Source organism: Diadema antillarum, unplaced genomic scaffold (genome assembly GCF_040938485.1).
Source record: "Diadema antillarum isolate AM-2024a unplaced genomic scaffold, OU_Dant_1.0 seq00001825_RagTag, whole genome shotgun sequence".
NCBI classification, from domain to species: Eukaryota; Metazoa; Echinodermata; class Echinoidea; order Diadematoida; family Diadematidae; genus Diadema; species Diadema antillarum.
Window position 1 is genome coordinate 1 of NW_027272499.1, and position 242,723 is coordinate 242,723.

The 242,723-nt window shown below is 39.2% G+C and overlaps 3 protein-coding genes and 1 pseudogene across 3 annotated transcripts; 3 read left to right on the plus strand and 1 right to left on the minus strand.

Annotated features, from left to right (window-relative positions):
* Positions 1–3,147: 3,147 nt before the first annotated feature.
* Positions 3,148–11,126, plus strand: LOC139712596 (dorsal-ventral patterning protein tolloid-like). Its single transcript, XM_071624405.1, has 6 exons — positions 3,148–3,181; positions 5,865–5,993; positions 6,406–6,444; positions 8,571–8,612; positions 9,366–9,674; positions 10,274–11,126. The coding sequence occupies exons 1-6, from the start codon at positions 3,148–3,150 to the stop codon at positions 10,324–10,326; spliced, it is 606 nt and encodes a 201-aa protein (XP_071480506.1). The 3' UTR covers positions 10,327–11,126.
* A 69,115-nt stretch (positions 11,127–80,241) lies between these two features.
* LOC139712597 (uncharacterized) lies at positions 80,242–84,679 on the plus strand (annotated as a pseudogene).
* A 10,541-nt stretch (positions 84,680–95,220) lies between these two features.
* Positions 95,221–196,040, plus strand: LOC139712598 (uncharacterized). The gene is made up of 16 exons (XM_071624407.1): positions 95,221–95,464; positions 127,505–127,632; positions 128,243–128,542; positions 136,181–136,318; positions 136,947–137,109; positions 141,511–141,750; positions 160,626–160,910; positions 162,445–162,486; positions 165,374–165,415; positions 165,830–166,180; positions 166,714–166,755; positions 167,609–167,959; positions 170,282–170,323; positions 177,965–178,081; positions 194,206–194,319; positions 195,994–196,040. Exons 1-16 carry the CDS (start codon positions 95,221–95,223, stop codon positions 196,038–196,040), a joined length of 2,646 nt encoding a protein of 881 aa, XP_071480508.1.
* Positions 196,041–199,089: 3,049 nt separating this feature from the next.
* LOC139712599 (coiled-coil alpha-helical rod protein 1-like) lies at positions 199,090–226,971 on the minus strand. The gene is made up of 20 exons (XM_071624408.1): positions 226,914–226,971; positions 224,482–224,620; positions 223,442–223,475; positions 222,382–222,813; positions 219,980–220,167; positions 218,570–218,705; positions 217,164–217,302; positions 216,842–216,869; positions 211,640–211,727; positions 210,470–210,580; positions 209,309–209,415; positions 208,411–208,523; positions 207,737–207,842; positions 206,809–206,933; positions 206,287–206,357; positions 204,953–205,070; positions 203,550–203,651; positions 202,597–202,748; positions 200,944–201,133; positions 199,090–199,184 (listed from the first exon to the last, which is right to left on the minus strand). Exons 1-20 carry the CDS (start codon positions 226,969–226,971, stop codon positions 199,090–199,092), a joined length of 2,532 nt encoding a protein of 843 aa, XP_071480509.1.
* Between the last annotated feature and the right edge of the window lie 15,752 nt (positions 226,972–242,723).

A 242,723-nucleotide genomic window follows, 5' to 3' on the forward strand; every position in this document is an offset into this window, starting at 1 on the left:
AAAACATAATCATACATATTCATGGTTTAAGCTCTTTCATATTCATATGTTAGGCCAATTTGAAGCTCCACAGCTCCACAATTCATTATTGATAATGTTCATTTCTTCGCACCTTACTGTTATATTTGCATAATTATATTCGCATCAACTTACGTGCAAAAATGATAGACTCCACAACATACACTCCACACTAGCCATGTTGCGAGAGAGTCACATGTATTTATGTAAATGTACATGCATTATGTATGAGTGTGAGATATAATAGTCTGTGAATGGGTGTGGCAATAGCAATAATGAATTGTGGAGCAGTGGAGCTCTATGACCTAGCATATCATATTAGTGAGCTTAATTTATGAATATGTATGATTATGCAATTATGTTAACATTGTATAAACTATGCGTACGCGGTGGAGCTATGGAGTTGTGGAGTTGTGGAGCGGGAGTGACTCTCTTGCAACATGGCTAGTGTGGAGTGTATGTTGTGGAGTCTATGATTTTTTGCACGTATACAGTTGATGCGAATATAATTATGTAAATGCGTATAACAGTAAGGTGCGAAGAAATGAACATTATCAATAATAAATTGTGGAGCTGTGGAGCTTCAAGATGACCTAACGTATGAATATTAATGAGCTTAACAATGAATATGTATGAATATGCATTTATGTTAATATATGAATTATGTTTGGGCTAAGGAGCTGTGGAGCAATTTGCATGCGTTACATGCATGAGATTGGTCAACGCAGTCTCTGGAATGTTCAAACGAGCCAGCGCACGAATAAAATGTTCACTACCAGTAGGAATATAACCACTTCGCTCTCTGAAAATGTCGTACATTAAGTCGCAAATGTTACTGCCAGGCACACTTTCCCCGCTCACAATCAGCTCCCCTTTGTCCGTCCATCCCACATCGTCGCACCTTTTCATCTTTTCCAGCAACTGCGAAGCTCTTTTCACAAAATTCTTAGGCACGTGCTGCAAGATGTCACGCTCCACTGCGTCCTCAGATTTTGGCGCGACCCTCTGTCCATGAGTTACTAGATGCGTGCTGTCATTGTCTCTTGAGCTGTCGCTAACGACTTCAATAGACAATGGCTTCTTAACGTTGTCCGTCGCTTTCAAAAACCGCTGTAAGTATTGCGAATACAACAACGCCTTGTCATACTCTGGTAGATCGGGCCTGTCCAACACCGAACGAATCTGATCGTCCAATTCGTTGATTCGCTGCTCTGTAGGTGATGAAGATTGACTTTTGAGAGAATGAAGCATAGTTTGTGGCACAAGCACCATCTTGCGCGCATTCTCCATTATCAACGCGGTACCTCTATACAGTGTCTACTTTGGCGATGCAAAGAGGTTAGAAGCGAGAGTTCCGAGTACAGGCGTGATCAACCTGGCAATGAGACCAATGAATCCTCCGCGTTGGTTTAAGATTCGTTTTCTCTCTGCCAGAGATGTACGACGATCCGCTAATTTACGGAGTTTTCGCTTGTGCTTAGTCAAAGTTTTCTTGTGGGATTGCGACAGCTTGACATTACCGCAGATCACGTTCAAAACACATTCACAGATGGCGTCAATGAAGTTCTTGTTAGCTGTCTTGATGAGAAGTTTCCGTTGATCAGGAGAGCAGTGTGCGAGGGTCTTGAGCAGGACTGCGTGGGTCTTCACTCGGCGCGACATTTTTAACTAATAAATGACTTAATACACGAACGCGACAATTTATATCTTAGGAACATATACATATTGAACTTCACCGGGAAATATTTTCGTTCTGAGACGAAATTCTTCCGGCGTGTCTGGTTTAAGGTCTACGAATAAATAACCCCATTTATCGGCTGTGGCGTCCATAAATGCCTCTTGAAAAAACTTTGTTTTCGAGGGATACATCTGTTTAGCTAAACAAGCAATTTGTTGTTTGTCTCTACAATTTTTGAATAAAGCGTAGTACTGCGTGTTTAATGAAATAGTCCTAGACTCCTTTCCACGATGAAAGAGATTTTGAGTGATATAAATAACGCTCGCGTTTCTATGATGACAACCTTTAGTAAACAAGGCGGCTACTCTCTTGTCATCACCAGCCACATCCATTAAATCATCGATGACAAATAACACTGGTCGGGAGGGGTCGGTCAAATCATTGAAATCTGCTGGTAAATTTTCATGAAATTCAATATTCGGAAAGGATCGTGTCATTGCCGCGTAACACGGTTGATACTCCCCGTAAAACCATATAATTTTGCGAGGAGGTTGATCGATCATTTCCGAGGCATTTTTCAGTAATCTTTTCACGAATTCGGTTTTCCCTGAAAAACTCGGTCCGACCACCATACATGAAAAACTATGTTTGAGTCGGGCATCCATTGTAATTAACGGCATCAAATAGTACAAATATAGCTATATGAATAACACAATAAGATATTAAGTTCTGTAAATGAAATTAGAGCAAATGTCAAACGAAGTAAGTGAACGGAATACTCTATCATACGTGAGATGTGGGTTCAGTTAAGTTTCTTAAAAGAATAAGACGACGATATGAAGCAAACTGTTAAAACTACGCGGTATATTCAAGAGCAACATAACGGTATAATGCGCTGCAATCATGCGCCCGCGAAAGAACTGACATCGGGGATAACGTCAGTTTTATTTAAGGAAAAATCAAACCCAACCGTTCCATTTGACAAATGGGCATCTCTAGTGAGCAAAGACTCGAGATAAAACAATAGAAAGAAGAGAAATACAAAAAGCGCCAAACAAAATACATTTGTACCAGCATTGGTACTTTTCAGTACATTTCTGAGCACTGTGGACATATATGATGCGCGCGACTTATCCATGATTTCCTAGCAACGACAATGCCAGCGGTAGGTACAGAGCTGATGAGAAAGTACCACCTTCTGCGACAATGTATAAACAGCGAATGATTGGCAATTAGACACATTGAGGTCTTTATAAGCGAGGAATGTCCGCGTGTCCATAAGGCAGTGTCGTGCCACCTGGTAATCTAACTCGTTTCGTGAAGACTACCCTGTAGTCTTTTTTTCTCTCGGAAGTGTACACGGACTTGCTTTTTACGTCTCTGAGAATTCTATTTTCCACAATAGTCTTCAGACATCCCGGTTCACCTTGTATCAATTCGCGCATAGAGTCATGGTTTATAACGAGGGAGTTTGCCTCGTTCAAGGTAAATCCACGCACCTTACACACGGTGTTGCCTTTGTTGGTGCGATAACTATAGTTCTTAGGACCACCGCAAAGCCAGGTTTGAATGAACTCGCCTTCACCAAGTTCATCCGTCAAGTCACCAACGAAATCGCCGGTTTTGGGGTCATGATGTTGTACTGTTGGGTCTGTTCTAAAGACTACACTATCAGTGTCGTAATACAAGACCCTATCGTTCAGCCTCTGCAAGACAGAATACAATTTCAGTCGCGCCAATGCCGTCGTGAAACTGGCTATTATGATATTTGTGTTGACGTTGTGGTCCACGAAGCCTTCGGCTTGATTGAAATGAATTTCTACCATGTCGTCGTTTAGAACGAGAATGTCTTGTAATTCGATAGTGCGATCCTTTAAGAAATCTAACAACTCAGCGCTGGTTTTGACAAAGCGCGTTTGTTTCAGATTTGGTCTCTCAGCAAATTTCCCCCACAGCACATTAACAATGCCCTTGGCAATGGCGCGTAAACCGGGGTTTTTCGCGATGTTTTTAGAGTCTAATTGAATTCCCTCATGGGCCAAATAATCTCGAATGTATTTTTCACGTTCTTCTTCAGTACTGGCATGGGCGGGGTAGCCTGAGGCTTCCTGCTTTATTTTCATAAAGCTGTCTATATACTGCGCAAACAGTCCTCCCGTTCTTGTTTTGGGATCGTACACTGTATACCTGTCAAAGTGCCATACTTCGATCATTCGGAGTTGCGTATACCCCATCTCTACAGCTTTTTTCAGTTCCTCCGATACCCACACGCCTTCTAACTCACGCTCCCTATCTGCGTGCTTGCAGGGCCCCTGATTCAAGGTGTCTGCACAGGTCCTGCATAGAGGGAAAGTAAGTTTACCCCCTGAGCGATGGGGGAGCACTGGATGAAACAGACGTCTAGGAGGTAATATTTTACATTTGACGAGTCCAAAAATTCGAGACAGTGAAGGGAAGTTAGAATAGATAATTCTGGGATGGCCGACAGGATATTTGCCGAACTTATTGATAAAGGGATAAAGACTGGTGAAATCATAGTAAAGGATTTTTTCTTCGGGCTTCGCCTCGTAGAAGAGCGAACACCCTCCAGTTCTCCCGCCATAGAACGAGTCACGTGGATTTAATTGTTGATTAAAAGCCATTTGAAGGTGTGCAATGTGTGGATGTACATCAGCCATTTGGCGCAATTGTTTCCATTCGCATTCCCAAATATAGTGTACAATATATCCATTCTCTTTGAGCGCATCAAGACGTTTCATGGATTCATTAAACAGTACACCCATTGCTTTGCCTAGCTTTGGGTTTTCGACACTGGGACCGTAACATTCGCGACACCCGTGATAAAAGCACCCGAGCTTTTGCGCAAGCGTCGGTCAGAGGACACGCCCCCATTTTTATGTATTTCTTTGTTTTTTAAAGTTCTTTTGTTTTCGATCGGGCGAGCGTCGGTCAGAGGACAGGTCCGAACTTGTCGGAGTGACGTCATCAAACAAACAAATGTCATGAATACGATTGCAATCGTCATTATGACCATTTCGACCATTGCCTTCGAAAATATCTCTCGATGTGAGAACAAAAGAATATGATGAAACAATGATGCGGATTCTTAAAACAATAGCATATTTTTCATAATTCATTCTTCATATTTCATATCGATCCATAAATATTCATATTTCATAATCATCATTCATCGTTCATATCTATAATTCATATCTCATGAATATTCATCTTTCATTTTTCATATTTCATACATTCTTTTGTTCTTTCCAATTTCTATTGTTATGTAAATATCCATAATTCATATCTATTATCATAATTCATCGATTTATCATAATTCATATCATAATCCATCTTTTTATCATAAATCATATCATAATCCATATTTTTATCATAAATCATATCATAATCCATCTTTTTATCATAAATCATATCATAATCCATATTTCATAATTCATAATTCTTTTGTCTTTTCATATTTCTTTTGTTCTAGAACAATAGAAATATGAATCATATTTTTATGACGCTATACGTACACCTATACTACTTATGTATAGGCCTACATATAGAATATACTGAAGAAGAAATGTGATTGTTGATATCGGCATACTAAATGATGTTCAATCGCACGTCCGCATAGTGAGAGCTACAGAGAAGTAAACAGTATTCTATCACTACAGAATTTACTCAAGCGCTCGCTCGCTGGCTAATATAGTATTATTCACAATAAAAAAAAGCAACCTGGCTACGCCTATGGCTAATCTGGCCCACTGTGTTTGTTTTTGTGTTTGGTCATAAAATGATGTGGAAAAAAATCTGTCCCCATTCCGACATCATAATGTCCTTAACTTCTCATGACATTCAGCACTTTATGGACTATTTCATTCCCTAGCGTCTTAATCATAGGCATCTTGTTTTTAACAAGGAAGTAGGCCTACCGTTAAACCATTGCTTACAGGGAAATGAATATTTAATCTATGACCACGTTTAGCAGATGAAAGAAAGAAAAATCTTAATGTTATACTGCCTGAAAAAAGTGGCGTGAATGTGATATCAATTTTTACCACGTTCCTTGTTCTTGTATGGATCATGATCATACATTCGCAAAAATGTTTTAGTGATGAACATTCAGACATCAATTGTGATGTTTTACTCTCTTTTTTAATTCGAGATTGGGATGCGGGTAAACCAGATGATGAATATTATGCTGACTGTGCCTGCATCTACGTGCTGAATAGAAAATTCCACAACGAAAGGTGCAGCGACAAAAGGACAGCCGTTTGCCAGATTATGGTTGAAGGTTAGTAGTCAATGTTTTTATTTAGTTTAAGTGATGGGTTGGAGGGCATGACAGGGCCAGATATGGAATTAGCCGACGCCATAACTCTGAAAGACAGTGAAATCACAAAAAAGGGACATAAAAGCAAAAACGAAAGCATAAAACCCAACACCCTCCCCCCCCCCCAAAAAAATGTAAATTTTGCAGCTGCTGATAAAGTGAGGTTGATTTGCGTTGTGAATTGGCACTATGGTGCAGATTGAAAGATTGTGCATTCGCTCAATAAACAATGTATAATTGCTATTGTATGAGACAACTGGTTCAAAAGAAAAGTTTATAGGAATCTGGTGGCAAGTTTCATGCAGAGGTTCATTTTCTATGATTACGTTGTTGTTTTTCTAATATCTTTTGAATTTCTATATTTCACTTTCAGAAACACATGTGCCCGACGTGATGTCACGCAACGATATCGGTATGAACTACTTTTATGTTGACACTCTGTAGATAAAGTGTCTTCGTTTTAAGGATGGGTGCTATGGATAAACCACTTTCCTTTGATGTGTCGAAAGCAGAATTGATTTTTTGTAAGATTATAATTTCTTTAGGTGTATTTTCTTTACCGTCATAGTGGTTTTTAATGACTTGGTGATTGGGTATTACTGATTACCTGACTGTAACTTTTATGAACACTTATTCTGTCTTCAGAATTACAGTTACAGTTCGTTAAAAATCCAATATATATCTACCAGAGACATGGAAACAGTAGTAATAATGCATCGCAAGGATCGTTGTTGATGTTGTTGTTGTTCTTATTTTTGTGTTTTGTCTATTTCTACACATCCCCTGTAAGATAAACAAAATACTGGTTTAATACATTTTGATTTCAAAAAATGTGTATGCCTGAACCCTGAAGCTTAAAGGTAGGGGATACCTTTTGCAGACCTCCCAAAATGCAGCAAAACATTAAATATGAACCTCAGGGGACTTGCTTAGGACACTGCTTAGAAATTTGGAAGTCAACAGTTATCTAAAATTTGAATAATGCACAAAACTCAACTACTCAGTAGTTCTGTGTGTCAGCCACACTTAAGCCTTTTTGTTGCATTCTTCTGTATTTGTGATCTATAAACACAAATCTAAAAGTACAAGAGCTGATGTAATAACATAATGAGTGTGTGGTAAGAATGTATATATAGAAATGTGTGTAAGTGTTGATGAACTTTCTTCACAAAATATACATAATGGACACACATGCAGTACATGGGTCTGCAAAGGTAGCCTAGTAATGTACTGGAATTTACGGTGAGCCCCGAAAACAATTCAATTCAAAATCTAACCGTCAAAAAAATGTACTAAATGTTACCTTCCACTTTCAATACTTTATGGGAGTTTCTAAAATGATATTCTCTTCAACATACCACTGTATTTATACAACTCTTCATTTAAGGCGTGCAAATGGGATTCCCTACCTTTAACATACGAACTTTAGCATGCCTGGAATTGCTCTCTTATTCCAAAGCTATACCACTCATACATACCAGTATTTTCATGTTTAATACAGTTTTACTACACTCACTAATTCTCTTATTCCGTCAATTTTGTCTCCGTATCAATAGTACGTGAGCTTTTTGAGCTATTACCTCCTCTTGACGTCCACCATCTCCGACGAATGCAATTCCCAGGTTTTTGTCGCTGGCTCATTCTCTGCGCAGTCTCAGATCCGGACCCATTTTCCGTCGGCGCCTTCCTACGATTGACTTTGCTGAATTTTGTTGGACTTTGCTGAATGTCCCCAAGAAATATTTTCCATTGCTCTTTCCTTTCTATTAGCCACACGCAATCTAATCTAGATGTTCATTGGTTCACTTCGTGAGAACTATTCCAATTTCCCAGCGTTTCTCGCCGTATCTGACTTAGTCGCTTGTCTCTAATTCGTTGTGGCAGACCGTCCTTTGATAATCAACATCCCCCTTGCCTTTTAGAATCCAGGCATAATTCTGTATCAACACCTTTTCAACAAACTGCACATGCATATCTGGCTTACATAGCATATCTGGATTTTGGTTATTTCATTGAGGGACCCGTTGAGGTTTTTGGTGTAGGTGTAACAGTTCTATTACCCCTGCTGCGTCAGGAAGCGTTTTCAGTTTCTGGGCGTATCAGTCTAATGCTTCCTCAACGTTCTTCTCCCCAATTCTCCGTGAAATGCCAAAGAAAGCTACAATTCCCCATGCTGTATGCGTCGCTAGTCCGTCGGCCTCATCAGCATACTACTCTGTCCTTCTAATCTACACGTAACTCCTTCAGCCCAGCTCTTTTCTCCCTGTTGATGAAGATTTCGATTCCGTCTCATGACACTGGTTGAGAGAATTTCTGCTTTCGTGAAGAATTGCCGAAATCTTTTCGTGATCTGCCGATTTTCTTTTTCCAAAGTCTGGTAACTTTCCGTCTATCATCCAAATATGGTTTCCAAAAAGGTTACGGATTGAAGGCATAATCTCAACATCTTATTCAGGATATGAAATATGTCGTTGCTTCGGTGATGCAAGGTTCATAGTCGGTGTGCTTTATATTGAATGTTTGGTGTTTAATGTGTAGGTGCTGCCACGACACAGCCGACAGTGGTCTCAAACGGTGAAGGTAAGTCTCGATGAACTATTTTGCCTTAAAGAGCTCCGACAACCAGTGTTTACCCATAAACGCATTCTGAAAGTCGTCACTATTCTTGTTATTCATTTTGGATATATTATATCCCAAATAAAAAAAAAACCTTTCTGTTGTGTCACAAAGTTTAGCTATTAAACTCATCAGCAAGCTAGCTGCACGCTCAAATACATTGTACGTGCAGCTTGAATTTCCTCGCATGTTGGCCCTATTTGCCAAAGGTAATTCTTCAAAAAAGTATCCTCAATCCAGACGGTTATTTGGGTCGCTAACAAAATTCAGTCTTCTACTCCTTGCGTCATTATCAACTTTTCCTGTAAGTTTCATTCGAATCTGCGCCTATAACTTTTTGAGTTACACTGTATCTTACTAACAGACGGACAGGCAAAGAAACAAACGCGAGTAAAAACATAACCTCTGGGCGAAGGTTATAAGTGGAATCTTATGATGTTTTGAAAATAATCATAAGCTAAATGATTTAGACTGTTTTGTTTCTGTTCATATTTCATAGCTATGCATTTGTCTTTTATAATTAGGAATGTGTTCATCTGGTATTGATTCCCATCAATTTATACCCTTCTCTTCCCCTGTGATCTATCAATTCTTGTTGCATGACCTTCCCTTCTCTTGCCTACTCAGAAATGTTCTACGAAGCACCTCTCTCCCTTATTGTATATCTTGAATGAACAAAAACTATCATCTTGTGCTTCAATCCTTTCCTTGGAACAGTAAACTTGGAATCAGATGGTGCTGTTGCCGTCATCACCTCTCCGAACTTCCCACAGGACTATCCCGACAATACTGATGTGTCGTGGAATGTCACGGTGCCATCAGGGTGTCAGCTACACGTCCACTTTAAAACTTTCTACACTGGTATTGGGGACTGGCTTCACATCGGCGACGGCCATTCTTATTTCGGTCCGCGCAGGCCCGATGACATCGACGTCAGCTCCGAGCACACGTTGATTCGATTCGTTTCTGATGCCAGTGTCGCTCGCATGGGATTCAATTTAACGCTGAGAGCAGATTGCACGCAGGGTAATCTCCACACACATTGTATCATCTGCTGAACATAATACATCATAACATAGTATTGTGTCAAGTTGTCTGTGTTCTTAACTCGTGTTTTCACCTTGTCGTTCTTTATTTTTTTTAACTAACACTAATAATGATGGGACTTGAAGTTCATGTCCACAAATTGAAATAACATTTCAGATATTTCATAATTTCCAATGAAAAGAGAATTCCAACGGAGAAGTGATAAACAAATAGGAATGAGTGACAAGTGTATAATAATCACTGCAAATTATTCATGCCAAATCACTACAAGATATGCCAAATTTTCTGATATGAGGCTTTTTTTATATGGTGGCTAATTTGGGAATGAAACAAGTTTTGTGCTTGCTGCATTATATCACCTGTTCATTGAATAGTGTGTGGCCCACTATTTTCCTAATTAATTACCATTTTGTAGAGCTTTACATATCTATTTCGACCCTCCCCCACCCGCATTTATATCATTTTACATACACTAGGTATGTGACTGCTTACATGTTTTTTGTTTCTTGTTTTGTGTTACTGGGGTCACAAAGAGTGTGTGTAATTAATTTATGCATATTTTGGTGTTTTACCTATAGGCGATGGCACGACAGTCGTACCTACAGTAACTGAAGAAGGCACGTCTCAGTGAGGAAATATTTCCCTTTTCAGGGCTGCCAATTCCTCCCGAATATCCTCCCTCAACTCCACCCTCGTTTGGGAGATGATACCCCAAGCTACTCCGCTGGCTGTGTTTTACTTGAATCTGATATCTGATCTTCCACTGATGAGAGTGTATAGTTTAAGTTTTTTAAAGTAGGTGAAGGTTATAAAACCGTTCAGTGATATTTCTTGGTGTCCTGGAGAGAAAATTTTGCATGACGATAAAACATCGATAACAAAATGATTATTCTATCAGTCAGAGGGTTAGATACAAATTGTACATGTATTTCAAAAAGGGTAGTAGGCATACTAAACACGTCTGGAAAACTGTGTGTGTGTGTGTGTGTGTGTGTGTGTGTGTGTGTGTGTGTGTGTGTTTGGTAATCAAGCAATGGGCATTAGCTTTTAGAACACATATATAATGAAGCCCATACAGCATTCTATTAGATTATTAGGGCAAAACAAATGCATCATGTGTCATGGACAGCAACATAAGAGGTAATGTGCGTAATATTTATGACCATTCACACTGCCCACACTCTTTTGACATTGTTTGATATCTTATTTCTAAGCTGAAGCTCCTCTTTGTCACCCTAGCTTTAGCATTCATCAGTTGCCTATCAAAGTGTTCATTTTGAGGGATTTTGAATGCATTTTTTAATGGAAAACAAAGAACATATTAAAACATAATCTAATAGTCCAGCATTAAACTCAGCATGATGGTTGACAGTTTGAGCTGAAGGGAAAAGTTAATTTCACTTGCCACGGGAGGATCCAGTAATTCCGTAAAAGGGGGGGGGGCGCAGACAATATTTCTGGTGCTTCTTCTGGGTTTCATCTCATCTTTTTCTTTTTATTTCTTTTGTTTTAACAACAAATGTGTCCCTGCACCACAAAACAAACAAAAAGTCGCCAGACATGAATTTTTAGTTTAGACCATATTCTGAAAGAGCAGACTTAAGCTTTAAAATTATGTATAGCAGTTGCTCAAATGAAATGGACTGTCCTAACCTATCTAAATATTGGAAAAAACACAAACCCAGGAAAAGATTGAACTGAGAAACGAGGCTTTGAAGTACAGTGTCTATTCAAGCGCTTAATCTTTAGCAAACCGTGCTGGCTGTGCGATGAATGGGACAAAAAACAGGAAGTAAACCACCTGAGTACCAAGAACGAAGGGATTATCAGATTAAACTGAAAATAAGCATGCCTCGTAAACACATTTTGTCCATAATTAATGCTAACTTTAAAGGCAACAGCACTATCCTTTTAAAAGTTATTAGAGTTGAAAGTGAAGAGTGTGTACAAGGTTTTTCAGAAATGAAAAAGGGACTCTAAAGACACACCTAATCACACTATTCTGCCAAAAATGTTCGAGATAAACTGCTAAAAAAAAAAAAAAAAAAAAAAAAACTTCCCCGCCCGTTTTATGACCCCAAATTTTAGCATAATTTAATAGAAGACTTGCTCTTTCAGAAAATATGAAAAAGTCAAGATCGGCTAAGTTGACCCATTTCACTTATTTTCATTCCTCACGTAAAATCAGTGTATGCGACTTTTGTTCGTTTTGTGATGCACGGTCACAAATAAAGAGGGGGTGAGGGTCGGCGCACCAGGGGCGTCACCAGCTTTTTTTCAAGGGGGGTGCGTTTTGACACTAAATGTTTACGAGATTTTTTGGACAGACATTTGGAATATAAGAAGCTCTCAATCCCTAGACTTTTACTGTTTTTGGAGGGAAACCAAGCGGGGAAAGGGCACCGGCGCGCCGGTAGCTAGGATTTCATCTTTTTTTCTTTTTTTCTTTTTTTTTTTTTGGGGGGGGGGGGGGGGGGGAGGGGGTAGTATGCGAGGGAGCGAGCAAGGGTGGGGGGACGGTGTGGAAGTGCCGGAGAGGGCTGTACCCCTTATAAATGGATTATGGAATGACCGTGTGAAACGACAAATTGCTCGCAGCGATATCAGGGGAATGGCATCACGACTACATGCGAGCGAGCGGAGCGAGCGAGCTTGAAAATTTTGACATTTTACAGTCAAAAAACTGCCGTTTGCAGCCATATTTTTTTGCTTTGTAAATTAAGGGGGGCGCACCGGGCGCAACTGCTGGCAATTACTGGCAGCAACATCAAGTGAATGGCATAATAATCAAATGCGAGGGGGCAAAGAGAGCGAGCTTGGAAATTTTGACATTTTACAGTCCAAAAACTGCCGTTTGTAGCCATATTTTTTCGCTTTGGAAATAAAGGAGGGGTGGGGCGCAACGGGCGCAACTGCCGGTAATAACTGGCAGCAACATCAGGAGAATTGCATAACAATTAAATGCGAGCGAGCGAGCGAGCGAGCTTGAAAATTTTGACATTTTACAGTCCAAAAACTGCCGTTTGTAGCCATATTTTTTTGCTTTGTAAATCAAGGTGGGCGCACCGGCCGCAACTGCTGGCAATTACTGGCAGCAACATCAGGTGAATGGCATAATAATCAAATGCGAGCGAGCAAAGAGAGCGAGCTTGGAAATTTTGACATTTTACCGTCCAAAAACTGCCGTTTGTAGCCATATTTTTTCGCTTTGGAAATAAAGGAGGGGTGGGGCGCAACGGGCGCAACTGCCGGTAACCGCAGCAACATCAGGAGAATTGCATAACAATTAAATGTGAGCGAGCGAGCGAGCGAGCTTGAAAATTTTGACATTTTACAGTCCAAAAACTGCCTTTTGTAGTCGTATTTTTTTTTTGCTTTGGAAATTAAGGGGGGGGGGGCGCACTGGGCGCATCTTACTGCTGGCAATTACTGGCAGCAACATCAGGTGAATGGCATAACAATTAAATGCGAGCGAGCGAAGAGAGCGAGCTTGAAAATTTTGACATTTTACAGTCCCAAATCTGCAATTTGGAGCCATATTTTTTCGCTTTGGAAATAAAGGAGGTGGGGGGGGGGGGGCGCACCGGGCGCAACTGCCGGCAATTACTGGCAGCAACATCAGGAGAATTGCGTATAACAATTAAATGCGAGCGAGCGAGCGAGCGAGCTTGAAAATATTGACATTTTACAGTAAAAAACAAACAAACTGCCGCTTGTAGCTATATTTCTTCGCTTTAGAATTTAAGGGGGCGCATTGGGCGCAACTGCTGGCAAATACTGGCAGCAATATCAGGAGAGCATAATGATTACATTCGAGCGAGCGGAACGAGCGAACTTGAAAATATCACATTAAACAGTCCAAAAACTGCCGTTCTTTTCTTAGCCATATGTTTTTCGCTTTGGAAATTAAGGGGGAGGGGCACCGGGCGGAACTGCTGGCAATTACTGGCAGCAACATCAGGTGAATTGCATAACGATTAAATGCGAGCGAGCGAAGAGAGCGAGCTTGAAAATTTTACATTTTACAGTCCAAAAACTGCCGTTCTTAGCCATATTCTTTCGCTCTGGAAATTAAGGGGCGCGCACCGGGCGCAACTGCAGGCAATTATTGGCAGCAACATCAGGTGAATTGCATAACGATTAAATGCGAGCGAGCGAAGAGAGCGAGCTTGAAAATTTTACATTTCACAGTCCAAAAACTGCCGTTCTTAGCCATATTTTTTCGCTTTGGAAATTAAGGGGGCGCACCGGGCGCAACTGCAGGCAATTACTGGCAGCAACATCAGAAGAATGACATAAAGATTAAATTCGAGCGAACGGAGCGAGCGAGCTTGAAAATCTTGACATTTTACAGTCCTCAAATTGCCGTTTGTAGCTATTTTTTTTTTTTTTTTTTTTTTTTTTTTTTTTTTTTTTTTGCTTTGGAAATTAAGGGGGGCGCACCAGGCGCAACTGCCGGCAATTACTGGCAGCAACTTCAGGAGAATGACATTACGACTAAATGCGAGCGAGAGGAGCGAGCGAGCTTGAAAATTTTGACATTTTACTGTACAAAAACTGCCGTTTGAAGCTATATATATATATTTTTCGCTTTGGAAACTAAAGGGGGAGGGGGGAGGGGGGAGGGGGAGGGGGGGGGGGGACGCCCGGTGCGCCAAGTGCGCCCATCTCCCTGGATCCTCCACTGGTAGTCAAGGGTGTGGGTTTATGTTCATGACTGGGGGAGGTATGACCAGCGAGGTGGCGTCGAAGTGACCAAGCGGGGAAAGGATGTCCAAAATCTGCACTTTAGAGCATCCCCTAAACTAATTGTGCGTGTTTGTTTGTGTGTGTGTCTTATAATGTACATGGAAAAGTTAGGAATTAGCCCAGGTCAAGTCTTTTTATTGGCAATGCAAGACATTTTACATAGACTAGTATGTACAGCAACACTGCAAAATCAATGATCTAGCTTTGATATAACGAAGCGTAAGGTACAAAGGTGTACATTCTACATCACATTGCGCAACATTGTAGCGACTCTTCGTTCGGATGTACTGAGTACACTGCGCACATCCTGCTTATAATTCTATGCAGAATGCCAACCAGGAATCACGCTGAATCACAATCTTTTGTCGGGTCCGGGCTTTTTGAACAATGTTTCACACTATATACCTATCTAATTATGGTTAAAAGAAATCATAGAAAAATATCTTATTTCTTGATCACCCTTTCATTCAAAAGCAGTTTACTAACACTTGAGGAATACTATTTTGGTAAGTCTTTTTTTTTTTTTACCAGCGGACTGGGAGGGGAGCGCACCCCCCCTCCTCCCCCCCCCCCCCCCCCCCGCTCCGTAGTTACGCCACTGCTTTTGGGTGAAATAATTGGACAGATTTCTTGAATTCTAAAAAAAAGGCAAGAAAATATTTTCATCGCGGATACATTGTATTATGATTATGTGGGATGGGGCAAACGTGTATAAGTGTTCCGTATCGTACGGATTTACAGTACGGTCGATAAATAGTAAACACTGTAGAATACTAATAGATATGTACAAAATCAGTGCTGCCAGAAACAGGGGTGCGAATTGATTTTGTGTGTGTGTGTGTGTGTGTGTGTGTGTGTGTGTGTGTGTGTGTCCCTGGTGCAAAATATAAACAAAATTAGAAAAGAGTAATTATTTAGCGTCCGCCGTTGAGGTCGCTCGCAGACTGATTTTTTTTTTTTTTTTTTTGATCTGAAGGGGGGTGCGTTCGCACCCAACGCACCCCCCCTGGTGACGCCCATGCGCACCCCCTCTCCATGGATCCTCCACTGCTTGCCCTGCAAATAAGACTATGTTGAATCTTTGACAGATGCGCATAATTCAAGGGGACTATTACTTATCTCACACACAAATATTTGTGTATGCATGAGTGTTTATACATTGTGTAGATGAAATCTCTATATCCTTTTCATGAATTTGCTGTAGTAGATCTATTGCTGATCAAATTAAAAGCCTGCATTCTCTGATATCACTTTCAAGACCACCGTGTTACCTTGTGTGTAGATATGCATGTATAAAAGAATGTTTGTATGCATTGATGTATGTTTGCATATATATATATATATATATATATATATATATATAGAACACTCCCGTTATGACGAATACGGTTATAACGAGATTCTGCTGGTTACAACGAAGTAATGATTCAGGCCGCAATATTATCCACCATGTATTTCGATTACAACGGAAATTTGATATAAAGAAAGAGATCTGCCAGTCCCGAGGATTTCTTTTTAATGAGAGTCCACTGTATATTCAAAACACACCCAGGCACAGACACACACACACACACACGCGCGCGCACACATACAATTCGTAAATACATTTATTTATATATGTGACCCTGCACCTCAAAACGAACAAAAAGTCGCCAGACATGAATTTTTAGCTGAGACCATGTTCTGAAAAAGCAGACTTTAAGCTTTAAAATGATGTATAACTTAAATCAAATGGACTCTCCTAACCTATCTAAATATTGGAAAGAAAGCACAAAGTCAGGAAAAGTGTGAACTGAGAAACGAGGCTCTGAAGTACAGTGTCTATTCAAGCGCTTAATCTTTAGCAAACCGTGCCGGCTGTGCGATGAATGGGACAAAAATAGGAAGTAAACAACCAGAGAAACAACAATGAAGGGATTATTGGATTAAACTGAAATTAAGCATGCCTCGTAAACATATTCTGTTTATAATTAATGCCAACTTTCAAAGCAATAGCGCTATCTTTTCAAAAGTTATTAGAGTTGAAAGTGAAGAGTATGGACAAGGTTCCTCAGAAATGAAAAAAAGGGATTCTAAAGACACATCTAATCACACTATTCTACCAAAAATGTTCGAGATAATCTGCTAAAAAGACACTCTCCTGCCCGTTTTATGATACCAAATCTTAGCATAATGTAAAAGAATACCTGCTCTTTCAGAAAATATGAAAAGGTCAAGTTCGGCTAGGTTGACCCATTTCACTTATTTTCAGTCCTCACGCAAAATCAGTGTGTGCGACTTTATGTTCGTTTTGAGGTGCACGGTCACGCATATATATATATATATATATATATATATATATATATATATAATATATACGTGTAACAAAATTTATGCTGTATTCACCAACAGTTTATTGCTGTACACTAATTTTCGAGGGATTCAACACTTAAGAAAGAGCGAATCGCTCAAAAATTTGTGTGCAGAAATAAACTGCAGGTGAATACAGCGTGAACTTTGTTCCATTTTTGTTTTTGGTAATCACGCCGACACGTGGACAACCTACTCATTTATATTATATGGGTTAGAATTTTGAACGACGTACAATTGCAAATTTTCGCACCTTATGACACTCTTTTTCCTTAGAACGCACCAGGATGATGTAGGAAACCAGTTTCTTTCATGTCATCTCAAAGCGTGGTAAATTTAGAACTTAAAGCGCAAAAATACGGTAAAAATGCTACACTGTATTTTCAAAATAATTTCTGTTTTTCAAACCAATAATATGCCATTTTAAGGTACGTGACATATATTATATGACCGTGTTTGGGATCTGACATATTCCTGGGTATGTACCACAAAATTATAAGAACTCTATGAGCACGTATGAAATTACAGAGAACAATTGAAATATCAAGGTCCTAAACAGACGAACGTCCGTGATGCTTCTATATCTATCGCTGCTGAAAATTCTAATTTGTTGTCCAAACTGTAATGAACAAGAAAATTTGGTGTTCCACCTAATGTACATATCCTGCAAAAATTGTACGTCTACTGGCTGTACATGGGACGTAACAACCTTTTACGCAAGATTATACTGAGTTTTCGTCATGGACGTGCGTCCGCTATTTACTAATAAAGATCGTAGCCCATTGAACGTTATTGGCGATATTGTTCTGTGTCGCAATCAACTAAGATCTAGCCACATGGTAATTATGTATGTTTAAAGTTTTCGTCCATCCTTTGTCAAATGAGAACCGAAATTACATTTTTAGACGAACCTCCGAGAAATTAAAAAAAGAACGTCCGTGATGATTAAACTTAATCGGGCGGGGCATCATCTTCCTTTGATGGCACAGGTACATTTTTCCTCTGGCTCTCTAGCCGAGGGGCTGCATGCCATGTTTGGAGCGAACTGGGGCTCGTCTACAGTTTTTGGACCATACGATTCACCGGAAACCGAACAATTTTTTTTTTTTCTGAAATCCACCTCCTACGTCCTCTGTGAAAAATACATATGTTGAAAGGGTGCCAAATTTCTTATAATTTGCATTGAAAATACCTTTTCAAATTGTTGAAAGAGTTAGGAAGGCTACGTGCTCTCTGTCGTTTAGTTATTCGTCCTGGAACATGACCCTAGTGGTAGAACGAACGTCCGTGACAAGAGCAATCCAACCGATAGGGACAACTTGTCTTGAAAGTGTCCCTTACTTTGTTAAACTTTCAGCTCAAATAAAGAAAAGGACAGTTTTGCAAAGTAAACAACGAGCTTAGAGCAGTAGCTTCAGAATTTTTAAGGCGGTATGTGATCATGATGAGCAAACATCTAAAAAATTGCTTACATTTTCCCCTTGTATTCCCTCTTGTTGTGTAAATACAGCTTAACACTGAAAACCAAGTTAAAGGAACCTGCAATTGTGCGTAATCTGTAATTTCTGTGCATTTAAATTCCTTTCTGATGAGGTTTTGGAAACAATTTGCACTGTTATAGGTTCTGAAAATTTCGCTCACGGACGATCGGTCCGAGGAAAGGAAATCTGTGATAATTACAGATATATCACTGCACAATGAGTTAATGTTACTAGATATATTTATAAATCACTGAGTCTCTCCATACCCAAAAGTGAATCACGGTCAGCATTCAATTTCCCTGTAATAACAAAAGGAAAACGTTTGGCTTACGGATGTTCGTTGGTAGAATAAGTCCATGAATTGCATAGTGGGAGATAGAGGAACAATGCCACTTTTTAGTGACAGATGCTCCCCGTGTACTCTTTTAAGTAAGGTATAGCTGACATCTCAAACAGAAGACATCTATTTTTGGTCTTCATCACGGACGTTCGTTGTAATTGTTGTATATTCTATGCCTTTATACAATCTAATTTTTCTTTTCACAACGGTTTTCTCTCATTCCCTAAGTAGCCTGAACATGCTGCGACCAAAAAGAAAAAGAAAAGTCCGAAAAGTGCTACGAAGTCACATTTAGAATATATCAAAACGAAAAGGGTGAAATGACGGAAGAAGTCTGTAATGGGCATGTGGCAAGAAGAAACGTAAAAGTTTCAAAAGAACGTGGAAGCAGTAGAATGAAAACGAGAAGAAACTGAGGAAGGGTTGAGCTCCAACACATAGAGAAAAGAATTGCCAGAGCACTCCCGTTAAACCGAGTTCCTCGGGAGGAGCTGTTTTTGTTCATTTTTTATTCATCAAAATTTCGTCAAAAGCGACCAAAAATTATGTATATAGTATCACTGGCTGATAAAAACACGTAAATCCTCCGTTTATCATGACATGGTGTCTTTACACTTATCAATGGAAGGCAATGTTAATTTGCAATTCTGCCTCATAAACCTTTTTTATTAAGTTTACTTTTAAGAGACAGAAAGATCGTTTGTGCTTTTGTGCTTACTTTCAAAACACATGTTAAATAAGTGTTGATTTAGTAATGTGCTTGAGGTCGCACTTTGATACGTCCGCTCTTGCAAAGATTAGTTACTCCGAATGTCCGTTATTCACTGGATTCAATATTCCAAAAGTTTGCTATTCCGAAAACGAAAACAAAAACAAAAAAACTTAACATTGGGCCCTAAAGTTCATTGACCCCTGCCTTTGAGCTTTGACCTCGAGGTGAACTGTATGTATGATAAAATGTGAAACTTTGTATGACCCCTCTTCCCTCGAAGTTTGATTGCAATTGAAGCCAAGAATAAAGAGTTATTGAAGTTTTTGTAGCGTTACGGCCAGACGACTGACGGACGGACGGACGACGGACGGACGACGGACGGACAGACAACGGACGGACAGACGACGGACGGACAGACGCCGCAGGCGATCCCTTAGTCTCCCCTCACCTCCGGTGGGCTCCGGTGGAGACATTTACAACTGAAGTTAGATTTCCAAACTTTTTTTGAAGGGTATATATAATATATATATATATATATATATATATATATATATATATGATGAAGTCTTGTATAGCGCCGGTATCCGCCAAGTCAGGCGCTCATATATATATCTGTGTGTGTGTGTGTGTGTGTGTGTGCGTGTGTGTTAACATGTTGATTTTACGTATGATTGCGCCTCATGGAGGTTGCATGAAGCTCAGAGTTGCAATAGATATGGATGAACCTGCAGTCAACCGCATGAACTTGTTCCAATACTTCTGTCTGAAGCTCTCCCTTTGAGGATATCGAGCACTCTTCATAGTAGGATAAAATCTTCAAGTGTATATACTTTTTATACATACATATATTTATACACACACACACACAAAAACATAATGCAGGGGCGGATCCAGGAATTCCATAAAGAGGGGGCGCGTTTACAAAATTAAAGGGGGGGGGGGCTTGCACCGGTTGCGGTCCTCCCTGGATCCGCCACTGATAATGTACAATACGCATTCATACATTTGTAAACCCTGCATACGGTAAGTCTTATAAAACAATTATGGCAAGAGAAAATGCTTTGACTGAAGAGTAAACATGAAGTGGTATCTTTAATTATTCTTATGAACACCTGTATAGGTTCATATCGTGGAATTGTATTTTGATTGATTCACTGCTTTTAAGGTTATTGTTGCAGATAGTCACACTGTATTTCTTTTATCTTTTTTTTTTGGGGGGGGGGGACATACGTGTGTGGTGTACTCCATTAATGCCATTAAATCTTTCAATTTTCACTTTTCAAGAAATCTTACTAGTATGTTAAAGGCAGTTTGCGAGAAAACAAAACAAAACTGGGCAGGAAAGGGAGATTGTGAGTTCTGACGCTTTAATAACTTCTTTTCTTTTCTTTTCTTTCAGCAGAAATAACATGGTTGTGTCTGTGACTGCATCTTCAGAAAATCAAGGTGCTGCTTGCATGACTGAACAAAGCTTTTTCAAAGTATCAAAGAACATGCAAGGTGGTTACGTCCTGCAGATTGTAAGCAAGATCTTTACAATGAAGGAAAGCCAAGGAGAGGCTGTCAAATTCTTGTTCTGAATGATCAATGAAGTTGACTGGCAACAATCACTTTTTTTTTTTATAGTCGTGTGCCCCAAAAATCTACAAAATTCATGATCCTCATGAATTTTTAAGAACTAGCAATTACAACTGTGATGATCTCTTGATCAGTGCCAGCTCAGGATAGTTAACTCTATATGTGCCATGATGAAAACCCCCTGTGTGTCACAGTATTCTGAGACAGCAGCATAGTTATATTTTGGAACACCATTCTGTTTTTCAAATCCATGCGACTATTATAGATTTTGTTATCCCGGACATGAAATGAATGAAGTTGTACAGAAAATGTCAAGCTTTGCTTTGATGTAAATTGTTGATGCAATTGATACATTGCAAATCTCTTACTGTTTTTACATCAAATGAGCAGTAGCTAGAGTATTTGTAGAGGCATGACTTTTGCACACAACTGTGACAGAAACATAGAATTTACTCGCAAATCCAATAGCGAACACCGCTTGATAGTTACCCACCGCATAAGATGCACGCTACATGTGACTGGAATGGTATCCCGAGAAACGATTTTATCGTACTGTGGCATTTGGTGATCTATCGATTGGTTTGGGCAGGTTTGTCCGTTTGAGCATAATATGTGAAGGTTTGAGCATAATATGTGAAGGTTTGAGCATAATATGTGAACTTGGCACGCTATCGACTGAATCAGGCGTGCGAATGTGGCACATAAAGAGTTGAACTATAAGTCTTAGCACAGTTGGTTGTCTTTCCCTAAAGATATTTTAAAATGTTTCTTTTGATATCATCTTCCTTGTGATTGAATATCAAAAGCAAACCAGAAACTTTGTTGTTGCTATTATTCTGGTGATCTTCCTAAACTTAAGGAAGGTTTGCATCTTCAAACACACCTAACATAAGATGTGATAACAAAGTCATAGTCATTTAGTCTGCCAGGCTGTGGACAGCACCTCATCCTTCCTCATCCTCATCTTCATCCTCATCCTCCAGTACTTCAGCAGCGATGTTCTGGAGGTCCTCCAGCACAGCGTGAAGAGGTTCTGGGGAGACAGAAAAGTGGAACATGATTATGCTTATTATCTGGCGGCCGACAGGTGGCTGGTGTATACGTCTGTCTCTGGACAATAACGTAAAAGACTTTGTCCACCTGGTGATCGAGGTCAAACAAGATTTGGATACCTGTATTAACACAGCTACGGTTATACCCCTTCGACAATTACCCCGACCCTTCCCTTGACAATAGCCCTAATACTATTAACCAACTGTAATCCTAACTCTGACCCAAACCCTAACCCTAATCTTTACTCTAACGTCATCAATAACCAGTATTTGGCCGGGGGGGGGGGGGGGGGGGTAATTGTCCTGATACGGTTTACAGTCAAGTGAAATGATGCTGGGAATAAGGCAAAAAATATTTGGTAGCCATGCTGGCAACATCTATATCAAGAAATATAGCCTTGGAAAGGTCCCCCCCCCCCCCCCCCCCCCAAAAAAAAAAAAGAAACCTTCTGAATGGGAATATCGAATCACCATGAAAAACATGGGATAAAGTGATCACAGAGGCGATGGCTGAATATAACTGAAAAAGTGACACAAGATTTTTACACATCATCTAAACTAAGAACACACATGAATTCAATCTTCTCATCTTGTAATACACAACAATTCACTATCTTCTGATTCAAAAGGGTTCCGCAGATGATCAATTTCACTGGAAGTTCTCTCTATGTGCATGTAATTTGTTTAACTTCCTGTAAAATTTAAATCACAGCCTAGTAGAAAACAAAAACAAAACAAAACAAAAACACAAAAGACAAACAACAACAAACAATGCAGAGATCTAAAAATATCACACTAGATCCAGAAAATCTAGAAAGAGTTTAAAGTTAAGTGCACAATTGAGATTTGGAACTCTATAACTGGATCTCTTGTACAGTAGTAAAAATAATAATAAAGAAAAATAAAGACAAGTTAGGAAAGTATTGGGCAGAAAGAAAAGTTGTCACTGCACATGACGGGAATAGTGCACGACACAAATCATTGTTCTTTGTGAAGATAAAGTGACCTCGTCCCCTCACTCTCATGCCCCCACCCCCCCCCCCCAAAAAAAAAAAAAAAAACCAACAACAACAACAACATGTCCAAAACACAGGTAGTCTAATGAAGAATAATTATAATTTTTGTTTTATTCTACTTAGGGCTGCTTTGCATGTAAATGAGAAGACAATGACACACTACACAATAACCCTTTTGCTTTGCTTTGTTTTTGTTTTTTACTAGACTTATCTCTCACCCCTTCCTCCTTTCTGTGTAGATGTAGAATAGCATTGCTTTCTGCCACCTGTTGCTGCCCCCCTTGGCTGAGCTGCATTCTCTCCCCCGTTCTCTGCATTATCAGACTCAGCAGAAGCGCTCTCTGAATCTCCAAGATGTGGTGATTTACCAGTCTCCCTTGACCTGTAGTTCCCCAGCAAACCCTCCTGTCTCAGTGTTGCCTGGAGAAAACAAAAACAAACAAACAGATAAAATGAACACAATGGGGGGGGGGGGGGGCACAGTGCTGATATAATTCAATCAATCTTGAGAGATGAAGCAGTAGTAAAAAAAAGTGATAAAAAAGGTTAAAATGACTTCGAAGAGCATGACTGCATCAATTAATTTCTTTCTTTCTTTTTAATCACGAACTATCTCCATTGCAGGGCTCTAAAACCTGCAAATGGGCATTCCGTTCCCCACGAGCTTTCTTCTCAATGGCTTGCTACCAACATTTGACTGAAGAGTGAATGGCAGAGTATCGCACATTATGGAAAATTCCATGTCAGTCAGTCCTATGAGTTTCCCAAAATAATGAGCAGAATAGAAAGTGCCTTGTAACATGAAGTGATGCTACGACAGAGATTAATTTGAATACAAAATGGGAATAGTTCTAATGAAAGTGGACAGATTACAAGAGTCAAATAAATAAAAGATAATGACGAGTCTGTGACAAACATTTCCATTATTTGCCGAACGTCAAGTATGCAAATTAGATGAAGTGATGTCATCATCTTACAAAACGTCTGCTAGTTTATACACAATTGGAAAAAAAAGCATCATGTTTTGCTTCATAACTCAGCAAGTTTAGCCCTTGCCCCTTTTAAAATTTGTAATCATGTAGCTCAATTACTACAACCCTATCATTTGCTGTAATCAATAGAAGTTATTGCAAAAGATTAAGGCATGATTTGTTCATCAAATGACTCTGCTTACAGTACCCATACTATATATATTGTACTTACCATCAGAAGGTTCCTGTCTGCCTCAGCCTCACTGAGTTTGGTACGCAGTTTGAAAGTCTCTCGGGTTAGATACTCCACCTGCGAGGCAAGGGCCTCCTTGGAGCGTTCCCTCTCCCGAGCTGACTGTCTTTCCAGTTGCCGTAGTGACACAACTACCACAGAGAGCATTGGAGAGCAGTGGGGAAAAAAAGGTACAAATCGGCTGTCAAAATAATCACGGTTCCATATCTTCGAGGCAGATGCCAATGAATCATAAAAGATGAGAGTAACTATAACTCCGGATGTCTTGAGCAACAATTCAAGATCCTTACACCTGATTAACAAATTGCCCTAAATCGACGTAAATAAGTTCTGAATTGATAATTTTTTTAGTAGTGAGCCAACACTTGCTGTCGGACGGAAGCTAAGTGGTCTAGTGACACCTGTCCAGAGATCTGGAAATCGTAGGTTCGAATCCTGCTCGAGTATGTACGCCCATGATTTCTTATCATGGCTACTATCAAAACACTGATCAATTTAGTGCTTATTTACGTCGATGTAGGGCAATTTGTCGAGCAGTTGCAATGAAAACATCTTGACGGAAGTATTTAATGAATTTGAATAACTCAAGATCCTACTAACAAATATGTGGTGCCATGCTACAAAATACTTCAAAGTCAGTAAAAGATCTTGACCTACTTTGAAGATGTATCCTTTTCCTGCTTAAAATGTAGCATCCCCCACCCCCAACTGAAGTTTTATCACAAAATCTTCAAAAACAAAGCAAAGAAAACATCATAGAACATCTACAATTACAGCACTAGAGCTTATAGTGCTCCCCTGGGGACCCTAGATGCAGCGGCACAAGACAGTTGAGCTTTGCTATCATGATAATTATGTGCTAAGTGCACATAACACTGTAGGTACGTATGTTCACACGATCAAAGTCTCTCATTTTCCTGGGGGTCTATGTGGGAATCTCCAGCTGTAGAGATGATTCATTGTAGAGTCTCTGTGCTCAACTTCTATTCAACTCATTCAAAATGTACACATCCGTCCAACTACTTGGTTATGCTGTGTTTACACCATGTTCCCGGCAACCACGGCAGCCACGTTTTCAGGTCACTGTGGACAAAAATTGGATGGACGTGAAATAACGCAATGAGACGGGATAGGCAAACGTGACAGGCCGTGATTGCCATCAATGCTGTGTCAGATTTTTTTTTTTTAACTCAAAAAATCTGACACTGTAGTCCCAGTGTTAATGAGGAATCTTGTATGTCATGATAAAGTAGGGTGAATGCAACGAAACAGGACAGCACGTAATAGGCCATAACAAAACTTCGAGACGGTCTGTTGCGGGACGCGGCGGAAAATATCGATAGTATAGCCTGACCAGATGCCGTGAGAACAGCATCATTCTGATGGCTCTACGACTGTATATTCACTGGGGCGAGGACTGGAATGAACAAGACTAGAATGCAAAGAGAGTAAAACAAGAGAATGTCTCATCTGCCCACGGTGCACTACTTTTAAGGCAAGTGGGGCTGCGTGGCCACCGGGACCAAGGTGTAAATACAGCATAACATTGCTCTTGGGATGAGCGCATAAGCCCATGTCTTCAAAGTTGGCACTGGCTACCCATTGCCCAGCACATAAAAATTTAAAATAAGAATAAACAACCGGGACCCTAAATATCTGTATATCTGTGTTCTCCTTTCGGGTTACAAAGATAATTATATGTGACATTGCTCTGACAAGTCTGGGATAATCCATAAAAATGATGACCGCGCTTGATGGTATTTCATCACAATTCATTTTTGAGATGTCTTTACAATTCTTCTATCTTTTGACTTGAGACAGATTCAATCTTTAAGGGTTTCTGGAGGATAAATTCAAACAGAGAGTAATGGTATTTGTACATTGTAGTAATGGGGCACAGAAAAAAAAAATCAGATTAGCTTGTCATGCATTATAGGACTAAAAAAAAATGAAAACATTTTCAATTAATCTAACTGGGTAATAAATAACTTGCACTTACTGAAGATTTCTTCTCCAGCTCCAGTCATAGTTTTCCCACTTTTTCCTCACTTTTTTCTGATGGCTTGTGACACTGGTATCAATGAAAACCAAAATACACAAACTATACGGTATACAAAGCCTACAGTTATGATAGATATAGATAGATAAATGGTATTTTATTGAAGTATTAATGTCTCGCAGTCATACGACTGAATTGCACATAAAATTACATCGTAAAAGAGACAACAAATATTACAAAACAAGTATTCATACAAATGAAACATGTAAAATACTGACATTAAGAAACGACGTCATACGACATGACATGTATAGACCTACAAACTGAGCAAGCCGTAAACATAACATTATAACAAAAACACAGAAGATCAGGGTTCGGTATTGAGACACTCTCTTTCAACACCTGCCTCACACACTGTCACACGGCCCTTTTAGTCCATGGGCCAGGCCAGATATTGGTACCACCTGAGGTGTCAAAACCTTTTTGGTGTCATTTTGTTTGTCAGGCATAGATATGCTTATCAAGCTATGATAGCATTTCCAAATGAGTAGCTTAGTCATAATAAATGAATTTTTAACCAATTTGGTCTCGTTGTTTTATCCCTACACTTCTGAATCGAGACCAACCGCTATACAAAGAAAGGCATGTCTTCTGAATGTTCACAGGTGTTCTGTTGTTGTTGTTGTTGTTGTTGTTTTTGTATTTGAGGCGCGTCATTCAAATATGAATATTTACGCCTTTATCCTTATAATATGATTATTTTACATATAATAGATTAAAAAAAAATAACTTTTTACAATCATTTTTATACGCGCTATGTGTCTGCTGTTATACGGTTGGGGCAAATAAGTTCTGGTGCATGCTGATGGCAAACTCTGATCAGCCCGGCTCGTTACATTGAGCAGGCTTGTCAACGTGGTGCGCTTAGTCTTTAATTAAAGGCATCGAAGGGAATATCCAAAGGTTATGATGTGCACAGCGCTTTGTCTTTATTCAAGACGGCGAAGGGAATATCCAAAGCTTATAATACAGTGTATATCCCTTTATCTAAAAACAGCAGCAACAACAAAAGCTATTCCTCGTGAATTTTACAGTATTTTTGAATTATTCATCATTTTCCGGTGAAAACGCTACGGTGAAAACACTAATACCACGCCAATGTTGCTTTATCTCCATTCATCAATGAAAGATAATGCAAAAACAATGTACCGGTACATTACAATACACTATAATAAATACTAATATTATTGTAAATTAACAGAGTGATTTTTGTTTAAAACTGATGTATTTGTTGAGAGGGTAGTATAAAAACAGTATAGATAATCCCTTTTATTAGGAACTTTAGATATGATAACAGTACATTGTTCTAGATAAAGACTAAGCGCACCGCGTGACAGCTGTGGATATCATAACCCTTTGGATATTCCCTTCGCTGCCTTGAATAAAGACTAAGCGCACCGCGTTTACAACAGAACAGCTGTGGACATACAGAAGGTAGTGCTCTTCTTTGTATAGCGGTTATTTTCGATTCAGAAGTATAGGGATATAAAAACGAGACCAAATTGGTCAAAAATTCATTTATTATGACTAAGCTACTAAGCTACATCATGAGTAAAGGTACAATATTGGTAACAATTTCCGAGTTGGCAAAACAATGCTCACAATACCAGGAAACATTACAAGAAAATAATAATTGCCGATGAACAGGATGCAAAACAAACGAAGGACATGTATAACATCATATGGAATTTAATAGTTTAGTCATGAATGGTACCGGGCTTTTTTTGTCATAATCATGGACAGAATGTGTTAATAGTTCATGCTCAATTTCAGCTTATTCTGATAACCCCTTCATTGTTGATGCTCCGATGGTTGACATCCTTTTGTACCTTTCATCTCACAGCTAGCGCGGCTTGGTTAAAGATCAAGCGTCTTTTTCAGTTCACACTTTTCCAGAGTGTGTGCTTTCTTTCCAGTATTTAGATAGGTTAGGAGAGTCCATTTTGATTTGAGTTATACATTATTTTAAAGCTTAGAGTCTGCTCTTCCAGAATCTGCCCTTAACTAAAAATCCATGTCTGACGACTTTTTGTTGGTGTTTGTGATGCAGGGTCACATGTTTTATCCTAACTCAGAAATACAGAGTACTAGACATTATATTATGATGAAGATTTCTTTACTTCATTATTATAATTATATACTCGATCGGATTATTGCCATAAATTCTGTTCAAACGCAGAAACTAGCCCAAACCGACCTATAAATCGCCAAATGCCACGGTACAATGAAAGCGTTTCTTGAGATTCTATCCCTGTCACATGTAGCTTGCATTTTATGTGGTGATTGACTATCAAAGGATGTTCCCTACTGGATTTGCGAGTAAATTCTGTTTTTGTCACTGTTTTGTATGCAAAAGTCATGCCTTACAATCATGTAGTTACTGGTTATTTGAAAGAAAAAAGCAATATAGATTTTGTCATACAATTTACACCAAAGAAAAACTGGACATTTCTCCACAGCAAAGAAAAACTGGACATTTCTCCACAGCTTTGCTCATTCCATGTCAAGGGTAACAAAAATCTATAGAAGTTTGATAGAGCTGAAAACAGAACGCTTTCCCCAAAGCAGGACTACGTTGCTGTCTAAGAATAATGCGGGTGCACGTCACGAGACCGACACCTACGAGTCATTAAGCCCCGTGTTGTATCTGTCGAACTCGTTGGCTGGACACGTTTTACCTACTTCATAGTGTCGAACTCATGGGCTGTATGACTCATGGACCTGTTTTCAATGTGGAACTAGTGGGCTGTATGACTGTCATGGATGTCGGTCTCCCGGGATGACCCCAATACTAATGCGGCACACAGGCCCATTTGGGTACACAAGGAGGTTTATACCACGCATGGCACATAAATAGCTATAGGAAACTTTACTTGGTGCCTACCTTCAAAAGTGACCTCAGAGGAGTCATCCTTGATAAAATATGAACATTATTATCATCTTGCATTCTTATTTTGTGCACCGCTATTCGGGAGAGCTACATTTGGAGGCAAAAACTGTCGAGACTTACACCACTGGGAATGAGACAAAAACTCAGCGTAGGTTTGGGGTTATCTCACATAACTTCGTTTTATAGTTCCTAATGTCATATTCATAGTAGATGAGTACAATTTCGCATCTCTTTGTTTGTTTGTTTTGGCTACCACTGAAACAGTTCAAAATATATAAAGTTGATATATTTGATAAATCAAAGTCTTTTACAATACTTTGTAGACAGTAAGTTGATGATGATACCCCCTTATGCAAGGATAATTGCCTGTATCTATGTTACTCTAATCCTAGTAGAACTTATCAACACTGCAAGATTTATTTGTGAAAAAAAAAATCAATGTGCATCATTTTCAAAAGTGTCCCTTTGAGAAGCTTTACAACCCATCAATGTGCAATTTCTCATGATGTAGGGGCAAATACCATCAAAAACACATTTATGATTTCAAAAAATCAATTAAGAAATATGACCTTAACTATAGGGTCACACCTGTAAATAAAATGGAATGTCCCCGACCGATTCACGAAATCACATCAAAGATACTGAAATAAATGAAGAAGAAAATAATTAGAAATCAGAATTTCAGTCTTCAAAAAAAAAGAAGAGACAAACAAACCAACAAATGCATAGCTCCAGATATTGACTATCAAAGATGAAAGCTTTTCTCATGGAATTTGATTTGACTATATTTCATTGGGTGCTTGTACAGAAAATAGGTAATTTTTTAATGAAAAGAACTCGTAGTCTGGCTTCGGAAACCCTTGGACAGAATTTGAATATCTCACTTATCCAGGTTAGTAAAGATGAAACACCTCATTTCTTTCATTTATTTTACAGAAGTTTTTGAATTTTGAATCTTAATACATGTCTCTAAGGGAAAATGTTTACCCGTGTGAGCCCTGAAAAGTACTTCGAGGCATTCGTCGCCGCAGAGGGCGCATTTTGTAAAAGGGAGTACAGTTGGCAAAGGGTCTGGAAACAGACTATAAACAGCAAAAAAAGTGTAATGGGCTTACATGGGGAAATACCTAAAAAAGCTTTCATCTTCCAACCCAAATGCAGTTTGAAGAGAAATTCATACCTAATATCTGCAGCTATTCATTCTTTTTTTTTTTTTTTTTTGGGGGGGGGGGGGCAAAGTGCATTCCTGATCTTTGATTATTTTTTTCTTCATTAGTATTTTTGGTACGATTTTTTTTTTATGCAGTCGGGGACATTCCATTTTATTTACAGGTGTGAGCCCTAATGGGTGAAGAGGGAGCCGATCGAGGGACTTGGATATGGATTTGGTTAACATTTTCCACGCATTCTTGCAGACGAGGCACTTAATACTTTGCCAGGGAACTTTCATTTATTTTTCATTTTTTTTCCACTACCACTTCCTCAGGCCACTTTCATTTCAAGCACACACCTACGATATGTGGTCTGATGCATCTTTTCACCTTACAAACATTCCCTATGATGGCGTCGTGTATCATCATTGCTGATAATTAACTTGTACGTTAGGTATATATACTATATTTTCCTTTGTTCGCAATGCTGAAAATGTTATTGATGTTATTTTGTATAAGAAATGTAAAAAAAAATCAAAGTCATGATGTTACTTTGAATCGAAATGATGAAAAATGCAGAAATAAAACCGAACAAACAAACTGTGATCGGTGTCTACAATGCACTGGGGTTTTCCGTGTCAATCGGAAGGCAATGCACACCAATTAAGGAGTAAAACAGTTACCGTATATGCAACTCCAATTTCTTTTTCTGTAACTTCTATTATAATACCAGATGGTCCAACTAAAAAGAGCAACACCAGATTTGAAGGGAAATGATATATATGTGACCCTGCATTTCAAAACCAGCAAAATGTTGCTAGACATGTGTTTTTAGTTAAGGGCAGATTCTGAAAGAGCCGACTTCCAGCTTTAAAATTTTGTATAACTCAATTCAGATGGACTTTCTGAACCCATCTAAATACCGGAAAGAAAGCACACACTCTGGAACAGTGGGAACCGAGAAAAGAGACTTTGAAGTTTAGATCGATTGAAGCGCTTAATCTTTACCAAGCAGTGCTAGCTGTGCAATGAAAGGGACAAACGTAGGATGTAAACCATCCGAGCAAGAACAATAAAGGGGTTATCAGATGCAGCTGGAATTTCAGCATGTTCTTTCAACACATTCTGTCCATGATTAACCCTAAAAAGACTGGGGGGGGGGGGCTTTTTGGGTCCCCCTCGACATTTTTCGCGATAAATCTGGAACGTAAGATTAGTTACGTTCAGACGGCAGGCCCTAACCTCGAGGTTAGGAAACCTCGAGGTTTAGCTCTTGCCCCCTAACTACGACGTGTGTCCACACGGCGAATCTTAACCTCGAGGTTACGAAACCTCGAGGTTAAGCGTCTGCCCCCCCCCCCCCCCCCCCCCCCGTAACTACGAGTGGGTCCAAAACCACAAAACCGGAAGTTTCAGAATCAGGGTATTAAAGTACCATTCAGTGACCGGTCGACAACTGGTGACGAAAAATCGAATATTGCGTGGAAATCCCGTCGCCTGACGGCTATTTCAACGGGAAAATGAATAAAATCTCAATATCCTATTTTCAACTGAAAATGGAACACGGGATAATGGATTTGCTCTGAAATTCTATTTTCCGTGTTTCATTATGATGAAATGTCGAAAAATGACTCAAAATCCTATTTTCTTAACATTTCAAAAAATAGGAAACGGAAAACAGGATATCGGTTCGATATTCGTTTTTCCATTTTCCATTTGCAACGAGCGACGGGATATTGAAGACCGCCCCCAACGGCCATTTTTTTTCGACACATAAATCAGTGGTAGCGGTTCGGTATTATTCAGCGTCTAGAAGAAGAAGACTATACCTTGGCTACGCTCATGCTACACACCTCATCAAACTATCCAGCAGGCACTGGGGTGTAGCTCTCTAGCGACGTGCTCTGCTGCGAAACGACAATTTTGTAGAGACTTCCGACCGTAATTGTGTGATATTTCCATGTACTGAAGACCTTTTTCTTCTCCGACTGAAACTGAGATGAACTAAGAAAATAATTTCAGATGCAATCCTCGAGTTCCAACAACTTCACCAATCATAATGTCGGTGAAAACCGTGAGAAAGGAGTGGCGTTTCCCTTTAGGGTCTCTATACCGTCAAGCCTCAGGTTATTTTGAAAACAGTTCTGTTTAAAGTTCCCTATGCTGTTTGTACTTGTTTTGTTTTGTACTAAAAACTATGTGTCGATATACTGTTTGTCATAAATGACTTGTACACAATCATATCTGATGTAACGGAATTAAGCAGAAATAAATCAAATCAAATCAAATTCTCTTTATACATATTGATTTATGATTGATTGATTGATTGATATTCAGTTTTGTTTCCGATCCAACCTTTTTGTCTCTTAGGTTTCAGATTTTATGTGTAGGACATACATATAACTGATCCAGTATATCACTGTTTCTGTTTTTGTTTTAGGTTTTTTATCATTCTCACAAAAACACAATAGTATTGATGAATTTCGGTGCATACATATTGTAAATTGCAGAGTGGTGTCTGTATTACCACATAAGGATTTTCATAGAGAAAGCGTTGGGTCGTGGAGTCTCAGGTTAACGATGAAGCTTAAGTTTTGAAATCATTTTTTTTTTGTGTGTGTATATAAGATGGTTTCGGGTATATTGATGATACATGGTATCGTGCATTTGCTGTCTGACAGTGATTTTTTTTTTTTGGGGGGGGGAGCAGAGGTTTCGGGTCATCGGATAGGATTTGGGTGCTAAGAATATATTATTAATTAGCAATGCAGTTATATTTATTTCTGTTTTTGTGGGTTTTTTTCGAGAGATGTACTCAGATAACACTTTTTTTGTGTGTACTGGACTGACTTTTTTTGCATGGAGGGAGGGACGAATACCATTCCCCACAATGATATTTCTATCAGAATAATTCACCTGGTGTACATGCTCAATTTGAAATCATTTGTATTACTATTTACTATTATCATTTTATGTGTGTGTCTTCAAGTACTTCCTGTCGTGCTTCCTTCAGTTGGTTGGAGAGGCCTTGAGGGTCATAGTGATTTTGATTGCTTTTTTCCCAACTTATAGGGAAGCTCATCATCAGGGAAAACCTGACATCGTATCCTTAAAGTATTTTGTTTGCTTTGTTTGTTTATTTGTTATCACTTGTATTGTCTTGCAATTGTCGAATAAATGATAATAATAATAACTTCATTACAGTCATGTTCACCTGTTTAGATGCAAACATATAAGATTAGATTCACAAATGAATACACTAAATATACACCAAATGAAATCATCTTTGGTTATGATTCACCTCTTTTCTCACCATTAATTTTCTTTAGGTGCCCCTTCTTTTGTTGCTTTTTCATGTGATCATTTCATTTCAATTTCATGTGATGGTGAATGTCCAGAAGTGACCACCAAGTGGACCATGAGACTACATTCTATTTTGTTTTATGGACTGTCCACTATAATGGGCCTACCACCTGACTGGTCATGACAGAAAACTCAATGTAACATACCGTGAATATATAGGTACCTTTTATAGAACAATTGATTGATTCAATCAAAGATACATGCCCAACAGTGACTTCGAGATAACTCACAAGCGCTCATATATAATCAAACAAAGACAGTTTTTCCTCTTTATTATTTTTTATTTCATTTATTCGTTTTCCACTCATGGGAAGAAATTGCCCTTTCAGCCAAAGTTATGGCTGATTTTCAAAGGGATTTTTGTCTTAATAAAAACAACATGTACATTCAACTTTGTTTCACTGAAAACAAAATAACTTGCTTATACATACATACGAAAAATAATACAATGATAATATTAGCAAATGCAAAAAAAAAAACAAAAAAAACACTATACCATATTGGGAGAACGGGGCCTAGTAGGCCTATACTGTATATACGAAAAAAAGAAAATCTCAATCGTACACTAAACAAAGAGAAGCATAAAAAGAAGGGGCAGCTAAAGAAACATGCGGTGAGAAAAAAAGGTGAATCATAACCCACAGAGGATTTCACTTGGTGCATACTTTGTGTAGAGTATGATTATAAATGTGTTAATCTAATCTTAGATGTTTGCATCTAAGAAAAAAAAACTTAGAACGATCGAAGTATGTACAGCGCAATTGTCTGGTCATAAATAATGATACACAAACTCAAAACAGAGTCTGCATAATTAAGTAGAATTGCTGAATAAGTTTTCAAATGAGAAGGGCCTATATTGAATAATTTACCAGATCTAATCCCCCCCACTCCCACGAAAAGCTATGATTGGTACTACTAGTATTCTCCCTGTTGTCCTGGTACAGTGGCAAGGGAAACGCAACTCCTTTCTCACGGTTTTCACCGACATTATGATTGGTGAAGTTGTTGGAACTCGAGGATTGCATTGCCCTGAAATTATTTTCTTAGTTCATCTCAGTTTCAGTCGGAGAAGAAAAAGGTCTTCAGTACATGGAAATATCACACAATTACGGTCAGAAGTCTCTACAAACTTGTCGTTTCGCAGCAGAGCACGTCGCTAGAGAGCTACACCCCAGTGCCTGCTGGATAGTTTGATGAGGTGTGTAGCATGAGCGTAGCCAAGGTATAGTCTTCTTCTTCTAGACGCTGAATAATACCGAACCGCTACCACTGATTTATGTGTCGAAAAAAAAGTGGCCGTTGGGGGCGGTCTTCAATATCCCGTCGCTCGTTGCAAATGGAAAATGGAAAAACGAATATCGAACCGATATCCTGTTTTCCATTTCCTATTTTTTGAAATGTTCAGAAAATAGGATTTTGAGTCATTTTTTGACATTTCATTATAATTGAACGCGAAAAACAGAATTTAAGAGCAAATCCATTATCCTGTGTTCCATTTTCAGTTGAAAATAGGATATTGAGATTTTATTCATTTTCCCGTTAGAATAGCGGACGGGCGACGGGATTTCCACGCAATATTCGATTTTCCGTCACCAGTTGTCGACTGGTCACTGAATGATACTTTAATACCCTGATTTTTCAGCCCACACTACTAACAAGGCGTCCATTTCTTCTTTAATTGAACCTAGCTGTCGGACTCGCTTACTGGTACTCTTTTTCCCACCGGCGGCACCAGCTTCCTCTGTCATGGTATGCAGAGATAACACTGCACTGATGACTTTGTGCCTTTATGAAGATATTCGTCGAAAACAATGTTTTTTAGCGTCGGAGAAGAATATAGAATACAGTAGCGAGTTCGACGTGTTCAGTTTCAGAAATCAAGCGCATGGGAAGAAAAGATGATATTGTTGTGATGTGCGTCATAGGTTTTTCACCTCGGGCGCACGTGTAGTGTATTTGTGGTGTACGTTTGGGAGGTTGACCCGGAAGCAGAGGGAAATTGTGGGTCCTGGGGTTCACGGCGAGGTCATTCTTAACTTCGAGTTCGTTGTTTTTTGTGTCCACACGGTGCTTAACTACGAGTGGGGACCCCCCGCGGCTCGTGGTTAGAGCACTAACCATAAGATTTCTCGTGGCTCGAAACATCGAGCAAACCTCGAGGTTTGCTAACTACGAGTGCGTCTTCACGGTCCCTAACTACAAGCTCTAACCTCGAAGTTTCCTAACCTCGAGGTTAAGGGCTCCCGTCTGAACGTAACTAATCTCGCGCCGCGACGTTTTGTCACTTTTTTTTTAAGTCTTGCGCAACTTTTGAGACCAAATTCGTGGCACCCGGGTACGCGGTTCTGAAGTTACGCAATATTTTGTAAGTGCATGCCAGATCCGAAATTGCTCAAAAAACGTGATTTCATGTACAAATCCAATGCAAATTCTATTTCTGACCAAAATTCATAGATGTATCATTATTTTTACATTTACTGATCAAAATCAATTAATTTCATGTTCTTTCTGATCGAAATAGTGTCGCCGATGATTTCCATAACAAACAAACAAAAAAGTCAAAAACAATGAAATACATAAGAAATTTTAAAAACAATAAAATACACACAAAAATTTTTTGATACCGCCGTTTTTCTTCATGTATATTCAATACGAATCCTACACAGAGTACCTAAACCAAAAATTAGCAGTTTTGGACCTTTAATTACAGATTTAAAGCCATTTATTAAAATTCATGCATAAATTAGCATAAATAATTGATTAAAAATAAATTTGAATATCTGTGAAACAATTACCTATTCAGTTTTGTAGATTACCTTTTGGGTGACGCGCGTGCCAATTTTCCTTGCGATCGCGCGGTCAACGGCCAAAATCCAAGGGGGGCCCAATGAGCCCCCCCCCCCCCCCGTCCTTTAAGGCATCGAAATAGCCCAGTCTTTAAAGGGTTAATGCCAACTTTTAAAGCAGTAACGTTTTCCTTTCAAAAGTTATTAGACTTGAAATTGAAGAGTGTGCTAGGGATTTTTTTAAAAAAAAAATGTAAAGGGGCCTCTAAAACATACCTGATCATTCTACTCTCCCCCAAATAGGGTTGTAGAAAAACTGCTGAAAACACATTTTCTCATTCATGTTATGATCCCAAACTAAAAAATAATGTAGAAGAAGGATAGCTTTTACAGAAAATATATAAAAAACTCAAGATTGATTTGGTTGTCCCGTTTCACCTTGTTTGAGCCCTCATGTAAAATCAAGGGGTGCGACTTTTCGTTTGTTTTGTGATGCACGGTCACACATACACTTTAAATCATTGATGCCACTTCAGCTTTAATCGGTCTTGAGCATCAACAATATTGTCTACGGATGTTGAAATGTAAGGGAAATACTCTGATATGACAAATAAAAAACTGAAGTTGTGCCAGAGACAGGTACTGTAACATCCGTGGCAAGGGTGGAGGCTTTTTTTTTTCTGAAATGAGAGAACGAGTTCCGGCCAATGCAATGGTTGCGACACTGGATGAAAGTATAGATCAGTAGGATATCAAAACAGCTTGTTTGTTCGGAACGAAATAGAAAGTGCGGACACACAACATGGGCGTCACCAGGGGGGGTGCGTTGGGTGCGAACGCACCCCCTTCAGACCAAAAAAAAAAAAAAATCAGTCTGCGAGCGACCTCAACGCCGGACGCTAAATAATTTTCTTCTTTTTTTGTAATTTCTTTTTATTATTTTCTTTTTGTTTTGCACCAGGGACAAGAAATTCGTGGGGAAAAAACGCACCCCGGGCTCTGGCAGCACTGATTTAATCTTGCAGTGTTCACTATTTATCGACCGTACAGTAAAATACATATCGTACGGTACGGAGCACGTTCACGTTTGCGTGTACGTGTACGTGCACGCCCCCCCCCCTCTTTATTTTTGTTGAAACAAAAGAAATAAAAAGAAAAAAATGGGGGAGGGGTGCGTGCGCCCCCTCTTTAGGGAATTCCTGGATCCGCCCCTGGTGTGCTGCAAGGATGTAACGTCTACTACTGCACTTTATTTCTGCATGACCAATCCAAATTGAAAATGCGAAACCCAGTGTGAGCCTTAGCCTTATAAAATTGTTGGAGAGGCAAGCATATTATGATTTTGCCTTCCCCCTCCCCCAGTGATTCCCGAGATGAGATTTTCTTGCTTTTTTACAGAAAAAAAAAGTTTTCTGAATATCAGCAGGATGTGCGCAGTGTACTCAGAACATCCGAACGGCAAAAAGAGTCTCTGCAATGTTGCGCAATGTAATGTAGAATGTACACCTTTGTACCTAACGCTTCGCTATATCAAAGCTATAGATCATTGATTTTGCAGTTGTACTTTACATATAAGTCTTATATCAAAATGCCTTGCATTTCCAATAATAAGACTTGACCTGGCCTATTTCCTTAATTTTCCATGTATATAACACACACACACACACACAAACACAAACAATTACAATTAGGGGATGCTCTAAAGTGCAGATTTGGACATCTTTCCCCCGCTTGGTCACTTCGACGCCCCCTCGCTGGTCATACCTCCCCCAGTCATGAACATAAACAGACACCCTTGACCACCAGTGGCGGTTCCAGGGGGACGCACCGGGCGCCACCCCCCCCCCCCACCCCCTCTTAATTTCCAAAGCGAAAAAAATATAGCTACAAACGGCAGTTTTTGGACTGTAAATGTCAAAATTTTCAAGCTCACTCGCTCCGCTAGCTCTCTCGCATTTAATCGCCATGCCATTCTACTGATGTTACTGCCAGTAATTGCCAGCAGTTGCGCACCCCCACCCCCCCCCCCCCGCCTTAATTTCCAAAGCGAAAAAATACAGCTATACATGCAAACGGCAGTTTTTTTTACTATAAAATGTCAGATTTTTTAAGCTCGCTCGCTTCGCTAGCTCTCGCATTTATTCGTTATGCCATTCTCCTGAAGTTGATGCCAGTAATTGCCAGCAGTTGCGCCCGGTGCGCCCCCCCCCCCTTAATTTCCAAAGCGAAAAAATATAGCAACAAACAGCAGTTTTGGGACTATAAAATGTCAAAATTTTCAAGCTCGCTCGCTACGCTCGCTCGCATTTCATCGCTATGCCATTCTCCTGATGTTACTGCCAGTAATTGCCAGCCTGCTAGTAAATGCCAGCAATTGCGCCTGGTGCCTCCCCCCTTTGATTTCCCAGCGAAAAATAAAACGAGCTGCAAACGGCAGTTTCTGGACTGTAAAATGTCAAAATTTTCAAGCTCGCTCGCTTCGCTCTCTCGCATTTAATTGTTATGCCATTCTTCTGATGTTGCTACCAGTAATTGCCAGCAGTTGCGCCCGGCGCGTCCCCCTTAATTTCCACAGCGAAAAAATATAGCTACAAACAGCAGTTTTGGGACTGTAAGATGTCAAAATTTTCAAGCTCGCTCGCTCGCATTTAATCGCTATGTCATTCTCCTGATATTACTGCCAGTAATTGCCAGCAGTTGCGCCTGGTGCGCTCCCTTTAATTTCCACAGCGAAAAAATATAGCTACAAACAGCAGTTTTGGGACTGTAAGATGTCAAAATTTTCAAGCTCGCTCGCTCGCATTTAATCGCTATGTCATTCTCCTGATATTACTGCCAGTAATTGCCAGCAGTTGCGCCTGGTGCGCTCCCTTTAATTTCCAAAGCGAAAAAAAGAGCTACAAACGGCAGTTTTGGAACTGTAAAATGTCAAAATTTTCAAGCTCGCTCGCTTCGCTCTCTCGCATTTAATCGTTATGACATTCTCCTGATGTTGATGCCAGTAATTGCCAACAGTTGCGCCTGGTGCGCTCCCTTTAATTTCCAAAGCGAAAAAAAGAGCTACAAACGGCAGTTTTGGGACTGTAAATTGTCAAAATTTTCAAGCTCGCTCGCTTCGCTCTCTCGCATTTAATCGTTATGACATTCTCCTGATGTTGATGCCAGTAATTGCCAACAGTTGCGCCTGGTGCGCTCCCTTTAATTTCCACAGCGAAAAAAATATAGCATAAACAGCAGTTTTGGGACTGTAAAAAGTCTAAATTTTCAAGCTCGCTCTCTCCGTTGGCTCGCAAATCGTTATGCCATTCTTCTCATGTTGCTGCCAGTAATTGCCAGCAGTTGCGCCCCGTTCACCCCCCCCCCCCCCTCCCCCTTCATTTCCATGCAAAAAAAAATATAGCTACAAACGGCAGTTTTTGGACTGCAGAATGTCAAAATTTTCAAGCTCGCTCGATTCGCTCGCTCCCATTTAATTGCTATGCCATTTTCTTGATGTTGCTGCCAGGAATGCCAGCAGTTGTGCCTGGTGCGCCCCCACTTAATTTCCAAAGCGAAAAAATAAAGCTCCAAACGGCTGTTTTTGGACTGTAAAATGTCAAAATTTGCAAGCTCGCATTTAATCAATATGCAATTCTCCTGATGTTGCTGCCAGTAATTGCCAGCAGTTGCACCCGGTACGCCCCCCCCCCCCCCCCGCCTTAATTTCCATAACGAAAAGATATACATGTAGCTAAACGGCAGTTTGGGGACTGTAAAATGTCAAAATTTTCAAGCTCGCTCGCTTCGCTCGCTTGCATATAATCGTTACGCAATTCTCTTGATGTTGCTGCCAATAACTGCCTCGCTTCACTCCCTCGCCGAGGATCTCACACCGTCACATAATGTACCTCCGCATTTTATAATCATAGTACCTCAGAGTGGATATCTAATTCCCTAGAATTTTGATTTAAAATGCCCAATAAACGCGACAATTATACTCTGTTTTTACAAAAAGTCCCTACCGTGGTAGGGGGTATCCCCCTCCCACACTCTCCCCCGTTCGGTCGCTTCGCTCCCTCGCCGAGGATTATTCTCACACCGTCACTACCCCCCGTATGTTATAATCATAGTCCTTTACAGTTATTTTTCCACTATGTTTAACTTATGCTTATGAATACATGCCACTAACAATGTACGTAATCATACAGTGTATTATGTAAATGTACATGATGATACAGGCACCAATAAATCAAATTAAAAAAAAAAAACATTTAGTGTCAAATCGCACCCCCCTTGAAAAATAGCTGGTGACGCCCCTGCACAAGGAAATGACAGGGATATGAATGTACCCGGCTGTTGGTGCGCCTTAAGTGAACGGTGCAAATGTTGTATGGCTAAGATGTTACAGAATGGTGAGGGTTGAATTGCCATATTACACTTACCTTCCAAAGGCATATTCTGTAGTCCTGAATGATCGATATTTCTCAAGCATTCACTGTTCATTTAAAAAAAATAATGATACTGGTCATAGTGAAGGTAATAGGAACTCTGAGGAGATGATGGCGTTGCCTCCTATATCTTTCTGTGAAATCAAATGAATCTTTTCAAGGATCACCGAAGTTACATCATAACACTATAGAAGTGATTGGATACAAAGGATATAGTTTTTGCTTTGTGATTTCATTAAAAAATATGTTGTGCAATAGATAAGAGGGTTGCCCTCTGTTGTTGAAGTAATGATATCACCGCCTCATTTGATTTGCATGTAACGTCATTGTGGCCAATAAACGCTTATTAGTTGTTTTGATAATGAAGACATCAAGCTTACACAAGTTATACAAATTTCAAATTTCTTTTCAACTTAACGTAACTCAGAAGAAGACGAAGAAGTTTCGTTTCTTTTATTTATATTTACTACTTTGTTCAGTACACTTAACCCTAAAAGGGGGCGGAATCCGCCCCTCCCCCCCCCCCCCCCCCCCAACGTTTCGCGCTATAATTCTGTAACGCGAGAAGGCCTCGTCTCAAGGCTTCTTGACTTTGTTTGTTCAAGTCTCGCGCAACTTTTGAGACCAAATTTGCAACGTCCGCGCATACTTTTGCGAAACCATGCCCATTTTTGTAACGAAATGTCGCTCCAAAACGGGCACAATTTTGTGATTTTGTGGACATTTCCTATGGAAAACAGTGCTCTGTCATGAAAGTCATAAAAACCTGATTATTTTTTACAATTAATCACTTTCATTGATTAATTTTGTGCTAATTATGGTAAAAAAGTGGTCAGTGACAATTTCCAATGAAAAAACAAAGAAAAAATTAAAAGTTGAAAAACAAAAAATACATAAGAAATTCTGAAAACAATAAAATACATAAGAAATGAAATTAGTTTTGGAAGTTTTTGTGATGTACAATTGTTAAATATGCTAAAACAGATTTACAGATCAAAAGTTAGAAACTCAATGCTTTTAATTAGGCTAAAATATTATGACCCTGAGCTTAATTTGCATAATTAATCAATTAAAATTAGAAATTGATTGTTTCAAAAAATCTTATGACACAAGCTGGTAGATTATGACGTGGGTCTCACTCATGCAAAATGTAATCGCGATCGCACCACCGATGGCCGAGATCTTGGGGGGGGGGGCGGAATCTATCCCCCCCCCCCACCCCCTCCCCTAGGTCTGAGCATAGCCAAAAAAAAGCCCGCCCCTTTTAGGGTTAATCCCTATCCAGGGGAAGGAGGTCGCATTCGTAGCAATAGTGTGCGGGAAAACGTTGGCTGCACCCCGTTTCTCCCAGGTAACCCAAAACTCATTACCGACACCTCTCTGCAGATCTATTGACGCAATTGACTCTGCTGGGCGTCCTTTTATCCGCCAAAATGATGTGCAAAACAACGTAATTTCACACCTGTTTATCTATTTGTAAGACATTACAACAGTGCAGAATGAAATCAACGCAACACAGCGGATGAAGAGTTCAGATTTTATAGCACTATATAATTTTGGAAGTGGGTCACTGGTAAAGTTTTCATGCCATCCCTATTGGAAAGAAGATAGTGTCCAACAGTAAATTCACAGAGCGTTCACATAAATTCTTTATCATACACTGTGAATTGAGGACTCACAATGTGTCACACTGTTAAAATGCTCGAATTTAACAGTGTAAAGAGATTTGTGTTTCATTAATAACAGCAATGGTCACACTGTGTTCACACTATGGTTCTTACACTGTGGGACACATTGTTCTTTCCAGCAGAGACGTACTGTTAGCATGCTCTGACAGTTACCCTTCCCCCTCCTTTTTTCGAAATTTGCTAAACACACCTGTCGGGGAAAATCTCAGCTCTTTTTAAAACGTTCACTCATTTTAATTGACTTTTTTATTTTTGTGTAAATTGTAATTGATTTTAAGTTAAACTACTTTGCTTTTAAAATGTCAGTTAATGGATTAAGAGCTATGGACTGTTGCGTGTCATCATAAACAACCAAGAGTTAAATATTACCATGTTTCCTATGCTTGTAGTCAGCTTTTTAAAATCATATTCCAGACCATCTTCTCTGCCTTAATAATGCTAATTTTGTCTTGCTTTGTTTTGCTTTGCTTAGTTTTGTTTTTGATTTATTCCTTGTGCCGTTGTGCCGTTTTGAATTGTTCAAAACGTGATCAAGACCATTCCAAACACTGGTGTATCAATAACATCTATTATCTCTTCACAAGGTCCTCATGTAATGCATACCAGTGCTGATACTCTGCAAAAACACCGGTGTTAGATTTAACACCACGTGTCAATAGAGGACCACATGCACAGGTGTAGAAAGTATGTTGTGATGGTGTTTGAAAAGTGTTCACCTGGCACTTCATGGTGTTAATTTGACACTGCAGCAGGTGATATTTTTGACATTGCGCTGATGTTAATTCAACAATGACACCGCATGGTGTTGATTTGATATTGCTGGTGTGAATGTCAATAATACAACACCCACCCAGTTTCAATAGGGGTCCACACCAACTGGTGTTACTGAGGTGTAAATGTGTCCACACCTTTAAAAAAAATCAAGTACTTTATCGGAAAATTCTTGATCATTTGTTGAAGTTCAAAACCAACAAGAAAAACAGTGACTAAGAAACTATTCAAAAAAAATATATATTTTGAAGTGACACCCGGAAGTGTTGATCTAACACCACAAATGAGCCTCGAAAATTTAACACCAGCTCGGTGTTTAATACTTAACACCGGACTTTTTGCAGTTGATGATCAGTGTGTAAGGGCTCCCATCGCGTCAGTTAGCAAGAGCGCTATTTTGTCAGTGATAAGTACCAAGAAGTCACGGAAAAAAGTCCAATTGAGACTGCTCAAGAGCACTATTTTTTTTCAGTGCCAAGTACTACGGAGTCACGGAAAGAAAGTACGTCCTGAGACTGCTAGTGTAAATATGGTAACGCAGTACTTATGTGAAGAGACATTGGTCGGATTCAGTTCTGACTAGTCAATATTGTTTTGCTAAAGTTTAATATTCATGACCTCATGTTCATTACTGCGTGATCCATATGGTGAAGAGAGAAACAAGTTATATACACAGTATACCTTCATACACGCTGAAACAGGCACGCTATTACACTGATTCATCTTTATAGAATGGTATGCTCTGCTTTATTTCATATGTGGTTTCTTGGTACCTCGCAGAAAGTTAAAAGCCCAGTCCTCATCTCTACCAATACTATTCCATTCCTTTAATCTCTGAGAGTTCTTTGAATACAGTCATACGTTTTCATGATTTCCTAAACCATGCTCTGGCTTTGAAAAATGTCATATTGCCAGAAGAGTGTGATTCTTATGAGGGAGGCAAGTTTTTCGGTGTATGCAGTTTTTGGCACGGGTAGAAATGGGTCATGAGTACAAACAATTTCTGAAGTTTCTTCCATCCCAAATGAAAATTCACTCCATGTTCATGTTTACATAATGACATAGAATGATTCTGCTCTAAATAATTGAAAGTTGTGAGACAATAATGTCATAACCCCACGTGATCACGGCAGCCTTTCAGGGGACTTAAAAATCCACATTATTGTAGTATAGACTTTTTGTCTAATCTTATTTAAAACTTTTCCCTGTTCAATTTGATTCACTTTTGTCGTCATACTATGGAAGTCAACTTGGGTAAGAACAAAAGTTCTTTACGTGGCTACATGGTGTTCGCTAATTTTTATCACAATTATGATTATGCGCATCAATAGAAAATAGATAATCTCTCTGTAGTTCTCAATCCATCAGAACACCATTTAAGTTTCGAATCTATGTCAGCTGTGGTCTCTAACAGCACTACTAGTCTTGAGATTGTAGTTATATACAGATCACCGGGTTATCGGTCTTTTTCATCTTTTATTGGTGAGTTCTCGGATTTGTTAGATGAAAAATTGTATAAGTTATCTTGTCTCGTAATCACAGGAGATCTTAAATTACACTTAGATAAGCCCTCATCCCAGTACACGCAGAAGTTTAACGACCTCCAGTTGGTGACTACACCTACACATGATCATGTGTGTAGCCATATTCTCGACGTCATCTTGGTACGGCAATCTGAAAGACTGCTATTTTCTCACACACGAGTTATCCCCGGCATCTCCGACCATTCCACCGTAACCTGCTTGTTTCGTTTTAACAAGCCAGAAAGGAATGATGCTACATTCTCATCTCGCAACATGAAAGGCATCAACATGACTGATGTCGCCAACGATATGTCTGACAGTAGCATTTGTCCTTGGCAACAGCTGACGTTGATGATGCTGTGATCCGCTACAATTCAGAATTCAGCAGGTTACTGGACATTCATGCACCAGCCAAGACTCGGAAAGTCAAGTCTCATCAGTACAGTCCCTGGTCTGACTCTGGTATCTCTGAAGCAAAGAAAAAGCGGCGGCAACTTGAGAGGAGACAGCGCAACAATGGGAAGGTGCAGACAGACAGAAAATTATTCTGTGATCAGAGAGACCGAGTGAACTACCTTGTGTACAGAGCCAACGCGTCTATCACACCAGACTCATTGAAGACTGTGGAGATGATCATAAGAAGCTTTTCATTGTCCCCAATCGACTTCTGAACCGCAAACAGTCATCTCCATTGCCTACACATGTCTATAGCTGTGCCATGGCTGAAACTTTTAGTCAGTTTTTTTTTTCACCCGAAAATTGAAAAAAATCCGAGATAATTTCAATTGCAATGTTGTGTTACCTCAATCTGAACCTGTCGCCTCTTCCACACTGGAAATCTTCCAACAGACAACTACTGATGAAATCCTTCTCCTTCTTCGTAAATTGCCTCCTAAATCTTGTCCATTGGATCCGGTTCCAACCGCGCACCCACATTTGCCCCGATTATTTCTCAAATTGTTAACCTGAGTGTTGAGCAAGCTACTGTACCCTTATCTCTAAAGAAAGGTCTGATTCGTCCTTTACTGAAAAAAAAAACTTTATTGGATAAGGAATCACTGACAAGTTATCATCCTGTATGCAATCTTCCATTTTTGTTCAAGACCTTAGAGAGAGTTGTGTTTTCGAGACTCTCAGACTATAAATGCTAGAACATGGTCTATTCGATCCTTTACAGTCGGCTTATCCCCCTCACCATAGTGTGGAGACCCTTTTTAAGAATGTCTCTAGTTATATCTTAAGGGTAGTGGATTCCGGATCTGTCACAGCAATGGTGTTGCTGGATCTGTCTTTGCCCTTCGACACTGTAGATCACAGAATGCTTGTCAATACTCTTACAAGTTTGGGTATCCGGGGACAGGCTCTCGAATGGTTTAAATCATACCCATCACACCATTCACAGTCTGTTCTTCTGAATGGTGTCACTTCGTCCTCAGAGCCATTAGGCTGTGCTGTACCTCAAGGCTCTGTTTGCGGGCCCACCCTTTTTTCCATCTATTTGATCGGTCTGCAGAAAATATTTTAAAGTCATTCTGTTTGGTATCATCTATATGCAGACGACATACAAGTTTTTGTATCTTTTCCACCGCATCAAATCCAAGTATTTGACTCGCTCTGCAACGGAAAAACTTGTTCATTCACTTATTTCTTCACGCCTTGATTTCGGTAATGGTCTGTTTATCAATCTGCCAAACTCACAAATTGCCCAATTACAAAAGCTACAAAATGCCGCTGCACGTATCGTTTCTTTGTCGAGTAAACGCAGTCACGTCACCCTTATCCTAAAGCCCCCGTTCCACTATCACGATCTGGACCCCGATCTGTCCCGATATAGCAGATCGGGAGAGAGCGGCAAAAGCGCACGGGGATTGGAAGCATCGTAGCAGCATCGTTTGGAGGTCGGGATTGGAGAGGGCATTTTTTCAGATCGGGAAGAAATTTTTAACCTGTTCAAAATTTCTTCCCGATCTCCCCGATCAAAATTGACCTATTTTGAATCGTACGGCAAGCGGGGAGAGCGAAACACCGCGGGATGCGCGTAACAAGGTCTTTCTGAGCGTAGTAACATCGGCACAAGAACGGGAAGTAAACTTAGACACCTGCTTTGCCGCTCTTCCCTGATCAAAGCACGTCTTCCCGCTTTAACGCCGCTCTCACTACCTTCTCTTCTCTCGTATAGAATCAAGGCCCGTTCCTACGACGCTCTCAGTACGCTTCATTCCCGCTTTAGTTACGCTGTTTCCGCTTTAGCTACGCTGTTCATACGCCTTCCCAGACTCAATTAATCACGTCTCCCGCTCTCGCCGCTCTAAAAAGGACGCAGCCGATACGCTGGAAAAATCGCAGCCAAAATGTCTGCCAGAAGAAGATCAAAGAGATCGAGACGCAAGACTGTTGAGGAGAAGGAGGAGATCGTCGCTGCACCTTTCGAGGCAGAATATGAAAAAGGAGCTTAAATTTCCGAAGAAGAAGAAAACATGAAGAAAAAGAAAGAAAGCAGCGAAGCAGCTACACAAAGGGCGAAGAAAGAGAGACTGCACTTGATGCTCTAAGAGGAGGAAGAAGAGGGCATAGTAGAATTTTGAAGAACGTGAAATCATCTACAACTGGAGGAAGACAGATTATAAAAGCAAGGACATCAAGAAAAAGCCTTGGAAAGATCAGCAAGCCTTTGATTATAACAATGCATTGCTGCAAAAGAGCCGTGATTTGAGGAGCCTCTTCGAGATCCACAGTGTATTTCTTTGATTCTGCATACTAATAAGTTGACTGACTGCGGATTGACAGTCGAATCGGGGTATATCGGGGCACATCGGGCAATTTTCAGCTCTCTGAACTGGGTAACAGCGTGATAAGATCGTATAGATCATTCAGAGCGTAAATACAGCGTGCATCGATCGGATAACATCGGCAACATCGCACTGACAGCGTAGCTACATCGTTCTAGAGCGTAACTGCAGCGACAGAGCTTGTAATGTCTCATTCTCGACCATCGTAGTAAGAGCGTAGCAAGTACGTGGTAGTCGTAACTGCCGCGTTCTTAGAGCGTTCTAACATCGTACTGTGTCCAGATCGGCTCAGGTTTTACCCGATCCTTCCCGATCTGAGAAAATTGTCAAATCGTAGCGAGAACGGCATAGTGGAACAGGGGCTTAAAGAATCTTCATTGGTTGCCTGTACAGGAGCGTATTAGGTTTAAGATACTTCTTCTTGTTTATCATGTTATCGAGGAAACAGCTCCTGATTGCAATGTTTGTTTGTTTCGTCAATACCAACCTACACGAACTCTTCGATCCTCAACTTCTGGTCTCTTACATATTCCTAGTCTGAGAGCTGGCTGCTGGTCAATTTACCCCACCAAGCCCAAAAGTATGGACCCCTCAGAGTTGCTGGGGCCACCCTCCTCATTAACAAAATGCGCGTCAGCCTGGTCCCTGAGGGCGGGTTTGGCCCCAGGGACCTCCAGAAAAGGCCCTCCGGCGGGTGTAATTTACCCCATGGAGCCCATGGACCAAACTTGGCCTAAATGAATGTCCTTTGGGTGTACATAATCAAAACATCAAAAAACTGACAAAATATCTGGTCGGGAAAGGGGTTGCCAGACCGCTTATTTGCAGGTACAAAACCTTGGTTTTGGTCAAGGAGTCTGCCCCAAGACTACACTGTCCCATAGGCCCTGTACTGTAGCGTCTCCCACCAGTCTGACGGACAGTAGTTTGCAGGCACAAACCCTTGTTGCTCGTAAAGGAGTCTATAATATGCACCACTTCGGCTCTGTCCATACGAGAGGCTGCAGTGCAGTGGTGCGCGTATTAGTCTTGGCACATGCAGACTCCTAATACGACCAACAAGGGTTTGCGCCTGCAAACTAGAGGGACAAGGCCAGTTAGTGCATGTAGTAGTCTTGGCGCAGACTCCTTTACGCCCAACAAGGGTTTGTGTCTGCAAACTACCCGTTATACCCTGGGACCCAGGGTACACACACACACACACACGCACATACACACGCATACACACACACATACACATATGTTCGCACATGAATCTGTACCATTACACTACACATGTTATTTAGTTTTCTCAATAATACAACCATGATACCTTGCAAATAATTACTAGCAATGTCAGATTTTTAAGATGTTCATACTTTTTGAATGTTTTGCATTTATACTATCAGTGAACCTTGAAGCAGGCACACTGAAGAGATTTTAAATTTATGTGAAATTGTATTGTGTTTTACTGGCCATACAACCTGCTTACCCTTTATTATGTATCCACCTTATAAGACAATATGTATGTATGTATGTATGTATATTATATATACATATACATATATTCGTGGAAAATGCTGAAATAAACCCTTTGTTGTGAGTAGACTTCAGGTATATGTGCCTCAAATCATGCATCATCTGAATGACAGATTAAAAACAATTAGGAAATTTTATAAAATGGGTTCAAGAATGTAGCCAATAGGAAGCGCTGAAATGAGTGGCGTATGCCTTGGTTACTCAGTCCCATTGCACTGCGTGTTAAATCCTATTGCCGATTGTCTGTGCGCGCGGCGGCTCCTTTGAATTGCATGCATACGCGCTGTCAATCCTGTAAACAACTTCTAATTCGGGCTGCCGGCCGGCCGGCCGGCCTTTCTTCCCTTGTGCATAACATGTGTGGCACAGGTTTGGCGTACGTATACTCTACTTACGTACACTTTGTACAGTACAGTAGACCAAGCGTTGTGGGACCGGACGCGTACATGGAGTCACTTTGAAGGGCAAATCCAACGATTTAGCAGGTTAATTCTCACGCCGTTTTCAGAGTATGTTGTCTAGTAGACCTATATGCATGAGGAGTCTATATCAAGTCTTTAAGGTAAAGGGTACATATTCTATGTAAAATAAGTAAGTTTTCATGCGGGAACTTAAGTGTCCGGAAACCCAACCCCCCATCATACTGTATGTGCGGGATTTCCGAGTGCGACGTGCGTAAATGTTTGGGACGAACATCTTCGGACGTCTTGACCCACAAAGGTACGTGAAAAACGCTGAAAAATGCTGTTAGTTTTCGAATTTTCGACCCATTTTATAAAACAAATGATGCACAGGATTATTTCGTGGCGTTAGTGGAGGCGTAGCTCACTCTCGGGTATTTACAATGTAGTGCAACATGCACTCGGCTTCGCCTCGTGCATGTTTCACAATTGTAAATACCTTCGAGTGCACTATACGCCTACACTAACGCACTCTATCCTGTGCATCATTTGTATAATGTTGAATGTTTGTATGAACACTTGAAATTCATGGCATATACTGTACAGTTCAGGAATCATAGCTTGCGACTGAGACAGTCATGTGCAATGCTTATCAGGCCTACATTATGTAACTTATGTAAGCTTTAGTCTCCCGTAGAGTGTGATGCATAGCTTGATGTGTAATTGCCACGGTTTTAAATGGCAACCGAATCATAAACATGAACTACATGAGATTGTAACTGTATTATGGTATGTGACACCATGAAAGTATTATCTTTTTCTTGGGGGGGGGGGAGGTAGACAAAGTATCTCATGAATGAGGAGTTGACAAAAAATTCTGATATGAAAGAAAGCACAAGAACACACCATGTAAATGCTCTCAACATGCATGCTATTGTTAAAGAAAATAGATTAAGATAACATTTCATTCAGCTGGTAATTTTATGTTTCAACGTTTTATGTATATGTCCAGGGTTAATGGCAATCATATAACTGATACCATGATGCGCTGTTTGCAGTATGTGACACTGAGTTTTGTTTGTGTGGGGCTGGGGAACTGAAGATGAAGTATCTCCAGAAATAAGGAGTTGACAAACGTGCTGATATAAAGCGACCACAAGACCAGGTTAATACTCTCAGCTTATATGCTATATCAATAGAGAGCTATTTGATGAGTTGATGTTTCAACTTGCATGGTGTCTACTGGTCACGGCCAATGGCAGTGTTTGCAATATGTGACACCATTTGTGTGGGGCTGGGAACTATTATACACCTGTAAATAAAAAGTATTTCCAGAAATAAGAAGTTGACCAAAAAAGTGCTGAAGAAATAAAGAGAACACAAGATCAAAGTAAATGCTTTCAGCCTATTTATTTCATTACGGAAAGTTAGCATTGTACTGTGAAGCTTGTTATGTGATGTTTCAATAAAGTTCAACAATATACAATTTTGCATATCATAAAAGAACACCATAATTATGTTCATAACTCTTATAGATATGCAGATATTTGTCAAATCCTAAACTATGAGGTGACATACTTATGTACTACTGAGAATGAAAATGGATCGATATCATTTTCAAAGCCATTAAGCTCCTTCCTTAATGTTATGTTTTACAGTTTATTCTGATTTAGAATTGATTAGAGTCAAATAAAGGAAATGTTGGCATGGATGCTCTAAACCTTGCCTATTTTATACATCAAAGGGTGGTTTTTATCAGTCAAAAACACAAAAAGTTATTAGTTTGAGGTTTTGAAAAGAATTTATATGAAGATTGAGACTTGTTATTTGTATTTAAAAGCAGATATCAAGCAGGAGAAAGAGAAGTAATCCAAGCTAAACCCGGCTTGTTGACATAAACTTTATCAAAGGTATGTTTAACGCACTGCTGATGAAAATGTTTACCTAAATGTGTTATACAACTGGCCTTTAGTGCTGTTGTGGTTGGTCTGAAACTGAAGTCTACTCACAACAAAGGTTTTATTTCCGCATTTTCTGAAAAGCTCTATTTGTGTCTTTAAAGTGAATACATCATACAGAAAAAGCAGGCTGTGTGGCCAGTAAAACATAATACAATTTCGCACAGATTTCAAATTTCTTCAGTGTTCCTTAAAAGGTGTTCCTAGAAGGTATGAACATCTTATAGGTCTGACATTATGTGCAAGGTATTATGGCTGTATTATTGAGAAACCTAAATAACATGTTTAGTGTTATGGTATGTACATAAAGTCATGTGTGAACATGTGTGTGTATGTGTGTGTGTGTGTGTGTGTGTGTGTGTGTTTGAGTGGCCAACTTGTGCATGCAAACTACCCAGGGTCCCAGGGTATAACGGGTAGTTTGCAGACACAAACCCTTGTTGGGAGTAAAGGAGTCTGCGCCAAGACTACTACATGCACTAATTGGCACTGTCCCTCAGACCAGTGCCGTATGAGTCTGGCCAACTCAAATTGGACGCCATTACCCAGCGTACAGTACGCTTAAGGTTTTAGCGCGTGCGCTTAGGGGCTACCGTGTACGCGAAGGCGTCCCAAAGGCGCAAGGGACATACTGACTTTTTTGTTCTTACAGAGGGAGAGAGAGAAAGGGGGTATGTTGGGGGAGGGACATTTTTTTCATTTCATCATGGCAATCATTCTTACACATTCAAATAGACACAGACACAGAGGTACATAAACATGATAAATAGTAGGGAAGCTTTTTAAGGACATACAGTAATTCCTTTATAGGAATATTATGATAAATTGCTGTAAAAAAAAAAGAAGTCACAGTGAGCCGTGTCATTAACTGTCACTACGCTGTATGCTATATTTAACAGGTTGTCTGGGTAACAAGATTGTTGTATAACAAATGATATATAAATAATGATATAATGATATATAAATTTACAATTCTAGTTGTGCACAGACTACAGACAAATTCCACAATTGTTAATGTTTCGCACGTACATGACCATCAATTACCATCCTATTTACTCCCATATGTATGAAGCTGACATGAAGGCCTACTAGAAATTGAAAAGCAATACACCTGTGTACAATGTACAACATGACAACGTCGTCGATAAATGCGTATAAAGGTATGTAAAATGATCTCAAATTATTTAAAAACAATTTAAAGAGAAAGACCTGAAATTGATCTGTCAAGCACAAGACAGTATATTTACCTGGATTACATTATGAGGGATATCCTCGGTGACATCCGCACCAAATTACAACTATATGGCTAGATCATTGAATAGATATGAAGTAAGTAATTAAAAAAAATGAAAACATTCTAATGGCGACTGGTATACCTCCGCCATATTACATTGTTCTCTTAACAGGTCTGGAGTACGTCTTTACAATGTTACACGACAGTTTCACATACTTGGCAGAAAAAAAAAGGCATGTTTTTCACAAAATTTAATGCGTCGAGTAGTGCTTACTTTCCTTAAACTACATTCTAGGTGTGATGAATGGATGGACTTTTATTGTTAAAGACTCATAGACTGAGCAAATATTAAAGAATTTGAGCATTTTCACTTTGACCAATATATTTTTATGACAATGCTTTGAGCGGTCATTTTAAAAATATGGGGAAAATCCTGTCAAGTTAGTATTTCACTTGACCTTTGACCATCATAGCCAAAATCTTTCCGTACGTGTCATGGTGGCATGCAAATACTGTGTTTTTTATGCATTGGGTAATTCCCAAGGTATGAAGGAACTGTGTAATAATATTTCAACAATAGATCACACATGTAGATACAATGTAGAATTTCAACATTTTACCTGACATTGAGCCTTTGACCTGTATAATGAATCTTACCTGGAACAGAAACGAGTTGCTACTCGCTTACCAGCTTTCTGGCCGCACTCTGATTTCCCACTTTTTCCTTCCTTTTGGATCTGCTTTCTCGTCGCACTCTGATTTCCCACTTTTTCCTTCCTTTTGGATCTGTCGGAAAGCGGTGCGTCATTACACTTGTGACAGGTCGTTTTGCGCAACGCCATGCTGCGCAGGAAGGGATGACGAATCTTCAGTTTATCGCGGTAAGATATCAAAATATCTTTCGTGTAGGCCTATACTTTCTACTTCAGTAAAGTAGTAGACAACGGCAATGACAATTATTATCCCCACTCCACGGTGACCAATATTGGGGACGTCCTTTAAAGGTAAGCAATATCAGCGCGTAGCTGCGCGAAACGAACAACAGGCACTACGTGTGAGCTATGCTCTCGCCCGCGTAATTGACTTTGGTAACGACATGGCGCCTGTAGATTATGGGACCAGCTTTTGACCAATCACAGGCTTCAAATCTCATAAGCCGAAAACCGAGTTGGCCAGACTCTCTTTATATACGGCACTGCCTCAGACTGGTAGGAGACGCTACAGTACAGGGCCTATGGGACAGTGTAGTCTTGGCGCAGACTCCTTGACCAAAACCGAGGTTTTGTGCATGCAAACAAGTGGTCTGGCAACCCCTTTCCTGACCAGATATTTTGTCAGTTTTTATGTTTTGATTATGTACAACCATAGGACATTCATTTAGGCCTAGTTTTGGTCCATGGGCTCCATGGGGTAGATTACACCCGCAGGAGGGCCTTTTCTGGGGGTCCCTGGGGACCGAACCCACCCTCAGGGACCAGGCTGACACGCATTTTGTTAATGAGGAGGGTGGCCCCAGCAACTCCGAGGGGTCAAACCTTTTGGACTTGGTGGGGTAAATTGACCACAGCCAGCTCTCAGCTTGGGGGGGGGGGGGGGGGGGGCGATCGAGCTTTCGCTCACGCTGGACCAACACTGTGGGATTCACTTCCTCGTGAGCTGAAAGACTCAAGCTCCATATAAAACATCTTTTAGGAGTAGTTTAAAATCACATTTTGTTTAGTAGTGCATTTTTGAAGACAGGCTTTCATGTCTTCTTTTTTTCATCTTCTTTTATTACGGTGTATGTCCTTGTATTTTTAGTCTTTTTGCTTTGATGTAAAGCGCCTTGAGCATTTAATCAGAGTGGAGGGTGGCGCTATAGAAATTGTATGTATTCTACTTATTATTATCATTATAATAAAAAAAAAGTTTTTTAACTGATATAAACAAACATTCTGAGCTAATGATTAAATTTGATAGTAGGGGTCCACGCATAAGTCATGACTAAACTTTCATATATTGTGTGCTTATAATCACGAATAATCTAAGTGTAGGTGATTATTATCACACTGCATGATGCACGAAGAAATGTTTTGTTTACCAGGAAATTGCTGGAATGGTTGCAGAAGGAAACATAATGGTCTCTCCCTTTTTCATCAATTCTGAGTGTGCGTATTCTACTTTCTCTTTTCTGTTGTTTACTTCAAAGTTGTTACTGATAGGCCTATCTTCTGTTTGTGTCAGATGGTGATAAACCGATATCTCTTCCTGTTTTTTTTTTTCAATTTGTTTGCGGTTATTGGTTTAATTCATCTGCGCTACTTGATCTGGTTCACATACAAAAAACAAGAACAGTTAATACGTCATCCGTTTTCACCTGTGCCGAGAGATGTATTAATAGGAAAACAACAACAACAAGTAACTATCCATATGGCACCAAGAGGACACGCATGTTAGAATCAATATGTCAGGGTGCTTTTCCTGACTCTTTCCTTTTAATACCTCAAGAGTAACTTCGAAAGAGCTCACAGCTGATCGATTGGGGTGGGGTTGTAAGCTACGTAGGCTTTCTGCTAGACTCTGTTTGCTAGATTTTGCAAGGTTTGAGTGAGATATAAATATGTAGGCCGAAATGTATTTTTCTTGTATTTAGATTGAAATTAATGCATATTCAAAGGATAACTGATTGGAATGAGGACTCAGTGGATTTAAAGGGGGACTGGCTGCAAGTTATAGTTTAAATAGAAAGAGTAAAATGTTACAACCACCACTCCGAAAGGTTTTATCAAAATCAGCTAAAAATTAAGAAAGTTTTGAAATTATAGGTTTTGCTAATTTTCACAAACAATTTGAACAGCCAATATAAATATGCAAATAAGAAGTCGACAATATCGATGATAATAGCCTCAAAATTTGCCCTGCTCTCAAATCATAAAGTATTGGCTGGTTACTAATTTGAAGTTATTCCGCCAGGAAGAGAATTATTACACCCTTTTAGGAAGAAAAAAGGAATGGTTTGTCACTTACTTGTTCTATGAAAGTTAGTGAGGTGATGACATCCTAACTTCAGTCATTCGCAAATTCATAACAACACTTAAAAAATTCATAACCCCCTAATTTTGATATGATTTTTGATCACATTTCCATTGTTGAGCTCATATCTCTTTCTTTGTTTACCAACTTTCATCATGTCCTTAATTCCCCTTTAAGACCAATTCCTTCTTCAATGTGCATACTCTTCATTTGCTATTACGGTACTTTCACTCTACATGTTGTTCCATATCGAATTACTGAACGAAGAAAACTCTTCTCTTTAACCTCTTCATCTCAAATAAAAAGTAAGATCTCTCTGCATTCGCTTAATCCATAGATCTATGATGTAAAAAACTTTCCTATTCACTTTTTTAATGACCACCTCTTCTAATTCCACTGCTGATGAATACGTTGGCTAAAATAAGGCTTATTGCTGAAGGCATGTGGCAAAAGAAACCTGAAATATGCTGATTGTAGCATACAATAACGAGCTGTGCATAAGTACGGACCTAATTTCCACACTTGATCTTCGCAAGTCGCCCCTTCCGTACTTACACACTGCAAAAAGTCCGGTGTTAAATATGGAACACCGACCTGGTGTTAAATATCCGGTGCTCATTCATGGTGTTAGATTAACACCTCCGGGTGTCATTTGAAACTTTAAAATTGTTTTTTTGAATAGTTTCTTAGTTACTGCACTTCTTGTTAATTTTGAACTGCAACAAGACGATAAAGAATTTTCCGATAAAGTACTTGATTTTTGAAAAAAAAATTGTAAACACATTTACACCACAGTAACACCAGTCAGGTGTGGTCCCCTATTGAAGCTGGACGGATGTTATACCATTGAAATTAACACCACCAATATCAAATCAACACCATGCGGTGTCATTATTGAATTAACTCTAGCGCAGTGTCAAAAATATCACCAGCCACAGTGTCCAATTAACACCACGAAGTGCCAGGCGAACACTTTTTAACACCGTCACAATACATTTTCAACACCTATGGGTGTGGTCCTCTATTGAAGTTTGATCGGTGTTAGATTTAATATCCATGGTGTTGAATCTAACACCGATGTTTTTACAGGGCACTATGTAATATGATCGTGTTTTAGATACCGGTTTTACGATTAAAAAAAAGACAAACAAAACGAATGAGATATGAAACTCGTCACTGAAGACGAGTTCGGTGATACGCTGGTGGTTATCAGTTCAATTCAATTCAATTCAATTCAATAATGGTTTTATTTCAATCGCATTGCAGTCAGAGACTGAATTGCACGATGTTACAGAAAATATAACACATACACAATACAGATAAAATAATCATAAAATTACAAAAAAAAAACACCACAAAAACATTTCCATTATGAAGACATCATATTTAGCCAGGATATGGACTCGAGAGGAAATGAGGAAGGGGAGGAGGACAGAGGTACTGATATGGATTATAGAGGCAGAAATGAGGGTGGGAGTGAAAGGGAAAGCGGGAGTCCATGTAAGAAAAAAATAATCATAAACATCATCAATTAAGATTCATAAGTTCAATCATTTGTATGCAATCATTCATTACTTCAAAATGCTGGAGCATTCAAAAAATAATATAATCAGATATCGGTCGGGGTGATCGACAAGGAAAATGATGTGAAATAGCGACTTGAAGTTACATTGAGATACATTCGTCCAGATCTTTATACAGTCCTACATAATTCAGATCAAATTGTTTCTGTCATGCAACCAAGTGGAAATTTCATGCGTGTGTCGGCGTGTGCAAGTATTAGTCGATTTGACAGGCTATGTAAATGAATATTTACCAATAGGTCTTTAAAAAAACAAGCAGAAATCAAACATGGCAATAAGTGTTTTAAGAGTCACCTTGAATTCACTTTAACATTTGTAACATTTGTGTTTTCAAATATCATCTTTGACCATGTATTTGCATAACCAAGAGGGCTATGTCTCATCTCGTCGTCATTATATAATATTATCAGTTTGACAAACTCTATAAGCCTGCAAAATTTTGCTGCAGTCGAAGCAATGTAGTCTCCAACACAAAACAAAGGGATAATGTGTGTGTGGGGGGGGGGGGTGTGTGCGTATGGGTGCGTTTACATAAGAACGTGATTTCTACGTGGACGAAAGTGGAATTATATACAGTAAACCTCGGATAAGTCGACGTCGAGTGAGTCGAAAATCACTTAACTCGAAGCAAAATAAAAAGTCCCGATTTTTCCCTATGCATTTTCTCTAAGAAATATTTGGATAAGCCGAAGTACGAGAGTCGAATTTCGGCTGTGTCGAAGTAAAACATTCAGTCCCTTTTGTACAAAATACACGTAGTTTACATCACTTGAGCCGAAGAAGATTTGTCTGGCATTCTCATGACATTTAGAGGAGAACAAAAAAATCGGCATGTCTCAGAACCCCGTCCCTGGCCTGCATGCTGCAGGTAAGCATGCACACTCACCGTACCGGTATGCACGCATGTCGAATACGTACACATGTATACATGTAGGGTATACACACAGCACATCGATCCATATACTTTATCCATACACACAGCACATCCATACTTTATCCATGTCAAGCCAGAACTCCTTGGTCAACCAATCGCTGCTTTAATATTTTAGTGACAGGCCAAGTGGGCGGAGCTTGTTTGTGCGTGCCAGGCTGGCTGTATAGTTTTGTTCAGTGGAGGTGGGATGGGCCTGGGAGAGTGTTTGTCTCAGGGTAGGTTGACAGAGATGGCTACCTACATTGTATGTTGCACCATAGACATAGCACATGCACATTGCCACATTAGCGCAGACATTCTCAGAACTACGTTTAACTACTAGTATTGATACAAATTCCATGTTCAATTTAGAACAAAATAAGAACATTATCTTCAAGAACAGACAAATTTGAATGCAAACACACACACGCACGCACACACACACACACACACACACACGTGCATGCAAATGTACTATAATACATGTACATAACTGTGAGTCGAAAAAAAAAATCGACTCTCGCGAGAGTCGAATTTCACTTAAGTCGACGCATTTTTGCCAGTCCCGAGAGCTTCGACTCATGCGAGGTTTACTGTACTCCCTTGAAAAAAAAGTAAAAAAGAAGAGGTATTTTGTTTGGTCATCTTGTGGGGTTCGAGCGCGCACGTGTGCAACCTTACGTCTTGGCGCCAGAGTAGACGCCTTTAACATTTGGTCTATATTCGATTCTCAGTTTTCAATTTTAAGCTGCGAAATTGTCAACCTGATGAGGAGATTTGAAAAAATAAAATGCATGATTACTGCAGCTTGTTGTCTCACCTACAACATACTTAGGTTTCAGAGGAAATGGGGCAAAATCAACATAGGAAGAGGTGCTAGAACGTTATCAACCCATTGGGATGTCGATTTGAGCATTTTAAAATTTTGACGCGCGCTTACGCGCACGTCATGGTGATCTGGGTAAATAGCATAGTACAGGACGATCAGATGTGACTTGAACTTTATTTGTAGCGAAAATGATAAAGAAATGGCATTTAGTTATGAAGTTATGATCGATCATTGAAAATCACAAAATGGCGCCTAGATGACGTCACAGATAATTTATCGTCATGAAAATCTTACTGTACTGAGATATTGTCATGGTTATGTCATTATTGAGATATTTTGTTCACAAAATTCGCCAGAAAGAAATGAGAATTTCGAGCAAACACAATAGGTGACCGGTCTTGAAGTCTTGAAACAAAGACTACACCACATGAGCGTGGGTGTTGAGGCTAAGAGATCTGTCCTGGTACGATTGTATGACCAGTGAACTTCACAACTTGGACCTTTCCAACCCACTCAATGAGGGGTCCGAAATCCCGTCGATTCATGTGGGCCATCATGTCCAAATGCAGAATAAACCTGTTTACAAGGACGTATTCGACGTTACTATCAATGTGATAAAGATTGATATGACTTTTAAAACATTACCCGGCACAGAATAATCACCAACAACGATATATTCAGCTTGTCTCGAATGAAGAAACTAAAGCTATGATTACCCAAAGAATAATGGACTATTCCACAAAACTTTCTGTTGAATACGGCGTGATCTACTCCTATAAATGAGACAGCGAATGCTGTGATATGTCCGCAACTGGAATCGGCCCCTCGGATGGTCGACACTCCGATTGGTATCAGTGGGCCAGAGATTGCGTGTTCTTAGACTACTCTCGATTGCGGAGGACTTCCGAGCTTCCTCAGGCGTTGTCTGTCGTCCCCGCCAAGCATGCTGTCTGCAAACAGCATCCTGGTCGTGTGCCTTTTGGCACAACTTGCAGCTGGTATGTTTGCAACCTTTATTTTTTTTTTTCGAAAAGGGGTTTGATTGCAGGAATCCCTATTGGGAGTATAAGCCTTGATTGGATTATAAGTGTTTGGGTAGAATATAGTTTTACCGCCCGCAAGTTGGGCCAAAGCAAAACTCGGAAATTCTGCAAAACGGCACATTCAGCGATCGGAGAAGAGATATTGACTAGTTTCACTTCAGTAAAGACATTTTAATCTGTCCAGACTCTTTCAGGCTCTAGCAGTAGATAAAAAGATTACTTGGACTAATGGTCACATTCTTTTACAGAAAAGGTTCAAATAACACACTACTTTACCAGTGTCCAGCTTAGAAACCACCACTGGAAAGGTATGTTTCAGATTTTAGAATGCAGAGGCCATTGCATTTCCAAGTTTGCAACGCTCGTCTGATAGTGGCGAATGCAAATGAATAGCAAACCACAGCGCAGTGCTGCTGAATGCATAACTCAAACAGTAGCAGGGCCAAGCGAATGCTGACAATGATTTTTGTCGAAGTGTTAAAAGGGTGGGCAAGTTCATGAGAGACATGGAATTTTGCTTTCTATTTGAAAACAGTTAAACCTTTAAACCTGTGCATTGTCTAGAAGACACAGTCTGCTTTCGCATTCAATGACGTCACAAATATCAGGCGTGTTCGGCGAGTTTCGTATAGGTTTTTGAAATAGAGAAGAGAATGGTATTTCCTCACTTTATTTGGCACAAACCTTTTTCATGAGGTCGGAATCTATGATAATTGGGGCTGGCTTAAATTGCATTTGCAATTTCACTGAATACTATCCATGTCAAATATCTTTGAATGAGCAGTAAACTAAGTCTTTGAGGCTATAGTTAGACATTAATTGCATGAAATAACGTCCTAATTTGGTACTTTGTATTGCTTTTTTCTATAGTTTAGGATCATTTAGGCCTATGTCATTTCGTATGTTTTCAATTATTTTCAAAGTTTTAAACGAATCGGTCCTGGATTATTCGAAGGTGATGTTTAAGAGCATTAACATGTATGTTTGATGTCCAGACACGCAGTCATAATAGGCAAAGAAAAAGTATCGAAAGATCTTTTATTACGTTAATGGAACAAAGTCTGTTGGTTGAATTCATAAATACCGACAAAATGAAAATTTCATTGAAAAAGTGTAAATTCAATTTTAGCCCATCAAATTGTGTTAGAATTGAGGTACATGTGTGTATTTGCACTGTTTTAGTTACATATCAATTATTTTTCATAAAAACAGCATACAACACTCATCCGAGCAAATCATATAGCTCAAAATATCTCAGGAGTGGGAGAGATATGTAGAGGTAGAGAGATTATGCACAGACGTTATGGGAGATACACACCAAGATAGATAGAGATTTTAAAAAAGGTCTATGTTCTGTGATTTATAATTGAGGTTTTTGTCGTGAGATGTACGCTTTACAGTGTAACTGAGCATCTTCTATTCCACAAAACTTTTGCAATAGAAGATGTTAATTTACACTGTAATATAGAGATATATCTTGACTTAATCACTTTTTTCTATGTAGTAGAAAGGACATTTGGATTATCAAAATATCAAGGCACGATAAACAAACATAATAGTGAGAGTCCTTTCATTTCACGTCGCCCTTCACGCGTAAACATTGACCAAAAGTTACATTCTAAAGGTGACCATGGTGTATCATTTGCTCTGCATGCTACATAGGAGTCAAAGAAATGAAGCTTAATTTTATCATCAACTGACAAAAGTGCTTGTTTGATGTTCCAAGCAACAGTTTAACACAGGTCAATTTACAAAGCACTTTTGAGTCTGCATAGAAAAGGCGCTATATGAATATTGATTATTGTCATTATTCTCCGACAGTTATTATTCCGAAATGCACAAAATCCATGTATACCCTATATTCCCTAATCCGAAAATGAAACATAAGATTCGGTCATCCGACCAATTGTGGCTCGTCTCGAAAGTTTCTTATTCCATGGGTTCATTTGTAAGAAAATGAAAGAATAAAGTCCCTTATTCTGAAGGCTAAAAAGGAAATTCTTAGTAAAATTCATTCCACCCAAGGTTCCTCAATCCAAGATTGAAACAAGGATCGTTTGTCAAAGGTTCAACGTCCCAAAAGAAGTGCGTATATTACCTATCACTAACGAACTTTCTGAATTACGAACCGCTGCATTCCATTCCGGGATAACGAACCTTTGGAGTAACAAACTTTAACGGAATGCTCTTGTTTGTGACCAATATTTCAGAATGGCGGTCTTTTGAAAAAGTGAAAGAATATTATACATCCGAATCGTGCTTTTTTTTTTTCATTTAACATGAGTAATATAACTAATTTTCAATGTGGATATTGAAAAAAAAAATCACAACACCACGTACGCTTTGCTTGCCTTGATTGAGATTACACATGCACTCGATTCATTTTCGCACACAATAGGCATCTTCCTTGACTTTTCCAAGGTTTTTGACACGAGTAATCAAGAAATATTTCTCTTTAAATCATCCCATCTCGGTATACGTGAAAAAACATTGAAAATTGTTCACGAGTTATTTATCTAATAGGTTTTAAACAGTATGTACATGCTAACGGTTTTGATTCTTGAATGAAAAAAAAAAAGTGGCGTTCCATAAAGAAGTTTGTTAGGCCCATTGTTGTTCGTAGTTAACATTATTCTTTTTAAGGTCTTCAAATTAACTGTTTTATATCATTTGCGGATGAATCCAATCTTTTTCATTTTCACCCTGACCCTAATATAATTGTAATCTGTGAATTATGAATTAAAGAATGTCGCACAATGGATTTATGCAAATAAATTGTCACTGAATATTGAAAAGACAAAATATATAGCCTACATGTTTTTTTTTCAGTAATTCCATAGAAAGACTTCCAGGCAATGTTTTATTTGACACTTCTCCCTTCCAAGTCACTATGGTCTCGTCTATTAAATATATAGGTGTTTGTGTTGACAACAAGTTCTCATGGAAGTGTCATTATTATTTATAATATTTGTTGTGTAAGCTCACGTAATAAAGGTATTATGAAGAGATTAAAATATTCAATATTATCTCCCTTCATCTGCTCTGATGACACTATATTCAAGTTTTTTATTGCCGAATTTAAGAATTATGGAATTATAAACATAAAATCCCGAAAAATAAAGGAATTGTACTTATGTCAAATTGGTCAATTTATGCTTAATTGCAACTGCAACCACCTACCATTTTTTTCAAATCTTTATTTCATCGTAACAGCCTCGTACATAATCATCCCACGAGACAATCTAATGGATTTCATCTTCCCTTCTTTAGTGAGAAGTGTACACACTAAAAAAAAACAAAAATTACACTGGACCCATTTTTGAATAACTTAGATGTTAATTCAAAAGAATTAGTTGAGTTAATCACATTTTAATGCAAACTGAAAAAAACTGTCCACATACTACCAGTTAATTTCGTCAATTCTCCATATTTTTACTTGTTAAATTGTCCTTGTTCTTCGTTGCCACTAATTGTGTGTGTGCATATTTCTTCATTTCTGTTATTTTTCTGTTTTGTCGATGCTATTATTGTTGTTGTTTTTGTCATGATTTTGTGTGTGACCGCTTGTATATATTCTCTCTTGGTCACATTTACATGGTATGCACGGCCACATAGAGTCTGCGTTAATATTGTTATGTAATGATATATTTGATATGATTGTATTCATTCTAAAATCATACTAGGTATAGTTTATAGTATGCTTGTATTACAAACATCATGAAAGGTCCTGTTTACCTTTGGGAACAGTGATTTAAAAAAAATTCAAGATGTGACATTTGACGCAGATGTGTAGGTCTGTTGTATCACAAAACATCCTACTAAATAACATTTTCGCAAAAAAGCCTAAAATATAAGGATATATCAGTATTTTTTCTCAATAAACCTTTAACTGTAGACGGTTTAGTCTGGAAACATTGTTATTATAAGTTTTGTTCACATTTTATGTATTTAACAATACTTATCATCAATTATATGGATTCAAATGTTTACAGTGGTTGTTTTCATCCCTAACACACACTTTAGAACTATTTCAAAGCATTAATGCTGGGTTTTTGTTTCGTCTGCAAATGGCAAATTATGCCTTTAATATCAATGAGTAACAATGTACAATGGTCTATAGATGAATACATTTTATTGGTATACAGCTGATGCTGTTATTGTTTTCGTTCCTGTTTTCTGCGTCGTACAAGTTTCACTTTTTAGTGGAACAGTCTTTCCAAAGTTATGATTATTTTTTTTTTGTTACCAGCGCGCATTGTTTCTTCTTCTTTTTTTACAATAGTTATATCGTGCATAATCATACTTTGGTTTTTCGACGAACTGTTCTTATCAGATGAATTACCTATTCAGTTAAAACAACTGTCATCTACAGAGACATTCAAATCCAAATTTAAAACGTATCGGTTCCTCTCACACTCAGTCTGAGGACTGTAATTGCAGCAGTCATTAATGTTCGAAACAATATTTTTTTTTCGGTACATGCTGTATTCTTTTATTATGTTTGTTTGTTGTAATGGGTATGTCATTGTCTTCTTTGTTGTCATGTTTGAACATGCATAGATCTATGCATTATAGAAATATTACAGATCTATAGGTCCTACGTGATATCTATCTTTTAATTCTTGAAGCGCCACAAGCACTGAAACCTGGACCTGTGCGCTATACAAGTAGCAACTATCATTATCATTAAGTTTAATGCTATTACTATTATCATTATTATTATTATTATTATTATTACTACTACTATATTTATTACTACTATTTAGATAACATGCTTGTAAAAGGTTAATTATGCTGGCAGCCAGTCATGAATAGCGCGATGCGCGTATCGCTCTCAAAGAGCGTGCGTTTGCGAGACAGCAACCTCGTATAGATAGGCTCTACTGTTAAGTGGACTAAACTGGGGAAATTAATTTACACCAGTCCTTACTGACGAAGCAAATTTGATAGAGCAAACTAGCCATGAGGAGTTTCTACTAACATTAGATCTAATCCTCTTTTTCCTTCACTGTGTTCTTTTTTCTCTCTCTTGGTATCTCTCTCTTTACAAGAGAGGTTGCTTGTGCTTGTTTGTCCGTCTGTTTGTTTGTTTGTTTGTTTGTTTGTTTGTTTGTATAGGTCTGTATGTGTTGTGCAACTTTTATACTATTATATCGAGCAAACTGCTTCCTTGATATTATTTAGTCTTTTTGTCCACGAGAAGACTGTAAAATAGAAGCTTAGCTTTTTAAATAGCATGTCTCCTCCGCTTCCTGCAACTTTAGTTTCAATTCAATTTTCATTTGCTTTTGTGGTGCGTAGTATTGTTGACTTCACATATTTTTCTTTGTTTCTACATTGTAGTGATATTGTGTTATTTTGTGTATGAAAAATGTTTTACATTGTTGGAAATGAAATGATTCCGTAATCGGATCCTGCATCCTCATCCTTAGCTATACCTCTAGATTTACGACTTTATGACTTAAAAAGACTTAGGCCTAATCAAAACTGTAATAAGTTTTTAATCATAGTCTGAAACTAACCAGATAAATCTAATTTTAAAGTTAGAGCTTGAGAGACTAGGTCTATAGCTATAGATTCTATGTTAGAACTCTACTGTCTAACATTTACTTTAATAACTGAGATCCTAGGCAAAGTCCAAGCCAAGGCGAATGAACAAAAATAGATCTAGCCTTAGCATCTAGGCCCCAGGCCTAGGTCCTCTTGGCGTACTATTGAGAGTAGGCCCTAGGCTAAGCAAATACAACTTTTGAATAGGCCTAGGCCTAGGACGCTAGGTTTTTCCTAGTTTTAGAATCTACTTAGGCCTACTTAATTTCCAAGCTGAAGATCTCCTGCCTTACATAAGAGTAGTTTCTAAGCGCTCGTGAAATTCAATTCACACATGTAGCTGCATCACAGTGCGTAGGCAACCTACACTGATGTTTACACAGTGGATTGGGCAACAACAGCCAGGCGCAGGGTACAGGTCCTGTCTTTCTTAAGAGATTATAGGCCTAATCGAAGGCGAGCTATTTGGTATATTTGGGGGCATATTTCTGTTATATTCATCTATTTCTGAGCGTGAGAATTTTGTGAAATACGTAAGGGGGCGGCCAAATCCCAAAATGATGATAAATGATAGGCCCATACGACCCATGACTTACATTGCGTTCGTCCCGATTTGATCCAGAGCACTGGTGAGTCAGTACCCCGGGTACAGACTGCATTACTCTATACTGTTTGTCCCAATCGCATTGATCTTCGCATGATAGGTAACATGTTAAAGTTTACCGCAGAAAAGCAAAGGTCAAGCTAGTTCCGTGATTTGATTAGTCAAATTAGAACACGAATAGACTATCAAATTGTCAGATTATAGCAACATACCTTCGAAATTTGAGCAAAATCTCTCCAAACCCCAGGTTTCAAGCTGCAACCTCCTGACACACACGGCACTATCGTCCAGCGTCGCCATGATGAATGTCGATGGGTTTTGTTTTAGGCCACTGTGCGCAAAACGAAAGGACCAATCAGGCATGTGCTTCACAAAGGTTCCTCCAATTAAAGTGCATCCCCTAAACGTCTGCAAAACGTTGACTATGAACGGGGTCACAAGCATTTATTCAAGTGCTGGAGCTCCAGAGATTGTGTCCAGTCGCCTTCTTTCTGGGTCATATTGACCCGGAAAGCGTGGGATAATTTTGACTCGGAAAAATGGTTAGAATTCTGACCCGGGATTTTTAAGAGTGTACATTGGAAAATATATTCCAGATAGACACAATACAAAATGTTGCAAGTTTAAGGATTGATTATAAAGCTAGCAAAGCAAACAAGAACAATCATAAAATTCTGTAACCAAATAAGCAACGACGTGATTTGAAAAAAATGCGGCTCAAACAAACAGTTAACTTTGAAATGTACCTAATGAAACATTAAAAATCACTAAATATAATTGTGATAAAATATATCCTACTGTATACACCAGAGCAGAGAAGTGTAGTCTTTGGGGCTTGATGAGTCAAAGAAGGTCTTGTCAACTTGTTTCACACCTGATAATAGGTTTGAGACGAATTATGAATCGAAGAACTGGAATTTAACTTACGTTTTTGGCAACGTTTCGCTGATTAATCACAATCAGCTTCATCTGGCATCCTTCCAGAAGAAGGCTGGTCGTTATATACGTGAAACTGTGTAGGAACGTCACGCAAGGGTGCACTACCCGTGCGTGACAGACGACTTGGAATCTCACGGACTGCCCGGTCCCACGTATGTGACAAGTTCTGCAACATGGATGTTCTGCAACATAAACAGGACGGATTACAGAAGGAAATTCACGATAAATTCCCTCCAGAAGTGGCTAAGAAAATCGCCGATTGCACTGCACATGCGCAGTTAGCACAACACGCTCGCACGAAACAGCGCCATATTGAAAAGTTTTCTAGGCTACGTGAAACATATACATCGCGGGCAGATAAGGACAACAATTGGAGGAGCCGTGATTCAACTGGATCCGGAGATCAGGAATCTAACAATTGGGTAAGAAATTTATCTTCGAGAGATTTATCCGAGTATGAAACATCCGTTTTGAGTAAAGGATTGAACTATGCTGTGACTCCTAAACAATTACCAGTGTCTGAGTTGATTACAGCCACGGAATCAGCGATCAGACAGGGACATTTCAAACCGACAGAGGCCGATGAGATACGGCATGATGTCAGTAGCCTGATTAGCCGCGCCGAGCTACCCAAACAAAACATCACTAAACACGAACAAAAAGCACTTGAAGACTTAGCAAAAGATGAGAAAGTTGTTATAGTTCCTGCAGATAAAGGAAGATGCGTGGTTGTGCTGGACAAAAAGGATTATGTGGACAAATGCCATAAGCTCCTCGAGGATGACAAGACCTACAAGAAAATTGGATACAATCCCACCAATGGATACAGGAAAACAGTTCATGCTCTTGTCAATAAGTTATACAAGGAAGGCGGTATAAGTGACGAACAAAAGAGATTGCTCACTCCACCGACGGAGCCGGCGGTACCAGCGTTTTATGGACTCCCTAAAGTGCATAAACCGGAACCGATCCCGGTGCGACCGATAGTAAGCAGCATTGACTCGGTCACTTATGGTCTGGCCAAACACGTGGCTAAGATTTTGGGACCTTTAGTAGGGACTTCACTCCATCACGTAAAGAACACACAGGATTTTGTAGACAAGATCTCTCAGATCGCATTGGAAGATGACGAGACCATAGTTTCTTACGATGTGAGTGCGTTATTTACCTCCATTCCCCCTGCAGAAGCTATACAAGTTGTTAGAAAAACTTGGAGAACGACAGCCAGTTAAAAGACCGCACCAAGTTATCTGTTGACCAGATAGTGGAGTCAGTGAGTGTGTGTTTAAATACCACATACTTCTCTTTCCAAGACCAGCACTACATTCAAAAACATGGCTGTGCTATGGGATCCCCCATCTCACCTATAGTCGCTAATCTGTATATGCAGGACTTTGAAACAGTAGCCTTGAAATCATACACAGGATCTAAACCTCGGGTTTGGCTGAGGTATGTGGACGACACTTTCGTCATTGTGAAGAAACAGGAGACGCAGAAATTCTGGCTGAGGTATGTGGACGACACTTTCGTCATTGTGAAGAAACAGGAGACGCAGAAATTCTTTCAACACATAAACACTTGTGATCAGAACATTTCATTCACAACCGAAGAGTGTAAGGACCAGAAACTGGCCTTCCTGGATGTCGAAGTACACATTTCATCGGATGGTTAATTGGATACAACGGTATACCGCAAGCCCACCCATACCAACCAGTACCTTCACTTCAACTCCCATCACCCGCTTGTACATAAACTGTCAGTCATCAGAACACTCTTTCATAGAGCAGACTTGGTGGTACAAGATCCAACCGAAAGAACCAAAGAAAAGGGTGACACCAAACAGGCACTAGCTAGATGTGGATATCCGGATTGGTCGTTCTCCAAAGCCGAGAGTCCCAAGCAAACTAGCAATAAATCCGCCCAAAGAAGTGGTACTAGCTCCAGTCGCACAAGGAAAATCACCATCACCCTCCCATACATATATGATCTTTCTGAAAAGATTAAAAGGGTCTTTGGAAAGCATGGAATCTCCACCGCCTTTAAACCCCACAACTCGCTACGGAAAAAGCTGGTACATGTGAAGGAAAAGATTTCAAAAGAAAAACAGAGGAATCTGGTATACGGGGTGAGGTGCGAACAGGAATACTGTCAGGACTTTTACATCGGGGAAACCCAACAATCCCTCAAAGCCCGTATGAGCCAACACAGACGGCCTAGCAGTGTGGATTTCAACCCTGACTCAGCGGTATACACACACCTAAAAGAGAAAGGCCACTCATTTAACACAAAAGACGTGGTCATTCTAGACAGGGAAGCTAATTGGTTCAAGCGAGGTGTTAAAGAAGCCATTTGGGAACGAGTGGAGGAACATAAACTGAACAAGAAGGGGGGCTTATGGTTCAACTTGTCACATATGTGGGACCGGGCAGTCCGTGAGATTCAAGTCGTCTGTCACGCACGGGTAGTGCACCCTTGCGTGACGTTCCTACACAGTTTCACGTATATAACGACCAGCCTTCTTCTGGAAGGATGCCAGATGAAGCTGATTGTGATTAATCAGCGAAACGTTGCCAAAAACGTAAGTTAAATTCCAGTTCTTCGATTCATAATTCGTCTCAAATCTACATCGACTGGATGAATAATAACTTTCATCAACATACCTGATAATAGGGTTAACAGACCATTTTTATATAAATATCATTTCCACTATAATTACGATTCTTCTGCTTTTATATGTGGAGAGACAAAAAAAAAAACCTCAAAGTTTCTTTCTTAACAATCATGAAGAAAATTGAAGGAGTCATCTCTCGCAATTTTGTCCTAAACGAATTGCCATTTTCAAGTAAAATGTGTCTATACTTCTATTCTTGTGTGAATGAGGATTTACGTGTTTGCTGTTGACAGTCATAACATGGTCACTCTTCTACGACTTGCATAAAGTTGTATGTAAAACATAAGAGTTTACGTAGTACAGCAAAGCTGTCATTATCTTAAATGGAGGAAACATTTTAGCAGTGTTGTGCATGCATCCGTTGATGCTTGCTGGGTGTATTGTAATCATTCGTCATTGGTTAATTGTGCCTTTTTGTTTTGATTTTAGTTAACATGTTTACGACCTAGTAGCCATGGGCAAGTTTGATGTTTACATGTATTTGCAGTCAATTTACGAAAACGTGTGTAGTATCAGTGACGTGGTGGGACGTATCTTAGTATGCAACATTCTTTCTTGTGTGTTTGCTTTTCCCATTCATTTCCATGTATTTACTCCAAACTGCACCAGCACAGGAGTTGAATTGCCCATATCAATATATCTACCGTCCAATAGAAATATTACAAGTTTATGCACGCATTGAGCCTGTACGTATGCGTGTTTGTGTGATTAAAATATCATATTGTGTGTAATTATAATATTATATGAAATAATATTATAATTATGTCAGAATGAAATGTTTGCGTGTGTGTCTGCCTTACACCAGCGCAACAAAGGAGATAATACTGGATGATCTTTGATCATGTAAACAATAGCTTTATTCGTGTTGATCAACAGTAGTGCCAGTCACATATAATGCAATAGACACTAGGTGGCGCTTTTGCGCTTTTACCAACAGTAGTATACGTCTACATAACAAAACACACTGGCGTAATCAGTTCTTTCTTTCTTTCTTTAACTCAAAGTATTAAATGAAATGATTCAACTTCGTTTAAAACTTCAACACGCATCCAGTAAGGTATGACCACACATGGGTACTCAAATATCCTGACAAAATTAGACTAAGGCTGCTAGACAAATAAAACCAAATTCTTTCACAACGTAACACTTTCTCCTATATAAAAACAATGATATGTTTGAGCTAACTCCAGACAAAAATGAACATCTACAACTGTACGGTCTTGTATCACATCCTCTTCCAAAAATAAAAGTAACGTATGTCGTCAATACACATATCAACAGAAACGTAACTTATGAACTTGCCTTTCGTATCATGCAGCTAAAAATTATACAATCTGCATGTTAACAAAACAATATCCAAAACCATGCAGTAACCCATCTGCTTACTGCATCTTTTCTGTCTTAAATGGTAAGGTAACGAAAAACTTACATATATACTAGGTATGTTGGCAAGACAACTTAAATCTTGCAGTATTAAACCCATCTGCTAGCTCTATCTTACACAATTGAGCAGTAGGTTGAAACTGTAACAAAACAGTTAAGGTATCACCGACACAGGGCATGTGATGCTGGTAAATGGAAACTGGAAAACCTGACTAAAGCAGCGTTTACACTTTGGCGAGTTGACATGGCGAGCTATGGCGAGTTAAGGCGAGTTGCCAAAATGAGGCACTCGCGATAACTCGCGTGAAGCTCACCATGTAACTCGGGATAACTCGCGACAACTCGGCATGGCTCGGCGGAGCTCGTTCAAGCTCGGGACAACTCTCCTTGAAGTCGTGAGCAGTCCCAAAATTTTTGAACATGTTCAAAATTTTTGCTAACTCGCTGTAACTCGTGCTGAACTCAGCTAGACTCGTTATATACTCGCGGTACTCGCAATAACTCGAAAGAAGCTCGAGATAAACTCGTAATAACTCGTAATAACTCGCCATATTTGAGTATACGCGAGTGCATTCCGAGTTTACTAGAGCGAGATACGAGCACTGCGAATGTATTACGAGTGAAGGAGAGGTGCCCGCGAGATTAGCGCGAGTTCAGATCGAGCACCCCGAGTTACAGCGAGTTTCGTATGAGTTTAGTCAGATTGCGTTGCAAGTACACATTGACATGCCAGCTGAATAATAAATATCCAGTGTTCTATATTTTTCCATATATATTTTAGAATGAGAGCACATTTTAATCGACCCACGCATGTACACGTACTTTTAAAACGACCATTGTCACTGTATTATTACAACTAGCAAAAATTGGAGAGGAATATGCCCCGACCCAAGAGATCCAAGAGTTGTGGCCATTCAGGTAGTTAAGCACCAAAAGAATAATGTCATTCAAACAAGGGTAGAAGTAGAAGAAGTGCAGGAAGAGAGAATGGAGACGGAAGAGGAGATCAATGACGAGCACAGACATGTAAAAGAACAAGACACCAAACTAGACCAGGTCCAAGCTCAAACTACTGAGCATCAGTCCTCGCCTGTCGAACTGGTTGGGGAGGAAAATGAACCCATTTTTCTCCACTCGCAAGGTTCTCCGTCTGGCACCCCAGGGAAGACGAAAAAAAAAAGAACAAAGAAGTCCACCCCAAACAAGAAGTCCACCCCTAAGAAGTCCACCCCGAAGAGACGAAAAACACCTCACTGCATACACATTCACTGAAGAGCAAGAAGTAGAATTAGCAGAGTGGTACAGAGATCACGATTGTCTGTATAACAGGCGACTAAAGTCATACAAGGATACTGCAAAGAAGACAAGGCTAATCGAAGAGAAGGCCAAGGAGTACGATCCGGTGTGCTCCGGTAAGTGAAGATGAATATTAATATCTATTATTTGGGGGGGGGGGGCTCTGGCGGCAAAACGGAGTTTCGCTAAATATATTTTGCTGAATTCATTACCATGATTACTTCTATGATTATGATTGCCATAATTATCGAAAATCCTGTAAACAACTGACAACATGACATGCATAATATTTAGTCCTGAAAATTTTGACCCCCACATTTCGTTTATCCCGTTAGCTAGCTATATACTTCACTGTATGAGAAACAAGAATTTAATAAAGTTGTTTGTTTCTTTCCATTAATTTATGTGATCTAAATTCCAAGTGTTCGATTTTTTTTCAGTTGAACAGCTGAACAATTTCCTCAAGTCTATGAGGACACAGTACAGCCGTCTGACGAACCCAAAGTCTGGAAAGGGGACCAGAGACACACCTTACAGTGAGAGAGATCAGTGGATTCTCAATACATTCCGCGTCCTGGAGGGGCATATTGTGAGGATGAAAGGGAGAACATTGGGAAGGGTAAATATGCATTTGATTTTATTAAGATCTGTAATAAGCTACATTTAAACAAAATATAGAAATCGCCATCGTGCGTCTCTCTTGTAAAAGATGTTGATCGAGTGATTTATTCATTTTTTGCAGACCTCTAAAGGACAAGTATAGCATCCCAACCAAGAGAAGACGAATTAAATACTCTTCCCCCGACCAGGATACTGAGACTGACGGGCATGATGACAGCAGTGAGAATGACCAGACCACCCAAGAAGCTGATGACCCCCAGCAGAGCATGAAGCTGGTTCCTCTTACACCAACTTATCAATTGTTGGCAAGGGCAAGGACAAAATGAAAGGGAGGTGTACAACCCCCAAGGTGGCCTCTGAAGAAGCCAAGGACAGAGAACTGCTGGAAAAGGTGAATGTGAATTGTTGTAAAGAAAAGACAGTACGGATCGAGTAATACATGTATTTTATGAACATTTATTTTTAATACAAGTACATACACGAATAACAAAAATGACTAATCCACCATATTGTTAGAGGGTAAAACTCCGTTCGTGTGTTTATCATGATAACGCCATGATATAAAACCGGTGAAAAGGATACTCAGCACGTACATTAAGGCCACTGCAACATTGTGGTTGATCGATTTTTAAAAATATTCTTAAAATGAGCTGCATGGCCTGTCTAATTATGTTCAAATTGATTTAAACAACCAAGAATATGAAAATAACGAACGACACACATTCACTACCAAGATGTTTATAAATGTTTTTATTATTATCTGCTACAATAATAATTCCAGAACAGTGGGGTGAAGTTTTAAGTTTTCACCTTTTGAAGCACTAAATGATTCCTGTGAAGCATAATTTTTTCAAAGGTTAACTTTTACATCCAAACATATATTCTGAAAACATGTAAGGACATGCAGCCCAGATTTTTTTTTTAATGAAAATTGTAAGTATCATCTGCTAGAATAATAATTCCAGTACAGTTGTCCGTGAGGTGAAGTTTTAGGTTTTCACTCTGGAAGGACAGAATGTTTACTGTGAAGCATAATTATGTTTAAGCTTAAAGGGGCATAGTCCCGGTAGTGTAGATGGCGCTGTTGATGATACTGCCGAAGATTACCGAAGCAGAGCTGTCATCAAGAGTAAAGTGCGTAGGTGTTGCTAAGTAACGTTGCCTTTGTTGTCTTCTCTGCGCATCGCGCAGTCTGTAGTAATGCCAGGGTGCGTGCATATGTGCTTGTTATTATGACATCACAAAAGAAGTTTGCTGAAGCTGTCATCCCCCTCAGCCGAATCATGAGCCGAAGTGTGATCGGACCACTGACTACAGTGAATCGGTCTTCTTCGGACTCGGGAAAGTGGGCCAAAGCGTAAGCGCCAAAAGAAGTCGATAGCGTAGGTCTTTATAGGAAACTTGCGCCGTGCGCCCGCGCACGCATTTGACTAAAACACGGGGACCATGCACCTTTAACTTTTACATCCAAACATATATTCTGAAAGCACTTTGACATGCAGCTCATTTTTTTAACTGAACATAATGTTAACCCTATAAAGCCCAAGGGGGGGCACATTGTGCCCCCCCTACCAGATTTTCACTTGCCACTCCTTAGCCCTTTATCCGATTTCAACCAAATTTGGTGACTTTTCCTAAAATCTTATTGCGACCATTTTGGTATATAATTTAGCTATATCTGATGTTGCTGGTTGCCATGGCAACCATAAACTGACAACCATGTCAGTCAGATTTTGCATCTTTTTTCTGTTCCCATTTCATTTAACAGCATTACTGTGTATGAAATGAAGGTTTCTTGGCTGAAATTTGTGGAAGGAGCGAAATTTGAAGTAATTATGGTCCTGGAAAGTTTTTCTTATTATTTCCTTTGTTTTTATGTGACAAAGGCATAAAACAATAGACATAATAGAGATAATTGAAAACAATAATATTTCCTAAAGATTGCCCTTCTATTTTGTGTTATTTTGATCCCTTCACCCAAGTTATGCCTCTAATGTCATTAGTTTATCATATTATTAATTGGCAATCTCAAAATTCTACTATTTTGCAAATATGAAATGTCATAACTACATGTACCCATTGCAAACATTTCATCTCAGGTCTCATAATGTACTACTTTATGTGGATATGAATAGCGCCCCCATGTGGTGACCTTGAGAAATTTCAACCGTAACAAATCATAAGATTCCACTTGCTTATCATTTGTGCCAAATATGAAAATGATTGGTTTATAATAAGACATATATAATGGGGATAAAGAAATTATACAGAAAAAACATGTTTTTAGCATATTTCCTATGTATTTCTTTATATTTTGGTGAATAGCGCCCTCCATGGGTGACCTTGAGAAAATTCAAATCTATGGTCATGTAGAGTACGAGTTACTCTACCCATGTGCCAAATATGACGATGATACATTAAATAATAAGAAAGTTATATAGGGGGGGGCACAATGTGCCCCCCCCCCCTTGGGCCTGCGAGGGGTCAAAATAGCTTGGGCTTAATAGGGTTAAATACATGTATTACCTCGACATCAAAACAAGAGATTAAACACGTAAATTGCGATTTGGACATTTCATCTCGACCATACAGAAACCTTATTTGTTTGAGTTAACTCCGTCAAAGTAAAATTATATGCATGCTTTCACGATAGGCATTTCTTTAAATTTACATTTTCGTCAACCAGTTGTATCCGAGTAATTGAAAATATTTAATCTCAATGTTATAAAGGAGTTACTTACTTTTAACATGTGAATTTCAAACTGTTCTCAATTTTGCTGATATTGTAGTTTTGTATATATTCACCTACATAATTATGTTTGAATTAATATGGCAGATTAAGGTATAAAGGTTCGCAAGTACAATTTAACACTCGATATTAAAACAAGCTTTGAACACTAAGTGTTGCAGTGAACAAAAATTTTGATCAGGCATTGTCCCATACACTAACATGAATTAAAATAACGCACAAAATTATTACTAAAATTATTCAGTTCTTGGGGTTTTTCTGGGATACATTAATAGGTGATTAAACATTATGATAATGAACATTGTTCTGTGTTAAAGAAAAGGAACAGTGAAGTGTTACATTACTGACATTCATCTCAAGATCTCAAAATATGTTTTATTACGTGTGCAGAACATTTTGGTTAACTGTGATTTTTTTTGATTTTTTTTACTCTCGAGATAATTTCGTGATACTGTATAATTCCTGGTTAACTGCTCAATAACTTACTAGTTTTGTGTAACATGGTGAAATATAAACGATGTACCCTTATGAGTATTGAAGTGACTGGTATCCTTTTATTATGTTGTAGCTCCTCCAGCGAGCAGATGAGGTCAGAGATCTACGAAGGTCTTCTTACGCCTTGTCATCTCCCCCACAAGACCGTCCAGGTCTTCACCAGCTAACTCCGCCATCAGCGTCTCATAGTGTCCGTACTTCGGCCTCCTCAACAATCAGGGTCTTGTCCAAAACCTTCTTTGAAGCATTTTGGTCCTCTCATGAGCATCTCTTTTTCTACGGCGCCTCCTTGACAACAGAGTCGCACCAATCGTGCAGAAGATCAGGGTCTCTTCTTCTTCAAGCAGAGCGAAAATGCTTCTGGCATCCATCTTTGAGCGCCAAAAATGTGCATTTCCCGCCCCTCGATCGTATAAAACTCTTATTACTCGTAATAAAATCTTGACAACTCGTTTAAAGCTCGCTTTAAGTCGTATAAAGGTCACTGCAACTCATACTAAGCTCGGTATGTCTCGTTTCGAGCTCGGTTCACTCGTACAGCGAGCGTAGTGAACTCGGCGTTGAGTCTTATACCACTCATGCAAATTCCAGAAAAAAAAAACATTTCGCGCGAGTTTGTGCGAGTTAACGCGAGTTGGAGCTCGCACAGCTCGCGCACGACTCGCGACTCCAACTCGCCAAAGTGTAAACGTTGCTTAATATGAAATATCGAGACATGCTGAAGTATGTGTTCATATGGGCCAGGTCAGATATTGGTAACACCAAAAGGGACAAAACCTTTTTGGTGCCGTTTTGTTTGTTAGGCATATATAAGTGTGTCAAACTATGATAGCAATTCCAAATGAGTAGCTTAAAGTCATGAAAATGTAGTCTTTAACCCGTTGAGGACGAGTCCCGAGTATACTCGGGCAAGGGTCTATGGGAAATGCGTGTTGTAGCAAAATCAAACCGTCCTCAACGGGTTAATCAATGCATTCTGGGCTATAATAATCAGCCTGCGGGTCTGAATCGAGACTATACGCAAAACGATATTGAACGGTCTCTACGGAGCTCACTGTTTTGAACGCGGTGTATCTCTGTGGAGTGATAGTCTACGTTCAAGGCAGACCAAGGCCATATCCAAAGGCTGTTCTGCATGGTACCTCTCTTTATGTAGGAAAACATGTATGGAATGGGAGACATTACCTCTTATCATTCATTGTCACTGATTTTCTCGGTAAAATACCCATGTAAATTGATTTCTACGATAAATTGCTGCATTCCAATGTGCATATTTTCATATCTTATTCCGAGCAAGAAATAACAATTAAACGCTGTTTTCATACAACAGTTTTACAGCCAATTCAAGGACTACATCTGGATAAGTGACTATCAATGTATATTTAAGACATAGTCTAATTAAGGCTTACATATGATTATGATAAGATGAGTGATGATAGATTTTTCTGTTTGAAAGAACAATGAAAATTGGAATTCTATGGAGTAATCACAACAAACAACGGCAGTTCAAAATGACAAGATTATACAGAGTGGAGGATAGTATATTGATGTAAATTCCATTACATATAGATTACAGCGTCATACAAGGTCTTTGCAGATCTTGATACTAGCACATGACCGCGGTCGTACCCCAGGGGTTGTATGCAGCGAGGGAATGGGAGGGTTTTCCCCATTCCCATTTCAAGACTTTAACCACGAACCCAGACTTTGGTTTTTGTACTTGGACATCACATTTTCAAATGATTTATCAGATATTGAGAATGTCATTCAACAATGAAGGAAATTATCTTTTTTCGGGGGGGGGGGGAGGGGGTTGTGTCAGGAGAGAAATTTATCTTTGATTTTGCCAGTGAAGTGAAATTGAACTTGTCCTAGAAAGCCACTAGGTCAAACCACAAGAAAGTGACTGTCTGGAAATTCATATTAAATGAGACAAAGTAAAAGTAAAAGAATAAACTGGCATAGCAACAGCGTGTCTAGATCAGTTAAATTTAGACAAGGCAGTCGCATGAAATGAGACAAAGCAAAAGTTAAAGAAATAGCATGGCAACAGCATCCCCGGTTTGCAATATTATGTATCAACTCAGACTATAGAAATTGAGTGAATAGAGGTGTTATGTAATAGCTCCCATCCAGGTGGTGGCTAGGAATGTTCTCTAGCTCAGTTGAGACTCGGCTATGTCAGTGTCACTAGGGTGGTGGTTGTAGTTTATTGTTCACAAGTTCATGAGTAAAGATGTTATGTAACGGCAGTCTAGACGATGGCTAGACATATTGTGTAGAGTTTCAATATGGCTCTATTTAAGCATGATGATTGGATGATCCTTTTTGTGTAGAAAAGGCATGAAAAAGCAAGTGTATGGGAGTGTAAGGGACTTTAGTGTAAACATCTATGGTTAGGGAAGCTAATAAAAAGCTGAGTAATGTAGAGGATCGGGGAGAAACACTTTAATCAGACATCCAGCATAGATCTCCGCTTAGGCAGCAGTCGCTCTTCTGGGGGGTTTCCACGTCGGTGAGATGCGAGCTCCAGCTGCCGATAAAACTGAACTCGGACAGTTATGATCCGAACTTTGGAACGGAGCTCAATCTCCATTTGCCTGCTCGCCGTCGTTTGAGCTCGGGCATCGCAGGTCAAGGCATGAGTCTGCGTGGTTGCAGGGACTAGTGAAGGCCGAGGAGCTGAGAGGACCGCCGATAGGGTAGCGTCTAGCTGAGTGGCCAAGTCAAGGGATGCTTCCAAGAGACAAGCCAAGCGACTGTGCCGAGGTCGACGACGAGGGTATCGGACATCGATGACGACTGAGCCAAGCTGAGGGGATCACCAGTTCAGGTCATCCAAGACAACCTAAGTTATGTATTTGTGATTTGTTTCATATTATATTTTATGCTCAATGTATTGTTATGAACGAGAAAGCTGCAAAGATTTGAAAGATTAAACTCGAACAAAACTGTATACGAACAGTTTGAATTTCTATTATTTCGGTGTCAGAGTAGCAGAGGAAAAAAAAAAAAGTCACTCACGTGACAATTTGGAGGTCCCACCGAGACACTGCTACCTGATTGGAAAAAGTTATTCAGATACTCTTTTAACATGCTTTAGGCTTAAATGCGATGTTTGTGTTTGATTCATGATTGAAGTTTCATTGCTCGATCGTACGCATTACCGTCATATATTGCATGTTATTATTGTCGATATGATAACAGTTTCGTACGTTTGATCGGAAACATTACCCCAGTGTGAATTGTGCGAGTATGTCGCCTTACGTGACAGTTTGATTGAAGTTTTTCTCCCCAAGGTTATGCCCTTGGTGTTGCCTACTAGAGGCACATGTGTGATGTGGATTCGGGTATTGAATCTGTGTGGAGTGTTGCTCCGTTTTCAAGGTTACGCCCTTGGTGTTGCATGTTATATGCATGTTTGATTGATTCGGGTTTGTGTGCATGAGTCTATGTGGAGTGTTACTCCTTTTTCAAGGTTACGCCCTTGGTATTGCCGGTTAGAGGCAGTGTGATAGATTCGGGGTTTGCATGCATGAGTGAATCTATGCGGAGTGTCATTTTATTGCAAGGTTACGTCCTTGCTTTGGTGTTGCCTGTAAAAGGCATGTTTGGTAGATTGCATTGGGTTTGTGCAGTCCCAAATCAATTGTATACTCATTGGGAGATACAGCTCTAGTATGCTTATTGACAAGGCATGCTTGGTATGTGGAATGTTTGTTGAGTGAACTCGTGTCATTTCACATTGCCTGCATTCCAATACGCTTTTGACAAGGTACTAGCGGTTTGGTATGTGGAATACTTGTTGAGTGAATTTCAGCTGTTTGTCATTTGCAATTGTATGCTCGTTCGGAGATACTAATTGTCGTTAAGTACGCCGGCTACAAGGTAGTACTTTTGTAAGAATTTGATAGCCAGGGGGTTAGTCAGCTGTTGGGTTTGTACGATTACACGTTTGCTTAGTGTGCTTAGTCTGGAATTCACGTAGCCAGTATGGCTAGTGTTGAGCAAATCAGAGAGTTCTCTTCATTAGGCAGAGAAATGGGCCTTAGTGGTGGTGAATTGAGTAGCTTTGTTTCAGAGCGATGCCAGGCAATTGAAGCAGAGCTTAAAGCTGCCCGTGAAGCTGCCCGTGAAGCTGATCGTGAAGCACGTGAAGCTGAGCGTGAACGCGATGCTCTAGAAAAGGCGCGCGAACACGAAATAAAATTAGCACAGTTGCGTGTAAGGGAAGAAACAGCGAATGTTGGTAGGCCCCAGTTAGCTGGCTTAAAGCTGAAAGTAGGTCGATTTGATGACGCACATGATAAGTTTGATGCTTATGTCACAAAGTTCGAAATGTTGATGAAAAGTCAGAATATCCCGGTAGACATGTGGGTGTTGTATTTGATTTCCAATCTAACAGGGAAAGCGTTAGATGTTGTGAATCGGATGAGTGCTGATGACCGCCAGAAGTATGCTACAGTGAAGCATGAGTTGATGTCATATTATCATCTCACTGAAGAGGGGTATAGGCGGAGTTTCAGATCAGCTAAACCAATGAAGTTTGAGCGCCCAAAACAATTTGCTACTCGAATGAAGGGGTATTTTGATCATTGGGTGGAAGAGGCTGAGATTGGGGATACTAGGAAGGATCTAGAAGATTTGATTTTGCAAGAGCAATTTCTGATAGATTGTCCCAGAGAAGTAGTTAGGTTTGTCAAGGAACGAAATGTAAAGATTTCAACGAGGTAGTTGATTGTGCAGAAATCTATGTAGAAGCTCACGGTCCTCATGCATTTTCGGGTGTACAGAAATCGGAAAGAAACCGATCAGATTCAAAGCCGGAAAGCAAACCGCCCCAACAAAATCAGGTCAAAAGGACTAGTACGTATCAGAAACCGGCTGATGCTCAGTCAAAGGCGGGAAAGACTATGGGAAATAGGACTTTTCAGGGCAGAGGTTGCTATATGTGTGGAAACCCAAATCACATGAGAAGAGATTGTCCCATGTTGTCTAGGCCTGCATCAGCTCAAGGTTTGATGAGTGCTGGGGAAGGTACGGCCCCAAAAGTAGACATGAATGTGGCGAATGAGGTGTCTCGGGGTGATTCTAAGCCGGGAGTTGTTGGTTCGACGGCAGGTTGTTTCCCCATTGAGAGAGTGGCCGATGACTTTGAGGATGTGAAAATGAAAGTGGTTGACAGAGTTGGAATGGCATACAATGATGTCGCCGCGATGGTGAATCGTATGCCGGTTGTGTCTGGAAGACTGATGCCAGATAATACACCCGTGTCTGTTTTGCGTGATACAGGTTGTAGTACGTGCGTGGTGAAAGAGAAATTGGTTAGAAATGACCAATTAACAGGTCAACATCAGGCAGTGAGGCTAATTGACGGTACGGTTAGGCGTTTTCCCGTGGCTAAGGTAGCTGTTGACTCGCCATATTTTGAAGGGGAAGTTGAAGCCGTGTGCATGCCTGATTGTTTGAGTGAGGTAGTTATCGGGAATGTACAAGGGGCTCGTGAACCGAGTGACCCCAATCTACATTGGGTCCCAAAGAGTGTTGTGTCTGACCCGGATGTAGAGGTCATAACCCCGGATGTGGGTCTAGAAAGTTCAAATGATGGTGTAGAACAGGACGTCGAGGTCGCATTCCCGGGTGAACTGGATGATACTGGGATGGCTGTTCAAACTCGTGCACAAAAGGTGAAGGATTCGAGGCCTAGTAAAGGTTTGACTGTCGCAGATCCTGTTGATAATGTGCGGTCGAGTGAATTTCTAAGGGAACAGAAAGATGATGAGTCATTGCGCCCTCTATGGCAGAAAATAGGACAGGTTGATAATTCCAAGTACAAGTTTGTGTGTGAACAGGGGTTTCTACTTAGGCAGAAAAAGGATGAAAGTAATCAGGGCATAGGTCCTAAATTGCTCGTAGTGCCTAAGCCTCGTAGGAACGAGATAATGCGAGTCGCACATGACTCACTCTTAGGTGGACACTTGGGTATCAACAATACTTTGTCTAAGATTCAGACTCAGTTCTGTTGGCCTGGGATGTCGGAAGACGTGGCTAATTTCTGTAGGTCATGTGACGTATGCCAAAGGACTATTGACAAAGGTAGGGTGCCCAAGACTACCCTTGGTAGGGTCCCCCTCATTGGTGTCCCGTTTCAACGCATTGCAATAGATCTTCTTGGTCCATTCATGCCGTCTGCTCGCAAACACACTCATATCCTGACCATTGTAGATTATGCGACTAGGTATGTGGAGGCGATACCGTTGAAATCGATATCAACTGTTGACGTAGCTGAGGCGTTAGTTTCGGTATACAGCCGGGTTGGGATTCCGACTGAAGTGATGTCGGATCTAGGGACACAGTTTGTGTCTGATTTGATGCGTGAGGTGTGTAGGTTGCTGTCGATAGGACAGTTAACAAGTTCTCGCTACCATCCTATGTGCAACGGCCTCGTAGAACGATACAACGCTGTGGTGAAATCAGCTCTGAAGCGGTTGTGTTCCGAGGAGCCACGTCAGTGGGATAGGTATCTTCCGGCGTTGTTGTTTGCTTTGCGAGAAGCACCGAGTTCGAGCCTGGGGTTTTCTCCGTTCGAGTTGTTGTATGGGAGACATGTTCGGGGGCCTTTGGATGTGCTAAGAGAACTATGGACAGCGGAGAAACTAGATCCAGAGCTCAAGAGCGAGTACGAGTATGTGATAGAGTTGAGAGACCGGCTGGTCAAGTCATGGCAACTTGCACAAGATACACTGAAGTACTCTGCAAAAAGGTACAAAGGGTATTATGACAGAAAGGCTAGGCCTAGGAAGCTGAATGTAGGGGATGACGTGCTCATTCTGTTGCCAACCGAGCACAACAAGCTGCTGGTAAAGTGGCGAGGTCCTTACAAGGTAGCAGGGGTCAAGTTTGACTATGACTATGTGGTCGATGTTGATGGTGTTGCCAAAACATATCACATCAATTTGTTGAAGAGGTACTATAGTCGACGTGAAGAGGTACCAGTGGCCAGTTGCTTTGAGGTTGAGAGAGTCGAAGGCAATGAGGAAGTTGTTGAGGTCATGGCTGACGAGGAAGATGTGGCAGAGGCTAGCCCTGATTGGAATAGGGAGATGCCCAGTATGCCTAGCGTAATACAGATGGAGTTCGTTGACATGGTAACAGTAGGTCCAGTCTTAAAGGATAGTGAGAGGACTCAGGTGCAAAAGATTCTCTGTGAATATCAGGATGTATTCACCGATATCCCGAAGAAGACAACCATATCTGAATGTGAAATCTCGTTGACGACTGATCAACCAGTGCGATCTCCGCCTCATAGGGTACCTCAGGCTATGGAAGAGGAGATTAGCAAGGAAGTTGATTCCATGTTCAAGTTAGGAGTAATCGAGCCTTCTAACTCTCCATACGGTCATCCCATTGTGATAGTCAAGAAGCCGGACGGCTCTAATCGGTTTTGTGTAGATTTCAGGCGATTGAATAAGGTCACAGTCTTTGATCCAGAGCCCATGCCCAATCCTCAGGAGCTATTTGCGTCGTTAGCCGACAGTAGGTACTTCACAAAACTAGACTTGACAAAAGGGTATTTTCAGATCCCAATGAGGAATGAAGATAAAGCAAAGACAGCTTTCATAACGCCTAAGGGACAATACCAATTCAAGTACATGCCGTTTGGGCTTGTGACAGCCAGTGCTCAATTCACTAGAATGATGAGGAAGGTACTAGATGGAATGTCGAATGTTGTGAATTACATCGATGATATTCTGATTCACACGGACACTTGGCAAGAGCATGTGGAGGTTCTAGATGAAGTCTTGCATAGACTGCGCGATGCCAATCTTGCAGCTAGGCCATCCAAATGCACCGTAGGTTCGAGTACCATAGAATTCCTAGGACACACATTAGGAGAAGGCGTGATTCACACTAGCGATAGGCTCACAGACAAAGTGCGCAAAGCTCCAAGGCCCAAGACGAAGAGGCAGGTTAGGTCTTTCCTAGGACTCTGTGGCTACTACAGAGACTACATACCCAATTATGCAGATATAGCCCTACCCCTTACTAACCTGACTCGCAAAGGTAGGCCTGGAGATGTTGTGTGGGGGCCTGAGGAGGAAAGTGCATTTGTCAAGCTGAAAGAGTGTCTTGCAAATCCTCCAGTGTTGCGGTTGCCCGATTTCGAGAAAACCTTTATGTTAAAGGTTGATGCTTCTGACAGTGGTCTGGGGGGCGGTACTCATGCAGGAGCATGATGGGGATGAATTCCCGTTGGCCTATGCTAGCAAGAAACTCCTTCCTAGGGAGCAGAGATACTCCACGGTAGAAAAAGAATGTCTTGCTATTGTCTGGGCGGTCAGAAAGTTTGATTACTATCTGTTTGGGAGAGTGTTTGAGATCCACACTGACCACAAACCCCTCACGTACCTCCAAACAAAGAAGTCGACAAACAAGCGAATCATGAGGTGGAGTATGTGCCTACAGGAGTATAGGTTTCGCCTGGTGTCCATAAAGGGGTCTGAAAATAGGGCTGCTGACCTCATGAGTAGACTACTATAACTGTTTATATTGTTGTTGTTGGTAATGGTCCTTGCTTTTCCATTACATGTTGACGAGGTAAAGCTCAAAGAAAGAGAGGAACATAAATGATGAAACACATATTAATTTTGTTGAATTGTCATGAACAAAATAATGCTCATGTAAGTGCAAATGGTACAAAAGCCTTTCTCTCTCTCTCTTATTTCTCTTACAGGATCAGCGAATCGCGATTACAATATAGATTTAAAGGGATTAAGAGTAGGGAGTAATGCTTAAGGCTTGGTTAAATCTTACAGTGTACGTATTCAAGTATATATGAGGTATTAGAACACTAGGCGTACTAAGAGGTAGCAGGTGTTAACCAGGTAGCAAGATTACATTTCAGTAGATTTTCATCCAGATAAACATGTAAATAGCAACAATATTATTTTGTTGTAAGGTTTGTGCAACATGGAAGTATAGGGAAATGAAAGCCAAAGCACGCACAAACATATTAGGATATCTGAGCAAGAATGTGTGATAGTAGAGATATTATTGCTAAAAGGTATCATTATAGGCAATGAAGATTTTATGTATACATGTTCGATGGTTCTATTTTAGTTTTAGAAGACTTAAAGCTTATGCATTTGAAGATGATGTATTAAGTAAGCTATAAGGCCTTTATTAGGAATACCAACAAAGCAAAAGTTGGTTGTTAAAAGGCTTGGGAGATGATTATGAAGTTGTTTCTTTTCAGAACAAGGATGGCAGAAGAGAAAAGGATAGTGTAATGTATGATGTATATATGCTGTTGATATTGATGTCTATCAGTCTCTCTTTTGAACATATGCATATTGACATACACTGTGAATAGTATGTTGGTTGATTGAATAGCGTGTACCATAAATTTCTTGTAGGATATAATTTTGATATCCCAATTATATCTTAAGGTGGGGGATATTGTCAGGAGAGAAATTTATCTTTGATTTTGCCAGTGAAGTGAAATTGAACTTGTCCTAGAAAGCCACTAGGTCAAACCACAAGAAAGTGACTGTCTGGAAATTCATATTAAATGAGACAAAGTAAAAGTAAAAGAATAAACTGGCATAGCAACAGCGTGTCTAGATCAGTTAAATTTAGACAAGGCAGTCACATGAAATGAGACAAAGCAAAAGTTAAAGAAATAGCATGGCAACAGCATCCCCGGTTTGCAATATTATGTATCAACTCAGACTATAGAAATTGAGTGAATAGAGGTGTTATGTAATAGCTCCCATCCAGGTGGTGGCTAGGAATGTTCTCTAGCTCAGTTGAGACTCGGCTATGTCAGTGTCACTAGGGTGGTGGTTGTAGTTTATTGTTCACAAGTTCATGAGTAAAGATGTTATGTAACGGCAGTCTAGACGATGGCTAGACATATTGTGTAGAGTTTCAATATGGCTCTATTTAAGCATGATGATTGGATGATCCTTTTTGTGTAGAAAAGGCATGAAAAAGCAAGTGTATGGGAGTGTAAGGGACTTTAGTGTAAACATCTATGGTTAGGGAAGCTAATAAAAAGCTGAGTAATGTAGAGGATCGGGGAGAAACACTTTAATCAGACATCCAGCATAGATCTCCGCTTAGGCAGCAGTCGCTCTTCTGGGGGGTTTCCACGTCGGTGAGATGCGAGCTCCAGCTGCCGATAAAACTGAACTCGGACAGTTATGATCCGAACTTTGGAACGGAGCTCAATCTCCATTTGCCTGCTCGCCGTCGTTTGAGCTCGGGCATCGCAGGTCAAGGCATGAGTCTGCGTGGTTGCAGGGACTAGTGAAGGCCGAGGAGCTGAGAGGACCGCCGATAGGGTAGCGTCTAGCTGAGTGGCCAAGTCAAGGGATGCTTCCAAGAGACAAGCCAAGCGACTGTGCCGAGGTCGACGACGAGGGTATCGGACATCGATGACGACTGAGCCAAGCTGAGGGGATCACCAGTTCAGGTCATCCAAGACAACCTAAGTTATGTATTTGTGATTTGTTTCATATTATATTTTATGCTCAATGTATTGTTATGAACGAGAAAGCTGCAAAGATTTGAAAGATTAAACTCGAACAAAACTGTATACGAACAGTTTGAATTTCTATTATTTCGGTGTCAGAGTAGCAGAGGAAAAAAAAAGTCACTCACGTGACAGGTTGTTGATTGTGCTTCTCGCAAATTGGTCATCACAGCATGACGCATATGGCAAAGAGCAAAGTAATTTCGATTTAGCAATTCAATTTGTTCCTCGGTATCTATTTGATTTTTTTTTTTTTTTTTAATTGCAAACTTTCTGGAAGTGTCACCAAAAGTTTGCATTAGATCGTTAATTATCATTTCTAAAGCAATAAAGTTCCTAGCTACCTCATGTCAGAGGGGATCGTTATAATTCTTCCCTGTTCCAGATTTGTGAACCTCTACCAAAATGCAGTTGCTCTAAAAATTCTGACAAATACTCCGCAACAAAGCCTAATTTGCTCCGTCGACATAGCTCTATCTGCATTTGCGGACAATATTTTGCTACTCCCCATCGCAGTTTTATCGAGGCTTGGTGACTTTCTGAAGTTGATTGGCGGTGACCAACAAAAACAAAACAGAAGAATAAAGCCGCCCCGAAACTCTAGTTTGGATTAAGGCCCATAATATACATCTGCGTGTCCGTTTTGTGTTTGCTCATTAGTTTGTTTGAATTAAAATTAATGCTCGTTTTTCCTATATCTTTTGCTATGATTATCATGGCATTATTTATCCTATTTCATGTCACGTTATCCTTTTCCATTAAGTGTCGAAGTAAATTTGATTTATAAAGTGTTTCGTTTATTTAGTAACATCAACTCACCCGTTTTGCAGAATTATTATTATTAAGAAGGATGTTTTGCTATCTCTCTTGGTGCTCTTTTCTGGATATGTCGATATATCGCTATTGGCGTGTTGGTACTTGGGAGTTGTTTGTTGAGGTGTCTAGGTCACATGGTATCGAAAATTAATGTTGGTGATGATAGTGGCTCTGATTATTTGGAGAAGGACAAAGTTATTTGATTACGAATATAGTAGTCATAACTTTTTTTTAATAAGGTGACAGATACAATTTGGTCGTTGATATTGTCCTTGAATGCCATTTTTAAACTCTTTTTACCTAAATATTCACCAAAGTGTTGATTGCATCGTTGAATAACAACCCTAAGAATGCAACAGCTCCCGTGTCTGGAATGGGGATGCCCACTCATTTGATTATGCGACAATGCATGGATTGTTGTCATCCCAAAGTAGAAAAAAATTAGAGGGAGGTGCTCCGCTGATACCGAAAATTAATTTTTGTTCACCATAAGTTTCTTGATATCTTGTCTGATTACCTCCAAACTTGATGTCGTTTCCAAAAAATTATGACGCATATATACACGGTTGTATAAGATGATTTATTTGTGTTCAAGTATTTTGGTTAACATGGCAACAGATATACATAAACAAGTTCTGTTTCACATTTTGACCCAGTTTTAGTTTCTTTTTATTTATAATATCATGTATCCCTGAAGAACTCTGCAGAATTTGTTAAGGTATTCTTTACATGGCAGTTGCAATAATTTTTTTTTCAAGTTGATATACTATCGGAGTAAAAAAAATAAATAAATCTTTGGTGAATAGGCTGCTGGTAACGGCTCACAGGTGTTAGGAATGTGGAAACCCTTGGACTGAGCGGAAAATTCTCCACGACAAAGCTTTTCATATGATTGAACACAAGGTTTGCTGTCAGAGAGGATGCACACAGGGTGAAGTGATTGAATGATATACGGGCTGAAATGTTTGGTGGCAGTGGCAATAGACAACGCCTCAACCTCACAGGGGAGCCAGGTAACATGGCGACCATGCAGCTTAGCACTAAAGAAGCCAGCGACAAGAGGCTTCTTATCTCGTTTCACGTACATTGTTGCACCGAGGTCATATTTTTTTGACAGACCCATCTGTGACTATCCACAACTGGTCAGAGGGGCGTGGGAGTGTGATGGTACGTGAGGACTGAATGGCAGACTGAACCTTGGTGAAGGCATCAAGCAGCTCATCCGTCCAGTGGATACGGTCTTGTGATTTGAATCTAGCAATGGAGTCATAAAGGGGGCTCAAGTATGCGGCACAACTGGGGAGCACACGAGGAAGTATCTTGTACGCACCAATGAAAGATCCCATGCCTTTCACTGTAGTGGGAGGAGAGCAGGTTGAGAATGTTGTCATCCTGTGTGGACTTGCGCGAAGGGTTCCTTCCGACCAGATCCACCCTAGGATAGTGGTAGTCTTGGGACATACTGAGATCTTGGTCGGGGATAGGTGGAGGCCATTGGCAGCAAGGGCCTGTAGCACCCGAGACCAATTCTACAACAAGGCTTGCGGTGTATCAGCACCACAGTACAAGTCATCTGTCAACTTGACAACGATACCTTCAATCAACAAGTCCCCAAGTACTCGACACATCAATTCCTCCATGGCAGTCTCAGAACCTGGTATTCCCTTTGCACAACGGGTATAGACACGAATACCTCGGACTTCCACTGACCAATCTTACGTAATGTGGAATCAACATCTGGTCAGACTGAAGGCTGGGGCTTGGAATAGCGACCCACATCAGCAAAGGCTGTGACCAACCAGTGACCGTCATTGGGTTTCTTGACCACGTAAGACGGGTTGATGTATTCGACAGTGACGCCAATATCCTATGGCCGTGCAAAAATGCCAAGTTCTTCGAGGTCATCAAACGTTTCCTGCAACTCAACAAGCTTGTCACGGGAATACAAAAGGAGTCGGCCCTTGCGCTGAGGCGGTTCCACTGGGCCCATGTTCACAACAGCCTGGAATGGTCCGGAAGCATCATTATAGCCCTTGAATGATGAAGTGAACACTCCATCATATTCGGCGTGGAGTGCCTGGAAGGCACGCCTTGTCTGAGAGGGAAGAACCCCGTCTGGATCAACAGCCACTGACTCAAAAGATCGGCTCGTGGATTGATTCCCAGGAGGCTGGGCAGATGGTGCCTGCCGATCAGACATAGGTGCTTGCAATTGCCCTGCATCTGCCATGCCCATGGGGTTGACCTGGCACAAATGTGAATTGCGGCGAATAACGCAGGGAGCATCAGATAGATTGGGAATGCGGATCCTACCAGCTATGCTTGGGACCACTTTGGGAACTGGGAAGCATTCCTGCAATTAAAGGGGGAGGTAGGAGGGAAGTCTGTTCGAGGCTATACAGCAAGGATGTCATCGGACTCAAACTGGGAAGGCAACTCAAGTGCAAGGAACTCCCCTGGCCAGAGATTTGTGGTTGTCGCAGGAGCACGGAGAACGTGTGCTCATCGCACAGCATAACCAACTTTGGACTTAACAGTGGAACCATACAAGTACACCGTGCCATCATCCAACATAATCTGGCGCTTAGCGGGTCGAAAGGCTACATCATTGCGCTCCATAAATGGAGTCCCAGCAAAGACCTCAACATCTAGATTCTCCATAACTAAGCCCTCATAATGGAAGACATGTTTATCACGAGAAAAGGTGAGACGAGTTTCACCAACAACTTCCAAGGGGGACGAGGCATCAGATTGGCGAGCCGACTGGGAGGTAGTAGTCACAGTACAACCGAGGGCATGTGCTGTAAAGGCACGCAACATGTTCCCTGTAGCACCACTATCAACAGTTATACGGACAGCATGACGATTGCAAAAGGCATCAAAGTAAGGGGACTGACGCACTTGCACACGGAGTGTAGTGGAGGGTTCCTCACCATCTAAACCAGACTGGGTACCTTGGTCAACCTGAACATCCTGGGGGTCTATGCTATCAGCAAGTATCCCATCACAGCCTGAAGGCAGAGGGTGCATGACTTGGCAGACTTGGCACGGGATTGACTTTGAAATTGTGGTTGGGAATGCCTAGGAGTAGAATGACTACGACTGCGCGGGGGGAAAGGCAGCAGCACGCATGGTTCTAGAACATTCAACTGACTCGAGGAGACTGGTAAGGCTTGAGAAATCTCAGGCTTCAGAGAAGCAAGGGTACATGACCGGAGATCTGTACCATATCTTTGTTTGACTATATGTGGGAGATCCGAATGTAACAACTGAAGCCAATGCAGCACTATGACGTTTTCGATATTTGTCGTAAGCTCTTCATCTTCCTTGATGAGCTCACCGTGGTGAGTGATTCCCCCACCTGAGGTCAAAAGATTATCTTCTACAAAGGCAAGTATCCTTTGATACATGTCTTCAGGTCGTTCATAGGTTTCTAACTCGATGTCAGAAAACTCAATGAAATGAGCTCCTGTCGACTGAAAGCCATAGTGAAGGCGAATTGTTGACTAAATGTCATTTCAAGAGTTAGGTATATAGAATTGCGCACTGTGCAGTTACTAGCAATCACAGAGCAGAAATTTGCAATCTGGCCAAGCATGAGATCAAGCATGACAGCCTTTTGTTGAGTCGTCTTCCGAGATTCTGAGGGGACAGAGCTAGTGTCATCAAGAAAACCTCTATTAGAATTTGCCTTTGTCTTTTTTTACCATGTTACTGACTCACCGAGAAACGGTGCAAAGTTGGGATCTAGGTTTAGAGTGTACAGGAGAGTCTGTCTCCAACTTTTGAGTGAGGTGAAAGTCTCTATCTTGCCTAGACACCATTGTTGGGGTACCTTGGGCATAGCACACGCCATTTTAGAGGTGTGGGACTGGACACTACTGGCCAATTAAGTGATAACTATGAGTCAAGGTTGTAAAAACGTACGTTTACAGTGGACCTGGCTGTCTATTTCCAGCAAAACTCCTCCCAGAGTTGGGAAAGATTCCACTTAGACTGTGGGCCAGCGCTGCCACCACGCAATAAAGGAGAGAATACTGGATGATCTTCGATCATGTAAACAATAGCTTTATTCTTGTTGATCAACAGTAGTGACAGTCAGCGCCGTATATCAAGAGAGTCAGGCCAACTCGGTTTTCGGCTCATGAGTTTTGAAGCCTGTGATTGGTCAAAACGGGTCTCGATCTTTGTGGAGCCATGCCGTTACTAAAGTGCGCTCATACGCAGTGCCCATTGTTAACTACCCCTTATTTGGCTTGGTTATTTTGTTGCGTTTGAGCGTACACGCTGATCCTGTAACGCATAATACGCGCAGTAACGACATGGCGTCCAATTTAGCAGTTGGCCAGCGCCATTACCGTAAAACAGACAAACATAAAACATCGGATTTAGGATGCGAAAAGAACACTCCACTTTATTGGAGATCCAGGCTGAAACATGGTTACAATACTGTCGCCTCTAGAGGGCGTCTAAACAACACACAATTTATACTGGCGCAGACTCTCTTTATAGGGCTCACACCCGTAAATACAATGGACCGTCCCAGACCCCTTCACAAATTCGTACCAAAGATACCAAAATAAATGAAGAAAAAAATTAATTAAAAATCAATGATGTAGTTTGGCAAAAAACTGAATAGCTGTAGATATTGAGTATGAATTCCTCTACAAATTGCATTTTGGTTGGAAGATGAAAGCTTTTCTGGTGGAATTTGAGGGGACTATATTTCATTGGGTACGTGTACGGAAAATGGGTGATATTTTGAGTGACAAGAACTCGTAGTCTGGCTTTGCGGACCCCTGGACAGAATTTGAACTGAATTATCCACCCTGAGAATTTGATGGATGAAAGGGTATATCTAACTTAGTGAAGGTGAAACACCCCATTTCTCCCAGCTATTTTACAGAATTTTTTGAAATTTGATTTTTAACACACATCCCTATGGGGAAATATTTATGGGTGTGAGCCCTATAGGGCTCACACCCATAAATATTTCCCCATAGGGACCTGTGTTAAAAATCAAATTTCAAAAAATTCTGTAAAATAGCTGGGAGAAATGAGGTGTTTCAGCTTCACTAACCTGGATAAGTTAGATATACCCTTTCATCCATCAAATTCTCAGGGTGGATAATTCAGTTCAAATTCTGTTCAGGGGTCCGAAAAGCCAGACTACGAGTTCTTGTCACTCAAAAAATCACACATTTTCCGTACACGTACCCAATGAAATATAGTCCCCTCAAATTCCACCAGAAAAGCTTTCATCTTCTAACCAAAATGCAATTTGTAGAGGAATTCATACTCAATATCTACAGCTATTCAGTTTTTTGCCAAACTACATCATTGATTTTTAATTAATTTTTTTCTTCATTTATTTTGGTATCTTTGGTACGAATTTGTGAAGGGGTTTCGGACATTCCATTGTATTTACGGGTGTGAGCCCTTATAGTGAAGGTCATATTTCTCATTTGACTTTTAAACATCATAAATGTGTTTTTGATGATATTTCCACCTACATCATATGGGAAATTACACATTCAAGGGTTGTAAAGCTTCTCAAAGGGACACTTTTGAAACTCACACCCTTTGAGGGTTTTTAAAAAAATAAAAATGTAGTGTTGATCAGTTCTTCATAAGATGAATACCTAGATGCAGGCAGTAATCTTTGATTATGGGAGTGTCATCATCACATTATTGCCTACAAAATACTTGAAAAGACTTTGTTTTGTCAAACAGACTAACTTTATGAATTTTGACCTGTTTCAGTGGTAGCCAAACAAAGAAATACATTAAAATAACACAGTCATTCAAAGTTGTGTGATACTGATGACTGCTATGTACAAAGATCTATCTATACCACAACAACACAACAACATAATAAGAAAACAAATTATAGCCAAACAGAGTTGGGGGGGGGGGGGGGTAGAGGAAAGAGGTGGGGGGGGGGTTAGGAAGGGGAAGGGGGAGGGAGGAGGAGATCTGACACAATACGTCAACATAAACCAGCAGAGTTTGTATGGGATGAATACTTCCCATAGACTTGTGTGCATTGCATGCATCCTCTAATAGTGAAGGTCATATTTCTCATTTGACTTTTAAACATCATAAATGTGTTTTTGATGATATTTGCACCTACATCATATGGGAAATTACACATTCAAGGGTTGTGAAGCTTCTCAAAGGGACACTTTTGAAACTCACACCCTTTGAGGGTTTTTAAAAAAATAAAAATGTAGTGTTGATCAGTTCTTCATAAGATGAATACCTAGATGCAGGCAGTAATCTTTGATTATGGGAGTGTCATCATCACATTATTGCCTACAAAATACTTGAAAAGACTTCGTTTTGTCAAACAGACTAACTTTATGAATTTTGACCTGTTTCAGTGGTAGCCAAACAAAGAAATACATTAAAATAACACAGTCATTCAAAGTTGTGTGATACTGATGACTGCTATGTACAAAGATCTATCTATACCACAACAACACAACAACATAATAAGAAAACAAATTATAGCCAAACAGAGTTGGGGGGGGGGGGGGGGTAGAGGAGAGAGAGGTGGGGGGGGGGTAGGAAGGGGAAGGGGGGAGGGAGGAAGAGATCTGACACAATACATCAACATAAACCAGCAGAGTTTGTATGGGATGAATACTTCCCATAGACTTGTGTGCATTGCATGCATCCTCTATAGGGCTCACACCCATAAATATTTCCCCATAGGGACCTGTGTTAAAAATCAAATTTCAAAAAATTCTGTAAAATAGCTGGGAGAAATGAGGTGTTTCAGCTTCACTAACCTGGATAAGTTAGATATACCCTTTCATCCATCAAATTCTCAGGGTGGATAATTCAGTTCAAATTCTGTTCAGGGGTCCGAAAAGCCAGACTACGAGTTCTTGTCACTCAAAAAATCACACATTTTCCGTACACGTACCCAATGAAATATAGTCCCCTCAAATTCCACCAGAAAAGCTTTCATCTTCTAACCAAAATGCAATTTGTAGAGGAATTCATACTCAATATCTACAGCTATTCAGTTTTTTGCCAGACTACATCATTGATTTTTAATTAATTTTTTTCTTCATTTATTTTGGTATCTTTGGTACGAATTTGTGAAGGGGTTTCGGACATTCCATTGTATTTACGGGTGTGAGCCCTATATACGATACTGGTGCCAGTCACATATAATGCAATAGACACTAGGTGGCGCTATTGCGCTATAACCACCAGTAGTATAGGCCAATGTCTACATAACAATACACTGGCGCAGGCGCAGGCACATGATGATCATGTTTTCACTCTCTCTCATTTCTAGTCACGACGGTATCCTCTGACGGACTAACATTTAACCTGGAATCTGGAGAGAGCGCAACCATCTCATCCCCTAATTATCCCCAACCATACGACAGCAACACAAACATTACCTGGATGGTGTCTGTTCCAGAGGGATGTGGCATGACTTTGCGCTTTGACAGTTTTAGTACAGAGCGTAATTATGACAAGTTCACAATCAGCGACAACCCGGACTTCTCATGCGTGACCGAGTTCTCAGGGCCATCTGTCCCCACCAGCACTGACTATGATTTCAGTTTTGCCTGGATCAGGTTTCGCTCTGACTCATCTGTAAACTTAAATGGATTTGAGGCAGTCATTTCAGCAAGATGCCCAGAAGGTGAAAATGTTTCTCTCTAAAAAATTTCCTCCAAGTATTTTTTTTTCTGATAACTGCATATTATTGATCTGTTTTATTCAATGTTTTTATTTGACTGTTGGTGATAAAGTATCTGTCTTTTTTAGTAATTTGTGTGCAACATCACCCCAACAAACGGACTTCTTGAAGGTAATATAAATGACGCCTTCTAAAAGGAACTACTTCACACAAAGGGTGTTTAGTCAGGCTTTGGAAAATTTGAATCACAGTTTTGAATTTTCATAGAATTCAGCAGATACTAAATCAATATGTGTGTTATGGTTGGTGTGATTTTAACGGGGGTGGAGGGACGGGCCAAATTGACCCCTCAGTAAAAACTTGGTCTCAAATAGCCCAGATATAATCATAAAATACTTGATTATGCCACGTACATGGATTGCTTTCACAAACAACAGAAAGCGAAATGTCAAAAACCTCAAATGCTGCTGAAACTTTTTGCGTAATCAGTGTTCCTGTCCTTTTCTGAATAAACCAGTTTTTGTGCAGCTTTTCGTAATATCGATATTCACCATTCATGTTTTTTTTCATTATAATTTACTTTCCTCAGAGGCCCTCGTTTTCGAATTTTCATAACTAATTTGTATTCTATTGTAGAGCTTCAGAATTTCAAACGGCTATTTCTAATTTGAACTCGTTTTCATGTGTGTGGTATCTTTTGAAACATTTGAATATCATTTGTTGGTTTTTTTCTTTTTTTTTCCGTTTGCCTGTTCCAATTTACTTCATCCAAATTCAACGAGGACAGATAATGTATTGCCTTGATGACTACGCTACATTTCATCATTATGTATCATTATTATTATCATTACGTTTTGTACAAATGTGCATAAGAATTATAAAAGAATTATTACATAAGATTATAGATATCGTATTTGTGCAGGCATGCAGACTTATTGGAATGAAATGCATGTCTCTGCCTTGCATCAGACTGTCACCATTGATAAGTTTTTCCCATTTCTCATTTTTAGTCACTACGGCTGCGTCTGACGGACTAACATTTAACCTGGAATCTGGAGAGAGCGCAACCATCTCATCCCCTAACTATCCCCTGCATTACGACAGTAACACAGACATTACCTGGACAGTGTCTGTTCCAGAGGGATGTGGCATGACTTTGCGCTTTGACAGCTTCAGTACAGAGAGTAATCATGACAAGGTCACAATCAGCAATAGCTCGGACTTCTCCGAAGTGACCGATAAGTTCTCAGGGCCATCTGTCCCCACCAGCTCTGACTATGACTTCAGTTCTGCCTGGATCAGGTTTCGATCTGACTCGTCTATAAACTTAGATGGATTTGAGGCAATCATTTCAGCTAGATGCCGAGAAGGTGAGAATATTTCTCTTTAAAAGGTGGCTGCACGTATGTCTTCTGATAACTGCATTTAATTGATTTGTGTTTTTTAGGTGATACACTCTTAAAACATCCGAGTCAGAACTGACCCGGAACTGGGTCCGTTGGGGTCACACACCGTTCCGGGTCAGAAATGACAAGGAATGGCTAGGGGTCAGATATGACCCATTCAGAGTCATGAATTGGGTCAGGGTGACCCTATTCGGGATCTTCATGACCAAATTCCAAGTGATTTTTGACCCGGAACGGTGTGTGACCCCAAAGGTCCCAGTTCCGGGTCACTTCTGACTCGGATGTTTTAAGGGTGTACGCTATCTCCGTATCACCTCTTGAGTTTGTACTGAATCTTCCTTTATTAGGTCATTGTGTTTGTCAAACTCTTCCTATATTTTTTTATTAGGTGATACGCTATCAGCGATAACATATTTGTGACGTCATCTAGGCGCCATTTTGTGATTTTTCAGATACAGTCACAATCATGATCGATCATAACTTCGTAACAGAATGTCATGTCTTTATCATTTTCGGTAGACATAGAGTTCAAGTCACGACTGATGGTCCTGTAGGCCAACTATGTTTATTACCTGGGTCATCATGATGCTAATGATCATGTTAAGATGCTAAAAAAACGACTTTCCAAAGGGAGATCTCGAAGTTTCAGACAATTTTAAGCGTTTCAAAAATGTCCGCGCCTACGCATCCGTCCGCACGTTTTCGCGCGCACAGGGCGTTAGCAACATGAAAAGGCACCTTTTCTGACTGATTTGGATTCCTAATACATTTAGTGACAATATCCATTAATTTCCGATCGGTTTTGACCAATAACAAGGGAATGTCTGGCGTCAAAGTCAAAGTCAAAAATTCGCGCGAGCGTCTATGCGCAAATATAATGAAAAAATATGTATTTGTTTTTTTCGTCATAACTCTTGAAAATGTCCAGCAACCCTATGTTTACATTGCATATTACAAAAAGCATATGACCCTCATAGCAGAGACACGTCAAAACGACGTCTATTTCACGTCAGTGCTGTCGTCAGAACGACGTCATTAACTGTCGACAAAAATACGTCATTTTGCTCAAACGAAAGAAGTAAAAAGACGTCATATTTAGACGTCAGAATAATATGTCGTCTTAACGACGTAAAGAACAAAGATAATGGACGCCATTTCAACGTCTTAGACTGACGTCAAAATGTATCTTTGCTCAAATGGAAGAAGTCAAAAAGACGTCATATTTGTGACCACTGTCTAACGTCTAGATGGTCGTACAAAGACGCCTTGGTAATAATGACGTCTAGATTACTACTTGAATGACAAAATATCACGTTAGAAGAACGTCATAAACATGTCGTTTACAATTTCGTTTTCAATTTACGACTTCTTTATATGTATTGGTACTGACAAAACATGTCCTAAAGACGTCACTTTGACGAAAATAAACAAAAAAAAGAGACATCAATTTGACGTTGTTTTTTTTAGCCAAGATACATTAATTACTATGTTACTTACAAGATATAACAAAGGTATGGGCATCTTAAGGTACAATCCTACGAATCTAACAGTCTATTCCTTAAGTCCTAAATCCTATTCCTATGCCTATACACTGTACCTACCACCTATTTCCAGCCACTGCACTGTTGCATCACGTTTATTTATAAACGGGCAAAAAGTAGTAATGTTTCATGACCTGAATACTAAACTAGACCACAATTTTGTGAGAAGTTCAATAAAATATGAAAATATGTCTCCATAACACACGGTTGGATTAGTTCCAATTAGATAATAATAAAATGTACAATTTCTGACCCAAGTTAAAGTTTAAACCAGGAATAGATATTTTAATTATTAATGGTTTTTTTTCATAAACTTCACCAGTTTTTGCATATCAAATTCAATCGCATGGATATGCATGATCGACACAGTAGCGAATCGTATGACGTGATTATGACGTTGTTACGACCAGTCACAAGCAAAGTCATTGTCATAACAACTGCAACGTATTCAATTTTAATTCGTAAAGTATTTTGATGTTTATTTCTATTTCCAACATTTTCCAAATTATTGATTCTATTTTATTTTGTTTAAAAAATCATTTCGATTTCATCATTCATACTTGATGATAAATTGAGTATGTCGTTATTGGTTTCTAGCTATGCGATATTTCAAACATCTCTCAAAAAAATATCGGGACTCTAATTATTGTGTTTAATTCCTATAAATTAAGATAAACTTCAAGAATATCATATTGCCTTCATGATATCATTATACTCGTCCCTTTTTATGAAAATTCATGATCGATATAGAAACCACCAGAAGCCAAATTCCAACTTGCATTTATTGGTATCAGATTTCCAGTTTGGTTCATGAGTTTACATAAATGTGTACTAATCATTTGTCGTTGACCTACACTCAAAAAAGTCATTCATGATTTCTTGTTTCGAAGTCGTGCAATATCGTATAAACACACACAAAAGAATAATGTATACATTTAGAAAGTGGTGAGAAAATGGAGCTATGATAGCATTTCATCCGTATGTACTTTATTATATCAGCAGAACCATAATGTCTACCATCAGAGAGAGAGAAAAAAATCAACCCATAACTCCGATTGTCAAGTAATACTGTATATACATTCGTTGAAAAGATCGTTTTATTGTGTGTTTTCATTTGGCGAAAGACAACTTCATTTTTAGGCCCTAATGGTAAATAATCAAAGGAAAGCCACGTTACCCGATATTAAACAAATTCATTATCTTTTCATTGAATAGATGGAACATCGAGCATCACATAAGAGTTATAAACGCTACTGACGAGTTTTGTACGACGCATGTTCATAGGCAAAATCCAATATGGCCGCCATATAGGTTTAAAGGTCACTTGCATTTGAAAACATAAAAGGGTTACAATCATTTAAAAAGTCAAGTTAAGAGGATTTCTGGGTCAAAGAATTCGAATATGAAGTTGTTTTTATGGTCTGAAGTCAATTTTTCCTTATAGGGTCACCTTAAGGTCATTTAGGAGTCAATCCATTGTATTCATAACATTTTATTGAAAAAATGGCTTGCCCATGGTCAATATTCCAGGAATTCCAACCTTATTAGAATTGCAGTTGTCGACGGCTGAAAAAAGGCGTATTTCTTGTGAAGGGCGCCCTCCGGGGCGGCATTTTTGCAAAATCCAATATGGCTGCCACCTACGTTTAAAGGCCAGTCCGTAACACAAAAAAAAACCCTTTAAAGTGTTACAATAATTTGAAAAGTCAGCTTTAGAGGTTTTATGGGTCAAGGAATTCGATTCTGAAGTTGTTTTTATGGTCTGATGTCAACTTTTCCTTATAAGGTCTAAAGGTCATTTGGGGTCAAACCATTATATTCACAATAGGTAATTTAGAAAATGGCTTGCTTATAGTAAATATAGGAGGAATGCCAGCCCTGCTAATAGAATTGCAGTTGTTGAGGGCTGTGGGAGAGGGAGAGGTGGGCTTTCTCACGAGTAACATCAATATATCTGTTTTCGTGTTAAGACTTCAAACACTTGGTATGCACTCATGAATTATAACAAAAACCCCTTTCTGAGAGAAATTAGGTTTAAGGGATCTTACTCAGATCCTTATTTCACAGTCAAATTTGAAGACTTGGTAACCCTTCAATTTCATTTTTAATGATTACTTACGGTAACTTTTTTTCAGCATCATTTCAATCATAGCTTAATATAATATGGCTACACAAGCTTTTAAGTGAGGTTCGCCGATCTGTCCAAAGCTATGGAATATCATAGTTCATGTCACAATCATTCTATTAACTCTTTATGTGCCATGGTGGAAACTCCCTGTGTGCCACGTTATTCTGAGATACGAAGGTAGTCGTGCTTTGAGAAAGAATTTTGTTTTTCCGATCTGCATAACTTCTACAAATTTCTGCTAAGATGGGCATAGTAGTAGGCAAAGTCAAAGAGGAATGCCAAGCTTTGTTACGATATAAATTGTATGACAAATCTATTGTCAATTCTTCTTTTGAATGACCAGTTTCTACATTACTGTAAAGGCATGACTTTTGCACATAAAACCGTGACAGAAACTTAGAATGTACAAGCAAATCTAGTTGGGAACATCGCTTGATAGTTGACCACCACATATAATGCAAGTCGTATATAAGAGGAATAAAAGCACGAGAAACGTTTTCATTGTGCCGCTGGATCAGCAGTAATTAGCGGTTTATCGATCGGTCTTGGCGGCTTTGTTTGTTGAGCAGAATATGCGAAGTTGGCACGCCGTCAACTGAGCAGGACGTGCGAACGTGGCACGTAAAGAGTTAATTACATTACAGGCGCTAAAAGGAAATGTCCTCACCGACTGGTCATATTTGCGGAATTCAATATACATGTATTTGCATTTGTTTTAATGACAGCCAAAAGAGCTAGTTAGAATTATGGGTAATGCCCTTTAAAAGAGTTTTCAAGATTTCATTATTGGATTATTACTTTCATCTTCATCTGCAAGAAATGCAATAAAACATATATACATATATGAGAAATAGAATCCTATTGCTACCTAATATATTAATTGTTTAGCAATAAGCGGGGGGGGGGGGGAGGGAGCTACTCCCTATATTACCAGCGTCCTTGACGTTGCCACTAAAAAGAGGAGTATTTTTATTTCTCTGTTGCAGTTCAGGGATCCTCAGTCACAATAGATATTCATAATTCAGATTTAAATTCAATGGAATAATAATTATGAAGATCACTCCTACTCTGGATGAAAAAAAAAGGAAATATGTCGTGTTTTAGAGAGTTTTAGTACATCAGGTTGGCATCAATTTGCTATTTTCGAACTTGTGTAAGAAAGTTCGATTCTAAAGTCCTTATAGGAAATGTATGTGCCTCCACATCTAAATATGCCGTTCAGAGAACATGAAGGTCCTGGTTACGCCATGTAGGGAACAAGCATATTTCACAGGTGCCACAGTGACACCATTTCAGGGTACAGATTAGTTATGCTATAATACAACTTTCATGACACCTTCTTGGGTCTATTAAGATTCTTTCCAAAGTGCTTGGACGCAAATTGGTATGATATCACAAGACTTTATAAGTTGGTATCTCGTTGGTCTGAAGACTGTAGGTTGCAATTCTACTCTCCGCAGCATCTCTACGACGTACGTCTCCTGGAGACGAGCGCAATCTCCAGGATTCCCAGGAGAATTGAACATTTCCGATTTTTGCAGAGACAATTCCGTCTTCCAGCTTGTCTCCGAGACGTCCCTGTGAAGTTTCCATCACTGTGGGCATGTCGTGGGGACTAAAATTGTCTGCATCATCTTCGAGATGTCCCCTCATCTTGTGGAGACCGTAATAACATAATGGGGATGAAAGGGAGAAGTCGCTGAGAAAAAACGTCTTTGATAAGTCCCTGCGACTGCAAAAGCCGTGCCATCATCCCCGTGACTTCCAAGAAAATAAGTTGTTCCTTTGTTTGAAGACGTCTTGGACGTCACCCTGTAAATTGCGTTAGTTTTGACAGCGAAAATATTTTCTTCGAGACGCTGGCATTCCGACAATAACTCCTCCCGTCAGATAGGCCCTCAATCCCCCACCCCTTCCCACTTTAAGTTTGCAGCAATATCAAACTACTGACCATGGCCCATCTCACACCAGCTCTACATTGTGCATTTTCACTTTCATTCATTCATTCATTCATTCGTTTAATTTCATTATTTTTTTCCCATTTCCATGTTTTCTACCTCCCAATGCATGCCTTGAAACAGCTGTGGTGCAGTAGAATGAAATTTGGTACCGAAGCATTGCTTAGAGTGGCTGATAGTACTAGTAATTGCCATGTACCTGTGCCATCTTTCCTCCAACTCCACTCCCTGAAGTCAGGGATCACATCAGATAGGATGGTTTCTGATGATCTGCTCCCACGTTATGACGAGATGATTGCCTACCCTCGTTGATGCAGGCTTCCCCATAAACCTTGTTGCTCATCAGTCCTTGCTGGACATGACAACGATTATCAAAGTAGTTAATGTGTCAGTGAGCTCTGGTTTGCTGACCCATATTACTTAGGCATTTTGCATGCCACATCAAATCAAGTCTGAAGTAATGTCGCACCCTGCAGTGCCTGATGTTGGGCTCTGGAAGAGAGGTATGCTGTACAGGAAAGAGCTGAAAAGGCCTTTATCTTTTCAATACTACGACCCACCCGTAACTCCTTCAGATCAAAGGGATTTAAAAGCACACTGCCGAAAATGTGATGCTATGCTCATCCGTGCAATTGTATACTGTTTTCAGAAAATGCTTTCAGAAAACATTATGTCTTCCTTTGTAAGGATATCTTTGCATAGATCGCATCTAAGTTGTTGGAAAGCTGAAGGGTTGTGAGATCACAATTCCTGTTGGATATCTCCGTCTCGAACCAGTTGCTCAGGATGAGTTGTCCGTCCCATTTATTCTTGGATATCTGTGCGCTGATAAATGAGGGCAGTTCTTTATTTTTCAATCTTAATTTTCAGGAAGCCGCTACGCTCTTCCAAACATAATTTGAGATTTGATTGGAGCCATCACCATCTCTTGTCAGAGGACTGCACAGTGTCGCTGTGTAAAAATGTTAAGATTATTTTCTTCAGGATCAGTATCCCATACAACATCAATAGGTGTTCAGTTTCCCTAGTCATTTGCGTTTTCAGTAAAGAAACGGTTTCATTTGATAAAAAGAGAATAGAAAAGAAAAGAAAAAGCCTTCAGCTAAATTGTCTTCACCTACTCTGATACGATTCTGCCATTAAAGGACTTTAAAGGACAAGTTCATCTTCAAAGACATGCGGATTGAGTGAATGCAGCAATATTAGTAAACACATCTGTGAGAGTTTGAGCAAAATCGGACAATCCGTTAAAAAGTTATGAATTTTTGAAATTTCTGCTCAGTCACGGCTGGATGGAAAGACTACTATAGCTTGTGATGTCACATGAGTACAACGATATAAAGAAAGCGTAAAGAAAATTCAACATAAAAATTATTTCCATTTTTCTCGCATAACAAAAGAACACTCGACTTCTCTCTTTCAGAAGGCAGGGGGAATAATATCACCCTTAACATACGTCAGTAGCAAGTCGAAAAAATGTGCACTTTATTCAAAAAGTAAAGTCTTGTGAAATTCTCTTTTTATTTTCCTTATACGCATGTGACATCATACACTGTAGTAGTCTTCTCTTCCAGCAGTGACTGCGCAGATACTTAAAATATTCGTAACTTTTGAACGGATTGTCCAATTTTCCTCAAACTTCCATTGATGTGTTCTACTAATATTGCTGCATTCTCGCAGTCCTAATGTGTATGAAGGTGGACTTGTCCTTTAATGATCGAATTTAGTTAACTGCCCCCAGAGTACTGGTCTGACCTGGATTGAGGAGCTCGATTCCCCGGAAGCAAGGGAGAGCAGGCATACACCAATTTCAGCAGGAGGAGAATCATATCGCTTGCCAGCTGGAAAGTTATATAATTGACCATGAAAGGTGACGAGGTGGCTCAGTCGGTAGCGTATGGCTTGCAGTCTAAAGACTAAGAGTGTTCCGGCGCGGGTTCGAATCCCACTTATCTCAAGTCTAGCTGAGCAATGGTGTGTGTTGTCATACCGTCCCCTCTAGTAGAGGCACAACACTTTGCACCTCATCACTTGGATATAAAAAGTGGAAGTCCCTTTTGTGAAAGAATCACAAACCCAGACACATTAAAAGATCCCGAATAGGCATTCCGTTATCGGAAAACTCAAGGTGCATAAACCGGTAAGGTGGTCCACCCCAAGTACATACAACTGACCATGTTGCATACGGGCTATCCAGCTATCTCGTCAGAAGGAAAAACGAAGACAAAATAAGAGAACGCGTGTTTATCACCCGCTTTGCCATTGCCCCCTGATTCGGAACCTTGGAATAGGATGGCGGCTGTATTTAAGCATGTATATATATGTATATATATATATATGTATATATATATGTATATATATATATATATATATGTATATATATATATATATATATATATATATATATATTGAAACAAAGAAAGGAAAAACTGACCAGAAACAATTGATAAATAGTGAAAACTTTGAGCAAAGAAAATGAGAAAAGAAAACGAAACCGATAGAAGCCCATTTTCTCTGCTCAAAATTTCAATATAACCATATATAATGAATCTTACATATGTTTTTTATTTATTTGTCATAATCATTATTGATATGTAGGAGGATAGAACCGTTCTTGGCCCTAATTGACCATTGAAGGAGTATGGGAGAGATGACAAATGGGACAAAATAGGTACCAGTGAATTGCAGTTGAATGCTCACAAAAGCCATTTCGAAAAATGCACAAAATGCCTTATTTGACCCAGAAAGTGACCTTGAGAGGTAATAGTGACCTTGAATTGCAGAAATGATATTCAGAATCACATTCTCTAACCCCGTAAAATCTTCCACATGGGATTCATGACATTAATCAACCTTTTCAATTTGTGACTGCAGTTGACCTTTAACCCGGATGGCGGCCATATTGGATTCCACCAATATGGCAGCCCCAAGGGTTTTTAGTCTTGGCGCCCATCAAAAATCGAAAAAGTATGGTACAAGGGACGTATGAGCCAAATTTGGTGCTTTTGGAAGAATCTGAACCAAACAACCCATTTTGAGCCCTTAGGCCCCCAACTAGTCTGGAAAAGTAAACTTTCTGGTCATAATCATAAAGTTGTAAGAAATTGTACACTTTTGTTACGTTATTCAAATTTTCAACTTGTGTTATGAGCACATATTTTCTATTCCAATTGCGCATACATTATAAATTATTGGAAAACTAGTTTAGTTAACAATGTCATAAAGCATTACAACTTTTTGCCCGTATATACACGTATATCAATTTCAATTCAATTCAATTCATTTATTTTCATACTTCTCATTTATGAACATTACAACAGAAACCAGACAAGTTCTTTTACCTTGTGAACAATGTGCAGAAAACAAACAATATACATGGTGATAACACAGTAATTACATGTAATGATAACTGGTCAAAATCGAAATCGAAATGGGGTTGATCAAAGAGAAGTATGACGGGACCTACATGAAAGCTAGCTTGTTTGGCTGTAAGCCCCGAGTAATCAGTGTTTGTGAAAAAGAAACGGAGAACGGATAGAAGATAAGACCAGAATGATGATGTAAGGTTGCCAAATTTTATGTAATAAAAAAGAAGAAGAAAACGAAGAAGAAGAAAAACAAACAAACTATACATTAATATGAACTTACTGTGACCGAGCCATCATTATTATACAGCCTACTTTGGTATATATACTATGAACTATTGTTGCATTAAAACTTTCACCAGGATATGATCAGTAAGACACAAAAAGTAACATGTACAACTATTAAGCCATTTGGTGCCTGCCGTCAAGCTCTGCATAGAAGGTTAAGGAGGGGTAGAGGGAAAGAGGAAGAGAGGGAAACGACGTAGAATGTGGAATTGCTAATGATGAATTCAGAGAGCCCGATGGCAAGACCCTAAATGGAATCTGCAACGTGTTGACAAAATGTTTGATTGGACAATAACATACCACAGTATTACATAAGACATTACGACTGTTCAGTGTCTGCAAAATATGCACTCAATAAAAACTCTTTTAATTTACGTTTAAAGGAATATAAGGACGAGCAGCTTGTTATTTCGGGGGAGAGGTCATTCCAGTATCTAGGGCCCGTATACATTATCGTTTTTTTAGCGAAAATTGTTCGAGTACGTGGAAGGTGAAATGCGTCACTTTGGCGGGTAGGATAATTATGAATCAAATAGTTTTTTCTGAACATGCTAGTAAAAACACCCGGTAACTCGTTGGCAGAAAATTTGTACATAAATATGCCGACGTTGTAACTGAACAGATCTGATATTTTCAGTATTTTATTTTTCAAAAATAAATCATTCGTGTGGGACAAATATCCGACATGGTTGATATTTCTGATGGCACGTTTTTGAATACGGAACAGTATATCAAGAAGATTTCTAGTTGCATTCCCCCACACAAGAATACCATAATTAAGGTACGGAGTAATCAAAGTAGAATAAAGATTAAGCAGAATTTGACTTGGAAAAACACTCTTAAGTTTATTAAGAACACCCGTATTTTTAGAAAGAATATTACTTAAATAATTAACGTGGGATTTCCAAGATAAATCACTATCAATAAAAAGCCCTAAAAATTTTATACTACTGACTTGATTTAATTCAGTTTCATTAAACTTAATATGAAAAGGAAGGGTTTTAAGACTATTACTAAAAAGCATACAATGAGTTTTATCAATATTAAGTGACAATTTGTTGGCGTATATCCAAGATTGCACAGATTTAAGTTCTTTATTCACTGTGTTAACAAGAGTATAAGGATCTCTGTGTGTAAAAAACAGATTGGAGTCGTCAGCAAAACATATAAAGGAAAGAATTGGCGAGGAACTAGGAAGATCGTTAATATACAAAATGAACAATAGTGGGCCTAGTAAGGAGCCCTGTGGAACACCACATGAAATTAACTTTAACTGAGAATCACGGCCATTTATACTCACAAATTGTTTTCTGTTTGATAAATAATCTCGAAACCAGTCCAAAGCCTTCCCACGTATACCATAATGTCGTAGCTTGTAAATCAAAATATCGTGGTCAATTGTGTCGAAGGCCTTCGAAAAATCAAGAAAAACTCCAATAGTGTGGGAGACATCATCTATAGCATGAGCAACTTTATGGATAAAAGTGAGTAAGGCATGGGTCGTACTGTGGTTTTTCCTAAAACCAAACTGGGAGTTACAGAAAACTTCACACTTTTCGAGAAATTTGTGTGTGCGCGTATATACCAACCTTTCAAGAAGTTTTGAAAATGAAGTTAACAAAGATATAGGGCGATAATTTGTCACAGATTCTTTTTGTCCTTTTTTAAAAATTGGTACTACTTTAGCTATTTTCATTTTTTGTGGAACTATGCCAGTAGATAACGATAGATTAAAAATGTGTGTTAATGGTATAACTATTTCATTAATGATGTTTTTAAGGAGAAAATTGGTGATTCCATCACATCCAGAGCTTTTCTTAGTGTTCAAGTTTTGCACGATATCTTTGATTTCTTCTTCAATGACAGGTTCAAAAAAAAGAGACTGCTGATTCTGGTCTTTTAGAAAGTAATAAAAATCAGTATTTGAATGCGGAATACTGCTGGCAAGATTAGGTCCTATGCTTACAAAGTATTCATTGAATACTTCTGCCACATCAGCTTCATCATATATATAGTATGTCCCAAAAAAAATTACAACGGGACCCCCGCTACTTCAATGCTACTTCAGGGTCTTGAAATATAATATCTTAGCTCTATTTTGCAGAAATCCCCATTCGATTTGGTTAAGCGGTCACAGAGAAATGGGGATTGTAGTAAAGCATGTCATGAGTCTGATTCTTCAAAGTTTAGCACTTCGATGACTTTGTGTGTGAACAATAGACAGAATTTGGACAAAAGATATTCCCGACATCCTCTACAAAATTCCTAACTTCTCTTTGACCAATGAAGCAAACCGAATGGGGTTTTCTGTAAGATGTGGGCAATGAGTTATAGTTTCACGCCCTGAATTTGTATTGAGATTGATGCAATATTTTTAAAGATATCATTGCGTAGGACCCCGTTGTATTTTTTTTTTTTGGGGGGGGGGGACATACGTGGTATATATTTATATATATCATATACATAAACGTGACACAACAATGTTCTAACCATAGGAATAGGTGGTAGACGTATAGATACAGTATTTAGGACATTAGGAGCAGGGTAGGTTAGATTCTTATCATGATTGTACCTTGAGTTACTCACAGCTTTATTACATCGTGTATGACATCTTGCCTTTAAAATCGTAATTTAAACGTCATTAAGAATTCTCTATATGACCAACAAATATGACGTCTTTTGGACGACTTCTAGACTTGGACTACACGTAAGAACGACGTCTATTTCACGTCAGCGCTGTCGTCAGAAAGACGTCGTAAACTGTCAACAAAAATACGCCATTTTGCTCAAATGGAAGACGTAAAAAAGACGTCATATTTAGACGTCAGAAAGACGTCTAATATGTTGTCTTAACGGCGTGAATAAACAAAGATAATAGACGCCATTTAAACGTGTTAGACTGACGTAAAAATGTATCTTTGCTCAAATGGAAGACGTCAAAAAGACGTCATATTTGTGACGTCTGTCTGAGTCTGACGTCTAGGTGGTCGTAAAAAGACGCCTTAATGACGTTTGGATCACTACTTGCAAGACAAAATATCACGTCAGAATAACGTTATAAACATGTCGTTTACACATAAGTTACACGTCATTAAGAATTCTATAAAATGACCACCAAATATGACTTCTTTTCGACTACTTCTACTTGAGCAAAAACACGACATATTTCACGTCAGTTTTAAACATCTATACGACGTCCATTTTGTTTATTTTCGTCAAAAAGACGATTTTTGAAATTTTTTTAGAAATTTACACGTCTTTATGGAGTCATTGCATGGGGACCAAGACGTCAGAAAAACGTCACAAATAAGACGTCTTTTAGGGGTCTTGCATATGAGCAGAAACACGATTTTTGTTTTTATGTCAGCTTATGAGACATCTAATTGGCTTCGATCTTCTGTGATTATTTATGCCAAAAAGACGGCTATAATGACGTCAAATTGACGTCATGCTGACATGTCTCTAGTATCAGGGAATACGTCGCTAGGATGACGTGATAAACACCTCAAAAAGCAACGTAAATTTCACATCATTTATTCGGTGTTAATATGACGTCATAAATATGTCCTAAATTGACGTAACTTTTACGTGTAGTAATAATGTTAATTACAATTACGTTGTAAATAAGTCAAAACTAAAGTAAAGCTTGTATTATCAATTAATTAATCTCATAAATACGTTGCAAAGCGACGTAGATGTTACGGCAAATATACGGCGTTTACGTGAAGAATACTTGCAAAACTGACCTAAATTCTACGTCTTCTGTACGTCGCTTATATCAAGTCACAAATACGTCTCAAAACTAACGTAGATTTCACGTTATCAATACGTCGCTCATTATAACGTCAGGGAATCGTCACAAAAAAGAGTAAATTTGACGTCATTAATACCTCCTTCATGTGACGTGATAAATAGTCGTAAAGCAACATAGATTGTACTTCATTCATACGTCGTTAATATGAAGTGTAATATACATTGCCAAATTGGGTTAAACTTTACGCCATTAATAACGTCACTAACATTACGTACACGATATGTCTTAAAACTGACGTAAACTTTACGTCATTAGAAGGTTCTTAACATGACGTGATAGCATGCGCGTAAATCCCGGGGGCGATGGGGGTGGGATATATCCCCCCCCCCCCCCTGAAATGGAGGAGGGGGGATGGCCTGTACAATCATCCCCCCTGAAATTTGAGAAAAAAATGGAGGAAGCAGAAATGTGATTGTGTCAATTTTGGCATACTGCATGACGTTCGTACGCCCGCCTTCAGACAGGTAACAGAGCTGAACAGTATTCTATCTTGTAGGATAATTCTCAAGCGCTCGCTCGCTTCGCTCGCTCGCGAAGAAAGTAATATCGACATAAGGTATGGTCCAGATGTTGACAACGTCAAATAGCATAGGCTTATACAGTGGCGGATCCAGAGGGGGGCGCAGCCGGCGCACGCCCCCCTTTATTTTTCGTAAAAAAACAAAAGAAATAAAAAGAAAAACAATGAAATGAAACCCGGAAGTGGCACCAGAAATATTAGTCACGCCCCCCCCCCCCTTTACAGAATTCCTGGATCCGCCCCTGCTTATATGTAAACATGCTATGAAGCGAGCAACTCGGGACCATCTGCAAATTATGCACGAAAACAAACATACAATAACAACAACTCTACCGCTATAATTCAACCACCCCCCCTCCAGTTCCTGAATCATTCGTGAAACGATGATGACTCTGATACATCTATGGGCATACCCAGGGATTATCAGGGGCGTCGAATCTATCGGGGGGGGGGGGGGGGGGGGGCAAAGGGGCATTTGCCCCGCCCCTACGGAAATGTTGGGGGCAGACAAATCATTTGTCCCCCAAGCAATTCCCGAGATGAGGACAAATCTCGAACTTTCTTGTTTGTTCACAAACGAACTCTTAGATTCCTTATCAACTGCAATATTCTTTCGAATTTTCAGTTTGGTTTCAGAAAACAGCATAGCACAACCCACGCTTTGTTAGCTTTCATTGATAAAGTAGCACATGCTTTAGACGACGCTTCCCATACTATAGGTGTTTTTCTCGACTTCTCGAAAGCGTTTGATACGATAGACCATGATATTTTGCTTTATAAGTTAAGCCATTACGGCATTCGTGGGACAGCTCAAGATTGGTTTAAAGACTACCTTACTAATAGAAAGCAATATGTTTATGTAAATGGATATGAGTCTCTTTTGAAAACAACTTCTTGTGGTGTCCCTCAGGGTTCCCTACTTGGCCCGTTATTATTTATCCTGTACATAAACGACCTCCAAAATTCGTCCCAGATTCTTTCTTTCATATGCTTCTCTGACGACACAAATTTATTTCTTTCACATCGTAACTCAAACACGCTTATACATCTTGTATGTTAAACAATGAACTGAAACTTGTTCAGTCCTGGATCCACGCAAATAAGTTGTCACTAAATATTGATAAGACGCACTATATGCTTTTCAGCAATTCTCTGAACTCTGTTTCTGATTATGTTAAGATCAATGGTATCAATTTAAACCAGGTAGATAGTATCAAGTTTCTGGGACTTTACATTGATAGTGATCTATCCTGGAAAATCCATATTAACTATTTAAGTAAAATTTTGTCCAGAAATATTGGAATTTTAATCAAGCTGAAATATAATTTCCCCATACATATATTACAAATTATATATTCAACAATGATTTCCCCTTTTACTATGCAATTCTAGCATGGGGTGATTCGTCCAAATTTTTGCTTGATTCGCTATTCCTTCTTCAAAAACGCGCCATCAGAATTATCAATACCGCCGGATATTTATCTCATACAAATGAATTTTTTCACAAGAATAAAATTCTGAAATTGATTGATTTGTTTGATTACAATCTAGGTATTTTCATGTATAAGTACTCAACGAATGATCTTCCTGATGTTTTTCTTCACATGTTCAAAAGAAACTACTCAGTTCACAATTATCCCACCCGCCAACGGGACGCTTACCACCTTCCACGTACTCGCACAATTTTCGCGATGAAAACAATTATGTATGCGGGACCGAAATACTGGAATGACCTCCCCCCTGAACTCAAAGGTTGTTTATCACTATCATCCTTCAAATGCAAATTAAGACAGTATCTATTGAATAATTACGCTACATCAGCTCATTGAAATTCTGTTTTGTGCTGTCCAGGACTATCCCGTTATACTGTACTCCAGGGTTGTTGTCATGTTAAACCAGACTTTAAGAGCCCAGCTGTTTGCGCCCTTAAATTCTATCACTGTGTTTATGTACATTTTTCCTTCTTTAAAGATAGCTGGGACGAGGAAACAGTTGGTATTTCACATTCTCACTGCACTGCAACTGGTTGTTCGATGTCTTTTTTAATGGATTTGCAGGTGCATGTGTTCCCTTCTTAATACACGCAATGTACACATTTCTAATACTGTCTGAACGGTATCATTGTTATTATAACTATATTAAGTCATATTGTATTGCCAGAACGACGATGGTTCATCCGCCTATATACAGCATGTGGCTTGTCCGATCCCTAACCTGCACTAGAGAAGAATTTGCTATATAACTGTATATTTGTACTTTTTTATTTTGTTTTTCTCTTATGTTCCGGTCATTGTTGTACCCGTGCTCCCCTTCTCAATCTTAAACTCGTTTTTAACCGGGACCTACGCTCAACAAGCTCGCTTTTTAAGTAGGTTCCTTCATATTTCTTTAGCATTTATTCACAGATTCCAAACTGAACAGATCGACCACTATTATGTTTTACATATTTGCAATATTCTATGTATGTCATGTATTTCATTTAATTTTGTTATATTTGACGTAATTTTTCATCGAGAAATATGAAAATAAATTGAAATTGAATTGAAATTGAAATTTATGGAAAATATATTGTACAACTACCGCCAGAATTATGCTCCGGATCGCTGAATAACAATCATAAATATGCAAAAGCTCCGCTACTGGGTCCCTTTCGATAGACTTTGTACACTTTTGAGATTGACGTTTTATTTCCTTATATTCATCAAAGAGTGTGCAGCAGATCTTTCACTTACAAAAGCTCCCTCATATGCAATGGCGTCGATGGAGGGGGAGGGGGATGGTTCCCACATAAAAGTATTGGGGACAAACAGATCATTTTGCTCCTCCTCGTAACTCCCGAGATGTGGAAATGTTCTTACTTTTTTGATAGACATGATAGAAAACTGTCTAAGCATTTCACCCAAAGATGGCTGAATTTCAATTCTGAAAATACAAAATCTCCCTCGCGTAAGAGGGGGATAGGCCTACCCTCTCCCATACCCTCCCCGTTAAGTCATTTCTACTTTATACACTTTAGATTGACAGATTTCAAAATGTTTCATCTAAAGTGTGCACCAGGTCTGTTACTTCAGTTTAAAGAAATGCAAATGTTCCTTGAGTGGGAGAAGATATCTAGATACTTTCAATTAACGGAGGGTCCCCCCCCCCCCCCAAAAAAAAAAATAGTATACACTTCTGGAATTGAAATTTCCCCAGATTACATCATAAATGTGTTTACGAGATATTTTCATCTGAATTCTAAAAATGCAAAAGCACCCTCGTATGCAGGGGCATGCAGTGGCGTAATTACGGGGGTGGGGGGGGGGGGGCATGTACCCCCCCCCCCCCATCCGCTGGTAAAAAAAAAGACTTACCAAAATGGTAATTCAAGGGTTTAGTAAACTGCTTTTCAAATCGACATGAAAGGGTGATCAAGATATAAGATATTTTCTGAGATTTCTTTTAACCATAATTAAAGAGGTATATACTGTGAAACATTGTTCAAAAAGCCCGGAGCCGACAAAAGATTGTGATTCAGCGTGATTCCTGGTTGGCATTCGGAATATAAGCAGGATGTGCGCACTGTACTCAGAACATCCGAACGGCAAAAAAGAGTCGCTGCAATGTTGTGCAATGTGATGTAGAATGTAAACCTTTGTACCTTTCGCTTCGTTATATCAAAGCTATCGATCATTGATTTTGCAGTGTTGCTTTTACATACTTGTCTATATTAAAATGCCTTGCATTGTCAATAATAAGACTTGACCTGGGCTATTTCCTAACTTTTTCATGCATATAAGATTTCATGCTATAAAATTTTCAAGCTAGCTCGCTCTCCTGATGTTGCTGCCAGTAATTGCCAGCAATTGCTCCCGGTGCGCCCCCATCCCTGAAAAAAATATAGCTACAAACGGCCGTTTTGGGACTGTACAATGTCCAAATTTTCAAGCTCGCTCGCTTCACTCGCTCGCATTTAATCGTCATGCCATTTTCCTGATGTTGCTGCCGGGTAATTGCCAGCAGTTGCGCCCGGTGCGCCTTCCCCTCCCCCTTAATTTTCAAAGTGAAAAAAATATAGCTACAAACGGCAGTTTTGGGACTGTAAAATGTCAAAATTTTCAAGCTCGCTCGATTCGCTCGCTCGCATTTAATCGTCATGCCATTCTCCTGATGTTGCTGCCAGTAATTGCCAGCAGTTGCGCCCGGTGCGCCCCACCCCCCTTAATTTCCTAAGCGAAAAAATATAGCTACAAACGGCCGTTTTTGGACTGTACAGTCAAAATTTTCAAGCTCGCTTGCTTCGCTCGCTCGCATTTAATCGCTATGTCATTCTCCCGATGTTGCTGCCAGTAATTGCCAGCAGTTGCGCCCGGTGTGCCCCACCCCTCTTAAGTTCCTAAGCGAAAAATAGCTACAAACGGCCTTTTTTGGACTGTACAATGTCAAAATTCATGATCGCGTTCATGATTTTCAGTGTAAGAATTAATACAAGAAGTTCATCTGAATGATACCATTTTATAGGCAAACTTGTTCAATAATAATCTACATGAAATGTACTGCTACCTTAAACATGTTGGACTGTTTCAAGTCGATAAAACACGCAAAAAAATGCATCAAATTGCACCATCTACAACATCAATATGCAAAAAGTTCTCCCTGTGGAGGGGAAACCACCCTCCCCCCTCGCTCGCTCGCTCTCCCCCGCATCTAACCGCTCCCCCTAAGATCAAATCCTGGTTACGCCGGTGATAGGCCCCACTATTTTGTAGGCCTTCACAGTGATGTCGCACAGGCGGCGCAAGAGCTGAAATACCACGATGTAGTCATTCAATTATCTATGAATATGTCTTTTTCTTACTTGTTTTTTGATAGAAAAAAAAATCCCAAATTTCACCAAAAGTGTTGCACCAGATCGCTGAATTTCAGGTCTGAAAATGCCAAATTTTCCTCGTGTGGGAGGGGGATCCCCCCCTCCCACACCCCTCCCCCCGCTAGGCCGCTCCGTTCCCTCGCACAATATTCAAACTCCAAGTCCCTCCCCCACCCCCACCCCCATCATTAAAAACGGAACAATGCCCCTGGGATGATTGCTTTATTGACTTGAAAACAAGAGAATTGAACAATACAATTAATAGCTACAGGAAAATATCTACCTACGTTATTACATACAAAGAAATAGATATCCATATTAGCATTTTATTGCATTTATTTGGTCATTATTCAGGACTGCGCTACGTTTTTTGAAAAGGGGGGGGGGTGTCAAAATCGCCTGTCAGTCAAGAAGAAAGAACATCAAAAGGACAAGAGAAATAACAACAAAAAAGTCTTCATACTTTTAAAGTTTGATTTTCCGCCGAAAGTCAGCTGACAACCCAAAAAACAAACAAACAAACAAAAACAAGAACAAAAAGTCTTCCTATTTTTGCTGCCACTTCCTCCCCACTTTGCATGGAAAAGAGTGGGACATTTGATCCCTGTAAAGTGTGTGTGTGTGTGTGGGGGGGGGGGGGGGGCAAGCTTCTCCCCCCCCCCCCCCCCCCCACCGGGCTGCGCCGGTCCGGTTATGGTCTTGTAATCGTGGTGATGATGACTATCGCCGATCATCCCCCCCCCCCCCCCCCCACTCCTCAGTACGGATTTACGCCGTTGCGTGATAGATACGTTTCAAAAAGACGTAAACACCTAAAAATCACATCATTTTCTGGTCGTTATATGACGTGCGATCAGTTTGACCAGTTGCGACCAAATCAAGACGTCTTTTCGACGTCTGTCTGCTATGTGGGGAATTGTAAATAACATTTCAAGAATCAATATTACGAAGAAAACTCGATGACGTCATCATGTCTGAAATGAATAAAGTTTAATCAATTTCTTTTTGGTGCTGTTTCTGACATTCTTGCTGGTATCTCTGTTGTTTTAGCTCAATATTATCCAAAATTCGGATATGATGTACTTTGAACACTTTCCTTTCAAGTCCGTGTCATTGTTTTGCAATTTGATGGCGTCATCGTACTGGAAATTGCGATGAAAGACAAAGACTCAAAATCAGCTAAATTTAAGTGTTATGTCTATGGGAGGTGACTTTTTCCACAACCATGCATTGACTTGACAACGTTCTAGCACCTGTATCTCAGTTGATTTTGCTCTATGTCTTCTAAAACCTAAGTATAATGATTGTGGCTCACACGATAAGCTGTAGTAATGATGCATTTTTTTTTTCAAATATCCATATCATGTTGACAATTTTGTAGTTTAAAACTGAAAATGAGAATGGAATCTTAACGAAACGATTCCGATTTATCTTTGCAACTGTATATTGATCGAATCCACACGGCCAGTTGTGTAAAGTTGAATAGCGCCATCACAGTCAATCACAGTCACTCGTAACGTATTCCCGGCTGGAAGTGCATGTTCGCGTACGTCGGCACGTTTGATTTTTGCTCTATTTCATTTCAAAGTCAAATATGTTTTACCTGAGACGACAAATTTTCTGAATTTTGCACAGAAATATCGATCAGACACCCTAATCAGGGCAAAAAGTTCAATGCCAAAGAAATTTGTGTTATGAGTTTTGCACACGATCTTCAGGAGAGCCGTGTGGCGTAATCGCTTAGCACGCTGAGCACGCTGCATGTTCATAACGCCATATCGGAGAAGTTCGAGTTCCGCAGGACTTTTTCTCTTTTTCTTTCTTTTTCTTTTTTTTTTCCGGCAGTTCAGCTTCACTCCGATGTAATTTATTGTATTATTTCATCAAGTATACGCAATCCCCTGAACACAGCTACTCTATAATTATTTCCCTTGTTTTGCATCGGAGTTTGGAGGTTAGGTTTGCTTCATTAACTTTGTCACACGCAATGCTGTAAATTGCCCTTGAAACAGTGCCCCGCTTGCCACCTTTCGTTTTCTCTTTCGTTTTCTCTCCTTTTGTTCTTGTTATACTGTATCAAGATAGGTAGGAATGTGTACCTTTGCATAACTAGCAGGAATGGGCACTGAATTAATTAACTCTAGTCCAGGTGTATCCGGGTGTATGGCGTGATTGGCTAAACACAGTCACGTGATGGAGGCACATTCGATAGGCTGCGTTCACATAGAAGTATTCCGTATTCGGTATTCGGTATTTGGTATTCGGTATTCGATATTCGGTATTCGCTATTCGGGCACCGAGTACAACGTCACCCGCACCGTCAAATCACCATCCCATGCAGTGAGGATTTCTTCCTCCTACATCCTAGCAAATCTTATTAACAATTTCTAAACTGCATCAGAATGTCAGTCTACATCCTTATTTTTGCTAAAGGGGAAATCCAGACCAAAAGTGTCATTATTTCATAAACGAGAGACGGTATACGCTGCAAGAAAATCGAACAGGCTCGATTCCCACTTTGCTATACTTTTCGCAGCTATTCGGTACTTTCGAATAGTGCCCTCCTATGTGAACTGGTGTGAGGAAATCCTATCGTTCGATTCAAGCTATTCGCGTGCCCTCGAAAAACGAGCCCGAATATCCGAATAGTATACTTCTATGTGAACGCAGCCTTATGTTCGCCCATGGGCGAACATTCTAATGTTCTCCTATGGGAAAACAGTTTCACGTAACAAGTGGCAGAAGGCCCATAGGAATGCGCTCGCACAGTGAATTTGGCTCTGCGCGATACGCGAGCGAGCGATCGAGTGCGTTGTGCTGGTGGTTGACGTTGGTGTATTTGACGTGTATTTGACTAACCCATATCATGTAACAGATGATGACTTTTGTTGTCGAGAACATGTACCAAACGTTCCACCTTCAGAGTTTGAAATGCTATTTGGGGAGGCCATAAGTCCCTCATTAGCATTTCAAATCCTTCGGGTGGAACATTCGGTATGTTCCCTCCCCCGCCAGTCATCATCTATGTAATATCATAATGAGGTATTTCTTGCCACAATGTGCCAAGTGTAGTGCGTATGACGGGGTTCTGTGTCTTTTATTTTCATCATGGCTGTTTCATTAGTAGCCGTAGCTGATATGTATTTTTGGCATCTGGGGCAGTAGAACAGATCAGTATCAAACTGGAATCACCCTGAGTCATGTGGTAAGCATTCAATTTCATACATTATATTTCTTCTTTAAAGTCAATCACTACTGATCGAATTACACAACATTATAATATGGCACGTTCCACTGGTAGTTTAGGGAAAGGGAAGTTAATGCACGATGAGATCACATGTGCATGAGTGTTACAATTGATTTCAGAGACTTCATTGTTGTGTGGTAATGGTGGTGGTGGTGGTAAAGGAATCAATGCTTTTGAATCAATGGGACAATCATTTGCATCAAGACCGTATTCCCGTATAGCAATACAGTGCATATTCAAGCGGACACGTTTGTTATCCGTGGACATTTTTCTTTTTCTTTTCCTTTTATTCAAGAATGGTTATGTTTAAAGTTTTTTTTTCTTTTGTATGTGTGTGTGTGTGTGTGTGTGTGTGTGGATGTTCCTAGGTCGAGTGGTAGAGCAGCGATTAACATTACGGTTTACGGCATTTTGTAAGTTAGTTTCTTCTCTGACATTAAGTTAATGGTTTTTAAATTCGACATTTTCTGTCTATTTGTCAGTTTATGCTAAACCACTTCTATATTACATTTAATACATTTGCTTCATTTGTCACACGCAAGGTTATAAATTGCAGTTGTGCAGTTTTCCCTTTGCCACCTTTCGTTTTCTCTTCCCTTTTCGATACGTTTGTTTTTGTTATACTGCAGATGTGAATGTTTACATTATTAAACATAACCATAACCCAACTCGACTGGGAATGCTAACTGAATTAATTAACTGTAGGCCAGGTGTATAGCGTCTCCCTCATATCTTTGAAATTTCGGGTTTTTATTAGTTCAACCAACGAAGTTGTAGACAGGCTTTATGTTGCTGTAGAGGTATCTCGTGCCACATGAGTGGAAGGTATACATTATTTAGCATTAGTAAAGAACTCTTTCAAGGGAAGGGATTCTGTGTCGTTCTGCCTATGAAAAGGCAAAACACTATTTTTGTCACCATGGCTCCTGTTCCTCTATGATGGGTGAAGGGTGTTGTTGGCATTTAGGCAGTAAAGAACCGAGTATCATGTTATAATCCTCCTGAGTTAGGTGCTAAGCGTTCAATCTGATATATCTTTATTCTTTATCAAGTCAATCACTGCTGATGTATTACAGTATTATGTTATGGCACATTTCAAAGCTCAAAGCTTATAAAGCAGAGTTTATGCACTATACAAGTGATGGTGCATGAGTCCTACCATTGATTTTAGATGCGAAATTATGGTATGCCTATATGCAAGGGCGTCGTTGATTTGGAATTAGTGAGACAATATGCTTTGCACTCCTTCCATTTCTAACTGTCCCCTTTGAATATGTGTCGATCACGGTAGATTGTCATTAATCATCATTCACGTATAAGCTTACGTTCAATACTCTTGGTTAGAGGATAGCTGTAGTTACATGGTTACTGTCTCTTTGGCCGGAGCCGTATGTTTGGGCCCGTGAAGTTTCGAATAATGAGCCTCATAGGATGCACAGCAAGAATGGTTTTTCTTTTGTCTTTTTTTTTTCTTCAATTGAGGTAATGCCACTTTCTTCCAGGTATAAATAACATTGTCATGTAAACCCACACACTCGCTCTATATCCCTTTGTTTTGTATAGGAGGCTTCATTGCTTTTACTGCTGGTAAATCTCACAGGCTTAATAGCTGTAAGAGCTCTCTCAATTGATCATAACAACATTAGAGGTAGTCATATTGGTTGTGTAAATAAAGGTCAAAGGACATATTCTAAAAGGCTGATGTTAAAGTCAAGATGGTTATTAAAACACTTAATTGTCAGGGGCGTCACCAGCTTTTTTTCAAGGGGGGTGCGTTTTGACACTAAAATGTAACGAGATTTTTTGGACAGACATTTGGAATATGATAGGAAGCTCTCAATCCCTAGACTTTTACTGTTTTTTTGAGGGAAACCAAGCGGGGAAAATCCTAGCTACGCCGGGCCGGCGTAGCTAGGATTTTATCTTTGGGGGGGGGGGGGGGGAGAGAGGAGGATGTAGAAGTACCTGTTGTCCCCCCCCCCCTCCTCCCACTCTTAGAACTGAAATTGCATTTTGGTGTTGTAAATGGTGCAATTTGATGCATGTTTTGCTTGTTTTATCGACTTGAAACAGTCCCACTTGTTTAAGGTAGCAGTAAATTTTGATGTAGATTATTAATGAACAATTTGCCCGCAAAATAGTATCATCCAAATAAACTTCCTGTTTTAATATTTACACTGAATATCATGAACGCGGCCAAGCAAGAGCGATAAGAGTGAGCGAGTGGGAGGATGTGGGTGTCCCCCTCCCACGGTGAGCACTTTTTGCATTTTGATGTTCTAAATAGTAAATAATTTGATGCAAGTTTTTTGCATGTTTTATCGGCTTGAAACAGTCATTTTTTTATTTTTTTATTTTTGCTTTGGAAATTAAGGGGGGCGCACCGGGTGCAACTGCTGGTAATTACTGGCAGCAACATCGGGTGAATGGCATAACAATTAAATGCGAGCGAGCGAAGAAAGCGAGCTTGAAAAGTTTGACATTTAGTCCCAAAACTGCCATTTGGAGACATATTTTTTCGCTTTGGAAATAAAGGGGGTTAGAGTAACTGCCGGCAATAACTGGCAGCAACATCAGGAGAATGGCATAACAATTAAATGCGAGCGAGCGTAGCGAGCGAGCTGGAAAATTTTGACACATCACAGTAAAAAAAAAAAAAACTGCCGTTTTTAGCTATATATTTTCGCTTTGGAATTTAAGGGGGGGGGGGCGCATCGACCGCAACTGCTGGCAATTACTGGCAGCAATATCAGGAGAGCATAACGATTATTATTAATGCGAGCGAGCGAGCTTGAAAATCTTACATTTCACAGTCCAAAAACTGCCGTTCTTAGCCATATCTTTTCGCTTTGGAAATTAAGGGGGGGGGGCGCACCGGGCGGAACTGCTGGCAATTACTGGCAGCAACATCAGGTGAATTGCATAACGATTAAATGCGAGCGAGCGAAGAGAGCGAGCTTGAAATTTTTGACATTTTACAGTAAAAAAAAATGCCGTTTGTAGCTATATTTTTTCGCTTTGGAAATTAAGGGGGGGGGGCGCACCGGGCGCAACTGCTGACATTTACTGCCAGTAACATCAGAAGAATTGCATAAAGATTTTAGATGCGAGCGAGCTCGAAAATTTTGACATTTTACAGTCCAAAAACTGCCGTTTTTAGCTATATATTTTCGCTTTGGAATTTAAGGGGGGGGGGGCGCATCGACCGCAACTGCTGGCAATTACTGGCAGCAATATCAGGAGAGCATAACGATTATTATTAATGCGAGCGAGCGAGCTTGAAAATCTTACATTTCACAGTCCAAAAACTGCCGTTCTTAGCCATATCTTTTCGCTTTGGAAATTAAGGGGGGGCGCACCGGGCGCAACTGCTGGCAATTACTGGCAGCAATATCAGGAGAATTTAAATGCGAGAACGGTAGCGAGCGAGCTTGAAAATTGTGTTATTTTACAGTCCCCAAACTGCCGTTTGTAGTTATATTTTTTTGCTTTGGAAATTGAGGGGGGGGGGCGCACCGGGTGCAACTGCCGACAATTACTGGCAGCAACTTCAATGGCATTATACGACTAAATGCGAGCGAGCGGACAAAAACTGCCATTTGAAGCTATTATTTTTTCGCTTTGGAAATTGTGAGGGGGGGGGGACGCCCGGTGCACCCCCCCCCCCCCCCCCCCCTGGATCCGCCACTGGTAGTCAAGGGTGTCGGTTTATGTTCATGACTGGGGGAGGTATAACCAGCGAGGTGGCGTCGAAGTGACCAAGCGGGGGAAGGATGTCCAAAATCTGCACTTTAGAGCATCCCCTAATTGTGAGTGTTTGTTTGTGTGTGTGTATTATATACATGGAAAAGTTAGGAATTAGCCCATAAAGGTCAAGTCTTTTTATTGGCAATGCAAGACATTTTTATATAGACTATAAATATGTAAAGCAACACTGCAAAATCAATGATCTAGCTTTGATATAACGAAGCGTAAGGTACAAAGGTGTAAATTCTACATCACATTGTGCAACATTGTAGCGACTCTTTTTGCCGTTCGGATATTCTGAGTACACACTGCGCACATACTGCTTTTATGCAGGATGCCAACCAGGGTCCCATTGCATAAAACTTTTTTAGCAACCTTAGAAAATTCAGGTTGGGATTTGCCCAACCTGAATTTTTTAAGGTTGCTAACCTAAGAATGTAAAATCCGTTGCATAAAAACTCTGGTTGGGAGCTTCCAACCGGAATTTTGTGATTTCAACCGGAAAAAAAATCTGGTTGGAGTTTTATGCAACGGGCCCCAGGAATCACGCTGAATCACAATCTTTTGTCGGCTCCGGGCTTTTTGAACAATGTTTCACACTATACACCTATTTCATGGTTAAAAGAAATCATAGAAGATTTTCTTACCTTAGATGATTTTCTTACCCCCCCCCCTCCCCCCTCCCCCCCCCCCCCCCGTAGTTACGCCACTGCATTTGGGTGAAATAATTGGACAGATTTCTAACAAAAAAGCAAGAAAATCTTTTCATCGCGGGAATTATGAGCATGTGGGGTGGGGCAAATGGTGCAATTGCCTTCCAATATTTCTTATGGGGGCAACATTTTTTTTTTCTTTCAAAAGCAAGAAAATCTTCTCATTTCGGGAATTATTAATTATGGGGGGGGGGCGAAATTATAATACTTATGCTTGCCCCTCCAATATTTTTATGGGGGCAACTTTTTTTTCTGTCAAATAAAAGGTAAGAAAATCTTCTCGTCTCTGGAATTATGGAGGGGGGGGCAAAATGATATGCTTGCCCCTCCATTCTTTTTTTTTTTATGAGGCTAATTTAGGGCTCGCTCTTGGGCTGGCAATATGGATTGGTCAGAAGTAACCTACATAGACCCTACATACTTGTAAGTAGCACACGTACATGCAAACGTGTACGTGTTCCGTACCATACGGATGTACAGTACGGTCGATACATAGTAAACACTGTATAGAATACTAGTAGATATGTATGAAATCAGTGCTGCCAGAACTAGGGGTGCGAATTGTTTTTGCCCACGATTTTTTTTTTAATGTCCCTGGTGCAAAATTAAAAACAAAATAGAAAAGAATAATCATTTAGCGTCCGGCGTTGAGGTCGCTTGCAGACTGAAGCTTTTTTTTTTTTTTTTTTTTTTTTTTTTTTTTTTTTAAGGATCTGAAGGGGGGTGCGTTCGCACCCAACGCACCCCCCCTGGTGACGCCCATGATTGTCATGTCTAATTAGCTCGTGTCGAGGATCACTTGGTAAATGCACTTTACGTACTCAAAAAATCTTTAAATTAACTTAGTCGCACACGCAAGGAATTTTAAATAGGTTTGTTTGACAGAAAAAAAAGGGGATCTGAATAATGTAAGCCCCCGAAAATGTAACAACATATATAAATAGTACTTCACTGCGCTATATCACATTCTTTTCTTTGTCGATCACGGATGGCCGACATCTGATGACCCCATCACCGTATCACCTAACTCGTTTTCAGTGTGACAAGTTTCATATCTCGTTTTTTATTACCTTCACTTTTTTAAACCCTTATATTTTTGCTTTTTTGTGTAGTAACGTCTTATTCTCCCTTCCGAATTTATCTTCTACTTTCTGTGCAATAGCTCAGGAACAGCAGGCCCTTTCACCTGACCACCCCCATATTTCTTATATGTTTACAACTAAAACAACTACTTCATCAGACACCATCTTGGGTAGGAAAATTAGGGTCAAGTTTCATCATGTATCTTGATAATATAATCATGTCCTATCTTTCCCATAGATTGCAGCCATCTAGACCATGTTGCAAGAATGATTTTACAAGACAAAAACTTTTTGCTCAGATGCCATCTTGGCTGTGGAAGGTGGGGTCAAAGGTCAAATAAACTTAATTCTGGGGCTTCGTCAGTGTAAGCGGTATCACGTCCATATTTTGCACACATGTGGACCTCGATACCTCATGGGTCATTTTGTAAAATAACGACTTTTTGGTCAGACGCCATTTTGGCTGTACAAGGTAAGGTCAAAGATAAAAAAGAAGAAATATCTCGTTCTTGTATCTTTGTGAATATTTGGCGTATTGCCCCCATGTTTTGCTAACATATAAATCACGTCAAGAAAATCATTTCATAAGATAAGGGCTCTTTCTTCAGACGCCATTTTGGATGTGCAAATGCTGTTAAAACAAATATCTGGCGTCTTTTTTAGTGTATGCTCTATCAAATTCTAAATTCGGTACCCAAGATGACAGGTTTGATTCTCTTTTCTGGATGAGAATCTCAACATCACATGCCCATCCGCTCCCAATATCACAGATGAAACCGATCGGGACATGTGTGGTGAGATTAGGACTTAAATCATTTTCAAAATATATCGGATCACCTAATTTGTCAGTCTTGACAAGATTGGAATCTTTTCTTTTTCCTTTTCTTATTCAATTGAAGTTATTCCGCTTTTGTCCATAAAGGAAGTCACATTGTAATGTAACAGCACCCAAACGCACTCACACGCAATTTATTCATGTATTTTTATTTTTTATTTTTGTACTGGAGGCTGCATTGCTTCCACTGCTGCAAAATTTTTCCAGGCTTGTACAGGTGGAGCTGTGCCAACTGATCAAATTATATAATGACTTCAAGACATGACATGACCATCTCGGTTATGCAAATAAGGGTCAGCATTCATATTTGAAAAGGCTAATGTTAAAGTCAAGATGACCCCTAAAACATTTTATTGTCATGTTTCAATTTCTTCATGTCGAAGACCTCTTGGTAAATACACAGTTTGATACTTTGTGAAATCGATTTTACTCGCACACACTCACACGCAAGAAATTTCCCTTTGGCTTGTATTACAGGAACAATTTGATCACAATTATGTATAGGTACATGTACATAGAACTCGTCTTCACGAACGTATCTCAGTTCACTCTCAGGTCGCTGTAGCACATCCTTTTCGTTGTTAATTACGGGTGACCGATATCTGATGACCCCAAAGCGTATCACCTTACTCATCTTCAAGTGACACGTTTCATGATTCGTTTACTGAAGATATTTTGATTATTATGCTCTCATATACGTCTTTGTTGATGACCATGAATAAACGTCATGTATTATTATCACGGTGATGATTAAAGGGATGGTATGATAGTGTTAGTGGAGATAAGGATAGGGCTTTTAACTGTTTATGCGAAGTACCAAGATACCATTTATAAGCATACTATTTTAAGTGGAATATAAAGTTTATTGATGAATATCGGTAATGGAATGGCTGAGAAATCCAAAATCACACACACACACTCACTCACACTAAGTAAAACAGAGCGATCATAATAAAAGGTGGGTCCCACCTCTTTAGTAGGTTCGCTTTCTTTTTTAAATCTTGGCCATTTCAAAACCAGTATTCATCAAAGAAATGTTGAATTTCTCTTGAAATTACATGCTCTTTCACATTTCATGAGATGTTTGTCATTATCTCAACCCTGCCCCCCCCCCAAAAAAAAAAAAAAAAAATAAGGTCTCAACCAAGACTATACGATCCCTTTAACATCATAATCAGAACGATGAATCCTTGCATACTTTCTGCTGCGGCACAGTGAATAAGACAACGGAATGTCAATCCGAGATCCGTAGTTCGAGTCCCCGGCTTTAGCGGTTGTGCCCCGTAGCAAGGGATGTTATCCTTATAGCCTAGTTTTTCGGATTGAACTTAACAAAGTACTCATTGCTTCCTTAGCAGCCACTATTAACAAATCATAATACCAAAAAAGAAAGAAGATTAAGTTTTGCAAATCACAATGTGTCGTCCCTTTTGGAAATTTACTGAGGTAATGAAGTCATCATTTTCAAATTCCCCTTTTTGATTGTGGAGAAAGAAACTTCTACCCGTAAAGTCTTAAAGTGGCATTTGTCAGTTTATTATCTCATAACAAACATTTGATACAGAAAATAGGCCTACATATCTTACGGTACTTTTAAATTTCCTATCGAAAAACAAATTTAGTTAAAATCTTTGAGACAGTTCGGGAATATAATTATGTTAGGCCACTACATCGTCACCTCATATGATTTGCATATGTACTGTAATAGTAATTACTACAGCAACTGTTTGTAAAAAACACGTGATGGTGTCGCCTGTATTATCAGTACGAGTTGTAAAAACTGTGTATCTCCATTAAATTTCGATCGTTCTGTACGTTTTATTCGTCACCATATGTTGTCAATGCCAATCATTGCAATTTGATTGCGATATGAAAGACAGTGCTGCATTTTTGAAATCTCTCCCAATTCAAACCAGTGTTGTTGTGTTTTTTTTTTATTTGCATATATTGCATGCTTACCGTATTGACGATAAGTGGTTACGTATAAAACACGCGAAAACGCAGTCAGAAACGAACGCACGCATACCACAAATATACTTCCGGAAGGTTTTCGGAGTGTTTATATAGTTAACGTATTGTTTATGGTGATATACGGTATGTAACGTAAAATTAAATTTGTGTCTTGACTAAAAAAGCGTAATAACAGCGTAAATGTCCCACATCGCATACTGCTTAATAGGGTGCTGATTTTATTGACTGACAACTCTTCATTGCACCCATATCTTTATGGCTTGTTTTGATTTTTGACTGAAATGAAAACATCTATATCGCATCTTTTCAATCGCATGACTGTAGAGATAGAATATAAGTCAGCACAACACTGACGGATTTAAAGAGGGAGAATTTGAGTCTGACAAAATTTCCATTCTAAAGTATGATTTTGCACACAATAGTTAGGCTATGTTGCCATTACCTGAAGATGAATTTTTGTTATTGAAATTTAATATCGAAACTAACCCAGTCCAAGAAATATGCCATCGTTTCTGTATTCAAACTTTACCCTTCGCAATGTTTTTCCCCCTCTTCTCCTCACGTTTATCTTATTCGCAGACATCTTCTTTCCCTTCGGTGCCAGTGAGGGCGACGCCTTCTTGCCAGCCAATGATGACGGCTCCACATCCGAGCTACAAATATCGGTGGTCTTCCCCTTCTTCGACGATGACCACGATAGTCTTTTCGTAAGAGCTCTTCTGACTAATGAAATCTCGCAGAGCTTTGCAAGAGTTTTCAGTGACTAGAAAACCAAATACAGCTTCCACATGCTGCATTATTTTTCATACACACTTTATTTGATTCTTATCAGCTGAAACGATCTTTTTCTCAAGCACATGGTCAAGTCTTCCACTTCCACTCGATAACTAAAGTTCAAAGGTTTTTGTAGTGACGTGCTTTAAGTTCTTCCTTAAAACTTAGACGTACCCCAATTGTAGATGACGTCACACGAGAAAAGAATCTAGAATTCACTAAGATTCATGATGTCCAACACAGACATATCCTGAGATACATACATTGAAACTCAAATTCACACATGCCTGCTCCAGAGATTAACTTTATTTCGATACTTGTCCTAGGTTTTGAAGTGCCGATAAATGACAATAGTTGTCGGAAAACAGGATAATTTCAATGATTATTGCTTGCAAAATCGATTTTTCGAAGGGCTCTTGTTACTAGTAACGTCGAATACCAAATGTTCAATGAAGGATCATATAGCAACTAAGGTGATTGATCAAATTTAGCTAAGTGAGAGAGCGGTCATAGAAAGGGTAATTTTTGTTCTGATTTTGGCAGGTTAACAACAACGGCTTGTTGTCGTTCCTGGTAAGGGTCGGACAGTACACCCCAGACCCGTTTCCCCTAGGAGATAGCCGGAGATTGATCGCTCCATTCTGGGCAGATGTGGACACCAATCACGGTGGCACGCTGTGGTTTCGGGAAGTTCTACGCCTGGGTCAGAACGAAGCCATGTTCGAAGAGGCCGACAATATAATTCGCAGCGTTTTCGTCTACATGCGGCAGTTCACGTCTTCCTGGCTCTACATCGCTACATGGGACAGGGTGGCTTTCTATGGGACTTCCAAGCCATCTATTGTGAGTTTAATGTAACATTTGTATTGTGTCATTCTATTTCAATGTAAGTTATAGATCTAGCTAGTTTTCTCTAAAAATATCCATCACACGATAATTACCGAGCTCTCTAAGCACGATTATGAGTAGGTATGTTTATCACAGGGGACGAAATATATGGTTATCACCTTTCGTAACCACTGTTATACTGTCGTTATAAAAGAGATCGATTGACTTCTATTGATATTTCGACTGCCTAATCATTCCTACTGTACTTACTTACATTGCATACTTTCATTAATTTCCTTGTTGTCAAAGTGACGTCATGATCCCAACAGCACTGTCCACCCAGTAAAGTGGTATTCCGTTCAATAGTACCATTCAATCAATGAGCTTTTAGCTCTCTGTGCTTCATTCATTTCAGAATTTAATTCTGGAGCCGATGGTCTAATGGAGAATGGACTGTTCAAAAAATGAAAAAAAAAGACATTCTTGCAAGTCCATAAATACTTTGCGCAGTACTTGTTCGTGAACCTAGTATAAATCTATCTTCAATGATACAGTGCTCATCAAAAAAAAAAGGGGGGGGGGTACTAGGAATCCAACCTTGGAGGGCTACGATTTCATAATTGTCAGCTATTAAGAGCGCAATGTTAGTTGTGAGGAAAGGGGAACTCTTTCTCTTTCCCATGATACCTAATTATGTCAACAAATGTCATACATGACTGAGCGCATGAACTTTAAAGGCAACAATGACAAATTGCACTTTTTCCAACGTTAAGTGTTATCGTGAAGGGACAATGAATGTCCCACTGAATGGATGAGATTTTTCAATGTAAATGGTCAAGTAAAGGGTCCAGCCTACACGACTGCAGGGGGCGGTCCCCCCCCCCCCCCCCCCCCCCCAGATTTGGACCGGGGATTTGGAAGGCGGGAAAAAAGTAAAAAAAAAACTGCGTGTATCCTGTATGCAAAAGCATGAAGCGGGTCTCCCTATAAAATTTTCATCAAATAAGATGATAATTCTTTCAACATTTCACTCGAAGTGTGAACCACCAGATTGTTAAATTTCAATTAAAAAAAAAATGCAAAATCTCTCTTGCTTGGGAGAGGGATAGCTCCTCCCAAATCCTACCCCTCTGTGCCCCTTTCCCTATAGCCTAAGAACGCTTTTCAGACTTACAGAGTGCTTAAGACTTATAACTTATATTCGGAAAACTCAAAAGTTCCCTCATGTACCAGGGGCATATTCTCGTTCAACCAACTTTTTCCTCGCTCAGTTCCCCCAATCACTTGGGGTTTTTTTAAGTAATTTCCCTAATATTCCATAAAATATGCGTATACGAGATATCTCAATTTCAACCTAAAAAAGGCAAAAGCTCCCTCGTACGGGAAGGGTGGTGATAGCACTCTCCCACGCCTTCTCCCCGCTAGCCCCCCCCCCCCCCCCGCACTGCATGCAAGTAGATTGTGGCTAAACTTTGAACACAAGACAGTTTTCCAAATATGCCACAAAATGTGTGCACCAAAACGTTTAACTGCAATCAGAAAATACAGAATTTCCCTCGTGTAGGAGGGTGAATAGGGCTTATCCCCTCACACATCCTCCTGCTTTGTCTTCTTCCACAGACTTGCTACACTTCTCTGATTGACAAATTTCGAGATATTCCAACAACCGGTCATGTGCGCCAGATTGTTGAATTACAGTTCTAAAACTTAAAAAAAAACAACACCTCGAATATGGGAGAGGTATCTAGCTACCTTCTCATTGCTTGGTCATCTCTTTAGACTTAGTACACTGTAGGGAATGACAATTTCCGAATTTTTCACAAAAAGTGTACTTCAAATTGCTTTATTTCAAATCTAAATACGCAAAAACTCCGTCGAGCGGGAGGGGGATATCCCCCTCCAACATCCTCCCCCTAAGCTCTACCTCACTAGACTTTGTACAGATACACACAGATAATGCACACTCGGAATAAGAGCTTAATCCCGTGATTTATCTAGTAACATGCACCCCCCCCCCCCCAAAAAAAAAGAAAAAATAGACATTTATGTCCATTATTATTTTTTCTTTCTTTTGCGGGAGGAGGGAGCTGGAAACAAATCTACGTATTGCACCAAAAGTTTGTACCAAATCGCTGAATTTCAGGTCTGAAAATGCAAAATCACCTTCGTGTGGGAGGAGAAATCCCCCTTATCTACACCCTCGTGTGGATGAGTTTTTTGTTTGATTGCTAAACAGACAGCGATCATGATATTTATTGTACAGACAAATTGTTCAATACGAATATGGGTCAGAATTTTGAACGATGTACAATTGAGCCAAAACAAGGCAAAATTTAAAAAGTAGGAAATTCTCCAAATCATTCATCTTGACTGAAAGAGTATAACTCAAGCTTTAATATGAACCCAATTATACTAGGATTTTCCCAGAGGAGCAAGTTTTTATTCACCGCTGAAGTTTACCATGTCAGAGCAGCGAACATCCGTGAGGAATAGTATTGCACATACATTTGAATACCATTTAACATAGTATCCAAAGATCTGATTCAGTTCAAAATCCTAACGAAATATCTTAAGGGACATGTGTACGTGCTTGCAGAATATTAAGCTTGTACTCTTAACCTGTACGTAATGGTAGACAACTGATGATTTAACTAAATTCGTCATTTCTGTGGAAATATTGCTCTTCCGCTAAACACTTTCTCCACTTTACGCGCATTTTACAGAAACTCAATATTCTCACCTCTTATTTCACTATCCCATACTTTAATCCTCACTCCCAAATGATAACATACCTTTTTAAGATGTATCTCATCTGGGCAGTCTCTATAACCCAACAAACATAGCATAGTTTTCATCACGGAGGTTCGCATGTAGCTCACGGACGTTCGGAACAAACAAGACATTGAACAATGCAGCTCTCTTGAGTTGGAAACGCATTCTACTCACAACAAACAGCAATTTCATGTCGAGAACAAACTCCTCTGCAAAATCCTGAATAGATATTACCAATTCTCAATCACATAAGTTTGTTTATCTTCTCATACTGAGGAATCAAAGAAAACAATTTTTCCATCTCTCGTAGACGAACGTACAAACGTACGTGTAATCTCAGTGACGTAGTCCATCCTTGAGAACGAATATATTTATCAAAATTTCGTTATCATGAAGTAAAGATTCAGGTCCTAAACTTGTTATATAATGTCTGCAATGCAAAATTTGCTTATATAACGAGCATGGTCACAGCTAAAATTATGACAAAGAATTAACATAGAAAGAGAACAGAAATGTGCTCCATTATAGAAATACGAAGTTTAGCTGGGGAGGGCAAACGAATACGTTAGGAAGAAATCTCTCTGTGTTTGCTCCTTGTGTTACACACTGTTACCAAGGAGAATTTGTGTTATTATATTAGTCAGAAATGATAATAGGTTCGATACTGCGAAGTTTCGTCATAACAAGACACAATAAGTCCATATAACTTGGATATATGTTTGTGACTTCGATATTATACAATATGATTGTTATAACAAACCTTTTGTAGCGCGTCATTTCGGAGGCTCGTTATTCATACAGTTTGTCAATACGAAAATTGATAGAGTTCGTATAATTATGAAGCTTTTTTATTCGGTAAATGATAGGAATCTCCGAAGGTTAGCCGAAAGGTTTATTAATTGGAACATGAAAAATCATGTTCGCTTACCCAAATGTGGAGAAACAAATTAACAACTAAAATCCTCCAATTTCAAAACCTCATAATAGCCGTTTTCACCTAAACGAATATCAGGCCCATTCCACTTTTAGAAGAACGGACCTAAAAATAATGATCCTTAATATCTATTTTTCGAAGAACATTTCTAATAACAAACCTCCTGAATTAAGTACAATTTTTTCTTCATTTCGGAATAACAAACCTTTGGACATCGGAGTAACGAATCTTTGGAAGAGCGAACGTATCAAAGTGCAACCTTAAACCTATTCTTAATCATTACTTTTTTTAACATGTGTTTTCAAAGTAAGCACAAAAGCACAAACAAATTGACGATCTCTCTGTCTCTTAAATGTAAAATGAAAAAAAAAATCTTGGAAATAATTACAAATGAATATTGCTTTTCATTGATGAGTATAAAACAACACCATGTGATGATAAGCGGAGGATTTGTGTGTTTTCATCAGACAACAATTGTATACTGCATTATTTCTGTTCGCTTGTGACGGCATTTCGATGAATAAAAATCATAAACAAACAAGCAAAAACTTCTCCAGAGGAATTTGGTATAACGGGAGTGCACTGGCAATTCTTTTCTCTGTGTGTTGGAGCTCGATCCCTTCTCTGTTTCTCAGTCATTTTCATTCAACTGCTTCCACGTCCTTTTGAAACTTTTTCGTTTCTTATTCAACACATGCCCATTACAGACTTCTTCCGCCATTATCCTGAATGTGATTGCGTAGCACTTTTCGGATTTATTTTGTTTTGTTTTGTTTTGTTTTTGTTTTCTGTTTGGTCGCAGCATGTTCAGGCTATTGAGGGAATGAGAGAAAAATCGTCATGAAGAGAAAAATAAGAATGAATTAAGGCATTTAATATCATGACAATTACAGCGAACGTCCGTTATGGAGACCAAAACTGGATGTGTTCTGTTTGAGACGGCAGCTACCATACTCAAAAGATAAACACTTAGAGCACCTGTCACTAAAAAGTGGCAATGATCCTCTTTCTCCTACTATGTAATCCATTGACTTATTCAACCAACGAACATCCGTGAAAAAAACGTTTTCCGTTTGTTATTACAGGTAAATTGAGTGCTGAACGCTATTCACTTTCGGGTATGAGCGGCTCGGTGATTTGGTAATATTTTCAACTAACAATAATCTTATGTGCAGTGATATATTTGTAATTGTCAGAAATTTCCTTTCTCGGACAGAACGTCCGTGAGCGAAACTTTCAGAACCTGTAACAGTACGAATTGTCATCAGAACCTCATTAGAAAGAAATCTAAATGCACAGAAATTACAGATTACGCAAAATTCCATTTTCCTATAACTTTGTTTTCAGTGTTTAGCTGCTTTTGTATAATTAGAGGGAAAACAAACGTAAAATTGTGAGTAAATTTTCAACTGTTTGTTCATCATGATCACATAACGCCTTAAAAATTCTGAAACTACTGCTCTAAACTCATTATTTACTTTGTAAAACTTTATTTGTCGCTATTGGAGCCAAAAGTTTTAAAGAATACAGGACACTTTCGGGACAAGTCATCCCTATCGAAGGGATTGCATACGTCACGGACGTTCGCTGGAACTGTCACGGACGTTCGTTCTACTACTAGGGTCATGTTCCAGGACGGATAACTAATCGGCAGAGAGTACCTAGCCTTCCTAACTCTTTCAAAAATTTGAAAAGGTATTGCCAATGCAAATTATAAGAAATTTGACATCCTTACAACATATGTATTGCTTAGAGGGGGATCAGGAGGTGAATTTTCAGAAAAAAAAAATTAATTATTTGCTTGGTTTTTGGTGAATTGCATGGTCGAAAAACTGCGGACGAACCTCAGTCCGCTCCAAAAATGACATGCAGCTCCTCAGCTAGAGAGCCAAAGGTAAAATGCACCTTCGCCATCAAAGCAAGATGGTGTCCCACTCGAAAACGTTTTAATCATCACGGACGTTCTTTTTTTCTCGGAAGTTCGTCTAAAAATATAATTTCGCTTCCTATTTGACAAAGGATGGACAGAAATTCAAAACAAACATATTATCGTGTTGCTAGATCTTAGTTGATTACGACTCAGAACAATATCGCCAATAACGTTTCATGGGCTACGATCTTTATTAGAAAATAGCGGAAGCACGTCCGTGACGAAAACTGAGTATAATTTTGCATAAAAGAATATTACGTCCCATGTACAGCCAGCAGACGTACAGTTTTTGCAGGATATGTTCATTAGGTGGAACACCAAATTTTCGTATACGTTACAGTTGGGACAACAAAGTAGAATTTGCAGCAGCGATAGAAATAAAAGCATCACGGACGTTCGTCTGTTTAGGACTTTGATATTTCAATTGTTCTCTGTAAGTTTATACGTGCTCATTAAGTTCTTATAATTTTGTGGTACATACCCATGATATGTCAGATCCAGAACATGGTCAGATATTAGATGCCACGTACCATCGAAAATGTACATCATTAGTTTGAAAAACAAAAATTATTGTGAAAATAGCGCTTTTACCGTATTTTTATGCTTTAAGTCCTTGTGAAATGAAAAATATCAGGCAAAAGTCAACCAAACCATATATTTCCTGAAAGGAAATTTACCAATCTTTGAGATGACATGAAAAAATCTGGTTTCTTAGATCATCCTGGCGTGTTGTAAGGGAAAGAATGTCATAAGGTACGAAAATTGGCAATTGTACATCGTTCAAAATTCTCACCCATATACATCAAAACATACTGCTCGCAAAAGATTGATTGAAAACAGCAGGAAACAGCACAAAAAGTTTGGCACAAAAAAATTTGCAGCCCACTGAGAGACAGATGGACAAACAGTTACACGCAAAACAACAAGAAACAAAATAATAATTAGCATGAGACAAGACTGGGACAGCAACAAGACTACTTGTAGGGAAAAACTGACTTGACGACACGAGAGGAAACAAGACTATAGCGTGACAACGAGGTAACAAAATAGACAGAAATATGCAACAGAAACAACGATCCCGGAGGTTTTAGGAAGAAAAAGCAGAGAAAAAGAATATACAACACACCCTTCAACTGCGAACTATAGGTTAAAGAAAATCAAATCATAGTCATAGCTTAGGCGATAGCAATGATAAAAAGAACGGCAATGCAGATTTTGCGGACGGGTAACAAAATAAGCTAATAAACTAATCCGATTCTGGGGGTAGTCATGATAGGATTGTAAAAGAAAAAAATCTTCAATCTCCTTTTAAATGAGTATGTAGAAGGAGCAGATTTGATATCATGATAGGATTGTAAAAGAATAAATCTTCAATCTCCTTTTGAATGAGTATGTAGAAGGAGCAGATTTGATATCATGATTCAGGTAATTCCAATAATTTGGTCCCGTGTAAATAAGTATATTAATTCTTTGCTCTAATTCTTTGCTAGAATCGTTCGAAGAAGTAGTAAGTGAAACTCTTTAGAGCGTCGAGTGGGTGGAACGATTGATTTTTGAGGATCGTAGAACCAAAGATAGGTGAGAGTAAACTGTGATACATTTACTGTACATATATTGGCATAAGTTAAATAAAAATAAAACGTTGATTTTTAATGTTCCTTCATGTTCCTTCATGTGACACTCAAACTTAGAAAAAGTCCAATTTGTCATTGTTGTCTTTAAACTTCATGTGCTCAGTCATGCATGACATTTGTCAACAAAAATAGGTATCAATAAAGAGTTCTTCTTTCCACTCAACAGATATTGTGCTCTCCATAGCTGACAATTATGTAATAGTAGCCTTTCAAAGTTGGATTACTTTTTTTGACAGTAAAGATATTAAGATAGTATAGTATTATAGTATATTAAGAAGTTGCACAGATAATACGTTCAATGTCAAAACATTGGAGAAAATCCTGGTAATGGTGAGGTATCCTAAGAATGGCACATCGATCTTGATATCTGATCCACCGAACAGACCAACACCTTCCAGGCAGTTCTCGTGACTGACGGTCGTTATTCTTTCGCCATTTTCAACTACGGCGACATCAACTGGACGACGGGGACGGCCAGCAACGGCAACTCCTGCACGGGTCTTGGTGGAACTCCGGCTCAAGTAAGGATGTTGACGATGATAATGCTGTTTTATGATAATGGTGATGATGATGATGGTGATGGTAATGATGACGACGATGCAATAGACTTAGCCATTGTGAAAAACACTCACTTCTAATCAAGTAATTTCTTAAAATATTGACTGTCTACTCAGGGAATAGTAATATTGGTCACAATTATCTAATGTATCACGTAACTAGGAGGAGGTGATAATATCTCTTATTAAGTCTTCCATCGACTTCTCGAAATTTCTGTTCAAATCAACTCAAACTCGCAAACTGACCTACGTACATGTTAATTGATTACATTCTTTATATTACTTATCTGTAGATCTGCATAAACTTAATAATGATGACCTTTTTTGCGGGGAGGGATATAGAGATTATAATTACTTCATCATGTTTACAAGTATTGTCATCCCAAAACATTTTTTTTTCAATTTGCATACTATTTTGAAGGCGACGTCATGATCGTCTTTTGTGGTTTTGTAATGTGTTTATTTAGTAGTTGCAAGCTATTATATTTTCATGAAAACGTGCAACGTAAAAATCATTAACTTTCCTCTATAATTTCTGATTCCCATGATGAATACCATGATAAGTGAAGAAAATTACTCCAAACTCACTCAGGTCGGCTTCAATGCCGGTGACGGCGTCAGGTACTACAGCGTCCCTGGATCCAGAACAGACGACATCGTAGACGTAGAAGAGGCGTCCAATGTCAATGTGACTGGGAGATATGTCTTCCGCACCGATAGCTCCCAAATCATTGACATTGCAAACCCACCCTCGGGTACTCCTTCATACCTCCAGTACCTTCATTGTTTAGTCTTATTTTATGGCCATACAATTCCCTATGAAATTTTGCAGCATTTTTGCAAATTATCGTGGCACCTCTTAATTTCATTGTAAATCTTCATGTAGTAAAGAAAGAATAAAGGAACGGGGTTCTACACGAATAAGAAAGAAATTAACAAACATTTGCATACGTGAGAGAGAGAGATAGGGAGTCTAACATCCTGAAGTGTCTTACCAATTTACGAACCTGTTTTAAATTTAGAAACTCAAAACCTTTTGAAATATTTTCCAAAGGAAACCAAAGGATGCTGTTAAACATGAACACCAAATTGCTCTAATCAACCTTGCGAAATATTAGCGATGAATAGTAAATATTATGATAAAGAGATACAAAACCGAACCACAAAATTGAGCGTCGTATTTTTAAACATAATGTCGATCTAAATATTTCATACACCAAAGCATTGCAACTAGTATGAAAAAGAAAGACGAGGTTATAGAAAAGTTGTAGTTCCACGTTCACTAACAACTCTAGAATACACGTTTTCACTACATGGTCATGATGAACAGTCCCTTTAGTCATTGTTTACAGTACAAACACGTTTGCTCTATTTCAAAACAGGTTCATGAAATTCGCTTTGAAAACGAAATATGAAACTCGTCTCTTTAAGACGAGTTAGGTGATACGCTTGGGGTCATCAGATAGTGGTCGCCCAAAATCGACACATCTTAAAAGGGGACAGCTAGCAGTCGAACTTGTAGGTCCTTTCATGTATTGTGCACATATTAATCCAAAAGCAATGCCAACCTCATTTTACAAGTAATCCTCAATTTCGACTCTAATTTTCACGAAAAGATGTTCTACGAACTTGAATACTGGTATACATCGAAATACATGTATTAAGTCGACTTCTATATGCCTACCAAATATAGATACTTTTCGACAAATTGTTGGTGTAATGCAAAACAAAAGGGAATCACGTACAGGAATGGCCATGAAGGAGCAAGTCGATGTTACAAGGTACATGTATCTAACTATAATCAAGAGGTGGAATGTCATTAGCAACTCATATCCTTTCGGAATATGTAATAAAAAGAAAGGGTCCCCCGCTCATTTTCAGGAGCTATGGCGAAAAGTTTCATGTCATTAGATATTGATATGAGATATGTTAACTCAAATGTTCATGTTAACTGGTCATGTCATTGTTGAGACATTTTGTTCACATTTCGTCAATAAGGAAGAAGAATAAAAAGGAAGATTCAATACATACAAACAAAATAGGTGCTGCGCTGTTAGCGTATCACCTAAAAAAAATGACAACATCCTTCCCTGGTACACCCTCAGTTACATGGTACGCGTTCAATTTGATATGTCTTTCTTCTTTAAAGTCAGTCACTGGTGATCGAGCATAATACATGTTTGACACCTTTCATTGGAAGCTAGAGGCCCTGTCACACCTTTCTTGGTAAGCTGCGCGGACTTGTTGCAAGTAGGGATTTTCCAGCACACAGGATGATTTTCTGCCGGCTGACAAGGATGCTGGCGATTTCCGCACTTACGTTTTACCTGCTACCTGTGTGTATTCAGTGTTGTCCGTGTGACCTGCATGACAGCTTCGAAACCGATTATTTTAGTTTTAATACGAGAGACATACGGGGACTGCGAGGTACCTGCATGGGGGTGGCCTGCGAGGTGCTACCGCTATCAAGGACCTCCTACTGGTGTTCTGCGTGTACCTCTGCGGGTCATCCCCCGCAACTCAAACGGAACAAATTTTTGAGCATGCCCAAGGCCTTGTCAAACCGTGTTTGGGGAAGCCTTGCGGGTTGACGTGCGGAGAAAATTTTTGCTAATTTGGTACGCACCTGTCAGTACTTGCCACGTATCTCGTCCGTGGTTTCCCAGAGGTACGCACGCTGGTCCGATTTACCCGCAGCCAAGTTTTGAGCATGACCAAAACTTTTTTTTCCGGGTGAGTCGCGGGGATTGCCCCAAGAGGCCCACGCAGAACACCCAGTAGGATGCCCAAGTCACAAGCATTTGACCCGCTTGAAGTACTAAGTTGCCCATGGATCTATATGCCTATGCGCCGGACATTCTCCAAGCATAATACGGGTGTTTTGCTGACAAGGAACGGAGTCAAAACAGCCAATATCTGATCAGTTCTGCGTGCATGTTGAGGGTCAGTTACTGCCTTTCTGCTGGTTAGTAGAGAGTCGGATGCAGGCAAGATAACGCGAAACTCGCCCAAATCCTTGTCCGACAGCAAAGACTGTCCTGCGTGCTGGAAAATCCCCACACGCAACAAGCCCCTCGTAGCTTTCTCGGAAAGGTGTGACAGTGTCTAAAGGCCGTGTCACACCTTTCCGGGCAAGCCTTGCGAGCGACTTGCGAGGAACAATATTTACTATCCGGAGGCCCCCGCAGATGACCCGCACATGACAGTACCTAATACGTATCTCACCCGTAGTCGCCCGGAGGTGCGTACGCAAATCCTTTTTACCCGTAACATGTTTACGCCATGTCATACCTTTCCGGGCAAGCTACGCGGGCTTGTTGCGTGTGGGGACTTTCCAGCTTACCGGACAATTTCTGAGGGCGGACAAGGATTTGGGCGCGGTTTGCATATTATATTTGCTGGATGCGTTCTACTTAAGTTTTACTTGCGAGTATTCTGTGTGACCTGCGTGCCAGGTGCGTGGGAGCTGCCAACTCAGTGAAGGAATTCCTCTGAAGCAATTGCAGAAGTACCACAGAATGTTATCATCTTGGCCACATACGGGGACTGCGAAGTACCTGCGTGGTGTGGCCTGCGAGGTGTGCAACTCCGAGTGACTACGGACACGTACTACATAGGTACTGTCACGTGCTGGTCATTTGTGGGGACCTGCAGGTAGCAAAAAAAAAAAAATGTTCTTTGCACGTTGCACATAACCCTTGCCCGGAAAGATGTGGCAGGGTCTTTATAAAGGGGAGTTAAAGCACGATGCAATCACTTGTGCATTAGTGCTACCATTGATTTGAGAGGTGAAATTGAGGTATGCCTGTTATGTGTGGTATTATTATGGTAGTATTACTTTTGAATTAATGTGACAATACTTAGTACTGCTTTGATTTTCAACTGTATTTTTGAAAATGTGTCGATCATGGGCGACCGTTATGTTTTATCCTTCACGGATATAGACTTACGTTCCACATGCTTGGTTCGTGGAAGTGTTAAGCTAGATAGTTAAAGGCGATGTCTCTGTCTCAAAAGACGTAAGTTTGGACCCATGCATGTTCGAACCCCAAGGGATGAAAACAACAATTTTTTTACATTTTTTTTTAATTGAGGTAATGCCGCTTTTTTTCAAGTGTAAATCACATTGTCATGTAAACGCACATACATGCAATTTTCCTTTGTTTCTTATTGGAGGCAGCATTACTTCGACTACCGCAAAATTTTGCAGGTTTGTAACTATAAGAGTTCATATTATATAATGATAACAAGATTAGACATAGCTTGGTTATGAAAATAAGGGTCAAGGTTCTTATTTGAAAATGCCAATATTATAGTCGAGATGACATTTAAAACACTTAAAGTCATGTTTTCATTTTTTCTTGTCTTGGGTAAATATTGATTACATACGTATTCGAAACTTTGAATAAGAATATCTTTTCTCTTTTTTTACGGCCAAAAAACTTTCATTCCATCTGAAATTAGTGTTTCTGTCTACTGCATGACTGATATTCCGCCAAATCCGCCTTGCAGAGTGCTCAAGGCAAATTAACATACTAAAACAAGGAAACATTCTGTCAATCGTGATATATACAGAAATAAAAGGAAGAAATAAACTAGTTAGTGATCTTTTCAGCTATAGCTACAGTGTACGAAATTACGTCTATTCATAACAACGGATGTATTTATTCTCAGATATGGAGTCTCCGAACATCTCTTGTCCCGCCGACATCACGCAGTCTACCGATCCAGGAATGAACAGTGCTAATGTCACGTGGTCAGATCCCTACGTAACAGATAACTCAGGAATCTTAGCTGTCACCTCTACTTCTTTGTCGGGAAGGATATTTCCATCTGGGAGTACCACAGTATATATCACAGCTGAAGATTCGAGCGGCAACGAAGCAACGTGCAATTTTACTGTAACAGTCATCGGTAAATGTTTAATACATTATTAGTCATGACGTTGGTGACAAGTATTGTCATCTTATTAATTCTTTCATTTTTAGGCAATGATGTTGTAAATACTAAAATATATGTCCCCATCAGCTATAATGAGAATGCATTCTCTTCTTTGTTAGTGGTGTTGAATATAAGAAAATAAGAAAAAGTTCTGGAGATTTCGTTCGCGAGCGGAACGATACTCAGAATGTCTTCCTCTGTATTTTGCTTTCTAGATCTGGAGTCTCCGAACATCTCTTGTCCCACCGACATCACACAGTCAACAGACACAGGATTGTGTAGTGCTAATGTCACGTGGTCAGATCCCTACGTAACCGATAACTCTGGGGTCTTCACTATTACCTCTACTTCTTCGTCGGGAAGTATGTTTCCCGTCGGGAATACCACAGTATCTATTACAGCTGAAGATTCGAGCGGGAATGAAGCAACGTGCAATTTTGCTATCACAGTTGTGGGTAAATATGGAGTATATACCTATTCGTCACTTTTAATAAGAATATAATTATTTTTCATCTTTCAAGAATAAACTACTTTCACTCCTGCTGACATTTCGCCCAACCCGCTTTGCAGAGTGCTTAAGATGCATGCATACTACTAAAAATGAAAAATTTAGTTCATGGTGATTATAATATAGTGTGAAAATAAAAGGGAGTAATGACAGCGTGTAAGTTATAATATAGGGTGAAGATAATAGGGGGAAATGAAAGGGTGATTTTTTTTTCTTCATTTATTTACTTCGGTTGTAGGTAGGGTGTCCGGAAATATTTATGTGGCAAGATAAAGATGTCAATACAGCTATAGTGTATATATTTTACAAAAAACACACTTCACACCAGAAACAGAACAAGATTGGAAAGATCAGCGGGGATCGCCTGGGATTTTGTTTTTCTCTCATGGAAATTTGAATAGTCGGGGCACGTGTATTTTGTTTCGTACTCTCTAAAAAATATCGAGTGAAAATATTCACTCTTAAAAGAGTGAATACAAAAAAAGAGTGAATTTCGAGTGAAATTCGAGTGAATTTTGAGTGAAAATGTTCATTTTCACTCATTTTGGAGTGACGTCAGGGATCACTCCAAAATCTTCCAGTGATCCCTGACGTCACTCCAAAATGAGTGAAAATGAGCATTTTCACTCAAAATTCACTCCAATTTCACTCGAAATTCACTCTTTTTTGTATTCACTCTTTTTAGAGTGAAAAATTTCACTCGATTTTTTTTTTAGAGAGTAGTTTGGAGCAAACAGAAGTAAAACAAAAAATGTATCATAAGGACGGTGGATTTGTTTTATTAGATATATCTGTATTAGACACAATCATCACTTTATGACCCGGGATTTTTTGATAATTAGTAATTATTGTGCATTTGGAACGATTCGGATGTCAGTCAATAATATGGAGAGGGGATTTTAACTGTGTATTGGATGTTAATACTGATAGGAAAGGTTGACGTTCATGCCGTCAATGTTATATAAAGTATTATGCAAGAATTATCATTGATTGACATATATCATGGAGATTTTAAGAATCCTTTGAAATTTAGATATATATGGCGGTCAACATTTTTGCAATGCACAAATTTAGTTTCTCAAGTGACATGTTGTGACATATTACCAGGATATAAAACTAATCATTCTGCTATTATTTGTTATACTAAAGTGAATAATGCAGCAAGGGGTCGGAGATTTTGGAAGTTTAATGTGCCTCTATTGCAAGATGAAACATGATATACTTTTCTGATTCGAGAACATATACAAATGATAAAAAATAATTGTTTGCAAGAAATGGATCCAAATATATTTTGGGATTATCTAAAATGTCATTAAGATCAATTGCTATTGAGTATTCCTTTCAGAAATCTAGGGAAAGACGTAATCATGAAAATATTTATTAAATAGACTGAAGAATTTAGAAAACATTTCGATTCATCGAGATTCTGATGTTCAAAGACAAAATGATGACTGTAAACAAGAGCTAGAACATTTTATGAATTTGAAAAAAAAAGGTTATACTGTACGTTCAAGGGCTAAGTGGCTGAATATGGAGAACGAAATTCAAAATATTCTATTTATTTAGAAAAAAAAGAAATCAGCATTAGAGACTATAAGAATTTTGTCTACTGAGGATGGTGTGATTTTGAATTCCATAAAAGATATACCTAATGATGAAAAAAAAAAGAATCATTTTTAGAAAAATTATATGCCACTTAAAACCCTCTCATTGTGGATTTAACTCTTTATATGCCATGTTCGCACGTCCCACTCAGTCGACGGCGTACCAACTTCGCATATTCCGCTCAAACCCACTAATTCGCTTAAACTAATCGATAAATCGCCTAATCCCGCGGTACAATGAAAGCTTTTGTCGCGCTTTTGTTTTACATACAGCTTGCATTCTATGTGGTGATTTGCGTGTAAATTCCGAGTTTCTCTTACGGTTCCATGTGCAAAAATCGTGCCCTCACAGTAATGTAACAACTGGTCATTAAAAAAATAAGTAGAAATAGATTTGTCATACAATTCATATCAAAGCAAAGCGTGGCATTTCTCTTCAACTTTGCTCACTATTATGTCCAGCTTAACAGAAATTTGTAGAAGATATATAAATTGGAAAAACATAATTCTTTCTCAAAGAATGGCTACCTTCGTGTCTCAGAATAAGGTGGCACACAGGGGGTTTCCACCATGGCAAATACAGAGTTAGATTGATTGGCATCATTAAATCAAAATGATTTAACCCCTAAATTATCAAATGATTTGCAATTGAAATGCGAAGTTTCAATTTCTTTTCAGGAATGTGTTGATGCACTTAAAACTATGCACAATAATAAGACCCCTGAAACTGTGGGACTGATGGTTTTCCTTCTGAAGTTTTTGTTTTGTTTTTTTATTCAGAACCTCAGTTATTGTTTAATTCATTTTTTCATTATTCTTTTGTTCATAAGAAATTAACACTTGACCAAAGGAGAAGTGTTATGAATGTCATTCCTATAAAAAAGAATAAATACAGATTTATTACATTTAAAGAATTGGCGACTGATATCAATTTTGAATACAGATTATACAATTATTGCGCAATGTGTCGCTCTTCGCCTTAAAAAGGTTTTACCAGGGAACAAATCATGACCAATCTGGCTTTCTTCCAGGGAGATGAATTGGAGAAAATATTCGATTAACACTTGAAATGATTGCTTGTACAAATAAGACGAATACTACCGGGTTTATGTTTGTGGCTGACTTCAAACATTGCATTTTTTTTTTTTTTTTTGTGGACAAGAGTCTATAACATGGATTGAAATATTATACACAGATGTAATGGCTTGCATTTCAGATAACGGCCACACTTCTGAATTCTTTCATTTACAACGTGGTGTTCGTCAAGGGTGCCGTTTAAGTCCGTTACTGCCATAATGTGCAGAAAAACTTTGGCTGCACCCCCTTACTCGGCTGGTACCTGTAACCCAAAACTCATTAACGACACCTCTCTGCAGACCTATTGACGCAATTGACTCTGCTGGGCGGTCTTCAATCCTCCAAACTGATGTGCAAAAACAGCGTAATTTCACAGTTGTTTAGATTACAACAGTGCAGAATGAAATCAATGCGACATTTATCCGCACAGCGGAAGAAGAGTTTAGATGTTTTATCACAAAAATAATTTCGGAAGTGGGTCTCTGGTAAAGGTGTCATATCATTCCTATTGAAAGAACACAGTGTTAAACAGTGGGCTGCATGTCACTGCCATAATTCATGAACACTTAGGAGTCGTAGGCCTACACTTTTTGGAGTTTTCAGCCCCAACCTTGTGCCCAACTTTATTGGCGCGCTGGACATCTACACCGTGTGGATAGAATAGTATTCCCTATAACCCTAAAGAACAACTCCTGCCATGTCTGGTTGCAATGGAACCATTGATGGGTTTCAACTAGAAAAGAAACAATTATGTCAACTTAGTCAAAGGGATGACCAATAGTGCATGAGAGATGACACTCAAAGTGTGATGGGTGATGTACGAACCACAAGATTCATTATAGGCCCTGTGTTAGTTGCTGGTTTGTTGCAGCCACGTCCAGTGGTCTTTCATTGCACAGGTCGCCGGTGTGGCAAGTGTAGACCTGACAATCAATTCCCTTGAAGGTCAGTCCAATAGCCTCCAGAGAGCTTAACCCTATAAAGCCCAAGCTATTTTGACCCCTTCCAGGCCATGGGGGGGGGGGGGGGGCACATTGTGCCCCTATATAACTTCTTTATTATAAGATGTATGACCATCATATTTGGCACATGGGTAGAACAACTCATACTCTATATGACCCAACATTTGAAATTTCTCAAGGTCATCCACTGAGGGCGCTATTTACCAAAATATACAGAAATACATAGGAAATACGCTAAAATAATGTTTTTTTTTAATTTCTTTATCCCAAGTATATATATGTTTTTGTTTTTATATCAATCATTTTCATATTTACTACAAAGGAAAAGCAAGTCAACCTTCACTATTTGTTATGTTTGAAGTTTCTCAAGGTCAACATTTTTTATGGGGGCGCTATTCATTTAAATGTACAGAAATATTTAAAACCTATGATGTATTGCTCGGATGGATACATATATTGGTATCATATTTCTTATTTCCAAAATATTGAAATTTTGAGTTTGCAGATTGATAATAATGATAAACAAATGATATTACAGGCAACGCTTGTGTGAAGATAACACAAAATAAAAGGGTAGTCTTTGGAAAATGCTGTATTTTCGATTATTTCTATTGTATCTATTGTTTAATGCGTATGACATATAGAAAATAAAGGAAATAATAAGAAGACCATTTCAGGGTAATTCACAACCATAATTACTTCACCCTTTGGTCCTTCAGCAAATTACAGCCAAGAAAACCCCCACTTCATCCATTATTATATTGTTTGATGAAATTGGAACAGAAAATCGTGCAAAATCTGACGAACATGGTTGTCAGTTTACGGTTGCTATGGCAACCAACAATATTGGACATAGCTAAATTATACATCAAAATGTGCGCAATAAGATTTTAGGAAAATTCACTCAAATTTGGTTGAAATCGGGTTAAGGATGTAGGAGTGGCAAACGAAAATATGGTAGGGGGGCACAATGTGCCCCCCCCCCCCCTTGGGCTTTATAGGGTTAAGGGGCCACTAATTTCATCTAGCGCCCCAACCAAGTCAGATGAAGTGAGACACATGTTGGGAGGCATACCCTCATCGCCGCACCCTCCCTCCATTTGCGTAATGGTCACATTGCCAATTATATACCTCATTTCTAGAATCCTCTCATGTGAATGGTTAAACAGGGAGTCATGAAAATAGCTGTGCCCTATTTTTTTAGTTACATGTACTGTGACCGGGGCCCGGTCACAGTTAGCGTGCTGTAAAACAGACTAGCGGGCTGGTCTGGAGACAGTCGCAACCCCGTACACTCTGCACATAAGACCACTCATGTAGGCACCAAACAATGATACGACCGCCGCGCTGTCGATCAGCGTTGATTACGTGTGCTGTAAAAGAGACGAGAATCTATATTTTTGGTATATATATTTCGGAATCTATATTTTCGGTATAAAAAACAAATAATGACTGCTTGATATTCGGGGAACAGTTAAAATTATGTAGGCCCTCGGTGATGTGAACACCATGACCATAATGCCCTCAGCTTCGCTTCGGGCATGGTTACGGTTTTCACATCACCTTGGGCCCATAATTTTAACTGTGCCCCTCATAGCAGTCATTATTTCTATACTATGAACGTACCCAACATATCTAAAAAAAAAAGAAAAGAAAAGATGGAGTAAGAACAACTTACAGTTAAGATACCCATAGTACCGCTGCAATCTAATAGGTAGCTCCTGTGACATTGAGGGAGGGGGTATTTCATGAAGCGTTTGGTCAGATTTTTTTTCGCACGGACAGACACATAAGCTACACAAATTATTTCATCTGATTGACTGAAAGCAAGATCGAAGCGCTCTTTTGTATTAGAAAAGAAAGAAATAGAGAATATGCTCCCAATCCAACTATTTTGATAATACCACTCCCATTTTCAAGAAAAGAATTACATTTTTACACTGTATGTTTAAGTATGTCACACACACCTACTTCCTTTTTCATTTGAAGCATTCTTTACCTACAGTACTGATATCCATTCTTACCCCACACGCCACTCATCCGACTTTCATCTCAATAATCCTAGATCTCAGTTAGATCATAAATTACTTGGACACCATGGTCCTGACGTAGGGAACTCGTCACCTGTCACACTTAAAGTATGGTGAACGAGACATTGAAATCAATAGAATCATATAAAAGAAGGTGTCAAAACAGAGGGAAATGTCTCCTAGAACAGATTTTTAATGTGACTTATTAAAAGATAATTCGCGCCACTGAGAAATCGCGAGTTAAAGCTGACTGATTTGCTTCACCGATATTCGCTCTGGAACAGCCGTCTTTTTCGAGCCCTAAAATATGACGTCACGAAATGAACGAAACCCTTTGTACGAGTGCAGGGGGACATCGAGATCACCATTCATAAAGCACGTATTTCTTGGTGAGCGGATGCAATATCTGGCCTGTCTTTAGTCGCATCTGCTTTCTCGGCTGAGACAATAAAACGTCCAATTTTTACCTATTGTACGGACAGACTTTGAGTTTGACATCGAGAGTGAATTGAGTGATGACAGTGACAATGACACTGATAGTGACAGTGGCAAAGTCGGGATGGTAGAAGAAGCGAGGAGAGGCAACGGAGCCCACTGTGTGGACGGAGTGCGTCCGGGTTGTTGTGTGTTGTTATGGTGCGCCAAAAGGAGCCGTCTCTGGTTATGTTACAATATCACTTCCCCGCTAATTATTGTGTCAAAAAAAAAAAAAAAAAAAAAAAAAAAAAAAAAAAACAGAGGACTCGTGTAATGATGTTGATGCCCATGATTTTTACATTAGGGCAACATTGTGCATTGATTTTGTACTGAATTCCTGATTTTCATATTGCTTCTATAGTACCGAACATTATTTACTTTGGCTCACCATAGCAATAAACCAGACCGTGTTCGGCATAAGGGCTGCGCTTGTAGGCCCATTGTCCAACTGATGCTAAGTTTGACTTTCTTGTCCGTTTGCACTGCCGTGCCCGGCCGCGCTTTTAATTCAAACCTTTCAATATTTTGTCGTAGTGGCGCTCTGCTTGTAAACAAGCGTAATCGTTCGGGCAAAGGCCTTTGCCGAAGGAAAAATCCTTTGCAGGACAAAACCACCTTTAACTATACTAGCTTTCGACGTTGAGGGGGTTAATATCCTGAATAGCGAAATAGTATTGGCAGAGGGTTTGGAAGCCAGACTAAAATTGGCCGCGCAATTGGCCCAGTTTGCGTTTACACTGAGAAAAGGCCGGGCTCGGCCGCGGCCGAGACCTCCTCCAGAGCGAGGCCAAATGCGAGGCCAATTTTGGCCCCGCATTTGGCCTTTTGCGCGTTTACACTGAAGCGGGGCTGGGCCGAGCGCGGCTGAGCCCAGCCTCAATTGCGAGGCCGGCCCGCGCAATTTTGTCCGTTTACACTACCGGGCTCGGCCGCGCTTTTAATTCAAACCTTTCAATATTTTGTCGTAGTGGCGCTCTGCTTTTAAACAAACGCAATTTGGTATAGTCTGGTTTTCAGACCCTTTGCCAACTGGATTCCGTGGAGACGAAGTCGCCGTTCAGGCAAAGGCCTTTGCCGAAGGAAAAATCCTTTGCAGGACAATACCACCTTAAACTACATGTATACTAGCTTTCGATGTTGAGGGGATTAATATCCTAAATAGCAAAATAGTACTGGCAGAGAGTTTGGAAGCCAGACTGAAATTGGCCGCGCATTTGGCCCACTTTGCGTTTACACTGAGAAAAGGCCGGGCTCGGCCGCGGCTTGGCCACGGCCGAGACCACGACCCCGTTTACAGTGCGGGGCCGGGCTCGGCCTCAATTGCGCGGCCGAGCCTCGCAATTTTGACCGTTTACACCGCTGGGCTCGGCCGCGCTTTTGCTTCAAACCTTTCATTATTTGGTCGTAGTGGCGCTCTGCTTGTAAACTAACGCAATTTGGTATTGTCTGGTTTTCAGACCCTTTGCCAACTGAATTCCGTGGCGACGAAGTCGCCGTTCGGGCAAAGGCCTTTGCCGAAGGAAAAAATCCTTTGCAGGACAAAAACCACCTTACACTATGCTAGTTTTCGACGTTGAGGGGGTTAATATCCTGAATAGCGAAATAGTACAGGCAGAGAGTTTGGAAGACAGACTAAAATTGGCCGCGCATTTGGCCCAGTTTGCGTTTACACTGAGAAAAGGCCGGGCTCGGCCGCGGCGAGACCACCTCCAGAGCGAGGCCAAATGCGAGGCCAATTTTGGCCTCGCATTTGGCCTTTTGCGCGTTTACACTAAAGCGGGGCTGGACTCGGCCGCGGCTCGGCCTCGCACTGTAAACGGGGTCATAGTCCAGAGCGAGGCCAAATGCGCAGCCAATTTTGGCCTCACATTTGGCCTTTTGCGCGTTTACACTGAAATGAAGGCCGCCTCGGTGATGATGTTACTTTGTATTGACAATGTTAAAAAAAATCCCCTTTTTAAAGAGTGAAAACTGTGCACAAAGGTTAATAGGAAATACAAATTGAGGCAATAAAGTTATCTCTTCTGATCTCAGCTAATGATATTTTATTTATCTTTGTTTTCCTCTGTTACGTAAACAAGCGAATTGATGATTCTATCAATATTACAGGTATAGAGCGTCATAAGAAGAATATTGAGAAATCCCACAGAAAATACGCAAACTTACACAGTGGGTGGTGCATAGAGGTTGTGATGTTCATAAACTTGCAGCTCCCAGACTGAAGACAGCTAAAGGAGTTTGGCGATGGGAAATCCACACAAGGTTGGCCGACTCCGTTAAATCCATTGAATCCTGGCGTATTTGGCCTTATATCTCTGCACTGTGAGCATGTGATGCCACTTTCTGTCGTATTAACTATTGACGAAGAAAGAAAGGGGGCACTGAACTACATGACATTTATACATCGATACCTAGGACAATAAACAGAAGTAATGGAAAAGAACTTAACACTCAGAGAAGGGAGATTTTGAACACACCTTGTGGACTATTCCAGAGATGCCAAGTTCAAAAAACTTTTATGAGTGAGACTTTTATGACTCGGCGTCTCGGCGTTCGCGCGCATGCGCACGCGAATGAGGAGGGTGTCCCCCTCCCATGGTAGGGAGCTTTTGTAAATTATTAGCTCTTAATGATGCGATCTGGTGCATACTTAAGTGACTATTTTTTACTAATTTTGAAAGGCAAAAGGGAAATACCTTCAATTGCAACTATCACTTTAATCCTTTGAGCTATGCTCCTTATTTTTGGCCCAAATTGCAGACTTCACCAGAGGCGTGAGAAAAATGGGTGCCATGCGTGAGAGCGTGAGACAGACCCTAAATGCTTGAGTCTCACGCAGAATGCCTGAGACTTGGTAGCTCTGCTATTCTTAAAAAGATAGTGTACGTGCATTTGAAAGCCAATGTACGATTTGAAATAAGTACATGTACTGACGATGCACAATGTTGAAAAATGGGGATGAAGGCGTTTATGATTTTGCAGAGTGGGAAAGAAGAAGATGATTTTGTGGCTGCTTTCTACAATTACTTTAAGTTAACACTTAACACTCCTAAAAAGTGTGAACTGTCAATGTTTAGTGAGTAAGACAAATTGTCAACTCTGCGTGACATCCTTATCGAGCAGCTTTCCGTTTGCTTTGTATACAAAGTTCCAACAATTGTCCCTTTTATTAATACTAGGGAACAGATGAAAGTGATTTGCTCAGGGAAAGCTCCCCCAACCCTCTCCTAAAAGAAAATTACTCTTGTTTCAGACCTAGAGAGATCTGAAAAAAAAAATCAATTCATTTCAATTCATTTTATTTTCATACTTCTCATTTATGAATATTACAACAGATATGATAATACAAGTTACATGTATTTTACCTTGTAAACAATGTGCAGAAAACAAACAATATACTAGGTGTTTCAAAAAACATTTCCCACTTATGATTCTTAATAATTCAAGAACTATACCCATTAGATAACACTGTCATTAATATGAATGATAGCTGAATAGTGTACAATTTTGTTAAAGGTGGTTTAAGTATGAAAGCATAAATCAGTTTCATGAAATCCATGGTTAATTTCACAGTTAGGTTCCAGATTTTTCTCTATTTTCAACCCTCTTTACAAACTTTCACTTTGCACAGGGGTCAATGGGTGTGTATGGGATTGTGTGGTAACACCCTGACAATGGTCCTGAACAATGGCCAGGGTTTGAATGCTTCATGATTTATTCTTGAGAAATTCCGCTATCACAACTAGTCTTTATTCAGCCTCTGGCAGTGTCTGTGTATAGTCAAACGGCTGCTGAAACTGTCATTGAGTCGCGACAGTGCTCTCCCTACTTCTGAAAATGAATTTACAATGAAAACCTGTTCTGTCGTAAACATGATGACAGGAAGCAAAGAAAATCAATTTGAGTATACACTTGTGTATATGGAGCCTTGAATAAACCTGCTGTGAAACAAATCGCCCCAATGAAAAATGCTGCTAAACTCTTTACCAAAAATGACCTCTTTTTATCGAAAAAGCAACAAATTTGTAAGACTTTTAGTAGACAGTTGCATTAAAATGAAGAACTTTAGATCAATTATGCTTATTCATATTCCAAATTTAGTGATATGTGAATCAAAATTTGAAAATGATTGCCAGCTAGAATGAAATGTGGTGTTTGCAAGCACATGGAAAGATGTGCTTACTTTTTCCATGTGCATGTATTTTACCGTTTACCGTGCATGAATTCAGACTAGCAGTGCCGAGGGCAATCGACATGAATTATTGATTAAGCATTCATGTGCCTGGGAGCGCGAGACTGACGCCTAGCCAACAGGTTGTTCAGGCATGCCCATTGTTCAGGGCCATTGTCAGCACACACTCACATACACATCATTGGTTCCTGTGCAAAGTTCAATTACAGAGGGTTAAAATTTGACCAAAATCTGAAACCTTACTTCAAAATCAATCTTAGATTTAATGAAACTGATTTATGCTTTCACATTCAAATTACCTTCATCAAAATTGTACACTATTCAGCTATTACTCATTTCAATGACAGTTTTATCGGATGAATAGTTTTTGAGCTTTTAATGATCAAAAGTGGAAAATGTTTTTTGAAACACCTAGTACATAGTGATAACACGTTTTGGAATTATAACTGGTCAAAATCGAAATACGGTTGAACAAAGAGAAATACGATGGGACCTACATGAAAGCTAGCTTTCAGAAAATAAGAAAAACATTAAAATTCTTTTTTTGTGTGTTTAAACCAAATAGAGCGTTGCAACGGCGTAGCCAGGATTTCATCTTAGGGGGGGGGGGGCGGTTAGTCTGCGAGGGAGCGAAGCGACCGAGCCCGAGCGAGCGGAGCGAGCGAGAGGGGGGGAGGTTGTGGGAGGGGGGTGTCCCCCCTCCCACGGTGAGAACTTTTTGCATTTTGATGTTGTAAATGGTGCAATTTGATGCATGTTTTTGCGCGTTTCATCGACGTGAAACAGTCCCACTTGTTTAAGGTAGCAGTTTATTTTGATGTAGATTATTATTGAACAATTTGCCTATAGAATGGTATAATTTAAATACACTTCTTGTATTGATTCTTTTCACTGAATATCATGAACGCGACTGAACCCGAGCGAGCGGAGCGAGCGAGGGGGGTGTCCCCCCTCCCACGGTAAGAACTTTTTGCATTTTGATGTTGCAAATGATGCAATTTGATGCATGTTTTTGCGCGTTTTATCGACGTGAAACAGTCCCACTTGTTCAAGGTAGCAGTATATTTTAGTATAGATTATTATTGAACAATCTGCCTATAAAATGGTATAATTTGAATACACTTCTTGTATTAATTCTTTTCACTGAATATCACGAACGCGACTGAACCCGAGCGAGCGGAGCGAGCGAAGGGGGGGGGGGTGTGGGAGGGGGGTGTCCCCCCTCCCACGGTGAGAACTTTTTTCATTTTGATGTTGCAAATGGTGCAATTTGATACATGTTTTTGCGTGTTTTAACGAGTTGAAACAGTCCCACTTGTTTAAGGTTGCAGTATATTTTGATGTAGATTATTATTGAACAATTTGCCTGTAATATGGTATGATTTAAATACACTTCTTGTATTAATTCTTTTCACTGAATGTCATGAACGCGACTGAACCCGAGCGAGCGGAGCGAGCAAGGGGGAGGGGAGGGTGTGGGAGGGGGGTGTCCCCCCCCCCCCTCCCACGGTAAGAACTTTTTGCATTTTGATGTTGCAAATGGTGCAATTTGATGCATGTTTTTGCGCGTTTTATCGACGTGAAACAGTAACACTTGTTTAAGGTAGCAGTATATTTTGATGTAGATTATCATTGAACAATTTGCCTATAAAATGGTATCATTTAAATAATCTTCTTGTACTAATTCTTTTCACTGAATATCATGAACGCGACTGAACACGAGCGAGCGGAGCGAGCGAAGGGGGAGGGGAGGGTCTGGGAGGGGGGTGTCCCCCCTCCCACGGTAAGAACTTTTTGCATTTTGATGTTGCAAATGATGCAATTTGATGCATGTTTTTGCGCGTTTTATCGACGTGAAACAGTCCCACTTGTTCAAGGTAGCAGTATATTTTAGTATAGATTATTATTGAACAATCTGCCTATAAAATGGTATAATTTGAATACACTTCTTGTATTAATTCTTTTCACTGAATATCACGAACGCGACTGAACCCGAGCGAGCGGAGCGAGCGAAGGGGGGGGGGGGGGGTGTGGGAGGGGGGTGTCCCCCCTCCCACGGTGAGAACTTTTTTCATTTTGATGTTGCAAATGGTGCAATTTGATACATGTTTTTGCGTGTTTTAACGAGTTGAAACAGTCCCACTTGTTTAAGGTTGCAGTATATTTTGATGTAGATTATTATTGAACAATTTGCCTGTAATATGGTATGATTTAAATACACTTCTTGTATTAATTCTTTTCACTGAATGTCATGAACGCGACTGAACCCGAGCGAGCGGAGCGAGCAAGGGGGAGGGGAGGGTGTGGGAGGGGGGTGTCCCCCCCCCTCCCACGGTAAGAACTTTTTGCATTTTGATGTTGCAAATGGTGCAATTTGATGCATGTTTTTGCGCGTTTTATCGACGTGAAACAGTAACACTTGTTTAAGGTAGCAGTATATTTTGATGTAGATTATCATTGAACAATTTGCCTATAAAATGGTATCATTTAAATAATCTTCTTGTACTAATTCTTTTCACTGAATATCATGAACGCGACTGAACACGAGCGAGCGGAGCGAGCGAAGGGGGAGGGGAGGGTCTGGGAGGGGGGTGTCCCCCCTCCCACGGTAAGAACTTTTTTCATTTTGATGTTGCAAATGGTGCAATTTGATGCATGTTTTTGCGCGTTTTATCGACGTGAAACAGTAACACTTGTTTAAGGTAGCAGTATATTTTGATGTAGATTATCATTGAACAATTTGCCTTTAAAATGGTATCATTTAAATAATCTTCTTGTACTAATTCTTTTCCCTGAATATCATGAACGCGACTGAACCCGAGCGAGCGGAGCGAGCGAATGGGGAGGGGAGGGTGTGGGAGGGTGGTGTCCCCCCTCCCACGGTGAGAACTTTTTTTCATTTTGATGTTGCAAATGGTGCAATTTGATACATGTTTTTGCGTGTTTTAACGAGTTGAAACAGTCCCACTTGTTTAAGGTGGCAGTATATTTAGTGTAGATTATTATTGAACAATTTGCCTATAAAATGGTATCATTTAAATAATCTTCTTGTATTTATTCTTACACTGAATATCATGAATGCTGTCTGTTCAGCAATCAAACAGAAAAAGCATGCACACGAGGGTGTAGATAGGGGTATATCCCCTCCAGCACGAAGGTGATTTTGCGTTTTCAGACCTGAAATTCAGCGATCTGGTGCAAATTTCTGGTGCAATACTTTTTCATCGAAGTGTTAAAATCACGGAATTTAGCTCTTATTCCGAATGTGCACCGTCTGTGTGTATGTATAAAGTCTAGTGAGGTAGAGCTTAGGGGAAGGGGGATTCCCCCGTTTTTAGAATTGAAATAAAGCGATCTGGGTATAGCCACAGTCTACTTCTATGCATGGCGGAAGGGGGGGGGGGGTATAGGGGCGGGCGAGCAGGGAGAAGGCGTGGGCGAGTGTTATCTCCACCCTTCCCTTCCGATGGAGCTTTTGCCTTTTTAAGGTTGAAATTGATAAATCTCGTATACGCATATTTGATGGAATCAACATTTGGGAAATCACAAAAAAAAACCACTACTGATGGGGGGGGGGGACTGAGGGAGGAAAGGGTCGATTAAAAGGGGAAATTCCCCTTATACATGAGGGAACCTTCAGTTTTCGGAATATAAGTGATAAGTCTTGTGCACTCAGAATTATTCATAATTTTTTTGTAAATCTAAAAAGTGTATAATAAGCTAGGGAAAGAGGCACAGAGGGGGAGGGCTTGGGAGGGGGGTACCCCCTCCCAAGCACGAGAGATTTTGCATATTTTGAATTGAAATTCAACGATCTGGTGCACACTTTGAGTGAAATATTCACAAAAATATCTTATTTGATGAAAGGTTGCAAAGGAGACCCGCTTCATGTGCATGCATACTGACACGCATTTTTTTTCCGCCTCCCAAATCCCCGGTCCAAATCTTAGGGGGGGGGGGGGGGCGACCGCCCCCATCGCCCCCCTGGCTACGCCAGTGGAGCGTTGCAGCTCAACACCTATTCACCACAGAGCTGCCAATCTGTTTTTACTACTTCTTAATCTTTAACAATTCATGACTTGTTTGTGTGTCTCCCAATTTTCCTGAATTTTCACTCATTTACTGCCCTGAATTTTCTGTTTTCATATACAAAACAGTATAAAACCAGCCAGGATGAAATCTCCATTTAAGTTCTATCCACAGATATCTGTGCATGTCCTGTATTATTTTTCAAATATTGTTGGACATGCCAGAAATAGATAACCCTTTCCAGTGACAATTAAATCAGGAATTCAACCAAATCATGGACTTCAATAAATTCCGGGCTTTGGTATAAGAATGTTTGACATCAAATTCGTATAAAAATGAATTGTCATTGTTTTGTTCATCCGACAGAGAGTGTTTAGAAAGAGGGAGTGTGTAGCATCAAGAAAGGGAGTTCCCCCACAATGCAGCACAAGTCCAACATGACTTCTAAATTTTTTATTTTCAGAATAATAACTATAACGACATATTTGATCTTTTGATATGTCTTTCATAAACTCATTACGGAAAAACCAAGACATTAGATTTTATAGGTTTTCCCGGTCAATTTCATACTTTTGTCATTCAAGTTCCTATTCCGAGCATTCGATTTCACGCATTCCACGCTCGCAGCACTGAATCAGCAATCAAATTCAAAATCCGGTCATTCGAATTCACTATCCGAGCATTCAAATTCACTATCGGAGCATTCAAATTCACTATCGGAACATTCAAATTTACTATCGGAGCATTCAAATTTAAGAGAGGAGCACGCATTTCACCAATGAGCAGTCAAATTCATGTCAAGCTGGCGACGGAATCTCGTCGGTCATTCAAATTCGTGAATAGGCAACCATGTTCCAAATAACTGCATTCAATTTAAAAGAAGTCCTGAATTTAGTTAGTTTGGGGTCGTGTATGCATGTGTTTCTCATTTGGCTTTGAATATATTGGGATTTATGATGATTATTTATTTTGCAGTAGAGGTCCACTTGTTCATTGACAATTTTGAACTCGCGTTTAGCAAATATATAGGAATATACAGGCACATGTCCATCGGATTGGACATAAAATGGAGGTCCCATGTGCAAGAGAGTCACAACTCATGCACGTAAAAGATCCCACTTCATTTATTCATCACAAAGAGCAGAACATCAAACTGGACCCCATATTATGGAAGACCAGCTTTTGCAGCTGAATATGGGTTATCCAGCCATCTTCTTTGATGGAAAACGAAACAAACAAACAAAAATTAGGCACTGTATGGGCCTACAGACGAACATAATACGGAGGGTTGGTTGACACTTTCGAGGAAAAAAAAACAAATTTCGACTATATTGCAACTGATACATGGACATTTTATATGTGTTGTTTGTTGTGTATTGCTGTCTTATTGATTTACTTTTGCGGGACTATGCGGGATCATTGTGTGTCAGTTTGTCTTTAAATTTATGAATTGTCATTATCATGATTATGTGGTTGGTGTTGGGGCGTTGGAAGCATGCAGTATCACCAAGAAATATGATTACTAGTCGTTGTGTTGTTTGGATGCACTGCTGATTGGACATTGCAATTTGAAATTTATTGAGATGAAAAACAAAGAATACATGAACAGAGAACAATGTAGAACCTGTAAACAACCATAATTACACTATATGCAAGCCTTTATTGGTTGTGTTGGCCCCTTTCCCTTTCTAAAAAGTGTACTCCATTTTCCTCGTTAAGTGATTGCACGAAGTAGGAACTTGATCGCCTGAAAATGAATTTGAATGCTCCCAACAAGCTCATTGGGACTATCACATGACTATCGCATGAATTTGAATGCACGAGTAGGAAAGTCGGTGCTCGCATTTTGAAATTGAATGCCCAATCATGAATTTGATTTCACGAAAACGAAATAGAACGCCCATAAATGAAATTGATCGCTCGGATTCTGAATTTGAATGCCCGAATATTTTCGCGTGCGTGCGCTGCGTGAATTTGAATGCACATTAATGAATCTGAGTGACAAAAGTTTGAAATTGACCGGGAAAACCTATATTATGAATAGATACTATGAACATAGAGAATATTAACAAATAATATATCAAGCTACAATCTCTACTTTCGACACATAGATAATAAGGTGGGTGATACATCTATAGCGTCAAATTTAATAACTATTACTGAAACTTTCAATAAAGAGCCGTTTTTACCAATACTCTCTGTGGGCATCACTTCGGACACAGGTGTTTCTATAATAGTGACATTTACAGAAATATGTACGATATTAAAAACAAAGTGCACCTCTGCATACAATCTGTTCCATTTGAACTGTCATCAAAATCCTACAACCTTTATCTTTTAATTATGTTCTACCGTAGAAAAACAAAATGTGCATTGCTTATGGGGGTGGGGGTTAATGCACAATAATCTATTAGCAATAATCATACAAGGTTAATCACACAAGAGTACAAACTCCCAAAGAGCATTTCATATTGAAGATGTTCCTAATACTCGAAATGGCTAGAAAATGCTAACAATGTGTAACAATATATATATATATATATATACGTGTATATTGCCAGATATGACACCTGTGTGTGGTGTGGTGTCAGAGGGGTAAGTGTGAGGGGTTCGCAAACGTAATGTGGGGGTAGTGAAGTGTGGGGGTGATGTGGCTTGGAGTATTCGGGACGTTGATGGCGCTAAGAACTTGAATTAGATTAATCATTATACAGTACTCGACTTCTCTCTTACATTTTGCCCAAGATCATGCACTGAATGTGTGCGTGCAGTAAAATACACACAAATTATAAAAGCATGGACATACATACAAGACCTGGTGCATAATCACTCTAAAATAGTGCACTTGCATACATACCGTAATTATCCACGCGCTTTCAAGTTTATACAAACGTATTACTGAAAACACACATGTGGATAATGTGCTTCTAATACAGAAGCAGATATCCGTACATGAATACATGTATATCATAATCCGTCCAATCCTAGAAACATGAATATTATTCCTATCATTTGATTTCATTCAACCCCTTCATTCTTGATACTGTAAACATAAGTGAATACTCAATAATCATCAACACTTTTCATAGGTTCTTGGTGCTAGATTAAAACGGGCCCTGTGAAATGAGAAGGGGTGAATGAAAAATTAAGGATCGGCATTAACTCCCTGTGGGCGTAAAGGTGTGTAATTTGGATATCCAGTACGATTCTAGATCGAGTATGATATGGCTTTCCTTCTTTTTGATGAGTTTTAAAAGCCTATGATTTGTACATCCTGAACTGAATTATTTTGTAGGTTAAAGTGCAAGGTGTAAGGAAGGATTTTGCGGCTGGTGGTTGATAATCTCAGAGCGTGTATTGTTTAGGCGGGTGTGCAGAGACGTCTGGGTTTTACCAACGTACTGTAGGCCACATTGAAAGCATGTGATGAGGTATATTACCCAAGATAATTTGCAGTTTGTATGGTCTGTGATGAAGTAGGTTTTCTTTGTTGATGAGTTTGTGAATGTGTGTGTGTCTTGGATGTGCTGGTGCAGGATGCATTTTTTTTTACTTGCATTGGTATAAACCAGGCGTTGAAGAGCTGATGTCTGTAGGCGTACTGTGGATCTCATGGTGAGGTTGGGTGGGGTGGGCTCAGAAAAGTGTGTGAGTTGGTGTTCGTTGATGATTCAGAGCTCTGTATAGGGCGTCCTCATGAATATTGCGTCTACAAGCATGGATATTGTTTGAGTTTGAGTATGTTCTTCATGGTCTGTGGCTGGAGTGTGTTGTTTGGGTAATTTGTCATTCACAAGCATGTCCCGGCGTAGCCTTCTACTACGTTGGGAGGATGTGATGGGTGGCCTTGGAAAGATACCTCGTAGGGTATCGCACTCGCTGATAATGGAAAAATGTATGTGGATGATGCGAAGACGTTGACTGTGGCGGGTGTGTATGTGATAGGGAAGTGTATGTTGTTTGTTGTGGTTCGTTCCTTGTATGAGAGAAGATTTCCCCTAGTGCAATTGTGATCATATGCTCGCGAAATTTGTTGGTTTACCATTTTGGGGTTGTAATTTCTGTCTTTTAGGTGCGATTTTAGTTGTTCCAGGTGATGAGAGGTCTTGTCGGGGTCTGAGCTGATGCGGCGAATGCGTGTTGCTTGGCCGGCTAAAAAGGTCCCGCGTAACCAATTAGTGGTCAAAATAATCGAAATATCCAAGTTTCACGGAAACTTTTTGGGAAATATTTTTTAGACAGCTCCAGATCGAGGTGTCTCATGTATTTTTTTTTAAATATTTCAAGTCAGGCAATGAAATAATAATACATGTGCACCCATTATCTGGAATCTCCGAAGTCCTCCTGTAGCACTTGTGTAGAGAAAGACTGACAGCGGACGTTAGTGTGGAGATCAAGACAAGTTGACGGTTATAATTATGTTTTGTATGTTTTTATTTCCTCATTAACAGGACAGATCGAAGTGCGCAATCTCGAAGTTGTTCCCCTCTCAGCATCATCTGTAATTGTTTCATGGGAACCCCCCGCTGAGGGCGCAAACCTCGTCACGGCGTACGCCATCCTCATCTGGGATGTTGCCACGGGACAACTGATTAGCTACAGTGTCGAATTGCCGGGCGAACATAGCCTTCTAGTCAGTGATCTCATGGCTGACACAGAGTATTTGATTGATGTAACGCCCCTTGGGAGGAAGATAGTGTCAAGGACCGCCAGTACCACCGTGGTGCCTCCAACAGGTGAGTCTAGAGATTGATGAGGCCAAAGCAGGAAGTCACTTACAAGTACTTAACACACGCTGCTTGTGATTACAGTTTACTATTCCAAGTTTTATTATGGCGTTGGTTCATTTGTGATCCGAAGGGATCATAATCTGCAGATGAAATAATGTTTTTTACTCTGAAGCTTACTGTAATTATATCATAAACTAAATAAAGTTTATCATTCCGAAGATTCGTTAATCCGAAAGCAAAATAAGGCTCTTTATTTTAAGGTTTGTTAATCAAAATATGATCAAATGTTTGTTAATATGAAGGCTTGTTAAATAAAAGGAGACATACACACACACAGATATGGTTCTTTAATTCTGAAGGTTTGTTTGTACGCACATTACTTCGTTTTCAGATTACCGAAACTCAGAAATTGCGAAACGTTTTACGCCTCCTCCATGAAGTGTCGACGGAGGCATTATATTTTTGGGCTGTCCGTCCTTCGGTCCTTCAATCCGCAATCAATTTTGTGGACAGCGTAACTTAAGAATATTTCGAGGTATCCACATGAAACTTGGCATGTGTATATTTGAGTGAGTATAAGTTGTGCCTATCGAATTTTTGGATGCACATGCTGAAGGTCAAAGATCAAAGAGTCAATGTCAAATAATACAAATTTCACTTTCCCCCATATCAATGCAGTGCATAAATTCATTTTTTGAAACTTAGTATATGTAGGCCCTACTATGAAATAAAATTCTCCAGGGAGATATTCGGGTCAAGAGGTCAAAGGTCAAAGTCATAGGTGAAGAAATAATGATAAAATGTTATTTTTCCCATGTCTCAAATGGTGCAATATATTTTCATGGTCTACGAGCGTCGGAAGCGGGGGGGGGGGGGGGGGGGGACACAGGGGGCACTTGTCCCCTCCCTTCCCCTATACTTTTTTTTTTGGGGGGGGGGGGGGAAGCAAAACAAGTTTTTGACGAAAATGAACAATGCAGGTACTTTTCTTGTCCAAAGTTGTTAATTTCATATCTGAAAATGCAAAATTTGTTTGTTTGTTTATTTGTTTTAGTAGTAGTTGTTGCCATGATAAAAGAAATCATGGGCGTACGTTCTATAAACATTATAATAATATCATAAGGATTCAAACCTACGACTTCCTGATCTCCGGACAGGCGTCATCTTCACTAGACCGCCCAGCTTCTCGCTCGACAGCAAGTTGTCTTTGTAATCCTTACATTATGCAGCGGGTAGTGCTTATATTTATGTCGATGTGATGTAGGGCAATTTGACAAGCGGTTCAAATAAAAACATCTCAACTGAAGGATTTCATTAATTTGAATAAAGATATCAAATACTGGGGAAAATATGAAATTGCTGATGTCTGATTTTCTTTTTTGTGATAAGATGGCGTTAAGATTTGATATTTCATCACACTGTATTTCAGCATACCAACGTGTTGTGAGAATGACTATGTCTTTCAAGGAAGATCATAGTTTTGAATTATAATTGGTTCATCACTAGCAAACATTTGCATTGTTACATTATTCTGGTTTAGGATCTACTATGGCTGCAACTACTCAGAGCTCGCACAGTCAGGGTAAGTAAAATTTGTGATTTCTTGACTGACCAAAAAAAAAAAATCCAAAAACTCACTTGTTCAACATGTTCAAGTACTGCAAACGACCACATAAAAGCTCAATTCATCATTATCTATTCATTCTGGAACACGGCAGTCCATATTTTGATAATCACTAAGCTCTATATGGATAATTGTAATGAAGCATTGTATTTAATAGAGAATGGACTAAGTATCAATAAAATTGGTTGATTGCACCAAAATTGTTTTTATTAGAGATGTACATTGTACTTGAGACTACAGAATCAAAACAAAAGTATAACTGACAACCATGAGCAAACAAATAGACAATAAGCCATCACCTCTCCGAACTTCCCGCGAGACTATCGCGACAACACTAACGTGTCGTGGAGTGTCACAGTTCCATCGGGATGTCACCTACACGTCCACTTTGTAACTTTCGACACTGCATGTAGAGACTGGCTTCACATCGGCGACGACCATTCCTATTTTGGACCAGTCAAGCCCTTTGACTTCGACGTTAACTCTGAACGCACGTTGATTTGATTCGTTTCTAATGACAGATCCACTAGCACTGGATTCAATATAACAGTGCAAGCAGATTGTATGCAGGGTGAGCACTTGATTATGTCGTTAACATGATGAGTTCTATTTTCCTTTTTATGCCACGAAGTGGTGCCGGAGGCATTATGTTTTCGGGTTGTCCGTCCGTCCGTCCTTCCGTCCGTCCGTCTTTCCGTCCGTCCGTAATGAATTTTGTGGACAAGGTAACTATCAAAACCTGTTGAGGTATCCTAATGAAACTTGGCATGTATGTGTATTAGGGGGTGAAGTTGTGCCTATCAACTTTTGGGTGCACGTGCTCAAGGTCAAAGGTCAAAAGGTCAAGGTCAAATACATAAAATTTCACTATTTCCACCATATCTATGCAATGCCTGAAGATATTTTCTTGAAACTTAGTGTATACATGTATTACCCAATTTAGATTCTCTGGTGAAAGTTTGGGTCATGAGGTCAAAGGTCAAAGGTCAAAAGGTCGAGTAAAAGTATTAAAACTTCTTTTTTTTCTCTGTAAATTGGAAAATTGTTCAAGGTATCTTCATGGAACATAGTATGTACATGTACTGACTGGCAGTGATTATCTAGAGAATGTAGGGTTCATGGGGTCAAAGGTCAGGGGTCAAAGGTCAAGTGCAACACTTCAAAATTTTACTATTTCCCTCATGTTCATGCAATGCCAGCAGGATTATTATTATTTTTTTACACTTGATGTATGCATGTGTAACCTAATAGAAATTCTCTGGAGAGTTTTTTTTTCTTTTCCTTTTTTTTTTGCCTCAAAGGTCAAAAGGTCAAAGATCAAGTGAAAGTGCTGAACGAACTTTTTCCTCCATATCTCGGAAGTGGCTCAATTTATCGTGGAACTTACTGCATATTTATGCATGTTCTACCTGAATGTGATTATCTTATGAATTTTAGGGTCAAAGGCCAGATGAACATGGTAACAATTTACTATTCAGTACAGAATTTGCACTTTTTCTCCATACCGGTACCATGAAAATTACTGAATGCATAAATGTATGAATGGGTCAAAGTCAAGTTAAAGTCCTTAAATCCCCAAATACATGCTCTCCTATTCATCCAATTAAACCAAGGTCAAGGAAGGTGAACATTCAACACATTTGTGACAAACTTGTCATTTCATTATTTTGCCAGTTTTGTGAAAATGTAATCACACATTGTCCACATGTACTATCTAGACCTATTAGGAGAATCATGCATTATGGCGGAGGCATACCAGTCGCCATAGCGACATTTCTAGTTTCTGTTTATTTTCCCTGTCTGCATTCATCCATTCATCAAGCATAAGATTTACAAAGTCCCACTCAGTCGACGGCTTTCCAACTTTGCATATTCCGCTCAAACTCAGAGACCCGCCTAACACGATCAATAAATCGCCAAATGCCACAGTAAAATGAAAGCGTTTCTCGCGATTCCGTTCCTCTTGTCAATAGTTTGCATTTTATGTGGCGATTGACTAGCAAGAAGTGTTTCATATTGGATTTGTGAGCAAATTCTAAGTTTATGTCACTGTTTTGTGGGCAAAAGTAATATATTTACGGTAACATAGCTACTGGGCATTTTAGAGAAAAGCAATTATAGATTTGTCATAGAATTTACACCGATGCAAAGCTTGGCATTTTCTTTACATCTTTGCACTTGCAATTACATGTATTCGTGTTCTATGACCAATTATTTGTTGAAATAATGATAAGTGAGCACGAATTTAGTTATAATTACAACTAAAATACAGTATTAACTGCACACAATATTTTGAGATAGAAAAACAGGAGAGTACTCAAGTGGCGCGGCAATGGTTTGTTGAGAAAGCACATCAATTGGATACTTTTACAATGAGAAAGCTTATGATTGTGGAAATAATATACACGGTAAACCATGACAAGGTATAGCGGCAAGATCACAATAGTCCTACATATTGAAGTGTTACAGGCCATTCCTAAGTTTAGATATACTGACTCTATGGTGGCAATTACTATGGGAACTATATTTGTTTTTAGTTATTTGCACAATATATATATATATATATATATATATATATATATATATGTATATGTATATCTACCCTTTTTAACATGACAGCGATACTCCACAGAAGTTAAGTTTTTCGTCTCTTACGTTGTATATAATTTTGTTAATAGGAACATCAAATGATGAATGATATTTTCTTAACCGTAGAAAACCTTTGCTATCGAAATTCAACTTCCTTAACTTCGATCCAAATCTTCGAAATCGAAACATTTGTTGTTGTTTTTCAGTATAAAAGTCATAAATAATAGTGTGGTTATTTTTGCTGTTAAATCTGCAGGTGCAGGCACAACCGAGCAACCATTGGTCCTGGACACAGACGGTGAATAGTTTATAATTATACAAGTTATAATGAAATTAATTATTCATTTTTCTGCTTCCAATGTTCAAACAAATCTCAAGAGGTTAAATGCTCTATTGATGAAAATCAAAAGTAGCAATCCAATCATACTTTCCAATATAATGTAATATTCTCTGTTTAATCTATAATCTGTTTGATGCTTTGTTTTTGTAGCCAATCATATTGCTCTTGATATACGACCTGTCTGTTGTGGTGTTGCAAAGGAACACTTCTATTAGCCCCACTTTGCATTCTAGTCCAATTTTCTTTGGATTCAGTGCTTCAGACGTCTCAGAATTTTTTTTTTTAATGTTAATATTAATTTACAGTTAAGTTGCATTCATCTTGCATTGTCAATTCGTTGAGACGTTCTAATACTGCTTTTCATCTTTTCAGGTGGAAACGTCAGTCTTGTTCCCGGGTTGACCTACCGCATCGCCTCACCAAATTTCCCAGGCGACTATGATGATAATTCAGATGTCCTGTGGTCAATCAATTCTCCTGCTGGATGCTCACTCAACGTGGAATTTCTCAGTTTCCTAACGGAAAGTCCCTATGATTATGTGAAAGTAGGACCAGGTTCGACTCAGGCAGATGCAACAGCAGAGGAAACGAGAATCACGGGAGACCATGAGACGCCGTTTGACGTTATGGTGAATTCGACGTCAGCCTTTGTGTACTTCCACAGTGATGGGTCCGTAAGATATTCTGGTTTCAGGGCTGACTTGACACTCAAGTGCCAAGAAGGTGAGTTTTGAATACATCAGCTGCCAACGGATGTGAAATTGAAAACATGACAATTATCAAAGCTGTAACGGATTTCCGAACAATATCATCACCCGCAGGCACGCAGTTTGATATCTCAACCCATCTGAATTCCGTTTAAAGACGAAATGTGGGCAAGGAAACATACTGCGAATATTGATTTACCTGTTATTCAATATTTTGAGAAAGCATTGTTATTTCCTTTCTGTTTTATAACCCCCATAACAGCTTCTGCGTATAACAAGTGTAATAAACAACATTTCTTGAGAAAAAAAAACTAGTATATAAAAGGCATAAGAATATCCGTCCCAGGGAAACAAATACAAAGAAGATAAAAAGAATTGTCGGTATCTGAATTTTGTAATAAGTTGAAGTTAAATTTTGACACTATTTGAACACAGCGGCGTGTTTTGAGAGTGACAAAGTCTTGAAAGCTTGATCACGTTTGAGTTCTGAATAGGTTGGCATTCTGCACCAATAGCAAACATTTATATTGTTATATGATTCTTGTTTAGGTTCAGCTATCGTCCCAACTAGACAAAGCTCGCACAGTCAGGGTAAGTAATATTTAAGATGTCATGACTGACAAGCTTTGGATATCCAAAAGTTTTCTTGTTCAAGTCCTGCACACGACTACGTAAAATTATTATGTAGTCATTCTGGCACATAACATTCCACATGACATTTTAATAATCAGTAAGTTATCATAAAGGTAATTTTACAAAGTCTGGTATTTACCAAAGAATTGACTAAGTGTTATACAAATTAGCTAACTGCACAAAAATTGTTCCCAGTGTAGATGAGACATAGCTGAGATGACAAAGTCATAAGAAAAATAAAACATAACTGATGACCATGAGCACACCAAAGGGCCAGCGGAGTGTTTTCAAAAGAGGGGAGGGGGGGGGGGGGACACCTCAGGGTTTCACGAGCTAACAAGCAAAAAATAACAATAACAAAAAAGGCATTCAGCGCAACTTCTGATGCCACTTCCGGGTTTCTTCAGCTAACAATTATACAAGTTTTAATGGAATTGATTAATCACTATTCTGCATAAAATGTTCAAACAGTTCTCAAGAGCTTAAATGCTCTATTAATAAAAATCAAAGGTAGCTATCCAATCATACTTTCCAGTATAATATAATATTATCTGTTTAATCTATAATCTGTTGGATGTTTCGTTATTGCAGCCAATCACATTGCTCTTGATATACGACCTGTCTGTTGTGATGTTGTAAAGGAACACTTCTATTAGCCCCACTTCGCATTCTAGTCCAATTTTCTTTGGATTCAGTGCTTGAGACGTCTCAGCATTTCTTTTTTATGTTAATATTAATTTACAGTTAAGTTGCATTCATCTTGCATTGTCAATTCGTTGAGACATTCTTATACTGCTTTTCATCTTTTCAGGTGGAAACGTCAGTCTTGTTCCTGGGATGACCTACCGCATCGCCTCACCAAATTTCCCACTTGACTATGATGATAATTCAGATGTCCTGTGGTCAATCAATTCTCCTGCTGGATGCTCACTCAACGTGGAATTTCTCAGTTTCCGAACGGAAAATACCTTTGATTATGTGAAAGTAGGACCTGGGTCGACTCAGGCAGATGCAACAGCAGAGGAAACGAGAATCACGGGAGACCATGAGACGCCGTTTGACGTTATGGTGAATTCGACGTCAGCCTTTGTGTACTTCCACAGTGATGGGTCCGTAAGATACCCTGGATTCAGGGCTGACTTGACACTCCAGTGCCAAGAAGGTGAGTTTTGAATACATTAGCTGCCAACGGATGTGAAATTGAAAACATGACAATTATTAAAGCTGTAACGGATTTCCGAACAATATCGTCACCCGCAGGCACGCAGTTTGATATCTCAACCCATCTGAATTCCGTTTAAAGACGAAATGTGGGCAAGGAAACATACTGCGAATATTGATGTACCTGTGATTCAATATTTTGAGAAAGCATTGTTATTTCCTTTCTGTTTTATAACCCCCATAATAGCATCTGCGTATAACAAGTGTAATAAACAACATTTCTTGAGAAAAAAAAAAACAAGTATATAAAAAAGGCATAAGAATATCCGTCCCAGGGAAACAAATACAAAGAAGATAAAAAGAATTGTCGGTATCTCAATTTTGTAATAAGTTGAAGTTAAGTTTTGACACTATTTGAACACAGCGTCGTGTTTTGAGAGTGACAAACTCTTGAAAGCTTGATCACGTTTGAGTTCTGAATCGGTTGGCATTCTGCACCAATAGCAAACATTTATACTGTTATATGATTCTTGTTTAGGTTCAACTATGGTCCCAACTAGACAAAGCTCGCACAGTCAGGGTAAGTAATATTCAAGATGTCATGACTGACAAGCATTGGATATCCAAAAGTTTTCTTGTTCAAGTCCTGCACAGGACTACGTAAAATTGTTATCTACTCATTCTGGCACATAGCATTCCACGTGACATTTAAATAATCAGTAAGTTATCATAAAAGTAATTTTACAAAGTCTTGTATTTACCAAAGAATTGACTAAGTGTTATACAAATTAGCTAACTGCACAAAAATTGTTCCCAGTGTAGATGAGACTATAGTTGAGATGACAAATTCACAAGAAAAATGAAACATAACTGATGACCATGAGCACACCACAGGGCCGGCGGAGTGTTTTCAAAAGGGGGGGGGGGGGAACACCTCAGGGTTTCACGAGCTAACAAGCAAACAAAAATAACAATAACAAAAAAGGCATTCAGCGCAACTTCTGATGCCACTTCCGGGTTTGTTCAGCTAACAATTATACAAGTTATAATGGAACTAATTAATCACTATTCTGCATAAAATGTTCAAACAGTTCTCAAGAGCTTAAATGCTCTATTAATAAAGATCAAAGGTAGCTATCCAATCATACTTTCCTGTATAATATAATATTATCTGTTTAATCTTTAATCTGTTGGATGTTTGTTATTGCAGCCAATCACATTGCTCTTGATATACGACCTGTCTGTTGTGGTGTTGTAAAGAAACACTTCTATTAGCCCCACTTTGCATTCTAGTCCAATTTTCTTTGGATTCAGTGCTTCAGACGTCTCAGGATTTTTTTTTTTTTGAATGTTAATATTAATTTACAGGTAAGTTGCATTCATCTTGCATTGTCAATTCGTCGAGACGTTCTAATACTGCTTTTCATCTTTTCAGGTGGAAACGTCAATCTTGTTCCTGGGATGACCTACCGCATCGCCTCACCAAATTTCCCACATGACTACGATGATTCGTCAGATGTCCTGTGGTCAATCAATTCTCCTGCTGGATGCTCACTCAACGTGGAATTTCTCAATTTCACAACGGAAAATCCCTTTGATTATGTGAAAGTAGGACCTGGTTCGACTCAGGCAGAAGCAACAGTAGAGGAAACGAGAATCACGGGAGACCGTGAGACGCCGTTTGACGTTCTGGTGAATTCGACGTCAGCCTTTGTGTACTTCCACAGTGATGGGTCCGTAAGATATTCTGGTTTCAGGGCTGACTTGACACTCCAGTGCCAAGGAGGTGAGTTTTGAATACATCAGCTGCCAACGGATGTGAAATTGAAAACATGACAATTATTAAAGCTGTAACGGATTTCCGAACAATATCGTCACCCGCAGGCACGCAATTTGATATCTCAACCCATCTGAATTCCGTTTAAAGACGAAATGTGGGCAAGGAAACATACTGCGAATATTGATTTACCTGTGATTCAATATTTTGAGAAAGCATTGTTATTTCCTTTCTGTTTTATAACCCCCATAATAGCATCTGCGTATAACAAGTGTAATAAACAACATTTCTTGAGAAAAAAAAACCAAGTATATAAAAAAGGCATAAGAATATCCGTCCCAGGGAAACAAATACAAAGAAGATAAAAAGAATTATCGGTATCTCAATTTTGTAATAAGTTGAAGTTATGTTTTGACACTATTTGAACACAGCGGCGTGTTTTGAGAGTGACAAACTCTTGAAAGCTTGATTACGTTTGAGTTCTGAATCGGTTTGCATTCTGCACCAATAGCAAAAAATTTATACTGTTATACGATTCTTGTTTAGGTTCAACTATAGTTCCAACTACCCAAAGCTCGCACAGTCAGGGTAAGTAAGATTTAAGATTTCATGGTTTACAAGCATTGGATATCCAAAAGTTTTCTTGTTCAAGTCCTGCACACGACTATATATATATATATATATATATACGTAATATATCAAGCCATTATTATCTACTCATTCTGGCACATAACATTCCACGTGACATTTTAATAATCAGTAAGTTGTCATAAAGGTAATTTTTTAAAGTATTGTATTTACCACAAAGAATTTACTTTAAGTGTTATTCAAATTGTTTTGTTGAAATATTTTTAAAGCATGTTGGACTGTTTTCATTACCAATGTTTCAATACGCCTTCCAACTTTGACATTTCTATAGACCAACTACGATGTCACACTTTACCCCCATAGTCCCATTTCTCCCTTGCGTCGCACTTTACCCACGGGTGGGTCAACTTCTCCCCACAAATAAGGTTTTTTTTCTTTTCATTAACTGCAGAAAATTGAGAACAGTGCCACCCCCAGCTTACAGCTCTTTATGTAACCTACCATATTATGAACCTTCAAGCCCGAAAGGAAATGTAATTATCTCTTCTATAAAAAGATACGGTAATTAAGAAGAAAATCGGCGAACTTGAAATAATGTCCCACTTCTCCCCGCTCTCCCGTACTCCAGAACTTCAAAGGTCCAGTTTACCTTTGGGAGCAGTGAGTTTAAAAATGTTCAAGATATCACTTTTGATGCATATGTGTAGGTCTGTTGTATCATAAAACATCCTACCATAAAAAAATGCAATAAAGCCTAAACTATAAAGAGATATCAGTATTATCAGTGTATATCAGATATCAGTGTAGACTGTCTAGTCTGGAATCATTCTTATGTTATACCATTTTGACAAGTTCCATTGTTCTTTTCTTTCTGTCGAATGGCCACCATAAATTCCCTGTAATGAAAAAAGACCTTTAGAAGAAACTTGATATGAGCATCCCCCTCAAAAATGCAGCTTAACCAGTCCAAAAATACAAAAAATAAAAAAATAACGATGCACAAGTATTTTGAGGACAGAAACCAGAAAATTTTTGATGTCAAAATTTGGTAATGATTGAAGTTATGAATTGTGATTTTATTACGCTATATTTCATCACATCTTTTTGCTTTTGAGAGTAACCAAGTCTTTCAAGCTTGGACGTGCTTGCGTTCTTTTCTTTTTATCTGTTTTGCATACGGTACTTTCATCAATAACAACCATTTGTATTATTTTAGGTTCAACTATTGGTCCAATGGTTCAAACAACTCAAATCTCGCACAGTCAGGGTAAGCTAAAATTTATGATTTCATGACAGACAAGAAAAAAGAGATTAAAAAAAGGACAAGACCAAACTGCTTCAAGTAGGGACTACTTTAGTAGAGAGGACTACTTGATATTAAAGTGATGAAAGCTCAATTCATCATTTATTCAATCTAGCACATTACAATCAATATTTGAATAGATAATTAGCAAGTTATCAGAAAGGTTTCTGCAATAAAGGACTATGCCTATAGAGAATCTACTAGGTTCTCTTCAAATTGTTTGACTGCACAAAATTCTTCTGTTGTAGATAGTTGACACAGTAACATCACAAGAAAAGCACAGTATAATTGAATACAAATATGGGTGACTGAAGATGGGAAATAATGAATGCCAGGTTATGCAAGTCTATATCACAACAATGCAACTTAGCATTTTGCATCATTTTGTTTTGTTCTAATGGCATTTGTGTGTGTGTGCTAGTGGTATGTGTGTTGGTTTGCAAAACGACCCAAATCTTATATAATGTAATCTGTCGTAATGGCATGACAGAATAGACAGAGAGCCCGTGAAATGTTGTACTATTCCTACAGAATTATGGTACAGGGCTTTTTATTATGACCTGCGAGGATGCATACGAATTTTTTTCTGAATTTCATTTTGTAAATATATGTGACCCTGCATCACAAAACAAACAAGAAGTCACCAAACATGGATTTTTAGTTAGGCCTAACTCTAACCTATCTAAATATTGGATAGAAAGCACACACTCTTGAAAAGTGTGCACTGAGAAAAGAGGTTTTGAAGTACAGAGTCTATTCAAACGCTTAAATCTGTGCACTGAAAGGGACAAAAAGAAGATACAAATGTATAAACCACCGGAGCATCAACGATGAAGGGATTATCAGATTAAGCTGAAAGTAAGCATGCTCTATACACATATTATGAACGTGATTGATGCCGGCTTTCAAAGCAGTAGCATTTCCTTTCAAAAGTTACAAAAGTTAAAAGTGAATAGTCAGTGATAGTGTGTAAGGGATGTTCAAGAAATGAAAAGGGGCCTCTGAGACATACTTGATCATTCAACTGTCCCCACGAAAGGGTTGTAGACAAACTGCTCAAAACACAATTTCCCATTCATGTTATGATCCCAAACTTCGGTATAATAAAGATGGAGGATAACTTTTTCAGAAAATATGAAAAAAACTCAAGATTAACTTGGTTGACCCGTTTCGGCTTTTTGAGTCCTCACGTGAAATCACGGGGTGCGACTTTTTGTTGGGTTTGTGATGTACAGTCACATAGAGTGTATGTTATACATGCAATCATAATTGCCCTGGGGAAATAATGACTAAGCAAGAGTTATTAACTAAATTTCATTTTCTTGGGCTAATTTATGAGAGATAAGTATACACAATTTAATTATTTCCTTATGACGCTGAATGGGAGAGAACGTTACTTTTTTTTTCTTAAAGATGTGTCTTTTTTTCTATCAAGGACTACATTTATATGCCTTTAGTATTTTGATAGTAAAAAGATAATTTCGGTGTTTTTTCAACGACAATTTTTAAATCGTTTATTGATTTTGATGTTGAATATTAGACCTATTAGTCCAGTCAAAATATGGAATGACCCAAAACAAAGAGCTAACAAACGAAGACCTATGAAAATAACATATTAAAAGTTCCCTAAAATTCGGGTGGTGAATCAATGCCTAATTTGCATAAATTCAAAATGGCCGCCATGTAACCTATTTAGGCCTATATCTTGGGACGTAAACCCATAGAACGTTACTTCTTGTGTCTAAATCTATGTGTTTTAGGTCAAGGGACACAATCATCACATCAGTAGCAACTTCCTTTGTGCATAATTTGCATAAATTGGCATATTATTGCATCCAAAACGGCAGCATAATGGCCTGTTAATATCTCTGTACATTAAGCCTATAGAAATTAATTCTGTTGTCTATACCTACGTTTTTTTAGGTCAAGGAACACAATTATGATGTCAGTTGTGACTTTGAAATATACTGTACATAATTTGCATATTATATATGCATATATTTATTTGCAAAATGACCGCCATATGGCTTGTGCATGCCGTAACTCCGATTATTTCATCCGTAAGTGGGTCCCTTTGTGTCTGTTATTGCTAAAAAAATGTTGCATTACTTACGTTAAGGAGTAAGTGTCCTAAAATCAGCATAAATATACATGTAAATACCCTTATTCAAATCACCATTAATTAGGATATACATAACATACAACCGGCACAATGTTGATTGTTATGTCTGTGTCTATTATTTCAAGGGCAGAAAACATTTACAATTCACAATCTTAATGATTATCTTTACACCTAGCTGCATGAATTTGCAAATAGACGTACTTTGCCACCCATAATTTCCTCAAAGATATCCTCTGAGCATTATAATCAGTTTAAACAGCAGTAAACAGAAACGATTTTCATTTAACGTTAACTTCAAATTAGCTTCCAAGTGTGCTCAATAGATAGACAACAAATTGACATCTTTGTAGCTATGTAACAATATTTTTGCGAGACTGAGGGTACATCAATTCATTATGAGCATGTTTATCTATAAGTTGATGTACAAAAGTTACATGAGTTTGGCACATATTTTTATTTTTTATTTTGGTCATATTTTGGTGCCTTGTCACTCAGTGACTTCCTAAAAAAGAGACCTATGGGTTCAGAGCTCACATGAGTATCTCAAATTTACCTTCCACGCGGTCGTGCAGACTATTTACTATAGGGAGAACACATCACAGTTGGAAGCCTTTAGAGACCTCCAGGGACAAGGAAGGCTAGATACAAGTGTAGATAGAATAGACTAGAATAGATATGTAGATACAAGTATGCATTAAACATAAAGGCAAATTCTCACATTGTATGCAATTATGAGATGTCTTAACCAACTGAAAGATTTCAATTTTTGTGTACTCATTGAGCGCACTTGGAAGCTAATTTGGGGTTAAGGTTATATGACAATATTGGTTCTGTTTGATACTCTGTTGATTAATGATCAGAAGCTTTATTTGAGGAAATTGTTGGTGGTACAATACTTGCAAATTCATGCAAATGTAGAGGTGTAAAGATGATAATTAAGGTTCAAATAATATATACAGACATCACAATCAAAATTGTGCAGTTTTGTGAACATTGTGATTTTTTTTTTACGTCGATGTAGGGCAATTAGTCAATCAGTTGCAAGTTGCAACATTGTGCAGGTTGCATTATGCTTATCCTAAAAGTACAAGTGTATTCATATAAGTAACTTGAACAAGGGTTTTTATATGTATATTTATGAAGATTTTCGGTGATTTACTCCTGAATGCAGGTACCGGTACTGCAGTAATTATTCCTGGCAGTGAAGATAAGAGACACACAGGGACCCACTTATGGATGAATAATCGGAGTTATGGCATGCAAAAGAGATATGGCGGCCATTTTGCATATAATTGCAAAATGCACAAACATGTAGCCCTAAATTTTGTATATAGTAAGGCTTTTAAATTACAACTGACATCATAATTGTGTTCCTTGACCAGAGAAAAATAGGTATAGACAACAGAATTTAACTTCTACAGGTTTTATTTACACAGATATTAACAGGCTATTATGGATTCAATTATATGCAAATCTATACAAAATAATTATGTACAAAGGAATACTTCTAAGGTATTTTGATGTCATAATTGCGTTTCTAACCCTAACTCAACCCACCCCCAGTAAGGATTTTCTCTGGAACCAGAAATGATTGAGCTAAGTTAATACAATAAGTCAGTATATTGATGACTGTTATTTCAAGTTTGTTCATGACAGAATCAGGGGTGCCCCGTCCCCTCTTGGGACCCCCCCCCCCCCCCCCCCCTTGGAACCCAACAAGGGAGTGGGGTGGAATGGGTCAAAATGGTGGTGTACATTGTACATGTTCATAAGCATTGAAAAACCCCTTGATGAATATTCACCAAACTTGACAGGTTGCATGCCAGGGAGTTAAGATCTCAATTTATTCAACAGGGCATGCTCCTCTTTCGGGAGCCAAGGGGGCCTAACCCCCGCCCCCCCCCCCCCCCCCCCCCCCAACATCAAAGGACAAGTTTACCTTCATAGACATGTGGGTTGAGTGAATGCAGCAATATTAGTAGAACACATCAGTGAGAGTTTGAGGAAAATCGGACAATCCGTTCAAAAGCTATGAATTTTTGAAGTTTCTGCTCAGTCACGGCTGGATGAAAAGACTAAGTAAAGTTGTGATGTCACATGAGTACAACGATATAAAGAAAGAATAAGGAAAATTCAAACATATTTCCATTTTTCTCGCATAACAAATGAACACTCGACTTCTCTCTTTCAGAAGGCAGGGGGAATAATATTACCCTTAACATACGTCAGTAGCAAGTCGAAGAAATGTGCACTTTATTCAAAAAGTAAAGTTTTGCGAAATTCTTTTTTATTTTCCTTATATAGTCGTACGCATGTGACATCATACACTGTAGTAGTCTTCTCATCCAGCAGTGACTGCGCAGATACTTAAAATATTCATAACTTTTGAAGGGATTGTCTGATTTTCCTCAAACTTTCACTGATGTGCTCTACTAATATTGCTGCATTCTCTCAATCCTAATATATATGATGGTGGACTTGTCCTTTAAGGAATATTTACCATCTTCTCTAGAGCCAGACTTGATAGAGCAAAGTTACTTTGTGTTTGTACATTGACTGTAGTTCCACGTTTGTTCATTACAGTGCCCCACCCCCCCCCCCCCCAAAAAAAAAAAAAAAATCGGGGGGAGGCATGCAGTGTTCAATAATATTGTTCTCTATGGAATCAAAAGTGATAGGGCTTTAAGTCTTTTTTTTTTCAAAATTGCATAGTCCAATATTCTATAACATACAGTGTACCTTGCAGGCATTTTTACCTGTGTGATGGAATATGCAGATTCAATTCAATTCATTTTCATATTTTTCAATGAAGGAATGTACATGAAATATAATAAAAATATAGTATATCATAATATCCGGCTTGGATGCACATTAACTTAATGTAAACATTTAAAACATAGCGGTCAATCATCGCACGTTTGGCTTTATGTATAAGGCTAAAGAAATACTGATGGAACCTACTTAAAACCGAGCTTGTTAAACGTAGGTCCCAAATTCTGAACAGAGTGTAAGATACAGATGAGGAGCACGGATGCAACGTATGCCGTCGTCCTTTGGAGGTTGCCATGCCAACGTGACCGAATCACCTGTGACCCCTGTGACCTTGAGTGGACTTAGGACCAAAATAAAGAATTAAGGAAAAATGAAAGGCAAAAATACCCGGGGCAATAACCACGATAACAAATACCCGGGGCAAAATCAAAGTGCACCATGCCCCCAGCTCTCAAAGCTACCCCACCACAAGTTTCCAATGTTCTCAGGTAAGAGTCTGCCAGAATGCGTGGAAAGTGAACTTGCGATACTCAGGTGAGCGCGAGACCTCCGGGTCTCTTGTTTTAGAAATAGAGGAGCCTTGTTTTGATTACTTGTACGCAACTATCTCACAAAACTTCGCAAGAATTTATTTGTACTCTCTTCATCTCTCTCCCACTCTGTATTTCTCTTCGATTGCCTTTTCGCCTTCCAATTGTCACCCTGCACCACAAAACAAACAAAAAGTCGCCAGACATGAATTTTTAGTTAAGACCATATTCTGAAAGAGCAGACTTCAAGCTTTAAAATGGTGTATAACTCAAATCAAGTGGACTCTCCTAACCTATCTAAATATTCGAAAGAAAGCACAAACTCAGGAAAAGTGTGAACTGAGAAAAAAAGGCTCTGAAGTACAGTGTCTATTCAAGCGCTTAATCTTTACCAAACCGTGCTGGCTGTGCGATGAATGGGACAAAAAACAGGAAGTAAACCACCGGAGTAACAACAGTGAAGAGGTTATCAGATTAAATTGAAATTAAGCATTTCTCATTAACACATCCTGTCCATAATTGATGCCAACTTTCAAAGCAGTAGCATTATTCTTTCAAAAGGTATTACGTTGAAAGTGAAGAGTGTGCACAAGGTTTTTCAGAAATGAGAAAGGGACTCTAAAGACACACCTAATCACACTATTCTACAAAAAGTGTTTGAGATAGACTGCTAAAAACACACTTTCCCGCCCGTTTTATGATACAAAATTTTAGCATAATGTAAGAGATGACCTGCTCTTTCAGAAAATATGAAAAAGTCAAGATCGGCTATAGGTTGACCCATATCACTTATTTTCAGTCCTGACGCAAAATCAGTGTGTGCGACTTTATGTTCATTTTGTGGTGCACGGTCACAATTAGTCTCCCTAACAGTCCAGTTGTCTTAACTTATTTGTTTCCCCGTGTTCCTTTAGAATGTATAGACGAACACGATACATGCTCTTACTGGACGGGTATTGGAGAATGCCATACCAATCCGCGCTACATGCTGTCCATTTGCAGGTACAGCTGCGGAGTGTGCAGAGACTATGGTGAGTTGGGGATCAGCGAATTGTGTGCTGCAAAGAACAAAAGATAAACTGAATTGCCTATTTTGTCATCACTACATGACATTCTTTCAAAGCTTATCTTCTACTTAATCATGACTGTGATGACAATTATAATAAAGATGGCCAAAATTTATATTGAAATGATCATTATCATGAACAGATCTCCATCTTCCTCTTCATTATGTATAGCGTTTTAGTGGTTTAATTCTTAGCTGTTTACAATTATTACCACGTGAATAATAACTATCTTTTTTCTATCTGTATTAAAGCTTTTCGCGTTTTCTTTCATATTCACATGGACCTAATACACATGGACGTTCACCACTCGTTGATTAATTTAGGCACCTGTTTCTGTCAAAAGTAGCATAAAAGCATTTTGAACATGCTTTCCTGCTTTGATCTCATCATGACCGCCGACAGTTAGCATGGATAAAATCAAGACGACGCTTTGAGAAATCCAAAAAGTACATGCGCAGAAGATAGTAATTCTATCAAATCAAGAAAAATGCATGTGCATGTCTTGTAGTGTACATTGGGAAATTGTTGCTCAAGTAATTTTCATGTGCGAAATGCGGGTGCTTTACAATAAAAAGCCATTATTTTGGCAGCATGTGATTTGTAATCTAATTTTCCACACACTGATTTTGTGTGAGGAATGAAAATAGGTGAAATGGGTCAACCAAGCCGATGTTGACTTTTTCATATTTTCTGAAAGAGCAAGTCTTTTTCTACATTATGCTAAAATGTGGGATCATAAAACGGACAGGAAAGTGTACTTTTTAGCGTTTTTTCTGGACCAGTATTTGGCAGAGTAGTGATGGTGTCTTTACAGTCCCATTTTCATTTCTTAAAAACCTTGTACACACTCCTCACTTTCAAGTCCTATAACTTTTGAAAGGATAGCGCTACTGCTTTGAAAGTTGGCATTAATTAAGGACAGAATGTGTTAATAAGGCATGATCAATATCAATTTAATATGACATGCCGTTCATTGTTGTTACTCCAGTAGTTTACATCCTGTTTTTCGTCCCATTCATTGCACAGCCAGCACAGCTTGGTAAAGATTAAGCGCTTGAATAGACACTGTACTTCAGAGCCTCTTTTCTCAGTTCACACTTTTCCTGAGTGTGTGTTCTCTTTCCAATATTTAGATAGGTTAGGAGAGTCCACTTGACTTGAGGTATACATAAAAGTCTGCTCTTTCAGGATATGCTCTTTTGTCTGGCGACTTTTTGTTTGTTTTGTGGTGCAGGGTCACATATCATTGTATGATTACTTACACTTTTCCAGATCCTGGAATATTACATGATTTGCATAGTTTTATGCATATTTTTGCTGATGATGCAAATAATATTAGTTACCCCCTGCTTGTTCATGAAATACGGTCTGGTGCCATATTCCATGAGGCCGGAGGCCGAATGGAATATGGCTTCAGACCGTAGATATTTCCCGTATTTCGTAAGAACAAGCAGGGGGTAACGATTTTATCTTTTAGTGCAAGTGCTAACCTTCTTCTCGCTGATTTCCTCTCGTGAATGATGTTGAAGTCGCCGGCTGTCAGCCATGTTGACTTACGTCTTGCGAGCTGATTATGCGCGCATACAAATACGTACACATCATAAGATACTGTAGGAGCCACATGACGTAACATCTTCAAAGACAGCGCGTCTCAGGCAAAGACACACATCACCTGAGACGCGTTGTCTTTGTTAGTTGTTGTTGCTGCTGCTGTCGTTTATCAAGCGTCATAAGCCGGGTCCACACGTACAAAATAGTGGGATGACGATCGCGATCCATATCTCGAATTTTTTTGCGAGCGTCCACACGTACCAAATTAGCGGGTTAGCGATCGCGATCGGTATCCCGCTGATTTTGCGAGCGTCCACGCGCACCGAATTATCCCGCTAATTGCCGATAGAGATAACAGCAAAGCCTGCAAACTGGGTCACACCGCGCCCTTCTCTATCACTGCCTGCGCGCACTTCCCTTTGTCCTTCGCAGAGGCCTCGCTGTTGTGATGTGCGCATTGCATGATGGGATATAAAAACTCAAGATTCTAATCCCGACCGTTCACACATACCAGCGCGGGGCCAATTATCCCGCTAATTGATGAACTGGCGCAAGATTTCTTGGGATTAGCATGCTTATCGTTAATTATCGGGGTTTTTCTGTCCACACGTGCAAAAAACTCGAGATACCGATCGCGATGCAAATCTCGAGATTTGTATCCCGCTAACTGGTGCACATGTGAATCCCCCTTTTGAGTAGTCTCAGGTGATGTGCGTAATATGCTTGAGGACCGCGCGCTGTCCATTTGTTTTGTACAAGATTAGCGCGCACTTTCACGCGCAGCTAGCTACTCAGTATGTGTTATACAACACCTCAGAATGATGTCGAATTGTGATTGGCCAAGAACATGTCACATGACATTCAATAGAAAATACCTACCAAACTCATTGAGAGTGACAGCCATACAATAGGCCCCTGGCATGGGCCTATTGCACGGCTCGAAGGTACTATAGCACGGCTTCGTGGGGGGCTACTAATGCATGGCCGCTCACAGAGTTCTGTGGCTCACAGCAGCAAAGCGCCAGCAAACTACATTGTACGTGCTGGCCGGCTGCGCTGCGATGCGCTGCCGGTAAACAGACCAGTCGCGGCGGAGTACTGCAACGTTAACGTGTACGCGCAGCTACTTTACCTAGCTAGTTGCATGTATTGCGGCCTACCTACTGCTGTGTTTTTAGTTTTGACTCTGATCTGCTACGTGGACCACAGTGATCCCAAAATCAAGACTTCATTTCAAGTTGAGAAACCGTAATTTGATTATCTTTCTGTGTTTTTATACAAAATCATTTTCGGAAATAGAGAAAGTCTAGACCTACTACTAGATCTACCGACATCTCAGGTAGGCTTAACAGTCAGGCCTAACTCGATCTAACGTTAGCGTAGAATGGGTATAGACCCTGCGGAGTTTGTGATTCCTGTGACTGTGTGGTCGAATCATGACGAGTGCTTGAAAGCAGTACACAGGGTGGTTTACAATTCTCGGCCTAATTGTTACATTAATTTTTGGGCCTTCCTGAGTTTCCGGTCACTAATTTAGTACTGTGATTGTGGACAAGGTGTTGTATAAAACGAACAATATGATTTTGTTCGTGCATTGGGGTACGTAATACCGCACTCGGCGCGAGATTCGCCACTGGTCTATTCAACGCGGCGCTACGCGCCTTGTTGAATAGACCAGTGGCTTATCTCGCGCCTCGTGCGATATTCGTGCCCTATGCACTCACAACTCATAAATTATTCGTATAATATTCATATTATATTGGATGGCTATGAATGGGATACCAGGGAATATTGCACAAGTTAGGGCCAATATTGCACGAATTGAAGATGAGTGCAATATTGACTCTAACGAGTGCAATATTCCCTGGTATTCCATGAATCAAGGCCATCCAATATAATTATTATACAAATAGTGAATGGTCACGAGTGCAATGGTACGAGATTTCGCACGAGGTGAAAGATAGAGGCGCTCTATTCAACGAGGCGAAGCCGAGTTGAATAGTGCGCCTCATCTTTCACCGAGTGCGAAATCTTGTTCCATTGCACGAGTAAAGACCATACACTATTTGATTTATACAACGTCCAAGTAGATCTTTTTGGTCTAAGTAGGTCTAGAAGTCTATATATGTGTGGTAAACGGGACAATGGGCTATTGTTGCGTCAGTGCGTTAGGGCGCGTTGTGACCATGCCAATGACGCAGCTGTGTGCGGTTGGCGTCGTTGGCATGGGCACAACGCAACTTTTATTTTTAATGAGAATACACAAGGTCACAGAGACGCAGATTCAATTCATTTTTATTTCAGAGACATTTTAGATGTATATACTTCTTGTGAGCGTCTCGGTACATATTTTGTGATACAAGCACTACGTACACGATAGCTGCGGGAACCCGGAGTTTACTGGTAACATAATCATTATATCGACAGACTGGTGAGTAAAACCCTTTCGATATAATATTATTATGATTCTTCTTCTTTTTCTCCTTCTCCTTTTGCTTCTTCTACTACTACTTCTTTACTAAGTCAAACTGGAATTGCTGTTAAACGTGAATTATTGTATGAAATCAAAATATTGAGCTAATGATATATGAAATTTATATTTATTGCAAAGTGAGAGACTGGTTGAAATCATTTCATTTGTGAAATAGTCACTGTTATAAATAATTGTAAAGTTTGACAATTATTTATGTTTGTTTACCCTTTATAGGGGCTGTTTTGGTTTCCAAATAAAATCTATGCAACGCCAACTGGAGACTGTCAGCGTCATCATTGAGCCGGCTTACAACAAATGGTGTCAGGAGTGGGATCTGATGACAGCCTGACGGAGTGATCCACTTCATCTAGTTGAGGAGCCGAGGAACCCTGAGGGATGACAGCCTCGAGTCTGACGGGAGATTACGTTCCGAGGAGTCAGAAGTCAAGGCTACTTCTTCGCCGAGTCGACTGATTGACTGATCTGAATGACTGCATGAGAATCGACGTGTACGGAAGTAAGAACTGTGCCGTGGACTTTGTCGACTATTTATTTTGATTACGCCATCGTATGATACTGCCAGTATTTAAGTACGTGTAATATTTTAGATCATTTCGGCTGTTTTTGATTTAGTGTCAATGTACCGTACTGCTTATCATATATTTATGGTTGCCAAGGCACGTTCTGGTATATTTTTGTGAATAACGTATATCCATAGCACTGCAGTTGTGTGTTCTCTATAACAAGTAGAAATCATGAGTCAAGGCGAAGGTGACACTAGTTCTGCTAATGTGGAGATGATGGCTCGAGTTTTTAAGAGAGCCATGGGTTTCGGGGGTATTCTGCCACCTGGTCGTTTGGCAAAATTCAAGGGGAACTCACAAAGAAACGGTGATATCTCTCTCAATGAATGGCTAGAGGAATTTGATGACGCAACGAGTGGTTTGGGCTTAAGTGAAGGGGAGAAAGCGAAAGTATTCGTCGATCATTTGACTGGCGCGGCAAAAGAGGAGATCGCATGTCTGCCGGAAAGCGCAAAAGGGAAAATCAAGGAGATGAAAGAGGCTCTGCGGTTGTGTTTCGGCCATCAGGAAAGCTCACACTCCCTCAGTACTATCTTTCATAGTCGTACACAACAGGAAGCGGAAACGTTGGCAGATTTCAGTCGCGCACTCAAGAAGCTGTACTCGAGGATGGAGAACGCAGCGGTAACGCAGGAAGAATCAGTTGCGCTCAAACAGCTGAGAGATAAATCTCTCTGTGAACAATTCGTTCAAGGAGCAAAAGAGGTGTGGGTGAGGCGAGAACTCCGTCGAATATACCTTGCGAACGAGAGAGCGACCTTCGATGACATGAGAAGAGAGGCTCTGCTCCTTTTCCAAGAAAGACAGGAACCGGAAGCCAGACGAGTTCGTGTAAGAGAGACAGTCGTCGAGGAATGTGCCGTTTCATCGCTTCCAAAGTTGTCTGACGTGTTAGACCAGCAACGACATCTTATCCAAGAAGTTACCCACATGAGAGATGAAATGTCGGGACTCCGCTCTATGGTACAAGGCTTGAAGTCAAACAGACCAAGACGCAAACCATTGTCTGAGGTGGTCTGTTATAAGTGTAAACAGACTGGCCACTACAAGAGTTCGTGTCCTGAAATGGCAAATCAGTCAGAATCAGGGTCTTCTGCTCCGGGTGCGAGATATACTTCGGGAAACTAGATTTCTCTGTCGTTGCGGGCAAAACGACAGAGAGTGCTGACGCAAGGCCCATGGCAAATATGAACAATGTACATGTTGATACAGGGAACATTGATTTGAGTCGCCAAGATGAACACAGGCCCAATACTTTACAAGAATTGTTGATATCTCCAAGTCCAAGGACAGTGGCGGAGATAGGTGATGTAAGTATTGGTTGCATACTGGACACAGGCGCAGAGGCTTCCCTTATTCCAATGCAGATCTATCAGTCGAGGCTGGAGACGTTAGGACCAATTGGAAAGTTAGAGTCCTCCGTTAAGATTGTTGGCGTGGAAGGACGTGGAATTCCAGTTGAAGGATACGTCAAGGCCCCGGTGAAAGTTGGAGAACATAAAGCCATGGTTGGATTTCTCGTTGTAGATCAACAGATCATAACCGGAACAAGACAGGAAGATTACCCTATTCTATTAGGATGTAACGCTCTTCGAGTACTTCTTGGTAAAGAAGACAGAGATGACGATTTGAGCATAACCATTCAGAGCCTGATGATGCCACAGAAGAATAAAAGAGGGACTCAAAATGGAACAAAAAGGATGGATGTTGTTACTGGAGAAACACTAGAGGTTATTCCTCCCATGTCAATTAGGACCCTGCGATGCTGTCTTCGTAGTAACTCGGAAGTTGAACCGGATAAATTGTGGTTGGTGGGATCTTCGGAACACTGTAAGCATCCATCTCTACAGACTGTCGAAGGATGTGTATCGGGAAAACTACCAATGGACATACTGGTAGTTAACAATGAGGAAAATGAGGTAATACTTGAGCCACATACCATCCTGTCAACCGCCATAGAACTTGATGCAAAAGAAGAGGTAATCACTCGTTCAAACGATGAGACTATTGAAGTAAATGTATCCGAAGTCTTTGTGGAAAATGACATGGAATCACGTGATACTTCAGAAGAAGTTGTCTTTGAACATGGAAGAGACAAAAAATTGCCACCTACACCTGGTGAGGGAAAGGAAAGCCATGCGGGGAAGTTTGCATTTGCTGATGGTTCGACTATAGATTTGCCAGATGGAGTCTGTCTAGATTCATTGAAATATGATGAAGCATGTATGGTGGCGGAAATGTTGCATAACAATAGAGAAGCTTTTTCTTCTGATGACTATGACTTGGGATACTGCGATCTGATACCGCATGAAATCAAGGTAACTGATGGTAAGAATATCAGACTGCCATATAGGAGAATACATCCTCACCAGATGGAAGAGGTAAAAACCCTCTTACAAGATCTACTGGACAGGAAAATAATTCGCCCATCAGCCAGTCCATATGCTAGCCCGGTCGTGCTAGTTCGGAAGAAAACAGGAGCACTCAGATTATGTATTGACTATAGACAACTGAATGCCATCACGATCAAGGACTCATTTCCCCTCCCCAAGATTGAAGAGAGTCTGGAAGCCATGTCAGGAGCCAAGTATTTCACATCCATGGACTTATCACATGGTTACTTCCAGCTGGCAATGAAAGAAGAGTCAATCCCTTTCACAGCTTTCCGTGTCCCGTGGGGACTCTACGAGTTTCTACGCCTCCCACAAGGATTGTGCAACAGTCCAGGAACATTCCAACGCGTCATGGAACAGATATTTGGTGACATGAATCTACAACGATTAATCTTGTATTTGGATGATGTTTTGGTGTTCTCCAAGACACTAGAAGAACATGTTGCCACACTGAATGAAGTATTCCAGCGTTTGATCAAACACGGGCTCAAGCTGAAGGGAAAGAAGTGCAAGTTGCTCCAGTCAGAAGTTGAACACCTTGGCCACATAGTGAGTGCTGACGGCATAGCAGCTAATCCTGACAAAATCGCACGTGTCAAGAGTTGGCCAACACCAAAGTCAAGTAACGAGCTTAGTTCATTTCTAGGACTTGCTTCATATTACAGGCGATTTGTACCTCGTTTTGCAGAGATAGCAGCACCACTTCATCAGTGTGTGGGGAAACAGACATCTCGACGTAAAATCAACAAAAGGCAAGCTCCTGACCTTGGTGAGGCACCGCTGGCTACCACTTTCCAATGGACAGATGAAGCCGAACGTTCCTTTCAAGCCCTGAAAGACGCGTTGTCTTCCCCACCTGTACTTGTGTACCCAAAGTTCGACAAGGAGTTCTTTGTAGAAGTGGATGCGTCACTCAAAGGACTCGGAGCATGCCTCTTACAATCCGACGAGGATGGAAAGTTGCATCCAGTCGCATACGCTAGCAGAGGTTTACGCGGTGCAGAACGGAGGTATCCTGACTTTTCAAGCTTCAAGATTGAACTCCTAGCACTGAAGTGGGCAGTGACAGAAAAGTTCAAAGGATATCTTCAATACGCTAAGTGCACAGTCTTGACTGATAACAATCCCTTGGTACACTTACAGACCGCACAACTTGGAGCAACTGAACAGAGATGGGTAGCACAATTAGCACCATTCAATATCCGGATTCAGTACAAACCAGGTCGACTCAACACCTGTGCAGATGCATTAAGTCGATGTCCAGCGAATGACGATGAGGTCAAAGCATCTATAGGAGCTGTAGTGAATTGTAGCATCCTTCCCGCTGAACTCCAGATCAATGGCCTAGATGATGCACCAATCGAACCCCCCTCAACTCCTTCGGCCGTGTTTCCCTCATACACACATGAACAGTTAGCTACTATGCAGAGAGAGGATGAGTGCCTTGGAATTGTTTGGAAATGCTGGGAGACTGGTTGGAAACCAGGTGACGCAATACCATCCCCATCCACAGAAGTAAAGGGATGGTTGAAACAGTTCCACAAGCTAACTGCACACCAAGGAGTACTGTATCGTCAAGTGACAGATCAAGATACAGGTCCTTACAGACAGCTACTTATCCCAAAGTGTCTGCGTTCGAAGATGTTGGAACATGCACATGACCAGTGGGGACATCAAGGAGTCAATCGAACCACAGGTATACTCAAGACAAGATGCTTCTGGCCTGCATTACAGCAAGATGTGAAAGCATATGTAAAGAAGTGTTTCTCATGTGCGGTGACGAAAACACCAACCCCAGCGGTTCACACTCCCAGGAGACATCTCATTGCTTTCCAACCAATGGAACTACTTGCCATTGATTTCCTGAAACTAGACCGAGGTAAAGGGGGCTATGAAGATGTACTTGTTATGACAGATGCCTTCACGAAATACGCCCAGGCGGTACCTTGCAGGAATCAGACAGCACCAGTGGTAGCTCGTGTACTTCATGAAACATGGTTCGTGCACTATGGCGTTCCTCTCCGAATACATTCCGACCAAGGAAAGAACTTTGAAAGTTCTTTGATTCGAGAGCTGTGTCATCTGTACAACATTGAAAAGTCACGAACATCCCCATATCATCCTGAAGGAAACGGACAGACAGAACGGTTCAACCGAACATTGTGTACCATGATTAGGTCTCTTGCTCCTTCCGATCGAAGAAAATGGCCTGAACTCATCAGTAACATAGTGTTTCTGTACAACAGTACACCGCATCGAGTTACTGGGATGTCGCCATACAAGCTCCTCTTTGGTAGAGAACCATACACCCCCCTGGACCAACTCCTGTCTAATGTAGAACTTACTTGGGATGAAGACTTCGTAGCTCAGCAGGCTAAAGCTCTGAAATGTGCTCACGAGTGTGCAAAGAAGCACATCGAACAATCACAACAAAGGCAGAAAGAGAGGAATAATGTCCAAACAATCAGTAAATCACTGACAGTCGGTTCCAGAGTATTACTCAAACGATGCGCCTTTGATGGCCGACATAAATTGGAAGACAAATTCCATCGATCTCCTTTCATAGTAATGGACGTTAATGCACACCAAGACGTGTACGCTATTCGACCCTTACTTGGTGGACCTACAAAATGGGTGAACAGAAAATTACTCATTGAGGATCCAAGAGAAGGACTACCCCAAATTGAAGAGAATGAAGCAATGTCAACATACGAGGGAGATGTCACTGTAGAAGCTTGTGGAGAGGGAAGTAGTGATGATACTTCTGACACTCATGACCTATGGTACTGGATAACCCAAAATGGAAATGATCAAACTATTCCCTTGCGCAGATCAAATAGATCCACCAAGGGTAAACACAGAAACCCATTCCATCTCCCCAGATCAGTGCAGCCTTCATAAGGAGATCACACAATGAATTCGTGTATATAGCTATGTTATGAATGAAGTGGCTGTATGTCCACATTATCATTTTTGTTGGTTATTGTGGGCTATATTTTATGACTGTATATTTTATTTTCTAAGTTAGCAGTCATCGGAGTTAAATTTCAGTTATGAGATTTTTACATTACACGAGTCGTGTAATGAAAATAGCGGGGAAGGTGGTGGTTATATGAATATAATATATCATCAATATACATGAATGTATTATTCATAACTTGGAATTTCGGATTTGGATTGCAGTCTCACTGCCGTCGATGTATACTTTATCATTTTTGTTTGCAGATATTATACTATGTGTGTATAATATGCCGAAGTTTGATGTATAAGACACATAGATGTAAACATAGCTGTGGTTGCCACTATACAATAGTTTTCATGAAATTATTTATGATAGGCATGTATATTAGACTCTGTATATTGTGTTTCGATATAAATTCGAATTACTCACATAGACATTGATACATGGTTTTATATACGACGCAGAACATGTTATGTTGTTCTGTTAAGGCATGGTTGACGTCATTCTGGGCTTTTATGCATCATTTTCTCGGAGAATCTGTATATAACTGACAATGTAGAATGACTGAGCTTTACATTGTAAGTCGAACTGAAGAAAATTGTAATATATTGATGTATTATTTTTTTTTGGCACGGAACTTATATGGCACTTGCGTGTGTTTTGTTTATTCTGACAAATTTGACCTCACTTTTGTACAAAGTATCCAAATATGAGTGTTAAGTGTTAATGATTTAAATACTATTAATTTGTAAGAGGTTCCAAAGTTGCAGCTTTTGGCAGACTTCTTATAAGCTGAATTTTGTTGTATTCCCTCGTTTGTATATATTTGGCCGGAAAAGCGGGGAACACACACTTTTCTGGAATATATTATTTTTGTAATCATTCACTGTTCTGCTCTCTATGGAATTGCTCTAATGACTTGACATTAAGAGCGGGGAATTTTTTTTTGTTATGTATTATTATGTATGATATGAAAATGATATGACGTGATCGAGATTATATAACACATGGGTTGTGTTATATAATCGCGGGGAAGTTTGTGGTAAACGGGACAATGGGCTATTGTTGCGTCAGTGCGTTAGGGCGCGTTGTGACCATGCCAATGACGCAGCTGTGTGCGGTTGGCGTCGTTGGCATGGGCACAACGCAACTTTTATTTTTAATGAGAATACACAAGGTCACAGAGACGCAGATTCAATTCATTTTTATTTCAGAGACATTTTAGATGTATATACTTCTTGTGAGCGTCTCGGTACATATTTTGTGATACAAGCACTACGTACACGATAGCTGCGGGAACCCGGAGTTTACTGGTAACATAATCATTATATCGACAGACTGGTGAGTAAAACCCTTTCGATATAATATTATTATGATTCTTCTTCTTTTTCTCCTTCTCCTTTTGCTTCTTCTACTACTACTTCTTTACTAAGTCAAACTGGAATTGCTGTTAAACGTGAATTATTGTATGAAATCAAAATATTGAGCTAATGATATATGAAATTTATATTTATTGCAAAGTGAGAGACTGGTTGAAATCATTTCATTTGTGAAATAGTCACTGTTATAAATAATTGTAAAGTTTGACAATTATTTATGTTTGTTTACCCTTTATAGGGGCTGTTTTGGTTTCCAAATAAAATCTATGCAACGCCAACTGGAGACTGTCAGCGTCATCATTGAGCCGGCTTACAACATATGTATGAAAAATATAGCCATACTTACATGTGGATCCACTGCGATTCTCTTTCTGGCTTGTGCAATCAGTGTAGATACAGGTCACTTACACTAGCACTACACGTAGGCCTACGTACGCGCATGCATGTACCGCACAGGTACACTGCGCTAGCTGCATGCGATCCTCAATATGCAACGCACAGTACACGCAGTACCGTAGGTTGCGTACAATTTCTCGAACCGTGGAATAGAACGAAAAAATCGAACCAAGTTGCACGCAAAAATAGAACCAAAATTGCACGGCGCGTTGAATGGAGTACTTATTGAATATCACGTCACCAACAATCCTCCAATCAAATTACAAGGATCTACTTGGACGTTGTATAATATCATCTATACAATCAAGTAGAGCAACCATGAACTGCACAAAATTACCCGGGGTGGTATTCTGAGACCGTTTTATCTCTGTTGTAAGTCTGTTGTAACAAATCGGTATTCTGAACACCGTTTTATCTCTGTTGTAACTTCTGTTGTAACTTGTGTTGTAACTAGTGTTTTATCTTGCGCACTCTTTGCCTGCGCATACCATTAGCCATGTCTACACCTATCCAAAAACTTGTAGTTATACTAACTACGAGCGCAAAAATGCGTTCCCCTAACCACGACAAAACTTCGATGCCGTTCACACCTACATGCAGTTAGCAAAACCTCGAGGTAAACATAACTACGATAGAAAATAAAGGGCGCCTAGTTTGCCCATAGGGTTGCGCACTATTGTGGAAAAAACTGAGCGTCGTGGTTAACAAAACTCCGTTCACATCTGTCATAGTTTAAGCGCGCTGCCACAGCGCGCTTAAACTACGCGCTTAAACCACGACAACACCCTAAGAAATCTTGTGGTGTTGTCGTGGTGTCTTCGCCTTAAGGTTTTGTCGTGGTTTTCTAAACTACATGCGTCTACATCTACGCTAACTTGTAGTTTAGTGCCTCGTGGTTTACAAAACCTCGAGGTTTAGAAAACCTTAAGGTAAAGGGACTTAGGTGTGAACCTCACTATTGTCTTAGGGTATGCGCACGCGCGTAACAGTGGGCGCAAACCTGAACACCCATTAGATTACACGGTATTCTGAAAACTGTTTTATCTTCTGTTGTAAGTCATGCCCCGTGCAAATTTATGCTTCTGAGATAAAACAGGGTGGAAGGTGTTATAACCCCGTTGTAACTTTCGTTTTAGCTTATGTTAGATGGTGAGATTATTCATCAACTCAATATTGTGGTATGCGAGTTCAAAATAAAAAAGATACACAAAAAATAAAAACAATGTAAGTACAGAAAGGCAAATGATATAGCAGTTTGACAAAATGTTAACTCATTCCACAATACAAAATTTGGTAACGGTAACATTGCAAGTACATACGCGTAGCATAATTATGCACATGTAATAAAAACACAAACACATGAACAGAAAGGTTACCGGCACTGTCGGCAGTAACTTGTTTTAAGCACTATTCATTTCAAAAATATCTTTCGAAATATAAAATATTTTTTAATATGATTTCACTATCTTCACCAATAAGAATTCATTATCAGTACCTTTGGGTGTTTCAAAAATATTTATTGCTGGGGATGGCGCGAATCCTGAGAAAAGTATTAGAAGTCTAAGGTTCCATGATGGAACTTTACGTGATAATGATCGCCAAGAGATATCTTGTGAAGATAGTGACAACAACAACAACAATAATAATAATGATAATAATAACATGGCATTGCAAGGGCTTAACTTAATTTAGAAGCGTCTAGTTCCCCATAAACCATGAAATTTGGGTTCCTCTTATGAACGCCAGATATCTTTTTATTTTTTCAACAACATCTCAAATAAAAAGACTCAATCTGAGATAGCTTTGCGAATCCCCTACTGCACCAACTATACGTCAAAACCGGTAAGAAGACATAATGATCAAGCTTCTGTTGTAACTTTATTTTATCTCTGGCTCTCTTTACCTGCGCATACCATTGTCCTATTTGTGCGCACGCCAGAGAATGAGCGCTTGTTAAAACGCGCAGAGTTAAGCAAGGCGCATTTGCCCAAGGGAGCAATCTTATTGGTTGAAATGTCTTAGATGCTACTTCTAACAATATTTCCTATTGGATATGATTATTGCGATGGGCGTGGCTTTCATGACTTACAACACCGCTAAAACAGTTTTCAGAATACCGATTAACAACTGTTTTAGCGGTGTTGTAACTCACGGACTTACAACAGTAGTTACAACAGAAGTTACAACAGAGATAAAACAGTGTTCAGAATACCACCCCCGGCTTCTACTCGTCTTTGAAGTTGACTCGGCAGCACTGTCCCATCCCAGCGCTGAAAAGGGGAAGCCCCTAAAACTGCGTATGAAACAAACAACTAGCAAGATGTTTGCGCGCTTGTGAAAAATATAACAAAATGACGCGCACTAGTAGCAAGCGTTTGCGCATTCAGCAAGCGCTCGCGCGATAAACGAGACAGAATTGAATATGGTGTGATCTTGAACGGCAAGTAACAACGGTAGCCTATGGGGAATTAATACGTTGGTCTATGCGATTCGTTCAATATGCTCTGGGGTGGTATTCTGAACACCGTTTTATCTCTGTTGTAACTTGTGTTGTAACTTGTGTTGTAAGTCTGTGAGTTATAACACCGCTAAAATAGTTGTAAATCGGTATTCTGAAAACTGTTTTAACGGTGTTGTAAGTCATGATAACCACGCCCATCGCAATAATCATATCCAATAGGAAATATTGTTAGAAGTAGCATCTAAGACATTTCAACCAATAAGATTGCTCCCTTGGGCAAATGCGCCTTGCTTAACTCTGCGCGTTTTAACAAGCGCTCATTCTCTGGCGTGCGCACAAATAGGACAATGGTATGCGCAGGTAAAGAGAGCCAGAGATAAAATAAAGTTACAACAGAAGCTTGATCATTATGCCTTCTTACCGGTTTTGGCGTATAGTTGGTGCAGTAGGGGGATTCGCAAAGCTATCTGAGATTGAGTCTTTTTATTTGAAATTTTGTTTAAAAAATAAGAAGATATCTGGCGTTCATAAGAGGAACCCAAATTTCATGGTTTATGGGGAACTAGACGCTTCTAAATTAAGTTAAGCCCTTGCAATGCTATGTTATTATTATCATTAAATATTATTATTGGTGTTGTTGTTGTCACTATCTTCACAAGATATCTCTTGGAGATCATTATCACGTCAAGTTCCATCATGGAACCTTAGACTTCTAATACTTTTCTTAGGATTCGCGCCATCCCCAACAATAAATATTTTTGAAACACCCAAAGGTACTGATAATGAATTCTTTTTGGTGAAGATAGTGAAATCATATTAAAAAATATTTAATACTTTGAAAGATATTTTTGAAATGAATAGTGCTTAAAACAAGTTAGTGCCGACGGTGCCGGTAACCTTTCTGTTCATGTGTTTGTGTTTTTATCTATGTGCATAATTATGCTACGCGTATGTATTTGCAATGTTACTGTTACCAAATTTTGTATTGCGGAATGAGTTTACACTTTGTCAAACTGCTATATCATTTCCCTTTCTGTACATACATTGTTTATATTTTTGTATATCTTTTTTATTTTGAACTCGCATACCACAATATTGAGTTGATGAATAATCTCACTATCTAACATAAGTTAAAACGAAAGTTACAACGGAGTTATAACACTTTCCACCCTATTTTATCTCAGAAGCATAAATTTGCACGGAGCATGACTTACAACAGAAGATAAAACAGTTTTCAGAATACCGTGTAATCTAATGGGTGTTCAGGTTTGCGCCCACTGTTACGCGCGTGCGCATACCCTAAGACAATGGTATGCGCAGGCAAAGAGTGCGCAAGATAAAACACTAGTTACAACAGAAGTTACAACAGAAGTTACAACAGAGATAAAACGGTGTTCAGAATACCGATTTGTTACAACAGACTTACAACAGAGATAAAACGGTCTCAGAATACCACCCCTGATATTGAACGGTGAAAATTGAGCGGACTGCAACACGCGTTTTTAATGCGCCGCTAAAACGTCCTATATAGATGATAATATATGGTTATCACATCACGGAATACGGAAAATATTCAGTGGCGGGTTTAGCGCATGCGCATAATATGACCTTTTCACGGAATACGGGAAATATTCAGTGGTTGATTGACCAATGAGATTACAGAATTCACGATCACTAAAAGATAAATTGTATTGCATTGAAATTAATAACTTCAAAGTTATTGTGTTGTTTATATTTTGTACAGATAAAGAAAATCACAATTACCACAATTCTTCTTGGGTAAGGAAGATATGAAAGACATAAAATGCATAAAAAGATTATAGCAAATGAAGTAGCCTTAAGACGTGGTATTGCATGTCTTGATACCACTCGTTCATTTCTTGCGATAGTTTGCCAGGACAATCACGAGAGGTGTCCGTACTGGGCATCGATCGGAGAGTGTGATCGGCTTCCTCGCTGGATGTTGGCAAACTGCCATCTCAGCTGTAAGGTCTGTTTAGACGGTGAGTCAATTTTCCGTATTCATGCGGTTTTTTGTCGAGCCCACCGGAGGTGAGGGGAGACTAAGGGATCATCTGCGGCGTCTGTCCGTCCGCCGTCCGTCCGTCGTCCATCCGTCCGTCCATCGTCTGTCCGTAACGCTACAAAAACTTGAATAACTCTTTACTCTGGGCTTCAATTGCAATCAAACTTTGATGGAAGAGGGGTCATACAAAGTTTCACATTTTACCATATATAAGGTCACCTCAAGGTCAAAGCTCACAGGCAGGGGTCAATGATCTTTTAGAGCCCAATGTTAAGTCTTTGTGGCGCATTTCAATTATGGGTCATAACTTTTGATCCATAGGTCCGTTTGTGACTAAAGTTGGATGGTAGATGTCCCTTGGGGAATGGATGGTCACCACTAGGTCATTGGTCACAAGCATGGGTCAACGAAATTTTAGAGCCCAATGTCAAGTTTTTATGGCACGTTTCTATTATGGGTCATTTAATCCATAGGGTCCTACACATACTGTAGGTCCGTTTGTGACCAAACTTGGATGGTAGATGTCCCTTGGGGAGTGGATGATCACCACAAGGTCAAAGGTCACAAGCAAGTGTCGACGAACTTTTAGAGCCCAATTTTAAGTTTTTATGGCGCGTTTCTATTATGGGTCATAACTTTTGATCTATAGGTCCGTTTGTGACCAAACTTGGATGGTAGATGTCCCTTGGTGAGTGGATGGTCACCACAAGGTCAAAGGTCAAAGGCAGGGGTCAACGAACTTTAAGGGCCCAATGTTGAATTTTTATGGCACGTTTCTTTTTTGCCATAAATTTGTACCCTTTTATATCTTTTTATCTGTTATATCTCTTTTTTTTATCTGTTATCTGGGCCTTATTATACAAGCTTGCTTTTCTAAGACCCCTCCACTTTACATCTATAATGCATCTACATGCATTGTCAATTTATATTCAAATATTCTGCAAATTGTGTTAATCGCATATATTCAACAATGTATTCCTTGTTACTTATTATTGTTCTCATGTAATTTTTGTATTGTGAAAACTTTGAATAAACTTGAAACTAAACTTGAAACTTGTTATATCCCATTCGCGTACAATTTCTTGTACGCAAATGGGCGAGACACATTATGGCACTTGCCTTTTTTACAGCTTTCTCCCTTCTTTCATTTCTCGCATGATGATTGGAGGAAGAGAGATAGGAAATGATGAAAAGGTGTCACATAATTGTTCAGGCAGCTATTGCAAAGTACACGGGCATATCGACAGGATATGTGGGCCCTGACAAAAGATTAGAATTAAAGATTAGAACTAAATGATACAAAATGCATTTGATGATGATTACGCTTTGAGAGTCTATACTAACCGCATTAAATTATCATATTCCGCCTTATATAAATTATCAACTTTAAAATAAGGGACATTATATGCTCACTACATCCTTTTCTGAGACTGAAGTTGTGACCCACTATTTTCCTAAAATACAATTTGTAGAGCTTTACATAAATTATATCTATTTCACCCCTCCCCCCCCCCCATTTATAATCTTACATACACTAGGTATGTGACTGCTAACATGTTTTTTTGGTTGTTGCTTTTCTTGTTTTGTGTTACAAGGGTCACAAAGAGTGTGTGTGATTTATTTGTGCATATTTTTGGTGTTTTATCTGTAGATGATGGCACGACAGTGGTTCCTAGTGAAGAAGGCCCATCTCCGTGAAGAAATATTTTCCTTTTCATGGCTGCCAATTCTTCTCGAATATCCTCCCTCAACTCCACCCTCGTTTGGGAGATGATACCTTAAGCTACTCCATTGGCTGTGTTTTACTTGAATCTGATATTTGATCTTCCACTGATAGAGCAGATAGTCTAGTAGTTTGTAGTTGAAAGTGATAAACTGTTCAGCAATATTTCTTGGTGACATCGAGAGAAAATTTAGCATGAAGATACATTACATTAAGAACATTATTATTCTATCAGTCAGAGGTTAAAAAAAAAAGAAGAAAGGATAAGGGAAAGGGTAGCATGCAGAGTAATCATGTCTGGAAAACCTTTATTTTTCTTTTATTTTGGTGTTTGTTACTCAAACAATGGATTCTTGTTAGCCTTAAGTTTGGAATGTAATGAAGCCAACACAGCATCTATTAGATTATTACTCTAGGGCAATATGAATGCATTGTGTATCATGGACAGCAAAATAAGAGGTAAAGTGTATCATTATAATCATTCACAATGCCCAAACTGTTTTGATATCTTACCATATGAACAGATGTGTGGATTCACGGTCATAGATTCATCAAAGTGTACCCTAAGGTTTCAGACAGCTTCACAGAATACCGATAATAATAATGATATCATTTACATTCGGTAGAATATTTGAAAGCAAGAGATCTTCAACCGAAAATTTGAACGTCTGGGTTTAATCATTTCTTTTTCCTAGGAACTTGAGCAGCAAGCGTATCAAACCTATTTCTAAGCTGAGCTTCTCTTTGTCGCCCTACCTTCAGCATTCATCAGTTGCCAATCAAAATGAATTGTACTGCCAGTTCATTTTGAAGGATTGTGAAAGTGCGATTTTTTTCTATTGAAAACAAAGGACAAATCAAAACAATCAAATAATCAAGTATTGAACTCAGCATGATGGTTGACAGTTTGAGCTGAAGGGGGAAAAGTTAATTTTACTTGCCACGGACGGATCCAGGAATTCTGTAGAGGGGGGGGGGGGGGGGGGGGGGGTGGGGGGCAGCGATATTTCTGGTGCTTCTTCAGGGTTTCATCTCATCTTTTTCTTTTTATTTCTTTTGATTTCACAACAATTAAAGAGGGGGTGTGCACCCGGTGCGCCCCCCTCTGGATTCGCTACTGCTTGCCCGCCAAAAGACAAAGATGAATCTTTGACAGATGTGCATAATTCAAGGGGTCTATTTAGATTATCTCACGCAAAAAAAAAATTGTGTATGCATGTGTGTTTATACATTGTGTAGATAAAATATCTATCCTTTTTAATGAATTTGCTGTCGTAGACCTATTGCTGATAAAATTAAAAGCCTGCAATCTCTGAAATCACTTTCAAGACCAGTGTTACCTTGTGCGTAGATATGCATGTGTGCACGAATGTTTGTATGCATTGATGTACAGTGCATATACAAATGTACATGAATGTATACCATATATATATGTGTATATATACATATATATATATATATATATATATATATATATACATATATATATACATATATACAGTACACATAAAACATACACAAACATAATGTATAATATGCATTCATACATTTGTAAAGACCTGCATAAGTCTACACAACTGTGGCAAAAGAAAAAGCATTGACTTAAGGAAAAATTTGACTTTGACTAAAGAGTCAACATGAAGCAGAACAAATCTTTTGTTTTATGAGCACCTGTATAGTTTCATACCTTGGAATTGAGTCCCGAATATACTCAGGCAGGTGTCTATGGGAAACGTGTGTGATAGCAAAATCAGTCCGTCCTCAACAGGTTGAGGTTATTGCTGCAGAAATTCTGATTGTAATTTTTTGAGGGGGATATAATTATGGTATACTCCATGAATGGCAGTAAATCTTTCAATTTTCAATTTTCAAGAAATCATACTAGGAATGTTAAAGGCAGTTTGCAAGAAAACAACACAAAACAAAGCTGCAGCAGAAAAAGTGAGAATGTGATGACAGTTATGATGGTTTAATAACTTATCTCCTTTTCTTTCAGCAGAAATAACATGGTTGTGTCTGACTGCATCTTCATAAAATCAAGGTGCTGCTTGCCTTAATGAACAAAACTCTTTCAAAATATCAACAGCTTGCAAGGTGTTCACTTCCTCCGGAGCACAAACAATGAATCTTGGCAATGAGGCAGAGCCAGGGAGAGGCTGTCTAATTCTTGTTCTGCATTATCTATGAAGTTGACTGGCAACGATCACTTTTATGGAGAAATAAATTCAATGAAACTTACTTGACATTGTGTGCCAAAATCATATACACAATTACAGATCTTCATAAATTCCTAAAAACTAGCAATTACAAATGTGACGATCTCTTGATCAGTGCCAGCTCAGGATAGTTAACTCTGTATGTGCCACAATGAAAACCCCCTGTGTGCAACAGTATTCTGAGACAGCAGCAAAGTTATATTTTGAATCTATGCGACTGTTACATATTTTTGTTACCCTGGACATGAAATGAACAAAGTTGTTGAAAAAATGTCAAGCTTTGCTTTGATGTACATTGTACTTTGCCTTACAAATCTCTTACTGTTTTTACATCAAATGACCAGTAGCTAGAGTATTTGTAGAGGCATGACTTTTGCACACATAACAGTGACAGAAACAAAGAATTTACTTGCAAATCCATTCGGGAACACCGCTTAACCACCGCATAAAATGCACGCTACATGTGACTGGAATAGAATCCCGAGAAACACTTTTGGTGATTTATCAATTGGTTTGGACAGGTTTGTGCCTTTGAGCAGAATATGTGACCTTGGCACGCCGTTGACTGAGTCAGGCGTGCAAACGTGGCACATACATAGTTAAACTATAAGTCTTAGCACAGTTTTCTGTCTTCCCCTGAAGATATTTTAAAATGTCTCTTTTGATTATATCATCTTCCTTTTGATTGGATATCAAAAGCAAACCAGAAACTTTGTTGTTGCTATTATTCTGGTGATTTTCCTAAACTTAAGGAAGGTTTGCATCTTATTCTGGTGATTTTCCTAAACTTAAGGCTGCGGACAGCACCTCATCCTTCCTCATCCTCATCTTCATCTTCATCCTCATCTTCCAGTACTTTAGCAGCGATGTTATGGAGGTCCTCCAGTACAGCGTGAAGAGGTTCTGAGGAGACAGAAAAGTGGAACATAATTATGCTTTTATTTGGCTACCGACATGTGGATGGACATTGCAGATTTTCTTTGGTCAGTCATGCAAAAGTGAGTGTTCATCTAATGAGGTTCAGCAAGATTTGGATACTTTTAGTTACAGTCAAGTGAAATGATGCTGGGAAGGAGGCAAAAGAGGTTTTATAACCAAGTTGGCAATGTCCATATCAAGAAATTTAGCTCTGGAAAGGCCCCCAAAAAGCCTCTCAAATGGAATGTGGAATCACTGTGAGGAACATTGGATAAAGTAATTACTGACGCAATGGTCAGTTACATGACTGTTACAAAATTTCTACACATCAGAACTAAGAACATAAATGTGACCCGCTACAACAAAATGGTCCTAAAGTCGCGCACGGTCGAAGCCGTGAAAATCGAGTTTGAAGTTAGAGCATCAAAATTGGTCAAAACTTATGATTTTCTGAATTTGACATATTATCAGAGCAGGGCTCGACACTAACTTTATTTTTCGGTGGCCCGATGGGGCCACCAAAATCATCAATTTCAAATTTTTGGTGGCCCGAAAAAAAAGCATTGATAAAAGTCCATTTTTTAAAAACAAGTTGCACACTCACTGCATGTATTTATGCATTTCCGGCGCAAAAAGTGACAAATTTATTGACACACTTCTCAAAAAATTTTGGTGGCCCTAGGTGGGCCACCAAAATTTTCTGAAATTTGGTGGCCCGACTTTCATTTTTGGTGGCCCCGGGCCACCGGGCCACCGTTAGTGTCAAGCCCTGATTAGAGTCTGACATGTCTTCTATCATCTGTCGAAATTTTGAAGCAAAATGATGAAAGGAAAGACCAAAAAATAGCGTTTTTCTGGGCCATGTTTTTTGGCGTTTCAACGAAGCAGAAACTGGTTCGAACATTTGGATTGAGCGCCACACATAGGCTCCGCCCCTAACAACGACCAGAGTGATCTCATTGGTCAGTTTGCTGCTTGCCGCTAACCGAAGCCTGAAGCTCGCACACTGCCCAGTCGACTGGTGCGTGCGGGCGGGTTGCGCTATGCCCAGCCGCTTCTCCTGACATCCTGGTCACTGATTGGTCGGTGAGGAGACCGCCGACACTGTGTTTGAATGAGCATTTCGGGGGTTGCTAGGGCTTAACTTCTATTGTCCGGAGGTGAATACTGACTTGCGTGTCTCTTGATTGTGATTGCGTCGCAAGGAGAACTTTTAGGGCGCTTTTCTCGAAACAGTGATTTCCCAGACGTCTTGACATGCTCTCTTTTAAACATCGATATCTCCGCAGCCGATTATTTTTGTAAGACGTGTTATATATCAATTTAAAGCAGAAAGATTAGGGAATTGTGTCATGCAATTTTCAAATAATCGACCTCGCCCAACTTTAGGATCATTTTGTTGTAGCGGGTCACAAATAACTTATATTCACTGTCCCCTGATTCATAAGGGTTCCACAGACGCAGTTGAGTTTGATCCCAAATAAATCAGGGCAAGAAGAGAATCAAGTTTGCTGGAAGTATCTCTATGTAATTTGTTTAACAAAACAGAAGCAAACAACAACAAAAATTTGCATATACAAAAGAAAAAGAAGAAGAAAAAAAAAAAAAACTTCCCAGGCATGGGAAGTGTCGTGAATACTTAAAATTTTTGATTTATTCTCCTTATGGCTGCTTTGCATGTAAATGAGTAGACAATCACACACTACATAGTAACCCTTTTGCTTTTGCTGGATCAATCTCTCACCCCTTCCTCCTTTCTGTGTAGATGTAAAATGACATTGCTTTCTGCCACCTGTTGCAGCCTCCCGTGGTTGAGCTGCGTTCTCTGCATTATCAGACTCAGCAGAAGCACTCTCTGAATTTCCAAGATGTGATGATTTACCAGTCTCCCTTGCCCTGTAGTTCCCCAGCAAACCTTCCTGTCTCAGTGTTACCTGCAGAAAACATAAACAACAAACAAAGAAATAAATGAATACAATGGGGGGGGGGGGCACAATGTTGATATAAATTTTGAGAGGTGAAATAATAGTAAAAACAGTGCCATAAAAGCAAAGATGGCTTAACTCTTTATGTGCCATGTTCACACGTCCCACTCAGTCGACGGCGTGCCAACTTCGCCTATTCCGCTCAAACGCACTAATCCGCTTAAACCGATCGATAAGTCACCTAATCTCGTGGTACAATGAAAGCATTTCTCGAGTTTTTGTTCTTTTTGCATACACCTTGCATTTTATGTGTTGATTGACTATCAAGCGGTGTTCCCAACTAAATTTGCGGGTAAATTCTAAGTTTTTCTCACCGTTTCGTGAGCAAAATCCATGCCTTTCCAGTAATGTAGCAACTGGTCATTAAAAAAAATACATAGAAACGGATTTGTCATACAATCTGTATGAAAGCAAAGCTTGGCATTCCTCTCCAACTTTGCTCACTATCATGTCCAGCTTAACAGAAACTTGTAGAAGTTACATAGATTGGAAAAATAGAATTCTTTCTCAAAGCATGACTACCTTCGTGTCTCAGAATAACGTGGCACACAGGGGGTTTCCACCATGGCAAACAAAGAGTTAAAGAGCATGACTGCATTTTTATCACGATCCATTTTTTTACTGCAGGGATCGTAAACCTTCATATGGACATGCCATTCCCCAGGAGCTTTGTTCTCAATGGTTTGCTTCCAACATATAACTGCAGGATGAATGGCAGAGTATTGCACATTATGGAAAATTCCACGTCAGTCACTCCTTAGTATGAGTTTTCAAAAAATATGAAGCAGAATATAAAGTGCCTTGTAACATGAAGTGATGTTACGACAGAGAGGAATTTGAACACAAAATGGGAATAGTTCTCTTGAAAGTGGACAGAATATGAGAGTCAAATAAATTCAAGATATGACAAGTCTTTGACAAACATTGCCATTATTTGCCGATCATCAAATATGCAAATTAGATGAAATGATGTCATCATCTTACAAAACTTTTACAAGCTTATACACAAACTGCAAAAAAGCATCATGTTTAAGTTTTGCTTCATAATTCACCAACTTAAGCCCTTGCCCCTTTACAAAATTTTCATCATGTAGCTCGATTACTATTATAGCCCCATCATTTGCTGTAATCAACAGAAGTTATTGCAAAAGATTAAGGCATGATTTGTTCATCAAATGACTCCGCTAACAGTACCCATACTACAGATACAATGGACTCCCGTTATAACGAAATCCTCGGGACCGGCAGTTTTCTTTCGTTATATCGGAATTGCCTTATAACTGAACAAATAACTGAACAAATACACATAGAAATACATAGAGTGGATGACATTGCAGCCCAAATTTTTACTTTGTTATAACCGGAATTTTGTTATAACCGTGTTTGTTATAACGGGAGTGTACTGTGCTTACCATCAAAAGGTTCCTGTCTGCCTCAACCTCACTCAGTTTGGTTTGCAGTTTGAAAGTCTCTCGGGTTAGATACTCCTCCTGCGAGGCAAGGGCCTCCTTGGAGCGTTCCCTCTCCCGAGCTGACTGTCTTTCCAGTTGCCGTAGTGACACAACTACCACATAGAGCAGGGGGGGGGGGGGGAGGCAAGGTATAAATCGGCTGTCAAAATAATCATGGTTCCATATCTTTGAGGCAGATGCCAATGAATCATAAAAGATGAGAATAACTACAAATACTCCTGATGTCTTGAGCAACAACTCAAGATCCCACAAACAAAAATGTCATGCTACAAAACGCTTCAAAGTCAGTAAACGATCTTGATGTATGCTGTGCCTCGACCTTAACTTGAGAAGGTACATTTCCAGTACCTATATGCAAGACTGTTGCATCTAACGTTCATAAATGAGCCAGGTACAAAAATCTTTGACCCTTGTCTCTGTAAGATGTCTGGTCAATCAATGATTTCATCTGACCTACATTACTGTAAGAGTTTCTTTGCCAATCTCCCATCTTCTGCAGAGACTCAAACTCTCTGGCCCTGGATGTGGCTGCACAGGACAATCAAGCTTTGGGCTCATATATGTTAAAGTGCACATAACATTGTGGCCACGTTCACACCATCAAAATTTCCCATTTTTCTAGGGGTCTAGGTGGGAATCTCCAGTTGCAGAGATGCTTCAGTGGAGAGTCTCTGTATCCAACTGCTACTCAACTCATTCAAAATGTACACATCTGCCCAAACTACTTGGTCATGTATGACCAAGAAATCTTCTTCCTATTGTGCTTTATAATTTTGCATTTTATCATGGTTAAAGATTGCTGACAGTCCCACATACAAGGAAACAAGTGGTATATCATTACACTGATAGATTCAATACCTCCAAAGTTTCACAGCATGACCAGCTGTACTAACCTGCTTTGGCATGTTCTCTCCTAGCATCATTGAGCCTCTGTTCCATCTCAGCCAACCTCTCGGTGTGCTGACTCTCGAGGATCTTGCACTTTTCATCTGCAGCTACGTGTAGGTTTGTAAAAGGAAACAGCTCTATCAAAACACTATATCATGATACCCGTTTCTTTAAAAGTCCCACATTGGAAGGTAAAACCTTAAGAAGGTGGTACATCATGTATTTTTTGACCTATCAACATCTTATCATCATATAAGCATCTCATCCTCAAGTATTGATAATCAGCTGTTTGCTGATGAAAAAGGTATGCAAAAACAACAACAACAACAACCCCAAAACATGCATACACAAACTTAAGTATTGCCTGCACTGTCATCATCTAATCAGAAAAATATCACTGGAGAATTATTTGGACAAATATCCGGCATCATAAAAATAAGATCACTACTGTCATAACAGGTAGGCCTATGGAGTGAATCATTTGTGCATCTGTCTAGTGTGGGTCTCTCCTGCACATACTGTATTAAAACTTACTATTATTGGTTGATGCAAACAATGGACTGCTTAAAGTTTGCATTCACTGAAGTCAATGTACAAAAGGTATGTCAATATTTCATGCTTCCTATTTCACCATTTAATACCAATAATAAGAACAGAGATGCATGAGTGTGATGTTTCAAGGCATTAAATTATTAAATTAAAGTATTAAATTGCATTTGCTATGTTTCATGTATATCTGTATCACCTAAACACTTAAAAAATAACATCCTTATGATTGACACAACAACATTTAAGATAATCTGAACATTAACAGATTTTTTACAACAAGCAAGCATATTACATACACGTATACAGTTCGACCTTGATTATCCGGCCATGTCGAGACCAGCGCTCATCCAGATAAGCCAATTGGCCGGATATGGGAGACACAATGTTAATGTATATAGCTGCCGTCCAGGCTGCCGTCCCAGTGCACTGGCAGCTAGGTAGGTAGAGTACCCCACTAACGGTGGTGTAATCTATGCTAGCCTGTGCAAAATTGTAGTCCCTTCTTCACAAAAATAAAGTATATCTTTATGTGAAAATCATACATGTTTTACCTCATTAGATATTGAGAAACTTATCATGCACATCTTATGAAATAAATAGTGAAATAGATCCATGAAAAGATGTTAAAGTCACTGTTTTTTCTGAATTTTTGGATGAAAAAAAAAAGTCCTTCACTGCGTGAACGTGTTCAGATAATAGAGATTTCCGGATAAAAGGACGCCGGATAATCGAGGTCGAACTGTACTAAAACAGATATTTCATGTTACAGATGACAGCCAGAACATTAATATGAGCATCACGTACTGAAAAGTAAAGGCTAAATCATCAATTCAAGACCTACTGAAAGTATGTGACTTACCACCTTCTGCCACAAGCTGTGTTCTGGCCAGATGTGTCCTAACAGTGACAAGCTCCTCCCTAGCCTCTGTGAGACTTTGACTCTTTGCCTGAAGCTCTTCTTCAAGGGTCTCTACACTCTGCACAGATGAAAGAACACAAAAAGTTACATCAAAGGCAGCATGACACTGTCCACAGTAGTGCAATTACCACTGACATGTTTGCTTACATTTGTGACCAGCTACAACTAAAGGATCTGAAAGTTGGGGAGGTCAATTTTCTGAAAATGACATGACATTATTCCCTTACTCATCTGCTTTAATTTCATATGTAACACGACTCATAAAAGTACTCTGAGTCTATCTGACGTGCTAAATCAAAATCTTAGGACATGGTTCTGCTCCGTTTAAACTTTGGAAATCGTGGTCCAGAAAAATGCTAATTTCTTCCATTTCCTTTGATCATTTACCTTCTAAGTTTTGGCAGATGATAGACGAAACATTACACGACAAAATTACATCAAAAATACAAAGTTGATGATTTTGACCGATTTTGATGACCTAACTTCAAACTCGGTTTTCTCTGCTCATCCGTCAATGACTTCCAGACCCTTTTGACGTGGCAGGTCACATTTGTATTTGCAGTGCATGCAAGGCTTAGCTACAAGAGTATGCTGTCTTGAACACATTATTTTGACACCAGTGTGTGTGTGTATGAATCTGACATGTTGGTACCATGTATATGATTCTTACTATGTACATTCACATTTTCACATCAATTCAGTGTGAAGTGTTAACATGCATAGGCCTCCTACTGCTGCAGCATGATGTTTTGATGTTTTATGATTTTGATTTACACTTCTTTTTGAACACTGGGAAAGAGAAAGATGTGGGGGAAATAATTCTATGGTTTCAAATCTTAATGGACTACCACTGGGAAGTTATAACAGTCAAAAGGAGTTTAAATCTGATTGTGCAAAACCGATTGTGTGATCAAAACATCATATTCTTTGGATCATACAATGTATGTATTCCTTAATCTGGAGTTACAAAGATATATGTGACATTGCTCTGACAAGTCTGGGACAATGTATAAAAATGATGACTGCACTTGATGGTATTTCATTACAATTCATTTTTTAGATATCTTTACAATTCTACTCTCTTTTTACTGGAGACGGATGCAATCTTTAAGGGTTTCTGGAGCGTAAAGTCAAACAGAGAATATAAAACAGCATTTGTAGTTATCAGGCACAGAAAAAGACAGATTAGCTGGTCATGCATTGTAGGACAAATGCCTGACAAAAAGGAAATATTTGTAATTAATCTACTTGGGTAATAAATAATTTGCACTTACTGAAGATTTCTTCTCCAGCTCCAGTTGTAGCTTTCCCATTTTTTCCTCACTTTTTCTGATGGCTTGTGACACTGGGATCAATGAAAACAAAAATACACAAAAGGTATACAAAGCCTACAGCCATACTGAACCAACATTGAAGAGGATGGAATGAAATACGCTGTATCATTATCTACCGACATGCTGATGATTTTACAATTTCACTGCTTTAAAAATTAGTAGAAAGTTGGTGTACATTGCAGAAAGCTGTGTGGAGATGAACGAATTCTTCTACTAAGTCCAACCCTACACTCACAATTCATGATCAATACACTATGACCTATGACTATGCACTCTGCACTCATAATTCATTGCAGCTTGGAGACATTATTAAATTCAACATCACATTTTACACAGAGGGTAGATAACGTTTCAATTAATGGGTGAAATTAAACTTGTTTCAACGAAAAGTGAAGAAAAGTCATAAACAAACTGCATCCGCTGAATTTTTGGTCACTTTACCTAAATTCTAACTCAACTTACTTTCCTGCCTAAGGTCAAGCAGTCTTTGCTCAACAAGGGTTGAATCCTCCTTGAGTCTTGAGGCAAGACTATCCCGTTCCCTCTTCAAGCGTTGAATTTCTGCACTGACCTCTGGTTGCACAGCTCTGTTTATCAGACATAATGGCATTGAAACGTTGAACAAGAGCAGTAAATATAAACTATAACTGATTATCGTTACAGTACTAATTTTTTGTAATTATGGAAAATATGCACAGAAAATGTCAAACGTGATTTTCATAATGGATTAAAAGGCTTATGACATTAAAAATGTGAGCTTTCTCCAGGAAATCCTTCAGAAATGCAGGAAACGTATCAACAATGGTTTTATGAAACAAACAGACACATAATCAATGAAAAAATAAACCTGAAGTACCTCCTTCTAGATTATACATATCCAAGAAATCTTGGTCTACAGAGAAATGATCCCATTACACTTGAAATGATCAGAGATATATGTACAATGTAGTTTAAACACGACCTACCCAACAAAAATGAAAATACAGTTCTTCCCCCTCTAATAATGAATAAAAAAGAAATTTCCCCTTGATCAAACCAATTTCATCACTCAACATTTCAATAATAAACAAAAAGTTTTGAAGCTCAAGAACTGTATAAATAATACTATTGACCTTTCAACTGAAAGAGCCCTAGATGTACTTCAATATCACAAACTACATTTAAAAACACTGAATTGAAAACATCCACTTTTACTTTAATGTAGAGGTATTTGATGATGATGCTTATGGTTGATCATAAAACTGTAAAATACGATATTTTTGTGGCATAAAATTTTCGCAAATTGGAGCTGATGGCCTTTTTCACGTGCATTTTAATTTCCCGAATCTTGGCTCTCCTGAAATTAAAATGCACGCGAACATTCCTCGTTTTACAGTAATGCATTCCTCACCTATCTGACACACACCCTTCTGTTTGGGTGGATGACTCCATGTTTCCATCTCCCTTGGAGGAGCCCCGCCCAAGTCTCTGCATTGCATCTCTCCTGACCAAGAGGTCTGTTTGGTGGAAAGTGGTAGAAATATTTCAAACTGCACTTGAGCTCCCCTCTCCTCTCCTTTTTGAAGGAGCTCATGCAGAAATGTTGGCATTGGAAGGACAAACATGATGTCATCTTCATATCAAGGACGGTCTGATTTTCACATTTGATAAGCACAATTCTTGACACAGACTCAAAAACTTTCATTGATTGGGAAAATATACAGCGCAACAAAATTAACAAAGCAAAATATAAAGGTTGGTTGAAGCTTTTAGTTTGTTGTAATAGACCAATGCTCTGTATTTATATATCAGATATATTATCATCACCACAAAATTACATAGTTCCATGAAGCATTGCTACTAGATAAGGGAAATAAATCTTTCCATGAGAACATATGACGGTTCTTGTCATCTCTCATGTTACCTCCTGGAAAGCATAGCACATGAGCCATGAATTCTGAAATCACATCAATGTGTGAACAGTACTGAGCCCACAGACACGTTAGTAACTTGCCACTCTATGACAATAGATTTCAGTTGACTATAACATAGCTTTCAACATTTTGAAATCATGGTTCTTTGTACCTTTGAGAAGCTCCATCCTACTGGTGGCAAATGTCAGTCGCTGCTCATACAATGACATCCTCTCAGCTGCCTGCTGTTGGTGTATTTCCAGCCCCCGAGAGACCTTGTGACACCTTGAATAAAAAGGTTCAAATGGACTGCTACTGGTATAATCACTGTAAAACCAGGAATTTTTGTGCGCATGGAACTTTTACAAATTTCATACGGAGCCAAGATTCGTAAAAGGAAAATGTACACAAAGGTTTGTTTGTTTGTTTGTTTTTTTACTCAATGCACTGAATGCCAATCGCAAAAGTTTCATGCCATGAAAAAAGGATGTTGGCTTCAATCCGCCAAACTCTGATGCCACTAATGATTCCAGTTTTACAGTAACATCCCCAAATTCTGTCCAAAAGAAAAATTAACATACAGCTCTTCCCCCTCAAATTCAACCCTAAACACATAACACAATAACCTGGATCATTCTGGAATAAAAGTCGGTATACCGTCCTTTATCATTTATCTCAAAATACTCTGAGACAACTCATCATCCCGGCAAATCGCGTCAGCCAGGTAAGTTTCTTGGTAGACTCTTTCAATACATTGCAAGCAACTATGAAATGGTGCAAGACGGGTTCTCAAACCCTTACCAGAACTATGTTTTCACTTTAACCTCTTCTGTCACTGAAGCCAAGGGAAACATGGTAGAAAAATATTTGGTTCTATAAGATTGCGGTACCACAAGCACAAAACCATTATCCAGTCCTGTCCAATGTATGGAAAAATTAAACAAGACAAAACAACTGCCTCCTTCCAGCCCCCTCTCCCTCTCTGGTTTGATATGTGAACCAGTTGTTTTTTGGTTTTGTTTTTTTGTTTTTTTTATCATTTGTTTGTTTCCTTCTTCGTTTTCACACACCTTGCAGCAGAGTCTCTGAGCCTGCACAGGCATTTCTGGCTCTCCTGAAGTTTGCTATCCAGCATATTGGCAACCTCTTGGACGGAGACTAGCTCCTGCTCAACACACTGTGTGCACACAAATCAGATGGAGAAGGAAAAACACAAAACTAAAAAATAACCACACTTCATAGTACCACCATCATTATGATTACCATTGTGAAAATGATGGAAATCAATATGGACTACAAATATCAATTCCAACCATTTTCAAGTTGTAGTGTTTCTACATGTAGAAACAATTTCATTCTTCATAAAAAGCACACATTCCATGAACTTGTTACTGACCTACACTGTATGTTAACCCTACTCCCACTGGGGAGTTACGCGTTGCGCGTGATTATTCCACAACGCGTGATGCTCTCGCCGCGACATTTTATGACTTTCTTCTTTCAAGTATCGCGCAACTTTTGTGACCAAATTTGTCGCTCCCGGGCATACCGTTTTGAAGCCACGCCCCCTTGAAAAAAAATTGTTGTCCCAAAAATTGCTCAAAAACATGATTTTGTGTACAAATCCACTGTAAATTGTGTTTTTGTAATTAATTCATATAAAAATAAATATTTTTACTTTCAATGGCTGATAATGATTTATTTTAGCCTGATTATAAAAAGTTTCTGCAACAAATTTTGACAAAAAACAGCAAAAACAAAAAGTACAAAACAAAGAAATACATAAGAAATTCAATAAACAATAAAATGCATAAGAAATGATTATGAAGCCCAATTCTTGCTTCAATATCATTGTTGAGGATACTGAAAAGAATATGTTTACCAAAAATTAGAAGTCTTGGAGCTTTATTTTTGATTTATAGGCAAAAGAATTATTTTTGCATAAATTTGCATAAATTAATTAATATAGAATACATAAATTAAAATCTGAAAAATCTAACTATACAACTTTGTAGATTACATTGGCCTCTACCTTAGTGCCAATTTTCGCGAGGATCGGGCGATCCACGACTGAGATCTGAAGGGAGGCCAAAAAATTCAAAACATTCGGATTAACAATTCAATTTTTCTCAAACTTTCACTCATGTGTTCCACTAATATGCTTTCTCTAATTCCACATTTGTATTTGGGTCCCTGCTTCCTTTAATGATACACCTTAAAAATGCACTTACCTTTACATTCTTCTTTTCTAATTCCAACTGGGCCTCCTTGTCCGACAGCGTGTGCTCCAGCAGACGGATTCTGTTTAGCGCCCCCTCCAGTTGACCCTCCACTGCAGACAGCTGCAATATAACAAGGAATGTAAAATTGATCTTCAGTCCTCCGTCACACTCACCTTCTGACCACCTACAGTATAAACCTGGCCAACTTGTGTTATGAAAAGATTCTCTAAAATAATTCTTCATATTCTACTTCATGGTGAGTGATCACAATCAACTAGCTGATTATTTTGCCACTTTCAAAGAGGTTGGCATAGGACATTGCAGTAAATTGTCTTTTTGATAACTTTGCAGGTGAATTCTTCTGTCACTGTAGTGTATTCCAATCTCTAATTTATCATTCAGAGCATAACAAAATAAAACTAGCACTCTTGGTCAAACATGCAAGTTTCACTCTCTTCTTTCCAATTGTTTCAAACAAAGAGATATTGTGTAGGTTGGCAAGCTTGATTAACACAGGAATAACAGGGGATGTTTCCCCAAACATATATATCGTTTGAGTGAATGCAGCAATATCTATGGTAGGACAAATCAGTGAAAATTTTAGGACAATCGGACAATCTGTTGAAACGTTATGAATTTTTAAAAGTTTTGGCGCCGCCAAAAGTGGATGAGAAGACTACAACAGTCTGTGATGTCACAATTGAACAATGATATAAAAGGAAATATTGAGAGAATTTTTTTTATAAAGTCACTTTTTCTAGCATAATGAAAGGGTAATTCATGTACTTCTCACAGAATGTAGGGGAAATCATATCAACCTGTTGAAAACAAGTTCTGAGTATATACTACGGCAGGTGTCTATGGGAAATGTGTGTTGTAGCAAAATCAGTCCGTCCTCAACGGGTTAATACCCTTTACATACAGTTGTATGTCAGTAACAAGTCAAAAGAATGTGTACTTTTCAGAAAAAAAAATTACATTAAATTGTGGAATTTCCATTATATTTGATATATGCCAATGTGCAAACCATGTGCAAACCCAAATGTAATTTTTGATTCTTAATTTTTGCTCAAACTCAATGGAATGTTTGTTTGGTAGAGTGTCAGTATTTCTTTTCTGCATCAAATTTGTACTGTAAACATGGAACAAGGTTGAATTTTCCCTGTTTGAGCCACTCACCTTTTCTTGATGTGCAACCTTGTCTCTTTGTGTGACAATCTCCAAAGACTTCCTCTGGACTAGAAGAGCAAAGACCTTTTCTCTCCATCTAGAATGTCAGAAGACACCATTTAACAATGGGAAAAGTGTACACAAAAATGTAAAGTTAGATATTAAAACTATATTTTTAAACAGACAAAAATAAATCCTTTGCATTGAGATATTAGAAGCAAGACAAAGTAAAAAGGTCTTGCTCATCGTACTTCAGAAATGAGAATTGTTCCCGAAAGGATTACTGAGGGGATGTACGTTTTATGTGCGTGTATGTCTGCCCCCAATATTGAAAAAAAAAAAATCCCAGCTGAAAAAAACCATGTGCAAATCATCACAACTAGTCACCCTTACTGTACATATGTACAGTTGTACTTTGTCTTCTTAAAGATGGTATTTACATAGTATACATAGCATAAAATTTTCTTTTCTTTTATACTAATTCCTTGGTATAGAACTATTGATTGAAACATACTTATACAATGGTGATACACGAATAGATGGTTGATTTTGTTTTTGTTGTTGTTGTGTGTTTTTTATTTGATTTCTATGTAGTATCGGTCCCATTATTTTTTTTCTTCTGATGCTTTGTAAAGTATATCTGTAGAATATGATTTGGCATGGTTTTTTTTTTGTTTTGTTGTTAGGTATGTTATGAAGGATGCTGTGTAGATATTTATATATCATTGGTAAAATATATAGTAATATTTTTTGTGAAATATATTTATATTTATTTGTGATTTCTTATGTGGATGTTATGTATATAGCTTAATGTGTTCTACTTAATTTGGAGGTATTTATAAAACATTGCAATGTGTTTTAGCCTTCAGGCTATGATTTTGCAAGTTTCTTTCTTTTTTTTAAACCAAATAAACCATGCAAACTAGAAAAAAAAAATGACATGTGTCAAATTTCAATTTAACAACCCCTCTTAGAAGCTTTGCATATAGTAGCTACACATGAATTCCCAGCATTTTCCTCTTTTGTGTGAATTCCAACTAAACTCTTTCAGCTGCCATAAGCAGCACCAGTTATTCATGTACACTTGACGAGATTCTTTGACCTCTCTCTTGTAACTGGAGTTATTCCTTACGAGTGGAAGGAGGCTACGGTTACCCCAATCCACAGGGGCAGAGACAAAACATGATCCGAACAATTATCGCCCTATCTCCGTAATATCGGCAGTCATGAAGATTTTCGAAAGACTAGTCCACAACCAGCTGCACAACTTTTTTACTGAAAACAACCTCCTTGTGAAAGAACAATTTGGATTCAGAAAAAAAACACTTGACCGATACAGTACTGACATACTTCAGCGATTTTTTGTACAGGCACACAGATCGTGGCAGCAGCGTGGTAGACTAACTGGAGTGGTGTATTTGGATTTGAAGAAAGCCTTTGACTCAGTAGACCCTGAACTTTTACTGGGAAATCTATGTATGTACAGTGTCAGGGGAAATGCATCGAGATGGTTCCATTCTTATCTCAGTGGTTGTACACAGCGCACCTCATGAAAGGGGGTCTTATCGGAAAGTACTAGTGTATGTGTGGGTGTCCCCCCAAGGTTCGATACTTGGGCCACTTCTGTTTTCAGTTATGTTAAATGATCTCCCCAATTCAGTAAATAAGTGTGAAGTAATGCTATATGCAGATGACACGGTTCTGTTTTACAGTGGAATGATGCCCAGGAGATTGAAACCATGCTGAATACTGAATTGCACAATGTAAACCGGTGGTTGGGACAAAATTGTTTGATGTTGAATGTTTAGAAAACTCAGTTCATGATGATAGGAACATCAAGAAAACTGCTATCTGCAGATCGGCTGAAACTTGAAATTGATGGTAACGAATTGGATAGAGTGAGGGAATATACATGTAAGTACCTAGGAGTTTGGATGGATGAATCAATGAGATGGCAAAACAAGTCGAAGAATGTTGTAAAAAAATTGCCACATGACTAGCATTGCTGAGACGCCTGCAGAAGTATCTAACCGAAAGTAGCGTTAAAATCCTGGCAAACTCAGTAATCCTACCATATCTTTATTATTGTTCTTGTGCATGGTCAAACTGCTCACAAAGCCTTAAAGATGTGCTTATCAAACAACACAAGAAAATGGCCAGAGTGGTACGGAGAGTGGATCAGTCACACAGTGCCAACCAGCCAGGTGCTTGGAAGGTTACGTTGGACGACGCTTGAAGAGATCAGAGGTGGCGTTTGAACACTTGTAATGCAGTTTTTAAGACACTTCATGGCAACATGCCCGAATATGTGCGAGAACTCATTAGGCCCCTTGGTAACACACATTCTTATAGTACACGAAACACAAGATATAATGATCTTATAATTCCACAAGTTAAAACTCAAGCAGGAAAAAAAAAATCGTTTTCACACTAGGCATCATGTATTTGGAATCAGCTCCCGCTGAAGTCCGAAACGCCACCTCCCTCCAAGCGTTTGTAACAGCATAGGGCCTACATATCTCACTTGGGGTAGAATTTGGTTAGTTTTGATATTCTTGTATAATGTTAAGGTATCATTTTTTTTCTCAAACAATGTGAGCTTGTGTATTATTATCGCCTAAAATTAATTTTGCATTTATACATTTATATAGAATATTGATATTGTGTTGATGTTATGATGTACACCCGTAAAAAGGGATGTCCTTGATTTGTTATTTTGTGTATGTTGAACTGTTCTATTTTGTCATTCTGTTGCAGGGCCCCCTAGGATAACAGTGTATAAATCACTCATGGGGCTACCCTGGGTAAAGAAAACTGAATAAATAGATAAATAAATAAATGAGACCAAAAATTCTTCTCTTTTTAGTGAACGTTACAATGCTTACATGACATGAATGTCACATGTACAGCATCCAACAGAAGTGAGTACACCCCACATGAGCATTTGAAAATTCGAATGTAATTCTTCAAGTTGTTGATTTTAAATAACAAGTCTCACAGAGATTGTAAAAAGGACCTGGCGTGATAGGAATTGAGGCAAAAACTAGTATTCATAACCTTAATCATGAAACATTATGCATATTTCATGAAAATAGTGGCAACAAAAGTGAGTACACCATGTGTAATATTTGCACTGAAATATGATCAAATCTGGAGTTTTATGGTCCCAGCATTTGCCATAATTTTCCTTAGCATGAAAAACATGTTGATATTACATGGTAGTGACCTTGAGTTTGTGTTCCATGCATGTAACTGCTTTTCTGAAAAGTTAGCAAGGGAGTCAGTTGCATGTTCGATGATTTCTCCTGACCACACAAGTCACACCAGTAGTTATGCACAGAGGAATGCAATAATTAAAGTGAGTCAAACCCTGACCACTCCAAGAAGTCATCAAACAGGAGTGAAACACAGATAAAAGAATGCAAAGGGGCATTATAAGGCAGTGCCATTTCATATCAACATGTGTTTTGTGCTAAGGAAAATTGTGATCAGTGCTGTTGACCATAAAACTCCAGATTTAACCATGTTTCCATGCAAATATTACACAGGGTGTATATGTGACCCGCTACAACAAAATGGTCCTAAAGTCGCGCACGGTCAAAGCCGTGAAAATCGAGTTTGAAGTCAGAGCATCAAAATCGGTCAAAACTTACGATTTTCTGAATTTGACATATTATTAGAGTCTGAGATGTCTTCTATCATCTGTCGAAATTTTGGAGCAAAATGATGAAAGGAAAGACCAAAAAATAGCGTTTTTCTGGGCCATGTTTTTTGGCGTTTCAACGAAGCAGAAACTGGTTCGAACGTTTGGATTGAGCGCCACAGATAGGCTCCGCCCCTAACAACGACCAGAGTGATCTCATTGGTCAGTTTGCTGCTTGCCGCTAACCGAAGCGTGAAGCTCGCACAATCCCCAGTCGACTGGTGCGTGCTGGCGGGGTGTGCTATGCCCAGCCGCTTCTCCTGGCATCCTGGTCACTGATTGGTCGGTGAGGAGACCGCCGACCCTGTGTTTGAATGAGCATTTCGGGGGTTGCTAGGGCTTACCTTCTATTGTCTGGAGGTGAATACTGACTTGCGTGTCCCTTGATCGTGATTGCATCGCAAGGAGAACTTTTAGGGCGCTTTTCTCGAAACAGTGATTTCCCAGACGTCTCGACATGCTCTCTTTTAAACATCGATATCTCCCCAGCCGATTATTTTTATAAGATGTGTTATATATCAATTTAAAGCAGAAAGATTAGGGAATTGTGTCATGCAATTTTCAAATAATCGACCTCGCCCGACTTTAGGATCATTTTGTTGTAGCGGGTCACATATGTACTCACTTTTGTTACCATCATTTTCTCAAGTATGCATAACATTTAAAAATGAAGGTTATAAATACTAGTTTTCTGTCTCAGTGTCATTTTTACAATCTCTGTGAGACTTATGAGATAAAACAAACAATTAAAGAATTACATTCAAATTTTTAAATGTTCACTTGGGGTGTACTCACTTCCGTTGTATACTGTATACATGAAATAAATATTCATGCAAGATTTATGCCCACATACTGTATATCACACTGGATGCATGACAAGTACAAGTTGTATCTTAATAGATGTTTCATTAAATACACAATGCGAATGTTGTGATCGATACATAACAGAAAGGTTGCAATATGAGTGTCTATCTGTCTCACAACCTGCCAATTTGTACTTGCAACAGGCTAGAAATTCACACAGAGTCGTTCTTGGCACACCATTATATAAATGTGTCTAAAGCAGGTGCAACATCACAGCAGCTCACCATGTTGATGCACCAGACACAGGGTACCTTGTACCTATGTACCTTGTGTTCATCACTTCCAAAGGGTCGTCTAGGGACTATAGCTGGAAGTATTTGTAACTTGCGGTACGACGAGAGTGGACGGGATTGAAGTTACCGTAATTACATAATGAATTTATTTTCATAGAGAGCAGATTTAAAGGTTGTGCTGTGTTTGATATCCACGGTATGCTGGGGGAGATCATTCCAGAGTTTCACGGCTTCAGGGAAAAAGGATTCTGCGAATGGTGTTGATGAGCATTGGAACACAGCAAACTGCTCGTTGTGTGTTCGCCTACTTCTTAGACTCTTCTTCTGGGGTGATACTTGGTAAAGTGTGCAAACCAGGAACATCTCATTTCACAGAAGCAACATATCTACTCCAAGCTCTTCAACACTTACCTTGTCAGGAGCAAGGATCCGGGCGTCTCTTTCTGGGCATCATCAAGCTCTCTGGACTGCAGATATCAAGACAAAGGGGAGGAAAGCATCGCAATCCATTATTAGCATTACAAATTTCCTACTTTGTCTTTCCTTGCTAGCAGAGCTAACCCTTTAGCTCCAATCAAGAATGGAGAGATGATTTGTTATTGTTTATCTATTACAAAGGGTTTTACATAATTGGAATCCCCGACTTCAAACACAGATCTGTTCCTCTTACTCCAAGTGAAACATCTTGCTCCTAGAAATGATTGCTGATCATGTGTATTTAAAGATGAGAAACTGAGATACCTATGATTCGGCAAGGAGCTTACCTTAGTCATTTCGGCCTCCTGTATGGACAGGATCTCATTGAGTGCTGCTAGTCTCACATTCAGCATGTCAACTGTTTTCTTGCTGTTTTCATCTTCTTGCTGCAGCATCTGTATAACAGAGAAAAGATCAATATTTGAATTCAATGATAAATGGAAAAAATGAGATGTTCAGTCAAGTCTCATCATAAGATTGCCATCACATCAGCACGGCACTTTGTAGACTTTACTTGAAACGGTTGCCAACTACATATTTTTTGATATTGTCAGATTTCCTAAAATCTTTTAGTTGTGTCTCACTGTCGAAAATTGTGTTAGCATTTCAGATTCTCAAATGATGCCACAGTTGTCTTGAAGTTAGGCTTGATGTACAGTTGTTTCATTGCATCACAGTCACAATAATTCTATGTGTGATTAACCCTAATCAGGCCGGGCTTTTTTGGGTGTTCTGTGGCCGGGGAGGGGTTGATTCAACCCCCCCCCCCCCGAGATCTCGGCCGTCTCAACCCCCCCCCCCCCCCCCCGAGATCTCGGCCGTCGCTTGCGCAATCGCCATGAAAATTGGCACATTTATTACCTGTGGCATAATCTACCAAACAATACCAAAAAGAATGGAAATTTTCGTCAATAATGATTAATTATGTTAATATATGCATAAAATCATACTTTTTGCTCTAAATCAGAAATTAAAGCTCCTAGAATCCTAATTTTTGATGATAACATTCTTTGTAGCATTCCTAACAATGTACATGAAAAAAAAATCTGGTATCAAAATCAATTTCTTATGTATTTTATTGTTTTATGAATTTCTTATATATTTCATTGTTTTTTCGGCCTTTTGTTTTATCATTTTTTTCTCTCAAAATTTATGACAGAACCTATTTCAAGCATAATAAGGCTAAAATTAATTAGTTTCAGCCTATGAAAGTGCAAATAATCATATCTTTATGAATAAGAAGAGATAATTCCATTTGCATAGACTTTATACACAAAATCACGTTTTTGAGCCATTTTCGGTCTGACAGGCATGTATAAAAGGTCGCGCAGGTCGTAACGGTATGCGCGATTTTCACGAAAATGGTGTCAAAAGATGCGTGAGACTTGAAAGTAAAAAGTCGGCGAACGGTACAGTCAAAAAATTTCGCGCGGCGGAGTAGTCGCGAAAAATGTCGAGGGGGGGGGGGGTTGATTCAAACCCCCCCCCCCCCCCCCGGCCTTTTTAGGGTTAAGTGTAATGCTAATGTATCCACTGTTATGTCTATCACCTCAAATTCAGAATGGAATGGTCATAACATTATAAAAAAAATCCGCTTAAAAAGAAAGCATTAGTAGAAAAGGTGAAGAACACAGAAAGGTAAAGCCACTGCCACACTATCACCTGTAGCTTCCTGTCATAGGCCTTCTTCTCAACTTCCCACTGGGCTGTTGTCTTGCTGCTCGGCAGTGAATCTCCAATGTAAGCTTTCAGCTGCGCCACTTGGCCAGTCAAGCTCACAACAGCCTTCTCCTTCTCCCTAGCCAGAGAAACAATGAAGAGAAACTCACAGCCTTTTCATTAAAAAATCACTCACTTGTCACTACAATGTAGCTCATTCATTCTAACATGCTGTCATATCATAAAAACCTGTTAGAGATATCATTGCATACATGTGTATGAAAAAACTTTCTCATACTGCCATCAGCAGAGCAGCATATGAAAATTAATGCTGTTTTCTATTTAGCAAATGTGACCCCCAATAACAGAAGGATTCGAAAGTCGACGAGGGAGGTTGATTTTCTGAAAGTGACATGACCTTAAACAACTCATAAAAGTAGTCGGTTGCGGAGATATCAATGATTTTATAAGAGCATGTCAAGCGGTCTCGGAAATTAGCGTTTCAAGAAAACCATCTTCAAAGTTCTCCTTCTGACGCACTCATGATCATAGAGGTAAGACAGACAATAGAAGGTACTACATGCTCCTAGCAACCTCCGCGATGTTCATTCAAGCTTAGCACCAGCAGTCCACGCATGACCAATCACTAACCAGGATGCCATGCACTGACCAATAAGATCATTCCCTTATTGCTAGGGGAGGAGTCTATCTGTGGTGCTAAACCCAAACCTTCAGACACGATTCTGTTCCGTTGAAAGTCAGAAAATCATTGCCAGGAAAAATGTTTATTTCTTGCCTTTCCTTTGATCATGTAGCTTTTAAATTTGGCTGATGATAGATGAAACATTAGACTACAAAATCCTGCCAAAGACAGAAATGGAATAGTTTTGACCAATTTTGATGATCTGACTTCAAACTCTTTTTTTTTTTTTTGTTTTTTTTTTGCTCAGCCGTAAGCAACTTTTGGATCTTTTTTTTCATGGCGGGTCACATGTATGCTCCCTCCTGATTCTTGGTAAAAAGAAAAGATGATTGCAGCACTTCAATAACTGCTATTTTCACAAAGGTGATTTTACTCTCAGAATTAACTACATGCAGAAAACAAAATATGGAAAAAAGAAAAAGAAACATATTCTTTCTGCAATGATGAGACGAGCAGGAACAATCAATACTCCCCCAGATTTTGCTAAGCATTTCTAATCTCAAAACATTTAAAGATTCTTGTGAAAGCATTTCAGCTAAGCAATCAAAAATACATACACGTACAATAACAACAAACACTGGTACACTTCTCACTGATGTCATACAGTTCTGAAGTTTAATTTTTGCATCATGATTTTAAAAAGTTTCTCCTCTCTTTCATTTACTTTTTTTTACTTAATTTATTTAATCATCTATTTTTTTTTCCATTACCTGAGGTCGGTTTCCAGTTGTTGTGTTTTTTCTTCATTGGACTGTTTCTCCCTTGAGAGCTGGCCTGATAATTCTGCTAGTCTTCTGTCAGACTCTTCTCTAATGCGCTGAAAATCACCTGCTGATCTCAGCGCATCCTCAGACAGCTTGGCAACATCTCCTCGGTGAGATTCCATCATATCCTTGCTCTGAAAAAAAAAATGGTTATATGTGACCGTGCACCTCAAAACGAACATAAAGTCGCACACACTGATTTTGCGTGAGGACTGAAAATAAGTGAAATGGGTCAACCTAGCCGAACTTGACTTTTTCATATTTTCTGAAAGAGCGGGTCTTCTTTTACATTATGCTAAAATTTGGTATCCTAAAACGGGCAGGAAAGTCTGTTTTTTTAGCCGTTTATCTCGAACATTTTTGGCAGAATAGTGTGATTAGGTGCGTCTTTAGAATCCCTTTTTCATTTCTGAAAAACCCTGTCCACACTCTTCACTTTCAACTCTAATAACTTTTGAAAAAATAGTGGCGCTGCTTTAAAAGTTGGCATTAATTATGGAGAGAATGTGTTAATGAGGCAGGCTTAATTTCAGTTTAATCTGATAATCCCTTCATTGTTGTTACTCTGGTGGTTTACTTCCTGTTTTTTGTCCCATTCATCGCACAGCCAGCACGGTTTGGTAAAGATTAAGCGCTTGAATAGACACTGTACTTCAGAGCCTCTTTTCTCAGTTCACACTTTTCCTGAGTTTGTGCTTTCTTTCCAATATTTAGATAGGTTAGGAGAGTCCATTTGATTTGAGTTATACATCATTTTAAAGCTTAAAGTCTGGTCTTTTAGAATACGGTCTTAACTAAAAATTCATATCTGGCGACTTTTTGTTTGTTTTGAGGTGCACTGTCACATATATCCTACTTAAAGGACAAGTTCACCTTCATAAACATAAGGATTGAGAGAATGCAGCAATATTAGTAGAACACATCAGTGAAAGTTTGAGGAAAATTGGACAATCGATGCAAAAGTTATGAATTTTTCAAATTTTTGTGTTGGAACCGCTGTATGAGGAGACTACTAAAGCTTACGAGTCATATGAGTACAACAGTATAAAGAAAATGTAAAGAAAATTTAACATATTTTCACTTTTTTCGCATAACAAAAGAACACTTGACTTGCCTCTTTCTAAGGGCAGGGGGAATAATATTACCCATAACATATGTCGGTAACGAGTCAAGGGAATGTGTACTTTTTTCAAAAGATGAAATTTTGTGAAAATCTCTTTATATTTTCCTTATATTGTTGTACGCATGTGACATCTAAGTTATTCATACACTGCAGTAGTCTTCTCATCCAGCGGTTACTGCATAAAAACTTCAAAAATTCATAACTTTTGAACGGATTGTCCGATTTCCCCCAAACTTTCACTGATGTGTTCTACTAATATTGTTGCATTCACACAATCCACATGTATATGAAGGTGGACTTGTCCTTTAAAGGGATGCTAGCATTGCAAACATTATTGTGACTAATGTGAGGGATGAAAAGGTGTATTTGGGGTTGAAAAACAATATTTTTCACAAAACCTGAAATATTTTTGGCAAAAAAATCATTACAAAAAAGTAACACTTGGCATCTCTGTACTTACTCACTACCCTAAGATTTACTACAACAATAATTGTAAACCCGTTGATGACAAGTCCTGAGTGTACTGTTAAAACACAATATTTTCATGGCATTAAATTTTCTCCAATTGGAGCCGACCGTCTTTTTTGGTGGCATTACATTTTCGCGAGTTGCCTCGAACATTCAATGCATATTGTGTAGACAAGAAATTTCATGTGCATTTTAATTTCGTGAATTTTGGCTCTCGCAAAATTCATGAAATTATAATGCACAAGAACATTCCTAGTTTTACAGTACTAGGGCAGGGGTCTTATGGGAAATGCGTGTTGTAGCAAAATCAGTCCATCCTAAACGAGTGAAAATGTCTTATCACAAACTTCACTGTCAAGAATTTTACAAGCAGTGTCTTTTGTAGGGGAATTTTCACCAAATACATATCACTATGTGGATTGAGTGAATGCAACGATATTAGTAGAACACATCAGGGAAGGTTGAGGAAAATCAAACAGTCTGTTCTTTTATTCTACTGTTTCTACATACCATGAATCCACATAATCATTTGGGTAAATTCCCCTTTAAGATTTCACATTTATAATCATCTTCTTCAAATTAGGTCAATTTGGAATATATTGTTAACACCTCTGTATTAATTCTCTTTAATGAATATTTGATTTAATCTTTTAATCTTTTATTTGAATTGATTGAATCTATGTATTATCAGCAATACAGTGAGAGTAAGAAAAACATTTTCTGTTACTTTGAAATCCTACAGCACAAAGTCACAGACCTTCCTGTTGTATTCATCTTCAGCATTCTTCAGTGCCTTCTTCAGATGGAGAACTTCTTGCTCTAGCTCCGCCCTGACCTCGTTGCCCCGCCCCCTTGTCCTGACCAGCTCAGCAGCATGGTGGGCCTCCTGAGTTCTCAATTCCGTCTTGAGGCGGGCCAGATCTGCCGCCTGGCGACTGACCACCGCCTCCATCTGCCTTTGAAGCTCCAAGAGGTGGATGGGGTCGGGGCCTGGGAGGGGTTTTGGGTGTGGTTGGGGGTGTGACAGGGGGTGGGGCTGGGGGTGTGGAGTGCCATGATGGCAAGGCATTGGAGCCTGGACCGCGGAGTGAGGCTGGTCGTAGGCTGGGTGTGTTTGGGTGCCCTGTGATGGTACCAAACGAACAGTGACAGGAGCCTGGTCTTTGGTTTGGACTTCTCTTTCTTGTGCCTATGAAATGAACATAATGGACAGAAGCTACAGATTCAGAATTCAAGAAGAGAGAACATTATACACACATTAAATTTGCGTCACAGAAAGTAATGAAGAATTTAGTTCAAAAGCCCCAGTGAAGAATCCCAGTGGTCTTTGTTCATATTCTTGAAAGATGCACTACAGTCCCATTGAGCACAATAATAAGCACAACACAACTAGTGACTACAGTGATCTTTCAACTGTTGTAAAGCACATTTTGAATACTGCGGAATTTACACATTAAACAAATGTGTCTTTATCTTTTTAATATAATGAGTCATGTTCCTGGTAAAATTAATTTGTTGATATGAATATCACAAGACATATTATACAGAAACCTTAAGCAGGACACATTGCCTTGTTACAACAAGTTTCTTGCTACACTCTACTTCCATAACCCATTCATGAGGACGAGTCTCAAGTATACTCGGGTAGGTGTCTATGGAAAATGCATGTTGTGGCAAAATCATGAATCCATACTCAACGGGTTGATATTGTACATGTCCTCTTTCTATTTCAACAAGAAAGCGCTGAATCAAAAACCTTTACATTACAAATCGCATCAAATATGACTGCCTGTATTTTGCTGGCAAATGTTACTCACATGCTGCTTTGATGGTGGAGAGCGTGCTTGCGTTCTGGAAAAAAAAATGTTCACACATGCAATGAAAGAAATGCGTGATTAAGTTGGTTCTCTATCATATCAAAACTGATTACTCCTACACCCCTGATGCAAACCACATTTCACTCACTAAGTTTAATAAATATCTCACACAGGCATGGATTCACTACATGAACATAACAAATTTGAATCCATAACTGCCTGATAAACAATTTCCAATTTGACCAATGCTGAGTTTATGCAAACAGACACACAATATTGAAATTGACAAAAAAAGTAATCACATGTGTGTTGGCAAATGTATTAAAGACTTACACATACGTGTAGATCGCGATTGGTCCTGCGTGTACAGTGAATTGTAATGATAATGTTTAATAATGATAATGAACATCCCTACAACGTTGTATGCAACAATTGTGAGCATCCATCTCTATTCACCCGTTTCTCCCGCAATTCTCTGACAGCCTTCAATGCCTACAAACAAGATTCTTCTTGCAGGTCAACAGAGAACAGACAGGTTGGTAATCCATCTGTGTGAAAGCAGTCAAATGATATGTATACCCTTTCCACAGTCAACTACAGTCAACATAAAGTGGTTCAATTATCTTCAAAAAAATGCTACAAATATGACAGCACTTGATGGCTGACACCAAGTGCAAATGTCCTGCACACACTTAGAAAGTAACCCATTTTACACAAAACTTGAAGACTTACTTATTTTGATGTCCCTATATGTGCACCGAACTTGTACTGTCGCTGCCTGGTATTTTGTATATATTTTATCTCCTATGGCGACCAGGGATGACATCTCATAGTGCTTTGTATCCAGTGGAAAAGGCGCTCTATAAATGTCTACTATTATTATTATTATTACTGCCTCTAAATAAAACAAAACAAAAAACAAAGAGGAAGAAACCATGCATAACAAGCAAAGTAAAAGGGCAAAATTGATCATGAACACCGGGACTATATGAGAGTACAGCAAGGAAAGGAGAAAATCATATGAGTAGATGGACACTAACTTTAAGGATTCATTTTCTTTGGTTAGCTGCTCGATCTTCTGTTTTGCTGTTGCCAGCTCTGACGAGGCATCTGGAACGGTAAACCCTGGTTTTGCAGACACAGTCAGGGCGGATGGTTTCAGCAATCTGTATGGTTTGCCTGTGGGATGATAAGGAGGTAAAAACTGATAGAAATTCCAAGAGATACAGTTGGTGGTAAAATTCATAGCCCAACCAGATGCCAAAAGAAGTGTTGCTAGTTACGTATCATAGACCTTTACAATATTAGCCTTGGCCTTGTGTGTCGTGATCACCTATCACTAGTATCAGTAACGCTAGTTAAGCTTTACATAGACCACGCTAAAATTATAGGACTTCTAATATGTGACCCGCCACAACAAAATGATCCAAAAGTCGCTAACGGCTTGAAGTTGGATCATCAATATCGGTCAAAACGATTGGATTTCAGTTTTTGGCATGATTATGTGGTCTAATACATTATCTATCATCTTCCGAAATTTTGAAGATAAATGATCAAAGAAAAGGCAAGATATTAGTTTGTGGTTATTGACTGGTTGTGCGCATCCAGACCACTGGCGCTAAGCTTGAATGAACATCGGGGAGGTTGCTAGGAGCATACCGTCTAGCTCTGTTATCAAGAGGTGAAAACTGTCTTGCCTCCCCTTGATCATGATTGCGTGAGAAGGAAAACTTTGAAAGCGGTTCTCTCAAAATGCTGATTTCCTAAATCACTCGCAATGCTCTAATAAAAGCAGCGATATCTCCGCAATCGAGTACTTGCTATGAGTCATGCTATAGGGTCTATAGGCACAGTTCTACGTACATGAAATTAAAGTGAAAGAGTTAGGCAATAATGTCATGTCTTTTTCAGAAAATCGACCTCCCCCAACTTTCAAATCCTATTGTGGTAGCGGGTCACTTTTGTAAGTGACCTGTTAGTGTTATAGACCCTATGAGGTCATCTGGTCATACTTGTAGTATATCCAAGTCCAAGTCGTACCTTCTCACATGAACAATAGACCATTCTATCACACACACACACACACACACACACACACACACACACAGTACAAATTGGTAAATTAATTTTCAACTAACTGGATTCACTCAAACTAGGTTAGAACGAAAGGTCTATCGCAGATCTAGATTAAAGGACAAGTTCACCTTCATACAATAGACATGTGTGTTGAGTGAATGCCGCAACATTAGTAGAACACATCAGTGAGAGTTTGAGGAAAATCGGACAATCCATTCAAAAGTTATGAATTTTTTAAGTTTCTGCTCAGTCACGGCTGGATGAGAAGACTACTATAGCTTGTGATGTCACATTTGTACAACGATATTAAGAAAGAATAAAGAAAATTCGACATATTTTCACTTTTCTCGCATAGCAAAAGAATACTCGACTTCTCTCTTTCAGAAGGCAGGGGGAATAATATTACCCTTAACATACGTCAGTAACAAGTCGAAGAAATGTGCACTTTATTCAAAAAGTGAAGTCTTGTGAAATTCTCTTTTTATTTTCCACATCCTTGTACATATGTGACATCATACACTGTAGAGTAGTAGTTTTCTCATCCAGCAGTGACTGCGTAGATACAGAACTGTACTTTAAAAATTCATAACTTTTGAACGGATTGTCCGATTTTCCCCAAACTTTCACTGATATGACGTGTTTTACTAATAAATATTTTGCATTCACTCAATCCACATGTATATGAAGGTGGACTTGTCCTTTAATTTCTACTTGGACTGGGTCTATGGTTACTGTAACATACAAGTTTTACTTCTAGACGTTGCACTTGTAGGTTTAGAGCTTCCCTAAATTTACAGCATTTCTTTTCTTTTCTTTTCTTTTTGCAACTTGCATGGTGTCTCTGGTCAGGCTATCCTAGCTAGTACATGCTGTAACGTGTTAGATGTTCTAATCTATGTAGTGCATGAATAAATGACTCTGTGACGGTGAACAGTGAGTTATGTTAATGATGTGGTATGGTTTGACATGTGTATACAAATTTACAATTAAAAAGGGCGACTTCTTAATGTCATAATGATAATACAGCCACAGCCTCAGGGCCACGTTTTATCAAAAGATAAAATAGATTTTAAATTTCCTTACCACACAGACTGCCATAGCCTTACAGTTGAAATCAACGTTATAATCAGTTTTAACTCTTCATAAAACAGGGCCCAGGCCTGAGTCCTAGTCGTCGTAAATTGGTAGAGAATGCATAATGCGCTAACTTGCCCAACGGGTATTGACACGTGTGGGACTACTATAATCGCGCAGTCATGTCACTTCTACCAATTATTGTTGAAGGAATGTCCGACTCCTCGCGAGCAGTATTGGTCATTGTGGTATTAATCAAGACAGCGGCCCTAGCATTGCTCCAAAATTGATATGATTACATCACAATCCGCAGTTTACTTACCATTTCTTTCCTTCAAAGGTTTCATAAAGTCCGCCGGACTTTTCAAGGATGCCGCCATGATCGTGTTGATATGATTAGTCTCATTGCAGCCGTTTTTTATTCTTTTAACATCTTATTATCACTGCCTTTGTCATTATTATTTCTTTATACAGTACCTACTCATTTTATTATCATTATTATCAGTATTGTGGTAATGATGATGATTATCAATCATCTTAGTATTATCATGATTATAACCATTACTATCATTATCGTCGTGATTATTACCAATACAGTGTATATCATAACATGATCATCACAGAGACTCCAACTCTCCCGTTTTCGACGGGAGATCTCCCGCCGAAAGCCCATTTTTACACAATCTCCCATTCTCCCGTTTGAGATTTGATTTCTCCCGCCCTGGCTCTGTGTCTCCCGGTGGAAAGGATTTCTTACTTATTTCTATCGTATGTTGAAAAAATAAGCCTTAGATAGCACCAGAGAACATCTAGAATCCTAGGAACTTCGCGCTTCGCACACATCAACTTGGAGTCTCCCGTTTGCTAGGGGTTTCGGGCGGGAGAATCTCCAGATCAGAAGGTTCTTGGGGTTGGAGTCTCTGTCATCATTATTTTATAAGTACACCCTGATCCTCATTAGGTCATCATAATTTTTAGTTGCCATTGACTTTATTGTATTTTTCTATGATTGTCGATTCTTCACCATGTTCTTTCAATAGACCTAACCGCATGCTTTAAGGGTGTGTACAGTTCTGGTTGAGGTGAGGATTTACCTTTTAACGTTTTGATATTCAGATATTCAGAAACCACTCTATGAGATGTCCAAGAGCATGCAATTCTAAGGGCATCAAAAGTTTATTTGATGAAAATCGGTTTTGAAATGGCTGAGATATCCGAGATGAACAAAGAGATCCTAATAAAAGGCATGGCCTGTCGTCTTTTATTATTATCACTTTTTGGGGATATCTCAGCCATCGGGAAAACCAATTTTCATCAAATAAATGTTGAATCCTTCTTAAAATTACATGCTCTTTCATATTTCATAAGAGGTTTCTCATTATCTCACTTAGGAATGTTCAAAACATGAATCCCCACCTCAACCAGTACTGTACAGTCCCTTTTTTAAAGAAGAACTCGGGACAACCAGTCAAAAGTAAGTTTTTATAGAGAAAAAGCAAAATTTACAAGCACATGATAGCGAAAATTTTATCAAAATCGAGTAATAAATTAGGGCTATGAAATCGTGAAGTTTCAGGTTCTTTTTTTTTTTCTCAAGAAAACAGTTCTTGAACAGTCATTTATGCAAATGGTGACTTAGTAATGTCATCGCCGCTCAACTTGCCATAATTGTTTGTACATAAAATCTTGAATTTTTTTTTTTTCAAATATGATTATAGGTCACAGTCTCGAATCCAATTTGATCTGACTGATCATTATTTTGAAGTTATTCAGCCAGGAATAACACATATTATATTACACATTTATGGCAGAAAATGCTTGCTTTTTTCTTCTTTTTTTAAAATTCATTTTCTGTGTAGGGGAAGTGTGGGAGATTTGAGCCACTTTTTACATTTAGTGATACTGTTCAATAACTATACACAATTTATGGATTATTCCTTCGCTGGTATATGATACAACTATCCAGGAATAATATGATAGCCCAATAAGACACCAAGCACAAACAACTTGGGGGTGACACTTCAACAAAAATATTTTGCAAAATGGCTCAAGTCTCCCTTGATGTGGTGAGAGTTGAGCCACTATGCTATAGGCCCTACATTTGTACATATTATTAAAAAGTTCAGGCTTATAAAAGAAAATGACTATGGAAACCTATCTAAAGGAAGGATGGTGTAATGGTAACAGAGGGGGCGGGCCGTCTGTTTGACTTACGGGTCATCGGATGGATAATGTGGATGTTGTTGGGGTCCACCTACGATCACATGATCAGGATTTCTAGATGCACCCTGAGTGGATTTGCGTAATAAGTCAACTGTTGGTGTGAGGAAGAAGAAACCGCCCGTAGGGCGTCACCCCTGGCGAGAACACCACATACCTTTCCAATATTCCTCACCTCATCCAATTGCAGACCCGTTTCTTTGACCAAAAAATGACACTCATTGAGCTACTTGAAGGGAGGGTTGAGCCACTTGAGGGCTGAGCCACGGGAATGCAGGGTTTAGCCATGGCACAACTCTCCCTCAACACGCTGGCTCAACTCTCCCTACAGCCGCCATTTAAACTAACCCTCAAAGCCTGCGAAGGTGACCGCACCAAACATGTTGAAATTTGCTGAAAGAAGCAAGTGATATACAGACTATCTGCTACTCCAACTGATTCGCACTTATCCTCTGCCATAGGTGTAAGAGAAAACCACATATCTGACAAGTGGACATTCACTTTTGGTGACCAAAAATGGTTTTGTCATGCTTCGTCCAACGTCGCTGCCTCATAGACTGGTATATAGTTAATCATAGGCATGAACAAGAAATGGCAGCAGCTGACTGCTGTCAGTCACTATGAAGATGTGAGGTGGCCTGGATCAACTCTCCCAGTGGCTCAACTCTCCCACACTTCCCCTACAAGGTCAACGGGAAATTGTTAGGCGATGATATCAAAAACTCACTCATTCGCATATTCGTGTTGTTCGAAAACTGTTTTGCAAAGATAGGTTAATCTTTAAAATTTAATGCCTCAATACTTTACTCTTTATCCGATTTTAACAAAATGTTAACTGTTGGTGCATGATTATAGGCCCCATAACATCAACCTTATTATGCTCAGACTAACACTTGTAACTGGTCTGGAATTCCCCTTTAAAACTTAGAGGCTCTAAAATGGCTTGATCTTCAAATCTATATGACGACGAGGTTTAAAGAATTGCAGGATTCTTTTTTTTTTTTCTTTCATTCGAACAGTTGAACACTGTAAAAGCTATAACGTTACTCTGGATACAACGGAAACACAAAGACACTGGTGACTGGAATCACAAAAGTATTTGGTATTGTTTATAATTATTCTTATCATAGCACTCACTTGTCTTCGGTGTGCAATAAGATATAATTTGAAAGAGTCGTATCGCCAGTGTGTTAATGTGCAGTTATTTCTCGTCTTCTCAAGCGCAATAAGTTTAACTGCCCAAAGGTTTTAGTTAATACATTACATTGTCATCTAAGATTGAATGATAAAGATTGTATAAGTATAAGTGAACTTTAACACTTGTATCATACGAAAAAAAAAAAATCCAGCGCTGTTTTTCTACCTTGTTGAAACAGGGAGAGAAGAGCAGCTCACATACGGGGTGTAAATCACGTGATATGGTTACGTTTGTGAGTACATTATGGGATGTGTTGAAATTGATATTCAATCGTTCGTGTCTTCACGCATCTTCAGTCATTGACCATTTTTTTAGACAAGGTCAACTGAATAGGACCTACCAACATGTACACTTGTTTTGGTGGGTTTTTTTCCACTCTTAAGACCTCTTATAGAACGTCGACCATCCTTGCAAGATCTACGTGTTTGTTTGTTTGTTTTTTCATTCACACGTATGTCGTTTGTGCTGCTCCTGTTATCATTCTCTTCTCTTTCTCTTCTCGCTCCGAGCATGATAGAGAATAATATTATTAAGAATTTTCTATATCCCCGAGTATTTTTTATCTTTTTTAATGTTTTGGCTATTTTGTTGTACCTGTGCAGCTCCTCATCTTAATCGTTACACTCTACTTTAATACTGGGACCTATACGCTCAACAAGCTTGCTGTGGCAGCTTCTAAGTATAGGTTCCAACATCTTTCCTTAGCGCTTATTCTCATGAATATTCCAGCTTTCATAGATTGACCACTATACGCTTGCAATTATGCTTCCTATATAGCTGGATATCATAATATCTTGTAATTCATTGACATGTGATGTATTTTTCAGCGAGAAATGTGAGAATAAATTGAAATCGCCTTGAAATTGAAATTGAAATTGAAATACTTTTTTGTTTGTTTGTTTGTTTGTTTGTTTGTTTGTTTGTTTCACTTCTCTCTGGTCAAAAGTAAAGATTTCGTCCTCCTCCACACCCTTTTCACCCTCCTTTTCCTTCACTCTACTTTTTCGACTACCTCTACACCATTTCTCCCTGACCCACGAGAAGAGTCCATAGACATTACTCAATTATTTTTGTAAGAGGTAGCTAGAGCCTACTTGGAGTAGGGCAGCTGCGGTGATGTGTTAGTAAGCTCAATCGATTTGAACTGCTTTCATCTCACATGTATTTTTTTTTTTCGCATTGGCAAAGGGTAACTATGAATGTACAATCTAGAGCATCTTCGTCCCTGGATTACTATTTATAAGCACGCTGCAACCTCCAAGTAAGTCGTTCTGCAGGTTGCAGCTTGTATGTATGTGTAGACTTTTGCCTCTGTCTCTTAGTTTTTTGTTTTTGTTTTTGGTCGTTTATCGTTTATGTTTAAAGAGTTTAATACCCGGTTATGTTTACTGAGTGTATTGCCCATAAAGAAGTGGAAGATGATTCTGTGCCCCAGTGCCCGGAATGCTTACACACCACATGTGTGTCAGTATAATGCTCCCTTGGCAAATTATTTTGTGTATTCGTGTGCGCGTGAGCGATTTCTTCTCAAGCAACGGCATCGAACTAACCATTGTAAACATAAACGCGTTATAAAAAAAAAAAGAAAAAATGAAAATACATCGTACCGAATAAGAAAGGATCATGTTCCATTCTCACAACAAGCAAAACCTGGTCGTACTTCTGTGTGTGACGTTAAGTTAGAAGAATATTCGTAGGTGAGAAAAACGATAATACGTACATAGACCCTATTTGTGGTGTTGTTTTCCAGACTTTCAGTGCATCCTAATTCATGCAGCATTCTTGCGATGATTTGAGAAAGAAAATAATAAGCTCAGCGAAATCTCACATCACACTTTCCTGTTAAATGCAGGCCTACATGAAATGCAACTGATTTGTTATTTTGATTATTGAAGAGGGATCAGCTTTTTTATCAATTTTGTAAAACGAATTTCCAAATCATATCAAGAAAATAAAAGATTTTGCTACTCCCACAGGTCACACACAAGCTTGGAAATACATTTGCTATGCAAACAGGTGATGTGTGTCTATAACTACGGAGTAAAAAGAACAGTCAGCACTAGTCTTGTTTTATTCACTCCGATTCTTTTAAATCATAAACAGCATTGCACTCTTTTTCTTCTTCTCTGGATTATGGAATACACAAAGAAATGGAATACAAGTTGTATCCATATTTAGCATAGCGCCCTCATTAGAGCAAAACGAGCAAGCACGAACTCGACCAACGTGATTTCTGCTCACTGCAGGTTCCAGGATTGTTTCCCCGGTCTCTGAGCTCTCTCAACTCGGTTAATGCAAACTTCTACGTGGAGGGATTTCTAGACCTCAGGGAAGCTTGGGTGTCCGAACTGTGCTTGAATTTAAGAGTAGTGCTGTCTCCAAAATAAACGTATTGTTCCTTTCACTGACGTACACCGTACTTTCCTAAATTCTATTCATTAGCCATCGTTATCGTTCAGGATATCAGTCTTCTAGCTACCAAGCAGCGCAGCAGCTATAGCTACAGCACACCAGCAGACGACCTGTTTGATATTCCGAGGAGTTGCGGAAGTCATCAATCATAAAGTTGTAACATATTTGTTGTTATCAAGTACATCTATTGGTCATCAGACAAGAGACATAATTTCATACGATAAGTGAACTCGCCGGCTGTCCCAAAAGTTCATATATGAGCCAAAATCGTGTAAATTCGGAAAACGAAGAGGTCGAACTCATGGCGGAGTCCAGCTTTGGAAACCAAAAGCATCACCCCACGATTCCCAGCGAAGGGCGGGCGGAGATAATCGGAGGTAAGTGATATTCATGAGTGTTTGGGATGCGGCGTTTGGAGCTGTGAGAGTTGCGCCGCGCTATGGCAACCCGCGTGCTTAAGCTGCTCACAATGCAGGAGTTGTTACCTGTGTATCCAGCCCGACTCGGGATACCACCTCTGGGGATGGCAACTCTGAAAACTGTGGTGAACAGTTGTTTCAGAGTAATTTTTACCCCATTCATGTGTCATTTGAGATTAAGAAATCATTGCTTTCTATTGGGGGGGGGGGGGGGATCAATTCAAAACTTTGAAGTCACTGGAAGCCAACAAACCTAAAGTGCTATACAAAGTCAGGTTACTGACACTAAAAGCTGGGTCTTGAGAAAGATTGACAGAGGCGCTGTGAGATATGTGGACTGAATAAGAAAAAAAAAGAAACAACAGGCTCACTGAAAATTTAGGAAAAAGTGAATGTAATGAAGGGGTAAAGAGATACATGTAATTTGTTTTGTTTTGTTTTTGTTTTTCTAAGGGGGGGGGGGGTAGATTAGGTGTGAGGAAGTAGATGATCTTGCTCTTGCTGTTTAATCCAGTGATCAGAATTATTCATGAGCAGGGGCGGATCCAGGAATTCTGTAAAAGGGGGGGGGGGGGGGGCGCAACTACTAGTAATATTTCTGGTGCCACTTCCGGGTTTCATTTCATTTGTTTTCTTTTTCTTTTTTTGTTTTTAATGATAAGTAAAGGGGGGCGTGCACCTCTTGTGCCCCCCTCTGGATCCGCCACTGATGAGTATCACCTAGTTATGATTATTTTCAATACAATTACCACTACTGCTATTACTACTGCTTCTGTTGCCGCTGCTACTACTTCTACTGTTATACTACTTTGATCTACCCATGAATTACGCACACTATATATACTGCTACTACTACTACTACTACTACTACTACTACTAAACTACTACTACTACTACTTCTACTACTACTACTACTACTGCTACTACTACTACTACTACTAATGACTTCTAATGCAGGTATAAGCACTATAAATCTTTCTGAGCAGGAAGTAACTTGAAACTCAGATTCATAGTACTTTAGCATAACAATATAAATTGCTGAAATATCTGAAGAATATTAAGGCCAGATTATTTGAAGGAAAAAGAAGAAAAGTGATTTGGCATTTTAAGGGGATATGTGGCAATTAATGAATGTGGGCTGGGTTGGGTCATTGACCTTTGTCCCAACCAACCATGAGCACTTAACACTGCCCCCCCCCCCCCCACACACACACACATGCACACTAAACAACAATAGTGACAAGAACAACAATTAAGAATGTCTTGTGTACTGCCTTGAACTATAATGGGAAACTCAAACTGGGTGTCTTCTACCTATGGTTCAAAGTAATACAGGAGCTGCAATTTTCTTTTTTCTTTTTTACAGTCTATCATAGATTCTTAATTCATATATTTTAAACATGAATGAATGAGTAAATCTCTTTCTCTCTCCTTTTTCTCTCTCTATGTATATAGACAATATGTATGTGTATTTATATTCTTAAGTATCTCATGGATATTATGTTCCTCTGTCTCCACAAGATGTTTCTCTTTCTCCACTAGAAGCAAGTGTAATGAAAATAATTATAATCAAATGCAATCAAAATTGACACATTCACAGCTCTGTATCATGTATTTTTTAATGGAAATACAACGTGTAGTAAACTATCGAATTGAATTAAAAATGCTGGTGTCTATATGAACTAAACTGAAAAGTGACTGATACCTTTTATATCATGCATACCATACCTTTAAAGCTGTGCATGATATAGACAGTAGCAAGCTGTGATTTTCTGGGGTTTTTTTCTTTCTTTTCTTGGAGCACACTTGTGCATCATCAATTCCACAACCTGCGCTGATGCATATCAGGAACAGGGAACCAAGTGTGACAGATGAGATTACTCCACTTTTTTGAGTAATCCAGCTTCATTGGTTTTGATGCATGATAGATGACATGAGCTTACCTTCAGAGAGCTCTTGAAATATAGATATGATCCATGTATTTCATCATGAAGAAGTTTGCATGGTGACACTTTCATTTCTAAATGCCAGCAATGCCATATAGATTGGCATATAATTCAAAATCATTTTATCACAAAAGAAAGAAAAATGTGGAACACACATTTCATATTGTGTGTGTGCCCCCCCCCCTCTCATATGTAGCACTGTTAATCAAAATCTAATAAAAAAAGTTTGTATTTTACAAATTGCTTTTGACAGGTTTCTTTGCTGATTGCTATATTTAATTTGCTTTCCATTTCTAAAAGGTTCTCTATAACCAGACGTATACACCATTGGTAGAAAAGCTTGACATTCTGTCTCAGTGTATTAGAGAATATTTCTTGATGCTTTATGTATCAAGAGTTTGAGATCAGACCAATGGTGCATTTCCATTTGTATGTAATCAACTGAAAACATCTCATACTGTCAGTATACTTAAGTGATGTCATATGAGTTATTGGAAAGCAAAATGACATGTTCACTGTTGAAAATAGTAAACAATATGTCTCAGGTTCTATAGAATCAGTGAATGTAAATCGTTTTCAATTGGGCTTTTATACCAACTCTGCTTAGTGTATAAAGTAAAGAGTTAAGATAAACATATGGAGTTGAAATCTCAAAGTGTGTACTGTGAAGGGGATTTTAGCACCAGAGAGACACTAATATTGTGATTAAAGGGATGATATTGTATTGGTGGAGATGAGGATTGGGCTTTTAACTTTTTGCAAGATACCAAGAAACCACTTATAAAATAGAACAGAGCATACCATTCTAAGAGGAATTCAAAGTTTATTTGATGAATGTTGGATTTGGAATTGCTGAGACATAAAAAATCAAAGTAAAACAAAGCGATCGTAATAGAAGTTGGGTCCCACCTTTTATTAGGATCGCTCTTTTTGGATACCAAGGTACCTCAGCAAAAACCAATTTTCATCAAATAAACATTGAATTTCTCTTGGAATTACATGCTCTTTCACATTTCATAAGACATATCTCATTATCTCACCAAGATATGTGAGAAAGCTGATGTTAGGTCTCAACCAAAACTGTACTATCCCTTTTAAAAGTGTTTTAAAAGGACCACAATAGGTTGGTGATGTGCATAAATTCCCCCGGGACTGTAAAAAGTTGACAATACCATTTGAACTGTGAATTCAACATTTAATGAGCTGCTTTATGGATATGTTTATAGAAAGTTTCGGATTAATCTGATAATCATATTATCATGGGAGTCATTATGGACCACCTGTTTTTTAAGGCTCTTTTAAAAGAAAAACAATGTGACTGTGTACATAAGTAGACCTTTAACTTCCAACCCATCATCAAATACAATATTCATATTGGTCACATTCTATATTGCACTTGTTTGAAACAGCCAATTTCAACCAGCTATCTGTCATTTTGACACAAGTTTCAAGTCCTAAGAAGCACATTTCTGTTGTATTGTCCTGTATCCTTTGTCACAATCTTTTTTGTTTTAACTACTCACTGTTAGCACCGCCTTGGATATTTAATGAAAACTTTTTCTTTAGCCCTTGTTTGTCTTTAACCAAATGATGTTTATTTTGGTCACAGAATTATAAAAAACCCTCTAAATTACTAAATCTGTAAGTTTGGTTTGGTTTGGTTTGGTTTGGTTTATTTCTGCATTTTCTTTTCCTGAATAAAATAACAAATGAAAACAATGTGATACAGAGTATGCAAAAAAAAAAAAAAGAGAGAGGAGAGTTTAACATACAAATCAATACAAGAAATGTCATTTTCATAACAACATCAGTCTGTAATGACATATGAATCAAAACAACATATTAAGGTATACTGTCTCTATGAACAAAGGAGAAATCAATACAGGGGACCGTCATCATAAGCAGAGCTTGACGTGGATGAGGCCCTATCTATATGTGTAATACAAATATCCAACACCAATTATGAATCTACTCATAAAACTCTAATAATCTTAATATACGAAACACACTTTGCCAAAGAAAGAAAAAACAACAGCAACGGAAAAGAAAAACAGTGACTTGGCGCTTTAAAGAAAAAAAAAAACATGCAGCACCATTGACTACTGGTACAATAGACAATAAAAGTGTAGTTGTGTGCAAGTGACAGTGTGTAGTGTGTGCAGGTGACAGTGCAAGAGAGAATAAAATAAATGCTATAGTACGCATATTTTGGGCGTAAGGTATAACAAGCTTTACTGAAAGGTATACAATATACAAGTAAATGCCCCTGTAAAGTCATTATCAAAGCAAAGAACGGGAGGGAATGGAAAATATTGATGAACATTTTGTGTGGGTCGGGACTGACTGAGACTTGAGAAAAAAAGAAAAATAAATACATCTAATTGATCAAAGACAACTAACTGGAAACATATTTCGATAACAGATACTTTTTTAGATGAGCCTTAAAGGATAAAAGTGAAGTACATTGCTTTAATTGATCAGGTAGGTTGTTCCAGACGTTGGGACCGTAATGTCTAATTGATTTCTGAGCTAAAACAGTTTTTGGGTTCACAAGGTGAAAGTCTGTCGAACGGCGAGTTGAATATGTGTGTATATATTTGAGTTTAAGTGATATTATGAAATAAAGAGGGAAGTTGATTTGTTGCGTACTTGTACATGAATATACCTGTTTGTAAAATGTGGATGTCATGAAGCTTCAAGTGATCTCTAAATTGGCATTAATTACATTTTAGAAGATTAAAGTCGTTGTTTCTGTCTCGACTGTCAAATTTGTGTGTATTTCTTTTCTTAGTTTGTGCAAATCTAATGGAGTTAACAACTTCAATCTAATATTTCCCTGGTGTAGCAGGACAAGTCCATAATTTTGGTAGTGTAATTACTCCAGTACCAGATGGTTAAGAGACAAATGAATCTCTTCTTTCAACACTTGATGTTGACATGCAGTGTTCAGTCACCTAATTATGTTCTCTGTGTTGGAGCATGGGAACATCACATTCTGCTTTGAGAAGGAGGTTATTACACACTTGAAAATCATGACTGTCATCAACGTGCCAGTGTACTGTAGAACAGAGTCTCCCTGTCGCCCACTGGACAAACTTGAGTGGGCTTTGAATGCATTTCATGCAAAGAGTAGTCTGAGCTACTTGAACTATGATATTTCAGGATTATTTTCACTAACCATGTGGAAATTTTACCATCTGTCCCTTTACAGAGCTTCAATGTAGGTTTACCAGTGTTGTTGCATGGTTTGATGAACTTTCGTTATTGAGTAATTGGGAAGGAAGAAGACTGGGGCATCTCTGTGATTAAATCTTCACATTTGTACACTAAAGAGGACATTAAAGGCATTATTTACCATTTGAAGATGAAACTTAAACCCAGCTTTAAAGCTACAAAATAGTTCTTAAATGTGAGTTAGGGATAGAAACAAATCAATGTAAATATGTTAATCAGTAATGTTAAGTATTGTTTATATACAAAATGAGAACAAGAGAGCAAAATTGTTTCTAGAATAAGCTGTCTACAATTATGGTTTATTGAGAAAACTAGTGATATCTCCATATATTTTAGGCTTAAATTGCAAAATTTATGTGGTAGGATGTTTTGTGATACAACTGACCTACACGTATGCATCAAATTGTTGGTTAAGAATGATAGGAGCATCTAGTTGCCACTAAAGCTACAGTGTTCATGGCACCTTCACACCCTTTGCATTCTCAACCAATGCAGTAATTTGATAACTCGAACATTTTTTAAATCACTGCTACCAATGGTCGACTGCTACCAATGGTAAACAGGTACCATGTCATGACTGCGATGTGTTAGTATGCACAAGAAATAAATGCTAAAAAAACCAAATTTGTCATAAAACAGTAGCAAGATTTTGTGTGTGTGTGTGTGTGTGTGTGTGTGTGTGTGTGTGTGTGTGTGTGTGTGTTTTTATGAGTGTGGCTGTGACTATTTACCACTTATGCATTCTTTTGGATGTTTATGTACACGTATGTTTGTTCATCTGACTTTTTTGATTGACATATGACTGAAGACAAATGAAGGAAAGAAGAAAAAGAAATGATATTTGAAACTTCAACAAAGAGATCACCTGACACAAATAACAGTGATCCTTTCTGTGGGAGAGGCAGAGAGAAAAAGGGAAAGGTAGAGAAAGAAAGAGAAAGTGAGAGAGAGAGAGAGAGAGAGAGAGATGGGGGGGGGGGAGATGTGGGAGAGAGGAGAAAGTACAAACAAGAAGATATAGAATAATTTGAAAGTAATAAAAGAATTTTTGTTCAGCTGTAAAGGAAGAGAAAATAGCTTTGCCTGTAGCATCAATTAAATGTTATGGTAAATATGATACAGGCAAAAGAAACATTTCAGTGGATGCAGTTGCTTCTTATTCAACTCTTTTTGTACAGCTTGATTCTTTTTATAGGAATACTGTCATGAGTGTGTTAGAATACCTTAATCATCTAGCCCCCGCTCCAAAAAAACAAAAACAAAACAAAAACAAAAAACAAAAACAAAACAAACCTGAATGTTATTATACAACAAATAATGGAGAAAGGAGCCTTAAGAATGGAGGGAGAACAAGCTTGAGAATATTGTGTGACTTAGATCATACCATGAATATGAACCATGAAATGATCAATGCAAAGTCAAGTAACATATTTTATCCCCTGAGATATTGTATGTGTGATGACTGTTAGTATCCATAAATAATTCCGTACATTTCAATATAAAGTCTAAAGGGATTTATTAGTGTTTAAGTGTGCTTCATGGTTTCATAAAGATATCACAACAAAGCAGATATTAGGATTGCTAGTATGAAATGCAGAATATACTTTGCCTTCAGAATATTATCTTTTCTCTTTTTTCTTTTAATTCTGTCAAATATGCCCAAGTAATATAATATTTTTGTTAAAAGAACTCTGAAAACCCTGTTAGCTGTATACTTATTTGGATATTTTCAATATTTATGTGGACACTTGTGCAGTTGAATCATGAATCAAGTATAAGGTATGGTGGTATCAATTATAATGCTGTGACATATCATCATCTATAGGATATTATTGAAAGGGTTCATTCTTGTGAATATTCATTTTTTTTTGTCTGCAAGAGGAAAAGAAAGAACATTGATTTTTTTTCCCCTGCTGATGTCTTGCATATAGATCGTATCTATGTATAAACTGCTTTGGATGAGCCATGCGTGGCTGTGTTGGGGCTCCTGGGTGATGTTGTTAAGCAGTTTGCCACAGATAGAAATTTTGCAAAAACAGCTCCGGAAAGGTCAGGGAGGTATAAGGGAGAGAGAAGAAATAACTATTGAAAGGGAGAAAACACCCTGATGCATGTCTATTGTCATGGTAACATGACGGTTGTGCTTAGGAAACTGTAAAGGCAGGATTTATATGCTTATAGCTTACCCGAGTTGGTTTGATGTGATGTCTTGTGGGTAGTGTGTTGTCCAATTCTCTTGTAGCCATGTGTCATAATTTCTTGTAAGTTTCCTTACACTAGCATGGACCAATCCTTTTTTTCCAAGCAATCAAAATGAGTATGCCACAGAACGCAAAGGGGTTTACACAGAACATAGAAGATAGGCATGAATAAGAAAAATAAAGGTCTTCATAGACTGATATGTACATGTATTTATGCTTTTCTTTTCATTAAAATCTGTAGTAATACCACACACTTTTTGGGCATGTTCACAATGACAGTAATCTGATTATCAGTAATATCAAAGAATGGAGTGAAACCAAGCATCATCAACAGTTTCAGAAGTCCATATGAAGAGTTTGTTCGCAAAAAACCAATAAGTCCATATTTGCCAGATGGAGATATTTGTGATTAAAGGTCAAGAAAATAAAGACAATAATAAGAAAATATGTGCTTCTTTTGATTATAACTTCAAAATGTACCTTTATATGGAGTGACCAATAAATCATTTAAAAGGTATTATTTTGTACTTTATGACGGAGGACCGTACTTCAAAATCTTCAAAAATGGACCTTATTGGTTTTTGCGAACAAACTCTTTATATTTCAGTTTGTCATCCAGCAGCATAAATTGATAGCTGTGAAACCCTGGGCACAATGCTCAGTACAATACATGCAGTGACATTTCTCAAATCATTATGTTATGGAAAGCTACTCACAACCAAACAGCCGAAAATGTCATCACTACAGCGGGAGAGTTTTAGAAATCATCATTGCATGATTTCTGTTTTGTTTGCCATGCAGCTATTAAGATGAGAGCTGTGACAGCCAGTCCATCAGTGAGCAGTTGTGCAGGGTAGGATGATGATCATGTTGCTGCTCTCCATCATGTTCCCACTGCATTTCTATCCAGGCCTAGCCCAAGCCATACAGCAGTCGACACAGGATGCACATATGAACCGTTGCTAGGCAACCGGAAATGGATGGAACTTCCTCATGTATGCCAAGGAGATGGGTTTTGTTCCGTGTCTTCTTGATGGACTGCATCGCATGTCCTTCATGGGTGGGCACTCATTAGGTTGTGAATAAAGTACACCCCTCGTCATGTTCAAACGAAGTGGAAGTGTGCGAACGCAATCATTGAATGCCTTGCTGCTTTCCTAGAGTTCCCGGCAAGATGTCTTGAAGCCAGAGAATATGTTTCTCTCATGTATGTACATTTCCAAACACATACAGAGCTACATGTGAAAACACTACTGTCATTATATCTTACTAGATTTGCAATTAGCAAGTATGATGAGGTGCCCAGTCTTATGCTTTCTGATGTATTATGTTCCTCATTATGTCAAGTACATGCATGATTCCTCAAAAAGAAGAAAAGAATATGCAATCCAAAGAAACCTAAATACTAGGACACTCAGGAATTCTCTACAATTACTGAGGATTCTGTCTTGTAAAGAATGGTTGAATATAGTATGTTAGATCTTCCTCTGTGTCTTCAAAGAATGACTGTATTTTGTCTACATTTTGGGAACCTGGTATTACCGTATCAGTTGACGCCATGGGAAGCTGGTATACCAGGTTCCTGTAAGGAATGGTTAATCAGTGAGGAGTCATTTGAAATAGACAGACATAAACATATAGGATCAGGCTTTGTCATTGAGATAAGATAGATTTGCATGATGGTATGTTCAGATTTGGAAGTAGGTTCAGGTATATTTTGTCTTTATATTTCTTTGCCTCAGGTATTGCTTGCTGATTATACTTTATACCAATGATAAGTTTTTAGGATTGATTAATGTTGGCACCAAGAAAGAGGCATTTTCAGTAAGGAGAGTGTAATTAAAGCTGTTCATAATATCAAATAGACTGCTCGGTAGCAAAATCAGATAAATTCAGAAAGATATTATGACTTCTTGAATATCAGCATGCCATTACATGAGGCTCCCCTTATTAAAGTAGCGAATTTCAGAATCATGTTTAGAGGAATATGCAATAATTAAGGTATGCATCATGTGGCTTACAATAAATGAAGGTGATTAGGAATGCATCACTATATAAATAATGTTTTTGAAAAACAGCTTGTATTGGGGAAACTCTGATTCCCTTGATGTGTAGATGGATCAGCAAGGAACAATCTTGAAAGGCATATGAATAAAGGCATCTCGAGTTGGATCTTTTTGTGTCAGTGCCCAGAAGTAGCCGGAAATTTTGCAAACTAGATCTGCTTGGCTGTCATCCAGCTCTCCCTCTTATCTCTCCCTTCCTCTCTCCCCCCTCTCTCTCCTCCCTCTCTCTCTCTTTCCCACAATCCATGCATGAGGGCCTTTCTCTTAGCTGCCACAGAAATCCATCCCCTCTAACTAACAAATCTTTGCCGTCCCTTCTCCTTGGTGGTTTTACAATGCGAGCTGGGCTACTCTAGCTTGGTGGGGGGGGGGGAGGGGGGGGGTGGGGGGGGGGAGGGAGGGGAGGGGGGAGGAGGGGTACGTTCCCCAAATGTTG

What these genes read in the sequence shown, in the direction of transcription:
- LOC139712596 (XM_071624405.1), top strand. Translation starts at nt 3,148, where the DNA reads ATGGTTTATAACGAGGGAGTTTGCCTCGTTCAAG. An exon ending in GATGTCACGCAACGATATCG is followed by an intron (nt 6,445 to 8,570) that starts GTATGAACTACT and finishes TTTAATGTGTAG; the next exon opens with GTGCTGCCACGACACAGCCG. An exon ending in AGTGGTCTCAAACGGTGAAG is followed by an intron (nt 8,613 to 9,365) that starts GTAAGTCTCGAT and finishes TCCTTGGAACAG; the next exon opens with TAAACTTGGAATCAGATGGT.
- LOC139712598 (XM_071624407.1), top strand. Translation starts at nt 95,221, where the DNA reads ATGGTGTCTGTTCCAGAGGGATGTGGCATGACTTTGCGCTTTGACAGT. An exon ending in ATGACCACGATAGTCTTTTC is followed by an intron (nt 127,633 to 128,242) that starts GTAAGAGCTCTT and finishes TGATTTTGGCAG; the next exon opens with GTTAACAACAACGGCTTGTT. An exon ending in GACACTCCAGTGCCAAGAAG is followed by an intron (nt 167,960 to 170,281) that starts GTGAGTTTTGAA and finishes ATTCTTGTTTAG; the next exon opens with GTTCAACTATAGTTCCAACT.
- LOC139712599 (XM_071624408.1), bottom strand. Translation starts at nt 226,971, where the DNA reads ATGGCGGCATCCTTGAAAAGTCCGGCGGACTTTATGAAACCTTTGAAG. An exon ending in AAGATGAATACAACAGGAAG is followed by an intron (nt 220,168 to 222,381) that starts GTCTGTGACTTT and finishes TTTTTTTTTCAG; the next exon opens with AGCAAGGATATGATGGAATC. An exon ending in CTCAGAGACTCTGCTGCAAG is followed by an intron (nt 208,524 to 209,308) that starts GTGTGTGAAAAC and finishes TTTTTATTCAAG; the next exon opens with GTGTCACAAGGTCTCTCGGG.